Here is a 243793-nt window from a genome sequence, read left to right on the forward strand (position 1 = left end):
TAAATTAACTAATATTACCTAGGATACTGACTAAGGGCCAAAGTGTTGATGCTCTTTTACTCCATTAATTCCAAGATTTGGTTGCTCTTCCCTTGATTGTTCACATCTATTTTGGGTTGCCTTTGAACCTTAGTCCTAACAGCATGGTGACTTGCTATTGTCTTCTCAAAGGCCTCCTGTTTGAAAGACCCTCTTGGCATGGTCTAAAAAGTGCATTAGAGGAGGCCCCCTGCACTTCTGAAAGCTAATGATGGTATTAGTAATAATTATAATGAGTTAGTATTATATTAATAAGTCTATCAGATTCTTGGGTGGAATGGGCTGGGAAGAAAAGATCACTTGTTCTCATGGTACTCTGGATGCTCTATGATGGATGCTGCACTATGATGGATGTTGCTCTGTGATGGATGCTGCACTGTGATGGATGTTGCACTCTGGTGGATGCTGCACTGTGATGGATACTGCAGTGACCTCTCTGGACATTTTGAACTCATCAGCAGATAGAGCAATGAATATGTGGGACTTTGTGAAGGGTGATGGGTACTAAATGCTGAACTTAATTCATGAGAGGTTTTCTTTTTTCTTTTTCTTTCTTTTTTTTTACTTTCTTTTTTGTGAGGGTTTCTCTGTGTAGCCCTGGCTGTCCTGGAACTCACTCTGTAGGTCAGGGTGGCCTCAAACTCACAGAGACCTGCCTGCCTCTGTCTCCAAAGTGCTGAGATTAAAGGCATGTGCCACTATCTCCTGGCTCACAGGCATTCTTAATCATCAAAACAACCCTATCTGGTAATTGGCAAGAAGGAAAATACAAGGAAATTTAAAAAGCTTGGGTTTTTATGACCCAAAGGCCACTATGCTACTTTGAAAGTGCATTTTGGAAGGGTTGTTTGGAGGGCTTTCCTGGAGGTGGTCTTTTTACATTTGCGAAGTGAAAATATATTTTCCCCTTTCCCTTTCCTCCCTCCAACCCTTCCCATGTACTACCCCTACCACAGCTGTCTTTAAATTCATGGCTTTGTTTTCTTTAATTATTTATATATATATATATATATATATATATATATATATATATGTGTGTGTGTGTGTGTGTGTGTGTGTGTGTGTGTGTGTGTGTGTAATTTTTATATACAATTGTATATATAATAAGTATGTATAATTTATTATATATAATTGTTTCTATATATGTATATTCCTAAATATGTAAATACAACCTACTCAGTCCGTATAACATTGCTAGTATGTATAGATCTGAATCTTTAAAGAGGGAGCAAGACTTATCACAGAGGGACTCTGAATAGATGAGTACGTATCCGTTTCAAAACATTGGCTATTCAGCTCGAATTCGTATGATTGTTTGAAGCATTTACTATTGCACACAGATGCTCTGCAAGGCTTTTCCACTGAACAAAACAAGGTTTTCCTAACAATCCACTGAACTCCACAGAGTCACAAGCATTCAAATAAAATGTGAAGGGAACAAAACAACGCTCCCAGAATGACTGGAGCTGCCAAGTCAGCACCTTCCAAATTAAAAGACTCGGGCTCTGAGCCCAGAAGACCTCTCTTGAGGTGTGTTTAGGGGTGGAGGCACAGACCCCGGTCTTTCCCAGGGGTGTGGCCTCCTAGCAGCAATCTCTCTCACATCTTTTTAGGGAAGTCTGCTGCAGGACCACCCTCACTCAGTCTTTCTAGTCACAGCACTCTGCCAGTGGCTCTACCCATTACAGAAATTGGGGATTTTTTTTTTCCAGCCCTGTCTTTATTGCTTGTAATGCTCTGGCTCTTTTCCAAACCTCTTCTGAACTAGTGCTTCTCTGCATCTGCTGAAGAATACGAATGAGATTTTTTCCATTATTATCATTTCACATTCTTAAATCTAATGGACCTTCCCCGGATGTTTCTAATAATCTGTGTATACTTGTGATTGAAACATGATGAGTGTATAGAGTAAGCAGGAAAATTGTAGTGTCCTGCCTTGCAGATTTTTACAAGAACAATACATTTAATAAGCAGCACCCAAACTACGAACAGAACCCTTCCAGCATGCAGAGCCGTCTTCTCCCTCTTCTAGACACTGTTTCTCAGCACCAAGAGGAACCATGATAACAGGGTATCATTTTGCCTGATTTGAACATATCTATAATTGGAATCACAATGTGTTTTTGCCTGTCTGGCTTCTCTCTCCCAACATGCTTGTGAGGTTGATCTAGGTGATGTTCAGTTCTACAGTGTCGGCTTTCCCGGATGTACAGTGTAACCATAGTTGTAGCTGGACCTCAAATGTCTGTACACTCATCTGGTGACAGCATTGGGGTTATTCCCAAGCTGAGGCTGAAGCCCATAAGGTGGTTGCTTTAAATCCATAAAACTAATATGTTATTGATAAGAAAAAGAGTGATACTATTAATGGATATTCCATCATCACAAGCAGAAGTAACATAAGTAAAGTGTGTAAGACAGTAAGCACACTTCAAAATAATTATGTGACCTAATGCATATGTTAATTAGCTGGAGTTAGTCATTCCACCGTATGTATATAATTCACAATATTATGTTGTACTATGTGTCATGCATACACACAATATAAGCTGTCGATTTGTGTGTGTGTGTGTGAGAGAGAGAGAGGAGAGAGAGAGAGAGAGAGAGAGAGAGAGAGAGAGAGAGAGAGAGAGAGAGATACCATAATCTGCCACCTGCAGAAAGTTGGTAGTATTTATTATTCAGTCCAAACCCAAAGACCCAGGAACCAGAAGTGCCTGCATCCAAGTGGAGAAGACGGTTGTAGCTAGAGTTTTCCTGCCTGGCCCACAGTCAGGACAAATCTCTCTCACCTGCCAGACCCACAGCCGCTCAGACCCGACCAAGTAAACACAGAGACTTATATTGGTTACAAACTGTATAGCCGTGGCAGGCTTCTTACTAACTGTTCTTACAGCTTAAATTAATCCATTTCTATAAATCTATACCTTGCCACGTGGCTTGTGGCTTACTGGTACTTTACATCTTCCTTGTCCTGACGGCGGCTGGCAGTGTCTCCCTCACCCAGCTTCCTGTTCTCTCAATTCTCCTCTGTTAGTCCCGCCTATACTTTCTGCCTGGCCACTGGCCAATCAGTGATTTATTTATTGACCAATCAGCGACACACTTGACATACAGACCATCCCACAGCACTTCCCCTTTTCTTTTCCTAAAAAGGAAGGTTTTAACCTTTACACATCTCCAAAGTCAGCTTGGTATATCTGGGAATTTGGGCGTAGCTTCTCTTACTAATTCGTGCTGGAGGGGGGCGCTGTATCTTATGGGGACACAAAGAATATTTTAGGATTATGGAGTAGTCCATGAGGGTGTATCATCTGAGCCAGTTGCCTTGAAACGGTTCTGGATGTTTCCAGATCATCTGGGCCATGGTGTCATCGGAGACCTTTCAGGTGGTCTTGGCTGGTCAAACCTGATGTATCTTAATCTGGAACAAATCCATAGCCTCTGGCTTTCTGTGGAAACAAAAGCAGAGCCTCATTTCCAAAGCAATATATCCTTACATCCAAATTTTGAAGTCAAGGTACCTTTAAAATATACATTTTGGCATAACTCAACAGCTTTTACAATCAAATGTTTTTCTTCAGTCACAAATATCAAAGAGAACATAATCCAGATTCTCTGTGTGGTAGCCATCTTTACGTGGCTTATTTTTTTATATTAGCTTGAGCCTATTGCTTTAAACTGCAGCCTTCTAAGCCTGAAACGGCGCTGGCGCTATGGCTGCTGGCTCCGCCCACTTCAGCTTCCCAACATGGTGGTGGAACGTTTTCCGCCAGCTCTGGGAGCCATCAACTCTCAGAAATAGTGGGTCTATGCTTCTATCAAAGCAGCGTGTAGCCCAGAAACCTCTTTGTTTTGTTTTGTTTTGTTTTGTTTTGTTTTGTACTAGCAAAGGCTAAATCCACCACACAGCTTAATGTGCCACTTGCAGAGGCCTCATTCCCACCATAGGGCAGGTTGAGCATGCACGTCAGGAACCCGCCATAGTAGCTCAAACATGCAGGCCGCCGCTAGCTTAAGAGAGACAACTAGGAGCTGTTTTTAGCTCTGTTTTAGAATCTTTTTACTCAGGTTTTAGGCGGAAACTCTTGCCAACACGTTGGGCGCCATTTGTAGCTAGAGTTTTCCTGCCTGGCCCACCTCAGGGCAAATCTCTCTCACCTGCCAGACCCACAGCCGCTCAGACCCGACCAAGTAAACACAGAGACTTATATTGGTTACAAACTGTATGACCGTGGCAGGCTTCTTGCTAACTGTTCTTACAGCTTAAATTAATCCATTTCTATAAATCTATACCTTGCCACATGGCTTGTGGCTTACCGGTACTTTACATCTTCCTTGTCCTGACGGCGGCTGGCAGTGTCTCCCTCACCCAGCTTTCTGTTCTCTCAATTCTCCTCTCTGTTAGTCCCACCTATACTTCCTGCCTGGCCACTGGCCAATCAGTGATTTATTTATTTATTGACCAATCAGCAACACATTTGACAACAGACCATCCCACAGCAGACGGTAGGTCTCCTGACTTCAAAAGCCGGGTTCCCTCCCTAGTTTGTTCATTACTTACTCATCATTCATTGGTTCCCCTTTTTTTCTATGCAAGATTTAACTCCTTGGTGTACCACTCCAACTCCTGATCTCCAGAACTTTTAAAACTTTGATATTAAAATCTGTTTATGAGCCAGGAAAAGAGCTCAGCAGATAAAGGTATTGCTAATCAAACCTAGCAGCTGGGATTTGTCCCCTGTCCTATACATGTACATTGTGGCATACACAACCACACATGCACAACCATGCACACATACACACACACACACACACACACACACACACACACTAAAATAAGAGTAATGATAAATGAAATAAACTGTTTACAAACCTCCACTTTAATTTACTGAACTTTTCTTTTAATCTTGGTGTTCTGGAATCAAAGTTCCCAAAGGAAATTATCTATAATAAGTCAGAACTGTATCAGGTAACAGACTAAAACTGGGTGCTGGAGAGGGGGTTCAGGGATTAGGAATACTTGCTGTTCCTACAGAGGGCCTGGTGGCTCACACCTGTCCATACCTCCAGCTCCAAAGGATCCAGCACCCTTTTCTGACCATCACAGGCACTGGGCACGCACATGGTGCAATACATACATGCAGGCAAAACATTCACATGCATAAAAATAAATAAATCATAAATTTTTAAGTAACGTTTAAAAATAGACTAAAGGTAAAATGAATTTGAAACTTGGAAGGATGTGGTTTTCCTCCTGCTCATCAAATATAGATAAGTTACTTCTCCTAAGGAAAGCCACAGAAAGAAATGCACCCAAACTTCCCTGTTTGTCTGCATAAAATTCCAATCATGAGCAGAATAGATCACAAAACAAGTGTTCATATGGATGACCACATGCAAATTTAAAATGTTTGTGGCTCTTGCTACTAAAAGCATAGCCAACACAAAAATGGAAAACATGAAGCCAATGTAACTAATAAAGGGTACAGTTATAAAACATTCACACAAATCATTGAGAAAATCTTAAAGCATCTATGTAAGATGCCAGATTAGCAGCCAGCTCTGTGTAACTCAGGAAAAGGATGAGTAAAAATTAAAAACAATAGACTCTAGTCCTGTGTGAGAGAGAACTGAAGTAAACAAATAAACCTTGGTAATAGCCTTGCACAAAAACAAACAGGAACAACCAGTCTGTGGCCCAGCTGTGCCACACTGCTGCGGAGAAGATGGAGTCAGTGATGGCTGGAGGTGGGTACTGAAAGAACAGTGAACTGGAGAGATTGACTGGGCCATAGGTATGGACCTTAAGGCTGGATACACCGTGTGTGGAGGAATGACATTACAGACTGTGGTGACAGGGAGAGAAGAAAGACATACTGGAGCTTAGAAGTGAAATTCTCCTCAGGCACCTTACAGTGAAGAGCCTGGGAGGAGGCCCCAAACCAGCAGCCTACCTCTGCCACTGCCTTGGGGGAGCAACAACACAGGAATGTGAGGAACACAGAGCTGAGCTTGGCACAGTCCTGCTGAGAAGATTACCCGGGGACTGTTGGATGATCTCTTCATACACTCTGTGAAGATGTGTCTCTGTCCTCCCTCACCTGCCTAAGGCACCTTCTGATTGGTTTAATAAAGAGCTGAATGGTCAATAGCTAGGCAGGAGAAGATAGGTGGGACTTCTAGGCAGAGATAGGAACTCTGGGAAAAAATCTGAGACAGGAGATTTGCCAGCCAGATGTGGAGGGTTGGACGTAAGGAACTGAAGAGAGGTAATGAAGCATGTAGCAGAATGTAGATTAATATAAATGGGTTCATTTAAGTTTTAAGAACTAGTCAGGAACAAACCTAAACTAAGGCCAAGCTTTCATAATTAATAAAAAGACTCCATGTCATTATTCAGGAACTGGTGGTCCAAAGAAAGACCTGTTACAAGGGACAAAATGAAAGGCACTGGGCGGATCTTCCACACTCCTTCAGTACCATTGTCACAGAAAAACTAAGCCTCACATGGATAGAACACACACACACACACACACACACACACACACACACACACACACACCTCAAGCACCATGAGTGAGACTGTAACTGGCAGGTAAGGGTGTGTAATTTAGACTGGGTAATTCCTGAGGAAAGTAGAGTGCCACATAGAAATCCACCCCAGTAGAAAGCATATACCGATTGATCAGGTTTGGATTCTTGAAAATAGGAACTTTCCCCACCGCCTGCGCCATCAGCCAGTTGAGGAGGAAGGCAAAATTGTATTTACCACAAACAGAAAGAAAAGCTGAGTTTGCAAAGTCTTCTATTTCATCTGATTTGTTATTTTTAATTTATTTACACATCTGTACTTAAATTGCGTAGTTGTTTTGTTTTAACCTGTGTCTTGCCTGCAAAGTCTTCCACGTGTGTCCTTCCTTCCGCTTTATCTACTGTAATATTTTCCTTATTGTCTCTCACAACCCTGGCACACAGACTTTTCTTATTCATGCATTACTCCTTCATTTCCCATGTTCACATTCCCTCTTCTTTTACTCCTTAATTATTAATATCTGTAGTTCTAACCAAACCCTAAAAATCTACATTTTTCCCAACAGCCACCATGAGCCTCAGTCTCTGACCCAATCAGGGCCCAGGTGAAGCACCTGGGCATCCTCTAGTGCAAGCTACAGCCAGGATGGTGCACACTCAACGCACTGTCATAGACGTTTGCTTACCGCCTAAATAGTGCACAGGAACACCAAGCCAAGTGAAAGATCTCACCATGTGATATAAAACAAACAAAAGGAGTAGAAAAATGAGAAAGATAAAAACAAGAAGACACACTCATCCCAACAGATGCATAAAACACCACAAAGAAACACAAATCTGGAGAAACACACTGGTACAAGCTCATAACTTTTGAATGCCAGAAACCAAAGATAATGGTAAGTTTAAATGCCAGAAATTTATTTTAGAGTCTTGCATTTTCGAAGGATAAATGGCTCAAAGGGTAAAGGCATTTGGCACCAAACCTGACAACCTGAGTTTGATGTCTGGGTCCCACATGGTAGAAGGAGAGACCCAACTCCTGAAAGATGTCCTCTGCCCTCCACACATGTGCTGTGGCACTCACATAAACAAACAACGAACAAATGTAATACAAAACATTTAAAAGGATAAATGACAGCATGGAGGATTCAAACGGGTGAGTGAACGAAGAATATCGACTCAGGACTTAGGTGAGAATGTTAGCAATATGGATGGAATGGTCAGTGTGGAGGAGAGATTCTAAAAACATGGAAGAAAAATTCAGCAAGAAAAGATAGGTTCTGAAAAAGAACAGACATAAGTAATGGTAACGAAAGTGCCAACACAGTAGTAAACGTCATCAACAAACAAACCAGGCAGAAGGACCAATGTAAAGGACGAGGACAGAGTCAAACCATAATGCAGTAATATTAAAAAATGAATGAGCACGACTAAAACTTCCAAGACCTCTAGGACATAATGGAGAGACCAAACCTAAGAATCCAAGGTGTGTGTGTGTAGGAGGGGGGGGATAAAAGAGGAAATTAAATAAAGTCTAAAGGGATAGAAGATTTATTCATGAAAACTTGGTAGAAAATAGGCCAAACATAGAGAAATAATGGACAACCAAACACAAGAAGCATTCATTTATGCTCCAAACAGATGTCTCAAGAAGAACCAGTCTGTGATGTAGTCATCAAGGTGTCAAGACACAAAGCTAAGAAACAGTACTGAAAGTAACAGAAGAGGGAACACCAACTCTACAAAGCAAACATCAGGATAACATCAGACCCCTCACCAGCAACCCCCAAAGCCAGGACAGCGTGGAATGATGTATCCTAACCAGGAAAGGAGCTAACTGCCAGCTACAATTTCTCTGGCCCACTGAGTCATCTTCATGATAATCAAGCTAGCACCAGAGAAGACTCTTAAAGGAAAGTGTACACAGTGGAAGAGGAAAGCAATCTCACTCACAGGAGCACAGGAAAGAAAAGATTTTGTAAGAGGGATGGATGACACACCTCAGGGAACGCTGAAAGGGTAGAAAGATTGTTCCCAGAGGATCAGGAAGTTCGCTGTCAAACTGTGTCCCTTAGAAATGTCAGGAGCTACAATCGTGAAGTTGCCCCAGCATGGCTGCCTAGACATGGACAAGGATGACACCAACAGACACACTAACCTGGTCAGGGCAGAGGGGTGATCAAGGGAAGACCACGAGGCCCTAATCCTTCACGAAGAACTACAGGCAACTAAGGAATGCTAAAGCAGGAGAAATAGTCTTCCCCAGGGAGGACAGCATCAACTGGTTATCCAATACCAAATGGTCAGCCTTGAAAATGCATATACAAGTAAGATTATATGACTGAACATGTTATATTACACACACACACACACACACACACACACACACACACACACACACACACTAAATAAATAATTTTTTTAAAATGTGGAGAACAGCTGACTGCACACTCTACATTTGAATGAACAATCAGAAGAAATTTTAAAATTCTTAGAATCAGATGAAATTACCCCAATAAGATAAGGTATATTATGTGAGGATCCAGTGCAAGGAATGAGATACCTCCCTAGCAGTTATTGTTCAAGGAGGCCCCAGAGGCCCCCAAACAACACAGACTGCAGCCTTTGCTTTCCTGTTCACTGTAACTAGAGGGTAATACCCTATTGCTGAAGACGCAACACGCTTTGGTTGCAAGATAGAGAAATCAAACTGGAACTGGCCTGAAAGCCTTCCCTCTGCTGGTTAGCTTTCCCAGTGCCAGAAGATGCTATGTGGGCACTCCGGGAAAAAATTATCAGTGGCATTAGCTAGCGGTGTGCCCTTATGCTGGCAAAGTTTCATATCAACTTGACACAAGCCAGAGTTGATTGGGAAGAGCGAACTTCAGTTAAGAAAATAGTCCCACCAATTTGTCTTATGGGCAAGCTATCATGCATTTTCTTAATTGATGTGGGGAGGCCCAGCTCACTGTGGGTGGTACCACCCCTGGACTGGTATTCCTGGGAGCTATGAGAAAGCTGAGCAAATTCAGGGGAGCAAGGCAGTAAGCAGCACTCCATACCCTCTGCAACAGTTTCTGCCTTCAGGTTCCTGCCCTACATCTCTCTTCCTCAAGTTGCTTATGTTTTACCACAGCGATAGAAACCCTGACTGAAGCAACCCCAAATACTACAGAACTGAGCTTCTAGACTACTGTGCCTTTTCGCTTAGTAGGGCATGAAGTTTACAAAGGTAACTAAGCATTCTGGTTGGATTTGTGGTTTACTTCACAGGAGGGAATTCATGCCTAGTACAGAATTATACTGCAAGAACCACAGTGACAAAGCCAGAATGTTAGCGGGACAAAGACAAACATGTAGGCCAATGGAATAAATAGAGGACCAGAAATAAATGCATGTAGCTACTGCCACTTTAAAAGACAAACAAACGAAAGTGTGAAAAACATCATTAGAAAAAAGTCTCTTCAGTACACAATCCTGGGGATACTGGATGTCTGCATGTTGAAAATGAAGTTAGATTTGTTTATTTTACCCTTCAGAAATCAATTCAAATGCATCAGCGGCTTTGAAGTTGTTAGATGGAAGTGGAGCACACTTCAAGAGAGAAGGCACAGGCAAAAACAGTTTGAGAAGGACTCCATGGCAACAGCAAATAACCCAAGAAGTGACCCGTGATGTTACATTAAACTAAAAAGCAGAGCAAAAGGTAAAGGACAGCTTACAGAACAGAAGAAAATCTTTACCCGTTACATCAGACAGGTGTGGAAGGGACTAGAAAAGGAATTACCAAAAAGTCTTTTTGTCAAGAAATGGGCTGATGCACTGAGGAGACTCGGTTCTCAGAAGAAGAAACACAAACAGCCAATAAATATTTGACCAAGTGGTTAACATCTTCAGTCAAAAGAGAAATGAAAATTAAAATTACTTTGAGATTCTGTCTCATGCCAATGAAAATTTAACATCAAGGATTACAACCAATGCTGATGAGGATGTTATGGGGAAAGAGGACGTTATGTTACAGTCACCCCTTATTTACTGCTGGGGTGACTGTAAAGGGAACTTCTGGAAATCAGTGTGGTGGTTTGCTGTGGGATGTCCTTCTGTATGCTGTGAGTATGTGTAGCTCCCATTGGATAATAAATAAAGCTGTTTTGGCCTATGGCAAGAAAGCTTACAGCCAGGCAGGAAATCCAAGCAGAAATACAGAGAGAAGAAGGATGGAGTGGGAAGAGTCGATAGCCACCACTGAAGAAGCAACAAGATGCCAGCAGACCAGTGATGCCATGAACATGTGGCAACATATAGATTAATAGGAATGGGTTAATTTAAGATGAAAGAGTTAGCTAGCCAGAAGCTGAAGCCATAGGCCACACAGTTTGTAATTAATATAAGCTTTGGAGTGATTATTTTGCAAGCGTCTGTGGGACTGTGGGGCCGGGTGGGACCAAGAAACTTCTGGTTACAGTGGTTTCTTTTTAAAACTTCAAAAAGAAGTAGCATATGAGTTGTCTCTTGAGTACACCCAAAGGATTCCATTTTGCCCTAAAGCATCCTAAGATAACTATCCCTTTTTTCAGATATTATGTATCCTTTCAGCTCAACCTTTTAGGTCACAAAGTCTGTGTCACATTGTTCAATTCCTTGATTGACACAAACTCTGTGATGCAATGCTGGTCTCTGGAGTTGAAATAAGAGAAATGTGTTTTTAGTTCAGAATGTCCCAGTCATCAGATCAAATAGAAGATATTCTGATCCTGTGGTTCTGGAGTTACCTATCTGTCAACTTGTTGTCACAGACTGAGAGAAAGTTAATCAATTAATGTGTGACATTGTGAGCTTGAGCTGTTCCTGTCTGAGCAACGCCAGTCAGATGCAATGTTTTCATCCACAATCATTTTGTTGGGAGTACTTCTACAATGACTTTGTCCCTTGTAATGAAAAAGAAAAGAATTGGTTACTCCTTCTGGTCTGGAGCTATTGCTGTGCACACAGTAATAGTCGATTGTGGTTTTGTTTTGTTTCCTTTTGTTTTCAAGTAACCTCTTTGTGTGTGTGCACCTGTACATAAGCTCATATGTGTGTGTGCAGGTGTGTTAGTGGCTATGCATGTGGAGGCCACAGGACACGCTCCAGTGACGTTTGTGTCATTCTTCAGGCACTGTTCAACTCTTTCTTTCTTTCTTTCTTTCTTTCTTTCTTTCTTTCTTTCTTTCTTTCTTTCTTTCTTTCTTTCTTTCTTTCGGAGACAGAATCTCTCATTGGATTGAAACTCTCAAGAAGGCAAGGTTTACCTGCTAGGCAATGCCGGGGGTCCACCTCCCAGTGCTGAGGTTGCCAGTATGGACCACCATGTCCAGCTTCTTTATATGAGTTCTGGGGCTTATACATAGCTCCTTATGCTGGCACAGCAAGAACTTGACTGACCAAATTACTTTCCAAATTTCTCAATTGTTCCTGTATTGCCTTTGGGGGTGTAGGTTATTTTGAAATGAGCTTTGTAGGATATGTGTTTTGAAAAGGCCACTGGATTCTGGATCCACACAGTTTGACTAGTGAGTTTCAATTTCCCCTATTCACAAACAAGATTCCAGTTTCTGCTCTACATAGCTTATTGCCCGTGATGAGGATTAAACGTAACATTGCGTGTTAAGTTACTCTAGAAATGGAAATCACCAGTAACTAATAGTTACTTTGACATGAGAAGTAATATAAAAACAAAGTTAATATTATAACCAGAGTTGCAACATAGATACTGCATATGATAGTTTTAACTTTGGGTGATGCTGACATGTGACCTTGAACAAAGCTATTTATTCTCCTAGACTCAGTTTTGTAATTCAAAGTGCATACCAGTGCCTACTGCTTAGGGATTCTGTATTAGGGACTAGAAAGTACAGAGCAACATAAATGGCTGAAACTATTATTAACAACAGTCTGTGTACATGAAACCAAGGTCACACCAACTGGACACTGTGACCATGCTCAAGGCCAACATGGAAAATTATGGCCAACAGAAAACCACATTTCCTTGAAATGGGGCTAGTATTTACGAGCCACCTGAATTATCTAGTAACGTCCTTTCCTGTGTCCTTTCACAGAGTGACATTTTATAGGAACGACTTGATGGCCCTATCTTTATTTTAAGGAGAATGTTTCTTTTAAGTGTAGCTAAAGCTTATTCTGCACAGAGAAGCTGTTACGGAACATTGTATTTCTCTTCTTGATTTCATTTCTGTATTTGATAAATCTATCTAGATCGAGACATTCTACCTGGGCTAATGCCAAGGAAGCAAGTGCAAAGAAGAAATGGGCTCCGGAGAGAGGACAGGTACCAATCAAAGCCCTCCAACACCCAATGGCTGAGCTGTCTCATTGGAAGCAACCGTGAGTAGGTCAGCTGTTATCTAGCTGTGATGGGAGAATGATGCCCTCTTCCACGTAGAGCCCATTTCAGATCCACCTTGGGGTATACCAAATGTTCCTACATGCCCTGGAATGAACTCGTTATTGCTTGGCTACCAGGGTACCCAATCTAACCTGTAATCTAATCATATCCTTTTTAACCCTTTCTTTCTCACTAAAAGTCGTCCCAGAACAAAGTCAGGTGTATTTGTTCCAACTGTCACAACTCTCATTTCTATGGAGCAACAGCTTAGAATAGAAAAACCAGTATTGGCGTAGATATACTTTTAACTGCTTTTTAGAATACAGACATAGAATAAAGATTTCTTGAGAGATGAAGGGAAAATATTCCAACAAGCGCTCAACACTATTTCTTCATAATTACAACATTAAATTTGGAGCAGAATGAATTGAGAGATCATTTGCCTTATAATATGAATGTGACTATTAGTCAAAACTTGAAATTAGTATAACAAAGCAAATTGATCACTCTTTAAAATATAAATTCTGAGAGGCTGGAGAGATGGCTCAATAGTTAAGAGCACTTGTTACCCTTGTAGAGGACTTAGATTCGGTTCCCAGCATCCACATGGTGTTTCACAACTCTATGTAACTCCAGTTCTAAAGGATGCAATTTCCTCTTCTGTCCTCTGAGGGTATTGTGTGCACTTGGTACACAAACACATGGGTAAAACATCCCACATATAAAATTTAAAAAATAAATCTTTAAATATATATATTTATATAAGAATACTTTAATATTATTTCAGAATACTAAATACATTTAGATTTTGTAAAATTTCCGTGATACTTCTTTGTAATATTCTACTATGATATTATGCATCTATTCAAGTTTGGAATACTATACACAAATATATTTGATCATTTCCAATGTTCTTAAGTGATCACAAATATTCCAACTTATTGAACATTAAACTATACAACTCTTTCTACTATTTTATCAAAATCAAATAATTAAGATTATTTCTTCATACTGTTTATTCCTAACAGTTTCTTAAAGCCTTTTTATTGCAACAAGGAACATCCAGTTTAGTCTAGAAATCTTCATGTCAGAATGGAGATGAGACTCCTTTCTCCTTCTACCCCAAGGTCTGTATTCCGAACAAATTTAGAGTTATATCTAAAATGTGGAAAGTTGCAGGACCTCTCCTCTTTACACTGTTATTTTTGGAGATTGAGAAATTACTCACATATTGAAGCCCTGCTATCTATACACAGTTATAAAGAATATGTAGTATATAAGGAAACCTGCCCCCAAACTTCATGCTACTTCTGTATTCATTCACTTAAAGCATTCTGCAATGGGCATTTTGAAATAACCATACATTAAGAGAATTATGAACAGGGATCAGGTAACCATCAGAATGATGTCTGTGTCAAGTGCAAAATGACAGTTTCTTCAGAGGGAGCTGTGTATATTTTTATCTCATATTTTTATCCTATCAGTAGAAAAAACGAGATGAATTTTAGCTAAAATGGTTGAAATGTTTTCTGAATTCTCTTCCATTTCTGAGAGTAGGAGCTTATTGCTCTCTGAAACATTCATAAAACCTGTCGCCATCTTTATCTAATAAGAACTTTGTTTGATGGGATTTTGAGAGCAGCAGAAAGCTGGGACAGAGGAAGGATTTAGATGTTACATGAACTTGAGGATGAGGGTCTGGTTGTTCTTGAAGATAAAAGCTCTATGTGATTTTCCTGTGTTCCATTTCCATTATTACTGTCCACTCTGGGGACCTGGGATGAAAAGCCTATGTGAGAATTAGGAACGGGCTCCTTATTGAAGACCAAGACCCAGGCCTGTCAACCTGAAGACAAAAGGATGAGAAGTATATCACATTTCTCATCATGCCAATCTCCCAGGTCACTGGGGATGCTTTTAATTAAACCTCAGTAAGGTCTTATAGAGGTGTGGAGAACTTCGGGTTTCCCTGACATGGAAAAAGAGAATGTGTTTCTTTGCATGCTGTGTCAAACTGCCTCCCACAACAGTATGCACGGCCTTTGTACTTTGGCCGACCTCATAAACATCTCACTCCAGCTAGTAAAATACAGACCTTACTTACACTGGCTAGCAAAATTTGTCTGTGAACTATTGTGTGTGGACTTTTAGTCCAGTGTGAAAGTGGAACCATCTCCTTCCTGGAGGCAAGGGTTTGTTTCGTCTTCAGCTTGCTCTACTGGGCCATGCATTTCTGAGATTCCATACATTTTGTGGTCCATCTTTCTTAGGGAGAAGCTAGAAGAGTGTTCCCAGTTTTCCTTTAAGCAAAGGCTTAGGTTTGTGCCCTAGGTATGTCCAACCCCAGGATACCTTCTTGACAAGCTCTTATTCAGAAGACAGCATGGGAAAGCAGAGTCAGGTACTGATGAAGGTAAGAAATGATGTGGTGGAGGCAAAGGTCTAGGTCTCTATCAGTGGTGAAGTGACAGTGCTCAGTGTTGGTGATCCTAAGTGCCTGCTCTAAGCCTGTCACTGTGATCCTCTCAGAGATCTTGGACGTGACATCACCATCACTAGTTAACCATAGAGTCTGGAGGTCTGTACAGACAGACAGGAAGTGATAGAGCTGGGCAGAAAGAAAAAGTGATGTAGCTGGGCGGAGAGAGGAAGTGAGATGGCAGGGTACAGAAAGGATGTAGGCATGAGTATACAGGAAGTGGCTCTCTTTTTGACTGAGGATTTCCTAGTAGTAAGAACGTGGCTGGCTTCTTTCTGCTTCTTTGATCTCTCAGTTTTCAACCCAGTATCTGGCTCCAGGTTTTTTATTAATAAGACAGTTTATCAATTCGTCTTACAGGGCCCCTTAAGCATATCAAGCTGCACAACTGTCTCGCTTATGCAGAGGGCCTAGTCCAGTCCCATACAGGCTCCACAGCTGTTGGTCTAAATTTCATGAGTTCCCACTAGTTAGTTTGGTTGTCTCTGTAGGTTTCCCTACCATGATCTTGATGCCCCTTGCTCATAGAATCCCTCCTCTCTCTCTTTGACTGGATTCCTGGAGCTTGGCTGTAGATCTCTGCATCTGCTTCCATCAGTTACTGGATGAAGGCTCTATGATGACAGTTAGGTTATTCTACAATCTAATTACTGGGGTAAGTCATTCAGGCACCCTCTCCACTATTGCTAGTAGTCTAAGCTGGGGTCATCCTTGTGGATTCCTGAGAACTTCCCTAGCAATGGGTTTCTCCCTATCCCCATGATATCTCCCTCTATCATGGTATCTCTTTCATTGCTCTCCCACTCCATCCCTGTTCCAACTCGACCATCTCATTTCCTTGTGTTCTCATCCTCCATCCCCTACCCTCTATTGCCCCCTCATCCCCAGTTTACTCATGGAGATCTCATATATTTCCCCTTCCTAGGGCGATCCATGTGTCCCTCTTATGGTCATTCTTGTTAGCTAGCTTCTCTGGAGCTGTGGGTTGTAGTCTGGTTATCCTTTGCTTTACATCTGGTATCCACTTATGAGTGAGTACGTACTATGTTTTTCCTTCTGAGTCTTGGTTACCTCACTCAGGATAATATTTTCTAGTTCCATCCATTTGACTGCAAATTTCATGATGTCATTGTTTTTTTTTTTACACCTGAGTAATATTGCATTGTGTAGACATCACCTATTTTCACAGATTCCTTCTGACTGAATTGTCTTGCATTCTTGTTTACAACTAAGAATACACTGAGAGATGCTGGTGGAGTTTTCTTTTTATAAAACATTTTTTATTCAGCACTACAATTTTATAACTTTGTTAAGACACTTGCATTTGATTTTAATCACCTTATTCTTCTTATTTAACTTTGAACGTTTAAAATCTGTCTGAAATGGTATAAACAAATTTTAAGATTCTTTTACATTTATTTATGATTGTGTTCATATTCACTATGGTTGCATGTTGAGGTAAAGGGACAAATTATGAAAGTTTGTTCTCTACTTCCATCATGTGGGTCCCAGGCATCAGACTCAAGTCATCACATTGGTTGCAGTTGCCTGGGAAAGGGAAAGGTACCTTGTCTCAGAAGGTGGTTCTGAGACTTCTGGCCAGCCCTAAATAACTTTTCAGTACTTCTGTTTTACCCTTAAAGCAATTCAGAAAAGGGAGGCAGATATACCTCTCTCCTCTCTCCTCTTTGAGCTTTGTTGATCAAAACATATATAAATGAGATGAGGAAGAGGAGAAGGGAGGGGAGGAGAAGGGGGAGGAGGGAGAAGAGGAGCAGGAGGAACTAGAAACAATAAAAGATTGGAGTTGAGGAAGAGCCTGAGATGTGCTGACATAAACATATGATGAGGTGACAATCCTCACTCTACACTACTGTGTTGTCTACTGAACAGTAATAATAGCAAGCCTCACTGTGGTAGAGCATGGAAGGAAATGAACAGTACTGTGAACAGGGGCTGGAGGAGATTCTGAATCTCCAGGTGAAGCCCTTTTCACTGCTCAGTTCCTGGATGGCTTAGAAGCTGTGCTTTAACAGGGACCCCCCTCCCCAGTGTGAAGGAGCCCCTTCCAAAGGTGAGCATGGCAAACAAACTGAGCATGAAACAGCACCATGTGCAGAGAAAAGAATAAACAATCTGCACATCCGACGTGCTATGTAAACAGCGGGCTGTGCCCGGGGGTTGTGCTGTACCATAGTCATGGCACTGGGCATTTCTAATTTAGGTCTCAACAAAGGGCCCACTCTTCACCTTCCTTTGCCAGTCCCTCATAGAGAAGACATGTTTGTGGCTAGGCAGGAACTGGCTCAAGATATCCAGAAGGTTGGAACCAACCTATCCTCTTCTAATAATCACTGTCCTGAAAACATCAACATGTTTTAACTGTTGCCTTTTCTATTTGAAAGTGATTTTAAGATCAAATACAACTAAATTCAAAGCATGGTGTACTGGTGAATAATCAAAGGAACATCATAGAAAGCTATTTATCTTCTTTTTTCCCTCAAAAATATCAGATCTGAAAGAAAAATGTTAAAAGGGAAATGAATCTTGTAGCTTATTGCTGTCTTTGATACGTGGTTTTTTTTTTTGTTACTGCTGGTAGACTTATTTAATATTACACTTTCAACGTCACCGGGGAATGAAAAATCTCTGCCTTTTGGCTCTCCAGAATTGTGGCGTGCAACACAAAGACATGACTTTGAGCAGAGCCAAAACACTGATCTGAGTTTTTAGTGTGGGTAACGTCAGACAATAAGGAACAGTGATGGTTTTTAAAATGTCATAATACCCTTGTCTGACCGAGTTTTCCCAGAATACATTACTCAACTAACTATGAAGAATAAAACATCTTTTTAGATGTTCCACCTGAAATCCTCTGGGCTAGACTACTGACAAGGCAGGAGACGGCAGCAGGCCAGAAAACTTCAGCATTCCAAGACAAGAAGAGTTCTTGTCTCTGCCCTTCATGTGTGAAGACAGAATGTGTGCAGCTGGGCACACTAAGCGTCGTGACTACACCTATCAGGTAACTGTCTCTGCATTGTGAATCTAAAAGTATTCTCTGCATTTAAAATAAATATCTCATTTTGATTAATAGCACAGAAAAATAGGAAGTAATTTACAGCCTCAGATTCTTAACTCATTGTGTCTGATTACATGGAGTGACTGTAGTGGACGCGGTACTGCACATACAGTGTCATGCCCTAGAGTTTTTCTCCTAATACAATTTCATGATCTCCTTGTTGTTAGAAGCTCTTTGCTAGTAACATGTTAACAGATGTGTATTTTGTCACTCAGGCACACCATGTGTTCTGAGCCACTCTTCTATTCATAGATGTTTAACATGTTACCGTTTCATGCTGTTGTAACACAGCACTGTCTTGGACAGGTTTATGGTTGCGCTTCCTGTTCCGGAGGTTCCACCTCAGAACAGTGTGGTGATATTTTTTTACTCTAATAAAGCTTGCCTGAAGATCAGAGGACAGAGCTAGCCACAGAGTTAAACAAAGAGGTCAGACAGTGGTGGCACACACCTAGCACTCGGGAGGCAGAGATCAGTCTGGATCTCTGTGAGTTCAAGGGCACACTGGGCTGCATGAGATTGATCCAGTCTAGGAGAGAAACAGAGCCAGGCAGTGGTGGCACACACCTTTAACCCCAGTATTTGGAAAGTACACACATCATTAATTCCAGCACTAGGAAGGTTGAGGTAGGAAGTGAAATGGCTGGGCAGAGAAAGGCATATAAGGTGTGAGGAGTCAGGAACTAGAGACCTTTTTGGCTGAGGACTCAGAGGCATTCAGTCTGAGGATTCGTGGAGACAGGATCAGCTGAGTGAGGAGTTGACGAGGTGAGAAGTGGCTGTGGCTTGTTCTTTTGTCTCTCTGATCTTTCAGCATTTACCCCAATATCTGACTCTGGGTTTTATTATAAGATCATTTAGGATTCAAGCAACATCACGGGCTCTGAAAGGGGGCATTACTGCACTCAACAGTAGACTGCAAATTTCCTCCTCAGCCACCCTAAGTGATGCAGCCTATTTGAGTCACAATCAGGGGACAAACTGAAGTGTCCATAGCCAGTGCTCTGCCTGGTCTCATTTTATTCACTCCTTTCTGATTTCAAAAATGACCAAATTGTAGCTCACATGGAAGGATGCAATACCAAAGAGCCACACACAGCACTGAGGGTTAGTGGAGGACCTGGTCACTCTTGTTACTAAGTGACCCTTAAAATACAGAAGAAGGTGGGAAGAGGGTAAAGGGGACAGACAGCAGGATACAAGCGATCTGATAGGGGAAATGGAAAACGGGGGGCTCTTTAGGGAGGGGTAGGGATCAAATACAAAAGGAGAGGGGAGGTAGGTAAAATAACAATAAGGATATCTAAAAAAGAAAGCCACAAGAAATCATATGATTAACTATTTAGAAAAAAAAATCAACCAGCCAACAAACCCTATAATACATATAATGTCAAAATATATATGGTTTTAATGAATTTTTTTCACCTGGGCTAATGGTACTCCTTCCAAGAGTCAAAGACTACCTACCAAAAACCCCAATACCAGACACAAGAAGCCCTCTTTTGGGTTGTTGACCAGGGCTGTCTAAAAGACTCCCCAAACATACAGACTATTACTATTGCCCTTGGTTGTCCCCAGAGGTGGAAGGCAAGTCCCTATTGCTGAAGACACCATGTACTTCAGAAACAGGACCCAGAGATCCCTGAGCTAGAACTGACCTGAATGACCCCTTCCTGAGGAATAGTTTTCATGGTGCTAGAAAGTTCCATGCAAGCTTCCGAAGAAGGAAGCCAACCAACAATCCTACCCAGCTGTGTTGCCTATGAACCACAACAATGACCAGCATGGCACATTGACCCTAAAGGTGCTGCAGTGGCACACAGACCTTGACAGTAACCAACAGTCCTCTAATAGGACTTAAGACACACTGAACAAGAGAGAAACCATGCCTGGTACTGGAAACCTAGATAACTTTTCAGGGCTGGGGAAATCATGGTTATTAGAGAGGAATCTACAACTAAATTAGCATAATCTATAACAACAATGTATAGACCTTTATACCCACAGATAAGTGTAATCTTCGGCCTTCATCAAAAAAGCTTCTCATTGTAACAGGTGATGGAGACCATCACAGAAAACCACAACTAGTCAAAAAGCAGAGTTGTAGAGTCCAGTCCCAGTGGATACATCCACAAAACACTCCCATACTTAAGACTCAGGGAACATTGTGGAAGAAGAGGTGTGTGTCAGGAGGATTGTGAGAGCCACAGGAGCAGGGACTGTGCTTTGAGATTGTGTCTCCTAGTAATGTCTGCAAGGCTACATCCATAAAAACCTCACCAACATGACTACTCTACTCAAACATGAGCTAAACAAGGATGACGCCAATAGATACACCAAAGTGGACTGGGGAAAACCAATGAGCTATCAACCCTATACAAAGAACTATAGCTGAGGAAATTTGGGAGCAGGAGAGGTGGTCTTCTCCAGGAAAGAACACACCAATTGGTTGTCCAGTGCCAATCAGCCCTGAAAACATACTTACAAGTAATAGTATATGGACCAAGCAGGTTATATTTAGGAATAACTATGTATATGCACGTATGTATATACATGCAATAACAATGAGTAAAATGGGACATGAATTTGAAGGTGAGTGAGGAGGGGAATATTGGAGGAAAGATAGGAAGAAATGTAATTATAGTATCAAAAAATAAAATAAAAAATTGTGTAACAAAAACAGCGAAGAATTTCACTGTCAAAGAAAATGGTACCAGAGATAGTTGGCCTCAACTGTCAAGAAGCTGGGGTCTAGGATCACTTGAGAGACAAGCTGCTAGGCATGCCTGTGGGAGATTATAGATTGATTATAGATTGATAGGTTTAACTGAGGTAGGAGGAACTGCCCAGTATGGGTGGTGCCGTTCTCTGAGCTAGGATCCTGGGTTGTGTAAAAAGGATAAAGCAAGCTGAACACAAGCATTCATCACTCCCTGCTTCCTGACTGTGGAAGCAATGTGACCGGCTGCCTCCCGCTCCTGCTGCTGTGACTCCCCTGGCGTGACAGACTGTAACCGCAGACTGTGAGCCAAAATAAACCCTTTCTCCTTCAAGTTGCGCTTGTCAGCATATTTCATCAGAGCTACAGGCAAAGTAACTAAGACAGTGCCTTCTGTAATCAGCAGGCATGTACAGTCTGATGAAGTCCCAGAGTTAGATGTTCCTTTTGCTGTTGGGCACCGAATGTTTCAGAAACCAAGTACAACTCACTTCCAGCATCATGGAAGGCTTATATTTGACCTTATTTGGGCTTCTTTCCTTAAGAAATAATTGTCATTCTATTGATTTTTTTATTGGTTTAAGCCCCTAAAGAAAAAAATATATGATGTCAATTCATAAATAATTTCACTTAAAATATTTTAATAAGGAACAACATATTATGAACTTAAATTATATTTTGCTGCATATTGGTGAAATTAAATACTTGTTTATTACTCTTTATAGTTCCTCTGTTATAGATTAGAATTTCACATTATTTTGTTTATTCATTTACCAAATGGGGCCTTATTTTTCCCTTAGTGATTTGTGTAAAAGTGGGGCTATTTAAGTTATCAATTTTTCTCAGATTTGTTGCAAATGTTTTCAACTTTTTTTCTGGCTTTGCCCTTTTTTGCCATGTAATATAAACAAATTTTCCAAAGTATCTTTGGAAGCACCCATGCCGTGAATTACAATATTTATGTTCATTTTCCTTTGATATCGAACTTAGAAATTTCTCACTGATCAATAGGTTTGAAAAATAGTTACTTCATTTTTAATCTAGCATTTAATGATTTTATAATGAACATTTGAAACTTATTTTGGTAAAAACTAATGAAACAAGGAGATGGACTCACTTTTCTCCCTCAAAGAACTAACCTATTGGTTCTTCCTTATTTGATCAATTCATCTTTGTACCATCCTTTTGTTTTCATGTCTGTTTGGGCCAAATATTATACTACATTGGTATTGCAAACCATTTTAGGCTAGTACCAAACGGAGTTAATTATTGCATCTTTGTGTTTAGGGGAGAACATATTCATGCTTTTACCACCCCACCCCCAATGCCTGAACAACTCAGGCCTAATTCTTTTTGATCTGAGCACTCTTCTACTCGGTGCAATAGTATCTCCCCAAATTCCTTTGAGTTTGTGCCTTGTTAAACCATAACTTTGGAAAGATGATGTACTAGTTGCTGTAATAAACTACAAAGCAACTTAAAGAAGAAAGATTTCTTTGACTTAGTGTTTGAAGGGATACAGCCTTCATGGTAGGGAAGGCATCCTGGCAAGAGGGTGAGCTGCTGGTCACATTGTGTCCTTAGTCAGGAAGCAAGAGCAGACAGGAAGTGGGACCAGGCTAAAACACTTCAAATACCCAGTCCAACCACTGACCCACTTCCACCGGAGAAGTTCTATCTAGAGCCCACCCCTCAGCAAGGACCAAGTGTTCACACATATGAGCTTACAGGGGACATTTCACATTCAAATTACAGTAGATATCTTCAAATATTCACATTTCCATTTAAGAATATATGTTTCCATATATCCAACTTTTAAATCTTTTGGTAAAATTCTATGATTTTGTTTGTGTGGTTCTCACGGTTTTTTTGTTAAATTCATTCTACCCACTAGAAATTTTCTCCTGTTTTTATAAATGGGTTTCCCCCCATTATACCCCATAATGGATTATTGTCTATCTGTTGTTTAGGCCTGAATCTGGGGATATTTATCTGTAGTCAACCATTTCCTTCATTAACTTTCTCATGATGTTTATACATGTGCAGCCTTGATAATAATCATGATTTTTCTCACCTTTTTCTACTGTTATAATCTCAAATCTTTGGTCCACACTTTTATTCCATTATCTGTTTTGGTTTTTTTTTTAACAATGCTGTTCATTTATTTCAGTCTTATTTTAAGGGGGATACCCTCAATGTTAAATAAAGATAATATGGCATATTTATCTTCTTGAGAATTGTACTTTTCGAGATGTTTCCCTTCTTTTCTTTTTCTTTTTTTTCTTTGTGTGTGTGTGTGGGGGGGGCATGTGCATATGAGTGCAGGACTTGTGGATAGATGCTGAAGGCGGCATTGGGTCCTCTGGAGATGGAGTTACAGGCAATTGGGAACTGCTAAACATGAGTGCTAGGAACTGAACTCTGGTCCTCTAGAAGAACAAGAGATGCTCTTACCTGCTGAGCTGATTACAGCCCCTCAAGTTCCTTTTTTTAAATTCTCAAGTGTTGAGAGTTATGATATTTTCATACATTCATATTGTACAGTTTGATCAGATCCACCTCCCCGCATCCTCCCTTGAGCCTCATTCTTGCTGGTTCCCTTCATCTTTCCCAATCCTCCCACTTATCCTTTTATGTTATTATTATTTTTTTTAAATTTAGATTCTATACATGAGGGAAAATAGGAGAAATTTGTCTTATTTCACTTCATCTGATCTCCAGATCCACCCACTGTTGGGAGCCAGGCCAACCCAAAGCTTTCTCAGAGACTCTGAGGAAAGAAAGAAGAGAACCCAAGTTCTGGGTCTTTGCCCAAAGGTGGGCTTGGCAAGGTCTGGGCTGGGGCTGGGTTCTGGGCCTCAAAGGGGCTATGGTTTCAGTTCCTAGGAACATGACTTTCCCCCCCTGAAGAAGAGACTGGAATTATCAGTCCTGAGTTTCTGAGCACTCAGTCTGGGATGCACTTGAGACGTCCCGTGTTCCCTTTGTGCAATGTGACTTGACTAGCTTCCTGCTGACTTCACCCTATTGTATGATGGCTTCTGCTGACTCTTCCCTATGCCTCGCAAACTGTATATAAGATGCTGTACTTCTTAATAAACTTGTTTGTGCAAGATCTCTTGACCTCAGCTTTCCTGTTTTCTTTATTACTCCTCATCCCCTGGTTCTTTCTCAGGAACCTGTCACTAAAGAATGACCTGCTGGTCCAGGTCAAACCACTTTTCTGCAAAGTGCATAATTTTGTTCTAAATTTCTAAAGAACCATGTGTTGATGTGAAATATTAGATTAACCTTTCAACATATAATGAGATACAGCTAAAAGATTTTTTTAAGTGGCCATAATATTCTTGTTCATACATTTCCTAATATTCAAGTATACTTTCATCCCAGTTAAAACTGCAAGCTTATAGTGTGCCAAGTTCAATTTGCTTCTGTCTTATTCTGGGTTTTGGAATGTGTATTCACAACCAAAATTGCTCTGTAGTTTAGGAATCTGCTTTATCCTTCAAAATAATTAACATAGGAGAAATTACTTCCTTATAAAAGGAATTGTTTCCTGACAAAATAACGCTATGTCCTTAATTGCTCCCACCCCAAATCTTGCAGGAAGAATATAAGAGGTTTATCCAAAACGTGTATCAGGGGAGAAAATATAACCTGGGCAAAAATCAATGATCTATATAGCTGCAGATTAACTTTTATTGCTCCTAAGAATTGAAAAAAACAAAACAAAACAAAACAAAGAAACAAAAACAAAAAAAACCTTCCTTGATTTTTTGTTGTTGTTGTTGTTGGATTTTTCTGTGAAACAGCCCTGGCTGTCCTGGAACTCACTCTGTAGACCAGGTTGGTCTCAAACTCACAGAGATTTGCCTGCCTCTGCCGCCTGAGTGCTGGGATTAAAGGCATGTGCCACCACCGCCTGGCATACTCCACTGGTTCTTAAAAGATAGGCTCCCTGGCCTACTGACCGAAGCCTTAGCTCCCATCTGAACAGTGTTTCCCATAGTGTCCCTCTAATGCAGGCTGATGGCATAATACAAATGGGAAAGAGCAATTAGCAGTACTGGCCGAGTGCAGTTATAGGAAGGTACGAAGGGAGACAAATAGAACGGAATGTCATTCGGGTGTGACATTCGAAGTATCATCAGGTATATGCAGTGTGTGGCTTTTAGGACTTCTGTAGACAGGTCTTCGGTAGGTATTTTTAAGGCACAATTGGGTTTTTGATTAAAACGAAAAAGAACAGTAGAAGGTTAGAACTTGTGGTCCCTCTCTGCCAAGAATCAGGGGTACAGATTTTCTGTATCAACACCGTATGTTTTGAGAATCAACCAAGGAGACAAGAGCTGTCATCCTCTCACAGGCCATCTGTCTGGATGGATGTCTGAGCCATCTGTCTAAACTGCTCCCTTGGGACACATTCTCAGCTTAGTTGGGGTCAGAGGAGTGCAGGAGAATGTGCTAGAGAATGACCCTTGCCTTGGGGCATCTTTGTGCCAGTGTTTACCTTGTCACCAAGCCGCTGGTGTTCCTGGTTATCCCTCTGCTCCCTGTGGTTCTTCAGGTCTTCCTGTGATTTTGTTTTTCTCCAATCCCGCACTTTCTTTGGTCTGCGTCGGCCTCAGGTTCCTGATCTGTTGTTTGCATCCTTTCCCTGATGCCGGCCTCATCTCTGGGTTCTAGCTCTGACAGCTTTCTTAGACAGATACCTCAGTTGCACTGACCACTGGCTTGGCATTCCAGCTGCATCCTTGGAACTGTCTCGTCATGCTCTGAAGCCGGGAGTTCAGTTCTGCCCACATCTGGGAGCAGCCCAGATCTCCAGGGCCCTGGCTCACAACCAGGCTGCTGGTCTTACCTCATATTGAGATGAGAGACAAGGCATGACATCCAGTGTTACTGGTGAAATCTACCAGCCTAATCAGATCTCTGTTGCCCACAAACACATGATCGGAATGCAGTTCTGCCAACCTTCTGCCATTTTTTCTAGGGACTCTCAACAGCTGCTCCATTTATATGGAAGTGTTTTCAGATAAGCAGAATGAGCGTGTCCTCACAGCCTACCCCAGAGACAGCTATGGAACCAGTGGGTTTCTCGTCTACACTATATTCTATCAGGTATTTGTCTACTGTGCCTAAGACAAGGCGTTCTATGAGGCTGAAGAGAGAAACACAGCCATTTGTCAAACCATAACATAGACTCAGCATAGGGAACCTTCCTATGCTCACTTGCAATTGACAATAGCCTGATGTAAACTTGATTTGACTTTCTATCTTAAGCTACTTTCTTAAGATTTGCAGGGAACCATGGGAAGGATGTGGAGAAGAAACACATAAAAGTATCTACAGTTCTAGTCTGCCAATTTATATATAATCGAGCTCAATTGCATCATGGGAGATGTAATTTACATATAGAATGCATTGTTATTCAGCAAACAGTTAATAGGATACCAGAACCCTCTTCTCGAGCCTGAGAATAAAGTAGTGAATATGGGGATGGGTAGTGTTTTAAAATACTTCTTTTTCTGTCATCAGGGAACAGATTTAGTCTAAATGCAGAGGAGGAAAAAACAAATTAGACCAACTATTAATACCAATGTTTCCATCATTAACATGCATAGTCTGGCTGCTTCTTAAAATAAGAAGCCATTTGTGACCTAAAAGTTGGTCAGCACCAATACCTACGGATCACCCTAAAAATAGAAGTGAACCTCTCTCCCCTGGAGTATACTACATGCATTTTAATAGCTAGATCATATAGGGAAATCAGCGTGTCTATTATTAAAATAGAAAGGCTGAGTGTTAGAACACAAATTTGGAGCAGAAAGATTATGCAAGACAGATTCTGAACATGGAAACAATAATTCTCCTTTGAGCAGGAAAATAATTTAATAGAACTCAACGTGTTAGCAGACCTGTGGTGGAATGTTAAGTAGGGAAATGGAACTAGTGAAAACGTGAAAGACCCAATGAATTGATTCAGATTTGAGTTGTACAGGAAAACCATAATACTCTCTACCTCCCTCCCTCTCCCTCTCCCTCTCCCTCTCCCTCTCCCTCTCCCTCTCCCTCTCCCTCTCCCTCCCCCCCCTCTCTCTCTCTGTGTGTGTGTGTGTGTGTGTGTGTGGTGTGGTGTTCATAGCTGCAGTAAAAGTCACTGAAAAAAAAACCATGAAAGATTACTTTGTAACAAAAGAGACACCTGTTCTTTTTTAAATTGAAATCAAAGAAAAACTTAAGGATGCAGGAAATTTCTCAAGAATATTGTGCAATTTGCCTCCTAAAGAAGTTTCTCAGGAGTTCAAGCTATAATCAATCCCATACATGGGAAGACCCTTGGATAATCCTTACTTTAGGAAGCAAAGTTCAAAAAGGAACATGGAAGATTAATTGTTCTCCAAAGTATTCAGGAGCGCTAATGTGGAACGCATATTGTGTGTGTTGGCTGGAGTGTATGGGTTTAACATTGTTCATGATCTGATGTCCTTGCCCTCACAATGCTGTCATACTACAGGAAATGAGGCAGAATTATTTATAACTGAGCTGGTAAGTGATGAGCTCTGGATATGCAGTTGGATCTCAGAGCCATCAGAGTGTGGAGCTTGGAAGGACACCTCAGCCAAGAACGGTTGTCATTTGCAGGCAAATGAATGGAACTAGAAAATATCATCCTGAGTGAGGTAACCCAGCCTCAGAAGGACAAAAATGGTATGTACTCACTCATAAATTGATACTAGATGTAAAGCAATGGATAATAAGACTACAACCCACAGCTCCAGAGAAGCTAGCTAACAACGAGGACCGTAAGAGGGACACATGGATCACTCTGGGAAGGGGAAACAGAGGAGATCCCAGTTCATAAACTGGGGATGAGGTGGGGCAATAGAGGGTAGGGGATGGAGGATGAGAACATAAGGGGATGGGATGTTAAAGCTGTGGAAGGGATAGACTGGGAGAGTAATGAAAGAGATACCATGATAGAGGGAGATATCATGGGGATAGGGAGAAACCTGGTGCTAGGGAAATTCTCAGGAATCCACAAGGAGGACCCCAGCCTACACTACTAGCAATAGTGGAGAGGATGCCTGAACTGGCCTACCTTGGTAATCAGATTGGTGAATACCCTAACAGTCATCATAGAGCCTTCATCCAGTAACTGATGGAAGCAGATGTAGAGATCCACAACCAGGCCAAACTCCAGGAGTCCAGTTAAAGAGAAGGAAGAGGGATTATATGAGCAAGAATGTAGGGATCAAGATCATGATGAGGAAATCTACAGAGACAACTGAACCAGGATCATGGGAACTCATGAACTTTAGACCAATAGCTGTGGAACCTGCATGGGACTGGACCAGACTTATACATATGGGAGACAGTTGTGTACCTGGGTCTGTCTGAGGGGCCCCTGACAGTGGGATCAGGATCTATCCCTGGTGCATGAGCTGGCTTTCTGGATCCCATTATCTATGGCTGGACATTTTGCCCACCCTTGATGCAAGGGTGGTGGTGGCTTGGCCCTGCCTCAACTGAATGTACCAGGCTTTGCTGTCCCTCTATGGGAGGACTTACCCTTTTGGAGGAGGGGATGGGGGTGGGGGCGAGGATGAGAGTGGGGGAAATGGGAGGAGGGATGAGAGGGGGAATCTGTGGTTGGTATGTAAAATGAATAAAAAATTTTGAATAAAAAACTATATGAATAAATTTTTATTTAATTATTTTAAAAAAAGAATGGTTGTCAAACACACTGGAGAAAGCAGCACTTTGTGTTCCAGGTAGTGTACATCATATAAGTGTAGATAAGGAAGGCAGAGAAACTTAGTGTGTCTTTGGGTTGTGAAAAACGTCCAGAATGTCTAAGGCAGAAAATTCAGACTGGAAATGCTGGGGTGAAGAACTGGAGAGGCTGTCTAGAGCCAGATAACAGATGGCTTTGCTTGGCTGGTGGGTTAGTGTCAGTTGAGGATTTGGGTACACAGTTCCCTGGAGAACTACAGACAACAGGAGAGATGTGGGGAAAGAGAAGAAAATCACATGATGGATTTGTAACAGTGACTGCTGTAGGCAGTTGAGTCCTAGCCCACTGGCAACTCTCTGAGAACAGTCCTCAAAACTATTTCTCCACAGATGAGAACACCAAAGTCCTTATTCCCATTGTTTGCAGGTTAACGAGCTTTTGAGCATCCCCGGGTGGCTGAGGTCATAGATAGATCAACCTGTCGTGAGCTACTCGTTCGGTACTTTGTCTGTGGCAATGGCTGTCTGGCTTGAAGGAATCTGCTCTTTCCTCAGAGCTGGTTCCCGTTCAGTCACTGAGAAGTTTGGGGCAATCAATTCACCCACTCACACTGGTGCTTCTGGTTTTCTCCAACCAATTCTAAGTCGTTGCAATGCTTTGTGTGGAGGCTCTGGCTTTGTCTGCCCAATCAGACGTCAGGATCCGCTTCCTCCATCTTCCCCATCAGCTTAGGAGTTCCTGCATGCTGAACATGTTTCCAATGATAAATTTGACCTTATTCTAGACATGCAGATAAATGGGGACAAACTACATGAAGAACAACTGTGTCCCCACAAACACACACCCAGTGTACAGCCCTGAACAGCTTTGAGTGCTCCAAAATTCACCTTTCCTCTTCTCTGTAAGAGTTTTCCACATATCAAATTCTTCTCCTTTGTACTGAAGAAAATCTCTTGGGAGCTGTTTCTCTACCTCATTTCCACTCCAGCAAGAGTACTAAGTGACATGCTGCGTTCCCCTCTGAGCTACCCAATTGGCTAGAGGCCTCTTAGATTTCCCTGAATCTATCTAGGGAAGCTTTTCTTCTTGTCCATTTGAGCAGAAAGATTCTCCTAGAACTTGAATGTTCACTGAGCCAATTTTTCTCATTTCCAGCCTTCCATCTGGGCTTCTAAAATTTCCCTTATGCTTGCTAAGATCCTGAGGCCATGTTGGCTTTAAGCTGTTATTTCCAAATGCTTTCTATAATCCAGGAACTGTGCTAGATGCTTGGGATATGACAGATGGACATGTCTTTCTTGCTTTCTCAACAGAAATGAACTCTGCATACAGTCAGTAGACACTTGCAGTCTGTACTATGTACTAGGTACTTTTATTTGGGATATATGGGGAGTATAAGCATAAGAACGCTTTCAGTTAGGAGCAAACAACTCTAACTTAAGATAGATTCTTTGAAAATAAAACAATGCATGGCCCCACAGTGGAAGGAAGGCTGTTCTGGCCGCAAGACACCAGGCTATAACTGTATTCTTCGAAATTCACTTGGCTTTTGCTTCTTTTGTGTGTTTTATAATTAGACTGATTCTCTTCTGTGATTACTGAGCATTTGCGAAGGGTCTCCAGGCCATGTCCTATATGTAGATGCTCTGTGTCTAGAAATGTAGACACCTTAATGTCACCTATAAGGCACAACATCTAAAAGTAGAAAGGGGACTTTTTTTTCTCCATGTAAATTTTTAAAGCTGAAGAAACATTCCTTCCAAGCTCTCTAGAAGTTCTCCATTGATATGCCATTGGCCAGACTCATGTAACCAGCTCACACCTAAATCAGCCACCGGGAAAGAGAAAGGATTGCATGACTGAGTTGGACCAGGCAAGAAATAATGCCATGGGGCACAAGACACATATCTGCAATCCAGAACATGAAAGCCTTAGGACTGAAAGTTCTAGGTCATCTTGGACTATGTAGGAAACATCAAGCTAGCCTGGGCTACATAGGTAAGATCCAGTGTCAGAGAGAGAGAGAGAGAGAGAGAGAGAGAGAGAGACAGACAGACAGACAGACACACACACACACACACACACACACACAGAGAGAGAGAGAGAGAGAGAGAGAGAGAGAGACAGAGAGAGAGACAGAGAGAGACAGAGAGAGACAGAGACAGAGACAGAGAGAGACAGAGAGAAAGAGAGAAAGAGAGAGAGCCAGAGAGAAAGAGAAAGAGAGAGAGATACACATATAAGGAGTCCATTCCCTAAAGCACATAGCCAGAGTAGATCTTAGTTTGCTGTGGGAATCCCAGTCTGGGCCAGTATTTCTAGAATCATATACTAGGAAGAATATGGCAGTAGAGTCTGGTGTTACACTGGGGGGAGTCAAGAAAGAACAAGAGAAGCCATCTGCCAAGTACACAGCAGATTTGTGGTCTGGTGCTACGAGGGCACCATCACAGGACATTTTCCCCTGGTCTAGCGAGCAGCATATCTGTACCTGAATCTATGAAACTTTGAAAGAAAAGATCAGTTTAGCCAGGAAGTCTATGTAGAAGCTTATGTGTTGTATAACTATTTCTGCCTAATTGAAACACTCTCTTCTAGGGGAAGGTGAGAGGCTTGTAAGGCTCATGAAGTTACTGGAATTTAAGAGTCACAGGTAGCGCATATGGTTATAAGTTTCACAAGACTCCACCCTGAAATTACATAAACTGTAATGATTTCTGGAGCCAAAGGAGTTTTTGCTTATAGAGCTGCCCGCAAGGTGTGCAGGGAACTCTAGGGATGCAGCTTTCTTTAGTCATACACATGCTGAGGTGGGCTTTTCATGATACAGCTGCCTCGAATCATCCTTACTCCTCTAAGGGAACCCCAGAAACTCACTGGCTCACTAAACCAGACCAGTGAAACCATTTCTTTGTTGTATCATTGGTGTTCTGTCTGGGGTGGATAGATATCCACATCTCCCCTGTAAAGTCCCAGAACAATATGTTTTAGTTTTGCAGGGTTTTGGTGTTCTTTTATTTTGTTATAAACTTTAAAGAAGCTTGCTATTGAGCAAAAGTGATGAGTAGACTCATGTCTGGCAGAAAAGGATGGTTGCTGACCTACAGTCACAGAAGTTCCAAATCCTGTGGACATATTCATCACCCTTCCAAGTCAAGACGTTGTCTCTTTTGGGTACACACATTAAATTTTATTTATTAGTCTTCACTTATTTTTAATCAGTTATATAAAATAATGTACACATTCTTCCCCCCCTTTATTTCCACCATTGAACCACTAAATTCTAAAATGAACAGTTCTGCGTCTATTTGGAAGTCATGCTCAGTTGTGCCGTGTTTCTGAATGCTCATATATCCATGATGTTTCAAGCTCTTTGGTGAAATAGAAAGAAAAATGACTTTAGCATTCTGCATAAAGCTATTTTGTCAAATAAAGGAGGCCACATTTTTAAAGGAGGGAGAATCCGTCAACACAACCAGGAAAGTGGAGGGTGTGTTTATATGTGTGGAAACTCGGATGGGTGTTGGGAGGACAAACGGTAGAGGCTGACAGAGGTCACATGCCTCTTCAAATGCGATTGATCATTCCTAACAATTTCCTATTCCCTGTAAGTGCTTTTAACCATTTTTTTTTTCAGGTAATGGAAGATGTGTGACCAGTGTCCCCAATATCTTCTAGATTATAGATTCTTCTTTTCTGTAACTAGTGCTAGTAACTAGTAACTAGTCTGTTATCGTGTGTTCATTGTTATCTTTTATTAAAAACTTACTTGTGGGTAATTTTTGGTTTCTAGAACATAAGAGGATGCCTCCAGAAAGGATTTCTATCCATTACTACCAAAGAATGCAATGTACATGCCTACTAGCCATATATTAAACTGGTGTCATAGTTTTGCATTTATTTTAATCAGTTATGCAAAATAACAGAGTTTGGGGATACACATCTCTACATCGTGTATTCACCCAAGATTTCTTAAATAAGTGTGTTTTATCCCCACTCCGTGTCTACATTCTCTTGACTTACTCAACTTAAAGCAACATGTTCAGCAGTCCTCTGCAATGATGGTAGTGAGAGTTATCTCTGCTTTCCCTTGTATTCATAGCACAAGCCTTTGGGGAGTCCCATTGTTTGGAACTTGCATGTCTCTCAAAGGCCCACATGTTAAAGAATTGTTCTAGAGGGCAGCACTATTGGAAGGTGATGGCATCCATAAAAGATGGACCGAGTGAGAAGTCACCAGGTGGCGGAGCATGGACTGAAGGGCCCTAGACTCTGCCTTATTCACTCTGCTCCCTGGGTCCAGTGAGGTAAGCGCCTTTACTCCACCTCCCGCTTCCACTGTGGTGTGTTGACTTGCTACAGGCTTCCAAAGCCAGGACAGCTGGAACCTCCAAAGCTGTGAGGCAAATCAATGTTTTCTCTTCAGCCGCTGATGGTCCTGAGCATTTTGTTATAGTGACAGAAAGCTAAGTTGTTTATGGTGAGGGGTGGGCAGTGCTTCCTCTGTCAGATTCGATTGTTTGTTCAAGTCCTGGATTTTGCCTTCTATTCCTCTAACTCTCGAAAATGTAACCAACCATATTGCTTTCCCGGTTTTTGTTTATTTTTGACATAGAGTCTCACTATGTAGACCTAGTAGGGCTTGAACTTGCTATGTAGACCAGGCTGGCCTCTAAATCACAGACAGTCACCTGCCTCTGCCTCCCAAGTGCTGAGATTAAAGGTGTGCGCCACCATATCCAACACTCAAGTGTATCTTAAAAGAAGAGGAGGATAGGTATTTGAGAAATGATCATTAGAATATTATTATTTAACAAAACTCAAAGAAATAGTGTAATGACAGCAGTAATTATCAACAACCATTTTTTAAAAAAACATGCAATTAGATACATATAAATAGTACATGCCTCTATGTATTAGTTTTGTCAAAAAAAAGTAAGTGCTGTGAAATAATCCTCCTGTACACTATAAATATTTGTCATTCAAATTGGCTTAATAAAATGCTGATTGGCCAGTAGCCAGCAGGAAGTATAGGCGGGGCAACCAAACTAAGGATGATGGGAAGGAAAAGGGTGGAGTCAGGAGATGCTAGCCAGACACAGAGGGAGCAGGAGATGAGTGTGCCATGCCAATAAAGGTACTGCCACGTGGCAGAGCATAAATAAGGAATACGGGTTAACTTAAAATGTAAGAGCAAGTTAATAACAAGCCTGAACTATTGGCTGAGCATTTATAATTCATATAAGCCTCTGTGCATTTATTTGGGACTAGGTGGTGGGGTCAGGAAACACCTGATTACAAATAAGCTTTTAGATCTATGTTGTGGAGTATAGGAAATCCCAGAGCAGAACACTCAAGTGATGTAATAAGCACACGATCGGGCTACCAAAACAAAAACACAGAACAGATGCTTTCTCCAACACAAGTAAATCGCAAGTGAAAAAGTGAAATAAAAGAAAACTGAGATTTGGAGACTATCAATCAGTTGCAGTGTATGGGGTCTTGTTTGAGTCTTGGTTCAAACAGAGTTTTTGAAACATTATAATCTAATAAGAGGAGAGTGGGAAATTCCATTAGAATGATAAGGGAAGAGTAGATTGTTTCAGCCATTTATAGTTAGAAGGCACAGCCAAAGGGCTTCAGGGGCTGGATAGGGAGGAAGGGACAGAGGGTGGGGGTCAGAATGTAGATGCTAATTGCACTTGTGATTCTGGGGCTGTTTGTGGTAATGGATATGAATGGCCATTAAGGGTTTGATGACACAGGCATTGGTAAGCAACTTGGGAAAGAGTGCTGAGCAGGAAGAGGATTTGTCTGTAGCTAGATATATGAGGCAGAGAAAAAGAACTGGAGAGGTGTGGAACTTATGGTTCAAAAGTAAGAGGTTCTCTCTAGATCCCTGTCATGGGAGCTGGATGCTATTCTGAGCTTTCAAGAAGCATCATATAGGAGCCTTTGGGAAATTTTCCCCTATTTAAAAAAATATGAATAATCCTTGTTCTGTGGCCACTGTATGCTAGGCACTGTGGTTCTTGTGTGTACTTAAAACAAAACAAAACCACAGCACCTGTATTTTTCTTTTTCTTTCTTTCTTTCTTTTTTCTTTTTTTTTTCTTTTTTCTTTTTGAAGTGAAACAGTTTGCAGATGCAAAGACTGATCCTTCATGCTCCTTGGGAAGGCGTGCTTTTTAACATCACAAAAAGACACTATGTTGAAGAATGAGATTTCCCATTTGGCAGGAAGGTAGTGACTTCCAGAAGCACTGAGGTTTTGTGGATTCAGGGAAGATAAAGATATACATCTTTACCTGCATCCGCTCCTATGAGACAAATGTTTTTAGAAGAAAGAAAATACGGGTAATACTAACAAGTAGGAGTGTTGACTCCCAGTGGTGTGCCAGGCAGGACCAATCAGAGCTGCTTTTCTGGGGAAGGTTCATCATCACATAGAAAATCCTTCCCTGTGTTTCAAAGACACAACCTTTAAATGCCATTTATAGCTCAGCTCTGTGTAGGGTAGGGACTGCAGGAGCTGTTATCTTCGAGTGTAGCAAGACATGAAAATCTAGAGCTGAAAAAAGCCTATTCACCCTGACAGATCCATGGACCACACAGGGATTGATTTAAGTAAGAGAGAGCACAACAGGAAGCATGTTGACCATTTTTCTAAGGTTCGCTTCATAGTTTTCTATTCTTCTTTCACTTGGAGAAATAATGAATTACTCTGCAACAAGAGTTAGGGGCAAGTCCTCAAAGAGGTATCCATTAGGGCACCTAATGAATGAATGAACAGTGCATTTTGCAGTGACACATACAGGTTCCAGATAAGATTAACATTTTTAAATTTCACATTCCTTTCCACACTGATGCTGGAGCACTCCTGTAAGGGCATATATACCCTTACACAAACATTTTAGCTCAAACCGTTATTTAATGTATTAAGTAAGAATGCACAGGAAAGGATGTCCAAGTGAGTGAGTTAATGTTTATGCGATCCAATCATCTCCACGGTAAGCGGTGGCAAACAGCAAAGCATTTAACCAAAACAAGAGCCAGACACGTTTTTCAAAGACCACCCAAAAAAGTGTAAGCTCAACGGGGACTGAGCATCCCAAGTCTCAGAATGCCAGAGTTGCAGGAAGGGGCAGCCAGAGGCTGAGGACGGCCTACGTTGTTCCCTCTTCCTTGCATCCTGAATAGTGGCACACATGTAGCTCAGCAAACTGGAGTTACTTCACTGTCACTGGCGGGCCACGTGGTCGCCACCAGCTTTCCATGGCTCTCCGCAAAGCTTGACTGCTCTTCTTCTCCAGCACATTTACGTGCAATGTTTACATATGTATCTGCACGGCCACGCCTTTACCCACCCATTGAAACGCGCAGGCTGTTTACTCGCATGGAGCACATTGCGGGAGAGCGTGTGCATGTGAGTTCCACCCATTGCAGCCTCCACTGGCGCTTTGTCTCGCTCCGAGTCACCATTACAAGAGTAATGATTGCGCGGTGAGCACCAGCCTGTGGGGCCCTTCTAAACCACAGGAGTTCCATGTGAACGCAGAGACGACAGGGTTTACTAGATGAGGATGCCGTCCCCCCCCCCCCCCCGCTTCCCACTGCGTCCCATCCGGTGGTGTGGTAGGTTGGGTGACAGGAGGGCGACACCCTGCCCTGCCAAGTGCTTGGGTGTGGCCTCTCAGGGTGAATTTCAGTTGGTAGTCCAGCCCCAGAGCTTAGGTGAGGCTGAGGTTGAGGTTTCTCAGCCTCTACAGGAAAAGGCATTCCTGAGAACACAGCAATATTCTCACGGCTTTCTTTTTCTTTCTTTTTAAAATGTTAAGCAGTGCCCCTAGTCCCGCCTGCCGCCTGGCCCTCTCTGATTTGGGGACACACACCACACACACACACACACACACACACACACACACACACACACACACACACACACACCGCGCGTGAAGTTGCTTCCACTGTGCCCCAAGTTTTCTCTAGACTTGTGTGCCAGCATGGGGATTGAGATAAGGAAATGATCAGCTACTCCTGCCTACTGACTTACCCAAAGCCAAGTCAAAATTAACCAGTTCCAGGCCCAGAAGCCGACCAAAAGCCTCCATCCCTGGGCATTGGCCTCCAGCAATCAACAATTTCTTTGTGCCTTGCGGGACCCGGCCCAAAGGGCGGCTAGGTGCGCAAGGCACAGTCACACCGGGTGACTAACTCAGCACTGGCGCCTTTCTCTTTTCCTGGGCTACAAACTGAGCCCTGACTTCTCCAAAAGTACCTGCCCCTTGGAGCCAGCCCTACCAACGCCCCCCCTTCCCCGGACCCGCACCTCAGCGGCGCTTTTGCATCACCCCGGGAGCTAGCCCAGCCTTGCACAGCGCCCTCCTCCCCCGCGCGCAGTAACTCCCTCCCTGCTCATCGCTTGTACTCTCGCCACGCCGCCGCCCGCCACTGCAGCACCAAGGGGAGGAGGAGGCGGAGGAGGACCGCAGCGTGGCAGCCCGGAGCCACTTTCCCGCACCTCCTCTCGCCGCCGACTCACTCAAAGGAGTCACCACTGCGCGCGCTGCAGGAGAGAGTGGCAGACCGAGGCGGCCCCGGGCAGCAAGAGGAGGGGTGCCCGCGCGGCGACGGCTGCAGTGCAGACACCGCTCAGGGCAGGGGGTCCCCGACGGCTGGAACGGTGAGTAAGGAGCCCCCCGCAACACTGGCGAGAGATCTCTCTCCGCTAGAATCCCCTTCTGGACCCGGAGAGCGAGCGTTGCAGCCAGGGAACTTTTTGCAGCCTCGCAGAAGAGCAACTAGCGCAACTTTGCCCGCTCTGGCCCGGGGAAAGCGGCGGCAGGTGTGGAGGGCTGCCTACTGAGCCCCTGTGTTGGAATGGTAAGGGGGAAATCTCACGGAGGCAGTGGAATGACCCCGGTTTACTGGGCTGGGGCAAGTCAAAGGTGCGATGGTGCGCTATGTTCGGGATTCCGGGGCAGGTGGGTGGGCAGCCTCAGGCGTTCAGGGTTACTCCTGCAGGCGTCTCCAGGCTTCTTTACTTGGGGGCAGGGGGCGGGGGCTTCAGGATGGCCAGGGGAGACTCTTCAAAACAGGCAGCCAGGAGCACCCGCCATCACTATGCCATCCCTGCAACCTCTGGTTCAACTTTTCTGAGGGGATCCCTCTGCAGATGTGCGGGTGGTGGGAAAGCATGAACAGCCGCAGTCGGCTCTACGGGAGGCTAACAGAAACCCCGTGAATTTTCAAACTCTTCCGCAAAATTCTCACCAGACCTGCGAGTAGCTAGCATCTGTGCGCCCGCATCAAAAGGCTGAGAGCAGGGGAACGTGCGGGGCTCTCTAGCTCTTTGTAAGAATCCACACTTTTCTTACAAGGCACCTTCATTCAGCAAAACCCTATTGAGCTTTCCCTATGCGCCTGGAGCAGCGAAGCGCATCTGAGAGTGTGGGATTCTTAGGAGAGGGGCCTTCCCCAGCAAAAATGATGATGATGGTGGTGATGATGATGATGATGATGATGATGATGACGACAGCAACAACTACTACTACCACCGAGGTCTATAATTTAAGGCCAAGAGGAAATGGGACCACAGCCCACCATCTTCTCTTTTCCCCCTCCGAACCTGCTCTAGAATTGGGAATACTTTCTCCCCAATGGCTGGGATTCCTCTGACCAGCCCGGGAAGATTACAGAATACCGGGATGAACTTGGCTGGGGCAGCCAGCACCCCACCGCAGATGCAGGAACATCTCTGTGGGCGTGCGGGAACCTCAGGCGCCACGCGCGGGGGCGGAGAGGGAGGAGCTGAGTCACCAGCTCTGGAGGTACCGCCTGGACCACGAGAGCGGGGGTTGGGGGGCGGTCGCGTCACCCTCTACGTGTGGGCGTGATGGAAATGCTGCCCCGCGATGGGGCGGGCATGGCGGGAGGGAGGGCTAGGAGACCCAGCCTGTCTGGGAGCGCGCGCGCGCGCGCGTGTGTGCGTCAAAGGCTCCCGGGTGATGGATGCCCCGCGGCGCGCCCTGTGCAGACAGCAGCAGCAGACTGGAGGGACTGGGGTGGGCGGATAGACTGCGGCAGGGGCGGCAGGGAAAGCCAGGCAGGACAGAGGCTGCTGGCAGGCGACGGGCACCGCAGTGCGCAGCAGTGGCAGCTCTGGGAAGGCGTCGCAGAGACCAGGGCTCCCCTGGGTACCCAGAGATGAGGCATCTTTTAAGTCTCCAAGGGATGCCCTTATATTCCTCTCTCCCGCCGGACTCCCTTCCTTCCTGCTTAGCTGACTGACTACGGAAAAAAAAAAATTAAAACGTCTTTTCAGCTTAGTTCTTGTTCTTAGCTTTGGTGAGAGACGACAGCACTCTCAGAGCCTACTCATTTTGCCTTGGCAAGCTTCAAAAGGCCTAGTGCTCACCACAAGTTTTCAAGCGAAAGCTTTCGTGGTTGAGTTCATCAGGTTCTCCAATGCCAGTCCATCCCTTGGGGCTTTACGCAGAGGCCTGGTGTCTAAGTGGGATTTGAGAATGGCTTAGAAAACAACGTGGCGCTTTTTTTTTTTAAGCCATGAAAATGCGTGTTAAAAGCACTGCTGATTTTGTGCTCTCTAATAGAAAATTAAAAATCTAATCCATCTCTTTTTTTAAGACCACATTCTGGGAAACCACTAGCAAAGTCTTGACTGAATGAGCCCAAATCTGTAGTGTGTGCGACAAAAGAAATAAAGGGAATGTCAGACTAGCAAGGAAGAAAGGAGAGAGGGAGAAAAGTAGTTAGCAAGAAACCTAGACAAAGATCTGGCTTCCCTTGTCTCCAGAGAAGGTACTTGACTGCCTGGTACCTGGATGCCGCCATTCTTCCTCCACAGCAAAGAACGGTGAAAACCAGCTCATGGCAGACCTGGGTTCCTCACGGAGTTGTGTTCAGACAGCCTTGGAAGCACAAACTATATATGAACAGAAAATAGAAAATAAACCCCCTCCGGAAAAAAGAAAACAGTTTCCTTAAAAAAAAAAAAAAATCATGGAGACTTTCCCAGCATTGTTCGTTAATGAAATTTGGTGTTTGGTGTCAACACATGCAGACAACGGTCTTTTTCCTGACACTCGACTAAAAGCAAATGTCATTAGCCGCTGCCTGGAGAAGGCAGGAGCAGAAGGAAGGGTCGAAGGACATCTGGCTGCTTTGAGGGATGTAGTGGGAAATAAATTTACTTGTCATGGGTCCATGGCAGGGAAAGTCACTTCTCTGGCCTGACCAATAGATTAACCTAAGAGCTTTTAGGTAAAAATTGTGTTTATTCTGTCAAGTTCCTTAAATGTGAATCATGCCTCCTAGAGCAAGATGCAGGTCCCAGCCTCAGGGAGATTACCGGAAAGATGTCATAATGTGCCGCCTGCCACGTGGTCATCGGAAAACCCACATTCGATTAGGAATGTGAGCTCTTAGTCTGAAATAAATTTGTTGATGACATGTTTTATGAATAAAAGTATCTGATTTGTCAGTGTGTCACCTTGGCCAGCTCACTCTTGCTGTTCATCTTACCCCGCCTAAGGGTAGATTTCTCGGGATGGTGAAGGTGAAAATGCTCTTTAGAGTCTATGCAGTTGTGTTAGGGGAGAAGGCACAATGCACCAATGTGTTGTGCTGGTTCCTGATTGCTGGGGTTTCTATCTGACACCGATTCACAGAGCACATGTCTCTTCAAACGCATCCTTTAGTTCAAGTCTGTTTGCTAGCATACAAGAGGCAGGTCTCTACTGCCGTCACTCCCCAACTACATACAGTTTTCATACATCACTACATTGTTTTTGTATTTCCTTTGCTTTTTAAAAATCTCTTTACAATTAAGAATCCAATGTAAAATTTTGCAGCAGATTGAGGGTCTTTCTTGAGACAGCTAAGGATAACAGCAGGATGAGGCTACCGTTTTAACTCTTGATAGAATATCTTAATGGTATAAGAAGATGCCATTTGTTGCTTTTTTTAAAAATCACAAACACTCCCTCCACCGTGAGGGCCAGTTATTAATCATTGCATATCATGGCTGCTTGCCCTCTTGAGCAAGTAGAAGAATAGGAAGTAAATAAAAAGATTGAGAGAACTGGGTAGTTTGGTCTTTTCTAGTCCTAAAATCTTTCATACTAGGAAATAGAAAAATGTATGATGAGTTCTATTTTAAATTTAATCTTGTTTATAAGTAGACTATATAACATTTTTATTAGCTCATAGAATTTTCCATGGAGCTCTGTTTTTCTAGAGAAAATGGTCCATTCAACTCTGTGTTGTGCCCTTTAGAGTATGTGTAGCCTAATTTCTAATGAAGCAATTTTTAAAGCTTAAATTTTTTGCATCATTTTGTTATATTTCCTTTATTTATTCTGTTATTTTGACAATTAAGATGGGATAAATATTTTACTTTTTTAGCTTTTAGTTTTACAGATTTCTTATGAAGTACTACTTACACGATATCATGTGGGTTTTTAAAGGCTGTGGTGATACATACATACATATATATATATATGTGTGTACATATACATCATAATGTAGTATTATTACCATCTTAGAGTTAAAGTTTAGTGACGTTAAGTGTACTGATACTCTTGTGCTACCGTAAGCACCAGCATTCAGAGGTTCTCTTTCATCTCCCAAAACTCAAACCCTGCATACCTTGAATAATAACTCTCCATTCTCTCCCCTAGCTGCTAACACCCACCATGTCACCTTGTGTCTCTATGATTGTGACTACTCTAAGTATTTCAAATAAATGGAATTGTGTATTATTTGCCTTTTTGTGATTGCCTTATTTCTCTTGGCATAATTTCCAGAAGTTTCCTCCATGTTTTAATACGTCTTAGAATTTCCTCCCATTGTGTGCATAGATCACATTCTGTTGATCTATTCAGCTATGGACACTTGGGGTACTTCTATATTTTAACTATTGTGAATTCTGATTTCCCAACTTGGTATATAAATGTCCTTTTGAGACCCACGCTTCCCATTCTTTGGAGCATATATCCAGAAATATAACTGCTGTATCATGTGTTCATTACATTTTTATTTTTTGAGGAACTGGTTATACTGTCTTCCATGGTGATTATAACATTTACATTTCCCTCTGAAACAGTGGTTCTCAACCATAAAATTATTTCTCTTGCTACTTTATAACTGTAATTTTTCTACTGTTATGAATCGTAATGCAAATATCTGTGTTTTCTGATGCTCTTAGGCAACTCCTTTAAATGGGTCATTTGACACCCCCCCAAAGGAGTCACGAACCCCAGGTTGAGAACAGATGCTCTACAATGAACAAAGGTAGCATTTTTTCCCTCTATAACCAGTATTATTTATTTTCTTGTTTTATTTTTTGTGCATACTTATAGGTGTATGTATACGTATGCACATTCACATAGAGGCCAAAGGTCAGTGTTAGGTGTCTTTTCGATTATGCCTACCTACATCTTACTTTGGGGACAGGGTCACTCACTAACCCTGGAGCTCCCTGTCTCCATGGATCTTGCTGTCTCCACCTACCCAGTTCTGGAATTATATGTCCATGCCACTGCACCCAGACTTTTATGTGGGTTTAAGGCCCAGGATCAAGGAGCCACCACACCCTGAGCATACGGAGTCATATTTGTCACAGAAGTGCTCACGTGAAAGACAGGACAAGACAGCTCCTCCCACCTCTTTCTATAAGACACTAAATCCCACTCACTATGGCAGCACCCTCATGTGTTTGCCGCTTCCCTGAAGACCCACATTGTTAACACTATCGTTCTGGAAATCAAGTTCCAGATATGCATTGGGGGACAACACCACCTGGCCACAGCAGGTGTGTTTATACTAAAATAGTGTTTGTTGTTTACATGAAATTTGAATTTATCTTGGCATCCTGTATTTTTATTTGCTAAATCGAGGCGTTCTTATGTTTAAAGTTCATTAATTTCACTATTAAAAAAATGAAGTGAAAGGGCGGAGTTGGGGGTTTAGTTAGCAACAGTGCTTGATGTGCACTTGTGGGAACCTGAGTCTGGATCCTTGTAAAAGGCATGGTGTGGTGGTTTGCATTGGTAAACCCAGCACCAGGAAGCTGAGGCAGGGGGATCCCTAGAGTTCACTGAAGTCGTGAGTTTCAGGGTCAGTAAGAGACTGTGTCAAAAAGTAAGGTGCAAAGTGATTGAGGAAGATACATAATGTTGACCACTAACACCCTCTCTGTCTCTGTCTCTGTCTCTCTCTGTCTCTGTATCTCTTGGTCTCTCTCTCTGTCTCTGTATCTCTCGGTCTCTTTCTCTCTGTCTCCCTGTCTCTGTCTCTGTCTCTGTCTCTGTCTCTGTCTCTCTCTCTCTTTCACACACACACACACACACACACACACATACACACACACACATGCTTGGCATGCACACACTCCACACAAAATGCACACACAAAAAGAGAGAGAGAAAGAGAGAAAGGAAAGCATTAAATTTAATTATTTGAATACTAGTTTCTCTTAACTAAACTTTAGGAGGTTGAAGACAAGATTAGGGAGAGGCCATTGCTTTGTTTTGTAACCTGAGTTCAAGAAACACTGTAAAATGATTAAAATATGAAACAGGAGAGAAAAATAGTGTAATCATGACCAGTTTCTTAACTTTGCTGATCTTCCTTGTTTCCTGCTGTGAAAAATGATTTTTAGCTTTTAGAGTTGTGTGTGATGATATATGAAATGCTACTAGCGTGCTATTCATAGGCAGGCTCTGTAATTTTAAAGATATCTTTTCTACTTTGCATTCTGACTTTTTTTTTTAAAAAAGCTCCCTTTTCTTATGTAATATTTGTAAAAGGAAGAGCCTTCCTTTTTAATGAATGAATCTCCTTCTCTCTTCATTAAAATTGCACTTCCAGGCCGGGCGGTGGTGGCGCATGCCTTTAATCCCAGCACTCGGGAGGCAGAGCCAGGCAGATCTCTGTGAGTTCGAGGCCAGCCTGGGCTACCAAGTGAGTTCCAGGAGAGGCGCAAAGCTACACAGAGAAACCCTGTCTCAAAAAAAACAAACAAAAAAAAATTGCACTTCCAGAAACAACCAATATTTTCTGAGAGTCTAAAGGCTTTAGCTGTGTAGTTACAACCACTTATTCTCAGAGAGTCCATTCCTGGAATAGTCACACCCTAGGCCTGCGTCATGAACTATCCACATAGGCATACACAGCACCTCACATTAGAAGGGGTCCTGTCCTGTTGCCTCTTGAAATTCTGTGACCACGGGGCTCCATGCTTTCTTTGGTTCTGTGCCTTCCTAATTATTCTGTGCATATATCTATACAGGGCATGACCACAGACCAGAATGCATATGCATATTTAGTTTTTATTATGAGCCAGGCCTCTTATTGCTCAGAGACCTTGTGATTTTCCCCAGACTGAAGCAGCTCAGCAGACACCTAATTCCAGTGTTCATCCTCTGCACTGTGCCTGCCTTCACCTGGCTCTTAAGCACTCAGTGTGCCAGAGCTGGATGAGCACTGGGAGCTTGTGGAGTGCTGTCCCAAAGTCTCCTTAGGAGACGCCAGTGGATCTCCCTTCCTGTCATTGTTCCTGTGACTGGGGAGGAAGTGGGGGTTTGGGTGCCGCCGGGGATACCTTTACAGGGATGCAGTAGCATGTTTCTAAGATTCTGTCTTCTCTGATACTCAGGTTTGAACATCTACAAACAAGTGGTCTTGGAGGGTTGACCTCTTCCTAAGAAAAGCATCCAAGATATCTTGTACTTTGTTTTAAATTGGTCAGCAGGCTCATGTGGCATGAGAGCCTCTGCAGCAGGGAACAGTTCATAGATAGGGTGACCTATTTTGTGACTTCAAGCTCTGTCTAGCCTCCTTAAATGCATTCTTTTTTCCCCATCCACACTGAGAATTTAACTTCGGCCTCATGCATGCGAGGCAAGCACTCTGTCACTGAGCTGACTCCCAATCCCCAAGTTATTCTCTTTAATTATTCTAAGCATGCCATTATGCTTGTTTTTTTTTCTTTACCTCTGAATGTATGCCCTTAAGAGATGTTCTGGTGACTCTGGCATTCTTCTCTTGAGTTTTCAGCACATGACTACATGCTCTAGTTAGTGCACATTAAACACATTACTGGCTGCACTGAATACTGAGATAATTTAAGCATAAAGATGACTAACTTTCAAATAGTCAGTTTTAATGTGCAACTTGGGTTCCCTGTTGGCCGCAGCAGGGGGAGGAAAAGTGGAGACCTACAATAGTATCCAGAGTCATTTCTCGGCTTCTGTTCCGACTTCACTTGCAGAGTATCCGCCTCTGCAAAGACTCCTCACACTTCTTGGAATCCTCAGCCTTGGCTCCCTGCACTTGTTCCCTGCTCAGTTCCCTGTAGTCACAATGATGTATTACCTCCCAGCCTGCCTTCCCTGCCTAGAATGTCTTGGCCTCTGTGTGGTATTAATAGAACCTGCTGATGTTACCGTGAGCTCTTACTGTCCTTGGGGAGACTGGAGAAGGAGTGAGAGCTTGGGGGCTGGTGAGAGGACACTTGAAGGGACACAGTGTTCTGGACTTGCCATCAATTGTCTCCTCTGATGCAGCCCTGTTATCTTAGGATCGTAGAGAGTGTGACACAAGTTTCCTTTCCATTGGAAGAGCTGCTTTCTGGGAGACCTCTTCATCTCCCCCTTCTAGACATGCTCAGAGTTATCAGAGAACCAAGATGAATCATTAGCAGTCAATTATTTGTGGTAGTGAAAAATTATAAATGGCATAAATGTCCATCAGAGACTGATCAGGTCAATTGGGTCATCTAAATCATGAAGTGCTGTACAGCCATTGAAAGGAATGAAGAACAATACTTAACAGGAAGCACTTTGGATACATGTTAACATTAAAAATTTACCAAGTTTTGACCAGAAGATATGGTATGCTTTTATTTAAGAGAGACTAAGATACATTTACAAGTATGGAAGAATAAAGTCCAAACTGGCATCTTTGAGGAGTAAGTTGGAAAACAGCATGTGCTGGGGGGATTTATTTTTACCCTGCTTTGAGCTGACCTGAAAATCAGGGTTGTCCAAGAGACTCCCAAAGCATTATAGGCTATTGCCTTTATTTTCCACCTGAGAGGTAGGAGGATAAGTTTCTAAGACACCATGCAGGTCAGACACAGGACTTAGGGGACCTGAGCTGGACCCAAATGACCCCTCCCTGAAGACTCATGGTGCCAGAAGGCTCCATTCAAGCTTCCAAAGGAGGGAAGCCATTGATAGTCCAACCCAGTGATGAGCCTATGAACCACAACAATGACCCTAAGGGTGCAGTAGTGGCACTCATACCTTGGCAGTAACCAACAGCTCTCCAAATAGGCTTAAGACGTGCTCAACAAGAGGGAAATCGTGCCTAGTACTGGAAACCTAGCCGACCGCTCAGAACTAGTGAGGTCACGGGTCTTGGAGGAGAACCTGCGGCTGCCACTTTACTAAGCCATCGTCATCCCCAATAACTACATTCTAAGTATTTATCCTTAGACCCACGTAAAAGCGCAGTCCTCACCCCTCATCAAGGAAACGTCTCTACAACAGATCCAGACCATTACAGAGAACCACAACTTACCAAAATGTAGAGTCGTAGACTGCACCAGCTGCCGCCCAGAGCCTCAGCCTGCTTATCCTGTATGTCAGGATATGGAAGCCGGCTTATTGTGGGTTTATTTATGGTATGCAAGGTGAACAAGGAGCAGGTTTGGCCAGTCTCAGTAGGAGGTCTCTGTAGGGGGCAGTCTGGGGTGCAGTTTTAGTTGACAGTTTCTACAAACACTGTCAACACTCATACTCTGGCCAGAAGAAGGCTTTTCTGTGCCCCTGAGTCACCTGGGGGAGGGCTTTTTTTTTTCTGTTTTGTTTGGTTTTTGGCCCGCTCATGGGTCTGAGGAATTGGGGTTCCTCACACACTACACAGTCACTCAGACTTCCTCCACTCTCATAGTGGTGTCTCGCTGCTCTGTTAATTTACCGATTTCCTTTTGGCACAGAGACCGAGCAGATTTTCATACTCTTATTTGTTGTCTCTAGATCTTCTGGTTTGGTGTCTGTTCAGAGCTTCTGACAATTTATCAATTGAATTTTTTCCTCACTGTTGAGCTATCCGGGCTTTTGGTTATTTTTGGATTCCAGTCTTTTATCAGTTGTTACAGTTACTTTTTGTTCTCTCAACTGCCTGTTACAAAGCACAAAGCATTTTCTTTAGAATAACAAACAAGCTCTTGCTAAAACCTTGGGCTTTATAAAAGTTCCCAGATAAGTTGTGTGAAATGGTCACAAGCTGTTTTGAAGCGGACGAACCTACACTTGATGGTAAAGGCACAAACGCTGTTTGTGAGGGCTGTGATGTTTGTTTAATGCTCCATTTTCAAATAGCGGAGCTCGTCTGTCTAAGCTCTTCTAAGCCTCTAAGTTGGAGCCTATTCTAAAGAACCAGCCAACTGCTTTAATAAATGCAGTTAGAATACCAGAAAAACGGGAAAGGGGCCCTTAAAATTAAGATAAAACTACTTCCTCTCGAAAAATAAAATGAAATTGGCAACTGTCTTTATTCACAGAGCTTTTTATCTAAGCCACGCTGGGTGGGGGAAATGAATAAAAGCAAAGAGGTTTTTCAATATTTTTCAAGAGCCTTTAAACCTTTCTCTGCAATTCAAATCCTTCTAGCCTCTCCTTGCTCTTTGTCAATGCGCCAGAAGAAGGCATACATTTCTAATGTGCGCTTAATCACCAAAGATCTGCCAATGCCTGGGATTTTCTTCTGCAATGTTTTAAAGACTACCCATTCAATACAAAAATAAATAAATAAATAAAAAGGAAGAAGTCTCGAAAGACCAGGACAGATCACATGATCATCAGAGTAGCTGTTGTTCATGGTACCTAGCATAGCTCAGGCTCCAGCTGTGTCCAGGGCTTGGGATTTGTTGGTCTCAGCTACTGTGTTACATCAGTTGCAAATGCATCATCTGGGTTAGAAGCCCTTAAAGGTCCCACCAACAAAGCAGATCTGCAGTGCTGTGTGACCTCTGATATTCAGACATTTCCCAGCATCCTCTTCCAAGCTCCATTGCATTAGGGCGATAAATCCTGGTAATGAAATGTACTTTAGATGATGCTACTGGGTTATCTTCTGGAAGAAATCTTTGAAGTATAAAAGTTCCTCCTTCAAAGAGGAACTCCTATCCTGGGGATAGTAATAGCCACATGAGGTTAGCAGGTGTTTTATATGGTTCTGCTTTGATGCTGGAGACTGTTTCAGCTGGGGAATACTGGGTTTCCTTGAGGATCCTGTGGGCAGGCAGCCTTGTCAGATCCCATGCCCAGCCTCCCTTCTCCACTCAGCCTCTGTTCACCTCACATAACTAAGTCACAAACAAGAGCATTTTCAATCTTTTTTTTTCCTTTTTTTAGACTTAGTCATTTAATTGTATGTATATGAGTGTTTTGCCTGCATATACGTGTACCAAGTGTGTACCTGGTCCCTCTTGAGGTCAGAATAGGATGTCAGGTCCCATGGAACTGGAGTTACAGATGATTGCGACCTACCCTGTGAGCACTGGGAACCAAACCTGGGTCGTCTACAAGAAAGAACAACAAGTGCTCTTAACCACTGAGCCATCTCTCCAGCTCCAAGCATTTTCAATTTTAATGAAGTCCAACTTGTCACTTTGCTTTTGTGGATCATGCTTCTATTGTTGTGTCTAAAAAGTTATTGCCAAACTCAAGGCCAATTAGATTTCATCCTGTGCTGCTTTGAGAACTTTTGTAGCTTTGTGTTTTATGTTTATGTCTGTGATCCATTTTGGTCAATTTTTGTTAAAAAAAAAAAAAAGTCTATATCTAGGTTTCTTTCTTTTTTTGCAAGATGTTGTCTAATTGTCTAGTATCACTGACTAAAAAGACTATCTTGGGGACTCTCCTGTTCATTCTCTCAATCTAAGTATTCAGATCCTTTTCTGACACTCTACTGTCCTGATTATCGTAGGTTTTTATAGTAAGTCTTGAAGTCAAGTAGAAAGTACTCTCTGACTTTGCTCTTTTTACAAATTCTTTCTTTTATTTTTTGAGATTATAGTATAATTATATCAATTTTCCCTTCACTTTACACCCTCCAACCCTCTCATACACTACTCCCCTGTGTTCCCGTTCAAATGCATGGCCTCTGGGCTCAGGGATCATTGCTGAAGATGGAGCAGAAAGACTGTAAAAGCTGGGGGCTCGGGGAGTTTGCTGTGAGATTGTGTCTCCTAATAATATCAGCAGCTACATCTGTGAAGTCTCACCAACATGGCTGCCCAGACCTGAGCTGAACAAGAACAACAATAGACATGAGTTTGTTCTTTAATGCTGGGTGGTGACGTTCGGCTTCCTATACGACTTTAGAACCAGTTTGTTGACGTCTACAGAATAATTGGTGTTGTAGTGACTGGGTCACATTGACCATATGAAGTTAGAAAGAACTGATACCTGAGACTATTGAATCTTCTCATTTACGAAAACGACTAGTATTATTTTAAACTCTATTTTCTACTTTTTGTTATTGGTATAAAAAACATAGTGAAATCTCCTATTGGCCTTGTGTTCTGCAGCACTTATAAATTCATTTATTAGTTCTGATAGGTCCTCCCTCATAGATTCCTCAATGTTTGTGTACAGTAATAATTACTTGCAGTTAGAGTTAATTGGCTTCTTCTCTTTCAATCTGCATGATTTTCATTTCCTTTTCTCATCTTATTTTATAGTCTAGGGTCTTCAGTATAATGTTAACTAGAAATGAGAAGAGAAAATATTCTTTTGTTGCTTTTGATCTTAGGGGAGTACATTCACTATTCATATTGAATATGATATGAACCACTGGGATGTATGTGGCTTTAGTGTTATCAGAGTTGATAAGCCTCCTTTGTTTTCTAAATTGTGGAAAATTTTTTTATTATTAATTTTTAAAATTTATTTTACATACCCACCAGTTTCCCCTCCCTCCTCTCCTCCTGTTCACTCCCACCACCTCCTTTCTATACCCCCATCCACTCCTCAGAAAGGGTAAGGCTTCCCATGGGAGTCAACAATGCATGGTACATCAAGTTGAGGCAGGACTAAGCTCCTCTCCCCTGCATCAAGGTTGAGGGAGACATTAACTAGGGAACAGGTTCCAAAAAGCCAGCTCATGCACCAGGGACAGATCCTGGTCCCACTGCTAGGGGCCCTACAAACAAACCAAGCTACACAGAAAATTTTTAATGAATGTGTGCATAATTTATCACTTTCAGCCTCTTTTATTGGCATACCAATATCCTTAGAGATACAAACATTTCAGTTTTTAGTTTCTTCTCACTTAGCTTTAGTGTGTGGCATTTTAAAAAAAAAATCTGTCAGTGTTATCCAGATGTTTGCTGGACTTCCTGAGCAGTCATTTGCCATTACAGTTCTTTATTTGTTTGTTTTAAGACTTCCTGGTTCTTATATTTAATTGTCTCTCCTTTATTGCACTTATGTTCAGGTAGATTTTTATAGAGATTCTGGAAACTTTGTTAAGTCAAGAGAAATTATCCTGAGACCTTAAAAAATACAAAACTTACCTAGCAACTATTCTTGTTTCATTAGACTATGAGCCAGGTGCCCATCGTCACACACGAGTCTTTCAAAACTGGTCCTTGCTTCTCATTGTCAACTGAATAAAATCCCGACAAATAGTCAGAACATTGGTGACCAGGCAGGATGACAGGTATGTCTAATTGATTTTTAAACCTGCTGAGTTTATAGAAATTAATTGCATTGCAAACAAAAATGCTGACGAAAACAAATTACTCATAGGTTAGTTTATCTTCCCATATTATTAGACACTGTATGTCTTTATAGTCAGAAGATAAACACATTGTTATTTGCTGTTTGAAGGCAATTGTCTTATTTTTTCAAACTCGTGGGCTTTGTTCAGTCTTTGTTACATATTTGTTTCTCTTACATTAATTTTCCAGAATATGGGAAACTTAGCCTATTTGAGTTCTCAGGATGATTTTGGTTAGGGAAGTAGATTCATGACACAAACATTGGTAAAGTTTGCTGAAGGGCTTTTCTAACACCCGGAACTTCATAGACCTGGAATTAAGCACTGTGTGTTTATAGAGAACTGGGCAACTTCTGTTCCCTGGATTATACCTAGTGTTTCCTTTTCCCAATTACCAATCTCTCCCTTTCTAGCATGATGAATTTCAGCTTGACTTTTAATATTCTTCTTTGAACTGTGTCTGCCTTTCTTACTCTGGAAAAAGAAAGCAATCCCTTTGGATTGGACAGACACTGATGTCCATCATACCTCCTACACAACCATTCTGCAACTCGGTCATGGAAAGCATAAGTGATTTGCTTTCACCCATACTAATCTGTGGATTGGCAGGGGCTAGATGTTCTGTTCTAGAATAAGCTTGTCTGGATTTTCCCCCAAGGTGAAGGCTGGGGTCTTTCATCCTTCTCATAATAATAGACACCCAGACACCCAGGCAATGATTTGGTCCCTCCCATGTGCACATAGGTCATAACCATGTGAAAGTAGGCAGAATCACATAATGCTTTGTGATGTTAACTTTGTGTGAAAACTTAACAAGGTCTTGGGATGCTAAGATTATTTGGGGGTGTGTATTTAAGATATTTCTATATTCAGTCACCATTTGAATCCATAGATTTAAAAAAGCAGACTTGCTCCCTAATGAGAAGAGACATTATTTAACAAATTGGGTAAAATACTGAATAAGAAACATTTTTATGTGTGACATAGTGTGTTCACTATGGTGAAGCCACTGATCTTCTGCCTTTGTATTAGACTTGGATTAGAATTAGAACATTCTATATCATGGTGGTCTTGATTTCTCAGCCTCCATAGTTGTGTGAACCAGTTAATTACACTAAATCACCTTCATATTCATGTCCATATCTGCATATCTCCTATTAGTTCTGTTTCTCTGTCCAATACTTAGTTCTTGAGCATAGGATCAGAGCTGGCACCTGCCACTTAGCCAGAAGTCCTATAAGATCTATAATGCACATGACAATTCTGCATAAATTATTGTGCAGCTTTTCAGTTTTCTGTCACACATCTATTCATTCAAAAAATTAGTTTCTAGTGGTTTGAGCTTAGAACTGAGACATATTTCATATATGAATGTCTTCTTGATATATAGTGTTCTCTAGAAGTGAAATTACTTTTAAACAAAAAGAAAACTACATTAGCTTTGAAAGTCCACATCGACAATGGAGGCAGGCTTTATATGTGTTAACCTGGGATGTTAAATTGCTAAGAAGAAATCCATCTTTGTTTAGTTGGCATTTGTTGAATTTGTGATCTTCTACAGTTACATCCAGATGTCCCAGAACTCGATTTGTCTTAAAGGACTTTTACAGTGCAGTATTTACATATTTGAAAACAAAGTTTGGAGCCAGGCTTAGTGGCACGTCACTGCAACCTCAGTATTTTGGAGGCTGAGGCAGGGATCATCTATTTGAGGCCAGCCTGGGCTAATACATGGATGACAATACCCTGTCCCAGTGAGTCAAGGGAGGTGGGGAGGGTGGAGCAGAAGGAGGAAGGAGAAAGGAAAGGAGATTAGAAGATATAGTTCAGTGGTAAAGCACATTCTCAACCATATGCAAAGCTCTGGTCTCCATTCCCTCTTCATCCAAAAAGTTATTATTATTAAAATAGTATCTCACTATTTAAACTTACATGTGTAGGTAGATTATTTTATCTATGAATATTATTCAGTAAGGCAGCATAAAACGTATTCTATTCCTATGGAATTTTGGACAGTTTTTGACTCTTTGTGTTTTGGTGTCATGTAGTAAGATGATGCATACCGTTGGGAATGGGGAAGGAATGCCTTTTTCCTCAGGGAGCTTTTCCACATCAGCACTGAGTCTAAATGGAGCAGATTCCCCCATGAAGAGTGTCTCCTTAGCCTCTCTCCACAGTGCTCGTGACACTGTGGTGTGGGATCTGGGCCCGCCTGGGGAAAGTATTTGCAGAGAATGGGCAAGCCTTTGCCACGACTCTAGCTTGAGCCCCACCCTGAAATTGAAGGTGGAGGCATTAGCTTTCCAGCATGTCTCTGATTATTTCTAAGCACTTAAGGAAGAATGGCTAAGTTTGAAGGAGAGAAAAAAATGAAATGTTTAAGATAATAATCTTTTCTGGCCTCACACTTCTTATATATCCAAAGCCAGCCTTGAATTCCTGATCCTCCTGCCTCTCCCTCCCAAGTACTGGGATTACTGACACACACCATGACACTCAACTTTTACTTTTATGCTTATTTTAAATATAATCAAATTAGAGTCCCAGCCTATGGATGCCTCCATGTTTATCCTAGATCTACCAATAACTACTAGCTCCAAGAACTCGAGCACATTTTCCTCCAAACCTCAAATTTGTCATCTGTGAATTGGGGGTGGATGGGGAGGTAGAAACTTACAAACTTTCCTCTGGGGAAAGGCATTGATGACTGTACTCAAGGGCTCTCTGGTAGTACCAAACATTGCCAACAGGTTTTGCCCTTTACCCTTCCTTCTCTCTGCCTTGCTAAAAACCACTAGATTAATTTCCTAAAGCTAGCCCCAAGGTCCATTCCTTTAGTTGACCACCAACTCATTCCTGAGACAAAACACCAAAGTCCAACAATCAAAGTTCATTATTTGACTAACATGTCCAATCAGGACTTACCAACTCACCCTAGCACAGACTCCCCCTTTTTCTCCTTAAAAACCCACTCCTGTGCAAAAAAAAAAAATCCCTGCTTGCTTACTGCTCACTGTCTGCCTTTGTCCAATCCAGAGGCAGAGAGATAGCCCCTAAACCCCTGACCCCGCCCCTTAAAGCAAGAAATCCACAGAGTCTGCTTAATGGGTAAAAGGAATTTACTAGGGAAAAAAAAATCATGAAACAGAATAGGAGAATCTTTGCAGAGTTCTGGAAGGCTGAGGTACAGTCCCATGCTATTCTGCCACCTGAGTCAGTTAGCACCATCCAGGCTCATGAGAGAAGAGCCTGGCATACATGAGTCTCAGGTTTCCAGGGTAGCCCCAAGGTCACACCCCAGGGGTAGGTACTTCAAGATTATAGGTAGAACAATTTTGTCTAAATAAGAAAGTTCTAACCTAATACAAGACTATATACAATAGGAACAATTATTACGTATTGTTGTCCAGGAGGGGGAAAGATAGTAACATAAACAAAACAGAAATACAACCAACAAGAACGACATCAAGCAAGAAACACACACTAAATGTTCAGAAATGTCCAGACCATAGGTAAATGGCATGTTACAGAGATTACTCCAAAAGCTGTCCTATCCTAAAGATTTTAACTTTAGTATCTAAAAGGTTCTTAGCTAAGATATGAGAGGATTATAACTGTAACTATCTAGTCTTCAACCTCGTCAAAGAGCAGAGAAGGAAAATAATATTACGTGAGAAAACAGGAAGTGAGAGCAAACAATTTCTGAAATATTGTGAAAATAGACAGAGACAGCTGGCAGCCTGGACAGTCACCTAAAGTTTCTCAGCACTGTTGGGGCATCCATTTCTTGATACAGGCCTAGAAAAACTGACAGACCATTTTCAGAAGCAGGAATTTTGAAAGACCATCTTACCCTGTCTTGGCAAGGTTCAGTAGTCACTTTTTCTTGTGTCCTGCTTGTCCAGAAAGGACAGCATTGCATTTGTACTGTCAGCAGCCAAGGTAAGGGCAGCTCTTTGCCCCGCAGGCCATTTTGTGCCAAGAAGAAAACAAACTTCCATATGGAGTGCCTTAGAAGTCCAACATTCTCTTGGGAGTAGATTGGTACTGCCAGGAGCAATCATGTCTCACGTCAACATAAATCTAAGTTATCAAAACACTTAAATGCCATATTCTTTAGGTCTTTGAAGTGTTTGAAGATTATCTATCCATCTGACATATGTTTCTGTAAATCTGGAAAACCTAGCTAACATAACTGTAGATATGACAAGCATGGGTGACTATTAATCTATAAGTCTTATCTACCTAAATAACCTAAAGACTAAGGCTTCACATGTCAAGTCTATAAACAGATGTACAGTAGAAGGACAATGACCTCAAAATTATGACAATATATAAAATATCCTAAACAGAAGTAGAACATAGAGACAGTATGACAAATATAATTTTACATTTGTATCAATATACAAAATATTTCAAATAGGAGTAGGAAAACAATTACAGTTTTGAATTTGTATCAATATACAAATTATTGCCCCTTCCAGGTAATAAATCTCCTTTGTGCTGAGAATTTTGTGTCTGGATGTGTTCTATACCAATTCCGAGGGGCTGCCAACCCCTTACATGCACTTTACTTTGAAATGCATAAAAAATAAGATAGACTAATAAATGAATAAAGAGATGTATTATACATAATAAAATTTTTATTATACGTAAAAAAGATGGCTGCTGAGACACTTTGTGGAGTCTGGTGGCTTCTTCCTAACATGGTCTTTTAAATTCTCCTGTTCTTAGAGATAATTGTCAATCGTGTTTCCCATGGGATTCCCTGCCTGGGTTTTCTGGGAATGGTAGGGGTGGGGAGGAAGGATTCTGAATTGATTCCAGAAGAGACTCTTGTGCAGTGGTTCTCAACCTTCCTAACACTGCGACCCCTTAATATAGTTAGTTCCTCATGTTGTGGTGATCCTCAACCATAAAATTACTTTTCTTGCTACTTCATAACTGTAGTTTTGCTACTGTTATGAATAGTAATGTAAATACCTGATATGACCCCCGTGAAAGGGTCAGTAGACTCTTAAAGTGGCCGTAACGCGCAGGTTGAGAACCGTTGCTCTAAGGATGAAAGCTTAGTTAACTACTGTGATCCAGGACTTTGAGGATATGACTGTTTTTCTATCAACTGAAACTGATTTATGGATAATTCAGAAGGCTTTGAGAGAATAGTATGAGACTGAGCAGCTGATGCCTTCCCGTGGGCCTTTTTATCTACATGTGGAGGGTTGATAAGAACTGTCCAGTCTTTATCTATGAACGCAGACAGTGTTACTGCTGGGGCAGAGCCCTCCTATTTTATTGATAAATTCATTACAGCTAATTGTGTTCCTAAACATTCATTATTGTGAATCTGAAGACATAATGATGGTGCGGCCTTTGGGATATGGATGTGTGTGCAGAAGAAGCTTAGCTTGTATTCAGAGACCGTAACTGAAAAAAACTAAATCAAACAAACAAACAAAGCCATATAAAGGTTAATATCAACTTCCTAGCAGGCCCAGGGAGGAAAGCTTATGATTCATATAATTAAATGTGAAACTTGGCTATCTAAGCCAAGATTAAAGGAATGTTTTACAATGGGTAAGTAATTTATTTGATCCTAATTTTTGGTTGGGGAGACATTCTGTACCTTCCTGTTATTACCATATACATTATACATTATTATCTTATTATTACTTCATTGACTGGTTGATCATTGTGTCCGACATTTGGTGTAACATAAAATCTGTTTAATGAAACTCCCAAATAAGATGGAAAATCACAGTTCATATCATACCTCATCTGATGCATTAGAAAAAAATAGTTACTACATGATTTTGAAATTAGATATCATGAAGTTTATCAATCTAAGCATAAAATTATCTATGTCTAAAATTAAAGTTTGTTGGCATGCCTGAGTTACTGAGAATCTTGGAGATGTTTTTGAGTTATTTCCACTGTGTTTGTAGCTTACTGTAAAAGTGTCTGTGTGTGTGTGTGTGTGTGTGTGTGTGTGTGTGTGTGTGCGGTCTTTATTTTTTCTTGCCATTTGTTGATGAATTATAACATCCGTACTCAGAAAGCCATAACATAGCTAACTGCCTTTTCCAGGGTCTCCTGGTCACACTGCTTGTCTGCTTGGAAGGGTGGCTTCCTGCATTCACAGGAGAACTAACCACTGATTTTCAAATCTGGCTGACATATGACAACACAAAAGTCTCTTTATAACATTTTTCCCTGTCTCTTTGACTGACAGCATTGGGAATCGAGATGTCTGCCTCATGAAGTGTCAGTGTCTCAGGCCAACCATTATGCTGATGTTTGACCCAGAGGCCATTGGGGCTCATCATTCAGGCAGCTTAGCTTCCCCTCCAGCGATGTGAGAGGGATTTGTATCAGTTTCTAGCTGTTTGTGTTTGCCTTCTCTATCCCAAACAAAACTTCTCATAGTGCCCCCACAACATATGTGTACTCCTTAGGCAGACCGATTTCTTATGCCTCAGAAGCAATGAAATTGGGAGTTAGTGATCAATGTAGATTCCAGTGCTTATTTGAATTTTTAAATGTGCCCAAAGTCTCTAATGCACAGCCTTGCCAGAAAATTGTCCAGGATATTTCATTTGGGAAATGCCCGGTGAACATTTATAATGTCACTTAACTGTAAAATTAGCAAATGTTTACCATCTCTTTCAAATATTGGGATAGCCATCAAAAGAGGAGCTTTAGATAGCTCTTGGCATTTAATTTTTAATCCTGGTTCATGTAAAGCTTCCTTGAGTCCACTGGAGATCAAGATTAGCTATTTATTCACTTATTAGCTCATACGCCACAGCTCTGCTAAGTGAAATAAGTGTAGCTTCCCAGTATATAATGAACACTAGCATCAAACCTACAGTTAGTTCACTAGTTGTTGCCTTGGGAGGGCATTTGTTCTGGTGGGGTAATGAGAGGTCTGGAATTTAAGTGGAGATGGGAAGACAGTCACATGATTTAACAACTGTCTTGAAGTATTTGAAGAGTAAACACATAAAAAATCATGGCCATCTTTTTTTTCTCTTCTTAACAAAATAGGATGAAATAGGTTTGAGTAGATAATTGAAATATTCTTTTAAAAATGTAAGAGACATTTCAACAAATTTTAAGCTGGGTGCAATTGCGCATGCCTGTAATCTTAGCGCTTGGGAAGCAGAAGCAGGAGGATTAGGAAGTTGGTATCAGCCTAGTCACCATGGAAAATCTAGCCCTGCCTGAGGTACTCGTGTCTCAAAGAAGGAGGAAGGTAGGGAAGCCAGTCAACAGCCTCAGTCAACAAGGCAGCCATCTCCTTTATGCAAGGCTAGCCCACCGTTAGGAAAGTGAGATGGGTATAGTGCAGCCTGTGGTCACAAGAAGCATATGGGTCGTGGTGAGCTGCTCAAATCGGGCATTCATCCACAGTATAATTCAGAGTGAGTCAGTACAAGTCATCCACAATTCCTTGGTGATTTGAAGGCTGCCATCGAACACTTACATAAGGCAACATTTCTCAGCCTCAATTCTGCTGACATTGGGGACCAGGTAATTCTTTGCCAGGACTGTTCTATGCATTGTTGGATGGGTAAGAATGTCTGTAGCATGAATCTTAAAAGTTCTTATTAATAAAACAAACCCAGAGCCAAGTATTAGGGTGAACACTGGAAGATCAGAGAACCAGAACAAGCCACAGCTAACCTCACCCAGCCAATTTCTCAGTGGTCTTGTTTCCACAGACTGGAAGCTTCTGTGTCCTCATCCCAATGGCTCTCAGCTGAACTGCTGCTCGAAAGCCTGAAGCTTAACTAGCCACATGCTTAACGAGCCAAATGCTTCTAGTTTCTGGTCTCCACACCTTATATATCTTTCTGCTTTCTGCCACCACTCCCTGGAATTAAAGGCTCGCTTTCTGGGATTAAAGGCATGAGTCACCATGTTTGGCTGTATCCTTGAACACATGGATTTCTGCCTCTGGAATGCTAGGATTAAAGGCGTGTGCTACCACTGCCTATCCTCTATGTTTAATATTGTGGCTTTTCTGTTCTCTGACCCCAGATAAGTTTATTAGGATACACAATATTTTGGGGAACACAATACCACCACAAATGTCCCTAACTCCTACCCACTAGATGTATATCCCTCTTCTACTCGTTACAACAAAAATGTGAACAAACACTACCACCTTTGATTTTGTGAATTCCCCTTTTGCTTAGGCTAGTGTTGATGGGTACCTGATGTCTGCCAAGCTATATTCCCCTTATTAGCTTCCCTTCTTTGTTTACCAGGGACCATCACTGCACATACTTGGCATCACAGTCTGTAGCTGGGCAGGTTCTCTCCCCCTTCTGAGATTCCTCAGATCATACATCCTCGGGTGGCTGGTGCTCAGGCTCGTTAGTGTCTCCCAATGCTTTGGTCATGTATGAAGCAGCCATAGCACTGAGATCTGAAAGATGGAGGGCCCATCTTCATACTTTGAAGATCTAAGCATTAATTGGAGGAATTCACCTCACAATGTGTGAAAGACAGATATGTGGCTCAAGAGGTTGACCTACCCATATGTGGTCTTATCCCAAGGACCCTTGTTCACCAGGGCCACCGGGCTCACCTTTGGAGGAGGTTTTGCTTCCTTCTACCTGCTGGAGCACAATTCTCAGGCTCGAGACTATCAAACTCCCATGTTATTCTCAGTTGACATCAGCTCTCAGCATCCAGGTGCAAGGCTACCCCCAACTGCCCCAGCCAAGCATCCTGCAGCCTGCACTTTGCAACTTGGCCCTGTCACTCTCTACAAGTGCCAGGGTCTTCTCTCATCCTGGAACTTGTGCATGTGAAAATTAGGCTCCCTGAATTGTGGTTGTTCTCAGCCTCCTAAGGTAGCTCAGTTTTAAACAGTTTGAAAGGTCTCCTGTCAAGATGGCACCTGGCCACAGCCCAGGGTCACATGAACTGGTATATTCCTTTCTATTGCTGACCTGATCTTCAGAGAAATCACTATCTCAGGCAAACCTGAGACTGTATTCAAGGCCCGTGAGGGCTGTGGTCTTATCCCAAGGGCCCTTGTTCACCAGGGCCACCAGACTCACCTTTGGAGGAGGTTTTGCTTCCTTCTACCCACCAGAGCACAATTCCAGGAGCTATATCCATCTTGGCTTTTCTGTTGATATTTCTCTCATCTTTTTCTCAGCACTTTTTTTTGTATTGAAACAAAATTTTAATAATTTTTTTTAATTCCTCACCAGTACATATGAGCTTATCTTATTCTATTGTTTCAGAGATATGTTTTATTCTTTCTTTTATTTTTGAGTCATAATATAATTATATATAATATATATTAAAATATAGTGTATATCATATATGTATATACTAACTACAACCTGCTCAGCCTGTCTAATGTTACTTGTACATGTGTTTCCAGGGCTGACCAAAGAAAGTCATTCTAGCATGGCCTCCACGGAGTTCTGAAGCTTTTTCTCTGTCTTGAGTAGAGTCTATTTGTCCTTGGACACACTCTTCTCCTCCGCCCAATCACATGTCTGTAGATTCTACTCCACCATTTTACTTGGAGCCTCTGCTAAGATTAGTTATAAAACTCATTATAGTCAACTTAAACATGTTAAATCAAAATGCATTTATTTTTATTAGAAATCACATCCTTAGGTGATTAAAAAAGAGGTATAATAGATTGCCTATCCCCTGTGGACATGTGAAATAATACTTCTTTGTAATTTGCATATTGTAGAGAGATTTTTTTCGTAGAGCCATTAGGGCATTTGGAGAGTTTCTTTGTCAATACTGTAGGGCTTAAAAGAAAGGGAAGGGAAGGGATGTGACATGCTGGCTGTGCTGTTGGGCACTTGCTATTCCATTTTCTGAGAGCCTCAGCCCAGGCCTCCATCCCCTCTCACTTGAATTAATACAAGTTTCTAGGCTAACACATCTGGTTAGTGTCTTTAATCCATTTCCTCACCTGAGTTATCTTGTGAAATAAAAAATGCCACATCTCTTTTGCTAAAGATCATTAATGGCCCCCATCTTCATGAGGAACTACGCTGGACTTCCCAGGTTCTGCTGGTACCATGCCCTTCTTGGGTCTTTCTTGCATTGCTGAATAAGGTCCCTTATAGCAGCTTGTGCCATGCTCTTCTTGGGTCCTTCTTGCCTTCCTGAATAAGGTCCTGCTTGCCCTTATAGCAGTTCACTTAGCTAATCCCCATTATCTTTCCTGACCAAGTAAAAGGAAGTTTCCCTTTCTTCCCAGGTCTGACTCAAATGCCTTCCAATGCATAACTGAGGCACTGTGTCCTTAACCTATTTATGAATGTCAATTTTTTTTGCTGGGGTTCTTGAAGGTCCCCCTGTAGACACAGGAGACTACGCTCAGCCTGGCACAAGGGGTGCATATCACAGAAGTGAAGAGACGGAATCCGCTGCTGACATGAGACCACAGTGCTTCAACTAGCGGGTGTGTGTCTGCGTGTTTGAAATCAGGCTCTGTCTGTAAGCCAAAGGGCTCTCTGTGTTCTGTGCTGCTCTGTCAGCACTGTAGACAGTAATTTGGCTTAGACAGTTTGCTTGTAAGCTTACTGAGAGATGTTCAATAGATATTCTTTATTAACCAAACAGGAGACACGACCTTGACTTTATTTATGAGGTGCTCACTGGTGTGTGTCTGTGATCCTCATTGGCTTAGGGTTGTGAAGGCTTGAGTTATCCTCTGCTCATAGCCAGCAGAAGCCTTAACATTTGGAAGAGCTAGAATTCTTCCCATTAGTTTGGTTCATTAATATTCTATTAGACATTTACACGAATGCTTTTTGTTATAGCACCTGGTTTGCCTCGCTGCTCCATTACCCGTTCTGTTATAATGTCGAAATCTGCAAAACCATACAGGGATGTCTGAAAAGGTAATGGCGTGTGTAATGATGCATAATTAATACTGCTAAAATATTCAGCATGTTGTGTAATAGATTTCCAAAATGACAGTGCCTTTGATCCATTATTTAACGTTCTTCATTTAGTCCTTGTGCCTTTTTCTAGCCACTGACTTGAAAGATGGACAAAGGAAAAAGGAATCTTGTTTTATTATTCATCTGCATCTGAGTTTATTCCCAGATTCACAACTCTAGGACACGGCATTTTTCCTGAGCATACAGAAATTTAAAGAATAACTTTGAAACAATGTTTTGAGTAGTAGACTGGTGATATTCTCTTAAAATATCAGTGATTCTTAACTGTGTCTTAATTGGGTGAATAAATATTGTTGCAAAGAAATCTAAATTCTTTTTGTTCTGGTCTTGTTTAATCTCTGAATGCTGACACCATCATTACTTCAGGACAACATACATGGGTTTGCATTTCAGCCTATGGCATATAAAGACGGCCCGTGGCTGCTATTAATATGCTAACTACTTACACACGATTAGAGTAATAGGTTAGCTATAATAACGAATATATGTTGAATGCTCACTTAATCCTCGTGATTCTTTGTGAAATGTGCGACTACAATTTTAATGTATATTCTACTAAACACTTGGGAATAAAGAAATATCTATTTTGTGGAAGCTTTTCTAGGATTAGCAGAGGAGGACTGTTCCCTGCTCATTCATGAGACCAATATTATTCTGACTTAGCACAAAACAAACACATTACAAGAAAGCAGTGCTCCAGACCCAAATCCCTTTTTGCATAGACACACATTTCCTCAAACTTGTTTTGCCATTTGAGGCAGGATCTCACTATATGTCTTGAATTTGCTATGTAAACTAAGCCTGGCCTTGAACTCTCAATGTCTCTTGCCTCTGCCTTCTGGGAACTTGGATTACAGGCATGGAGCATCACATCTAGCCAGTATTAGCAAATTGTGTATTGAAATTTATGAGAAAGATTGGAGAGATAAACCAGTAAGTAAAGTCCCCACTACACAGCATAAGAACCTGAGTTTGGCAACCTAGAATACATGTAAAAGCAGAATATGATGGCATAAATTTATCTCAGTACTAGTGAGGCAAATGCAGGGGGATCACTGGAGTTAATTGGCTAACTAGTCTTGCCCATCAGTGGTCTTTAGTTTCAGAGTGAGATCCTGTCTCAAAAATTAGAGTAAAGAGGAATTGAGAAAGACATTCAACACTGACCTCTGGCCTCTGCATACACATGCATGAACATTTGTGTATGTACACTACACACATATATACACAAAATAATAACAACAAAATAAATTAAGAAAGATAGCCCATCATGTCCACATTTATTTGGTTGATTGGGCTGGAGAGATGACTCAGTGGTTAAGAACACTCACTGTTTTTGCAGAAAACCTGAGTTCCACTCCCAGCACCAACATGGTGGCTCATAACTGTCTGTAACTCCAGTTCCAAGAGACACAACGCCTTCTTCTGACTTCTGTAGACATCAGGCACACACATAGTATGCATATGTGCATGTGGACAAAACACTCAAGTAAATTAAAAAAAGAATCTTGCCAGGTGTTGAGATGCACTCCTTTAATCTCAGCACTTGGGAGGCAGAAGCAGATTGATCTCTGTGAGTTCAAGGCCAGCCTGGTCTACAGAGTGAGTTCCAGGACAGCTAGGGCTACATAGAGAGACCCTGACTGAAAAAGAAAAATCTTTAAAAATATTTTTAATTGCAATTACTTACTTAAATAAGTAAAGAACTTACTTGTATATGTGTGTGTTTGCCACAGCACACATGTGGAAGTCAGAGGACAACTTGTAGGAGTTTGTTCTCTTCTTTGCCACGTGGATCTCAGAGACCAAACTCAGGATGATGGGCTTTTTCCTGCTAGGCCGTTGTCAGTAATTTTAAAGAAAATGTTTTTCTTTTTTGAATTTCAAATTAAATCCTATGTTATAACACTGCAATGACTGTTTAGAAGTATCACCAAAATGCAATGATTATTTTATACACACACACACACCACCACCACCACCACCACTAATGGACCAGAAATCCTTTAACTGTTTGTTTTTAGATATTTCAAGTTTTTATCAAAGCATTGGCTTTCTATTTTGATATTTACCAGCAACTAACATTATTCAAAATAAGATAAATAATGCACATAGTTGATGCTTCCCTTGGTTGCAGTCAAGACTCATGGCAGAGCTCACTTAGACTGATCGGCTCTTCTGCATTGATTCATGAGTGTCGTTCTCCGTGTTGCTTCCTCTTTTAGGAGTTTTACAATTCTGCCTTACTGTTTATTTTGGATGCACATAACTAATTCTAAGAAGTAAGAGAAAGTCACAAATTTCAAATAATAACTAACAGTGAGGGACAATTTAGGCATTTTTCTTTTCAGTTTGACTTTCGGGATTTTAACTTCCCATTAGCTTAGGAATGTGTTGTTGCTTTCCCATGAAAAATGAAGATGCTTTTATAGATCACAACATAGCAATTTAGGTATTATCCTAAGCTAATTTACATAATTAAGATTCACAGGCATACCTAATAACAAATGCCGTTATTGCAGTCTTTCTGTTTTGACTCTGTGTTCTGTCATTTTTAATATTCAAAGCATCAGCTTGCTTTATAAATTTCAATTTAAAAGCAAACAGAAAACTCAGTGAGGTCTCACACATGTGTCTACATCTCTAAAATATGCATTGACTTTATTCCAGATTTATTGATTTTCTTTTTACTGTTTTCATTTCTTCTTCTTTTATCTCCAGAGAACCCAGTCTAAAGATTAACCACCCGTTTTTACTAATTCGTGGGTATCTTACTGGAATACAGCTATATTCATTTCCAAGGCTGCTTTAACTCACTTGCAGCTATCATATCATATCTGCAGAGGGGCAGTAGGATAAATACTATCTGCAGACAGCAGTGTGGGCATCATAGATGATTGCAAGTTCGTGATGACTATCTACTGTTCTGAGGTCTGTCAGTACGGCTAAGGAGCTGGCCAGAGTGCTGAAATGTGCAGCCAGCTTGACTTACGAACAAACAGGACAGCATTTCCTCAGGGTGTTTATTTGGTTGTGGAACTGAAGCTAAATCCAGGGGATAATTCTCAGTACCCATCTTTCTTCTCCAGGGAGCAACTGGGCTAATTATTAAGAAATTGTCTCTAGGCTCCAAATCTACCTTTGTGTATTCTGTTTGTCATGCTGGAAATGGTGGTCACAGCCTGGATTCCTGAGATAGCTCTATGTCATGCTTGGCCAAGAGGAGGCAGAGAGTCTGGATGAGGGAGAAGGGCTTCCCTTTATCATTTGCTTCCCATGGACTTCTGCTCTGTGGAGGTTCTTGGGAGTGGCGTGCCTTAGAAAATCTCTAATTGCAATGGTGGCATACTTTTGCTTCAGCACAGAATTTCAGTTTCCACTTTCCAAGATGGTTGAGAAACAACTTGTGCGCATTGAACAGTGTCCCCCCCATAAAATCCATGTCCTCTCAGGACCCCAGAATATGGCTTTGTTTGGAAATGGGGTCTATGCAGAGAAAATAGTGAGGATGTGGCTATACTGGAGGCAGGGTAGGCCCTAAATGCAGTGACTCATGTCCTTACAAGAAGACTACATAAAAGAGAGACAGAGATTGGAGAAAAAGATCATTATCCATGAAATGCCAAAGATCACAAGCAGCCACGAGTAATCAGGGAGGTATGGAAGAGATTTCTCCATCAGGGCCTCCAGGAGGGCATGGCCTGCTGACACCTTAACTTCTGATTCTAGCTATGCAAGGATACGGCTCTGTTATTTTAAGCCATGACATTTGTGGTAATTTGTACTTTGAAAATGAAAATGCAGCCTTGTATAGGCCCACCACAGTCTCAAGCAGATAGCTAGCATCCTCATGTTAGAGCAGGGATCTAAAATTCCTCTCAGTATCTCTTCTTGGTCCATCAGACCAGTCAAGAGCAACTGATTTTTGAAAGTCTGATTTTCAGATCTATGGGCCCTTCCTCTAAACTTAGTTAGGAACTAAAATCCCTCACCTTATTCACCCACTTCCCCATCCTGAAATCAGGAGGTGACACAATTATTTTTCTGGCAGCTGCCACCTTCATGATACCTTAGATCTCTCTTTTCATCTTCTCTTTAGTGGTTGACTTGACCATTATTTATGTTAAATTTTCTCCTTTCAGTCTCTTGTTTAGAACCTGACAATTGGATAGCTCTTTGTTAGGTCTTCATCTCAGTGCCCAATGATGTCACACTCTTTGTCTTACCCCTTCTCGTTTGACATTGGTGGCATATCCTCTTCCCCCTGGCCTCATAGTCTTCACAAGCAGGCTGCAATGCTCTTTTCTCCTCTAGTCTCCTTACTCCCACAGTGTTCTCTTTTCTTTTGGTGATTTCATTCCTTGTTTTGTCTTTAAAATCCAGTCATATGCATCAGCTCCCAAGTACTTACCTCTGGCCCAGACTCCTGTCCGCTGGTTTTCATCTTGGTACCCACTTCTCTCTTGGCTATCTGATAGATATAAAAGCCAAACTCCCGACCCTTCTCTATGCCTCACACCAGTTCCTGTTGCTTCTTTACCCTTCCTCAACTCTGTGGATGGAAAATACACACTCCACTTTCTCACTTTCTTCTCAGCCTACCTCAGGAAGTCCTTGTGCCTTTACCTTTAAAATATAACTGGAATCTGACCACTTCTCACCATGTCTACTGCTGCTTCCCCCCAACAATTGTCTAAAAAGCTTGACGTACCAAAGCCACTCATCTTTGGTATTTCTGTTCCTGTCCTTGTCCTTCAAAGATCCAGTGATGTAGTTGGAGCAGTGCCTAGAATGAAGTCACATTACATCTCTCCTCTGCTCAGGACTCTGTAAAAGTCAAGTCCTTACCTGAATCACTGCCTTTGTGAGTTCACCCTCTGCTATCCCTTTTGTTACTCCATGCCAGCCTCACTCCAGGAACCCTCCTGTTCCTCTGATGCACCACGTGTATTCCTCACTTAGGGATTCTGCTCTCTCCTTTCTGCTTCAGACATTCTTGCTCCATATATCATTTCAAGTGACTCTCGTCTCCCATAATTTTCACTCAACAAGCCCTAATTGAATTATCTGATTATAGCTACAGCCTGATCTCTCCCTCAGTCTCCTTGCTTTATTCTATTTTTTCATAGTATAGATATAAACTATATACTTTGTTTTCATGTACCTATTATCTTTCCTTCTACTGTTAGCATATAAGCTCCATGAAACAGGGATCTTCCTCATTGTACCTGAAGTGTACATGACACAAAGCAGAAATCTATGAGAACACACCCAACATGGGAAGAATGAAGATGTTCAGAGATTAACAAGAGCTCAAGAGATACTCTGTGCCTTTGAACTAACGCAGGCTCCCCCAAATGAAGTCATAAGGGGGTTAAATGCTAACAGAAGAAACTAAATAGTTTAATGGAAAAATAAACAACTCTAATACTTAACTTCTTTTTTAAAAAATTGGTGAGCATTTTAGAAATGAAATGACTAACAGGTTTGAAAGCTTCTTCACGAATAAAATGGGGCTGCAAAATGTGAGAATTAGGCTTTTGCTTAATTCTGGCATTGGACAATGGTACAATCTTGTTTCCCTTGTAAATCTAAGTGTTTAATATACAGTTACTTCTGTGAGTATAATGCTAACCTTTAGGCCACTAAATACAGTTTAGGAAACATCAGTGGGCTGACCCAGAGTCAGATTTTACAAAATCACAATCTAAATATAACAAGTAAATAGTAGTTCTCAAATGACATATTCATTCAGCAATGTGTTGAGTGGGGAAGAACTGATTCCATATGTGCTGTCTGGAAGCACATGTACTGTGCCTGGAATAACACAGAGAAGATTAACATGGTTCCCACACAGGGGTGACATCCAAATTAGAGAAGCATCCCATATTTTAAAATAATTATAATTAAATAAGAAAAAAAGAATTGAGGACTGATTGCATAAGATGTATGAAGAGTACTTAAGGAGCCCTTTAACTTTTCTTGCAGAATTAATTTTCATAGTGCTCCGTTAAGATTGGTCACATTTAAATTCTTTATTCTTTTTTGTATAAAGTGTCTCATTGTGAATTCTGGCTGGCCTAGAACTCACCACGTAGAACAGACTGGCCTCAAACTTGCAGCAATCCTTCTGTCTCTGCCTCCTGAATGTTGGCATTATACCCATGTGAACTACCCATAGCTAAAATATTTTGTTTTTTAAGTCAGTAAAACATTTACAGATCCTTTTAAACTTTACAGAAAATCAAAGTATGTAAAAGTCACACCTGAAGAAAAGGTCATCCACACTTAGTTTATGCAACAAAGTAGGAAAATGTTAGAGTTATTTGTTTTTCATATGTTTTTACAAGGGTTTGGCTCTACAGAGCGCAGGAAACCTTTCTGGGGTGGGCTCTGGCCCTCTTGATTGACAGAGTCAGCAAATGATCATAAGATGAGAAAGCAACATTAGGATATTTTAAAGCAGGGTTTTTGAAATTCTTGGTTTTTTGAAATAATGAGAAAGTCATATGATGAAAGTAATGCACTTTACAGTTACAGAAATGAAATGGGGATGGTGTCTTCCACATAAGAATAAAAGAACTGAGGCAGTGGTCAGAATATGGGAACAGAGAGATGGGGGATGGAGACAAGGCCAGATTAGACATGAGCGACATGTGCAAAAGTTGGTCTCAAGAAGTGTGTTTTAGTGTCTGTGTTTATGGAACGTTTCTGGGCACAGGGGCTTTTCACATTCTGTTCCTCTCCATATTTGTGCTAGATGGTTTTACGTCAACTTGACACAGGCTGGAGTCATCTGAGAAGGGGAACCTCCACTAAGGAAATGCCTCCATAAAATCGGGGTGTAAGCAAGTCTGTAAGGCATTTTCTTAATCAGTTACTGATGGGGGAAGGCCTAGCTCATGGTGGATGATGTCATCCCTGGGCTGGTGATCCTGGGTGCTAAAATAAAGCAGGCTGAGCAAGCTATGAAGAACAAGCTAGTAAGCAGCTCCCCTCTATGGCCTCTGCATCAGCTCCTGCCTCCAGGTTCCTGCCTGCTTGAGTTCCTGTCCTGACTTTGATGATGAACAATAGTATGGAAGTATAATCCAAATAAACCCTTTCCTCCCCAACTTACTTTTGGTCATGGTGTTACCTCATAGCAAGAGAAGCCCTGAGTAGGACAATATCCTCTTCTGCAGAGTGAAATATTCATATTCTGTAGAGACTAATTCGGTTTTCCTTGTTAGCATTTAACCCTTCATGGTAAGAAAGACTATATTTTCTAGCTGAAGCCTTACTATGCTTTGCTATTTGACCTAGGGGTCCTGTGGATATACTGTCTGAGTCCAAAATTTCTCCCATAAAGAAAACGGAGATAAATTGTTAGTTTGGTTAATTGTGGTTTTTATTTTAAGGAGATTTAGTTGTTTAGCATAAAGAGGGATTGGCTGACTTTGGGCTCTCTGCTGGTGTTTTCCACTAGCTCAGCATCATCCTGTTTGACCTGAGAATTAGCATGATTAGCTGAGGGTCCCTGCTAACTGGCAAGCAAGGGCTGTGAGTGAAGGCTGTCCTTCCCTTTATCCTTTTGATGGTCCTTGTGAATTTATGATTATGGTATCAACTAACGTTTTGTTCTCATGAGAATATTCAAAATGACAATGTGTGTTGGAGAATTAGTTGCCAAGGTGTAACTGTTTATAGTGTTATAACACATGACTGATACCTGAGCTTTCAGTGATTGGGCCAGTGTAAGAATGAAGTCAGGGAAAGTTCTGGGATTCTTTTCATTTGTGCTTGTAGTCGGTTCTCTCTTTTTCATAAAAAAAAAAGTGTGTGTGTGCGTGTGTGTGTGTGTGTGAGAGAGAGAGAGAGAGAGAGAGAGATCTGTGTTCATGTATACATAAATCATGCATGTTCAGCTGCCTGCAGATGCCAGAAGAGAGTGACAGGATAGCTGGAGCTGGAATTACAGGTGGTTGTGAGCACTTGATGTGGGTGCTGGGAACTAAATTCATGTCCTCTGGAAGAGCAGCAAGTGTCTCTGAGGCTGGAAGGACCTGTAAGTCTCATTTTGGAGATGTGTGGGGAAGTGAGTACAGACTAAACACCAGCAACATGTATTACAAATTTGATCCAATATGAGTTTATTTCACGTACAGAGTCAGTTCTCTTTGAGATTGCTTTGGGTTGAATTGGGTCTCCCTGACATGTGCATTGAGACCCAGATCCCAATGTCTATGCAACCTTGTTTGGAAATAAGATCTTTGTGGCCATTAAGGTGGAGAACCAGCATGACTGGTAGACTTATGGGAAGAGGGGAACTTGGGCACAGGCCCACAGGGAGCAAGTCCTGTGACAACTGAGGTGGAGAGTAGAACTACAGAGAGATGAGAAGCACTGGGGACCCGTGAACACCCTAACACACTGGGAAACGGCAAGGTGAGGAGTTCCAAGGGTTTTGGAGGGAACCAGGCCACACCAACACTGCGATTTCCAACCTCCAGAACTGTGAGATCATTGCTTTGTGGCTTGAACACACTTAGTACTCTACCCGTACAAAGTAGTTATGAGGGCGGAAGGTGATGGTGTGGGTGGAGTATTTTATAAATGCTATATGTCACCCAGATGACACCATATGCGCCTGGCCCCACACCTGCAATGGCTGACGGTTGAATTCTGGCCATAGTGCAGTAGCAGTACCATGCTGCATGAGGAAACATTTTAGGAAAAGAGGTCTGCTTGGTACTACCTACCTTTAGAGAGCATTTGGGGAGTGTGGGGCGGGGGCTGTCTTTGAAAGAATCAGAAGTAAAAGCATTTTCAGCAGATGAAGGCATTTCCATCCAGTAAGTGAATAGTCCACTCATTGTATCTTTGTTGTTTTGTTATGTTTTTTGTTTTGTTCTTCTAGCCAATAAGTAGGGCAGCCCTCAAAACCCCCATGTCTTGAACATTCTATTGAAGCCTAAGTCATCGATCATTTTTGTGACGTTAGATCGTCTCATGTCTAGTGACAACTATAATGCACTGTCCACTTTCAGCATGCAGTTTCTTCTACGTGTAGCCGAAGAGGACAATGGGCCTGTCCCTGCCTATGCCCCAGACCCCCGTGTGTATAGCCTACCAAGCAATGTGATGTGTATTCTGGTAAGGTGTGATGGGGAGGGTTCCTACTTGAGAGTAGCTTTTTAGGGCATGGGCTGTACCTTCTTCTCACTGGTCACCTGGACCACCCTCCCCTGCCACCATTCAGCAGGAACTGCTGACCCCAGACATCAGAGAATGTGTAACAGAGTGAATGTCACTGTGACCTGGACAGGGCAGGGCGGGGGCGGGCGAGAGCATCCATTTCTCTGACAGACTGAGTGATGAGTTCCTTCACTACTGTTGTATTAAAATCTAGACATGTCTTTCTCAGAGAGTCACACAATTTCGGTATGACTACAGCCAAGGAGGGCTTTTCAAGATGAGTGTGAAGTAGAAGCTCAGTGTGAACTGTGTGAGAGTCCGGTGGGAGATAAAGCAAGGTTCCCCTGCAGGGGGATGTGTTTTGTCCTTTCTCCTTCACACCATACATTTCCCTGTACGGCTGGGTGACTAGTTCCAGCTGCTGGAACTAGACACCAAAGATGGAAGCAAGTCCCTTCCTCCAGCAACACTGGCCATGAAGCTGCTTTTACCTTCCCACGGTGGGATCAAGAAAAATCCAAATCAATGTCTTCTCCTGGCATGTGTGCTGCTCTGTGGTGTGCAAATAACACTGATCACGAGAGGAAGCCTCAATCATTGTCCAGCAAGCTTTCTCTTCATTGGCAGGACCAGAATCATGTTCTATTCCTGATGTGTCTTGCTGCAGAGCTCCCCAGTGCTGATCCCAAGGATTCTTCTGGAGGATGCTTTGCTGGTGAAGAGCTCTGAGGTCTGAGTTTGGTGATGCTACATGACCCTTTCTTGGAGGCTCGTGATCCATATTAGCATTTCAACAGTTCTGAGAAGGCTAGCAAAGAGGATTTCGCTGTGCCTGAGCGTGTCCGTCAGTCATCTGTCTAACCAATTGTTTTATATTCTTTTAGATGTTAGGATTTAGATGAAAATGACACGGGGTATGTCTCAGTTGTCATGGGGTGTGTCTTGTGGAGTATCAGACAATGAACAGTTAATTCATATGTACTATGTTGTCAGATGGAGAAATGATCAAGGGTACTGCTCAGGGAGTGGTGATGTAGGGATGCTATGGTTCAGGGCGCTATGCAGTGCCATGTTTAGTTTATTTATTTTTGGAAAGTGAACTTAATATGTCGGTGAGGGCGAAAAAAAGAAAGACAGGATAGAAGCACAAAGACTGAGGCAGAAAGAGGTTCTGCATGTTAGAGGTCAGTATGGCTGGATAGAGAGAAGCCAATGGTGGATAGTAAAACTAGGAGCTTTCAGAGGGGAGCAATGTCTTTTGTCATGTGATTAAAATGGATTTCTGTGACTGCTGTGCTGGGAAGAGACACCAAGGGGACACAGGTAGAGCCAGAGCCAGAAAGGCAGAGAGGAGGCCCTCAGAGTGTCTAGGTGGCATGTGATGTCACTTGAAGCAGGCAGTCAGCATCAGATGGGTCGAAGGTAACAGAGGTGACATACTTGGCCACAACCCTTCCCCCTTCTTTAAGGAAAACTTTTGAATTATTTCTTGTGATGGATTTTGGGGAGCACTGTTGTATATGATCAGTTGTCTTTCTATTGGTCAGGAATGAGCTTTCCTACGGCGCCAATTTGTAGTGAGCTTGGAGCCCCCAAAGCTAACAGAACATTTTGCTTTTGGTGCATGTGGCCAAAGATGAATGACACCTGGCTCTAGAAATAGGACCATTTGGGTAGTCCCAGAGAGCACTGGAGGTCTTTTTTATTTTACCTGCATCTAACATGGGTATGTGCAAAAGGCTCAGCTTATGTTTGGGTTATGGGCTTTGTTGTTTATTTTCAACTACATTGAATTCTTATTATGTGCTTTCATTAGCCAGTGAACACCTCTACTTGTCTACCTTTGGGCTAATTAGCTCAACTTAGGACCTATCCTATTCCATTGTACCAACACACAGATCGTATGATGTTGTAAGACAACTGTCTTTGCATGTTCTCACGAGAATGAAAATCCCTAGATGGAGAGTACCTAGAAGCCTCTATTTGGCTTCTTTGTACTTACAGTTGGGTGTGGTCTACACCCACTGCACATCAGGTAACATAGTTGCATGCAGTGAGCTTTGAGATTGCCTTGGGCTCTAAGAATCCAAGATAAGCCAAAACATGGTCCCTGGCCTTGTAGAACTTTGACTCTGTCCATTTGGATGGAGGGCTTCTGACTTTTCTTGTGACTATTGCTTTGGGAGCAGATCTGTTCTTGTACTCAGTACCCAGGTAGACAGCCCTAAAACCAGAAGTCCCTCCTGTTCTCCAAAATATAACTTTCATAGCCAACCACTGAGCTTAAACATTTACAACTTAGACACTGCGTTGAATTGTACAATTAAGAAAAAAAATAGCTCAGAGGGTGAAGCACTCTGTCATTTATATGCTGTGAGTAAGTTAGTTTAGCAGCTCTTTTCTCCCAGGACAGTAATGACTTTGCTGGAAAAACAGAAAGGAAAGCACTCTTTTCAATGGTTCCTTTAACATCTTATGTTGTGCGTGCTAGTATGCTTGTGCATGTGTGTGTATGCACACACACGCAGTTCCTTGAAGTAAAGACCTGCCTCCAAGCTTGTTTCTCAGGACACAGAGCTACTATGCACCAGATGAACCCCGGCTGGAACACAGAGTACCCAGTACGGCAGTGCTCCACTGTTCTTACTTTTTCCACGCTCTGTGGGGAACTTGTGCATCAGTAAACTCCCTGGTCTCAAGGCTGCTCCTCCCCAGGGCCATGGAGTACCTGTGGGGTTGTTCAAGGAGGCTCTGACACCTCCTTTCCAGAGGGAAACAACGATGTGGACATTCCGTAGGGACAGTGCCCTGGGGACTTTGTCTCCGTGCTCAGGTGGTGCCGAAGTAAACACAGGTGGCTGCTTTCATCGACACCTCCAGGAACCTGGCAAAATGAAATATTTACCAAGTAAAACTTAGACAAAGTGGAAAGGGAGCACATGTCATTTCCAGGCAGTATGGGGCGGGGGGTGGCACCCACTAGCTCTAGGTGGCTGTTTCCACATCTTGTTGGCATTCCGGGGATCATAGACTTAGCCGAGGTCTGGGGAAAAGTCTTTGCTCTAGTCAGAGTAATAGGAAGGAAGCCAATTTAATACGCTGGCTGTGCTTTAAATTGGACCAACCAATATGCTCACCACATTGCCCTGCTTCCTGCAACGGGATGGACAGACAAACAGGCATGCTTATTAGAGTTTTCCTTCATAGGTTAAACCTTAGGGGACCTGGCCATGGTCGTCTCTGGGGAGAGTGAGTCTCATCTCCGTGGCCCCCAGCTGTGCTTTCGGGTGGGGCGGGGCACAGCCAACCTAGCCAGTCATCATTTTTCCATTCTAGAAAGGAAATTGCAGCATCACTCCTGTGAGGGATGAATTCTGGCTATAAGTTACATCCTTCCATCCTTTCATTTCAGGTAAACTAGCGGCATTTGCCGGGCAAATGTTTTAGGCTTTACAAACACACTGCCCTTGCCTGTTCTGAGCTGTAAGGCTGGTAAGACAGCAGCAGTGCTGGGACCCACATGTGTGTCTGATTCATAAACAAAATCACCGTTCATGTCTAAAACTTAAATCATTTCCATGTGTCTGAGCCACCTGCTTCCTCAAGGGACGCTGAGTTCTTGTGAGGATTTGGGAGCAACTGAGCGCCTGTTGCGTTGAGGTAATAGACGGGAGGTGTGGCTAGTTTTAGTTTTCCATTTGGGTTAAAGTGATTCCTGAAATGAGTATTTGGCTGGCTCTGTAGCAGCCTTTAGACACACAGGGTAGACATGCCCAATTTATAGATGGTGCTCATTTCTTTTTCTTCTGTTTCCGCTGATAGGCAAACAAGAGGGAATAAATGACTCCAATTTTGTCACGATACTTATGGAGCAGCTCTTAGGCACTGCCGGGGTTCTCTTCCATGGCTTTGACGTTTCATCTGACTGTCCTCCTTCCTCTAGTCTACCTCTAAGGACATTAGACACCCAGAAGTCACTGATGCATCATGAGATGGTTGTAGTCACAATAAACATGTCTACACCTGTCAAAGGGCAGAGCTAATGAGATCAAGGAACAAATATTCTGTCTCCAAAGATTGGGTGGATCAAGTCCTAAAGGAAATCCTGTATTTTTCTAGATCCTAGAACATCCTGCTAAGGCTTAAATGTCATGGCTTAAGAGCTTGACCCAAGAGTGCTGGTCAGGAAGTAGTGGAGTGTGGAAGGAATTGCGTCAATGTGGCACTACCCTCAGAGAATTGATGTCGGTCTCCTGAAGGGAGTTTGTGCTCACAAAAGCGGGTTCTCATATAAAGAGCAAGTCTGGCTCCTCCTTGGTCTCTGGCTTCCCGTCTCACCCTGGACTCTCTTCCTCCTGTGGCCATTTTTCTCCCTGCCTCTCTGCTATGCTGTGACACAGCTAAGGGGCCCTTGCCAGAGCTTGAGCAAATGGAGTCACATGATCTTGGGCTCTCAGCCTCTGCAACTCCAAGCTAAACAAATTTCTTCGTTTTATTAAGTAGACAGATTATGCTATTTTGTTAGAGCAATGGAAAATGAACTAATGCATTTCCCGACCCTATGCTCAACTCAGCTCAAATACAAGGTTCTTTCCATCACCTTCAGAGGCCCTAATGATCTGTCTCTAGTCACTTTTCTTGATTCTCTCCCCCTGACTCTGTTTAGCTACTCACCTTCTCTACCTTTCTCCACCAAGGGCCCTTGCTCTTGCGTGCTGTTCCCTGTGCCTGAGCCCCTGGGTAATAGCATGACTTACATCCTGGCCAGAGACAGCTCTTATCCAAGCTTCATCTTCCAATTAACACTCCCTGGACCACTTGTCCTAGAATACCTCCACCACTAGGTAACGCTGCATCATCCCTCTGGGCAGCCATTAGCTATGTGTGGTTGTTGTGATTCAAAGTGTTCCTTTTCTGTTTTGACAACACCAATATAAGACATCAGAATGAATTGCTCCATGGAACTGCTCTGAGTCCCTATCCCGCCTTGTTTTTTTTATTTCTAGGACTCACTGCTGCGTGAAAGTATGTTCCTTTGTTTCATTGTGACGGCAGAGGAGCAAATTCTAGACAACCAGGGACTTAGTGTCTTATTCAGTCTCTGATTTTGAGCTCCTAACATAATGACTGATATATCACAGGCTCTTAATACACGTTGAGTGATTGATCTTTTAATCCCTGGGGAAATAAGCAAGAGTCACGGCTACTAGTCTGCTGCTCTTCCCTACCCCATCGACATGCCTCCCAGGCCAGGCTTCCTGGAAGGAACTCAGCTCCTGGCTTTGCCCATTGAGTTTATCACATGATTCCCGAGTCCCAGTGGAAGAGGCACATTCACAGATGGCCATTTCAAACCAGGCAGTCGCTCAGTGCTAGGGAGCCATCTGTCAGAATGTCGTTGGTCCATTAACGGAAGTGAAGGAATGCCTCTCTGCTATTTAGGAGTAGGAATTCGGTTGTTTTTTGTTTTTGTTTTTTGTTTTTTCTTCCAGCTGAGTGTTCTTCATAATGGGGATTATTTGGATTCTCTTGGGGCATCTAGTCTGCCAAAGGTTTATAGGAGACTAGTGAAGACTTGGAGGCAAAATCTGGAAGTACTGAACTCTTTCCAGGATCAACTGAGGATGCCCTGGGTCCACTTACCACTTCCTCCCACAGAGCAGTGTCACAGAACATAGTGTCAGAGAAGGGCCCAGGAGGATCTAAGATGGGGAGCTCAGCAAAGACTCTGTTCTCAGACTTCCCTTCCTGAGTCACCATCTAGTGAGTCTGACCCAGTCTTTGCAGACCACCTCATCTGCTCCACAACAGAGTCTCTCACAGATGCCGATGAAAGGCAGGAGACGCTTCTAGACCCACTGATGCCCTGATGGGAACAAGAGCCTGTGGCCAGATTATACGTCATGGTTCTGAGAAACCAATAAGCAAATAAACAAATCAATATAAATATGTTTTAAATACACATGTGTATGTATATATGTACATACTTTGTTCATTAAATAATTGGCACAATAAGGAACTATATAAAATTGTCTGAGTAGCATTAAGGAAGGCTTGGATAACATTTGCATGAGATGTCTATCATTAGACTTTTTTAGTTCTGGAATTAATTTGTAAATTTAGTGCAATATTAATGGAAATTTCTTTGAAATAAATAGCCAAGCAACTCTAAAGTTTATTTTGAAGACATATTAAAATATTAAAAATGTACTTTTCAAGGATGAGCCATGAAGGGAACATGCATTCGTATAAAATATAATAAGGAGATAAAAATATCAAGCTAGTGAGGCTAAGAGTAGATGAGAATTTCTGAAGCAGAACACAAGTCTGAAGAGGCGTTGACACGTGTAAGAACCTTGTTTCTTGTCTGAGGGATGTTTTAATACTGTTTCTGAAATATTTGGTAGCTAGCCCTACCTCATACAATACGCAAATAAGTCACAGAACTAAACATTAAACACTTAAACTAAAGTTAATTCTACTAGAGATGCATACTTTAGAAGCTCCACGGGGCCTTAATAGATTTGCTAACAAGGAGAAAATATGAAAAAAGAACCTAGTCAAGTGGATGATATAAAAATGATTTAATAGCTATTCATGGCAAAAAAAAAAAAATCACGGCAGGTAAGACCGTCTTAGAAAACTATGTATGGCGCACAGAGGAGCATCTGTTTCTCTTAAAATCTAGTAAGCAAAAGACTGCTAATGTCTTGGGTCTGCCTTCTAATTGCACAAAGTGAGTGACTTGACATTTGTCTTCTCCCTGTTAGAGAGGCCAGAATCCCAGCACGGAGGTGTGAGCAGAGCCATAGTTTTTCCGACAGTGACCCCGCCCTTGTCCTCTCAGGGTGGGTGGGTCTAGGACCCCTTGGCTTCCGGCTGTTGCTATAGTCACTACGGCTCCCCTTCCGTGTCTTTCCTGCCCTTTCACAAGGACAGTTGTCCCTGGATCTACAGCATAACCACATAGTCCAGGGAGGCTTCGTCTCAATATTTTAACACAATTACCTATTTTTTTTCCAGCTAAGATACCATTTATAGATTCTGGTGGCTAAAACACGGACATGCCTTTCTGGAGGTGACCACTAAACCTACTGTCAGCCCAAAACGAGAATGGCACAGGATGGACATTTTCATGAGAGATGTTCAATTTTACCAGCAGTCAGCTGCAACTTAAAATGATAAAAACATGTTTTTCATTCATCTCAACAGCCAATTCCCGGTATAGGAGAGAACACAGGACAATAGAGCCCCTTTTTAATCTTCCTGGATGACATACAGTGGTTTTTAAATTGCCAAAATGAGGTTTTCCTTTTGACCTCAGGAATCCTCAGTACACATTGCTAAGATTAAAATAATAAAGACAGGGCTGGAGAGATGGCTCAGCCATTAAAGGCTAGGCTCACAACTAAAAATATAAAATAATAAAAACAGCCTAATGGCAGGAGACGGGTCAGGTGAATTATAGCCCAGTGCAAATTAAAGTGGTAGAATAATATTTAAAAGCAAGAGAAAATTTCAATATCAAATCAGGTTATGAAAGCATGCACCCCTGGACCAGGATGATGGACTGAGTGCATTGCCAGTCCCCTCCCACCCCTATACCCTAGTCAGTGCCTTGGGTAATATTTCAAAATACCATTTAAATAATAATCCCCAAAGGGCAAAGAAATCCTCAGGGGATAGAAATGAAAAAAAGAAAAAGACAAAGAAGAAGACAAAGATAGCATGGGACTGAGACCGTGTTGCAAGTTATGACTAGTGTGTGGTTAGCAGGCAATCTAGGAGCTGGAAATACACTATCCACCCCTACCTGGTAGAAAGGACAGCTTTAGGCATCTGTAGGCAGAGGTTGGAAAATGCCACCCAGACAAGATGGGAAGCCCAGGCCTTCCAGCATCTGTGCACAGTTGGGAATCCAGAGCTACTGAGAGCAAATGATGGGCAAACTAGTCAGTTTGTCACCCTTTCGGGGCTGTAGCAGAGCAATCGCAAAGTCCTGTAAGAAGAGCAGAAACCCACAGGAAGCTTCACAGAGCTACATCCTCGCCTGAAAGGAATCTTAAGAGCACTTCTGGATTATTTTTTAGATCTACTTTCACTTTCAAAACTTATTAATGATAAAGAAGATTTCATTTGTGTGATTGTATCTATTGATCAAATATTAGGAAATAAACCTGAAAATGTTTTTCTTGAACACAAGAATCCACAAGGACTCATCCCATCAGCCATCAGGGACAGCAATGTCACTACTTATCCACGAGGAAGCATCCCATCAGCCATCAGGGCAGCGATGTACTGCTGATCAGGCAACTCCTGCAGATGGCCACTATCCATCCATGAACTTTTGAGAATGAAGTCAAACAACAGCTTTCTACTGTTATAGAACCTCACAGTGTCCTTGAGTAATCTTAGGGATTTCCTGGAGAGCCAGCCCCAGGTGACATTCTGAGAACTACTACTGTAGAAGGTATGCTGACAGCCAAAACTTACTACACATTAGGATCAAGTCTTGTGTGGCTTGAGATAGTCACTGACCCAACAAGTAGGAAAATTCACAGAGGAAGAGTTATAGATGCTAAGGAGATCTGGTCAGTGTTTCAAATACTCAAATACATGTGTTCAGTGTGATCTGACCAGCTCCATGCTCATGCCTCCGCACAGTCTAAATGTTGGAAGTAGAATTGCTGATTGTTAAGAATGACTATCTCTGGGTTATAGAAATACACATCTATCTGTCTGTCTGTCTATCTATCTATCTTCTATCATCTATCATCTGTTTGTCTGTCTGTCTGTCTGTGGTTCTGAATTTCCAAATTATTTCCCCAGGACATCTGCTATGAGGTAATCTCTTTTTTTTTTTTTTCAAAAAAGGACACAAAGTGGAGGTAGATTTTGGAAGAGTTGGGGGAGGGGAGAGAATGGAGAGTGAATATGACCAAAATGCAAAGTATGAGATTCTCAAGGATTTAATAAAATATATTTAAAATCCTTTTCTCTGGTATTTTTATTGTGATAAAATAAATGTAACATAAAATTTTTCATTTAATCATCTTTAACTGTACACTCACAATATTCCCCAACGTTCATCATTGTCCTTCTTCATAACCCTTCATTTTGTAAAAATTGAACCCTTTTATGCTTTTAATAACAGTTCCCCACTCCTCCATTCTCCATGCCCCAGCAAACTGAGTTTTTTCATAATAAGTCCCTCTGCGCAATCCCTGCATACCAGGCATTTGCAAAAAGTCTAGATGATTCCCAGGCTACAGGGTGGTGCTGTCGTGTACCAAAGATTCATTTCCACCACAGGCTCACAGTTTCACTAAAAGGTGGTTGCTATGATGCTTCAAAGGGTAAGCTGTGGGGTAGGCCTACCCAAGTTGGTATTTTTTTCTCCCGTGAGACAAAGGCTTGCTGTATAACCCAGTCTGGCCTGACATTCACTGTGGAGAGAATAGATTGGCTGCTGTTATGGGTACCAGTATGCAGTGAGTGCATGGTGTTTTTAAATCTATGGAAAAGCACATGTGAAAAAGATACACTGTAGAGCATCTGAAAAACATACAAGTTTTAAGGAGGAAGAGCAGCATCCCAAGAGCTGTTTATGGTCCTGATGATGAGAGAAAGAGTGAAGGTAGGGGGCTTTGTGGACAAACAGAAACTTGTATGTGTGTGAGAGTGTGTGTGTATGTGTGTGAGTCTGTGTATGTGTGTGTGCATTGCATGAATGTGTGTGTGTGTGAATGAGTTAGTATGTGTGGTAGTGGGGGGAACTTGTGTGAAGCAGCTTTAAAATACTATGTGGCTTTACTAGATATATGCTATTTTGTTAACCACCAAAAGAGAACACACACACACACACACACACACACACACACACACACACACACCCTCACCATACACACACCACACTTCTTGTCAGAATAACTCTCATCGATATGTAGAGGTCACCCTTTCTATATTTGTGCAAAATGTACAGGTCATTGGATATATCAGATGTCATTGTTATAAAGTTATTTGTTTTAAATGTCACCTTTAAAAATATAGTATCGATCAGCTGTGGGTGCTATGGCTCAGCATGATGATTGGGGAGTTTACACAAGAATGTGAAGACTGGGGGCTCTTACTCAGTGTCAGAGTGTTTGCCCAGCACATTCAGGGACCCAAGTTTGATCTCCAAGAGAAGAAGGACAATGACATGCTTACTGCACTACCCACACACTCCTGAGGCTTTTTCATCGTGCTTTTTGGCTTTTTTGTGTGTCTTGTTTCCACATCCAGTACCCTCCTCTTTTTCAGAGGACTGTCTCTGAGGTACTGGATCTGCTTTCCCCTCTATGCAGAGCTGCAAGCCCCTGTGTTTCAAGGTCACCCTAGGTGCCCTTAGTTGACACTTGACGGGTGTGGAGGTGTGAACAGGTAGAACCTTGTGCTTGAGTGAAGAATAGCCCTGAGGCATTACTGCTGTGGGATGGTCTTTCTGTATGCTGTGAATACGTGTTGCTACCATTGGTTAATAAAGAAGCTGCTTTGGCCTATGGCAAGACAGGTTATAGCCAGGCAGGAAATCCAAGCAAAGGTACAGGGAGAAGAAAGGCGGAATCAGGAGAGATGCTGTGAGTTGCTGGGGGTGGGGGATGCAAGATGTAACAGAACACAGGTAAAGTCATGAGACACATGGCAATACATAGATTAATAGAAATGAGTTAATTTAAGATGTAATAGCTAGCTAACAATAAGCCTGAGCCATAGACCAAACAGTTTGTAATTAATATTAAGTCTCTGAGTGATTATTTTATAAGCTGTTGTGGGGCCAGGTGGAACACATTACTTCCGTCTGAAGTCCTTCTGAAAGACTGTGCTGAGGTCTTCGCTTACATTTTAGGTCTTCTACTCAGCAGGGCCCTTTCTGACTTTTTCCACCCACCCCCCCCCCCACTCTTTCCTAAAAGGTATGCGCCTGGCTCCCAGCGTGCACTTCTGCTTCTGGGAATCCTGATTTCATAGATGTCAACTCTGTCCAAACACAGTGTGAAACGAAAGTCACTTAACCCTCACAACAGCACGGGAGAACTACCACCTTTATCTCACGGCAAAGGAGTCCTATTTGAGTAAGAAAGAATATCATCATGTGTCTTTTGGAGATTGTGAAAGTTTTGAGGCTTTGCCTAATTTCCTGCCCTCTTGATCACTACACCTTGTTTAACACCATAATTTTATCTCTAGAAAGACAACCACCATGTTGTGATCATTCCCGTGAACAAACAAGACCGCACTTGGGAATCACAATCCATTTAAAGCTATCATTGATAAAAAGATATCATTAACAACTCCAACTCCTTTTATTTCAGAGCCCACAATATAATTTAGAGAAGAGGTGGTGAGGCCGTTTTAGTACAGAGAGGAAAAGAATAGAAATCAGGCTGGAGCACTCACTCACACCCCAATGGGAGCACTGAATGAGGCGGATGAGGTGGATGAGGTGAGGGCACAAGCCTTAGGATCAGATCCATCTGCTCTGACAAGCCCTGTGACCCTGGAATTGTTAACCCCTTTCTCCTTTACTGTTCTCAGCTGAAAGATGGAGAACGCAACGTTTATTTAATAGGATTGAAAGAATTTGGAAAAATATAAGGGTGTACGTAAAATGCTTTATACATACCTGGTATAGTGTGCACTGAACCAAACTGAATTTGTTTTGGTTTTCTTTTTTCTTTTTCATTTCATTTGTATATTTGTAGTGAGTGTGTGTGTGTGTGTGTGTGTGTGTGTGTGTGTGTGTGTGTTCACAAGCATGTGTGTACCCATGCAAATAGGAGTTTGGGGCTAATGTTGGAAATCTTCCTTGATGAGTCTTCCACATTCATCTTTGAAGCAGGGTCTCTTAATCAAACCCAGAGCTGACCAATATGGCTCATCTGTCTAGCCAACATTATCTAGGGATTCTCTGTCCTCTACCATTGGAGAATAGAGTTACAGGAATTCTGCCACCCAGCATTTCCGTGGATTAAAGGGGTCTCACACCTGTCCTTTACTCATGCAGAAAGTACATTAACTGCTGAACCATCTCCCTAGCCCATTGGTTGCCAATGAATTTTGATTTTTATCAGGGCCTCGTGCACAGGATGTGTTGTACTGTCATTTGTTTAGAAACAAAGGAGTACTCCCTGCAAAACATGAATGATGTCTTAAGATGTGTGAGCCCTGGCCATACCTGGTTAGGAAACTTCATTCTGAGAACTACTGCTTTCAATCCAAGCGTGGCTTTTGTATTAGTTAGCATTGCATCACTACGACAAGTATCTAAGAGAATTTTAAAGGAAGGATTTCTTTTAGCTGCGTTCCTGATGTAATCTGTGGTCAACTGACTCTGTTGTTTGTGAGTCTGTGATCAGGCAGAGAGAGCATCATGGCAGAAGTCTGTGGTAGAGCAGAACTGCTCACCTCATGGGGGCCGGAAGCAGATAGCAAGTGGGAAAGAGAGGAACCTGGTACAAGAGTGCCCCTAAGGAAGGAGTGACCTACTTCCTCCCGATAGGACCTGCCTGGGAAAGAAACATCACTTCCAACGTGCCATCGAATTCTGCATCCACCAGTGTCTACACTCGAGGACAGTAGAGATAAAGCTTGGAGGGCTTTATACACAAAGCAGGTGGAGGTGTGAAGGCACATCACACCAGGCTTTCCTCTTCCTGTCCAAGTGCAGTGAGCTCTGAGAGGGAAGACCTCCACAAACAAAATATGTGTTCTAATTCCGTGGTTGTCACATAAACTCACTTGATTACCTGCCAATTTCCCACAGATGCAGCTGCTGTGGAAAGGGAGGTATTGTGCCCATTTGGAGTGCCTTGGGAGTCTTTGGTCAACAGCATACATGGGGGTGGGGACAGTGAAGTTTGATGGGTGGAATGGCGGCCTGAGCATTGAACAATGAGCTGTTCAGTGCAAGGAAAGAGAGACCAGGGGTTCTTCTAGTTCTCATCCTGCCGTGACGTCACTGTGTGTAGACATATGTCCGGTGAGTCTGTACCTGTCTGTGTGTCTTGCGAGTCAAGATACATCTTTACATCTTTTTTAAAAATATTTTTTAATTCTTGAAGAATTTCCTACCATGTGTTTTGATCATAGTCATTCCCCTTCTTTCCATTCTTCCCAGATCTACCCCTACCTCCATACCCACCCAACTTGGTGCCCCCTTTAAAAAAAAAAAGAAAAAAAGAAAAACTTATCCGGTCTGAGTGGAGTTGTGCTGCCCAAATACTCAGGTGTAGGGGCTGTCGTAGAGCAGGGCGGTCCCACCGGAGGTCATCGTCTTAAAGAAAACTGACTCTGCTTCTCCCTGCAGCTATTATTCACCAAGAGCTCCTCAGCTGGGAGTAGGACTTCCTGGCCACCTCTCCTCTCCCACCCCCGTCTCATGCTGAGACTTTTTCTAGCTTGAGCTAGCCCAGGTATTATGCATGTCGTCACAACTACTGTGGTTTCATGTGTATAGCTGTCCTGTTGTCGCCGGGAAACAGTTTCCTTATCGTCCTCCAGCACCTCTGGTTCTTAAATCTTTCTACTCTCTCTTCTTTGATGATCTTTGAGTCTTGGGGGAGCCTTTTGAGACAGGATGTTTGTGTTTTAAAAGCTGTAAGGTAGTCAGCTTTGTTCTCAGTAGAATACCTCAGTAACGTTACCCCGACAACAAGAGTCTTTAAAACAAAAACTACAGTAACAACTTGGCTAGCCACTCCAGGGGTGGGATGCACTTGAACAAAGAAGTTTCACAGTGTGCTCACGTGTGTGTGCAATCGAAGCAGGAAAAGTGCATTCTGTGTCTTTCTATGACCATGCGGGGTAGTGAAAAGGGCCCAGAGCTGCGTGGTGGAAACCCTAGGGAAAGGACTAATGTGTCTCTCTCCTGCTTCTTCTTGTGCAGCTCTATTCTCAACCACAGGTGGAGGATGCTCTTCCAGCTGAGCTGCTGAACACTCCGTCCGTGGACACTTCCCTACTGCACCTTGGCCATCAGCTGAGACAACATGGAAGACTCCTACAAGGATAGGACTTCACTGATGAAGGGTGCCAAGGACATTGCCAAAGAGGTGAAGAAGCAAACCGTGAAGAAGGTGAACCAGGCCGTGGACCGGGCCCAGGACGAATACACCCAGCGGTCCTACAGCCGGTTCCAGGATGAGGATGATGATGATGACTACTACCCACCTGGAGAGACCTACAGTGGAGAGGCCAACGACGATGAAGGCTCGAGTGAGGCCACAGAGGGTCATGATGAAGAGGATGAGATCTATGAAGGGGAGTACCAGGGCATCCCCAGCATGAACCAAGGGAAGGACAGCATAGTGTCTGTGGGACAGCCCAAAGGAGATGAGTACAAGGACCGCAGAGACCTGGAGTCAGAGAGGAGGGCTGATGAGGAGGAGCTGGCCCAGCAGTATGAGCTGATAATCCAGGAGTGTGGCCATGGCCGTTTCCAGTGGGCCCTTTTCTTCGTCCTGGGCATGGCGCTCATGGCGGATGGTGTGGAGGTGTTTGTGGTCGGCTTCGTGTTGCCCAGCGCAGAGACTGACCTCTGCATACCGAACTCAGGATCTGGATGGCTAGGTGAGTGCTTTAATGTCGGTGAGACAGTTCTGAAAACACTTGCTTTATTATGGAGCACAGAATAAACAACTCTCATCTAGAGCATTGCATTTTCCCAGCAATTTTTAATGAAAAATCTTATGAATGCAAAAAAAATTAGAGAAATTGGGCAGTGAGCCCCTGTATAGAATCTTACCTGGGTTCTGTAGTTTTTTTGTAATTCTGTAAATTTTGTGGTAATTTCTTCATGTTTTCTACATTCATCAATACAATTTGTCTCTGTGTATATTAAAGTAAGTTAGAGAAATGTATTTCAACCTACTCTAAGAAAGTCATGTGCCATTTAATGAGAAGTGCATCACTAATTGATATGCAAATGTTATAAAATCTACACATACACATAGCTCTGACATCACTAGCAATACAATCTTGTAGGTTACTATTATGAGTTCAACCTTTCATTAACCAACACACTAATATATTTCACATGGGTACTTGGCAGTATAGACTTGCATTGATGTCTTTTTTTTTTTTTTTTTTTTTTTTTTTTTTTTGAGACAGGGTTTCTCTGTGTAGTTTTGGTGCCTGTCCTGGAACTCGCTCTGTAGACCAGGTTGGCCTCGAACTCACAGAGATCCGCCTAGCTCTGCCTCCTGAATGCTGGGATTAAAGGTGTGCACCACTGTCACCTGGCAGGCAGTGTCTCCTTTTTTGACTTCTAAGGTAGAGCTGGGGATGTAGCTCAGCAGTAGAGCACTTGCCAAGCATGTGCAGAGCCCTGGTTTTGATCCCCTGTATCTTTATAGAAAACTCACTTAATGCTCTTCTAAATAGAGGTTAAATAAACTCATGAATGTTGATTCCAGATATTACATCTAATACTGTCACTTATTTTTAGAACACTGATGCTTTTTCCCCTATGATCTATGAGAACGTTTGCTCTTTTTTTTCCAATTAGCTTTATACATAGAATTTTCTGTAGGAGATTTTAAATTTGTTTTCAGGGTTTGTACCTTCATACCTAAGCTGGACAAACTTCATTCTCTAATATGATTTTAAAATCGACTTCAAATTTTATTAATAATTCAGTTCTATGTGTTGAGATATGACTTGTGTAAGGTGTCTAGACAACAAATTCAATGTTTATATTCAGTTCACCATGCACCAAGGTTCTTATTCTTATGGAGGGGTAGTTAATATTCTTGAGGTAAGCTGGGGAAACAACACACATAGTTTAACTTGTGTGTTTGATACACTGCTTGATACTTGACACTCTTTGTCAGAAGGATTTTCAAACTCCTCTTAGAAGTTCTGCCTCAGGGCTGGAGAGATGGTTCAGCAGTTAAGAGCACTGGTTGCTCTTCCAGAGGTCCTGAGTTCAATTCCCAGCAACCACATGGTGGCTCACAACTATCTCTAGTGGGATCTGGCCCTCTTCTGGCATAAAGCCATACATGCAGATTGAGCATTCATATATACATAAAATAAATAAATATTTTTAAAGAAAAGAAAGAAAAAAAGAAATGCCACCTCAAAGAACATGTTTGTGTGGCTGAAAATCTTTACATAATTCAGTCTATAAAAGAAATCAGAATACTACTGTCTATGTTTCCAGGAGACTTCTATAAACTAAGCTTGAGAAACCGAGAACATACAATTTTTTTGTTTTGAAAAATAGTTTATTAAATAATGTCATAATCATTGATGCAAAGAAATTGTGCGTGGCTAGATGTCACTTCTCAGCTTTCTCTCTGGCACCACAAGAGAAAATCATGAAGGAGAGAAGGACTGACATTGTTTGATTCCTTTAAAACGTTTTATTTTCTAAATTAGCTCCTCTCTCTCTCTCTCTCTCTCTCTCTCTCTCTCTCTCTCTCTCTCTCTCTCTCTCTCTCTCTCTGTCTCTCTCTCTCTCTGAGTATTTATTTCCTTCTGGGTAAATGAAAAAAAAAAAACTGGATCCATGAAAGCAGACTGTGAAGGGTCACAGGTGGGAGCTGGGAACAACTTGCATATTTTTGCTGATAGACTCACGTGTACGTTCAACCATCAAAATGCGGACCTCACCATACTTCAAGGGAGAAAGCTCAGCTAGTCATCAAATTGACTTTTTTTTTTTAGCAGATCTCTCATATCTGACACTGTGTTTTGCTTTGCTCATTTTCTTTTCCTTTGGTAGGCAAGTTTATCAGTACAAGCCTGCTTGTCCAGGAATTTTCAAGGTTTTGCCAAAGGGATGGATGTATCAGTAGAATGTTTCAAGTCAGATCCTAAGGATTGTAGCCACATGGGGATGTATCATCATAGAATATTTTAAGTCAGAGCCTAAGGATTGTATCCACATGGGGATGTATCATCAGTAGAATGTTTCAAGTCAGATCCTAAGAACTGTATCCACATGGGTACTTCCTCATTGCAGGCTTAAATTTGGAAGGAAGCCCTCTTCAAGCAATGACATTAGCTTTTATATTGGAGACATTAAAGGAAAGGCCAGGCCAGACTTGCACTTTTTCCTTTATCTTCATGGTGCAGAATGGAAGCCCAGCATTGCATAGGGTTTCCTTATCAGTCTATCACAGAAGCCTGCACCCAATGGTGAGATACATCTTCGGGTGGCATGGACAAGTATAGATAACACTACAGAAGAAGAGGCACCTGGATTGTTTCATCTGTCTATGAATGCTGCCTGCTGTAGTGAATCGAAACTATGTCCTCAGGAGGACTCGGTTTCACTCAAGGGTGTGAGTCCCTAACAGAAGCGTTTTTATGGTTTCATGACTCTGCCTTCTAGACTTGCATTTCAATTATTTTGCCATTGTAATTTCACTCATAATTGCATTCTAACAGAGTCTCTTTAGACAAGCATTTAAATTGTTTTGCCATTTTCATTTCATCGGATAATGGCTTTGTAATATAATTACCACACTAAGTCATAGCAATGGGATCAAAATCAGAAAAGAAAGATGCATGACCCATGCTTGGTGGCATTTTGTGGATATGGATTTGCAAAATAAATTTTCCTTTGCCGCTAAGCATCATGTCAATTTTCTCAAGGAAAACCAGGAACAAAATATGACCCAGTTTATGTTTTAATTATTTGTGGGGTTGATCCTCTTTTTGTGTTTGCCCAAAGATTGGCTCAGGGTAACTAGGGTGTACTATGTGTACATTTGTCTGTGTGCACAGATAACACTGTTAATTAGACTGGAAGAAGTGAGTGTAAATATTTAATTATCTAATGAGCCATTTCTTGAAGGAGTAAATGTTGTCCTTTAAGGTAATTCGCCCCCTGTTGCTAAAGTCAATTTATTAAGCATTTATGGTATGCCAAGCATAGTGACACCATTGGGAATACAGGAGAAGAAAGGAAAGACAGAAACAAGGGAGAGAGGGAGAAGGCTTGCCTACCCTCAGAAACTAGAGTCTGTAAAGGAGAGATGAACATGTCTGCAGATTCCCAGGACAAGGAAGCAAGTGTCAGTGGCCAAAAGAGAAACAAGGCCAACTCCTTAAGGGGCAGGATCCTGAGTAAAGTAGTAAAGAAAAGATGGGCGCCAGTCCAGAGGTGGTCTGCAAGGATTATTAGCTCATTGATTCACTTGGAAGAGAGCAGTTTGTCAAACTAGGAAATGCAGAGTGCAGCTTTTAGCAGGAAGGAAATTCTCATTTTACGGTTTCACTTTGGGGTCTTTAGGGAGGACTAAAATGTCCTTGGGTTATTTCTCTGTTGTGAATGAAGTACCGAGAGCTAGGAGACATTGTGTTTAAGGTGACAGTGCCAGTGGCCTTCACCGGGCGACAGTGGTTCTCTAAAAACAATGCTTAGTCTTGCAGCAAAGACAGAAACCAGCCTTGGAGTCTGGAAATTAGTTTGTTGGCTGCAGCAAATGGCTTTGGACAATCACGGAGAACAAGGTTACAGATTTCTTAAGTTGACATTTAGGAACCCGACTACAGATCTTAGATTTTCTGCCCTTGGTTACAGGGCAGGGACCTCTCAGACGTCAGTCATCCTTCTTTTCCTCTGCTGAGGCTCAGCACAAATGCTGCTGAAGGTGTCCTGTGGGACCGTGACTGGCTGAGTTCCCATCCTAAGGCTAGTGAGTAAGCACATTGCGTTCTAAGGCTGCAATGAGATGGGACCATTTCAGGTGCGGCCTTGCCCCAGCTCCAGCCCATGAGGACAGAACAGCACCCTGCTGACTGCTCTCCCTTTTTCCTTCCCCACTCCATCAGTGGGGCTGGCCTCGAACTCAGACTTACTTCTTCTTACACCCTCCTAGTGGATCAGAGAACTTCGCATTGTTAGTTCAACTGCTCTCTTGTTTGGAGTTCCAAAAATAAGTATTTAGCAATCAAAACACCATTATGGTCAGCAGTGATTAATACAAAATTGTTGGGAAACTGAAATCAATACACTTGATAATAATATTGGATTATTTAATAATTAAGCATCCTGTGTGTGCTCTTTGTCCTTTCCAAGGCAAACTGTAACTATAATTTCTAATTCTCACATGTATTCATCATTTTGAAGACATGAGTTTGAAAAAGTATAATTGGGAAAGAACCATGAAACTGGGTAAAAAAAAAAAAAAAAAGTAAATGGAGTTAAAGAAAATGGAAACACCCTCTTCCCAAAGACCAGCCAACATCAGAAAAGAGGGAGAGGAAAGAATTTAAGAAATAGAAGATGGGGAAGAGTGCCGTAGGATGCCACCATTCAGATGTGGCATGGCCACTGCAATCATGGACATAGAGCGGCTATGGATACCTGCACAAGGTCAGGCCTTTCATGCTTCCCTCGCAGATAGAGGAGGTGCCCATGAGGCCACCCCTCCTCTTGAGACACTGTTGGCTGTTAATGGTTGCTAGAGGAGGGAGGAACAAGAAGGAAGCTGTAGCATGAATCTTAAAAGGACTTATTAATTAAAACAAATCTGGAGCCAGATATTGGGGTGAATGCTGGAAGATCAGAGAAGCAGAACAAGCCACAGCTTCCTCACCTCACCAATTCCTCAGGTGATCCTACTTCCTCAGACTGGATGCCTCTCAGCTGAACTGTGCTGCTCAAAAGCCTAAAAGCTTAACCAGCCTTATATACCTTTCTGCTTTCTGCCCTCACCTCCTGGGATTAAAGGCTCACTTCTTGGGATTAAAGGTGTGAGTCACCATGCCTGGCTGTTTCCAGTACGGCTTTAAACTCACAGAGATCTGGATGGATCTATGTCTCCGAGGTGATGGGATTAAAGGCGTGTGTGCCACCATTTTCTGGTCTCTATATCTAGTGGCTGTTCTGTTCTTTGACCCCAAATAAGTTTATTAGGGTGCACAATATTTTGGGGAACACAATACCACCACAGGAAGCTAACTGGGAAGAAAAAAGGAGGGTTCACAGGGAAAGAGAGATAAAAGGAGACAGTGGGGGGCTAATAGAACCATTGTATATTGTGCATACATATGAGACTGTCAAAAATAAAGAAAAATTTAAGATTAAATGCATATTATGTGTATATGGGTGGGGGTGTGCATGTGAGTGCAGTATCCAAAGAGTCCATAAGAGGGGTCAGACTCCCTGGAGCTGGAGTTAACAGGTGGTTGTGAGACACGCTATGCGGGTGCTAGGAACCAAACTTGGGTCCTTTAGAAGAGCACACAGTGCTCTCAACCACTGACCCATCTCTCCAGACTAAAAAAAAAAAAAAGTAATTTTTAAAAACTGGGAGCAGCAAGGATTTAATTCAACAGGCATTAATTGAGTACCAGCTGTGAGCAAGGTGCGTGTCAAGTATTTGAGGAGCATTTTCTGGTCTTTGCCATTTGGGAAGTTTTCCCATGGTGTAACTTAGAATGAGATGGATTTTAGTGCTGTGCCATCCTCTCTGACAGTGAGCACGGTGCTGTGGTCTCCCAGGGCACAGAATCCCTTGGTTTGAGGACTTGGGAAAACTCATCCAGGGTATAACATTTAAGCAGATATTTGGAGGATAATGAAGAGCTCACTGGACAGTTACGGAGAGTGGAACTCTGGGAAAAATAGTGCAGCTGTCAAAGGGTGTGGACTTGGTGAGGCGTTCTCTGGGAGCCGGGTTTGACTGCGATATGGTGGCAGTTTGGGAACTGACCGAGGTCAAGCTGTAGGCATATTGTGAAAGACTTTGATGTCAAGAAAGTGGGATTGATATTATCCTGAAGCAAGAACAACACTATTAGATCAGTGTTTTGGGAAGCCACTCTGGCAGCAGCGTAGAAGTGAATTAGATGGGAGACATAAAAAGTCAGATGGACACGGGAAAATCCGCTTTATTGATGTATAATGATTCAATTCCATTCCTCGGTATCTATATCTTTATGTCAGAAGTAAGAATACTAGATTTGACTAGGAGTATTAAACGAGAAAAATCTATACATAATTGTTAACAAAGTACCAGATATATCATCCCAAATGCTGATAAATGTTGACCATGACAGTCATTTCTGCAAATGTGAAGGTCACTTGGGAAGTTAATGCAACAGCTTGTGCAAAACACATGACAGTATGAGAAGCTGAGGTAATTAATTGTGTGAAAGACAGGTTGGACTTGGAAGAGAAATGCAAATATTTGAAGTGTGAGGTGGGAGATGGCGGGTAGAGGTGATGGAGACTGAAGACAGAGGAGGCTGAACAACCCAGGAGGCTGGGAAGTCACTGTGAGGGTGTTGCTCTGTGACACAGGAGAGAGGCCAGGACCAGAAGGGTAGAGGGGGTTCTGAAAAGGCAGGCAGCACCAGACAGAGAGCAAAGCTAAACGGGAGGGTGAATACGACCAGTGAGGAGTGGACCACTTAACAAGAACTGGGGAGATGTATGCTCTGAAACAGACAACAGCCAGAGGTAGAGGACACTTCTGTACTTCCCTGTGGTTCTTTTAAAATCATCCTCTTTCGTTCAAACCAGCAGACATTTCTAACATTTGATCTATACAATCAACCATGGTGATCTATTGTTTGTAAGAGTTAGGAACATGGAAGGTTCTGTTGACTTCTGTGTTTCTGTGGCCTGTGCTGAATACCAGCTTAGAATGTATAGAGAGCACACGTTCTCAATCCCACTGTCCCTTACAGTTCTCTAAAATTTTCACTTAAAAACCTCTTGGTTGTGTTAACCTTTGGAAGAATGAAAGACTCTCCATTCTTAACGAAGTGATACCACCTTGGTATCTCAAACAGTAATCTATAAATTGATCTTTTGTTTGTGAACTCCCACACTGTCATCACACATTACATTTCAACATTTTCTCCATTTTCTAAATCTTATTTTGTATATTTATAGGCATTATAGCAAAAGTTGCAAATGAGAAAGTTGGTTGCCTTGTAGAGATAACCTGTAAAAATCAGCCCTTGGCGCAAAGCCATCTTAAGGAGGCAGAGTGGTAACTGTTGAAAAGAGGAGGAATGCAAGGCCTTGGAACAAGACTAGGTTCGTGTATGCTGCTCCCTACAGAAGCCTCCTCGCCCTGATCGGCATTTATTTATATGAGGATCTCAACAAATATTCATTGGGTGCATGAGTGGCCAGCTCTGAGAGCTCTGTCACTTTGAGACCTCTTTGGAGGCTTAGTGTATCTAAAGTAGGACTCTATCTTCTTTAACAGGAACTCATTAGTAGAGGCAACATTCCACAGACATAGTCACAAATGTAAATGATAGCTGTTCTCTTCCAAAGTCTGCTTCAGCAGAGGTAGCCTGATGTAAGGATTCACCATAGCTGATTTCAGGGCAATCTGTATCTCTGCTGAGGGAAACATGCAGAAGGCATTCTTACCCAAGTCTCTGAGCCCTGTGGCTAGCATCTCTCATGCTAAGTCTGTGCTCCAAACCAAACTGAGGATATCCAGAGCCCTAGAATTTGCCCATCAGAAATGTGTTTGTCATCATACCATCACCGATGCTAGTTTTCTTAGCCATTTCGTTTTCCATTTTAACTGACTATTTAGCGTTGTGGATTTCTTTTCCATCTGTCTTGGTGAGGTTGGATATTGGGACCTGCTTCCTCAGCATGTTGATATGTGTAGTTTCTGAGCATTGTTGAATTGGATGAAGACTTCATTCAGAAATTAGGTCACATCCTGGGTCACAGTACAGGGTCCCCTGCATTTCTTGGATAAATATCCTACCTGAACTACATATTAATTTTTCTTTAAAACACCTATAATACTAACTAGAGTTGATTGATATACTGGCAAAAAATAGAAATTGACCAAGAACACCAGACCAACAAAGAATCTGTATTTATACGTATGAATAGAATTTTACCTGACTTCTTATTTTTATCTTTAGTTGCTTTTAAAAGTGTCTAATTCCTAACTAATTCTAGACTAAGTAAATAATTTTGCAAATTTAGTGTTTATTTAACATAGAAATGAGGCAGGGATTTTCATTTTGCTCGACACTCTACTATCAACTATATGAAATCCAATATGCATTCCTGTATTTTCCACTGATGACTAGAATATTCATTCAATAGAAACATGTTGAACATCTAGTATTCAGCAAGAATGATCAGACTCAGAAGACACAGTAGGAAATAAAACAGGAAGTATGCCCAGGAGACCTTATGCATATCCTTCAACCACTCCAGTTTCTATAGCTTTCACTTGGATGGTGAAATTTCTCTTTCTCCCCTACTCCCTCTGCTTGCCACATGCAGGAAGGATAGTTTCCCTGGAGGCAGCTAAAGAGCTCGGGCCTGAACCCCCTACCTTAACTTCTCAGCATCCCTCCATGTGTTCCCTTATTCTATTAGTATTAATAAATATCACACGGGGGTTTTAACTGCTTTAGTGGAGATTGCCGTGTCTGATATTCTGAAAACAACCAGCTCTGAGTTTCTGAGGTTTCCTCCCATTTTTTCATTCCCCTAACTATTTTTTGCTGCTAGATTGTGAGCAGAGCACAGGAACTGTGCACTGTGCTTTGAGCCTTTGTTAGGACATGTAACTGTTAGTACACTGTTGCTGTGTAGACTAGTGTGTGTAAGCCAAAAATAAAGAATGATGCGGGGTTTTTTCCTCTTTTAAATTTACTCCAATTTTTTTATTATTTGGCATCTTGGGTGTGCTCTGGAATTTAAGATTGTTGATTTGTACCCTAACACTGTTCACTGTATTTGGGGATCCAGAGCTGTATCCCCTAGGGGATGGTCTCTTTGTCCTGTGTGTCTGCTTCCATGTCTTTGATGGAGCGTGGACCTGTGCTGTGAATGTGCCCTCTGGCTGTTTGGCCTCCTGGCTGTCACCTCAGTCTTAATTGAATTTTAAAATTATTAGCTCATGAAGTACAGCCTGTACACCTATACTAGCAAAATCTTATTTGGATTCATTATTGCCAAACAGGAAAATAAGATTAAACAATCTATCACCATTACAGTCCTGGGTCTTATGTCCTCCAGTCCTTTGCATTCTTCTAAGGAGAAATTTTAAATGTTCCTGACAAGAGAAGAGCTGGAACAAAGTAGCTTACAAAGCACTCATCCATCCAGAAGGTCTAAGTAGCCATCAAAGGATCCATCCGTCTGTCCAGAAGGCCTGACTCATTGTCATAGCACAGGAAGTAGACAGAAGCTTCATGCCACGTTCTTGAGACATCTAGTGATGTACAGTTGATGCAATGGTTCTAGAAAAAGAGAGTAGTGATGGTCCAGCATCACTAGAGATGTCCTCCATCCCACAGTAGGTCCACTGGGATGTTCTCCATCCCACAGTAGGTCAAGTGAAATGTCCTCCATCCCATAGTAGGTCCACTGGGATGTCCTCCATCCCACAGTAGGTCAAGTGAGATGTCCTCTATCCCACAGTAGGTCAAGTGAGATGCCCTCCATCCCACAGTAGGTCCACTGGGATGTCCTCCATCCCACAGTAGGTCAAGTGAGATGTCCTCCATCCCACAGTAGGTCCACTGGGATGTCTTCTGTTCCACTGTGCAACACTTGCAATATCTGCCATCTCATGGTAGGCCCACCTTCAGGTAGGTATGTTGGGCATAGTCTCTGCACTTGGGAGACTGAAACAAGAGAGTCTGAGTTGAAAGGCAGGCTGGTCTACATAGACTCTGTATCAAAAACAAAAACCAAACCAACCAAACCAACCAAAAAACCCATAAACAAACAGGAGAACAGGGTAGGAATATAGCTTCCTGCAAGAGCCCACGTTTAGCATTCCTGAGCAGCTGGGTTTGTGTCCCAGCACCATTCCACAAAAATTAATAAAATAAGACATTTTAGTTTCCTTAAATATTAACGCACCACAAACAGAAAATGCACACAAATTTACGTGTGCGCGCGCGAGCGCGCACACACACACACACACACACACACACACGGGGGGGGGGGTTGCTTTCTTGCCTAGAGTCATCCCTTTCCTGCCTTCGAGGGGATGCTGGAATTGATGAGCAGCCCTGCACTGACGAGGATGGAGGGAGAGCCGCTTTCTCTGCCTGTTGCCAGAAGCTTCCTGGAATTCAGGGTCAGGATGGGCTCAGCTCTTAGTGACGGCTCCTCTTGCAGTGTTCCTATGCAGTTTCAGGATAATTCAGGGGCCCCGGTTTTGTCCTTCTGACCTCTCATGAGTATGCTGGACTGGTGGCTTCTAGTTCATCTCTCTGGGCAGCATTTGAGTATTGGGAAGGACTTGGGTGGGATGAAATACGCTTCTGAAGAGCCAGAGGGGACCAACATACGACCTCAAACATTCTGGGGTTAATTATTAGTTGACTTGGAATCAGATAAGTAATCATAAAGTGTCATGTGCAGATGGAAGTTTTTGCTAAATGAGGGTTATTTTGTTTTGTTTTTTTAATAAACGAAGCTCACTTTTGTCAGTGCTGATGCTCTTTGTGCTAGAACTAAGTTTTTTTCTGAAAATCAGTGATGATTTATGAATTTCTAAATGTCTCAAAAAGCAAAAAAACAAATGAACAACCATAAACAAGCAGAAAACTTTTAGGGCGCAGCAGAGCTTGGTGGGAGAGGTAGGAATTACCTCCCAGCGATGATTAACATGGCCAGTTTTCGTGTCCAGAAATATCAACACAATACCAAATCAACCCACAAATAAAGACCACGCCCTGACTCATCGGCACAGCCTCTGTGATATGCTTTCCCTCCGTGTCCCTTTCTCTGCTGTCACTGCTACTGTTTGTCCCTAATCCGTCCCTTGATGCCCGGCGCTGGTGTCAGAAGCTCAGTGACTGGGATTGTGGCTAAGTGCAGGCAGCCCGTGAGCACTGGCTCAGCTCTCCAACCAGGGCCCATGACATACGTCTGAGAGGCACAAAAATCAAGTCTAGACATGTAGCCAAGTGGACTAAGCACACTGGCAATTTGGCTTTTGGTCCATTACTGTAAATCCTTTTCTCTGATCTCAAATAAGACTGGTGGCTGTGTGCCAGCTAAAAGCCTCGAGTCACCAGCAGCTTAAATTTCTTGTCTACGGTCAGAACAAATGATTTAAGAGTTTGGAGTTGATACGAAGTAGATGTATGGCTTCGACATTTTAACTTCCCTGTTCACTGGGATATGGTTCCCGGCTACGGCTGTTCATTGTCCTCTGGGCTCCCCTCCTGAAGAGCCCTTGTGAGGGAGACTCTTGCCCCTACAGCCTATTTGCCATTCCTGTTCTGATATTCCCAGGAGGCAGAGGGAAAATGCATCATATTTTGTTACATCCTGTCCGTGATTAGTCAGTACACAGGCTAGTGTGAGTTCTCAGGACTAGTCAGTACACAGGCTAGTGTGAGTTCTCAGGACTAGTCAGTACACAGGCTAGTGTGAGTTCTCAGGACTAGTCAGTACACAGGCTAGTGTGAGCTCTCAGGACTAGTCAGTACACAGGCTAGTGTGAGCTCTCAGGACTAGTCAGTACACAGGCTAGTGTGAGCTCTCAGGACTAGTCAGTACACAGGCTAGTGTGAGCTCTCAGGACTAGTCAGTACACAGGCTAGTGTGAGCTCTCAGGACTAGCCTTAAGCTGCATAAACCAGCCCACTATCTTCCACTCTGTCTGCACTCACTACCCCTCTCCAGATACTCCAGGATAGGGGGTCGTCAGAGTTCAAACACCCAGTTAAATTGGAAGGACAGAAATAATGGAATGATTTTTTTTCTCATAAGAATGCCATGTGTAATATTTGGGACATTGTTATCCTAAAAATAATGTATCACTTATTGACCATTTGAAATTCTGATTTAACTGAGAGGCTCTACTACTAACTGTGTTGGCCACAGGAGAGTAGGGTTTGTTTTAGCCTCACTGATGTCCTTGTCTCACTTTCAGGAGGTCATGGTCATTGCTTGAGCTTCGGGATTGGTTCTAGGCTAGAGCTGGGAAGCTGCGTGCGTGTCTTGCTGCATCTCATTGTGTTATCCTTATTCAAAGGTGAATCTCAAGACTCCATCTCCTGGACTAGTGTTTATAAAGCATACAAGCATGCACAAGGCCTGGTGGATATTGTGGAGGTGCAGGATTGGGCACTGCAGCTCTAGAGTCAGCTTGTGAGCTGAGGGTGCAGGCTGTGACTCCCTTTGAGTGGGACTTTGACATTCACATTAAACTCTGTTAGTCCTATCATGTGTACGTTTCCCAGACAACATCCTCAGTAGCTGTGGTAAGGATATAAATGCTGTTTTGATGCTAACAGTTGCCAGGGTAAGGGCTTGGGAAGCGAGCAGTGCTGGGTGGAAAAGCTTTCCTTATTTACCAGCATACCGTAACACCATGGACAAAGGGGACCACAAACCAACTCAGGAAAAGTGTTGTGGTTTATTTTTCCAACAGCCAGTATCAACAGCTTTTCTGCACTAGTGAGTAGTGGCTATACATTCTATGCCTTTTCCTTCACGGTGGAGGAATCTCACATCTCTAACCATATTTACGGCCACAGATCCCGGTGTGGGCTCCTTGTGTGCAGGGCGCAGTGGGACCTTGCTTTGTGGAAATCACTTCTCGGTGCCAGTGATACGATCATAACATGATTCCTTCAGATGTTGCCCTCCCTATCCAGCCACATGAAATTAAATGAATTTTCTGTGAGTAACTTCGTTTTCTTGGAAGAACATAGTTAGGCCAGAAATATGGAAGGTACAATCGTGTCAGATGAGCTGTTTGAAGGCGGAGTGAATCAAGCTTCTACAAGAACAAAGCAGTGCTGCTGTGGGTGTCAACCTCACCTACACACTCGTGCCCACTGGGAGGTAGATCACACAGGTGAGAGGCCACCTCACCCGGTGCCCTCTGTCCATCTTATTATGGTCATTTTCTACTTAACAGTTGCGATATGAGAGGAGGTGGCCATGAAGTCCCACCCCCTGGCTGGGGAGCTATTGGTGATTGATAGCTTCTGGGAGACAGAGTATCCTTTTGCTTTAAGAGTGTTGCCACTCTTGGTCTACCACCCCAGTTGAAGGCCTCACATGCATGAATACACGGAAAGGGTATACGGTGCTGATGGCTGGCACTGGATACCACGGCGGCACTGGTTTGGTCAGCAGTGGAAGAGTCATGAGCAGAAGAGTCACGAGGCATGGTTACCAGAGTTAGAATGGGCTTTATTAGAGAGAAGAGGGGATAGGACAGAGAGAGAGATGCAGAGAAGAGACAGAGAGAGACCGAGAGCAGAGAGAGAGCACGGAGAGAGAGCACATGGTGGTGGTGGGGTGCACGTCCAGCTTTTAGGCTGGGACACAGTCGCCCGCTGATGACATCATAAGGAGCCAAACAAGACCCCCAGCTACGCATATACAGAATCCTTACATACATGGTCAACACAGTCTGAACTAAATGGGTAAAATAAAAAGGAGATGAGTTGGGAGGACAGGAAAGGGGCTTGTGGGTCTGGGAAGAGTTGGAGGAGGGATGGATGTGGTCAAACCTCAACTCATTGTACAAAATTCCTTAAAGAACTAATACTAAAATCTTAAAAAAGGCTGTAGTATGGGTAGAAATTCGATGAACCATGTCTGTATGGAATCTACCTTTTGACACAGTATTTCTCACACAGAAAGGACATCAGCAGGGGGCCAGTCCATGTATTCGCTACATCCTTAGGAAACCTGTGCAAGACACTACAGTCTATCACGTGACATACAAAGATCAACCAGATACAGACTCTGCACACAGGGTACTTGTTTTCCAAACAGCGCAGGAACCAGGACAGAGATCTATTCCATCTGAGGCCAGGTATGGGTTAAAGAAGGGCCTCAGGAAAGCGTAGTGTTTGAACTTGGCTTGGCATTGTGGGTAGACTTTGGAAGACAGAAACGGGGTGAGAGACAGCAGACTAAGCAAGGGTACAAGCACATGGTGATCCTGGGTCCCAGTTCCGCTTACCTGAGGTGATGCATGCACAAAGGAGAGGCATTGGAAAGGCCCGCTGTACCTGGAGAGCCTGAAATGAATTTGTTCTGATGCTAGTGGGGAGTGGTTGGTGTGTTGGCAGGGGACCAGTGTGCTGAGAATTCTTGATTGAGAGACTGCTACTTGTGAAATGGCTTGAGGAGGAGTGAACTCGGGACAGGGAATCGGCCAAAGCACCTCTGAAATGGCCCTGACAAGAGGTGACAGGGCCTGACAGTGGAACCAGAAAAAAGACGTGTTCGTCCATAGGCCTCGTCAACCTGTGCTCCAAGGCCAAGTGGAGACCTCAAGCCCACGTGATGTGACCTCAGTAAAGATGGGTGTATTAGGACTAGCAGGAGAAGGGGGGACTCATGTGCATGAAGATATGTTCTGTTACCCTTGCTGGAAAGGCAGCAACTAAGAATATTTCCTATAGGTAACCCTTAATATATAGTAGAGCCTGACTGACAAGTGTTGACCAGTAAATTTCCATTGAATTTGAGATGACAACCGAGTTGTTCAAGAGAAACCATCCAGAAAGGCGCTGGGGCTGCTGGGGAAACTAACCCCAAAGATGGACATTGGGGAGACCTCAGGACAGAGGTAAAACTGAACCCCAAAGACAGGCATTGGGGAGACCTCAGGACAGAGGTAAAACTGAACCCACAGGAATGGACGGCATGTTGATAGCAAGAGAGCAGAGGATGCTGCGGGCTAGGGCTGGATCTTCAGTTCGGGCTTTCAGGGAAAGAGAAAAGTCAACAGGTAATTAATTGGATTGAAGGTAGGAAAAGTCTCAGCTGCCTGGAGATAAAGAGAGGAAGAGTAAAGGAAGAAGGATGTGGTTACAACTGCTGTGGACTTCTGGAGCAGAACTGAGAGCAGGGCCCTGGCGATGGTGACTGAGAATGCTATTCCAGAACACAGATGTCAGATTAAATGCTAAATTCCATTAGAGTGCATACCTTTTTGTTTTGAAGTTATGATATAATTACATCATTTCTCCCTTCCCTTTCCAACCTCCAAGCCCTTTCATATATCTCTCCTTGCTCTCTTTCAAATTCATGCCCTCTTTTTTTCATTAATTGTTACAAATTTTGTTACAAAAAACTTTGGTATGTATTTCTTTTGGTTATCACTTCTAATACTGTAATTACACCATGGACTGGAATAGCTAAAAAAATAAATCAGTCATCTTCCTCAAAGGAAAATTCTTGTGTTTGTATTCATAATCTAGTACTTCTGTGTCATTATGTGTCAATAATCATATCTAGAATATAAAAAGGAGACAAAGTGGCAGAACACAAGCGGCCTTGGTCATGTGCTACTCTCTTGCTTTAGTGGTTTTTCCAGGCTGGAAAAACCATGTCTATTATAGGTAACACAGTATTTCATAAAACTGACTGCTTTGTTGAACCGTCACCATTTATGGAATCAAGTAGCAATTCTACAGTGGGACAGGATTGCCCAAGACAGGCATGTGGAGGAAGAAGTGTGATATGATTTCGTTTATAGAAAATCTTCAGGATTCCACTATGAAACTATTAAAACCAATGGACAAGTTTAGCAGCATCTTGGTTTCCTGATGTTGCTGTAACAAAGTCTTACCCATTGGGCAATAAAAAGCAATGAAAATTGTTTTCTCCTAATTGTGTGTGTGTGTGTGTGTGTGTGTGTGTGTGTGTGTGTGTGTGTGTGTAAATCCAACATTAAGGGATTGGCCTCTACTAGCATCTAACGTCTACTGACATTTCTCGGTTTCTTGGTATGTCCAGTCTCTGCCTCTACCCTCATGTGACCATCCTCACAGTTCGTGTCCCTCTTCCTGTGACAGCAGTAAGATTCTAATAGGACCTGAGCTCATTACATCTATGATGAGACCTTCAGTATATCTTTGGAGAGATATAACCCAATCAATACAGAATCAAAATTAATTACTAAAACTAATTGCATGACCATTACTTTAACCACCTAAAATGAATTAAAATTAAGAAAAATTAAGAAATGATTTTTATTCATAATAGCATCAAAAAGAACAAAATTCTTAGGAAAAAAGACAAATTAAAAACTGGGCGCTGAAGATGGTTACTGAAATTGAAGTCATAGATGAATAGAAAAAGCATTTTATGTTCACGACTGGAAGATAATGTTGTGACAATGACAGTAGTCCACAATTTCATCTACAGATTATAATTCAGTTTAATCATTCTGACAACTCCAGCAGGATTGCTTATAGAAAGTAATGTGCTAACTCTAAAATTCATGCAGAATTCCTATTCTTTGGAATTTTAAAATTGATATTTTGTCCTTGTTCAAGATTTCAACAAACTAATCTAACATTATCAGTCTTAAAACTATAAAAAACCCAAGTAAAATGATCAGTGACATTTTAAGATTTACTTTTATTTGTGTGTATGTGTGCCCCATGTGCGCAGGTACCCACTGAGGCCAAAAGAGGGCTTTGGCTCCCCCGAGCTGGACTTACAAGTGATTGTGAGCCCCCCAGTGTGGGTGCTGGGAGCTGGAGTCCTCTAGACGTGCATCAAGTGCTCTTAACTGCTGAGCCATTGCTTCTGCGCAGTTTAGTAACATTTTAATGACGGTAGAAAATCCAGAGCAGAAACAAAGTATTGGGCTCTTATCACAAGTTCTCCAACTTGAAATTCAACCTGTTTCTCAGTTCAATTGGATACAACCTACGTTTCTTGTCTTCAGAGTTAGTGTGTTCTCTGAGCCAGTATGTTAATATGATTATTGTAATACCAAAGATACAAAAAAAATGTTATTGCCATGGTGATGGGAGAGGACACTTTCGGAGAATGATGTTGTTAGAGTTGAGGTAATGTTCATGCTTTAACCCTGGTATAAATTTTTCCTTCAAGTGCTTAGTAACTGCTTCCACTGCTGTGTTCTTAAATTATTATTCTAATTGTTATGTGGTGATGTCACAAGTAATTGACTTTGGTGGCTGAAAGTTGTCATTTAGCATCCTTACTAACTACTACATGGAGTGTAGAATAGACAGGCACTCACTTCTCTGAGTGTTTGGGCAGGAACCAGGGCCTCCACAAGGAGTGCAAGGCTGCTTGTTCACATCTGCCACATCTGCGCAGATGAGGAAGCCGAGCAAAGGAGTGCTGGTGCTCATCTGGTGTCCCTTTCCCCCCTTTTATTCAGTCTTGGCCATCATCCTATGGGCTAGTGCTTGCCATGTTTAGGGTGTGTCTTCCCTCTCCTACCTACCTACCTCAGGAAACGCAAGCCCGGAAGTGTGTCTCACGGATGCTTCTTGGTCCAGCTGACAAGGAAGATCCCTGTCACACTGTGCATCTCCCGTATGTGCTCTCCTTTCATCAAAGATGGGGAGAATCTGTGCCTATTTCAGTCACCAAGTCAAAGTGAAAACCGTTTTCTTCCTTAAAGCCCTTAAGCATTCAAGTCACAGGAGAATGACTTTTTAAAGTGTCTCATTTCCTTTAAGTAATAGTACCTAGAGGTATTAAGGGTCATTTGACTCTGATCCCTTGATTTTTTTTTTATATAAACTCATTAAGGAATTGCCTTGTTCCTTTTCAAATGACCTCAAGATCATGCTCCATCCAAGAGTAATGCATGGGGGAGGGGGGCTACTGTTCAAGTGGGAAGAAGTTACATGAATGATGCGTCAAAGGGAAGCCAGCCAGATTTGAGTGATGTGACATTTTAGGGTGTCATATCTATTTTATGTTCTTCATGTTTTATGTTCCATAGTTTGTGTCCTTCCAAATATTGATATAGCACAGTTTCTTTTTTTAATACCGTGTCTTTTCTTTTTTGACTTCATATTCATTTCATATGGCATTCTCATTACAAAGGCCATGCAAATGAGTTATCATTTTGACACATTGTCATTTGTTGACCTTTGTGCTAAGAAAAGGACCTTAGAATTTACTATTGAGGTCACATATGGCCTAAGACTCAAAAGTATTTAGACTATTAGCACAGAGAGCCCCTGTTTCCCTGTCCAGCCACCCCAGTGTTAACACAGCACCTCATAAAATCATGGTGCGTTGTCAAAACCAGGAAATGGACATTGTTGAATTATTATTAATTCAAATATAGACCTAAATTGGATTTTGCCAAGTTTGTTTTTATACCCACTGTTGCTGGAGAAGCTAGCAGCATGGAATAGTTTACATAGACTCCAATAACTCAGATAATCAGGGTCCAGACTCTTCTAGCACGCAGAGAAACGTGTTTGTGTTGAAATCCCGTTCTAGCTTTAACTCTTAGTGATCATTGAACTGTTTTCACTCTGAGATGTTATAAACTGTAATCTAACGATGTATGAATTTTTTAAGATTGACTCCCCACCCCTCAGTAGAATGCCCTTGAGACCCATAAGTTATGTGTATTAACTGTTTGTTCTCATTCCTCAGTAGTTGTATGGGTAATATCCACTGAATTAGGTGAAAGGATATACACTCTGGTTGTTTGGCGGAAGAGTCAAGAGCCATGGTTACCAGAGTTAGAATGGGCTTTATTAGAGAGAAGAGGGAATAGGACAGGAGAAGCCAGGTCTGACAGAGAGAAGACAGAAAGAGAAGCGCCGAGAGAGAGGTGGGGAGAGAGGGGGAGAGAGGGAGAAAGAGAGAGAGAGAGAGAGAGAGAGAGAGAGAGAGAGAGAGAGAGAGAGAGAGAGAGATGGGGGAACATGGCGCCACCTTATAAAGGCCAGGTCACACCTGTGCACACAGGCCCACGTGCAGAGATCACGTGACTATGTGACCATGGGGCATGGGTCACGCAGGACTATGACCTGGAAATGACTAGGCAGAGATTATTAAGTGTCCCGCCAGGCATGCATGACCATGGGGCGTGGTTGGAATTCCTATCATTGGACCTTTTTGTTCATTACTGGGTTAATACTAAAGTAAAACAGATCAATTTAGGAACTGAGTAGATTTGGGGACTCAGACTCAGGGTAAATGTGATCATGTAGAGAAGCGACAGGCAGAGGAATACAGAGTGTGTGCCCAGATCTCGGGGACCCCCAAAAGACCACCAAAAGACCACCTGGAGACCAAATCCCATATGTAAAAGCAAAGAGCCTTTATTTTCAAGCTCTGAGCTTGGTCTCTCTATTTCACAGCAATGAAAGCAGAGAGCCCTGAGCCCAGGTGGGTTAGAGTTTTTATCATAGCAGAGATTAGGGTGAGGAGATTTCTAGGGATCAGGACCCTGATTGGCTGACATTTGTCTAGGGGTGTCTGTAAAACAGAAATAGGTGTGTGCTAGACTCAGGGACATCTGGCCATCTTATCTAACCTTATCTAACGGTTGGAATGTTTGGGATGTCAGGTACTTCCCCTTAGATCTAGGCCCTCCCTGGGTTGAGTCAGCTCATGGCTTTTCCTGAATCTGGGCATTGCCTGCAAGTAAGCCTGTCACAGAAGCTGTATCTGGGCCTCTAATCCTGTCATGGCAACTGTGTGGTCAAGCTGTTTTGGGCCCCCACACAGAGAAAGATTATGGGGTGGTGTAGAATAAACACCTTTCCACCTGTGGGGAGGGGGGAGGGGCAAAACAGCTGGACCACACAGTGGCAGCTGTAGAAAGGTGAAGAAGTAATTGACCTTCCTACCCTAAGTGTGGCGTTGAACCTCATCCCCCATGTGAGCAGCTAAGCATTTCTGTTTTGCTCATATGTGATTATAAAGTGACTGAAGGAACAAGACTCACAACAAATGACAATAAAAGCCGTCTTTTGTGGAGGTTCCAGAAGTTGCCTTTCTCGTTGTTGTGAGCAAATAACCTGAAAAGAAGCTGCTTGCAGAAGGAAGGGTTTTTCTTGGCTCACAGTTGGAGGGGACAGTTCATTATGGCAGGGAAGGCATGGTGGCATGTGGCTTTGTGGCAGCAGGAGTCTATGACAACTGCTTGCTCACATCTCCGTAGGCCAGGAAACAGATGGAGCAGGAAGTAAGGCTAGACTCAGGTCTCCCTCCCTTAGGCACTCCTACCTCCTCCGACTAAGCCCCACCTCCTGAAGGTTCCACAGCTTTCCAAAACAGTGCCACCATCTACAAACCAAGTGTTCAAGTTGATGAACCTATACAGAACCATAGCAAGCTGTCCCTGGCCTCCATGAGTTTAGAGTCATCTCGTAATGAAAAATAGATTCCGTCTAATTTCAAAAGCACCTGCCTTACAGCTTCAACACAGTTGAAAACCTAAGTCCAAAGTCTGCTTGGAGACTGCCAGTAACTCTTAAGCTGTGAGCTCTTGTAAAATCAAAAAACAGATCATGTACCCTTGATGGAGAGTGGTGCAGAGTAAGCATTCCCATCCCAAAAGGAGTGGGAAGAGGGCACCGGGCTCTGTGACAAACACTGGAGGTCCCTTGGCATGTGTAGAGCAGAATTGGAGCTCTAAAAGGATAGCGAACCAGGCCAATTTTCTCTGGGTGACATTTATGTCATGGCTGTGTCCTGCTTGCAGCCAAGCCCAGTATCATGGTAGAGTGGCCTTCTTGTGCATCACCCAGGAGGTTTCACATCGGAGCCGGCTACTGAGAAGAAGAACACTGATGATCAACAGAAGTGATCCTGACATCACAGTCCTGTTAGCATGTGAACCCTATCTTCAGACACCGGGAAATTCACTTTCGTGAACTGAGTTCTTGGCTCCATAATATGCTTATTACAGAACTCTGTGGCTGTAGCAAGTTTTTCTCTTGCCACAGTGAAACACCATAGCTGAAGGCAGACTGGGAAGGAAAGGGTTTATTTGACTTACACTCCCATATCACTGTTCATCAATGAAGGAAGTCAGGACAGGAGCTCAAGCAGAGCTGGAACCTGGAGGCAAGAGCTGATGCAGAGGCCATGGAGGGGTACTGCTTACTGGCTTGCTCAGCCTGCTTTCTGATAGAACCCAGGATCACCAGCCCAGGAATAGTACCACCCACAGTAGGCTGGGCCCTCCCACATCATTCACTGAGAAAATGCCCTATTGGCTTGCCTACAGCCTGATCTTATGGAGGCATTTTCTCCCTCTTTTATGTCAAGTTGGACATAAACCTATCAGCACAGCAAGTTTTAGCTTTAATTTCTTCATCTACAAAATGAGTATTTTGCCTGTCTCTTCCATCTCTGTATTTTCCTTGGCTCCCAGTCTTGATGGCCTTGGGTGTGACTGATCTGTATGTAGGTGGGGTGAGCCACCTAGCTGCCATGATTCTCTGAGTTATGTGGGTGTATTCAAAGATTTTGTGAGAGTTGAAGGTGGGCAGCACTGGCTTACCCTAACAAATGGGGAGACCTAGGCTGATAATAGCAACAAATGTTTGTCTAAGTTTTACTGTGTGCTAGATAAAGGTCAACACATATTATAGCTCATTGTTATAGCTCATTTTTCTTCTGAATAACCCTGCATTAGTTACTTTCAATTCCTGTGATAGGACACCATGACCACCGTAACTCAAAGAAGGAAGAACTTATTTGAGGCTTATGGTTGCAAAGGGTTAGAGTCCGTGATCGCAAAGCAGAGGTGGTGGGCAGCAGGTGACTGGAGCAGCAGCTGAGAGCTCATATCCCAGCTAACAAGCAGGAAACGGTGCAATGGGCATGGTGTACGCTTTCTACACCTCAAAGCCTACCCCCAGTTCACACCTTCTCCAATAAGGCCATACCTCTAGTCCTTCCCACACAGTTCTACCAACTGGGGACCAAGTAAGTATTCAAATGCCTGAGACTTATGGGAGACCACATTCAAATGACCACAAACCCTAAGAAAAAGATGCTATTATAATCCTCGTTTTAAAAATAATGAGACCAGAGAAGACACTTTGCCTGAAGTCTCATGGCTACTAAGTCCAAAGCTGGATAAAGAGCTGAGCCACGTGGGTGACAGTGAAGAACTTTCAGACCCAGGGACCAACAGCCACTTGTTTTGTTTGCTTGTTTTTATGGTTCTGAGGATTGAATCCAGGGCCTTGCATGTACTAGCAAGTATTCTACCACTTAAACATACCCTGCCTTTCTCCTGTCCATTGCCTCCGTCAGACTTTGTTCTAAACTACTCTGCTGTTCTCAAACTTTCTATGTAGTCCAAGATGGCCTTTAAATTGCAGTGCCCTGCCTCAGCCTCCAGAGTAGCTGGGATAAGAAGCCTGTGCACCTAAGCTTTCTTTTTATCATGCTAACCTGGAGGAAACACATGATCCTACAGAGAAAGCAAGGACTCAGTATGTGGGGCATAGAAATGGCTTCTGCCTGAGCCTGAGCTCATGGTGTGGTCACATTCAGGGCACCCAAACTCTCACAGGCTGGACATATTAGGTAGTCTCTCACTGCTTTCTCCTTGCAAAGAATACCCTTCATCTATAAAGCTTGGTTAGGATATGGCAGCAGTTCCTGAGTCTCCTAAATATGCAAGTGTCCTAATACTGCTGGGCTTTTTGACTCTTCTAGATAGAAGCAGAATTCAAGAGCTATTGGCTCCCATCCCTGGCTGGGAAGTCATCATTGTCTTCTGTCTGATGGCTCCTCCTTCCAGTGACCCTTCTGCCCCTCTCTGGTCTTCAGGACACTAACTGTTGTGATGTAGTTTGATACTCTTGAGCTTGAATTGACTCAGCCCCTGCCAGCACAATTCCAGTAACTGCCCAACCCCTCCCTACCCTATCACCCTCCTCCCGGCTTGGGTGTAAGTCAGACAAGGATGTGCAGAGCTTCTCTACCATACTGGCCACAAACAAAAGCAGGCTGAAGAAAGAATATTTCCATGAAATTCTAGAAACATTCATACTGGATTCACTTAAGCGTAATTAAATGGGTAATTGAATGGGAGCGGTTGTGATGAAGAGCAGTGGTCATCTTGGACCGGATGCTCGGGAGTCTCATCCGGAGGGTTGTTGAAGGAGGCAGTGGATTCAACCCCCGTGCTTTCCTCTGGCTTCCTCACCCCACTTGTTCTACTTTCACGATGACGGGAGACCAAGGGATCTTCCTTCCTTTGTCAGCCTTTCCCTCTCATTCCTAAACTACATTCCGATGTGATGTACTAGACAGTTCAGGGACCAAGGTTCTCCTTCAAGCTCCTCATACGCTGTAAAACAAACTCCCTGCTCTATGAATGTGCAGGCCACAGGGAGGTCAGTAGTTCTAAAACAATGGTCCAGCAAAGCTCCGGTAACAGGCTTGTCCTTGATGAGACATCCTCCCGCCCCACCCCGCCCTGCCCCACCCTGTCCTGCCCTGCCCTGCCCTGCTCTATAAGCCTGCCTTATGAGCATCATTGATTGATTCTTCTTTTGGGCAAAGCACTGATCTTGATGTGTTCACTTGGTGCTAATGTGCATATTGTAAGAACCTGCAGACCCCCCCCCCCCTTCCCCTGCTCATCACTCTTTTCTAATGAACTCCTTATAAAGTGTTGCTGACCTAACTTGGTTCCTGTGTCAGGCATTTCCACTAAGAATGGAAGAAAACATAACAAAATAAAGGAGGCCTAAGTGTAATGGAAGAAAGCTCTGAATGTGTACTGTAATTGAATTAGTCTAAGAGCATTAGATGGTTAGCAGTTAGGGAACACTGGCTAGTGAGCCACTTAGAAGCATCCCAATTCCCAGAATCACCACGGTGAAATGGCTGTCTTCCAGTTTTCTGATGGGGCAAGATTGGCTCAGATCTGTGTGACTCGTGCACTGAGTTAGCATCTGAACATGATGTCATATGCACAAGAACCCTTTAATTGTAGGAGGGTATGGTGGTGAAACCCAGGAACCAAGGGTGTTAGTAAGGTTTATAAAGGCATATTTTATCTTAGGCTTGTCAGTTAGGATTTTGTTTCTGAAGCTGAGAGAACATCTGGATCAGAGAAGATAGAATAAAACTGATATATTCCCCCTTAGTACCATAGGATTCCACCCGCTGCACCACGCCATTGTCAGATTAGCAAAGGCTTGGGTAAATCCCGTGTCAACCAAACATGGGTGACAATAAGCTTCTTAACTGGCTCCAGGTACCAATTAAGGAAGCTACCAGACAAGGCTGGTGCTGCTTGGAAACTAGTCCTAGCAACAACAGCATGTAGAATTGGAAGGGTTTGAGAAAGATAAATCAGCATGCTAGGTAGTGAGATAATTTGGCTTCCTATGAAAGCCATGCTGATGATCAAAACACATTATATGCACACATGAAATTCTCAAACAATAAAATGAAAAAAGAAATTCTGGTGGAATAGTAGTATTGATTATTGGAGAAACAGCAGGGTTAGTTTGAAGAGAGTAATTTTCCAAAAGAGGGCCATGGATGTAGTCTTTGGAGCTAGGTGACACCTATAAAAAAATAAACTGAATAAAAAGGGTATTGGGAAAAAATATCAATAACACAGTCAAACAAACCTTTGTCTATAGAAATGTTGCTGTCACACTTAGCTATCACCTTGACCCCATTATGAAACCTCTTGCTTCTGGCATTGATGCTGGGAGAACAGGGGTAAAAATGGAAGAACATGATGGTTCTGTGATGCATGTGCTCTCCTCAAATCTGAAATGTGTGATGCTGATGCAGTGAATGCAAGAGGAGTGCCCTGAGTCCTCCTTGCTGTGGCCCCCGACACAGAGGTTGCTCCAAACTACGGAATTAGGGAACTTTGCATGAAGGGCCAGATAATTCAATAGATATTCTAAGTTTAAAGCCACCTATAGTTCCTGACACATATTTTTATTTAGTATAGTCCTTTCTTAGAATGTAAAATGCTCCAGGGCATAACGGTTAGTGATACATGCCCTTATTTCCAGAACTTGAGAGACAGAAGTGGGCAGATCTCTGTGAGTTTAAGGCCAGCCTGGTCTACATTGGAGAGTTCTAGACTAACCAGGGCTACATAGTGAGACCCCATCTAAAAACAAAACCCCCTGAGATTTGCCCTCTGACTTTGTATCACTATATGAATAATGTCCAGCAAGGTTCCAGTAATGGACCACAAATTATTGCACTTCTCAGAGCTCATCAGAGAAGTCCAGAGAATTAGCATCAGTGTTCAGCTACACATGGGACATTTATAGCATATCCCCACAAAGGCTGAGGGAAGGATTGTAAAAGCTAGACATCAGGGAGGGCATGAGCAAAATAGTGTCTTCTAGACAAGACAGAACCACTGTGTTCATGAGCTTGTGACACCTGTAGCTGCCTGCATAAGACCTGCAAGATCAAGCCAGTCAGCACCTTAGTATGATTTAGGAAGGTTTTATGAGCCCTCACCTCTAACTGAGAAGCTATGGACAGTTGATGGCTTTGGGGAAGGTGGGAGTCTGTTTTCTTTAAGGGTTTGATCCTTGATAGGTTGGCCATGTTCCAGTAGTTATCTACACACTCAGGAGCATTATGGCCAGACAAATTAGACTTGATAGGTTATTTTTTTTAAAAGGATATGAATATGGGAGTTAAGGAGGTGGGGTGTCAATCTGGCAGAAGTTAAGGAGAGGAGTTGGAATGAATATTATCAAAATACATTGTATGAAATTCTCAAATAATAATGGTATATAATAATAATAATATTATAATAATATAATAGTATTATAATAATATTAATGTTAAAATGTAAAGCATTGCTTTTTTTTTTAGCTCATGAGCTATACCTACCTACACATAGTTTGAAGACCCCTCTACAGACCGGGTCACTCCTCTTTACTAGCTAGAATAGTTCTTCAAATTTTGACATGGTCTTCTGTCTTAATGAGCTAGAGTCCTCTTGCGCAGCTGATGTAACCCAAAGGGTGGAGGTAGACATAAGTTGCCTGCTTTACTTCTTCTTGGTCAGCCCACAAAATGCTGGTATCCTGATTACTGCTATTGCAATGTGCATGGCAGACTTTTGTCTCTGTGTCAAGAGTTGTATGCCACCATCCACAAAACAGGCAGGCTAACTTAACTGTCAAGAAAGCTGTCTCAGACTCTTTGCAGTTCTTAGTGTGGGGAAAGAAGGCCAGGAGCTGTGGTGGGAGATGGTAGGAGAAAAAAATTCCTTGGCAGGTGACTGATCCAAGAAGATAATTCCCAACCACATGATACTGGTCTCATTTTTAAGTCTCCAGGTTTTGATTTTGCCCCTGTAGGTGCAAAGGGGCAGGGGAGGAGGCTTTGGTGCCTTCTGAAGGCTAGAATTTACCAACCACAGTTGAAAAGAATCTGAAGCATAAGATAAAAGTTTCACATTGTCCAATGGCCTAGACTAAGTCTGATTCAACTCAAAAGGAACTTAGAGCCAGATGTGATTGCTCACACATCTAATCCCAGAACTGGGAGGCAGAGGCAGGAGGATAGGGAATTGGAGGCTGTCTCGGCCTGCCTAGCCAAACTCTATGTTGAAATTTTAATAAGTAAGTAGGGAGTGTATCCTTTAAAGTCAGACTATAATATAGTTTTAATTAAGGTAAATTTGATACTGCATGCAATAGTGAATGTTTAGACACTAGTGACCATTACCATTGTTTAATGGCTCCAACACAGTAGGATGACAGCAAGCTCAAAAGTATCCCACATCACAGACAACTTGTTTTCTGATGGGATGCTGTCAACACCAGTCTGAGGGTGTAGAACTGTAGAAAAATTATTTAAGATGTCTTTCAGATGGCTAAAGAAAGAAAATGTAAGAGACAGAAAAATGTTGAACTTCACTGTTTCCAGCAGCTGAAACTAAGTTCTGAAATGAGGCAGCCCTGGCAGCTGAAGCTGCCAGCCCCATGGCACTCTGTGAGGCATTGCCCGCTGTGGGCACACCAGGTTGTGGGCGGGGCTTTCCAGGAGAGCGTCTACTGGTAACATCTGCACGGCAGTCTCAGGCTACTCAGACTCACAGACGGGTATAAACCTCCGAGAGCATGTGTCCGACTCAGGAAGGTGGAGGTTGCATGACCTTTTATGACCTTGCTCAGGAAACTCCAGGGCACCACGCTTCATTGGCTCCAGGACTTGCCAGACGGGATCAAAGAGAAGAGAAGCATCATAGACTGTACCGCTAGACAGAGATGTCACAAAATTCCGCACTGTGTAGTCACTGACATGCATGCAGAAGGCATTTTTAGTCTGTTCCATGCTACAGCAAATAATTTTTTCTTTAATCCCTTTTTTTCAAGTGCGATGTTTCCAAAATATTCCTACCATTGGAAATTTTTTTTTTTTTTTTTTTTTTTTTGGTTTTTCGAGACAGGGTTTCTCTGTGTAGCTTTGCGCCTTTTCCTGGATCTCGCTCTGTAGACCAGGCTGGCCTCGAACTCACAAAGATCCACCTGCCTCTGCCTCCCGAGTGCTGGGATTAAAGGCGTGCGCCACCACCGCCCGGCATTGGAAATTTTGTATTAGTGGTTCCAAGTCTTTGGGGTTTTATAGTCTATTTTGTAAATGAGGACTTGACATATGGAAGACATCTAGCTGGCTAAAGAAAGAATTGAAAACTAACAATGGTTACTCCAGCACACACTGCTCTTTCTGTCTCTGTCAATGCATCACATAAGACAGAAGCCAGGTTTACATAAAGCAAGAGGGAGAACAGGCCCTTGGAATGAAAGACTGTCTTTCAAACAGAGCAACTTCCTTTCAGGATGAACCACATCAGTGTTCTTGTCTTCCTCATTTCCCTGTGGGCTGCTTGGAACTTTCTCACAATGTCTGCTGTATAGATATACACTTGCGAATCACACCTCCAGGCAAAAAAAAAAGGCTTAAGTATGTAATGTATAACAGTTTCTTTGGACACCCACGGTTTTATAGTCAGAATTTGATTTTTCACATTATCCCTGCTAATTGCATAGTTGCATGTATGAAGGCTTTTATTTTGAGCCAAACCTTCAGTGATGCTGTTGCCCTTGCTTGCCTCCCAGAGGTGGGAGCTAAGTTCCTATTGATGAAGACACTATGTGCCTCAGACACAGGCCCTGGAGGATCCAAGCTGCATCTGATATGAAAGCCTCCTTCCGGAAGACTAGCTTTCATGGTACCAGAAAGCATCATGCAAGCTTCCAAAGGAGAGAAATAATCAATAGTCCTACCCAGCTATGGCATGGATGAACCAAAAAATGTGTGTGCCACCATAACCCTAAGGGTGTAATAGTGGTACACTTACCTTGGTGTCAACCAACAGCTCTGATGGTTTGAGATGGAGGAGTTCTTGTTGATGTTTCAGCACTGACAAAATAAATCTCAGATGTCAAGAAATGCTGTCCTGATGAAAGAGATACTGTGACAGAGGGAGACATTATGGGGATAGGGAGAAACCGGGTGCTAGGGAAGTTCCCAGGAATCCACAAGGATGACCCCAGCGTAGACTACTAGCAGTAGTGGAGAGGGTGCCTGAACTGGCTCACCCCAGTAATCAGATTGATGAATACCCTAACTGTCATTATAGAGCCTTTCTCTAGTAACTGATGGAAGCAGATACAGAGATCCACAGCCAAACACCAGGCCGAGCTCTGGAAGTCCAGTCAAAGAGAGAAAGGGGGATTCTATGAGCAAGGGACATCAAGATCATGATGGGGAAACCTACAGAGACAACCAAACCAAACTAGTGGGAACTCAAGAAATTTAGACCAACAGCTGTGGAGCCTCTACAGGACTGGACTAGGCACTCTGCATAAGCAAGACAGTTGTGTAGCTTGATCTGCTTAAGAGGCCCCCTGGCAGTAGGATCAGGATCCATCCCTGGTGCATAAGCTGGCTTTTTGGAGCTCACTACCTATGGTGGGACACCTTGCACAGCCTTGAGGCAGGGGGAAGGGCTTGGACCTGCCTCTACTGAATGTACCAGGCTCTGCTGACTCCCCATGGGAGGCCTTGTCAGAGGAGGGATGGGGGCGTGTGGGGGGAGGCTGGAGGGGTGGGAGAAGGGAAGAGGGGGATCTGTGATTGGTATGTAAAATGAAAAAAATCTTAATTAAAAAAAAGAAAGAAGTGCGGCCCTGAATTCACCTCATCTTCACCTGCCAGAAGTGGGCTAGGTACTGGGCATCTACGCATTCACTGCCTGGGACTAACAACTTTAGCTATCTTCCTGTTTGGGAGAAGTTAGGGGAGGGTTGTTGGTAAATATGGCCCAAACACATTGTGTACAGAACTAATTTTTTCAGAGCATCACTGTAGCAAGTATCTTAACAGGTCTTATTAAACCTGGAGCCAGGTATTGTGGTGAATGCTGGAAGATCAGAGAAGCAGAACAAGCCACAGCCACCTCACCTTGCCAGTCCCTCAGCTGATCCTGTTTCCTCAGACTGGAAGCTTCTGAGTCCTCATCCAAATGGATCTCAGCTGAACTATGCTGCTCAAAGCCTAAAAGCTTAACCAGCCTAGTTCCTGGTTTTCACACCTTATATACCTTTCTGCTTTCTGCAATTACTTCCTGGGATTAAAGTCGTGAGTCACCATGCCTGGCTGTTTCCAGTGTGGTCTTGAACTCACAGAGATCCATACGGATTTCTGCCTCTGGAATGCTAGGATTAAAGGCGTGTGTGCCACCATTTCCTGGCTTCTATCTTCTGTCCTCTGACCCCAGATAAGTTTATTAGGGTGCACAATATTTTGGGGAACACAATATCACCACACATCACAGTGGTGATATATTTTTCCTAACACATAAAAACTACTGTGAACTCTTCTGGTTACTTTGATGCCTGCCACATAAACTTCAAAACAATGGCAAAATGAACAAAATGCTTTGTAGATCATTTCTCAGGAATGGGTCTTGGATGATGTGTGTGATTAATTTCCAAACAATTTTGTTGATCTAGCAGTGTGCCAACCTTTGAGTTCACTCTGGGACCTACTTCCCTGGCTAAGCATAGCCATGTTCCCAGGACCTGAAATGCTCAGATGTAAGGGATGAGAGCCCTGGCCCCTACAGGCCTTCTGTTGCTGTAGAATACCAAGAGATTTGGTACACATATTGACAAAAACTTGTTTTCTTGTTGTGATCCTCTAAAATACTGGTTCCTTTGAAAATGTAAGTCTTTGCTCACTGTGGAGACATGACAGAGACCTCTGTTGGAGAAATCCTTTCATTGCCTCCATTATTCTTAGGCCTGAGGAGATTATTCCTTTCTCATAAACTTGTTTATCGTGTGTTCTAGAAACAAGGCATATAAGGGCATCGTTCTCTCAAAGCATCCTGCTCTTCCCATGAAGCGGCGTGGCCTGTGTTTGCTGTAAGGGGGCTCCATTAGACTTGGGCTGTGGTTTCTGGTGCTCACATGCTTCTTCACATCTGGGGTGCTTTGGCCCCACTGCATCTGCTCCGCTTCCCCTCCCTCCAGCTGTGAGCTGAGGCGTTTCCTGTTTCCCTCTCCTTCCTGCTCATTCACCTTCATCATTGCTCTCTCTGAGTGTTACTGTCATTAACAAGGGCTTGGGATTTCCTTTCCAGACCTCACCAGTGACGTCTGGGACAAACTCCTCAGTCTTCCTGAGTCCTCCTTCTCTGAGCACCCATCATGAGGCCTTGCCTCTTCTCCACTCTCCTCCACCTGCATCCTCTTCTCTTCTTGCCAGCCTTTTTAAATTCATAGTTTCCCCTCTTGCCCTCCAAATATGGCCATCTTTTCCTTGAGGTTCAGTTCTCTTTCATTCATTCTTGCAGAGAAATCACTTGTTTTACAGTTTACAAACTTCCCTATTGTGCTGTGTCTCTCCAACAAATTTCACCCCCCTGCCCCCCAACTCCTGATTTGGCATTAGGATGGCCACGGCCTCTCAGGAGCTCCACCCTACCTCTCAGTCACTATATAGCTGCTACAGGCAAGTATTTGCTAGACAAGAGTGGTCTGCACACTACAGCCTGGAGGTCAAACTCAGCCCACAGCTATATCTATATAAAGCTTTATTGGAACACAGTAATGTCCATTTGTTTATGTGTTATCGGTCGCTGTTTTCATAATGCAACAGCCAAGCTAAACAATTTCCATCGAGTCTGTGTGGTTCACAAGGGGTAAAATATTGACCCCCAACTCTTTATAGAACGTTTGTGACTCTCACACAAAGGCTTTGATTTCATCAGTTTCCCACTCAGGAAACCATAAAAGATTCCCAGTGTCTTTGTTAGTAATTGTAGTTGTTTGGATAGGAATGGGCCCCCACAGACTCATGTGTTTGAATGCCTGGCCCATAGGGAGTGGCATTATTAGGAGGTGTGGCCTTGTTGGAGAAAGTATGTCACTGTGAAGGTAGACTTTGAGATCTTATATGCTCAAGTTAGGCCCAGTGTAGTACACAGTTCACTTCCTGTTGCCTGCAGATCCAGATGGAGAACTCTCAGCTTCTTTTCCACCATGTCTCCCTACATGCCGCCATGCTTCCTGCCATGATGATAATGAACTAGACTTCTGAAACCTAAGCTAGCCCCGAATAAATATTTTTCTTTGTAAGATTTACCATGGTCATGGTGTCTCTTCACAGCAATAAAACCCTAAGACAATAATTAACTTTATTGTTTGCTATTTAAAGATTTTTCTTAGAGCATATTAGGTTTATCCATGCTGTGGCAACATTTTTAAGTCTAAATATTATATTGTATGTGAATTTTTCACACATACACTCATGTGCACCTTGAACAACATGGAGTTCTTGTTTACTCTGTTCTGTGTACCTCCAAGCTCTGCACACTGTCTTCCTCCCTTAATTCAGAACTTCCCTGGGAGGGAGCTTTTTAGTGGGAGACCTCTGATTCGTGACTCCAAACCCAGCACCAGCACCACCTTCCATGTGGAGTGTCAGAAGTCCCTAAAACTAATTAAGCTGATTTTCCTTTATTCCCCCTTAAGCAGAATGTCCTCACTTTAATTACAATGTGCGTTTGATTTTGTAGTAATTACTTTTAACATGTTTTCAATCTCCCAAGGAAAGGGAGGTTCAAAGACACATCTTCACATTAGAATTGCATGGAAAAGTTTTTAAAGATATCCTTTGTCCAGGCCAAGTGTAGGCACAGAATCCCTGGGTGAAGCTCTTCAGATCCTTTGCTTGCTTCTGAGACAAGGTCTGCTCTGCCATGCAGGCTTTCTTTGAAGTCAGGACCCTGCTGCTTTAGTCTCCAGGGACTGGAAGTACAAGTGTGTGACACTATGTTTGACCTCCTCAGAAGGTATCGTGCAACAGTTTCCTCAGAGACCGAAACCTTTCCTCCTACAGGGAAGCTCCTTAAGCAGGAAGGTAAACAACTCAAAAGAGCTTCAGGAAGTCCCTGAAACCAACCAGATTCACTAGGACCCTCCCTGCCAGAGTAAACAATAAAAGCTGAGAATACCTCTCAGAGGAGCAAAGCTAAGATGCAAAGAAGATTCTGAGACCAGATCAGCTGCCTAGAAGAGGCTTAGACCAGTCACTTAGGAAGATACCCTCCAGCCTGTTGAGCAGCCTGCAGGCTGTGGGTATGCTCCAGATTTCCCAATTTTCTCGAGCTGTCACCCAAGCTGGTGTGGGCCTTGGTGACAAAGCTGTTTTGAGTCATTTCTGCTCCTGTAAGTAACCCCTCACCATACTCCTGTAAGTGACCCCAATAAAACTCACTGGTTCACCAAGTTGGACTTTGGTGGTATTTGTACTTTGGTATGTCATGGGATCCCTGTCTAGGATGAGTAGACATGTGTGTTCCATCTCCCCAGGAAGAGTTTTGTCCCACGGCAGACGGTTCTAAGGTACAGCTCGATACAAAGCTGTCTTGAACTTCCCAGTGAACTGCTGAGGAGGAAAAGCCTTGTCCTGACCACGTTCAGCAACCTCTCTTCCCTCTCTGTCCCTCATACTTAGCAGAAATTCAAACCAACCATGATAATCAGCTATCACTGGCCCCCTTTGTTGGATCAAGGATTGGGAATAGCGAATTCAGTGACCACTTTCCTCCCTCAGCTCACAGCATGGAGTAGGGGAAGCTTGAAGAGCAGGGATCCTATTGGTGTGAGACCAATGCGTGGTGTCCATCATGTACCATGAACCAGCTTGCATTAATCTTCTTTCTTAATACCTGTTGTTGCTATTGTTATTATAATTATTACTATTATCATTATGGCTTCAAATACCAATTGCCTGTTTCGAGGGTGGGACTGATGCCATGCCTGTCTTTTATTGCCTCTCCTATCCAACAGGCATGCTGTATCCTAGCCATTTGACCAGAGACGTTAGGAAATAGACTGGGCTTCCTTATTAGGACTCCCGTCTGGTCTCCCTGCTCACTGGATTTGGCAAAATGTCTCTGACCTTCATGTGCTGTTAGTGCCCAGGGTGAACCTGGGTAAACTGGCACTGTTGCCCATATAAGCAGCCAGCTTCTGCCTCTGCCTGGATGACACACTTAAATGTCAGGCTTTCCAAATACGAGTCAGAAATATGCAGTGGATGGCATCTGATATTTACAGTTCTTTCCAGCTAAGGTGAGCTGACTTTTGTTGTAAATACTTGCCAGTGCAGATTCGAAAGGGTTTTTTTCCCCCTCTGCCTCATTCATATGTCTTTGCCTTATTTTCCTTGGTTTTATTTCATTTTATGAAAGTCCGTAGATGTATTTGAGCACATAATGGCCCCTCCCAGTGGCTTCTGAATAGTAATTGGAAAACTAGGGATAGAGGGATGGCTCAGCGGTAGGGAACTTAGGTAACATGTATGAGGCCCCTGAGTTCAATCCCCAGCACTACAATAAGTACATGAAAATAAGTGAATAAATGAATAATAAAAGAAAGAAAGAAAGAAAGAAAGAAAGAAAGAAAGAAAGAAAGAAAGAAAGAAAGAAAGAAAGGAAGGGAGAGGTTAGAGTTAGGCAAAGTTTATTCATTAATGGATGAATTCTTTAAAGTTTCTGTCTGCAAAAATAACACGTGTGTGCTGGCATGGGGTGTGTGCACTTATGTGTGTTCATGTACACCTGCACATGCATCTCTGTATGTGCATATCTGGGATTTGAAAATTTAGACTACTTCTCCGGAGCTGTTTCAAGCGGCTCCTTTCCAGTCCTTGAGCTGAGGAAGGCTGAATACTGTCATTCCATGACCCTCTCCTCTTCCCGGAAGCTCCTACCATTCCCCGACTTTGTCTTTCCCTGTTCTGTCTGCCTCTCACCAACAGAAATATTAGAAACTGCTGCTTACTGAGAAACTGTGTGTCACCCAGTTAAGAAACTGATTTATCCTGTTTAGTCCCTCAGAAACCCTGTGAGATAGGGAACTATTATTAGCCCCATTATACTGAGGAGAAAACTGGAGCACAAAGAAATTAAGTAACTTACCCAGGCCCAGGAATGGGAGAGACAGATCTAGGCTACCTGTTTCAAGGCCTGAGCATTTAACTCATTATTGCCCAGTTCAATATTCAGAGTGGTAAATGATGGGGAGGGACAATATTGCGTTCAATTCAAAAATACAGTTTTTTAAGTTTTAAGTTTCCCTTCTTCCTCCTTCTCAATGCCCATTGCCTTGGTAATGTTATCACTTCTAGGTATCTTTTTTTGAGACAAGACCTTGCTACTTAGCTAGGTTGGCCTTGAACATGTGATCCTGTTGTCCCCACCTACCCAGTGTTGAAATTATAGATGACAAGTATATACCACCATGCTTGGTTCTTGTCAGCATTGTCGAGGAGTCTAATGAAATAAGTGCTGAACTTGACTGACATGTTTGTGTTAATTCTACTTCAAGCACAGAATTCGAACAGCAAAGTGGGAAGAAATTAAAAGTTGTAGATAAGGAGGAAACCTGTACCCCTTTAAGCATCGAGTTGGGGTAGAGACTGTGGCAGCTGGGGAGGGACCACTAAGATCAGACCTTTATGGACTACGGTGGTGTCTGGCCAAGGGAAGGCTGTTTTAATTCAGACAACATGTTGGAGGTCTGGGGACTCTGTCCACAGGGCAGAAGATGTGGATGTTTCCATGGTAGTGGATAGAAGTGGAAGATGTGGAAGAAACCAGCAAGGGGAAGCTCCCTCTCAAAACCAAAGCAGAAGGCTAAGCCATCTTTGCAGGGTCAACCAACAGTACCCCCAGCCCAGCCCAAGCATTTGGCAGGAAGACTTTGAGAGGACTAGCCTAGCCTAAGACCTTACAACCAGTTATTAAAAAACAGTTTCAAACTAGGCTCAAGGGCTTTGACTTCATTTTGAGGCTTCTTCCAGTATGGGCTGAAAAATCCATAGCAGAATCTCTGCTAAAGGCAACGGGGGGGGGGGGGGGGGCAATCAGCTGTGGCGTTGACCTTAACCAGCTTCTGATAGCCTTCAATAAATAGGCAAAACTATTAGTAAGTGATCGGTGGCTGTTCCAGTGACTTGTGTACGCCTGGTTTCTTTTAGCACAAAGCATTGCCTTCTCTAAGCAAATCATGGCTGATCTTTGGTAATGGAAAAGCTGGCACACAGCACGATATGCACAGGTCCTTAAATGAAGCATTTAGCATGTCGGCTTACATTCATTTGAGCATCTCGAGTGCAGAGCAGTCTTTCCTCTAGAAGAGCTCTTCACACTGGAGCTCACCATTGTCTTTCTTGTGTCCTCCCAGCCGTCAGTCTCTTTGATTTTTCAGGTTCACAATTCTTTAATGTACAGTGTGAGCTTAAGGCATGGCCCCTGATCTGAGCACGGACTCTTCCACTAGGTCTTGGTCTCTTCCAGTGATGTGGCTCACATTTGTTCAGTAGCACTGATTCTTCTCTATCTTCTTTCCAAGGTCCTACGTTCATTTTCATAGTAATAGTTTCCTTTCCTTTCACACCCATTTCACTATTTATGTGACTGACGTGTAAGCAAATGTATAATTAACAACAAGCAGAACCGGAACAAACATGTCGGGTGGATGTGCAACCAGGCTTGGGTAATCACGAACTGTCATCAGTGGAAGCAGAAGAAAGCAGGGTGAGTCACAATTAAAGGTGTCCAGTGATGGTCTCAATGTGCCTGTTGGGGGTCGGGGTGAGGCTGTTTAATTTGGTGAGTTAGATAAGTACAACCATGTAAGAAGTATGAAATGGAAGGTCACTTATTTATTACTGTTTAAAGACAGACACAGGTTCTATTCAAGACCATCACCATAGAGGTCACTGCAGTGGGGAAGCTCGACTTAATAAACTACTAAAAGGAAAAATAAGAATTTACAGCCAAAGAGAAAAGTTCCAAGGACCCAGGAGATGGGTGGAAAATTACTAAGAGAGCACATCACAGGGCAATAGGAATTCTCACCATATTAGTCCAGCTGGACTCTTGCTGAAGGCGAACTAGGATACTTAGACATCTACTGAGGGATGGTAGAGGGTGAGGAACCTGATTAGGTATCAAAGGATGTCACTTGTGGGTATGTGGAGGGAATCACTGTGTGGTGTGGGTCACTGTGGGGGGGGGTGGTCCTGGCTTATCAGAAGCCTTGCTAAAATTGAACAATGCAGAGGAACACAGGCAGCCAAAAGTCAGGACCTGGGATGAGAAGAGTCCCCCTGGATAGGTTTAGTCAAGGAGAGAATCTCCGTTGGTGAGCGTCTACTGTAGACACACCCTGGGTTTGTGGGAGAAAACTTTAGCTTTGGGGAAATAAGTGTATCTGCTACTTATAAAAGGAATAATATCTAGAAATACTGAGCACAATCAGGGCAATAATGGTATTTTCTTTATTTTATGAATACAACAGACTACATTATAGTAATCTTTCCAAACAGTCCCAGAAATGTCATTTTTATTCAAAATAATTCATTGCACTTTGTCTTGGAAGTTTTAACATAAGAAACGACCCTCTCCCCATGTAACAGGTGAATAGGATCATTATTGCCTCATGGAGGTGTTTTTTCCCCCTGTAAATTTAGCATGTCCCCATAGAAGACTTTTCCTTGAAAATCAGTTTCTAAATTCATGGTGCAATGAATTCTAAAGTCATTCATTAGTCACAGATAACCAAAATGTTTAAAACCTTTTTTAAAAACCAATTGGCAGTTACTATGAGGGAAAAAAAATGTAGCCAGTTTCCTAAATTGGTTTATTTTGTTTAAATGTGGTTTAAAATGATGTTAGGAGAAAAGATGTGACCCCCCTTCAGGGAATGTCAGGAGGAATCAAAAGTGGCTTAGCAGAGACAGAAATGGAAATGTGATATTTATCAGGGGAAACAGGGTATGTTAAATCAAATTGAACCAGCCTCCACGTTAGAAAATGCCTCGATGAGAAAGTCATACTCAAGGCCTTAGGGTTCTTCTCTGAAGACTAAGACACTGGTCTGGCTAAAAAAAGGCCTTTACCAGAGCTGTGCAAAGGGTATCATGAGCTTGTGTCCCAGGTTCAACGTCCTGATAGCGTCACTGGGTTAGATAAATTGATGAGAGAACCCAGGAGTCATAGTCCAGGGTGTTTTTATGTTGCTCTCCAAGAACTGGACTGGAGGCTCACCTGGTCCCAGGGAAGGAGCCCTTCCTTTTGCGGGAAAGAAGGGGTTTTAAGACAGGGTTTCTTTGTGCAGTCCTGCCTGTGCTGATTCTTGCTCTGTAGACCAGGCTGGCCTCAAACTCCAAAAGTGCTGGGATTAAAGTGTTGTGGCCTCATTGTGAGCCATCCCCACCCCCCAGCAAGACTGCCGCAGAGCCTATATCCGATGCAAAACACACAGGGGTTTATTGATAACAAGCAAGCCCAGGCTTGGTCAGCATCCAAACACACTGGCTAGTCAGGTGAAGGAGGACGGCCCTGAGCTCTCAGGGTGAAGAGTTTTTAAAGGGAAAAACCGCAAGCAGGGTGGTACAAGCCTTTGCATCGTATGATTGGGTAAGGGTATGTAACCTTTGAATTTACTGGTTGGGTGTTAGAGTTATCATTTGGGGGCAGGCCTGGACAAGTCCCAGACTTTGTCCTTGAGCTGCCATGGGGGCTGGCTGGTCTCGCACCTTCGCATTGACCCATGCACGTAGCTCTAAGTTGGTGAGGGGTCCCAGACAGTAAACAACTGGTTGAATCTTGAACAGTCAGAGCATGTGCAGAAAGGGAGCTACTGCAAGGACTATGTCTTTTGTTCATGGCCCTTCCAGAAAGTGCTTGCTCAAGTCTCAGGAAACTGAAATTAAGGCCTGATCTCTGAGAGAAGACTGAGCAGCCTGTTATGGCATCTACCTGGTCCTTGGTCCTTTCAAAAGGAGTGGGAAACCATGCCCACATAGAAGCCCTTTCTAAGCCCCCTGCTTGCCCTTTTGTGATCCCCAGCTCCTCCAGGTAGCTCTGACTGCTCTGTGTCTTCAGAGTTAGCATATCCTGTAACCTATGGCCCCTGCACAAACACATATGAGACCCTAAGTAAAACATGTATTTCTGAGGATGTTTAGGTGGAAAGCATGCCAACCTAAGAGGACTTTCAGACTCACATGAGCATACAGATCATCTAGGGATCAGGCCCAAGTGAACAAGTCTGCCCCAGAAAGTCCAAGAGCCTGGGTTCCTATCAAGTCCTTGGCCCAAAGGTCATAGTTGAAAGAGCAAAGGTCTAAAAGGTGCAATTTCAAAATCTGCCTTTTCGTCTAGTCTTCCCACTTGTAAGCTGAGGGGCTCTGGCTGAAGGTCCGGCTAACCCTGACCAGCAGAGAATCGAGAAGAAGGGAGAGCAGAGAAGGCAGAGGGCACATCCAGACTGAACAGCTACTCCAGGCTCTCAAGGACTCCCTGCACAACACTGTGAACACAAAATGGCAAGTGGAACACAAGCAGGAAGCTCCGTGTGTATCCTTCCAGTCTGAGCGGTCACAGTTTTACTCACACCGAGCCTTTGTGAACACTCCTGTGTTTGGCTTTAATTCGCTTACATGATCGACAAATGAAGATTCTCATTTCTACGTTCTTCTCTCAAATCAGCTGTTTGGTAGGTTTAATCTTTTCCATAGCTTGCCCAAGGGAATAGTCTAATTACCAATATCAAACAAACAAAGAGCATGAAAGATACTACCTTCACAGATTAAGCATTTTTAACCAGAGTGAAAGCGGAAGGAATACGCAGCTTGAGGTTGCACTCTTACTCGATAAGCCTGCCACTTGGGGAGGACTTCAATACCATCCTGAGTTTTTCCCCTCCCGTGTTCCATTCTTAATGGAGTCTCTCCAGAGTTTGCATGAGGATTAACAGCCTCTCCACCATTGACTCGTCTACTGAAGGACACACCTCCTGCATTGGGCTCAGGCCAAATGACTCCTTTATCATGCTCCTTAAAATATCTTGATAGAGTATAATGAGCACAGACAGGACCCAGCAGCTCCCAAGATGGCTACCTGCTTCAGCATTGTTCTGGTCTGGCCATTTATCCCCAGGCCGTGGAAGGTCCAGCCCAGATGTTGCCCTCTGACTTACTTTTTGATAAGCCGTTCAGTCCAGATTACAAACTATGTTCTCTCAAGAGGCTGAATATCCGTATGTCTTCATGGCCAGGGGGTTGGAGAAAGTGGGGAGTTGTGGGTGATTAGAGTCTAGGAGATAAGGAGGACCTAGATTAACTACTTGCCTCTGGTACTCACATTCACTTTCCTTAAATGGGACATGGTTGAGGTCAACCAGAAACTCAATAGCTAGTGAGCCTACTTTGTACCGTCTGGTTCTTGATTTGAGCATTATAAGTATTTCCAAAGTGAGCTTGGCAGAAATAACAGTGGTGGTGTTTTACATGGTAACAGGAGTATCCTGGGAATCAGAATAGTTCTTTCACAGCACTAGGCATTGTCCTATAGCACCGGGTTTTAACCCTTAAGTGCCCAGATCAAAGGGGAAGTCTGAAGGGTCCCAATGGAGGGTCCAGAGCCACAACCTGGTGTTTTCAACAGATTGTGAATTCTGAGAATAGCTCCAGGGTTTAACCTGAGAAACATGAACTCACGACCCTGATGTACCGTTTTCCTATCTGTTAGATCATGCTACATAATCTACCAGTTCCATCATCTATGACACAGGTTAATAATACCCACTTTTCAAGATGGTAGTGAAGCTTAATGAACCAAAGTATGGCTTGTTCTTCAAAATCCCAAAAGATGCAGAGTCGACATGAATAACAGCAGGGGCTGCTACTGTCATTGAAAGAGTAACTGGAGTCTAGGTGCAGTGGCACCTGCTTGTAAACCTAGGGCTTTGGAGGCTAAGGCATGAGTTCAAGACCTGCCTGGGCTACATGGGGAGACCTTTGCAAAAGAAAGGAGAATGGAGGAAGAGAAGGAGGATGGGAGGAAGGGAGCGAATGAAAACCCTAGTAAATGGCTATGGATTGAATGCAGACAGCTCATCTCTGCTGTGGCCTTACTTCCTGTAGCAGAATGAAGGAGGGAGCCACAGCGAGGTCGTACTAGTATTGCTGTCATGGCGGCTTTCTCTTGGTGTAGAAGGAGACTGAAGGACCTATGGGGGTGAGGGACTTTGTTTCTGGACCCATAACTATAATAAGCAAGACCTCCAAGTGTTTGGGTCCCAGGAACTACAGGCCCCTCACTCCTAACCATTAGATACCTGCTAGACGTTCTTAAAGACACAGACACCACCACAAAGTAGCTTAGCCTCCATGTCCTGAGAGGTGCAGATGGCAAGCACGTGCCTCTTACGCTGTCAATGAGGGCTCGGCTACATATGCATTTCCTCGGACGAGACTGAGTGCTTTGTGCAGACGCATTCCTTAAACCATCTTCTGGGCACGCTTTGGATCTCACGATAGGAGCAATCCCTACTGAGAAGAAGGAAATGTGCAGCCAGTCCTGTGGTAAAGAGAAAATGATGTCTGCCACACACAAAGACTCAGTCCACTTCTTTGCAGTATCGCAGTCTAATTGGAAGATGGTTTTGGTAAGGAAAGAGTCTGGTTTACAGTTGTTCAGACACTTTCCATTCACCATGGCTGTGTGAGCCGTCTTTATGTGATGTTTAGAAGGCCTTGCCAAGTGTTTTCCTCCTGAGCCTCGTATCGACTCATTAATTATGTGATCACTAATAATTAGGAGGATGTGACTGTTTAAACAGGCTATTTCTTAAACTAATCCCCGTCAACAAATTAGCCCATTTTTGCATTCTTAGGTCAATGTCAGGCTATCTGGAATATACATTTAAAAATAGTGCTTGGACAAGTGATTCATGCCTGTAAATCCTAGCACCCAGGAAGCTAAAGCAGGAAGGTTATAGCAAACCTGGTCTATATAGTGAGTTTTAGGCCAACCAGGAATGTACAGTAGCATCTAGGGGAGAGAGAGGGAGAGAGGCAGAAAGAGAGAGGGGGAGGGAGAGGGAGGGAGGGAGGGAGAGAGAAGCAGAAAGAGAGAGGAGGGGGAAGAGAGAGAGGAAAGGGAAAAGAAATGGGTGAAAACCTGAAGTGACAGCCTGTTTAGTGCCCCTTCTAGACATAGGAACTTCACTTGTGTCTCTCCTCCTGGACAGGTCACTGTTTCAGAAAGGCTTCTGGACTAACATTTACCACACCTACGTTCCTCACCAAGGTTTGCACAATGTTTGTCGGAGGTTTGTTTTTCTTAGAGGAGAGTGAATTAGAAAATTCAAGTGAGGGTCTGGAGAGATGGCTCAGTAGTTAAGAGCATGGGCTGTACTTCCAGAGGGACTGGGTTCAATTCCCAGCATCCACATGGCAGCTCACAACTGTCTATAACTCCTGTTCAGAGCATCCAGCACTTCATACAGACATACATGCAGGCAAAACACCAATGTGCATAAAATAAAAATAAATAAATAAATTTGTTTAAAAAGGCTGGAGAGATGGGTCAGTGGTTAAGAGCACTGGCTGCTTTTCCAGTGGACCCGGGTTCAGTTCCCATCACCCACATGGCTGCTCACAACTGTCTATAACTCCAGTTTCAGGGGATCCAACACCCTCACACAGACACACATGCAGGCAAAACACCAATGCACAGAAAATGTAAAAATAAATAAACCATAAGAAAAAATTCAGGTGTCCACTCCAGTGACAGCAAGGGGAACATCTAACTCCTAGTTGTCCATCTGTTTTCCTTAGGGACCAAAGCCAACGTTAACATTTCTTGACATACTAAAACTCTCAGCTCTAAGAGCCTTCTCTGATGAGAAGAGCAAAACCTCTAGAAACCGTTCATATTTCATCCTCGTAACTGCTAAGTCCTCTTTTCTCAACTCCACAGCAAGGAGCAGAGCCTTCAAGTGGGACTGGACTGGAAGGGTTAAGGTCTGGCCTTAGCACAGATTGTTGGTGCAAGCACAGTGTTAAAACAGTTTGGAGGTCCACTTTGACCTTGGGGGGTGGGGGCCTTGACTTGATTTCCCACCGTGTCCTCGTCATGGTGACACACAAGACTTTCGGACCAAAAGTGGAAACCTGGAATCAGCCCCTAGAATTGCTCTGTGAGATTTCTCGTGCCTTCCCACCGCATACCCAAACCTCACAAGGCTGGGGTGCAGTGTGACCAGTTTGTCTTCTACGTGTGATGGCAAAGGAAATAACTTCCCATCGGTGCTCCTGAGGGGTCAGGCTGCTCAAAGACTTGGCAGAGCTGACTTCCAACCTGTCAGCCAATCGCTGCATCTCCCTGACGGTGCACTTTTAGAGGTCTTCCCCCACCACCACCCCCACCCCCACCACCCCACCCCACCTCCGTGCAAAGTGCTGGAGTGTGATTTGTGCCTCGTCGGCTGTTCCGTGTGCTGTTGGTTCCCAACCTCTGACGTGCTCTTTTGTCTTCTGTGTGTTGCAGGCAGCATAGTGTACCTCGGGATGATGGTGGGGGCCTTCTTCTGGGGAGGACTGGCAGACAAGGTGGGCAGGAAGCAGTCGCTCCTGATTTGCATGTCTGTCAACGGATTCTTTGCCTTCCTGTCTTCGTTTGTGCAAGGCTACGGCTTCTTTCTCCTCTGTCGTTTGCTTTCTGGATTCGGGTAAGGTTTTTCTCCTTCCTATTTTATAGTAACGTGTTTACTCGCAATTGTACAGTTTCACACTAAAAGATCTCAGCACCAAGAGAGAAACGGGTAACACATTTCTTCTATTTTTTGTGTCAGCCCAAGAAGCCACGAGGTTGATTCTTAGAAGTGTGATTATAGACACTTAAATCCAAGAAGGCACTAAGCACCCATGCTCCTGTGGCGGGTGGTGGTGTGAATTACCTCTAGGGGACTGGTTTTGCTTAATTCTGCTTGCACAGAAACACATATTCAGAAACACATTTCTTTTGAAGATTTAAGTAAGAAAGAGCTGTACCTACTACAATGGTTCACATTATTTAGGGACTGCTCTTAAATCCAGGATTAGGCTGTCTCAAGCATTGTGGCTTTATTGGTCTAGGTTGCCTCTATGTGTTTAACTAGGGGGGAAGCCTGCTTTGGGAAACATAATAAGTTTTGTCTGTAAGTTCCTGATTTGGGCAGAGTTAACTAGAATCATACTACTAACCACGTGCAGAGGTGTCAATGATGTAGCCATTTTCTTGAAAGAGACCAAAGCATGCACTTACTCTGGATCCATAAGTGTAAAAAACACAGTGGCCTGATTATGAGACTATGAGAAACTTGTAGAAATATAAGGAAAATTTTGTAGAAATATAAATTTTGGCCTCCAGATTGACGACTTAGCAATAGTCTTTTCGAGATGTTATTAGAAACAGTAGTTCCTTTTTTATGAAATAGGGGGACAGGATAGTTTATGAGTTTGAGAACTCATACCAACAGCAGCCATTGATCACAGCCTACAGAGCAGGACACAATTCTGTGTTACAAAGACAGAGAACCTCAGCATGTATTTCTCTTACACACATACTCTCAACTAAAACCAATATTTTTCAGAATATTGTCAGTACATGCTGAGCAGACTCCGAAGGGCTGGAGTCTGCAGATATAGGACGACTGCCCAACATGTTAACTGCCTGAGGGAAGACAGCCATAGGCACTGTAAAGGACAGGAGAGCAAGGTGTGGTCACAATGGCCCGAACCTGTAGACGTCTAAGTCATGTGGTTCCCAGAAGTGAAATGGAGAACTGTTAAATTCTCTTTTATTCTGTATAAGCAGAGATGTTCCATAATGAATGAACAAAACTCTAACTCAAATAATTGAAAACAGGCATGGCTCCTCAGTCAACTTCCAAGTAGGCACTACTTTACAGACCCAGAACTCCTTGCATAAGGGAGAAGCCAAGTCTCTGTGAGGAAGGACACTACTACATCAGTGAAAGTTAATTGTGAATATTTCTCACAATCTTCCCCAAAGGGGATGACTATGCCTCAAGAAAAACAAAATAAATAAAACAGACTTCTCAGAGCTTACTGGACGCTGACTGGATTCCAGTAGACCAAAGTGACATTGCAGTCTACCAGTCAGCAGAGAGGCTTTGAGAAGGGAGGTCATCAGTGACATTTTAGCTCAAGTCTGGCTCACAGTGGGTCAAGAAGTCGCCAGCTCCATCTTGTGCTTGCTTGATTCTAAGGTTCCAGAATATTCTGCTGGAAAAGCTATTCCTGGCAGTGGCAGAGTCTCATTGGGCAGCGCATCTGCCCACCAGGTCCATTCATTGCAAACATCACAACATAAAGAGAAATCCTAGGGTCACTGAGCCCACACCCTGCATGTTGCAGATTTATAACTGGGAATGGCTATACTCCATTCTGCTAACTTGCAAACATCATAATTAAGTTACCCGTACATTCTAAATCCAAGGCTTGGATGTCTTCCAGTTGTCTTTGCTGTGAATGTCAAAGGGACTGGAGGGAGGTTTGATTTTAGGCTGAGATTCGCTGCTGTCTCTAAATAGCCAAATATGCTCCTGGCATGTTCTCATCTCCCTCTCCGGTCCCCCTGGGATAGGATCACACTATGAGGATCAGAATGAATAGCCTCCAGCACCTGATCCTCCTGCCTCAGCATCTCAAGTGCTGGCATAACAGGTGTGTGCTACCATGTTCAGATTTCTGCTTTGTGTCTTCTTTTCACCAAGCCAAGTCTTTGGTGTTCACTCTTAGAAAATAAATGTGTCCAGCAGACATAATCCTTGTGACTTCAAATGTTTATTCTGTACAAAGAGAGATTTTCCTGCTGAGCACATCAGTGTTTGTTTGGGTGAGGAATAGAATCTCACTAATTGCCCATCTGTCATTTATTTCCTCAAATGAATCTCACACCAAGGCAACACACGTCCCTCTTATCCTGTGTTACAGACAATTAGAAAGCTGGGAAATGGAGTTGGCACCATTAATTCATTTTCATTTGCCCCAGAATTAAATTATTTGTTTCCAGTCACTGTTAATTAAGGGAATGATAATGTGTAGGATGCCAGGCAATGTCAGAATCGGGAGCTGCTCACTGAGGACCTGGCACTGTGGAGCATGATGGTCGGGGGGAGGGAGGGGAGGAGAAGAGCAGCAATCGTGAAAGCCAGAGTTCTTTGTTTCTGTGCACTGGAAATGAAAGAAGAATCGTGTCCCCCAGTGTGAGCGGAGCCCAGCCACGCGCACCTCAGAGCTGTGCGGTGCTCATTAACTGACTGGATGACAGGAACACTGTGGTGCAATTTCTTGCCACTAACCAGGATTCTCCCAGGAGCTTTATTTACACAACTGCTTTAAAGAAGTAGACATTCAAAAATATTTTTCCCTTAATTAGAAAATCAAAGCCCAGATAGGCTATTTTTTTTCCAAATGGTCTATAGCCCCTGGGTTTTCTGATTTTTAGTTGGATTCAGAACTATACAGTTTTCCATTCGAAAGTGTTTTCTCCTAAGAAATAATTTACTGACCACATTGAAAGAGTGAAAACTAATTTTAAAAATTTTTTAAAGATTTTTAAAATATGTCTTATTAAATACCTGAATAGTGCTTGCTTTGTGAGAAGTGATGGGTTCCACAATGCAAATTGACTCACCTAAACCTCATTGGTCCCCATTAGGAAATACTATCATGCATTTATGGTTGTCTATATATGTAGGTGAGGAGGGTAAGGCACATCAAAGTGTGGTAACTACCTGAGGGCACACCGTGACTGATCTAGCCAGGTTTCAAACCAAGGGTGTCCAGCTCCAAAGCTTGTGGTCATAACTGAGCTTGCTGTGTCTAAGACTCAACCAGAAATGACTCTGACTGTGTGTGCCACCAAACCCCAAACATGATGGGTACTTCTAAATGTTTTAACAGACCAGTTCCAGGAAGATCTCTGACCTCAGAAAACTGAATGGAAAGACATTTCCTGGCATGTGCTTGGATCTTTAATTAAAAAATAATATCAAACCAGACTATACACAGAGGATTAATGTTTTCTTAGAAGATTTGTTGTTCAATATGGCAACCAACTGGCCGCAGGTAGCTACCAAATGCCTTACATGTGGCTTACCCAGCTGCAATGCATTTATTATAAGTGCAAAGAGCTAATACTCCCAAATATGAAGACTTGGGGCATGTAAAAAAATACTATCTCATGGATAATTTTACAGTTAATATATGTTAAGTAATAATACTTGATAAATGAACATATTAAGATTAACCTTGTTTTTTCCCCTTGTTTTAGTATCTCTTCTAGAAAGTACATAATTATGCACGTGGTTCTGCTCACTCTATTATTTCTTTTGAAAGGCACTATCTTAGACAGTGCCTTTTACAAGGCTGTCTGATGCAAAGGTTGACCTTTTTAGCAAACCTTATCTCCCCGTCTACCCTGTGGTAAAGGTAATGTTGTTCCCAGTGGGAAAGAAATGAAGCAAAATAGCTTCCACACTCAGAACATCCCATGATCACACATTAGCCTTATGCACCCTTTAGAATTCATCCTTAGAGCCTCTGGAGGGTGGAAACATGATTTTGTCTACAGCTCTAGCAAGTGGTCGTCTGCTTCGTGCAGAGCTTGAAGGGGCAAAGGGGGAGATGGAGGCATGGTAGGTGGGTGGGTAAGTAGAGATCTAGAGGGATCATGAGCAGAAGATGTGACTGATTGTATCTGTGTGCTTTTATAATTTCTCACAGACAATTGTAATAATCACCTCTGTCTTATTCATGGAGCCAGTTAGGTGTTGGGGGAATGCATTCTTCCAACTCTCTCAAGAGCTCTAAGACCTTCTGTATACAAGACAGTTTCAGCATCCTGATCTGTGGCTGTGCCTTTTCACCCTGAGGCTTCTGCAAGTGTATATGTATCCACAGATTTAAAGGCTTAGGGGAACCAATCTGACTGTAAACAAGTTAGAAGAGTCGCACTAAAAATTTTTTGCTATCATCTTTTGTTAGCAATGCACAGATCTGCCCAAATTATGTTTAAAAATCAATATTTTCAAATGACCAAGTTTCTTATAAAATACTGTCTTTATAGTTTACATAGTATTGAGAAAATAACTTCCTGTGTCAAAAACATTCCTTTTTATATTATGGTTTTGGTGATTGGAGAACTAAAGCTCTCCACTGGCTGAGGAGATCCTTTACCAGTAAGTGTGCCTGTCCCAATTATTTCTATCTTGATTTATTATAACAAACATGTGCCTTCTAATCAGTATAGTACCCTTGTCTTCTGTGTCAACCCAGCCTGCTCGGAGAGTTTCCAGTTTGTGCTCTTTCATCTAGGCTAGAACAGCCTTAAACATGGATGTGCAGGTGTCTCTCAGGTGAGATATGGGATCCTTTGGGTATATGCCCAAGAGCAGCATAGTTGCTTCATGTGGACGTGCAAAATCCTACAGCCATTATGGAAATCAGTGTGGAGGTTCCTCAAGAAAATAAAAGTTTAAAATAGATGCTGACATCTTTTGAGCTGTTACTTGGAGATTTTTTATTTCTGGGTGCAATTTAAAGCCTAACCAGTTGCTTCTGGATTGCTATGTAATTTGCCTGGCACACAACGTCTTCCCTCCTTTTTGTTGATTCTGAGCAAGGATTAAAAGGTTATTTCCCAAGTGCGTTATTTGTGGCTCTGATGCCTGGCACAGGCTAGACCATCCACTGTTCTTTGTATGTGCCCACAATGCTTGTCTTAATAAAAGCTGCCAGGTCCGCCCACTCCTGGTAGGTTTTGAGCCCTTCTTATCGTCTGTGTAGAACATGTGGCTTTACAGTGATACCTCAACCTCCTTAATTATGTTCTCACATAATTTCCCACTTCCTAACAAAAATGGAAGGTAGAGAGATTATTTGAAGGATTATTTAAAAATAACGTTGTAAATAAGCAATAACTAAAGTCATTAAAGTATTCTTTATATGTTTTGTGTTTTATACACATGTATACATATGTTTGTGGGTATGCTCACTCATTGGGTGCCTATGTGGAGGCCAGAGATTGAAGTCTGAAGAAAAATTTTCCTCTGTTGTTTCTCTGCCTCTTTTTTTTAAAGCGGGATCTCTCACTGAACCTGGAGCCTACAGTTTCAGCTAAATTGTCTGTCCAACTCTCTGCCCACAATCCACCTGTCTCTGTCCATCAGTGTTGGAATTATAGGCTTGTGTTGCCAAACCTGGCTTATTACTGGGTGCTGAGGATGCGAACTCAGGTCTTCCTGGGTTCACTTTCCCCACTGAACCATTGCCTGAGCCCCTAGAGTGAAATTATTCTTTGTCACTTGTTTGCTGAAGAATTGAAAGAGGAAGTAGAATCCTGTGGTGGTTTGAATGAGAACGGCTCCCATGAGCCTCATATATTTGAATGTTTGGTCCCTTGGTGGTAGAACTATTTGGGAAGGATTAGGAGATGTGCTCTTGTTGGAGGTGGTGTGCCACTGGGGGCTTGCTGTTTTGGAGATTTGGGTCAATAACTGATTGATTCTGTTACTTTTGGGCCTGTGGCAAGGCAGTACACCAACAAGCAGGTAGCCCGTGAGAGTGAACCACTTGCCTCATGGAAGCTAGGAAGTAAAAAAGATAGATCTTGGAGGAACACCTACAGCCCCCACTTTACTAAACCAGCATAATCCCTAACTACATTCTAAATATTTGTCCCTATGTCCACAGATAAGGGTAGTCCTCACCCCTTATCAAGGAAACTTCTCTCTGCCACAGACAGAGACCATTACAGAAAACCACAACCAGCCAAAATGCAGCGTTGTGGAGCCCAGTCCCAACAGATGCACCTAAGGTTCAGGGAACATTGTAGAAAAAGAAGCAGAAAGATTGTAAGAGCCGGAAGATCAGGGAGTTTGCTGTGAGATTATTTCTTCTACAAATGTCAGAAGCTACACCCATAACATCTCACCAACGGGACTGCCTAAACATGAGCTGAATAAGGACAACTACAATAGATATCCCAAAGTGTGGGGGGGGGGGAATATGAGGCCTCCATCCTACTCAGTGATCTACGGGCAACTAAGGAAAGCTGAGAGTGAGAGTCTTTACCAGGGGAGAACACACCAATTGGCCACCCAATACCAAATAGTCAGCCCTGAAAAAAATACATATAAGTAACAGTGTACAGACTGGGCTGGTTATAATTAGGAATATACATATGTATAGCCATATACATATATGCATGTAAGAACAATTTGTGAAAAAAGAGGCCACAAATTTAAAAGAGGGCAAGGAGAAATTTATGAGAGAGTTTGGAGGGAGGAAAGGGAAGGAGAAAATGATGTAGTTATATTGTAATATCAAAAACAGAAGAAATATTTTAAAAAGACTGGAAGATGTTGGTTCAAATACTCCCTTCCAGAACACATCCTTCAATGACATGACACCTTCAGCTAGATCCCACCTCAAAAGTTCTATCCCCTGTCAAAACTGGGTAGGCTGGAGACAAAGCCTGGAGTGCATGGGCCTTTGGACAAAACTCATCAAGCCGTAGCAGCCAGCATAACTCAGTATGAACATACCACCCCCAATTGGGACTGGAGCACTGAAGGATCAGGATGGTCAAGCTTGTGCAGAGAGTAATCTTCAACATCTTCTATCACCTGCTACACTGTCCTGATTCAACTTATGTAACTTCTTCCTGTTTCCCCAAAGAGGGGGAATCTTGCCTGCAAGGCTCATGTGTTCTTTGTCTTACACAATGTCCCACTCGTGACTTCATCTTAGGTTACTGAGAAAAACAAGTAAATATGTTCTATGATATTTAACCAAATTGAATCATACACATACTGAGGTCTGTGTACTGGAGGAAAGTCCCAACTTACTCTAGGAATATGTTTCCATCTATAACTTCTTATTTGTATAGTTTTATAAATATTGTTGTAAATAACCTTCAGTTAACGTTACCTACTAAAATTAATATTGTTAAATTATTTGAAAATTTATTTTCCTAACCCTAAGCTGCCAATTATTGATATTCAGTTAATTTGTGCATATTTATATACATTGGTTGCTGGATAATTTTCACCCTGTATAATGTGGATTTCAATGGTTATTTCTTCTGTGCCTCTTGTTACCAAGGATAATTAAGATTTGGCATTTTTGGAAGCTCATAGGAGAGATTTAATGTCTGATATTGAGGAAGTTCCTTATAAACCACTCTGCTCTGATTGCTTTATTTATGTAAACATCCATCACAGATTAGCTTCAAAGAAAGGAGCTTGAGCAGCTTTTCATAGCTAGCTATCATGATATAATGAACAATAAGGTTTCTGTGGTAAGGGAATTTAGGGATGTCTCACCCATCAAATAGTATAAGATAATTACTTAATCCTTGAGTTATGGATTTTTAAAATATGAAACCAATTATATTTTTCACATTAAATCTCCCTTCATTGTAATTGCCTCTCATCATTAGCACTGTTAATACTTTGGGCTGCATAATTCGTTCTTCCTGGGGACCTGTCCTATTCATTGAAAGATGTCTAGCATCCTGAGTCATAACAATTCACATTGCCTCTGAATAGCTCTAGACATCTGTAGACATCCACAGCCATGGGTCAAAGGAGAAAAAAAAACAAAAGCTAAAACCACTTTTAAGAGCTACTGATAGATACATGGACTGTGAGCACTCCCACCAAAATATTTATCTCTGTTGTGTTCTCAGAAACTTTATCCTAATGTGGTAAATACCATCATCAAAAACAAATAGTTAATGTGTCGTCCCCTCGTAGTTTACTTTTCTAGTGAGCGTATGGATTTCATTACGTTCTCACACACAGGCATCATTGTGCTTTGCTCATGTCTGCTTTTCTACCGCTCTCATCTGCCCCACCCCCACCCCGCCCCCGCGGTCCTCTTTCCTCCCCAAAGTGTCTTCCTTTTGCTTGGTGTTAAACGTACCACTTTGTTCATTTATTTCTGTATTTGAGAGAAAACATACCATATTTGTCTTTCTGAGTCTTATTTATTTGGCCAATGGGATGATCTTGTCATGCACAAATTCCATAACCTCATTCTTCTTCATGGCTGAATACAGCTCCGTGTGAATATGCGCCACACTTTATCCACTCACAAATAGAACAGCTCTCCAAGAAAAGAGGATCACCCAGCCCAATATATTAATAGTTGATAGACGGTTGTTCCACATCTTGGCTGCTGTGAACAGTGTCACTTTAGACACAGAAGTGCGGGTGTGGCTTGGTATGCCAACTTAGATTCCTTTGTTGTAACACCAAGAAATACTGTAGTTGGATTGTATATTTTCAGATTTTTGAGGAACCCAAGAATACTGATTCCTATAATGACTGACTAACTTGCATTATCACCAACAATGCCTAAGGATTCCACTTCTGCCTTCTTGTGGTCCATATTTATTGTTGTTTGTTGTTGTTTTTCTTTATGGTAAATGCTGATTAGACCCTCACTGAAAATGTTGTAGTAAAACAGCAACAGCAAACCTTTTTTTTTTTTTTTAATTTGCAAACATTGAAGGCTGGGCGGGCTGTGGGCAGCTTTATCTTGCCATCACCAGTTTTTGTATACATTAAATTATATTTACAAGATGTAAGTGCACCTGCCTTGCCTCTTGCCAATAAATTTTTATTGATGGCAATTATTGCAGCTACAACATTTTTAAGAAAGACATCCAGGTGTTTTAGAAGCTCCAGAATGTCCATCAGGATTTCCCAGCGTCTTCTTATCAGTCCCAAGTGAACTCTTTCTGTGATAAGGACCACCAGGGCATTTGAGGAAAGGCTGGTCATAGTGACTGAGGCACATGGTACCTCAGAAACACTGGGAGGTATGCTGGCTCACTGCTTACAACTCAGCATCCTCAGCTTCTTCAGTGGTCAGATTGACTTGGAAAGGGGTGTGTGCCCTTGTTTTTCAGGATGTTTAAGTCCTCAGAACAGCACAGGCCAGGAGAGCTGGTGCACCTACTTCAACATGGAAAAGTCTGAAAATCTTAGGAGTAAATATGTGGTGTAAGCCCACCGGTCCAGGTGAGGGGACACAAAGGCACACACCAGGCAGTTTCCCCCTTTACTTCTGAATGGAGTATGAAATACCAGAGACAGGGAACATGGTCGCACAAAGGGATGGTTTTCCTCTGAATAGAGTAGGCTACAGAAGATGGCAATATTTTCCCTAAAATAGACGACCAGCCCACAATAAGAGAGTGAGTGTTGGATTGTTTTATACATCTTGGAGAATAGAGAATTTTGCAAAGGATTTACTGGCATCCCACACTAACTCCTCAGGTTCATTTACCCTTAATTAGAGTTCTTTGCACCCTGGTGTACAAACAGATTGAGAATCATCCATGCAAAAAGGACCATCTTAGAAAAAGGCAATGCATCAAAACGAGCTTGATTACTGAATACATCATTTTTCTCTTTTTAACTCTGACTTATTGAAAACTAACAGGCAGTCTTAAAATTTTAGCCATGTTGGAGTACATTTATCTCAGTTTCAGGGTGCCTGGCATATCTTGGCATGTAATTTTGCTTTCACGAAGTATGAGTTATAGCTGTTCCATTCAGAGTGTCCAGAATCCTGAGAAACTATTAATTAGGATGTGAAGAGTCAGTCAAAACTAGAGCTTCTTTTATGCCCTGAAAACTGGTGCCAGGGCTAGAGACATGGCCCAGTGGGTAAAGGCTTTTACCATATGTGCATGAGGATCTGGGTTTGTGAAAGCTGAATGTGTATTGTAATGAAGCCATTTAAAATCTGTTCAGACGGTGATGAATTTTAAAAGTGACCTAGCATGAGCTTCTCAAAAAGCCAAGCAGAATGATGAGTCCACTGAGGTATGGAACCAGCCAGTTCTCACTGCCTACCACATGCGTGTTTCTTGTCTGGGGATGTGGTTGGTGGACTGGGACCTGCTTGCTGCCCATGTGTGTGCTGATGTTAACCACCATGTGTTTTATTAGAATACTTTTTGTTTCTTTTTTCGAGACAGGGTTTCTCTGTGTAGCTTTGCGCCTTTCCTGGAACTCGCTTTGGAGACCAGGCTGGCCTCGAACTCACAAAGATCCACCTGCCTCTGCCTCCTGAGTGCTGGGATTAAAGGTGTGCGCTACCACCGCTAACTTACTGCTAACTCTTACCAAGACATTCACTGTGGGTCTGGGGAATACTGTTCAGTGGTGTAGTGCTTGCAAAGCATGCGCAAGGCCCTGGGATTGATCTGTAGCACTAGAAAAGCAAGCAAGGAAGGAAGGGAAAGAGGGGGTAGAGGGAAAGAAGGAAATAAAAGAAAGACAGATACTATGGCCCTTTACAATACACACGAATACATGTATATAATACATATAACTATATATGTTAATGTACACCACAAATGTTTATAGAAATAAAAGTTTCACAAAATGGACTTATGTTTGTTTTTCCTTATTCCTTGAATTACAATCAAATACATTTCTATCAAATTTTCTAAGATGTTATGGAGATTACTAAGTTACTAAATTTCACGGCTCATAGACTGAATACACTGACCTGAGCCGTCTGCCCGTGTCCACAGTGGATGACTACAGCATCATTGTAAGTAGGGACAGATACTTAAAATGGTGCCATATTTTGACCTCCCAGTTAACGCAGAGGGTTATATGTCCTATGGTTCATTTGGTCAGGCCAATTTGCTACAGAATGACCTTTCCTGAAATTGCATTTGCTGAGGGCATGACTAATAGTCCTTTATTGTATTAAAGGCTCAACAAAACTCAGTTGTTAAATGGATGGACATGTTTTACTCTTTGACATTACATTATTTAAAATGTCAATAGCAATTTACCTTATGGTACCATAAATGAATGGATACATTCTTTTAGGCTCTATCTGTAGGTGCTGGCTCTACACCCTGGTTTTATTGTTTGACATCTTTATATGTGTGTGTGTACACATACAAATATGTGTGTATACATATATACATATATATACATGTGTGTGTGTATGTAGTGATATGTAAGTAAAGCCTTTATGTCTTACTTTAAGTAGAATATATAGAAAGACCCTTGTGTCTGGCTTTGAGAAAAATGTTTCAGCAAAGCCTTTGCTATGTTTGGGTTGATCAGTAAAGACTGAGACATTGTTTTGAGCTGTTTGAACCTTGAAGAAAGGTCATGTCTCTGGAGAATCTGCACTTGGTGCTGGGTGGGAGCTTGCAGCTGCACCGACCTTGGTTCTAAGACACTCCTGGCAAACCTGGCTAAACACTCCTGACTAGCCATCATCAAAAGGGACTGAGATTTGTGTGGGTTGTCTACTCTCATGGGCAGCAAGAGCAAGAGAACTTCGGTAGTTGGAACCTTTCCCAACCTCTTTTAACCTTTTATGGATTTGAATAAAGTAACTGGAGTGAACTAGCTGGGTGTCAGTCTTTCCCAAGAAAGCTGAACCCTCTGCTCCTTTGGAAAATAAAGACTTAACATCTTGATGCTCTTCTCTCTCTACTGCAGCACCTACAACTCAACATCAAACCATATGTATGTATATATACATATATATGTACACACACATATATATGTGTGTATGTATGTATGTATATATGTATGTATGTATGTATGTATGTATGTATGTATGTATGTATGTATGTATTTGGTTTGTCAAGGCAGGGTTTCTCTGTGTAGCTTTGCAACCTGTCCTGGAACTCACTCTGTAGCCCAGGCTGGCCTCGAACTCACAGAGATCCGCCTGCCTCTGCCTCCCGAGTGTTGGGATTAAAGTCGTGCGCCACCATCACCCAGCCTAAAACAATATATTTAAGATAATAATTTGAAGCAAATAAAAGTAATATTTTCTGAGGCAGTTTTTCCAAAATTTAAGCTCAAGATCTTTTTGAAATTACGATGAAATCTATGATTCACCTACCTACCAGACTAGACAAAATTTTAATTGTGCGACCTTTTACTTCAGAGTCTTTCACCTGAATAGTTTGGCCACTAGTCTTACCATATCTTCAAGTCAACCAGCTCTTCTTATCAGGACCCTTTCCCGGGGGTGGGGGGTGGGGGGTGGGGGGTGGGGTGGGGGATGGGGGTGGAGAAATGCCTTAGTGGTGAAGAATGCTTGCTACTCTTCCAGAGGATCTGAGTTCAGTTGGACGCACCTACGTGGGTGGTTCACAACCACCTGATATATGTAACTCCAGTCCCAGGAGATCTGACACTTTTCTGGTCTCCAAGGGTACCCACACATATGTACAAACACACAAACACACACAAATAAGTAAATATAGTAAAATCTTCCTTTTTAAGTCAGAGGAATGAACAAAAGATCATGTTTGGTACATATATGGTACAAACCCTTATGTTTATACTGATTCAGCTGTCCTATCTCCTGGACAACGGTGAGAACCAATCTGTCAGCAGCATGTCTGCCGACACATCACCCCATGGGGTTACAAGACCCCCTGCTGTGGGGTAGCAACAAGGGACTAAAGATGGAGGACAGCCCCCTAGAGATATTTACAGCTGTGCCCAAAATTCCCAACAGTCGTATGGATGAGACACATCAGTGTTTCTCTTTGTTTAATGAGTCAAGGTACTTATTTAAAAAACACCAGAATGTTGTAATGTTTAATGAATATGATGTAGATGATCCAACACTGAGCATAAACCCGCTCTGAACTGCAAGTGAAGCTGTAAACCTCATGAGTAGGGTGCCACTGCCACCTGCTGCCCACATAGCTTAATTGCAGTTTCAAGTTTGGGTGAGGTAGTCATGGATTGGCCATGAACGCATATTATAAAATGATAGAAAATGCACATTGTTTGCTATGTCAGCAGTGGGAGAGAATATATATTGTTAGAGTCTGCTTTGGATTGGCCCTTCCTACCTCACGGCAGCTGTCCCAGCCTCATGTGTTCTCTGCACTTCTTGGCAGGATTGGAGGCGCCATCCCTACCGTGTTCTCCTACTTTGCTGAAGTCCTAGCCCGGGAGAAACGGGGTGAGCACCTCAGTTGGCTCTGCATGTTCTGGATGATTGGTGGAATCTACGCTTCGGCCATGGCCTGGGCCATCATCCCGCACTACGGTAAGGCGCTGGCCATGTCTTAACTTCCCTCTCCGTCTGCTTCCTCTGTGTCCCGAGCTCTGGCTTGGGGACAGTACTGTCTGAGTCAGGTGTCTGCCATTCATACTGCTCAGGAGGTGTTTCTTTCCATGGAAAGGTCTACACAAAGTAAGACTGTGTCAAATGGTCCTTTGGGCGTATGGATAAAACAGGCAAGAGTCCTGTACTACTCTTCTTGCACAGCGCTTCTGGTCACCTCGGCCACCATTTTCCCCATAGCTGCAGCTGCTTCAGTCTAACACATCTCTGACATTGACCTAGGTTCAGAGTCAGGTCCCATAGGTTGAGGACTCAATCCTGCATGACTGACACATTTCCGATGCTTCAGATGCCAGCTGCATGTCCAGGCCTCCTCTGACTGGCCAGCTAGAAATTTGACCTCTCCCCCCCGCCTCCTCCTCATGATCAGCTGGCTTCTGTGATGGTTCACAGATCTCAGGGACATGCCTACCTTGAATTTCCCAGTTTATTATCAAGGATGTTACAGAGGACACAGGTGAGCTGCCAGATGAAGACGTGGAGAGGCTGAAGGGCCTCCATGCCCTCTCCAAGTTCACCTTTCTCCTTGCACTTCATGAGTTCAGCAGCATGAAGCTTCCAAATCTCATAATTCATGGGCACGGTCAGTTACTAACCCAGTCTTTAGCCAAAGGACACATAATTGTGGTATGTCTTTCTGGTGACCCGCTCCACCCAGGAACCCATCAAAACTAGCCTCATCTGAACAAAGACACATCCCTATCACCTAGACAGTTCCAGAGGATGAGGAGCTCTGTGCCGTGAGCCGAGAATGAAGTCCCACCCGCTAGTTCTCCTTCCTCTTCCTTGTACATTGAATTGGCTTCTGTTGATGCCTGTACTTCACTGTTTGTAGATGAAGCAACTTGAAACTTGCGTTTTCTGAGACTGACTGAGTTGCTCAGAATGCGGCTCTTTACTGCTCAGCGAAGCAGGAAGGGCGGTTGCTGAGGAGAAACTGATAAGAGGGTCTGGGGAGCGTGGACAAGCAGTGCCACCACTCCCGTGTTGCCCACCATGGTCTCTGAGACAGCAATGTTGCTCCGTCCCGGTGGAGCTGTCTGAAGACAGACAGGGGCTGACACAGAACCGGCACCTGTGTGTGTCTGAAATGTACGGCAGCCTCAAGAGAGATGGGAAGTCACATCTCTGTCAACGCTGCTGGTGGTTGGTGTGCTCACTCCGGACAATGCCCTGTGGAGGGTCTGTGTCCCTCCTGGGTACTGTGGGAGTCTGATTCCAACCCTATACCAGGCTTGATAGCCTGTAGCAAATAAAGGAAAGCAATGGCTTGACATGAGCGAAATGTTGAAGTGACTCTAGTATTGTGATTCCTGGTAGCAAATACGGGTGGGACTTCAACCTTAAAAAGGTAAGGTATCCTCTGGGTGGGCAAAATTATAGCCCCATTCATCATTTTTGCACGGCTTTCAGGGAGATAGCTCTTTCTCTGTCTTTCTGTCTCTAGCTCTCTATCTCTGTCCCTCACTCGCTCTCCTCTTTCTCTCTTTCCTTCCCTCCCTCCCCTCTGCCCCCACTTAGCCCTCTCTAAACCATCTTTATCCTTTGTCCCATCCTCTCGTGGCATCTCCACTTCTTGGCTGTAGCCAAACCTCTCTGGAGCTCCTTGACTCCTGGGACTGAGTACAGGTCCCGTCCTGACCTCCCCTCCCACCGTGTCACCCAGAGTCCCATCTGCTGGCCTCACAGTATATATATAGTAGCTTCTGCACACTGCTCATGTGATCACTTTTATTTTGCTTTCCCTGCTAGGGATTCAGCTCTTGTGACACCCTCCCCAACACACACATGCACACACACCTGGGCGTGGCCTGAGAACTCTTTTTGTTTGCCAGCCACGAGTGGCTAATACGCAGGAATTGTCATTTGTAAGCGCTTTCATTTTAATATCAAAAAGAGTGAACTGATTCATCTATGATTAACCCATCTATCAAAACCAAGCCATCTCTAACTAATCCGTCTCTAACTGGAGTGGTAGGTGGTCACAAACCACAAAGCTACATGTGAAAAGTGAGAATTTGACAAAATGAAATGTCTGGGGCTGACTTTAGTTTTGATATGGGTGGAACCTTCAGAAATAATGACCTGGATAGTGAACCAGTCCCAGAATATTAAAATCTTAGGGTCATATTTTCATGGTCTTTCCGTAAGTGTAGAACCAACAACAAATTCTCTTAATCAGTCCTGTGTGTGGATTAGAACCAGTGGGGAGATTTTTGTGGAACACCCTTGTGCTCTTGAATTTGAAGAGTCTTGTTTACCTTTTAAAATTCAAAAGCTCCTATGTTGACATATCTCTACAAGTGAGGTGGCTGTCCTATGGGTAGGTTTTTTCAGGTGTATTCACTCACAGAATCCCTCAGCCAGATGTTTAAGAATTGTGTACATCATTCTGTGGAAATTACACTTTCTTGTTAATGTTTTCTACTTCCCACAATCAAATCAGATCCTCTAGGCTAAGGACTCAGTACTGTTGTTATTCTTATTCTTTCTAGCATAAAGTAAGTATGGCTGACAAATACAAATTATATGCAGTTAATGTTCACAACCTAACTTTGTACACATGCAAGATGGCCCAGCCAGTAAAAAGCTCTTGTCATGACCTGAGTTAGACCCCTGGAACCCACATGGTGGAAGAAGAGAACTGACTCCACAAAGCTGTTCTCTGAACTCAGCATGGACACCAAGGTGCACACACATGTACACACACACACACACACACACACACACACGCACGCACACCATAAAATAAATTAATAAATGCACAAGTATTTTTAAAGAAAATAGAACATTAAATATTTAGGGAGAAGCTTTGTATTTTACTGGAAATTCTGTTTGGTATGAATGATCAGAAGCCCATAGAAATAGGAACAGGTCATTTGCCCCTCCTCCGCTACTCCATGCTCTCTCACCGATGAGGTATTTGAGGACCGCTATCCTTTGCAGGGCTGTGTATGGAGGCATTTGAGAGCGCAGTGCAGTGACTTGATGTTAGGTGTTGATTTTCTCAAATGAACAACAAGGTTTGGTCTGGAGGGGAAGTGTGGATAATCGACATCCACATTGCAAATGCATTTCAGGTGATGAGTGCACACATTTGGGTGGCTCATGCGCACAAGGCTCTCTTGACAGCCCTGAATCCAGGTGCTTCTTTCGTGCCCACAGGCACCCATCAATAGGGAGCCTCGGTCTGATGTCACTGAGATGCAGTGGCTCCACACAAGCCTCCGAGGCAAAGCAGATCTTAAGTTTGGCCCAAGGATTCTGAAAGGATTCTTGAGCAGTTAGATACACCACCAGGGGGTTTTGATGGCTTCATGGCCTGGTGAGTTAAGACATGCACTGCTAATGCTAGGGGCTGATGCTAGATAATGAGATCGGCCTAGTTTTTGTACCAGCATCAGATGATGGCACTTACCCTCACATCATCAGTATTTGGTAAAGTTGAAGCTTTACTCACGGGCAGGTCACTGCTAATACCTGAAGGTTTCCAGCATAAAATCACTCACCTATAATCCTAACACTAAGCAGGGCTGAGACAGAAGGATTGCCATAAGTTCAAAGCCCTCTGGGCTATATAGTACATTTCAGCACAGGTTGGGCTACACAATGAAGCCCTGCCTAGATCTCCATCTCCTCCCCCTTCCCCTGACCCTGCCCCACCAGCTAACCGGGTCTTAAGAAGCATCAGGCTTTGCTGTCATGTTCCAGACATCCCCCTTAGTCACTGCCTGCACTCAGGAGCTGCTGGGCTGTCCTCTTCACTCCCAGTGGCTGAAGCATTTCCAGTAGAATGAAGGGTGGGGAGGAGACAGTAAAGCCAGGGAGAATGTCCTGGCCTCAAACACTAGGTCCCCATAACAGCTGCGACTAGGCGTGGGGTATGTGACTATCCTAGGCACCCATTCTCAAACCCAGATTTCTGATCCCAGTGGAAACTCGGCTACCAGCACACAAAGGAACAGGCCAGGTTTTCCTGTTTCAGAAGTTGTTATTACCATAATTGCATATATCCATGGTCTATAATATTTATGTTGATATTATTCATAATGATTATATCACTGCTCTCTTTCTATCATAAGAATTCTGGGACTCAAACTTCAGGGTCCACAGCAAGCACCTTTTCCCACTAAACCATCCCACCAGCCCCAGGTTGAGTCTTTGTTAGCACCTGTGAACTACACAGAGACAAACAGAACCTTACAGGTGGTTCTCTGTTATGCTGATATCATTTCCTTGGATGTAAACCCAGAAGATTCTGGACCCTGTGTGCACCTAGTTTTACATTCTCGAGGCACATTTTTTTTTAATATTTTTGAGATTTATTTATTTATTCATTTATTGTTGCATATGTGTACATGCGCACACATACAGTGCAGCACACATGTAGAGGATAGATGATAACTGACAGGAGTCCTTTGTCTATGTCCACCGTGTGGGTCATGGAGATGGAAATCAGGTCAACACGCTTGGTGGAAGGCATCTTTACCAACCGAGCCAACACCAAAGCTCTTGAGGCATCTCTACACTGTTGTCTGCCGGTCAGTGTACCGTGCCCGAGTCTAACAACAGTGTTCAAGAGCTTCCTTTTTCTCTCCATCCTCAGTGGCATTTATGGTCTGTTCTAGGACAGCTGTTCTGACGGAGGCGATGGTCTCCCTCTGAGTGTGGGTGGAAACAAGCAGTGTTCTCAGAAGCAGACACGGCTCAGATGGAAAAGTCCTCCCCACCCTCCCCTTCCACCCCCTCGGCACACTCTCCGGTAATGAGAACACATCAGCATTTAATGGAAGCGCAATTACCTTCAGCAGAAAATGGGAACGGGGGCTGACTCATCACCCTGGTCCTCCCTTCTGAAGCTTTCAGTGAGGCCTGGACACGGGGATGGCTGCTTCATGGCAGCGCTGCCCGCGTCATTACACTCCCCGTCACTGGGCTTGGATGTGCATCGGATGAGGTGTTGTCCTCTGCCGTGTACATCCCGCTGAGGAACAGGGATGCTCAGTCAACTAAGAGAGGGGATTTTCAGCATGAGGAGCCTTGGCCCTAAAAGCTCACTCACACTGTGCTCAGCACCCAATAGCCCCACAGGCTGTCTGACTCACCCTTCACTTCGAGCCTCACAGAACCAAACAGCACATCTGTACAGCCCAAGTCCATCCTGCACACACCCCTCTCCCCCTTTCAGCCACAGACAGATGGTGGCCTGGAAAATATATATCTTCCCAATGTTGTCCAAATTACACTGCGCTTGGATGAGACCAAGGAGGAAGGGAGGGAAGACCACACGGTTTAGGGGAAGAATAAGGAGGCATCCCTTTGATTGCAGAAAACAGGAATTGCGACAAGTAAGATCAGTCTCTATACTACTGCCCCATTGAGCTCTGGGACCCCTGGCCACTGCCAGTCAGCATTCCAGTGAGGAGTGATTCAGCCTGGTAACCATGGCAACCCCCAGCAGCTATCCAGTCCTCAAAAGTGGCAACCACTTCCAGATTTGTTGATGGAAGTCTGTCATCCTGGCTATTAGGATGCTGAGGTAGGAGGGTTGCAAGTTCAAGACTTCCCTGGGCTACAGAGTGACTTCAAGGCCAGCCTGGGCAACTTAAATGAGACCTTGTCTCAAAAATATTCAGGTAAAAAGGGACTCTGGATGTAGCTCAGAGATAGAGCTCCTACCCTCTATGAGCAAAGCCCTGGGGCCCATCCTCAGCACCACAGGAAAATAAGCAAAGAGGCAGCGACGTTGACTGTGGGATTCTCTTCCTACCTTAGATACCCAGAATGTCTATGCTTAGTGTGAGCACAGAAACTACAGGGGAAGGTCAAGAATGAGCCAACCACGTGATACTGCCCAGAGGATGGGGGGAGGGGTGTGGCAGGGGGGGGGCAATAGTTAAGACAAAGTAGAATCCCAGTGACCTGGGACCCAAGGAAGCTTCATCCTATGCTCATCAGTTAAGTTCATTTTCAGTAGACACAGGAAATACGAGGGTGTAAATAATGGTGATTTTCTGCTTTGATGTCCACATGCAGAACTGTGTGCTCCTGTGCTACCATCACTGGTTGGTGGCTTTGTGACCAGGGTGTCATCATTCCCTCAGACAGTTAATTGAAGTCTACACAGACCTCTTTCCAGAATAATGCTGTTGCATGCAAAAGTAGAAATATACATGAAACAATTATTTTCAAGTACAGTTAGTAAATTGTATCAATATCTGGCAATAGGTGACGGTGATGATCACTACCATAAAGTTAAAATGGAGATGAGGACATAAGCTAGAAATCATCTGGCATTTCCTTTAGAACCCTAAGAAGCCACTGGACCCTGGGTCCAAATTCCTACGTTTTATTTATTCACATTAGTTAAAACTAGAATTGACTAGACAGATGTAAAGAAAAACCAACTAACAGGAGGCATAAACAAACTTGTTTCCTATTCCATAAGATTGTCTGGAGGAAATCTGGAGTCAGTCTCATAGCTCAATAGTCATCAACAAAGACTCCGGTTTCCTCTAAGTGGCCAACCATTCCTGGCATAGTTTTGCTAATCAGTGAATATTATGGATAACACAAAATAGAAAATACATAGAAGGATATGATATGCCTGTGCTCCTATCAAAAATGACCACACCTAGCTGTAAGAGAGTCTTGGAAATATAGTCTCCAAGCAGCAAGGATAGTACAATGAATGTGAGGAGACAGTGAACCATCTCTGCTGTCCTGTTTCATTCTTCAGTGAAATCTTGGATGTTCCTGCATTTTATAATCTATTACTAAAGTATGGTCCTTCTGGATTGACCAGTGTGGAGTTACAACTAACCAGAAGAGAACCGGAATATATGGGAAGGCTATTGGGTACCTAGTAGGTGGTCAATAAGGCTGGAGAACCAGGCTAAGAAAACAGCAACAGCCAAGAGAATTTTCTCTTAAATAGTCATCATGGTCTATCAGAAAACTCAAATTTTCTAACTGAGGCCAAAAAAGAAGGCAGTTTAAGAAAAAGTCACAGATTTGGCAACCTCAGCACCCAGTGTCATAAGCAGCCTTTTATTGGCTTAATTTTTCTTCATAAGTCACAGGGAGTTATTTTCTTTGCAAGATACAAGCCTCCTAAACACCACTTGCTTTAGTACATCATTATTACCAGAGGATTTTGTTATAGATAAATTACCCTGCATCTTCCTTCAGATAAGATGCTTCATACATCCTAACGAATGTCAGGAAGGAACCAGGTACTATTTGAAGAGTGGGTACCATCTGAGTAAACAAGGACTTTGTGTGTTGGTTTTAGATTAGATCCTAGGCTCTCAAGATCCCCGGCCAGTGGTCCCTCTGCAACATTTCAGAGTGTATCAGACTTACCTGGTCCTCAGATCATAGGTGACTAGACGGCTAAGTCTTCTTCAAAGTAAATGTGAACCTGAACCCAACCAGTAGACTAGATCCTCCAGAATCCTGGAGAACTTGATCTACAGTAGGAGAAAATAGGCACTTGCTTCTATTGTGAATATTCAGAGTTGTCCATGTTGGGTTTTGCCTGAAGAACAAGTATGTCATTTTGTAGCATAGAAACTTGTTTTGAAAAATGAACAGCCATATCAAGTGCTGGGGTCACATGGGGGAGATCTTCACGTTGATAAGATATTCTAGTGTCTTGGTTTCTGAAGTGGTTATATAAATCTACACTTGATATAATGATATAGGCCCATGTATACTCAGCCCTTTACATGTGTAGGTTCCAGTTCTGTGTAATCAACCAACCCTGAACCAAAAATATTCAGGAAGGAGTGAATCTGTAGGGATTGTTTACAGATTTTTTTTTCCTTGATGTTACTCCTAAGCAATACAGCATAATAAATAGTTACATGGCATCTGTGATATAGTGCATGTTTAAAATAATCTATAGAGATTAAAGTACTCAGGGGGATGTGTGTGGGTCAGGTGCAAAACTATGCCATCTTTATACTAGGAGTTTGAGCATCCGTAGATTTTGGTGTCCACAGGATCCTGGAAAACATCCTGCACAGATACAAAGGGATGGTTGAACACACATTGGACTGCTGGATTCCTGTCTGAGGTATCTTACACAAGTCATGGAAGTTTAGCCACTGTGGGAATTTGGATGAAGGTTATGCATGATTTCTCTGTGCTACTTTCATAACTTTATGTGAATCTGCAATTGTTTTAAATAAAAGAAAAAAATGGAGCCGGGCGGTGGTGGCGCACGCCTTTAATCCCAGCACTCGGGAGGCAGAGGCAGGCGGATCTCTGTGAGTTCGAGGCCAGCCTGGTCTCCAAAGCGAGTTCCAGGAAAGGCGCAAAGCTACACAGAGAAACCCTGTCTTGAAAAACCAAAAAAAAAAAAAAAAAAAAAAAAAAAAAGAAAAAAATGGGTACTATCCTTTTTACATTTATTATTAAATATTTCTAGATTATACCAAATTTTAAATATATTATCTTATTCTAATGATCTTAGGAAGAAAGGTAATCATGTCTTTTTGTTTAATAGACAACCTATGTTTCCCAAAGTGACACAGACAATGGACGATTAGAAACAATATTTTGATCCTCATTTCTTCAAAATGATACCCCAGATGGAACACAGTTAAGAGGCTTTCCCAAATGATACAGAGAGTGTGTGGAATCATTGTACCTGCAGTATATATATATATATATGGCTGATGGTGTCTGTCCCCTTGTTCAAGACCCGTGCTAAGCCTTCTAAGGTCGTAAGCTTCATTTTGTTTAAGAAAATCTATATGCCTGCAGGATCCTTTACTTTAAAAAATATTGTACTGAAGAGTTCATAAGAAACACAGAGGCTTTTGTATCACACACTTCACAGCCTACAGTGTAGGAAATCCTCACCTGACCTTGTGTTTCCTTCAAAAGCATCATGAGGACTTTCTGGTCCCCTTCACGCACAGCATGAGAAAGGAGAATTGCTTTCTCCTTCCTTTAGGACTCTGACTCCACTCTCACGTTATTCTCCTTATTATGCAAAGAAATCCAGCTTTAACCAGCTTCTGACTGTGGGTTACGTGTCCATTCTTTATTAGTCTGCTCAGCCTCACGTTTTTTTTTTTCCAATGGGGTGGGGGCTACTGACTGGGAGGCTTATTACAACAAATTTTCTCTCAAGTTATGAAAGCTAGAAGTCCAAGGAAGGGTGCCAGGAAGGCTGGTTCTAATGAAGGCTATCTTCCTGGCTGGCAGACAGACACCTTCCTGCTGCACCCTCACATGGCAAGAGTAGGCAAGATCTAGCCCTTCTTCCTCTTCTTATAAAACTACAATCCTGCTGGGTTAGGGCCCAACCCTTATGACCTCAGTAAGCCTTAAGGGCCTTATCTTCAGATATAGTCATATTACAACACAGCATTCAAGGAATGAATTTTGAAAAACACAGTTCGATCTATAACATCATTGACTATATCTTAGAAGAAGAGAGAGAGAGAGAGAGAGAGAGAGAGAGAGAGAGAGAGAGAGAGAGAGAGGAAGAAGAAGAGAAGAGAAAAGAAATGAAATGAAAGGAAAGGAAAAGAAGAACAGAGTTCAGTAAAAGCCCCCCAGCCATTAGAGAGTAGCTCTACCCTTTGCAGTGGACAATAGTCATTTTTTTTCTAATTTTTTTATTGTTCGATACAAACTGCTAAGCCTAACTTGATAATTCTCTCTCTAAGGTCTTGCCATAATTGTATGGTCTGCAAGAACTCTCTGCCCCCTTCCTGTGCATATTTCCATATTTTGAAGTAGACAAAAGATACGTGAGGTTGGAACAGTGTTCTCTGAGAAGAACTGCTCTAAGAATACCCTTGCCAGGTTGAGTTCATCGTTAGCCTAATTAGATCCCTCACCCAAGGCTTACAATTAGCTTCATTATCAAGTCCTGGTAACTAACTGCTTTGTTTCCAAGTGAACTTCCACGTGGAGGAACATAAAGAGCCAACCCATCCCAAAATGCCCTTTTTTGTGTGTCGTGATCATGCCTCAGACTCTCATGCATGTTAGAAAGCAAGAAATGGAGTTTTACAGAAGAGCAGAGAATTCTTCCTTTGTATCTTAGAGTTCAAGTTGCTGAACTTGGATATCATTTTTCTTCCATCTATATGGTGAGGTCCTCAAAAATTCTAATTATCTTTTAACTATTCCAGATTGTTAAGGTAAAAAGATGTAGAGTTACCCATTTCTGGCAGTTGGGGGCATTATAATATTCTTTCATTTATATAACTTAAGCCAAACCTAAATCTTTCACATAACCTACCAGCAGGAAGCATTGGTGTTAAGTGAGTTACTCTCTTACTGTCAGAATTGGTGATTACGTTGTGTGAATCTGATTTGGTGATTACATTGTGTGAAGCTGTCTCTCAAAACCAAGGTACCTTAGTTATGTCCTGAGTTGCTTTTAGAAAGTGTCAAGACAATCCCAAGATATCTTGGCAAATGTGCTATTTGACACACATGCAATCTCGAGGATCCTTGTGTGGCTGATTGCCTGAGACACACAGCCGCACAGACTAGAGCTTTATTAGAAGAGCTCTTTACAGGGACAGCATTGGAGCTCAAAAGCGTGGCGGGGGATCTAATCATTTGGAAGGTACTTCTTCCTTAGGAGTTTTCTGGTCTTTTCCGAAACACCTCCAGTTCCCTTGAGGACAGACTGAAGTGCATTTCTCATTTACCCTTCATTCTTCTGCTCAGCCTTCAAGGGCCTTTCCAGATGTGCAACTCATCTTGCTGTTGAACGTGTAAGAAACACAGGAGTTGGTTGAGATTCTGACAGTACACTTGCCCCCCCCCCCCAAAAAAAAGTGGCAGTAAGCCTGAGCTGTAGAGAGTTGGCAGAAGTCAGGCTCAAATCTGGCTCAAATCAAAGGAGAGAGAAGTTACAAGAGGAAAATATGGTCAAAGCAGAGTAGAATGGCTGTGTCTGATCTTAAACAATGCTCTTGTGCAACCTTGTGGCAGTAAAAGGGATGGAATAATTAAACCACGGGTGTATTCATTCCATACTTAGGCTTCGCTGTGACTAATAGGATAGATAACCACATAACTAGCATGAGTTTGGAAATTGGTTGAGGGCCACGGAATGTATACACACATACACACATATACACATACATACATATATACATACATACATACGTATATGATCTATTCCTTTTTTAGTTATTTATTATCCAATGGGGGCTGAACTGATGGATCAGCATTGAGAGTACACACAGTTCTTGCTGAGGAATAAGTTCGATCCTCATATGGAAGTGGCTCACAGCTGCCTGTAACTCTATTTCTAGGGCATCTGGTGCCTTCTTCTGGCCTCCGTGAACACTTGCACTCATGTGCACACACAGCCACATTTGTACACAAAAATCTAAAAAAAATAAATCTTCAAATTATCCAATGAAGAAGTGGGTTCTAGAACTGTCTCCCTTGCCAATAATGGGGCGCGGTCTTGACTTAAGTTATTTGATAAAGGTGTAACACTGTGCTTTGGGTCTGAAAAACACTTACTAAGCATCCCCTTTGTGCCTGGCCAGAGGTTAGCAGAGCTTCTAGGCTAAGATAGGAGTACAGAGAAACATCTCATCTGGGGGAGCAGCAGTGAGTCGAGACCTGGATGCTCATCATCCCCGATGTACCCGATAGCTACAAAGCACTCTTACACCAAGTACTTGGATGAATCAGGAAGTAAGCCTTGCTGGAGCCACCTGGGACTGCTCTGTTCTTTGCCATAGAAATGATGTTACTAAGTGGAGGCAGGTTCGCATCACCTGTAGGTCACATAAGAATTGGAGAACAGGGAAGGAAGAGGGGCTGAAGTATGAGGGGTCGGAGGCATCCTGGCTCCACTCTGCTCAACAGTTTAAGACAGAGATGGCCAACTCAGAGATGTTCAAAAGTGTAACAGGTGATGACACCGTACAGGATAATGACCCTGGTGGCGTGTGCAGGTTTTCAAAAGGTGCAGTGGTAGAGCCAGCTCCTCCCAGGACTGTGTTCCCTCTGCCTCTGCTCTGTATGGTCTGTGCTCAAGGCTGCCCCTGACTAGGACAGCTTCTGTCTCCACAAGTGTGGAGAAAACGAAGAAGGACTGTGGAAGGAGCATGAGCATGCCCCACTTCTAACTCCAAGGTGGTGTCAATGGAAGCAAATAGAAGGAACTATTTACCCAAAGCCTTGCTGGAATTTCCTTCCACCCTTTCCTGTGCCCAATGCACACATCCCTCTGCCTCGGAGTTTTCTTTGTAACCTCAAAAAAAAGATAAATATGTGTCTTTATGTATCTCTAGTCCTCTAAGCAACTGCTGAGCTTTGACGCCAGAAGTCCAGTGTCATTGTGACCTTCATGGCATAGAATACAGAGTCTGATCTAGTCCGGCCTCAGTATTGTGTTGAATTGAGTCATGAAGCCCTACCGTCAAAGCCTTTTGTACCTATAGTCAAAGGCAGTTGCTCCGGGTTAGTTCATTTAATTAAGTGAGCTGGTGCTGCTGGTGAGTTGAGTTTTGCCCTGTGACTCACGGTGTTTAGGAGTGGGTTCCCACCCCGGGAGTTGTTGTGGCAAATGAGGCTTGTTGAAGTAAAAGAACTCCATTCCAGCAGAGCGTGGGTCTTGCAGAAGCAATTCCCTGGCTTAGCGGAATCAAAAGGAGACCTGCTGTTACCCATCATGCACCTGGGGGTCTCGTCATGGCTAAGCAGCTACTGCAGTTTTGTCGTTGAACATGGTCTCCAGCTTCAGGCGGGTTTCTCTTGCTCCGGCTTCATCTTCTAGTTGCGCCTCACGTTTGACTTTTAAAGCACCATATCTATGGCCTTTGCTCCATGTAGTGTGTAGGGCATTCTGGGGTACTCTGTTGTATCAGAGGGCATGTTCCTTCTCCTGCCAGGTCACATGCACTTGGGCATTTTTAGAAGAAAAGTCTCTGGACATGGCTGTAGTTTGAATGGCACTGAGATGTCCTGAATAAGGCTGTGGTGACCTGATAGGTGTTTGTGGATCACAGCAAAGGAACTTCACAGCAGGGAGGTACTGTGAAACCTAAGGGTACCTGTCACCCACGGTGGGAACGACAAAATTGAAGGAAAGCATAAAGTTGTTTTTAGGGATCTTATATATTTTAAGATTTACTTATTATGTATACAGACTTAATGTTTACAGTGTTCTGCCTACATGTGTCCCTGCAGGCCAGAAGAGGGCACCAGACCTCACTACAGATGGTTGTGAGCCACCATGTGGTTGCTGGGAATTGAACTCAGGACCTCTGGAAGAACAGCCAGTGCTCTTAACCTCTGAGCCATCTCTCCAGCTCCCACCACCACCCCCAACACACACACACAAGATTTTTCTTTTTCAAAACAACAACAAAAAGTGAGAGGAAGCATAAAGGGATTTGAGAGAAGAGGGGTTGAATTAAGATTTTTTTTTTCCCCAAAGTATGTGGAGGACTATTCTGTCTCATTCAAGAGAAAAATCTGATGATACTTATAAAAATATATCAAGCTGAGCAAGTACACTCCACTCCTCAAATATGCCCAGATAAATGCATATATAGACCCATAGAGGCCATGCATAAGGATATATTCATAGCAATATTGTTTGTGGGGAAAAAAGATCGTGGCCAATCCAGCTGCCCATCACTAGGGTAATGGAAATGTAAAAGGTTTGAAAGCCCTGTGTCAGTTAAGAGCAAGTGTGGCAGAAGGGTCTACAAGCAGAAAAGCAGAGTGGAGAGAAAGGAATAAGAAAAAAAAAGCAAGGACTAGACCATGTTGTTATTATGTTAAGAAAAGGCACACAGCCTGTTGCTGGAGAATTTCTCTCCAGCTCCCGCCACCAAGTCCCGCCAGTCTCAGAGCCCATTTATAAAATAAACATATAGACTCTTACATTATTTAAACTGCTTGGCCATTAGCTCAGGCCTGTTATTGTCTAGCTCTTACTCTTATATTTAGCCCATTTCTATTAATCTTTACTTTGCCACATGGCTCATGGCTTACTGGTACCTTACATGTTCCTTGTCCTGATGGCGGCTGGCAGTGTCTCTCTCTCAGCCTTCCACTTCCCAGAATTCTTTTCCTTGTCCTGCCTATACTTCCTGCCTAGCCAATGGCCAATCAGTGATTTATTTACTGACCAATCAGCAACACACTTGACATACAGACCATTTTTTTTTGAGCAATATGTCTGGGTTTAGAGGGGGAGTGAGCCAATTCCATCTTTAAAGCCAGCTTGGTATATTTGGGAATTTGGGCGTAGCTTTTCTTATTACTTCCTGCTGGAGGGGGGCGCTGTATCTTATGGGGACATGAAGAAAATTTTAGGATCATGGAGTAGTCCATGAGGCTGTATCGTCTGAGCCAGTTGCCTTGAAACCATTCTGGATGTTGAATCATCTGGGCCATGGTGTCATTGGAGACCTTTCAGGGGGTCTTGGCTGGTCAAACCTGATGTATCTTAATCTGGAACAAATCCATAGTCTCTGGCTTTCTGTGGAAACAAGAGCAGAGACTTTTTTCCAAAGCAACATATCCTTATATCCAAATTTTGAAGTCAAGGTACCTTTAAAATATACATTTTGGCATAACTCAACAGCTTTTACAATCAAATGTTTTTCTGCAGTTACGAATATCAAAGAGAACATAATCCAGATTCTCTGTGTGGTAGTCATCTTTATGTGGCTTATTTTTTTATATTAGCTTGAGCCTATTCCTTTTAAACTGCAGCCTTCTAAGCCTGAAATGGCGCAGTGGCTGCTGGCTCCGCCCATTTCAGCTTCCCAACATGGCGGCGGTCCGCTTTCCGCCAGCTCTGGGAGCCATAATTCTCAGAAATAGTGGGTCTACATTTTTACCAAAGTAGCGTGTAGCCCAGAAACCTCTTTTTTTGTTTTGTATTAGCAAAGGCTAAATTCACCATACAGCTTAATGTGCTACTTGCAGAGGCCTCATTCCCACCATACTGCAGGTCGAGAGCGCACGCTAGGAACCCGCCAGTAGCTCAAACCGGCAGCTGCCGTTTATTTGAGAGAGACAATTAGGAAGCTGTTTTTAGGTCCGTTTTAGAATCTTTTTTCTAAGTTTTTAGGTGGAAATTCTTGCCCCACGTTGGGCGCCATTTGTTGCTGGAGAATTTCTCTCCAGCTCCCGCCACCAAGTCCCGCCAGTCTCAGAGCCCACTTATAAAATAAACATATAGACTCTTACATTATTTAAACTGCTTGGCCATTAGCTCAGGCCTGTTATTGTCTAGCTCTTACTCTTATATTTAGCCCATTTCTATTAATCTTTACTTTGCCACATGGCTCATGGCTTACTGGTACCTTACATGTTCCTTGTCCTGATGGCGGCTGGCAGTGTCTCTCTCTCAGCCTTCCACTTCCCAGAATTCTTTTCCTTGTCCCGCCTATACTTCCTGCCTAGCCAATGGCCAATCAGTGATTTATTTACTGACCAATCAGCAACACACTTGACATACAGACCATCCCACAGCAACAGCCTGCTTTACAAGGAGTTATTCAAATTCTGATCTATGAATAAAAACACACTGGCTGTAGGGAGGGTGGCGGGAAGGGAAGGGGTGGATATTAATACAAAAGATAAATGATGAGCCTTATTTACACAGTGCTCTGCAAAAGAATGTGTTAGAAGATACAGCTTCCTGTACCTAAGGTTTAAAAAAAAGGAAAGCAGTGTGAAGGGTACCGTTAGGGCTTGTGGTAAGTGTTCATTTGGATTACCCAAGCAAAAGATGTATAAAAGACAGAAATACTAAGAATCCACAGCCTGTCCTCACTTACATTCCTGCAACCTTGGGGTCTTATTCAAATAAGACTGGCACTTGTTTATTGGAAAATATCTACCGTCCCCTCAGCATAGCATCCCCTCAGCATAGCATTCTGAGGCCCGATATTAAATCCTTTATAAAAGTCAGAGAATGGGTTAGGCGACCTCTGAATTTCCTCAACAGGTACAGGAACCTGTAGTCAACTAGCAGGTGTGAACACAGGGGAGTCATTTCCAAGGTCACCAAAAGCCTGTATCAGATCAGCTGTGCAATGGGCCCCTGAAGTTTATCCCTCCCATCTAAGTGAAACTTTGTACCACTTGACAAGTGTGTAGGATGAGTGGTTTGTTAATGAGCTTGATTTTCCACAATGTGAACATCCTGTGTATCAAAATACCATGTTACATACAGGCACAGTAGCTCAGTGGGAGAACCCATGTATCAGGAACTGGGTTTCAGCTGCAGCATGAAAAGGACATAGGCATACCCTCCACCACCACCACCCCACACAGAGAGACAGACAGAGAGAGATCATAAGATCATCGTGCCGCCTAAGTGTAATACATAACATTGTCAGTTTTCAAAAGAGGGCAGTATTAATGTAGCAGTAGTACTGCAGCCATGGTTGAGGTTGTTTCCTCTGACCTTGGGAAATTTGTTTTTTTAAATCTCTTATTTCACAACAGAGAAGCTGCGTTAATTCGTGGCAAGAACCAAGCTCTGCTAGAGAGGTGGCGGCATATGTAATTCTTTTAAATAATGCTTATTTCTTTAGCATACCACGCATTGTTATATTCGAGGGTGCATAGGGGCATGTTGGTTGGATTTTTATGACGGTGATGTATTATTTAATAGGTATTTAAATGTAATGGAACCTATAATTTAGAAGTATCCCTGGTATGTTTCTAAAACCACCCAGCCACAGCAATTTAATATTTGCCCTTCCTACTCCAACGAAATTAAGCGTATGTATCAAACACGCATACTGAGTAATGCAGCCATTATTACACCAGTCTCTGCGTGTGTCTAAGGAAAATCATGACTCAGATGCTAAAGAACACCTCCACATAACCTGCCCTTCATCAAAGGCAGCACAGCACATTCAAGTTTTGCCTGCAATGGTTTTACACAAAAGATCTGGAAAATGCTCAGAGGAAAGGCGTTGGTTGGAGCCTTTAGCTTTCGGAGAGACAGATGTTTTAAGCCTTTGCTGCTGTGACTTCCAAATGGAGGACTTCACAGAGGGGAGGCTCCTTCCCATTTGCGGTCCGGCCCTGCGGTAGAGCAGAGATTGGAACAGCAGATCCCAGCCAGACTCGGGCTTTGTTCTGTTCAACGCCGTCTGCATCACCTCCGTGGTCCTGAGAAACAAGCTTCCTTGCCTCCTAAGAGCATCATAAATCACAGGTTCCCTTTGAGGGGAAAGCTATGGATTTGCTCATTTGTGTTCTCCTTTTCTCTCTGGTGCATACTTTAGTGGGAAATTGCAGCTTCCTTTATGCAGTATATTATGGCCAATCAGAAGGGTGGCCTGTGCTTACCTGACGTACAGTGAGAGGTGGCACGGGTGAGGGATTTCACACCGCTCATCCTCTGGTGAGTGTAATCAACAGATAAAATCTTGAGCACCCGGCTGCACGCGCTGGCCAGACTTCATCAGAATTATTTACTGCCTTTCCTGAGGCAAGGACAACTAATCAGTTTAGATGGAAAAACCAACACAGTCGAAGGCAGGGTATTTGTGTTCCACTGTGTACTTAAAAGCCAGTGACCATTCAGATTTTGCTATACTTTCTGCTTTGGCCTTTGAGGTCAACATTAAGCTATCAGGCACATACCTAAAAAATGTTGTTTTAAACCTTTCCTGTACTAATTAATCCTCTAACCGTCCTTATTATCTAGTTCGCCATTTTTTCAGGTCCCATTGTCACAATACTTAGCTCCAGTCTCCTTCTAATATGAATGGGATTAGAAATAGGCTTACTCACAATTACCTCTCTACTTATTGGTAAATCAAACCCATAATACACAAGCAGCAACAAAATGCTTTGTAACACAAGCAGTGGTCTCAATGATTTTTCTTCTATCATATTAAATTATGCACTAGGTAACTAGTAAACTTAGGTGTAATTTGACTTAATGCTATTCCACAAAGGATCTAAAGACAGACAAGACAGAGGAGACTTATACACAGAGAAATGGACAGAACAAGAAAGTAGAGATAAAACATTTAATGATAACTTAAAAGACACAAAGCCAAGGGATAAATGAGTATCCTTAGGGAATGTGGAGACACCATGACATGTCCCGGCAGCAAGATGAACAAGGTTGCATAGGGTGTCTTTGCTCTTATCATAGAGATTTTTCTAAGGCATAGTATAGCTCAACTGGCAAAGCCTTCTGTACAACAGTGATAAGAGAAAACATCCTAGAGCTGAGACATTTGTGATATGATGGTGAGTATATTTATGGGGAGATGTTGAGCTCATAAAGAAAACTAACAAAATTAAATCAATACAAACAATGAAATGCAAGCAATACTGTAATATGGATAGTATTTACAGTGTTCTTGACACTCAGGAAGAATTCTGTCCTTGAAGTGCACGGTGTGGTTTATGTTCAAAACCTCAGACTGCCAGTTTTACTAGACATTTGCTTAGTGCAAATAATTATTAAGGTAAAAATATACAAGCAGAATAAAGTAATAATGAGTCTGATGATGTATTTTCAGATCCAGAGGAAAACACCATCTCTTTACAAATCTACATTTGTTTCTTTTTCGTTTCAATTCAGTCACATTTCACTGTGTCTTCTACATCTGAGGACAATTCCTTTTGCACTTCAGATAATGATTAAAGTGGGGAAGAGACAGTGGAGCTGCCTCCATTCCCCATCAATCCTGTCAGAAACTGAAGAGTGTGTATCATAGAAGACAGAATGTTCCTAACCTAGAAACAAGAGCTTGTTGCTGCATTTCAGCAGAGACTGCATTTTCTTAGAGGGACAAAGCCCTTGCCTCTACCAGCTAGGTCCAGCTCTCCAGGATAAAATGAGATGAACCATGTCAACAGCGGTCTCATGAACCTCCATCCTCCTGCCTCGGCCTCACAAGTTATAATTACATGTCTATACCACCACACCCTGCTCCAGGATTCTTAATATGGCTTCTCAGTTATTGAACAGAGCTGAGTTGTGGCCCAAGGGAAAATGAAAACTATTTTACATCTTCAGGTACATTTTATCTTTTTTTAGTTAACTTTTAAAAATCGAAGTGAATACATTCATAGTCCTAAAAATCCAATACCTCGTTGAGATCATAAGGAGAAGGAGCGGGTCTCTGTCCTTTCTTCCCCATCCTCAAGAAGGTGACAACTTTCATCTCAGTCTTGTTTCCTCTGTGTTTGCCTCATTGTTTAAATAAATTATACAGGGCCAGCAAGATGGCGCAGCGGGAAAAGGCACAAACTTGGCAACCTGACCTCAATCCCCATGTAAACGAAGGTGGGAGGAGAGAACTGACTGCAAGCTTGTCCTTTGATCTTCATACATGTGCTGTAGCACACCTGCACGCGCGTGCGCGCACACACAAACACAAGCACACACACACACACACACACACACACACTCAACTAATAATAATACAGTAGATCAGTAGTTTCTGTAAACACACCATCTTATTCTAGGCACTAAAACTAGAAGTTGAGAATTCGTGCTCCGATACCATAGCACTCCAAGATTCTCTTTGTTCCTCCCTCTCAGTAGCTACATCGTTAGGGAGAGGAGTGGGAAATATAATCAGAATTTGCATTATTCTCACTGAGGTTGAGCTAAGTAGTATTTTTATATGTTTATTTTTGATGTTCCTGAAGTTAGTAACTGTGTTTTCAGTCGCCCATGTTCCTCGGTGCATGCCACGGATTCTTTCCGTCATCCCAGCCCGTCAGTGTCATTGACAACACAATGAAGTCTCTTAGGTGTCCTGTCTTCCCACCACATTTTCCAAGGCCGTTTCTCCTGGAGTTCTTGGTCCTCTTTAATGGTTCTGCTGCATATCTGTCACCCTGAGTTGACTCCTTCTTCATGGGCTAGCCAGAGCTCTGATTTCTCCCTCCTTTAGCTGGTAGGCAATCCCTGACAATTTCTTTTGAAAGGATACACTGCCTGTGCCTTTAGCAGACCGTGTGCTAGGTATGGAATTATAAGCCAAAGTCATCTTGCTTCAGAATAGTTGGAGATAATCCTCCACTATCATCTAGATAACTTACCCTGTTTCATTTCCTCCAGAGTACCTCCTTACTGGCTCGTGCCAAAGCTCCTAATGGGTCTCCAGGGTCCACTTTCATTCCCTATGGTCCTTCTCATCAAGGAAACCAGAGTGGTCCTTCAAAAATGTAGGTCTATCCTGCTGTTTCAGGCTCTCCATCTCCAATGTTTCCTAATTACATTTAACAGTGAACATCAAGTCATGATATTGGGCTCCTTAGCCCTACTTGATCTGGTCCATGTCTGACCTCTCATTTGTTACTCTCACACACATGTGGTGATGCAGCCTTGCTGTCCTTATTCTGCAGGGGGCATGCCAAGCACATTCCCCTCTGGAATGTTCTTCTCTCAGACATCCCCAGGGACTGCCTTCTGTGCTCCATGAAGAAAGCATTCCTAACCACCTGATCTAAAGCAGCAAACCTACACCCAGCCCATCCCCTGTTCCCTTACATGGATTTATAATATGCATTCAAGGTATATCCAATTAGAATAAAACCCCATGAAGTCAGGATCTTAGTTTCATTTCGTTATATGACCCTTGAATATAAAATGGGTCCTGGAGTGATGGACTCCTGAAAACTATTTGTGGAATTAACATCAAACAAAAACTTTGTCCACACACAGTCTCAATCATTTGAGGCACATCAAACAAAATGTCAAACAGAACTTACATAAGTCCCAGTTCCTGCTGTCAAAGAGCCAGAGTCCAGACCAGCGTCATGCAATGGGAATGTGTGTGAGCCACAAATATGGTTTACAATTTTCTAACTACCATGGTAAAAATAAAAAGACCATGAGCCAGAAAAACGACTCAGCTGGTAAGGGCACTTGCTGAGCCCGATGACCTGAGTTTGACCCCAGAAACTCATATCATGGAAGGAACAAATCAGCTTCTGCAAGTTGTTCTCTGACTTCTACACACACATGTGCACACACGCACACATGTGCACACACACATGTGCACACATGCACACATGTGCACACACACTAAAATATTTTTAAAAGTAAAAAGGATATACAATTAATATTGATAATATTTTATAAATATTTTAAAACCCACTAGTTATCTAAAATATAACCACTTTAACATACATTTAATATACAAAATTAGACATTTACATATTTTTATGCCACGAAGTCTTCAAGTCTGGCAAGTTTACTGGACTTGTCTTAGTTTAGAATCGAACTTTCATTTGCATTTAGATTTCACAGTTCCCAGTTCAAAATGGAGATTCAAACTTCCACTGTATCCCTGGCATGCCAGGATAGCCCTCCACTGCTCTCTGGATTGATTATTTGTTTTGGGGACCCCAGGCCTTGGACTTACACACTCGTTTTGGTGGAAGACAATCTCTGGCAAGTGTTCCAACCATTCTCAATAATTTTGGAACAACTAAATCATGTCATCTTCTAAATATAGGTTTATTAAAATTAACCAAAATTTCTCATTCAGTTCTTTAGTCATAGTGGCCATATTTCAGGGGCTTGGTAGCCATGGACAGCTAGTGGACGACATATTGGACAGCATCGGTCTATTGGACAGACGAGGTACTTAAACACTTGATAGTGAACACTCATGAAAAGATGACACAAGGAGGAGAGCCAAGTTCTGAATGTTGCTTCGGCCCTGGGCCTCTTCATCTCATTCTTGAGGGCTCAGCTCGCGTGTCGGCTTTTCCTGTAGATTTCTCACTGGGCTAGCTCCCCTCGACTGTAAGCTGGTAGGACACTGTCCAGCTCCCATCTCCAGCTTCTTATGTCATGCTCGAATTATTCTCTCTCTGTCTCTATTTGCATTTCTCATTTACAGTGTTTATAAACACTGTAAGGCTAGGAAACTGCCATTGGTGAGTCCCCAGTGCTGACCTCCATAAGTATTTGTGAATGAAATGAATGAATGAAATGAATGAAATAAACAGCCAACTTCAGATGAAGAAGGACTGACCTTGTTAGAATGGAGAAGCGAGATGTGAGAAGAAACCAGGACACAATGACAGAGCAAAAGACCCAAGCTCCATTGTGATAGTTATCATGTCAGATGCCCCTGAAGGTCCCTGGGGGTAAAAGCTAAGAAAAACCTATCATGTTTAACCAGGGGCTGCTCTGATTGCAATCATCAGAAACAGTCAGGCATACCTCAGAAGCTCACCAGTGTTCTCACAGGCACATAAGTTCTTTAAAAGGCTGGTTTCCAGGTTTTAGGCACTGTAAATGTGAGTAGATTGAGTTTGAAGGCCTGGCTTGATTTGAATGTCTGGTCAGCTATGATCCCTCTGTTACTGTGGTCCCCTAAAGGACAGGGGCTATGTCTGCATACTAATTGAAATGGTGAGGGAGTTGGAGCTGGCTTGGGGCTGTGTGTGATTTATGGGCATTTGTTCTAAAGATACTTAAAGGATGGAGTTATTGGAGCCAGGAGGAGGGGAAGATGTGATTAATCACATAGGACAGTTTACTAAATGGCTCACTAAAATACTGCAGTAGAGGCTAAAACCAGGACTCTTGTTTCAGCCATGTAGGCAGGCAAGGGTGTGTGCATGTGTGTGAATGGGGGTAGAACAAGAGATGACATGTACACAGAGGGCATAAAAGGATGCTTTTCCAGCATGTGGAGATGATTGTGACTGTGGGGTTCTCGGGGGATATATTTATCTTTTAAATTTTCTTACATTCTACCTAAAGCTATCTGCCATGTGGCATGGCCAAGGTCCTAACTCTGTTTTCATCATGAGGCTTCCTGGGTATTTGTGAAATGGCCAGGGAGAAAAAAAATACAATTTTACAAATTCATATTTTACAACTCTATGTGAGTTTTAGTTTTCCATTTTTCTGAATATTCCTTCACTCTCTTCATGTTATACAACTATAGATGTAGAATTCCCTTTGTAAAAATTGCTGACACTAAACAACCTGGATACATGTTAGAATTTCCTAGTATCTCTCTAAGTAGAAAAATAACTATCAGTAATGTGTAAGTAGTTTTCTTGAATAATTTGTATTAGCCATGTGCTCCTTCTGCCCATGGAACTGTTATCGTTTTTCAGTAACTCCCTCTGCCTAGCACCCAACCCTATTTCTCTAACTCCAGAATGTCCAAATGACTGGTTAGCAATGTCTTTAACTATAGGCTTCCATAGGAATGGTCTTTCAGACTCACTGTTATCCTGGAATCATGTGAGGATGAATGCCGGGATTCTCAACAGCAGTGTGCTGGAAATCAGGACAAGAAAAGCACAAGAGAGAGCCTGGCGGTGGTGGCGCACGCCTTTAATCCCAGCACTCGGGAGGCAGAGCCAGGCGGATCTCTGTGAGTTCGAGGCCAGCCTGGGCTACCAAGTGAGTTCCAGGAAAGGCGCAAAGCTACACAGAGAAACCTTGTCTCGAAAAACCAAAAAAAAAAAAAAAAAAAAAAAAAAAAAAAAAAAAGCACAAGAGAGTCAGCTTGTGCTCAGTAAAGCAAAGGTATCACAGTGTGGTGGTGATTCCCCTGCTTGAGGACACTAAGACTCATCCCTTGTGACTCTTCCCTCCATGACACACAGATGCTTGGGCTAGGGGTGTGTCTCAGTGGTAGAGCATTTGTCTGGCATGTGCAAGGCCCTACTTCCAGTCCCCAGCATTACCAAAGGAAAAAAAAAAAAGATAAGAACCTACTTGTATTTCACCCACACAATGACAATTTCTACTTGTGCCAACTTTATGGTTAAAAAAGAAAGAAAGAAATCAAGCTTCGGTTAGTAAAACACTCTCTAAATAGCCATGGGTAAATGAAATGGATAGAGTTACAAAGAGACTGAAGTTGGTATCCTTAGTTTTCTTTTGAAACCACCTACTGGGGAAACAATTACTAATGATTTATTTACCTAACTGTGCACTGGTGACCACTGCAGAATGGAAATACAGAAATGAAGATTTTAAAAAAATCAGAAATACCAGGCAGTAGTGGCTCACGCCTTTCATTCCAGCACTCGGGAGGCAGAGGCAGGTGAATCTCTGAGTTGGGGGCCAGCCCAGGCTACAGAGAGAGTTCCAGGACAGCCAGGGCTACACGGAGAAACCTTATTTCGAAAAACCAAAATTAATTAATTAATTTTAAAACTTAGAACCTTTTTGCCCCAGGATGTCCCAGTTTCCCTATCTGTAAGAACCAGGCCAGTGGAGTTAAAGCACCTTGCAGGATCTGGCTGCACCGGCAGCCAGAGTAGTGAGGTGACAAGACCCAATCCTAGGGAGAAAAGGAAGTAACAGCCACACAGTGACTGTCTCGTGATATGGTGTGTGTGACGGATGTGATCCTAAAATGTCACAGCTAAATATTTTAACTAAATTGTATTTTCTATGGACTATAATTATTGGTGTGATTCTGGAGACTCCTTAATCTGAAAGCATTGCTTGCTTACTGCTCACTTTCCCAGGCGGACTTTGGGGACCAGGAAAGAGAACTAGAGAAGCAGCACACTCCTCCCCGTGAGGGGTTCTTTCTTGTCTGTGCTCACTGTATGCTGTGAGTTACCCTGCTGGTGATGCCTTCTCCTTCCTACAGCTCTAATTCCAGAGCACAGAGACTGAGGAGAGACACTGAGAGGAGGAACGGTAATATCCAGAAAGCGGGTCAATTCTAGGTCTGCTAGAAGTCAATCCGTACTGTCGAATTTCAAATTTAAGCCAATGTTTTAAAAACTGTAAACCAAAAGTAGCTTTATATTAAAACTCAAGACCTGGGCTGGAGAGGTGGCTCAGCGGTTAAGGGCACTGGCTGCTCTTCCAGAGGTCCTGAGTTCAATTCCCAGCACCCACATGAGGGCTCACAACCGTCTATAATAGGAGATGATGCCCTCTTCTCTATACAGGTATACATGCAAAGCACTCATCCATAAAATATAAATAAATTAAAACAAAAAACCCTCAAGACCATTAGACCACCCCAAACCTTAGCTTCTAACCACCCCCACAATGCCATTACCATTAGCTTCTAAGATTAAATATGCAAATAAGAGACCACATGAATGCTGATGTCCTATAAATGAACAAATCAGGTGTGAAATTCAAGATGGGTCTCAGTGACCCTCCCCCTTGCCTGTTGCAGTATTTTTATTTTTTTTTTCACATGTGTATGTATGTGTGGTGTTATGTGTGTTCAGATGTCTCTGGGCACCTGTATTGTAGGTGCACTTGTATGCACCTGTGGATACAAGTTCAAGGTTAACATTGGGAGTCTTCCTTGATCACTCTCTACCTTAGTCACTGAGGCAGGATCTCTGTTGAACATGGGGCTCGTCAATACTGGCTAGTCTAGCTGACCACCTTGCTCCAAGGACTCCCTATCTCAGACTTCTGAGTGTTAGAATTGAAAGCAGGCTGCCACACTCACCGAGCATTTATGTGGGTGCTGGAGAGGAGATGTGAACTCTGGTCCTTACTCGTGGTGAGTGCCTTGTCCACTGAGCCAGCTCCCAACTGTTTGATGACAGTTACTATTAGATGCCTGAAAAGAAGGAAGACTATATGGAAGGAAAAAGTAATTTTCCAAAATCTGCAGTGGGGATGGATACTGGAGTCAGTTTGTCTGCCTGTTAATGGAGATGGATACTGGAGTCAGTTTGTCTGCCTGTCAATGGAGATGGATACTGGAGTCAGTTTGCCTGTCCATTTGCCTTCAGATGCTACAGAACTGAGGACAATACAAGTCTCTCATCTATTTGTTACCTTCAGTTTACAAACAGATGCCAAATAGCTCGAAAACGATGAATAGACTCAGGCTTGGATTGGTTGGAGGACTCTGCTATAGTCAATGTGTGTTTTCCCATCTGAGTATGAAATTCCTTTTTTGTGGTCTTTTGTTTTTGTTGTTTCTATAAATGGGGTCTCATGTGACTAGGCTAAGTAGCCAAGAATGGCCTTGAACTCCTGATTCTTCCTGCTACCACATACCACCAAGAGATGGGATTACAGGCGTGTACCACCACACCCAGCTATGTCAGGGTTAGAGAGATGGCTCAGCTGGAAAATGGTTTGCCTCACAAGCCTGATGACCTCGGAAACCCTAAAACACATATGAAAGTCTGACCCAGTGGTGCACATCTGTAACCCTGGCAAGAATGAGACAGGAAGCAGAGACAGGGGGATTCTTAGAAGCTGTGGAAGGGGAGACTAGGATTGCCTACATGTCCAAAATGTTCCAGACCATTGAGAGACCCTGACTCAAACAAAAAGGTGTCAGGCACCTGAGACCTGACACTAGAGTTGCCCTATGACCTTTACATACATGCTGTGTTCACGCACCCCCATCTACATGTACACTCCTCACACACAAACATGCACACAAATAAATAGTTAAGTCATTATTAAACATAATAAGTTATGTAACAAAGGCGCAAGAAGGAGCTTAGGTCTCTCTGAAATACGCACATGAGAGTACACGTCATAGTTCTCCAAGATGGCTTCCGTCAGACGTTCTGATTCAAGGCTGATGGCATGCAGTTGACACCTGTTCCGTATTTGTGATAGTGTTAGGTCAGCTGCTCCCACAGATTTTGTTGTACATTGTTGAGTCCAGTGTTGTTTCTGAAGTATTCACACACATGAGAAATGCCTCACACCAGATGCAAAATATTTGTCATTTCACATCCTCCCCACCACTGTGAGAAATTAGTTCAAAGAAAGAGGGAAGGGGACACGGGAAATAAACAACTTGGGGAAAAAAAGGGTGAGGCCACATTAGCCGTTAAATACTCAAGACTGAGTTTGAAAAATGTTGTGACATTGTGATCCAGAGCCAGTTTGAGAGGCATCTAAGACCTGAGGCCGGGATAATCACGCTGATCCCAGCAGCTGCTTTTAATGGGTTAGTAAGATGACTAATTTTATAACTAATGTTCACAGCGAGAATGAGCTGGATGTGGATTCCTCTTGCTATGAAGACGTTCATGTGTTAGCTTTCTCTGCCATGGGGTAAGGAGGTACCAGCCTTCCGCTGCCTTGCTGTGTTGTGATCCAAATACTGGTGGCAAGTGAGAGGCTGTGCCCAGGGCTGTGTCTTTATGCAGCCTCTATACAGCAGTGAGCTGGGTTCAGTCAAAGCCTCTGCAGAGCCATGGGGTACATAAATCTTCAGAGTCTCAGCCGACTCAGTCAGCCATTCAGCAGCTCAATTTTGTGCCACTCTCCTGGTAATGAGATTTTTCTGTGGTGGTGGTTTAATGTTAACACTCGGTGGCTTACGGTGGCATTTGCTGCACAATTGGGAGGTTTGATTCTAAACACTGGATTTGGGGGATGTTCTTCCAGGTCTCTTTCAAAGTCACTTCCTCCAAAATAGAGAAGTCGGGCATGAAAATCAAATAGGGCTGCCTCTTTCATAGAGAAAAAGCAACACGTGGCCAGCCTTTTCCCTCCCTCGTCCAGGTTGTTTTATTGTTCTTTTGTTTCACATCCTTTCTTTCTTGAAATATGGTCAGGAAGGGCCCAAACCTAATAAAAACCTACCATGTATTATGTATGTGATTTTCATTTCTTACCTGTGCTTATACCAAAAGTGCAATGACTGAAAGCATGCTTCTTTCCTTTGAGGAGACTGTGACGTATTGTTGCGGCTGTCATCATTTCATGTTTACTAACTTCCACATGCTGTGGAAACAGCAACCAAACCCCCTGAGAATGCAGTGTTTCTGAACCACCTCCTCCCTCTCACTTTCTAGATGACTTGAACAGGTGGTCCTGGAAGAAAAAGGCCCTGAATAAGAACTTGGAAAAACAACTACAGACATGGTTCCTGTGTGAGACATGAACTAGCGTTCACCCCACCCCTCTGTATTTAATCAATATCATTAGAGTTGACTTCTGGGCCAGTGTAAGGAGCCTGGAATAAAGGAGGGAGAGATGTGATTGGCTATGCTGGCATAGCATAAAACAGAAAACAGGATGATCAAGGGTAGAACCTGGACTTTTGTAGCCAAGCACAAAGCCAAGCTGAAGGCACACCTTCAGCTCCTTCGGCATCTCAGTGGGTAGGTTTTCCTCCTTCTTATTGTTTCCTTTTTGTAAAAGAGGAGACACAGAGGACTTCTTGCTCTTGCCCACAGAAGGGCAGCCGTTAGCTTGTAAGTTACCCTGTGGCAGCTCCTTCATAGGCCTTGTGCCTTCGTCCCTGAAGCCTTCCCCATCTGAACCACTTCAGTTCCTGCTAGCAGATGTATCACTTGAGAACTGAGAGGGACATCTGGCACCACGCTGAGACCTATTCACCCGCAATTCCTTGCCCTAACTCCCCCCACTCCTCTCCCACATCCCTGCCCCTCCCCGACTTCATGTCCTCTTCATTTTTAAAAAAGATGTATTTGTTTTATTTTATGTGTATTAGTGTTCTGCCTGCGTGTATGTTGTGTTCACTGTATGCTTGTCTGGTTTCCTCGGAAGTCAGAGGAGGGTGTCAGGTCCCCTGGAACTGGAGGTTCAGATGGTTGGGAGCCATCATGTGGGTGCTGGGAATTGAACCTAGGTTCTCTGTAACACCAACAAGTGCTCTTAACCATAAGCCATCTCTCTAGTCCCCTTTTTTAAAAATAACCCATTCAGTCCAGTATATTTTTTTAGTTCTTTGTATATCCTATACACTGATCCTCTGTTGGGTTTATAACCGGCAAAGATTTTTTTTTTTCCAGAATTTAATTTCTTATTGAACTGGTCTGAGTAGCGCCAGAGATGTTCCCAGCCAATGTTTTTTTCTGCTGGTATTAGAGCCTGACACACAGCTAGTCAGTATTTTACCATTGGACATTCAGATCTCTTGATCTTATTAGCAAGCATTTTTCTGTCCCAGTGACAGGCATCACTTATGGACCTGACTCTTGACCTTTAAGTCTGTAATATTTATTTATGTTACTTTCTGTGCATAAGTGTTTTGCCTGTGTGGATGTCTATGAACTATGTGTATACAGTGCCCCAGGAAGCAAAAAGGCAGAAGTAGGCGGATCCCCTGAACCTGGAGTTTCGGAGGTTCTGAGACACCACACGGGAGCTGGGAAACAAACAGCTTCTCTGGAAGAGCAGCCTGTGTTCTTAACCACTGAGTCATCTCTCCAGCCCCCAAAGCATTTTGTTTTAAAGATGGGATGTCACTAAGTAGCCCAGACTGGCCCCAAACTCATAATTCCCCTGTCTCACTATCCCAAGTGCTGGGATTACAGACATGAACCACCACGTGCAGCTTCTAAGCATTTTTACTCCTGTTTCCTTATTGAGGCCTCCAGACAACAAGGTCATTATTACCACTTCCACGTTACAAATAAGAAAGCAGCTTCAGAAGAATGAGCATCTTGCTTAAGGGCATGAGGTACCAGAATTTAGGACTATTAAACAGGTTAACTCCAGATGTTTTAAGTTCTTAAAATAGTGTTCAGACTCACTGGCCAAGAAATATACAATAACCGAAAGCCAAGTTTAGCTCAGTGCATGGGAAGCTGAGGCAGGAGGATTGTGACTTTGAGGACAACTCGGACTACATATAGAATTCTTGGCCAGCATAAGCTATACAATAAGATCCCCATCTCAAAAAAAAAAGGTTTTTAATAGTGGCACTCAAGGGAGGGGGACTGTGTGTTGAAGTTTGAGCTACAAAGTCAGATTGTCTCAAGCAAACAAACAAACAAACAAACAAAAATAAGAACCAGAGGGAAAGAAAAGTGTATGTTACAAAGCTCTGCTGCTGTATGCATTTTCCTTAAGTGGCTCTACCTGAAGCACAGATGCACATAATTGCCTGATACCCTCTGGGCTCTGAATGGGGTCGGGGAGTATGTGTAAGGTTGGAACAAGTAGCAGTAAATAAATTCTTTTCACCACGCAGTTTCTAAATTTTGCTTTTAAGAAAGAAAGCCATGATGAAGTCATCATGTCATTAAAGACCTTCACAACAGAACAAATGAAGTAGCTGTAAGTCGAGACCCTTCCACTGTGCTTACTTATTTCAGTAAGAGTTCAAGATAACTCATTCTAACAGTAATTAGTATTTACCCCTGGATACATAGACCAATTGCAAAAAAAAAAAAAAACCCATCTCATGGTATAAAAAGATATACTTCCATATAACTTAATTTCAAAAATTATCACAAATTATATAATGTATTTTATATATTGATTAATTGGGAAATGGTAATTATAATAATATATAAATTGATATAACTTATCATTAGAAAGCCTGTGGTCACAAGACACAGCTCTACATCTCGAATTTAGATAAATGTGTCAGTTGCAGAGAAATACAGAAGGTTGTGTGATAAAGTCGTTAAAACATGATTTTTTTTTTTTTGCCTCCCAGCACTTGGGAGGCAGAGGCAGGCAGATCTCTGTGAGTTCGAGGTCAGCCTGGTCTACATCGTGATTTCCAGGACAGCCAGAGCTGCATAGTGAAACTCTGTCTAAAAAAAATAAAAAATAATAAATATGAAATTCCAGGTACATTAAAGTTTCTTTCAGCCAGGGATTAGCAAAACTGAAATGCTTTCCCTGAGATGTGATGCTGGCTTACCCTCTCATGTTTAGGCAGTTTTCCCAGATAGGGAATCCTGAAGTATTCTCTGGACTGTGGTTAGAATCTTTCCAGTCACTTGCAAGCAAGACTGATAGTGTTGAGACCATCTTTTCATGTCATTTATTTCTCATGGTTTGGAATCCTCCTCCTCTACCCTAGCAGGTGGATGGGTGTCCCCTTTTCATCAACCCTAGTACCAGAAACATTTTATAGTCCTCCTATCACATATCAAATTGAGTTCCAGATATATAGATAAATAGATAGATAGATAGATAGATAGATAGATAATGTATAAATATACATATATTTAAATTTTGATCTGAAACCAGATAAGGGAGAGGAACACAGACCTATTATGGTTGTTTTATGACATGGTGCTTGAAAAACTTTGTATCTGCATCCATTGCTCCTTGACCTTTAGATTCTTAGAAGCAAGGTGGACCCCAGGCCTCAGAGCTGAAAGGCAGGATGCGGGGTCCCCAGGAGAAGGAATGTAAGAAGGCAGTAATTGACTTAGCACACAGACTGGGGAAATGATGGAGAACCAAAGGTCGGGGGGACCACAGCAGCTTTCTCTACCTTCGACTGTTCACACTTAGGTCCACAAAGCCTGACCTACTTTGAAGGACTCCCTCAGGCTTACACGGAAAAGCTATCAGGAGGAGCCTTTTAAGGAACCTAGACTGGTTGGGGGGGGGGGGGGGGGGGAGACACGTGTCTTGTGAGCCCAGGGTGCCCTCCAGTGTCGGTTAACGCTCATCACCATCCACTGTTCCTTAGCCCTACAGGGACGCAGATACCTTGTAGCCTTGTGGTTCTTGTCTTAGACTTAACTTTGTGAGGAGCTTTCCCTGTTTGTTACTTCTGAATATTCTGGCCATTGAGGGCTCCTGGATATTTTTAAAACACATCTGGATTTGCTTCTGTGTAGACTTGAGCTCTTAGGGAGGGGAAAACAGCGTCCAGAAAATTCACTTCCCAGCATGAATCCTTTGATTTGGTTAGTTGTTTTTTCTTTCTTTTTCTTTTTCTATTTTCCTTTGCCCCCATTTGGGACATGGTCTCACTACCTAACTCAAGCTGCTCAGGAATTCACTGTGACACCCAAGCTGACCTCAGCCACCATGCCTAGCTTGCTCAGCATGAGTCCTACCCATTCCCAAAGCTTCCCAGATCTGCACCAGCTCCCACCCAGTGTCAAAGTGCTTAGTTTTTCAGACCTTCCTAGAAACAGCAAACATTGCTACCTCACCGTGGGACTTAACTGCTCTCGAAAATAACATTTGACCTTCTACCTACTTCCAGCCACAGAACGGCACCCAAAACCTTTCATTTTCTTTTTTTTTTTTTTTTGGTTTTTCAAGACAGGGTTTCTCTGTGTAGCTTTGTGCCTTTCCTGGATCTCGCTCTATAGACCAAGCTGGCCTCGAACTCACAGAGATCCGCCTGCCTCTGCCTCCCGAGTGCTGGGATTAAAGGCATGCGCCACCACTGCCCAGCCTTTCTTTCTTTCTTTTCTTTTCCAGTCTTATTCCATCTATGTCTCTATCAAAGCATGAATGCCTCCTATTTGTTTAATTAGGCGAGTTGTCAAGTAGGCATTTGAAATACTCAGAAACCTGCGCAAGTTCTTATGTGCCCTAAACTTCAAGAGCCATAAGATTAAGCAAAGAAATTCCTTGCTGTTCTTGTTTATTGGTTAATCTTGTCAAATAATACATGATCTTGTTAATTAATCTTCACCCTCACAGCTGCTGCTGGAGTGAAATATTCTCTGTGGCTCATGGGCTCATCTGTGGTGTGTGTGAGTGTACAATGTGTGATATATTGTGCATTGGTACCTGGTGTGTGCATGCATTGTATGTCAAATATATTGTTTTCAGTGTACATGTGGTATGTGTGGCATGTGCATGTATTTGTGTGTTGAGTACGGATAATACACATGTGGTGTGTGTTAGGTGTCAAGTATGGAGTATGTGAAGTATGCGTTTAACATGAGTGTGGTATGAATGTTGGTATGCAATGGGCCCTGTTTTTATAATGTGTGTACATAGCATATGCAGAATGTATGTTGTATACTATGTGTAATGTATGTGGCTATATATTGTGTATGTATTATATATGTATTTGTGTTGTTGTGTATAGTGTGCCCTGTATGGCAACCCTTGCAGATAAAGTTTATAGCATGGGGGGGAAGGAATCAAAGGAACATGTAACAACCAACCCCTGACATACAAACATGTTCTTATAGGAATGAGATGCAGCGTCTCCTAAGAGTCTTTCCCCTTCACCTCTGAAAGCAAAGCCTCCTCAAGCCTTTATCTCTGCTAACTTGACATGGAGTACCCCACCTGTGCAGTGGGTAGGCCTGGGATTGTTTACAGTGAGTTTTCGCAGCCTGTAATTTTTGATGTCTTGGGCTGGACATTTCGGCTGCAGGGATGATGGTAGATATATCATACACTGACTCTTTTCGTAACATCCCTGGCCCTACCCACTAGATGCCAAAAGTCACCCTTCTTCCCCAAGGCAGTGGCTATCAGATAATGTCTCCAGACATCGCCAGATGTCTCTTGGGGTATAGTCAGCAGATTGAGCAAATGTAGGATGCTTGGTTAAACTTGAATTTCAGATAAGTAACTTTCTTTAGTATAAGCATATCCCAAATATTACATGACAAATACTCATGCCTTCTTTCTCCACTTTAAAAAAAAAAAAATAGGGGCTGGAGAGTTGTCTTTGAAGCTGGAAGCACATACTGTCCTTGCTCTTCAGTGGGACTGAGTTTGGTTTCAAGCACCCATGTCGGGAAGCTCCAGAGGATCTGATGCCTCTGTGGATACTTGCACTCAGGTGCACAGACATACAGAAAAGGGAAAGGGAGGGAGCTTTAATATATTTTGTTTGTTTGTTTGTTTGTTTGTTTGTTTGTTTGAAGACAGGCTTTCTCTGTGTGACAGTCCTGGACCTCACTCTGTAGATCAGGCTGGCCTTGAACTCACAGAGATCCCCCTGCCTCTGCCTCCCGAGTGCTGGGATTAAAGGTGTGTGCCACCACCACCCAGCATATATAGTTTTTTTTTTTAATTAAACAGTGTCCTGAATTCTATCTGCCCACCCTATAAGGATTACTGGAATATGAAACAAAATGACGTAAGGGTATTTAGCACATGCTGGGTGTACTATTAATACTCTAAGAGCCTAAGGCTGCTCCACCCATGTCTTTGTTCAGGTTTCTGGTCTTTTCCCAACACCATGATCCGCCTGGTGGCCTGTCCTGAAACGAAAGGGGCATACATGTACTGGGAACTAGCATTCCAGCCAACACTAGCTTCAGTCACCCCTGCCAGAGCATCAGTCTGCGCCGCTGGGGTGCTTTGTCACTGTAGGCTCCCTGGGTTATTAGATCATTCCTCATAAACAGCAGCCAGAGATGCCGAATGAAGAATGGCTGCATTAATCCCAGACTAAGTCACTCTGGGTTTGATTTTTTTCTGGCGCCATAGCCCTAGAAAACCATTCCTCAGCATGCACCAGGACCAATCCTTTCCACAGTCGGTCGTAGCCAGGAACGTATTTGAGGACCAAGATTAATGGCTCACAAAGTCAACCTTTCCAGAGAGCAGAGGTGAAATTCTACTCTGGGTAGATGCCGACACGCTGAGACAAAAGGAAGAGGGTGGAAAGTGTAGGAAGAGCACTTGAACGTCTATTGCGAGGTCATAAATCGAAGATGGGCAAAATAAATCTGTCTCTGCCAGCCGTTTAATTGATTTAGGCTACTAAGGTTTTACTTCAGACAATCTGAAAAAAGCATGTATTATAGATGTGTTGGGAGGCACGCCCCTGAGCGTTCAGTTATTGGCTTGCTGACTTGTGAATTCTTCTAAAAGGAAGACTAATATGTGTTTGAGGAAGTATTAACTATGTCCATGAGAAAATAAATTCATTAATCCCTAGGGAAAACCATTTTCCACATAGATTGCTCACAGAGATCGGACAAGCTTTGATACGGTGCAGGTGAGGACGTGAGATGGATGGGGGAGCAGCCTCCAGTCAGCAGCAGCTAAAAAACCTTCCCTTCTCTGTCCAGTCCTATTAGTAAGTTTTCATTGGCCACATTCAATTTATCCAACTTCTAAAATGTTGCAAGTTTGTAGAAAGGTTTGTTGTTGGGTTTTGTTTTTTGTTTTTTTTTTTTTTACTCTTTTGGGGGTCCCATCACCCAGCTCCCAAATAAATCACACACAGAGACTTATTCTTAGTTATGATTGCCCTGCCTTAACTTGGCTTATTTCTTGCCAGCTTCTCTTAACTTAAATTATCCTGTCTACCTTTTGCCTCTGGGCTTTTCCCGTTCTCTTACTTCTGTAAATCTTACTCTTACTCCATGGCTTGCTGTGTAGCTGGGTGGCTGGGTGGCTGGGTGGCTGGGTGGCTGGCCCCTGGAGTCCTCCTCCTCCTCCTCTGGCTGCCTTTTTCTTTTTCACTCATCCATCTCTTTTCCTCTCCCTCCTCCCAGATTTCTTTCTCTATTTATTCTCTCTGCCTGCCAGCCCTGCCTATCCTTTCTCTGACCTCGTGATTGGCTATTCAGCTCTTTATTAGACCATCAGGTGTTTTAGACAGGCACAGTAACACAGCTTCACAGAGTTAAACAAATGCAACATAAACAAAAGTAACACACCTCAAAATAATAACAAAGTTACAACAAATGCAAGTTCTACAGTTGCATTTGGGGGCCTGCCTCGCTGGGTTGTGCTTTCATGTGTAAATGGGTATAGTGAGACGTTTTTTGTGGTGTGTTGTAGCACTCCACAGAAAGGTTCTCATATTTTTTAAATCACTATTAGTTTAAAAAGTTACACTATCCATGTTGTGTCTTCAAAAGCAACTCAAGTAAGCATAGTTTTCTAGCTTGCTTCCCTCTCCCCACCTCTATGGGCTGCTCTGCCAACCATGAGGCATGAGGAAGTATGCCAGTAGAGGCACGAAATGGGTCTTGATTTCATCACAGGTATGTTGTTCCATTTCCAGTGATTGGCTGTGTGTGCTGTTGAACCAGACATCCCACAGAAAACAAATAGAATTTAACACAGCAAATGGGGGACATCCAGTAAGGATGCAGAAGATAAACAGCGTGATCAACAGACTTGACCTTAGGTATCCACAGACTCTGAACCCAGCAGCTGCAGAGCACACATTCTTTTTGATCACTCACAGAACAATTTTTAAGTAGGACTACATGCTATGCTATAAAGCAGGTTCCAAATATTTAAAAACCTATCGAGCATGTTTTCTTACCATATTGAAATTAAACTAGAAATAAAAAAAAAAATTAAAAAAATTTGTGTGTTTGAAAATGAGGACACATAATAGACATGTTGCCAAATAAATTACTTTTGGGGCTGGGGAGATAGCTCAGTTGGTGTAGGGCTTACCTTATTAGCATAAGAAGCTGAGTTTGACCAGTGAGAACTCACATGTAAGATGCCCAGCTGTGTTAGCATATGCTTGTATCCCAGCACTGTAGCAGTAGAGACAGGCAGACCCCTGAGACTCAATGGCCAGCCCATCTTACTATCCTGCTTAGCAAGTTCCAAGTCAACCAGTGAGAGACACCCCCTCTGGGTGTGTCTCTCTGTCACTCTCTCCATACATATAATACATTATATATTATATGTATATATTACACATACACATACAGCGGATGGCTTCTAAGGAACCACACCTGAGGTTGACCTCTATTCTACAAACCACACACACACACACACACACACACACACACACACACACACACACACGTATGCATGCATGTGTGCGCGTGCACATGTAAATCACTTGGAGTGTTCTAGACAGACTCTGATTTTAAAAGAGCCCAATAAAGAATTCTTCATTATTTAAAGAAGCATTTGTTGAGTTACTAATACCACACTAAAGAAAAATAAGGCATGGGGCTTCCCCACAGGAACAGACAACAGATCGATTCTTGGTGACTTTCAGTGTGCCTTTCTTCTATGTCAGGTATCTGCTAAGGGCTGTGGGAATAAGCAGACCACCCAAGTAACTGAGTAGGAGAAGGAGACTCCTCACAGCACATCAGGAAGAATTTACAGGGGCAATGTCTACTTGGCTAACAGAAGACTGAAGTTTGGGAGTATCCCAGGTCAGCCGGAGGGAGGATTAGCCTAGATATCACTTGAGAGGTACATGACGGCTCTCCCAGCCACTAGATCACAGAACAGAACGTGTGTTGGCAGGCTGGATGTGACAGTACACATCTTCTCTGGCCAAGATTGACAGCAGCGGTAGTACAAACATAAATCCTTAGAAGCAGTTTGACAGTAAGTATGTCTCTTCAGCGAAACAACAGTAATAGGTACCCCTACCCCCATCTCTGGGCTCTGTAATCTCCTGGACCCCGGGCTTTTGACCGCTTTACAACACCTGACAAGCACACCTCCAAGACAATTAGAAAGTAACTGGCTACCCCCATAACATCCATGCCGCCATTGTACCAGTGAGCACACTTGCCTGGCAGGTGAGTGTTGAGACACTCCGAGTTCAACACTGGGTAAACACATTGGTGACTCGTCCTCCCTAGTAGCCTGCATAGCACTTCATAGACCCAACACGACAAAAGCTATCCAGCAGAGAGGAAGCTCTTAGGTCACTTACAGCTTTGACTTCTCTTTTAAATTTTTTTCATTTTATTTAAAATTTTTTAATGTGTTGTAGACGAATTGCTGAAAGGTCTTATTAAATAAAAACCCGGTGTGGTGGTATTGTGTTCCCCAAAATATTGTGTATCCTAATAAACTTATCTGGGGTCAGAGAACAGGACAGCCACAATATTAAACATAGAGGTTAGACAGTGGTAGTACACGCCTTCAATCCTAGCATTCCAGAGACAGAAATCCCTCTGGATCTCTGTGAGTTCAAGGCCGCATTGGAAACAGCCAGGCATGGTGACTCATGCCTTTAATCCCAGAAAGCAGCTTTTAATCCCAGGGAGTGGTGGTAGAAAGCAGAAAGGTTTATAAGACGTTGAGGACCAGAAACTTAGAAGCATTTGCCAGGTTAAGCATTTGGCTGGTTAAGCGCTCAGGATTTCAAGCAGCAGTTCAGCTGAGAGCCATTTGGATATGAGGACACAGAGGCTTCCCGTCTGAGGAAACAGGACCAGCTGAGGAATTGCAAGGTGAGATAGCTGTGGCTTGTTCTGTCTCTGATCTACCAGCATTGACCCCAATAACCGGCCTCAGGTTTGATTTTATTAATAAGAACTTTTAAGATTCATGCTACACCCGGAGCCAGATAATAGAGGTGAAAACCTGAGAGAGCAGAGGAATAGGAAAAGCCACAAGCTAACCTCACCTCACCAACTCCGCAGCTTCCCAAGAGAGCTACTTCTGTATACCCACGCCTATATGCCTTTCTGTTCTGCTATCTCATTTGCTCTCTGTCTAGCTACATCACTTCCTCTTCCTGCCCAGCTCTGTCACTTCCTGTCTGTCTGAACAGACCTCCAGACTTCCATGATTAACTAGTGTTGGAATTTAAGGCATGTGCCACCACACTTGGCTCTGTTCCCAGTGTGGCCTTGAACTCACCGAGATCCAGACAGATCCCTGACTCCCGAATGATAGGATTAAAGGTGTGTGCTACCATTGCCTGACTTCTGTGTTTACTATAGTGGCTGGCTTTTTCCGATAATCCTCAGGTAAATTTTATTGGGGGGACACAGATAAAATATCACCACAGTGTGTATGTATATTTTGTCTTGCATGTATATTACCTGTGCACCACATAATTGCAGTGCCTGAGGAGGCCAGAAGAGGGCATCAGAGTGCCCAGGACTGGAGTTACAGATGATTGTTAGCCTCAATTTGGGGGCTGAGAATTGAACCCTCGTCCTGTGTAACAGTGCCTAGTGCTCCTGTTAAGTCATTTTTCCAGCCCTCCTCCCCCACAGGTTGATCTCTTTATGTCCTAAAACCAAAGTCTGCTGTGCTGGGGATTTCTGAGGCCTACCTGACCAGTAGCTCCTTGGAAATTGTCCCATGCCCCATCTGAGATTTTATTTAATTTGGGTCAGGTGTGGTGCCACATGCCTTTCAGCCCAGTATGAATGAGGCTGAAGCGTGTGGATCTTTGTGAGTTCAAGGCCAGACAGAGATACGTAATGAGAGCCTGTCTCAGAAAACCAATAATAACTCATGTCTTCTGGGCATCCATCCACGCAGGGTACCTATGCTCAAACTCCTTTTTTTCAATTTATTTATTGTATTTTTAAAATACCTTACAGGGTGCATTTCCATACACATTTTTCACACATCCTTAGCTTTGGTTAAATCACCCCCACTTCTCTCCTGTGTCCCCTACCCTCAACTCCCCAAGAATAAAAGGTCAGTGAAAACAGTTCTCTTTCATACACAGACACAGGGTGTCTCTGGTGCTTTCTCCTGAGTACCTTAGGCCCACACTGTATTCTCGGTGTTCACGTTGAACACAATCAGAATCCATGCCATTTCCTGAGAAAATGCCCATGTTTAATATGGCGCGGCTGTTTAATATGGCGTGGCTGTACTTTCTTTCCTCTCCTCCCAGCGCCTGAGTCCCTCAAATGTCAAAGGCTTGCGGCTGCGGTTTGTTTTTCCTTTTTAAGGGAGAAGTGACGTAGGTTATGTAAAGTTTACAAATTAAAGAAATAATGTCAGAAGAGAAAGTGCCCATGAGCAACCTCCTGCTTTGAGTAACTACCCAGAACAGCCTAGTACATTTCCAGCCCACAGCTTTTCTAGATCAGATGCTAGGTTTTATGTGCATATAAAAATGAAATCATTGCTATTCACACTGTTGGGGGGAAGTTTCTCACTTTCCACCTGGACATTTTCCATGTATCACAGAAAGATCTGCCTTGTTCTTGTCCAATACTCACATGATTTTTATCAGATGGCTACATCATAGCTTATCTCCCTGTTTGCCCTCAAGCATCATTACTTACTTAGCTATCCATCTTTATTTATTTTTGCTACAAATGAGAGATGGATATCTTTGCAGGACAGTCCAGCTGCAAGTGATCGAACCTTAGCATCCCGGATGGTACTGGCTGCCTGACAACCCGAGTTGCTAGCCAGACACTCATATTTCATGCTGATTATATAGTTTTTTCTATTTTAAGCCAGTGACATGTTAAGGGTATGAATTTTTATTTCTGTAGCAATAATATCAGAAACCCACTTGACACACACACACACACACACACACACACACACACACACACACACTTTCCTCACTGGGGAAAATGAACTTGGAGCCGCTTTAATAGAGAATTTTAGCTGGCCTGTGCCTTGAGAGAATACCAAAATGAAACTATGCAGATGATTTACTTCTTAGCTATTCAGACTCGACATCCTGTACAATACTGAAGGTTTTCTTTAGTACATTGGATCTGAGTCTTGAACCTGAAATCTCCCTTCTTGACAAAGACAGTTTTGTTGATAATTTCCCATAACTGGTGACCAGAAAGCAGGTCAGTGAAGTGGGTACCAAGATACCAGGGCTCCCAGGATAAAGCCTAGAAGAGGATGTAGGAGCCAGGGTCCCGTGTGTGTGTCACATACTTTGCCTGTATTCCTGGAACAACAAGCACCTGAGTAGGCAGTCACAGGGTCCCGTAGCAGCAGCTGGATGAAGCTGGCAAGGGCCTGGATTATTATGCAAGCTGCACCCCACTTTGATTAGTGCCACACTGATTAAAGCCAGGCTATAACAGCCTTCTGTGACGCCTTAATTGAGGTCCTCCCTTGCATAGAATTAACATTATCTGTAGATAAATCCCACAGTGTGACATTTTAATGAGTATTTTAGCAAAATCCAAAGGACAATTAGAAACATCAACTTTGTACTAATCATTTTTTAAGGCACACACAAAAATAAAGGGCATGGTGCCAGCGGTAAGGATTCATTTGGAAGAGTTAATTTTACTGAGCGCAGACATGTTTGAACACACAACTCCAGTGCCCTCTTCTCCCTCCTTCAAGGTCATTGTGTAGGGTCTGCATAGAGCCAGAATTCAGATTGAAGCTTCCTTGAAAAGGCTCTCAGGAGAGCTGAGGACTCAAGGCTGAGTGGTGATGTTGCTCAGGGACCCAGTCCATCCTTCTCTTTTTGTCTTTGATGCACAGAACGGTGCTCCAGTTTGCAAGGCATCCACATGGTCGTTTCTCAAGTCCCCTGTGGTGCCTGTCCTTTCTCTCAGGCCCCAGGGTATTTCTGTGAATCTCTGACTCTAGTAGGCATGTCGTGGGAGGACAGTTGTCCATTTCCCTTGCCGGGACTCCTCCCACTGTTCCAGGACACGCCCCCTCTCCAAGTCAGTCAGTTATAAGATCATAGGCAAAGGGCAATCAGTCTTGGGTGACCTTGCCTACTTCATAAGCACAGGCTTTAACTGTCTCTACCTTTGACATTAGAAGCTCCCAAATTTGCTTTGTGCTGAGTTCAAAATGAGGAAAGGAATTTGGGCCAGAGCTCTTGAGAAAAGGTTCCTCATGAGAACAGACGGCTCTCCATCCAGTCTGCACTCTAGACTTTCTTCCTAACCTGGGCCAGCGTGAATCATATGTCGTCATCGTCGTGTTTCCTAACAAATCTGCCTCTTCCTCTGGACTCACCTCCCCTGGAGCAAGAACTCAGGCTCATAATCTCTGTGCCACATGTGGTGACTGGCTCCCCATGCCATGTGTGGTGACTGGCTCCCCATGCCACATGTGGTGACTGGCTCCCCATGCCATGTGTGGTGACTGGCATACATAGGCACCGTGTATAAGTATGTAAAGGGGAGGAAGAGATGACTAGATTTTAGGAAAAATCAATTAAAATCATGACAACACTTCATTAGGTATCTATCAGGAAAAATGAATGCATTTTTAACAGGCAAACCATGGTGGGAAGGCTATGCATCAGCCAGAGCTGCAGCACTCTATGCATGGCAATGCAGACATGCAGCCGCTGTGGAGAGCAAGCCAGTGTCTGCCTGTAAAATTAACCGGATATCTGGGGGTAATGAGGTGACTCAGCCGATAAAGATGCTTGCCACTGAGCCCAAGGACCTGAGCTCAATTCCCAGAGCCCACAAAGAAAAGGGAGAGTCCAAGTGAGTGCTCACAGGCACACACATAATAAATAAACAGACACCACACAATAAATAAACAGACACATACGTAATCTAGTAAAAAGGCCCCCAGGCAGTGGGTCTGGGACCTGTCCTTAGTGCATGAGCTGGTTTTTTGGAACCTAGGGCCTATGCTGGGACACTTAGCTCAGCCTAGGTGAAGGGAGGAGGGGACTGGACCTGCCTCAACTGAATCTACCAGGCTGAGCTGAATCCCCAGGGGAATCCTTGCCTTGGAGGAGGTAGGAATGGGGGGTGGATTGGGGGGGGGGGGGCATGGGAATCGGTGGCTGACATGTAAAATTAAATTAATTATAAAATTAAAAAAGAAAAAAAGCTACAAATAAATCCAAACAGAAATTTAACATATGATTCAGGTGTCTAACCTTATATACTCAAAAAGAAAACTTTAATGCACACAAAAAATATTTATAGCAGCTTTATTAATAAATACCCTAATTTTGGAATAATCCAACAGTCTATAACCCACTAATATATAAATATGTGACAGTTTGTATGAATCTCCAGTGAATCATGCTAAGTATAAGAACCACATTCGCAAAGTTGCATACCAGCCAAGCGTGGTGATGTGTGCCTGTAATCACAGCATGTGGGAGGCTGAGGCTGAGGTATGAATTCAAGGCCAGCCTGGGCTGCACAGCAAGACCCTGCCTCAAAAAACAGACAGCTACCCTGTAGTCTGCCTCCATCAGCACAGCATTCTGAAGAGATAAAACCATCAGGACAGAAGAGAGAGAGATCAGTGGTCACCAGGATCCTAGATGGAGGACGAGCTGACTCCCAAAGGACAGGCCGCACGAGGGAGTGTTTGGGGGTGAAAGAACATACTTGTCAAGTTCATAGACATATATAAGTACCTTTTGCTCTATCGACATTGACAAAATAAGTCAAAGTTGTCTTGCTGTTTAATGTGAATTTGGAGGAAAAAAAGAGAAAGGGGGGAGGAATCATGGGAAAAAGGAACGAGAGAGACCGAGAAGGAAATAGAGAGAAAGCCTAAGTACCTGTGGTCTTGGTACCTGCAATGATTTTGCATGTGTTCATGTACACACACACACACACACACACACACACACACACACACACACACACAAAGAGAGCACCCCTGGCACTAGAGGAACTGGGGAGACATTGGTGAGTCAGAAAAGCAAGTTCCTATTTTCTTGGTAGGAAAAGGGCTAGATAATAAACCTGGACATGGATGCAGAGATGTGGCTGGTAACAGCCAGTGCCCATCCAGACAATAAAGCGGCCTTTACAGTAGAGAGTAAGTTTAGTGTTTTGGCTCCTCTGAGGAGCTGATCCGGACCTGAGCTCTAGAAGGGATGGAGGAGGCAGTCCATGCAGAACATCCAGGTGGAGCCTTCCAGAGAGGGGAAAACATCAAATGCACGTAGGAGTCTCCAATGAGAACGAGATTACTAAGGAGACAAAAAATAAAAAAAAAACTCACCTCACACATAGAAGCATCTTTCAAGTACGTGGTAGGATTCTGGAGACAAGTCCATGGGGCTGGTCTAAGTGAGAAAGTGAAACAGCTGAAGAAGGTGGGCGTGGCTAGGAGTAGAGATCAGTTCACCCAGGACATGGAGCCATGGTGACATGGGCATTGCATGCCACACGTACATCAAGCTGTGGGAGACTTCTACAAAATACAGCAAAGTTGTCTGACTTGTAGTTTGACATATAACTCATAACGGGTGTGGCAGCTGAATAATTGGTCCCGACCGGGTGGTGCTGTTTTGGGAGACTACGGGACCTTTAAGAGGTGGGGCCTCACTGAGGTTGTGTCTTGCTGGGGCCAGGCCTCATGGGTTATAGTCTGGACTGGTTCCCACCGAGGTTCCCTATCTACTTCCAGACTGCAGCAACAATGGAACCAGTGGTCGTGTGGGGCCGAAGCCCAAGATCTTCCCCCTGCCACACCTTCCCTACTTGAATGGACTACACTCGCTCCGACCACAAGCCCAAATAACCCCTTCTTTCCTGAGACTGATCTATCAGGTGCTTTCTCACAGCTATGAGACAAATAACTAAGACAATGACTTATGGGAGTTTCATAGAGCAGACCTACAGTTTTCCAACTTAACGTAGTAGGCCAGGTCCCCCTTGCCACTATGACAAACATATTGGCCATGGACAACATCAATTTATTTTCTTACATTTCTGGCAGTCAGACCTTTGAATATGTTAATGAGGCCTCTGCAGCCTCCTTCTGGCAGTTCTAGAAGACAATTGTAGTCCTTGTGATCCCCACCTTCTACTGGTCTCCAATAAGCCTCGGCTAGTGGCCCCTTCCTACATGGTCAAAGCCAGCAATGCAGCACCTTCAACTCTCTCTCCCCTCTGGTCTCTGCTTCCCCCATATCTTATCCTCTCTTGTCTCACTCTGCGTACTGGTTAATCGTTTTTTTCAACTTGACACGTTAGAGTTATCCAAGAAGGAAAAGCCTCAACTAAGAAAACGCCTTCCTCAGATTGGAGTGCAAGGGAGACCATAGGGCAATTCCTTTAGTGATTGATTGTGGGGGGCACAGCTCACTATGGGCAGTGGCACTCCTGGGCAGGTAGTCCTGGCTTGTATAAGAAGGCAGGCTAAGCAAGCCATGGAGAGCAAGCCAGTAAGCAGTGTTCCTCCATGGCCTCTGCTTCAGTTCCTGCCTCCAGGTTCCTGCCCTGACTTTCCTTCCCAATGGACTGTAAGCTCTAAGATGAAATAATCCCTTTCTTTCCCAAGTTGCTGTTGGTCATGATGTTTATCACGGTATAGAAAGCAAAGGTGAACACTCTGTCTCCCTGTCTGTCTGTGTGCTTACATTTACATTTGGCCCCACTCTGTAATACTGGACAACCTCTTTCTCTCAGAATCCTTGACTTAATAACACTCTTGATGCCCTTTGCTTGTAACATCTGCATTCTTGGGATCCAGGGGTTGATGTGAGAACCTCTGATGGGGTGGGGTCGATTTTTTGCCTATCACAGAAGTGCTCTGCTCCACCCATTGTAGTGACATGGTTAAATCACTTTGGCCTATTTCCCATTGAAAGAGGCACCTTGTGAACTCTCGTTTGGAGCTGTGACACCAGAGCCCTCCACCTCTTCTCTTTGTTCTTCCTCCCTCTAATCTGTGGAAAGTGTTATGCCTGAAATTTAACTCGGTCACTGAAGAGGTTTTTCCCAGTGTTGAGAATAATAAGGTTTAGAGTTCTTTAAAGAGAGTTTTTATATGAAGCTCTGAGATCACATGAAATGTGCACATTATGGTCCCTTTGTTCTACCATAGAGTTTCTTCTGCATTTTGGATATGTGAGACTTTTGAATCTAGGCTATAGGAGACATGGAAAGTAATCATGATTCCTGAAAGCTAATCACATAATTAACCTAGCAACCCACATATTCTCCCCGTATTACATTTTTGGAACAAAACTAATGCAAGATTAATATTGCATGCCACTGGTGTCGACACCACTTGTCAACAGCACAGTGGACGAGTTGTCGTGGGCATAAGTCTGGGTGCTGGTGTGCAACTGCATCTTGAATCCTAGCAGTAAGGATTGTGTGACTTCAGCTTGTAGCTTTCCGGATTATGTCACTTCTGGTGTCTCCCAGGAGTCCCACAAAGGACAACCATGCAACTCTCTTGGGAGGGAGACATAGACTACCTCACCTTTGTTCAAAGAAGCCTTATATGCTCAAGCTTTGATGAAGATTAATGTTCCACTCCACACAGTTCGTCTGTCTCTCTGTAAATCAGTTAGATGTGATGCGCCTCATTCCTTCTTACTTGGAACCCTGTTTGAGTTCTGCTTTCGGTATATATTCATGCAAATACCAGTTCCTGAAGAGGTTTCTATTTATCCTATCTATCCCGTTGTGACTATTCTTGTTACATTGTAATAAAACTCCCATTTTTAAAAATGTCTGCTTAGAAGTGGCATTCACCTTGCTATTCCCTGTGATGTCTATGAGCAGAGATCCAAGTCCTTGTTTCTGTTAAGGGCACCATACAGCCAGCCTTCCCCCGAAATGGCCTTTAAAGGTGTTGTAATGAAAGGACTGTTTACAGAGCTGTAGGGACTGTAAAGAGAAACTAGTAGGACATGCCAGAGTGCCTTGGTGTCCCCAAACCTCAAAGGCCAACAGTGGGAGGCCTGGCTGTGAAGAGCTGGGGAGACCAAAGCAGGCCACTCCTCTGTCTGGCCAGGGAAGGGAGAAGGACGGCAAGGAAACTATGTCTTATGTGAACCTAGTTGGGAATTAAGTGTGGTAACAGATGCATATAATCACATTGGTCAGGAGGCAGAGGCAGAAAGATTATGAGTTCAAAGCCAGCCTGGGGTACATAGAGAAGCCTATGTGAAGTCCACCCCCCAAACCTGGTTGGAAACTGGATAATGAAGTCCAGAGAAGGCCATTTCCTGACAGATGGGAAAGAGTGGAACAGGGTCTGGGAGAGTAAAGAGAAGATACCCAGCGTGGTGGCCTGTTGAAAAGCACATTCTTCCACATTGACTTTTAGAGTTTGGTTTTAGGGAATCCCACATGTACCCCCAGCTTAGATCCTGATCCTTTTGATTTCGGCAACTTTGTCCTCATCCCTGCCTGTGGGGGAGGGGGGGTCTTAAATGGAGCCAGCTGCTGTAACTGATTCACAGATCAGCTCAAGCCTCTGTAAGGCTTGACTAACGAACCCCTGAGGGGCCCCACACGGTGACTGGCCCAGCTGCAGTGTACAGGAGCTCTCCCTGACTCTTCTGTCCTTTTCCAGGGTGGAGCTTCAGCATGGGCTCAGCCTACCAGTTCCACAGCTGGCGCGTCTTCGTCATCGTCTGTGCGCTCCCGTGTGTCTCCTCTGTGGTTGCCCTGACCTTCATGCCGGAAAGTCCTCGGTTCCTGCTGGAGGTAATGACTATTGTTACAGAAGTGCAAGTGGTCCATGCACGTACTGGAAAGGCTTCTTTGCTGTTTCCAGGAAACATGTCTGCCTCTTAAGAGCTCCCTTCTCCAATCCTACCAAGAGATTTTTGTAGGGTTTGATTTCACGGAGACATGCTTTAAGCAGAGAGTGTGTATAAAGCCGTCTTACAGCCAAAACCACACATTTCCCTAAGCAAATAGCTTTCACTCGAGGGGACTATTGCTCATTGTTTAATAAATGAAGCATTATTGTGCATCGGTAATATTACTAGTTGAAGGCACATTCTTTGAAGTGCTGCTTTATAGCGGTATATATACCTGTGCGTCCATGGAGAAGAGCTAAACACCTTTGCATGACTACCTTCCATGTGCTCTGAAAACTCACCGTGGTCGGTTACTGAAAGGCAAGGGGTAGTCCTGTCTGGCTGCTAGCTCTGACTGCCTGTGTGTTTCTTAGGTGGGAAAACATGATGAAGCCTGGATGATTCTGAAGCTAATTCACGACACCAACATGAGAGCTAGGGGCCAGCCAGAGAAGGTCTTCACGGTGAGTCCGCTCCTCAGAGACTCCTCGAGTTTTCTGGAAGGGGCCAGACCCTTAAGACCTCGCCAGTTGTGGAGTCTCTGTCACAACTACTTAGCTCTGTCTTTGCTTGCAAAAGCAAGCAGCCATAGAGAGTGTCTAAGCCATGGGCCTTGGCTGTGTTCCAATAAAGCTTTATTTACACAAATAGGCAGAGGGACCAACCTACCCACACCTATCTAGAACCCCAAGCCACTGTGGTTGGTTAAGTAATAATACTAACCTGAGAGACAGCGTGTAAGCATAAAGATTACAAGTTAGGCTCAGATTTATTCTGACCCTCTGGCTCATTACCAGAGGCATTGGTTGTAGGGATCGCCAATAGATTCTCTTTGTCTTGCTATCACCGACAACTGGCCTCTCTGCTAGGTCATCATCTCTGCTCTGTCAGGTCGCTGTTCCTGCCTCATCTGAAACTCGCTTGTACATGCTGCTTAGCCAGGAAGTTCAGACTACCCTGGGGTCTTCTAGGTAAAGCAGATGTATCTGAGTTTAAAAATCCAGCTCTACCACTCACTTGCTTCATAGCCTGAGCAATAAGACCAAGGTTCTGCATTTCAGGTTCTTCTCTACGAAGTAATTATAATAGCACTGTACTGACAGAGTCCTGCGAGGGCCTCAGGAGACACTGTGGATAAGGCATGTAGCATCCTGTCTGGCACATTCCAAGTTCCCCATAAGAAACAGCCAGTAATACAATACTTGTATACATAATATATACAAGAAAGCTGTACAAATGTGTATGAGTATGTGTACATGTGTGTAGAAGACAAAGACAACATTGTAAAGGTGCTCTCTGGTCCCACACTAGGAGCCCAGGACTCACACAGGTTTCTCATCTCAGGAGTAATTTTACAAATGCTCATGTGTACACACACACTAAAATGTGTACATATATAAATATACACACCAATATTTATACATATATAAATACACACAATATATACATACATAAATACACATACTAATATATATACATGTAAAAACACTAAATGTATACATATATAAATACACACAATATATACATACATAAATACACACATATATATGTATAAATATGCACATATAATATATACATATATAAATACACCATATATACTTATATAAGTACACACACCAATATACATATACTATATATACATATATAAATGCACACACCTATATATATATACATCTATACATACACACAACAATATACATATATAAATATACACACACTAAGTGTATACATATATAAGTACACATACCAATATAAAAATAATAGTTCAGAAACAGCCTAAGCATAAGACTATCCCCCAGGTTTCCTAACAAGCAAGACAAATTCAGTGGATCACATGTTTTCAGGAAAAGTCAACTTCAGTTCTAGTTTGTGAAGGATTTATATAGACCTGACTATAAGGGACTTAGCAATATTGCATGTTATCCTCAATAGCATTTTTATGTAACAGCAGATACCTTTTCTAAGATTCATTTTTCTGTTACTTGTGTAAATTTGTCTGCATGTATGTGTGTGCACCATGTATGTGCAGTGTCTGCAGAGGCCAGAAGAAGGCATACATAAGTTTCACCAGAACCAGAATTACAGATGGGTGTGAGCCACCATGTGGGTGTTGGGAACTGAACCTTGAGCCTGTACAACAGCAGTAGGTGCTTCTAGCTCTGAGCATCTCTCCAGCCCCTCCTTATTATTGTGTGTATGTATGATGTGTGAGTGTGTTCTCATGTGTGAGGGGGTGCATGTTCACATGTGTGGAGACCAGGGACACCTCAAATGTCCGCTTCAGGAATTTCATCCTCATCCTTTGACACGGTCATTCATTGGAGAACACCAGTTAAGCCAGATTTCCTGCCCTAAATCCCCGAATCTGATCCCCACCTCCCCGGCAATGAGATTACACGTGTGTATCAACATGTCCAGCACATTTATGTGAGTTCTGGGGTTTGAACTCAGGTCCTCATGCTTGAAAGGAGCGCTCTCTACTAACTGAGCTATCTCCCTTCCACCCCAAAGCAGGATTGTTCTTAAAATAAAGAACCACAAGGGGTTAGAGAGATGGTGTCATGGCTAAGAGCACTTACTGCTTTTCTAGAGGAATCTTGCTCGTTAGGAAACTCAGGGGATAGTTTTATGCTTAGGCTGTATTTGAATTATTATTTCTATATTGGTGTGTGTACTTACATATGTATACATTTAGTGTGTGTATTTATATATGTATATACTGTGTGTATTTATATATGTACATACATTGGTGTGTGCATTTATATATGTATATATTGTGCATATATTTATATATGTATATATTGGTGTGTGTGCTTATATGTGTATGTATGTGTTGTGTGTATTTATATATATAGTGTGTATTTATATATGTATATATAGTGTGTGTATTTTTATATGTATATATATTGATGTGTGTATTTATGTATGTATATACATATATATTGTGTGTGTATTTATATATGTATACATTTTAGTGTGTGTGTACACACGAGCATTTGTAAAATCACTCCTGAGATGAGATACCTGTGTGTGTCAGGAGAAAAGCAGCATGACGGGTGAGTCCTGGGCTCCTAGGGTAGGACCAGAGAGCACCTTTACAATGTTGTCTTTGTCTTCTTACTGCTCCTACACACATGTACACACACTCATACACATGTACACACATTTGTACAGCTTTCTTGTATATATTATATATACAAGTATTGTATTACTGGCTGTTTCTTATGGGGAACTTGGAATGTGCCAGACAGGATGCTACATACTTTATCCACAGTGTCTCCTGAGACCCTTGAAGGACTCTGTCAGTACAGTACTATTATAATTACTTTGTAGATAAGAACCTGAAGAGCAGAACCTTGGTCTTATTGGTCATGATGAAAAGGGAGGCATTTTTGTCTCCTGTCATCCCGTCCCCACTTGCTCCCTCTCCGTATTTCTCTATGGCATTCCCCATCACTAAGTCATGTTCAGTTCCTTTGTATGTCCTTTGGATCTGTAGATCTCCGCCAGGGTTCTCATGTGTATGCAGAGTTCTTACCAAATACCGCTTCTGTTCAGAGTTGTGTTTTGCTCATTTAAAATAAATAGCCTAAATTCAGCAACTTCAGGGAAGAGAACTCAGCACTTTGGACTCCATTGCTCTCCACAGGTAAATAAAATCAAAACTCCCAAACAAATAGACGAGCTGATTGAGATTGAGAGCGACACGGGAACGTGGTACAGGAGGTGTTTTGTTCGGATCCGCACAGAACTGTATGGAGTAAGTATGAGTTTCACGACAGTCTACATGTCAATTTCTGACATTTCAGGGTAGTCACAAGAGAAACTGACTGTGCCTGTCCCACAAGGAGGACTTGTCCCCTCTGTCTAGCACACCTGTCTCTTGCACTAGGACCAGGCAACTGGACCCCTTTCAGCTCAGTGACTAGCCAGTATACTCCATCTTGAGGAAGGAAAGTGTCAGGCCAGGAATTGGGACAAGGAAAGTTTGCCTTAGTATCTATTGACCTCCAGGAAGCTGAAAACTGAGCGTTGCGAGGTAGGCTGGTTAAGACCTGTAATTCCAGGTACCCAAGAGGCTGAGGCAGGAGGATTGAAAGTTCAAGGCCAGCCTGGAAAGCTTAATGAGAACCTGTCTCAAAATAAAAAATTAAAAAAAAAAAAAAAGTAAAAAGGAGGCTTGGGGATGTAGCTCAATGGTAGAGCCCTTGTCTAGCATTCGTGAGACCCCGGGGTCCAGTCACTAGTACTGCAAGAAAAAAGGGAAGGAAGGAAGGACATCCCAGCCTTCGCATCTGGATTGATGTTAAGACTTTATATTGTAGCTGAAATGAATTCAGCTCTGTAAAAACTTGGCTCTTTTATAATTTGAGGGAAGGAATGGGGAGTGGGGTTCGCTATGTGACTGTAAAGGACGACTAACCATCCTGTATTTCACAGATTTGGTTGACGTTTATGAGATGCTTCAACTACCCAGTCAGAGAAAACACCATAAAGCTTACGATTGTTTGGTTCACCCTGTCCTTTGGGTGAGTGACATTTAAATTCTCAGTGGACAAAATCAGCATCGTGACTCCCAGTTGTTTCTTTGTCTTTTTTTTCCTTTCTGCATTCTGTTTTCTCTCTCTCTCTCTTTCTCTCTCTCTCATATTCATATGGCCCAATTCTGCTAACTTGCCCAAAAAGGATTTTTTTTTTTTTTTTTTGCAGTTTACATTTGCTGACAGTCACAGTTTTTATAGCTAATAAACTAACCCTTCTATTGATCCTGCTGGGAAACCGGTCTGACAAATCGAGTGGCATTTGGGAAGTCACATGGTGCCCTGGGTGACTCACCTGTGGGCTGCCCTCTGTCCCTCCTCAGCTCGGCCCCAGGGCCCCAGCCACACTGGCCGCTCTGTTTCTCCCTGAACTTGACAGTCTGTTTCTGCCTCCAGCTCGGCCTTTTCTACACCAGCCGCACCGCGAGCACTGTCCCCGGCAGGCAGCTGCCCTCAGTCCCTCAACCCTTCACCTCTTCCTGCATCTCCTCCTCAGTGACTGCATCCCTGAGTTAGTGCCTTCATCCTCTCTTATCCCCTCTCTCCTTCCCTCTTTTTTCCCTCCCTCCATTTCCTCCTTCCTTCTTTCCTTCCTTTTTAAAACCACCATTTCCCCATCCACACTCCCTGTTCCCTTCCCAGCTTCATTATTCCTTGTGGCACTTACTATTTTCTACTATACAAAATGTTTTTTAAGATTTATTTTACTTATTCATGTGTGTGCGCATGCGTTACAGACACCAGAAAAGAGCACTGGATTCCTTGGAGCTGGAGTTACAGGTGTTGGCAGAATGCCAGCTTGGTGCATGGGTGCTGGGGTGCAGCAAGGAGTAGTAACTGCTGAGTCATCTCTTCAGCTCCCCCAAAGTCTTCTTTTAAGTTCTGTATAGACTAAAAGAGGGCTGGAGAGATCACATGGTCATTAAAGACTAAAGCTCACAACCAAAATTTCAAGATTAAAAGTTAGGCCTCCTACTAGTTATTATGTGGCACAATGTTATCATTAAGCAGCACTGTTTACCGTGCAAGAAAAGCCACGGTATGAGAAAACCCACTAGAAGAGTTTATTAGGGGAAGGGGAAGAGGTTAGGCCTATGGGAAATGATTGTGCAGGAAGAGAGAGAAGGGATAAGATGGAACCTGCTTTTTATAGGTTCCCACCGCACATGCGCATATGGGTTTATGTAGCTATGACAGGCATGCACATAGATTATGCAATCATGCAGCGCACGGATTACGTAGGACCTAAGACTCTGGAATGACTAAGCCTCTTGCTTGGCTACTGGACAGCGCATGTGTGGTCATGTAGCTGGAGGAGAGGCCAGGAATTCTATCACCTCCCGTTCTGGAAGCACCACGAAGGAATGGGTTTTATGCTACTTTTATCTCTTGTTTTATATACACACACACACACACACACACACACACACACACACACACACACACACTAAGGCTCAGTAAATAGTTGTTGCCATATGAATAAAACTGCCATATACATGTTCTAAGAACGGGTGAGGGTAAAATCCTGGTTTTATTTACTGATACTCGATATCTCTGCTTCAGAATGTGTATGTGAAACCCTGTCACCTCATCTCTATAGAAAAAGCAATGAGATAATAACCCTGCATTTGTCAGGCACAAAGGATCTGGATGCCCCGTAGAGCCCAGTATTAACCATACAGGTTCCATCTCTCAGCATCTATAAACTACAGCAAGCAGAGAGGTCCCTTTCCTACTGTTGGCTAAGTGTGATGAAGGCAAAGGGGAATGAATGCTTTGGGCTGGGATCCTGGCAGCTCATTCTGCTAGGCAGCTTGGTCAGCCAGGTGATTTCATTCCCCTTTTCCAGGTTTGGAGGCTTAGAGTTGGAGGTACAACTCAGTGGTATAACACTTGCCAGGCAGGTGCGAGGTCGTGACTTCCATCCCTAGTTATGGGGGTGGGGGTGGGGGAGAGAGGTATGTTAAGTAAACTCTCCCAACTTCTAAAACATATAATTTCAGAAGAAAGAGATGGAAATGAATAGCATTCGGTTCCTGCCATTAGCTTCGGTACGAAAAGGGCAAAGATAAAGAAAAACAAAGTCCTCAATGTAGCCAGCACCCAGTGGATTATCTGGGTAACTTACTCATTGCTGACTAGAGTTTACATTTTATCACTTCCTTCCTGGAATCAGCACTGCCCACTACTGAAAGGACATTCAGCAAATGTTTGCCGAGTAAATAAAACGTCAGCTAAAACTCCACATCACTGATGGTGGACTTCCCAAGATAATGTGTTTTCCTTGTCATCTTCAAGCTTTTGCCTCGTGACTCTGACTAGAGAGTGACCCCCTGGTGTTATAGCCCTGAGTCATTGCTTGCTCACTGGCCACCCTCACACTCCCACTGCCCTGGTGCATAGTCTGTGAGGAGCGTGGGGGTGGAAATCTACGGGACTCTGAGAAGTAACTGTTTGAGGAGTCCCGGTGACGATGAGGAAGAGGAGGATTACAGTGACTCACTTGGTCTTTTGGGTACCCATGGTGTGGTAGGCACTTTGCATCCCATTCTATCTGAGCAGCAGCCTGTGGAAGGTGGTTAGTCCTCTACCCTGTATAGTCATCCTAAGTGTGGTAAGCCAAGACTGAGCCAAGAGGCCCAAGTTCACGCTGCAGGCAAATGACAAGACCAGGACTTGAATTCAGTCTACTTGCAAGCCACTTTCTCCCCTGAGTGTCACTGGAGTAAACTAGAAGAAAACTGGAGCATATAACAGAATTATCAATTCCCTGGTGTACTCCACCCCAGATTCATAATGTCCTGGATCAGGCCAGGTTCGTGGACATGGATCCAGGGGTCACAATCTGGAAATGACTACATTAGAGTGACACTCTCTGTTGCAAATACAATTTGATCCACTTATTCCTTTTAATATTTTCTGGTAGTGACACCCACAGAAGAGAAAGAATGGGTAAATTTAATTTTAATACTGTTTTGTTCAACTCATTATGTCCAAAGTAGTATCTATGATCAATATAACATTATTAATAAATGATTTTACATTCGTCTTTTTTTATCGTAACTCTTGAAAACTCGGTGCTACCAACACATCACCAATTGGACTGGCCACCTTTTATGGGCTTAGTAGCTGCATGTGATCAGTGGCTCCTGGACTGAGCAACCTGGCAGCATGCCACAGCTTTTAGAGTCACACATTAGAGATCATGAGACAGGGAGTGGGAGTAACCTGGATATTCAGACTATTCAACTAGTAGAGTGCTTGCCTGGTATGCATGAAGCCCTTGGTTTGACCCCCCAGCACCTGTCAAGCATGTGTGGTGGCATGTACCTGTAATCCCACCAGCGATGAAGTGGAGGCAGGAAGATTGAAAGTTCAAGGCCTTCCTCAGCTACATTGTGAAACATTAATCTAATTAATCTTTATCAATAAAAAATCAGCAGTCAGATATCGGGACAAGAACCTGAAAGATCAGAGAAGCAGGGAGCAGCCACCAGCCACTTCCTACCTCTACCGTTCCTCTGTCCTTGATCCTCTCTCCGCCCTGCCTCACTACTCCCTGTCTTCTCTCTGACTACAGTCCTCCAAACCTCTATGGTTAATTTTGGTCAGCTAGTGGCTAGCTCCGCCCTCTGACTCCAAGCAAGCGCCATTTGTCAGAACACAATCAAAATATCACACAAGAACATGGAACATCTGAGGCCATCTGGGCTACATGAGTCCTGGTCTCAGAATGAAAGACAGGTGTGAGGGAGAGAAGGCTGGGGGAGGGAAAAAAGAGGGGAGAAGGAGAAGAATGGAGCAGAGGAGGAAAGAGGGGAGAAAAGAAACTCCAAATGTCCCTTTCTGCTGCCTTGATCCCTTTTGGGAAACAAGGCTCCTGCTCCAGACTAACGGTGCCGCAGTCATATAGGAAACAAGAATGATGCTCCATTAGTAAAAGAGGCTACCTGTGAGCTCTTCCTTCCTGGATCCCAGGACCCTGTTCTACCAGGCTAGGAGACAGGGTTTCGAGGTAGAGCCCAGGTTGCTATGAATGACATCAGGGCCAGCATGCCATGTGTTTCGATCTATTTATGTTGCCATGACAACATCCCACAGCCTAAAGTTCTCACCTCTTAATACTATGACGTGGAATTTAGGATTCGGTTTTGAAGGGGACACACTCAGACCGTAGCACTATGTGTGGTGACAGGTTTAGATTCCTATCTCTTCCCAAAGGGCTTCAGGAATTACAGACCTTGAGGCTCCAGCTGTCTCTCCCCCTGGGTTTTGCAAGGGGGGAGGGCAGTGTACCAATTACTGTGTGATGATTTGTTCAGATGTTTCAAGGGGCCAGTAGTACCTGGGAGTGCTCCTAAGAATTACTGCCACTCTGAACATGTCAGGAGGCCTTGTGTACGTGTTACAAACACATGTTTCTTTGCCTTTGCAGGTACTATGGATTGTCTGTCTGGTTCCCTGATGTCATTAAACATCTGCAGTCTGACGAGTATGCCCTGCTAACCAGAAATGTGCAAAAAGATAAATACGCAAACTTCAGCATTAACTTTACCATGGAAAACCAGATCCACACGGGAATGGAGTACGACAATGGCAGGTCGGGAAACTTTGATGTAACTTGTTAGCTGGTCACAAACACCGGCTTCATGGTGGTGTACAATTAATAATAACCAAAGCCTGCGGGGTTTTCAATTGAATTATTAGTTATTTGGGGATAGATTTTAATCATTTAAAATCCACTTCAAAGATATGCACATGTCAGTTACTTCAATCTAGTGCAGAAACTGGCAGAGAACCAATCATATGCCTCTTGGAATTTGAACGAAAATCAACAACAGAATCACTTCTGAGACTCACTTTGCCTCATGCTCATGAGCAGCAGAGCTAACAGCCCAGGGTCAGAAGCGAGCTTGGAGGCCCTTGAAGACCCATGAACAAGTTAGGGAAGAGAGGAGGGACTCGCGTGAGGAAACAGGAAGGGCCAGAGAGTGTGTGACTCGGGAGAAACCGGGATGTGAGTGGGAGTCTCCCAGCTCTGAAAGCAGCTGCATTTCAGGTCTCCACTGCGCAGATCAAGAGCTGGACTTCAATGTGTCAGGAAGCCTATCAGTCAGAGAGCAGAAATGGTCTCCCCAAGTGAAGGGATGTGAATACAGTAGAGGGTTAGCAAGGATAAGCATAGGACCAGGCTGCCTCTTAATGTTAGGTGAGCCAGGAGCTCAGGGAGGTGGGTCTGCCTCATCTTTTCAGAGAGAAAGATGGATAGACAAGGGAACCGTGTTCATTTACATATCATCTGAGCAGAAATCGCGGATATGAACTCACAGTAGCTCGTTATTCCTAGGAAATTGTCTTAATTTTTAAAATGATGAAATTTTTTAAAATTCTAAGATAATCGTCGCTGGGCGGTGGTGGTGCACACCTTTAATCCCAGCACTCGGGAGGCAGAGGCAGGTGGATCTCTGTGAGTTTGAGGCCAGCCTGGTCTACAAAGTGAGTTCCAGGAAAGGCACAAAGCTACACAGAGAAACCCTGTCTCGAAAAACCAAAAAAAAAAAAAAAAAAAAAAAAGAATCCAAGATAATCAAAATTGCCGAAGGCAAAAATCTGTTCATTAAGATGAAAAAGACTTGTGGAATGCTTGTAGCCTGGATAATGGATACTTACCACTCAGTGGAAAATGAATGAATGGAGGCCGTCATGGTAGGAGAAATAAACCACCATCCGGAGAGACCTAAACATAACCCATGCGGCCTGCATCTGACTCACTCACCCACCTGAACCACTGATGACCTGCACATGCATTTCAAGGGAACTTGAGCATCAAATTCTGTGATTGTGGGATGAATATTTGTTTCAAAAAGTACTGTTCTTCCATTAGAAATTTTTAAGATACAGTGGGTGTGGTGGTACATACCTATAATACTATATAACTATATATAATAACACAGGGGATGGAGAGCCAGGAGGTGGCAAGTTCGAGTCCAGCACCGTACATAGTATGTATCACATAGTAAGAACGTGTTCAAAATAACAACAAAAAGAACATTTTTAAATATTGTTTGTGTCTGAGACAGTCATAATTTTAGTAATATTTATAAACATTCTAAACTGGATGTCTAGTTTACTAACTAATGTTCAGTATATTAATAATATAGTAATTAATAGTTTTAACAATTCTGCCATAAAATCCTTGCGCTGGATGTGATGGCACACATCTGTAATCACAGCACTTGGGAGGCAGAGGCAGAAAGACTGAGGTTGAGACCAGCCTGGGCTCTCTTGCCAAAATCTGTCTAAAAAGACCAAACACCAGGCTGAGGAAATGGCTCAGTGTGCAAAGTACTTCCCATGAAAGCCTGATGAAGCCACAGAAAAGCTAGACCTGATAACATGCACATTTATAATCCCAACACTCCTTTGGAGAGATGGGGGTGGAAACAGAAAAATCACTGGACACTCACTGGCCAGCTAGCCTGGGCTATGTGCAGTGAACAACAAGGAGATCTTATTCTAACAAGGACTTTTATTAGATCACCACTAGAGAGTCTTCTCTATCCTCCATACATGTGCCATGGCACCAACATGCCTACACTCGTTCATGCACACAAAAGTGCATGTGCACACATAGGGGGAATTTTTTAGAACCCCAAAGAAAAACCTTGCAAACATATATTTTGCATTTGAAATATTTATTTTAGATGACAGAAGAAAGGTTTTGTCTTTCAAAAGAAATTTGTAAGAATACTGCTGACCCACTTTTGAATGGTGGCTTCCCTGTGTGGGATTCCCCAGGGGAGACCCTTTTTACCCTCACCAGGTTGACTGCACAGATAGCATATGGAGTCCTTCCTTGTCTGTGTGCACAATGTTCGGGGAGAGGCCAGAGGCTTCTTTCCCAAGGCCCTAGACAGCATGAGGTGGTGGGGAGAGGCTTACCATTTCCTTCTTCAACCATTTGAATTTTACATCAGGAACACCCTGGGTGTATCACACAGTAAGATTGCCTCCCCTTCCCAAATTCAGGCTCGTTTTAAAATTTCCAATCTTCACAACCTTTCCAGCCTCCTTCAGCACATTCACCTGCTCTTCCTGTGGGCTCTTGGAGTGGAGAAGTGGACGGTGGTTGGTCTGTGAGGCAACAGTACATTTGCAATTGATAGATGCAATTGGGCATTAGGATGTGAATAATCTTTGGGAGTACTCAGCAGAGAGGGAATGCCTTCAATCAACTCACATGCCTGTACCGATTAGTCTCTTTCTCTACTAGGTTGGGGTAACAAGCATTCTCTCTTTGGCTTGCTAAGGATACACGGAGTCTCTAATAAGGAAACAAGACTCACTGGTGCACACTTATCCACGGCTTCAGCAAGTCCATATCAATGACTCATAGGCTCTTCTTTTAAGACATTAGGTTTCTTAAGCCCATTATCATCTCCACTACCAAGAATTCCCTGTTGCAGTACCTTAAAAGTGTATCTGACCCCATCTCATCATTCTGCATGTTTCCAAAGGTCAACGGGGCTCTTGTGTTTTGATTTGGCTCAAGGAATATCTTTGGACTGTGAGAGGGCAAAGACCCCAGGAAATCAGTGTGCATTTTCTCACCCTTGTCAGGCACCCCTCCCATGATGAAGCAGAACTCCCATGCTCTGTCATCAAAGGTTCTAAACTTAGGAAACAGACTTTATGAAAAACTCAAAGGACTCAGTGGTACAGCACTTGCCTGGCATGTGAAAGTCCCTGGGCTCAATCTCCATCACTGTAAAATATAAATGTAGGTAAAAATATAAAGTTCAGATACTAACACATCCGCACGTGAGATTTGCAAGTTCTCAATGGAGACTTTTCCAAAAAAGGAATCTGGGGAGAGGCTGGAGGACAGTGATGAAAACGGAAAAATCCAGGGCCACGGCTCTAGCTCTCAAGACCTTTTGCCATCATTGTGAAAAACCGACCAGACTTGAGTGCCATTGCTTCTCCTGACAGGAAATAATACTGAACAATGGTATAGCCAAAAACAGTATACCCAAAACCAAAAGGGAAAAAGCAAGGTACCTAAAAAAAAAAAAAAAAAAGTGCCCTTTATAACTTAAGGATGGGGGCTGGAGAGATGGCTCAGAGGTTAAGAGCACTGACTGCTCTTCCAGAAGTCCTGAGTTCAATTCCCAGCAACCACATGGTGGCTCACAACTGTCTATAATGAGATCCGGTGCCCTCTTCTGTGTACATAATAAATAAATAAATCTTAAAAAAAAAGGATGGTTATAGCAGTGTGCCATAACTTAAGGATGACTATAGCAAGGTGCCATAGCTCTTATCCATTTGACTTAGCTTTGAACTCAAGGAGATAACAGTCAATTCGTTTGTATGTGTATGTGTTGTACAGATTCCTCGGAGTCAAGTTCAAGTCTGTAACTTTCAAAGATTCAGTGTTTAAGTCCTGCACCTTTGACGACGTGACCTCAGTCAACACCTACTTCAAGAACTGCACATTTATTGATACCCTGTTTGAGAACACAGGTAAAGTATGGCTCACACTACCTACAGTGGCAGCAGGGAGCCTTCGAAGGGCCTCTGTCTTGGCAGAAATGTCATAATCATGTGACAGGGGCCAGAGGCTCGTAGGGCAAGTGGAGATTAAAGTGTGAATGGACTATTTCCCCATATCAGGTTGAATCAAAAGCAAGCTGGCATTGTTTTGCTTTCTTGGATTTAATATGGAGGCTTACCCAAGTTCAAAATGGGCAAAATTAATAAATAGCCTTTGGAGAAATACTTCTTAAAGCAAATAATTGCCCTGAGGGATTATTTGTTTTGATAATGTTAATTTCACAATTTGGTTCTTGTTTAAGTAATCCCGTCTTAACTCTCCACTTCACGGAGGGAGCAGTATGTGGCTGTGCTCAGTAACCTAGAATGCTTTAGCCCTGAGTGTGCAATGGAGTTTCAGAAACCTCCCAGAGAAATAAAGGAAGCCGACAATCCAGTCTGGGTCACCAGACATTCACAGTCTCAGACAGTTTTCACAGAACCTGAGGCTTAGAAAAGTTACGTGACTTGGTCACAATAAATGACCTAGTAACCCTACTAACAACTAACCTTGGAGCCCTGTGTGACTGTACTGTCCACGTTTTCCCATTCCCACATATTTGTCTAGAATCACATCCCGACCCCTCAGGAAGATGAGTGTCTGCCCTGTTAGCCATCCAGCCTTTCTGACAGTCAGGGGCCAGTTCTGCCCCCACTCCAATAAGAAAGAGGCCAAGTGTTGTCTTCTTACCCATTTGACCCCAGAAGAAGAGCTGTTCTGAAGGAGCGGAGGGAAAACTTCTGGAAGATGATAGGTTGGACCTGAACTCCGCTAGCAGAACCTAGCACCATGTAAAGTTCTTGGTGAGATAAGTTCAACAATAACAACAACAAGATGCATAGCATAGATGCCGATGACCTTCATGGGAGACTGGCCTTCATTCTCCTATGACTTCATCTACAAAGACCTTGAATTATAAATGCAGCTTCACGGACTCAAAAGGAGTCCTGTTCCTTCTGTGTGCCTCAGAAGCCCTAAAAATGACAATGACGAGGTCAACCTAGGTATAATTTAAAACGAATTGTTTTTATAATTGTATTATATATATAAAAAAATTGTATTATATAGAACCTGTTGCAATAATATAATTAGCAAAGGCCAGTCATCATAGGGAATCAAGATAACTGGAAACGTTAGTTAACTTAGTACCTTGTCCAACACAGGAAGCCCTCCATGCTGCTACTTTGCAATGTGAGGTTCCAGACTAGCTCTCATGCTCCAGTGAGGAAACACAAAAAGTCAAGTCAGCCCCAGCCATGGGATCCCCAAAGAACTGGCAGTCCTGTGATTCTCTTTTGAAGTCTCAGTGGGATTTCTATTACTGTCCATATCCGTCACTTGCACCTGACAAGAGCTTGATGGATTTTATTCATTCTTGTTTCCACAGATTTTGAGCCATATAAGTTCATCGACAGTGAATTTCAAAACTGCACATTTCTTCACAACAAGACAGGATGCCAGATTACTTTTGACGATGACTATAGTGCCTACTGGATTTATTTTGTCAACTTTCTTGGGACATTGGCGGTGTTACCAGGAAATATTGTGTCTGCTCTCCTGATGGACAGAATCGGGCGCTTAACAATGCTAGGTGTGTGCTTACCTTCATCGAAAGAAAAACAGCTGTCCCTGTGATCTAGAGAGAACCTGTTTCCTACCTTGTTCCCTGTCCCTTAGAAATGCACACTGATAAGAAATCCCATAGAAAATCTCTTAAAATTAAAAAGAAAGAAAGAAAAAAAAATCCCTTAGGTCTTGCATTAGGACTGAACTGTAGTGAAAATTGTGTCTAATTACATTTCATATGAGCAATCCCCATGAGTTACAGACTGAAAAACTTATTATGTGTAGCTAATGTATATTTTTCCACTTAAGTAGATGAGTAAGGGATGATGTGCGTTTGCACATGACACATTCAAAAGGCATTTAGACCGCCTTCCAAACAGGTGGGTACACTTGAACTTAAGTTCCATAGAGCCCAGTCTGCAGCTTCCCCATGGAACTGTCTTCTTGGGAGAGCTTAAGACCCAAGGTCCCTCACTCTACCGAGATGACAGGAAACAATCTTTCATCCTCTATTGGCAGGTGGCTCCATGGTGCTCTCAGGGATCAGCTGTTTCTTCCTGTGGTTTGGCACCAGTGAATCCATGATGATAGGCATGCTGTGTCTGTACAATGGACTGACCATCTCAGCGTGGAATTCCCTTGATGTGGTCACGGTGGAACTGTACCCCACAGACCGGAGGTAGGCTGACATGGAACCACTGAAAGGTCATTACAGGGATAAGCAAACCATCATTCCCAAGGCAGTGAAAATCCACAAAATACCTAGCTTATGAATTTGTAGGTATTGCTTGTATCTTTTAGAAGGATTCCGAGCAGGAGTTAATAGGACAGTGAAGAAATGTAATTACGTCCATGATTTAACATGTTGGCTAACAATAACAGGGAGCTGCAATATCACAGTGAACATTAGGATTTAACAGCCTGTCTTGGCCTCCATTTTGGGTACTTATCAGTCCTGTGATGGTTATTACCTTACATTTGCAGGTACCTGTACTAACAGCTATAAAGAGGTAGAAAGTGTCTCTTGATCTTTCTAGTCTGTTGGAAGAAAGCCTAATATATTGATAATTATAAAAAGGAGGCTGGAGAGATGTCTTAATGGGTAAAGCACTTGCCATGCCAAGTATGAAGACCTAGACTCCACATAAATCTGAGCACAGTAGCACCCATCTGAAGTCCCAGTGCTTGTAGTGGGAGGTAGGAACAGGAGAATCCCCAGAAACTCAAAGATCAGCCAGCCTGGGGCATGCTACATTGGACAACCGAAATACTTTCTCCAAGTAGAAAGAGGAAACACCACCTGAGGTTGTCTTCTGACCTCCGCAGTATACTGTGGCTTACACATATTTGTGTACACACACACACACACACACACACACACACACACACACACACTTTTGAAAGATTTATTTATTTTAATCCCAGCACTTGGAAGGCAGAGGCAGGAGGTTCTCTGTAAGTTCGAGGCCAGCCTGGTTTACAAAGTGAGTTCCAGGACAGCCAAGGCTGTTAACACAGAGAAACCCTGTCTCAAAAAAAAAAAAAAAAAAAGTTACTACTGAAATATTTACTCACACACACAATCCCCAAGAGACATGGATACTTTGGGCATCATATCAGAAAGGGCTGGGTAGAACTTCAGCAGTTGAATAATTACATTAAGAGCATAGAAGCCCTTGAAGCAAGAAATCCACGGAGTCTGCTTAAAGGACAAAGGGATTTATTCAGAAAGGAAAACTCACAAGGCAGAACGGAGAAATTGTCGCAGGGTCCTGGAAAAGGTGGAGGCACCGTCAATGCTGTTCTGTGCCTGAGACTGTCCCAGCATCCAAGTCCTATGAGGGAGCTAAGAGAGAGTGCACCCGGGCATCTCAGGCCTTAAGGGTAGCTGAAGGCCACGCCCCAGGGACATGTACTTCAAGGTCATAGGCAGGTAGAGCAGTTACCTGCTGCATCTCTAGGGCTGCACTTCGGGGTCATAGAGCAGATATCCACTACAAGTCCTGTTTTGCCATCTGGCATGAGCAGAAACGTATGCCCTATGCCATCTTTTCTTTCATGCAAAATTCCCGTGTTTTATTGCCATGGAAGTCCTCTGCACTGGAATATTATGTAGCCTTTGAGAAGAAAGGGAGCCCTCCTCCAAAAGGGCTACACTGAGGCATTTGAGCTCTTGATTTTTTACTGATTCTGTCATTGCTCTGACTTCATTTTCTCAATTTATTGACCATCCCTAGGTATATCCTGTACCAGGTAGACTCATATTTACTCCTCAGGAACATCTTTATGTCTTTTCCTGACTTAAAAGACCTGTATTGGTACCCGTATGCCTAACTTCCTATAGAACATTCAAAACACACAAGATACCTGCTTATCAAACACTCTCAGTCACATCACATTCTTAGTAAACTCTCTATCATGTTCTTAGGCTTTTAGAGGAACCATATAATCTGCATACAGCATCCCCTTGACCCAGCCAACCTATGTTCACTCTCTATGTGTAGTGAATACACTGAGTTTTCCGTCGTCAGCATCTCATTTTGAGAACTGGACCCTCAAGACTGGGCATTGACTGCTACATTCTAAAGCATGCCCTCTGTGTTAAAGTCAGGCTGTGAGAACCTCTTTCCCATTTGTTTTACATTGTGAGTTTGGTGGAATTTTAGATTAAATCAGTTGGTCACATAACTTATAGGAGGATGAGTGATGAGTGTTCTCTTGGGGAGGGGCCCTGGCTTTGAAAAGGAAAAAAAGAAAAACTCAAGAATTGGATAGGCCTTACCTCTGGGTAACATCAGGATGCCCCGATTCTGTGCCTAGAAAGGTGAAACATCAAGTAAAGAGAAGGTAAACTCACTGTGTGTGTCCACTTGGGTCCTCCAGGAAGGGATTGCAAGAACTGGGTAAGCCCTACATGATGTTTCCTCTCAGCAGAGGACAGGCACATGTCAGTTACATGGACATACAGTTACAGCGTGGTCTGGTTGGGTCACTGGGAGGAAGGGACAATGGTGGTTGCTGTGTCAGGGAAGGTTTCTTTGAAGAGGAGTGTCTGAACTTGGACTTGAAGAATAGTAGGTTACAGGCACACAAGGAAGTGGGAAGAGCAGGGCAGTCTGAGAAATGCCACCTGAAAAGCCCTGGAAGCAAGAGAACCAGCAAAGTTCAGAAGAAACTCAGTCATAGGGGCCAACTCATTGATTGTTGGGTGCTGAGAGAGAGAGAGAGAGAGAGAGAGAGAGAGTCAGACATGGGTTGAGAGTTCACGCTAATGTCCAGAGAGGAGGCAGAAATCTTACTTGCATTGTGCCCCAAGGAAGAAGATGTAATCTAGAGAAAATGTAGATGGGAAAAAGGAGCAGTAAGAATCGCACATGTTTATGGATACTCAGGGTTGGTTATATATTGGAATGAGGCAAAGGGGTTGTTATTTCTGTTTGCACAGTTGACTGGATGGTTGTGCCACACTGAGGCAGGGACACTCTGGAGGAGCAGAACATTCCAGCTGGAGTCAGGGAGATAATGAGTTCCATTTAGAGGAGGTTGAATTTTCATGTCTTCATGGAGCTGTCCAATGGGCATTTGAATATTTATGTCGGAAACAAAAAGATGCCTCAGCTGGGGATAGATCCCACTGACTAATTGATCCACCAGATACTTAGAGAATGCATTTCATGTGCCAGAGTGGTTTCAGTCACTGAGATGCAGTTGTGGTCAGACAGCAAGCCTGGGCTTAATGGAGCCTACACTCTGGTTTGGAAAAGACAATCAATAAACTGCTAGATAAGTAAAGTAGACATAGCATATCATCAGTTGGTGCTGAGTGATATAGAGAAAGACAAAACTACCCAGGGGCATTGAGACCACTGGCATGAAGGAGGGGTGTGGTTTTGATAGCGGGGTCCAGGGAGATGTAGATCCTATAAGGTGACATTTGAGTAGGTACTTTGGAAGAGAGCTTTCACAGCATGGGTGACATTAAGTCACAAGGCCCTAAGAACGTGAGGGGAGGGATCAGTCAGTGGAGGGGCTGAACTGGGCATATCCACATCTCGATGTCCCTATCCTCACCTTTCTTTTTAATCCCTCTTCTTGTCAAAACTGTAAGCTTCTCTCAAATCCTAAGTGTAGCCATGTGGCCTTGTGTGCTCTGGCACATTGTGCTTCTCTTGGCCAGCATGTCTTCCATCTCGCCGGTGGCTTTCTGCTGCCACCAAGTGGCCATGGCAGAGTTCTTCTGTTCGTACTGCCTATGTTCTTCAGCCCTTCCCTCCCTGGAGCTCCAGCCAGGGACCACACCTGGGAGGTGATGTAATCGGAGCTCACACAGCATTGCTCAGGCCTCCAGTCCCAGAGCAGGCCCTTCTTCGGAGTCTATATCTATATCCTGCAGTGAGTTCCTGCCTTTCCCTGGCCCCTGACCTCCTCCTTCCTGGGCTCTCATGGGCAGACAGTTCAGCTAGGACCCCAGAAGAGGTTCGAAGATAAAACCCTGGCAGCTCACACCTGCTACCCTCTACTAGTCTTGATGGTCACTGCTGTCAGCCAGGTCTGTGGGATTTTTCTCATTCTCGGTGAGCTGACATCAAACCACTGACCAGAGTTAACCCCTTCACTACCTCCTCTCAGGACTTCCAGTTCAGATAGATATTTTCATTTCTTTCCACAGCCGACCTGAAATCCTGATGCTTACTGACAATGGGTGTCTGTAGGGAGACCACTCAGCAAGCCTGTGCCTCGATGGGCCCTTCTATTGCCCACATTCCCATTGTTACCGCCATCAGCTGCTGTTCTAGAGTAGCTTTTTTTTAGATTTTGATATGGACTCTTTGAATTACCTAACCAACCCATGTATTCCTGGTTGACTTTGCTCTATGTACCATATCATCACATTATATCTGCTTGCATTTTTCCATACATTTGCACTTAGCCATTGAACAAACAGTTGGATTCTTATTGTCTCTGGCAGTTAAAAGTGGAGAGTGAGAGCTGAGCATGGTGGCCTGTATCTATAATCCCAGCACTGGGGAAACTGAGGCAGGAGGATTGGGATTGCAGATTTTAGGCCAGCCTGAGCTACATAGAAAATTCCAGGCCAGCATGAGCTATATAACACAACCCTGTCTCTGAAAAAAGAAGGGGAACATGAGGGAATGAGGAGTTACCACAGTCCCACTACTACAGTGTAGTGCGAGCAGATCCTGCTGTTTGTGAAAACAGGATGGATGAGAAACAGATGCGGGAAAACACTCATCCAGCTCATTCTGGAGCTCTGGGGAAGTCACCTCTCTCTACTCTGGGTACTGAACAAGTCCTTGCATGAAAGGGCCACAGGCATCATGATATAGTAACAACACAACCACCAGCTTGTTAGCTCATCAGGCATCTGAGTCCTTATTAAAATATAGGATGCAGAGCATGTGTGCTATGGACATGGAGTCCCACCAAGAGTACCATACCGCTAGTTTGAGTCTGCTGGTCTCAGGGGATGCCTGATTGCCCACTGTGCTAAGGACAGGGCATTCTTTCCAATCAACTGCATGCCCTAAACTCTACTCATATCACCAGTGAAAACCCATCCTCCCCCTACGCCAGCTTCTAAAATGATACATCTACTGATGATACATATATCAGAGCTTAGAAGTCAAAGTGGGGGGGTAAGGAGCACAAGTTCATGGCCAGTCTAGGTTACATAGACTCTGTCTCAGAAAAAAACTCATACAAAAAGAGGAGGAAATGAGCTCTGTAAAATTTACCTGGGAATGGACTATTGCTTTCCTCTAAGTCTAAGGCCAAGCTTCCTCACCTCTGAAGTAAGCCACTCAGACCAGCTGTGTGGGCTTCTCCACTGACCCATAGTGTCCCCCTTCCACTTCTGCCACCGTAGTCCTTGATCTCTGGATCTGAGGTTGCCAACGTCCTCCCTCAGGCAGCATTGCCTGCTGGAGACCTGTTCCTGCTCCCTCTGCTGCACTAGTCATGTAGTCTTCATTGGGGTTTCTATTGCTGTGAAGAGACACCATGACAACGGCAACTCTTATAAAGGGAAACATTTAATTGGGAGGCTCGCTTACAGTTCACAGGTTTAGCCATTATCCTCATGGTGGGAAGCAAGGCAGCATGCCAGCAGCCATGGTGCTGGAGAGGTGGCTGAGAGGTCTAATCTTACACAGGCAACAGGAAGTGGTCTGAGTCACTAGGCAGTATCTTGAGCATATATGAGACCTCAAAGCTCGCCTCCACAGTGACACCCTTCTTCCAACAAGACCACACCCACTCCAACAAGGCCTCTCCGCCTAATAGTGCCACTCCCTTTGGGGGCATTTTCTTCTAAACCACCACATATATGGTGGAAAGAAAGCCTGTTCAAAATCCAGGTACAAGTCCTCTTAGAAATCAGCTGGACAACTGGGATAAGTCCTTTTGCCTTCCTGGGCCTTGTTTTTCTCATCTGTGAATTGGACGGCAAATGAGATGCTGTGCTGAGTATTTCAGATGTTAACTTTACCCAATGCTCTACAAGAGTAGTTATTCCTACCTCATTTGCAGAGGAGGAAACAAGACCTAGACATGAAAATAACTTGTCTAGGGTAACTTAGTCTCAGCCCCAAATGTAGGTCCCTGCCTTTTCAGGAGGCTTGAGGCACAGGTCCTGGGGGCTGTGTTTAGGAAGCTTTCCTGGAGCCAGCCAGGGATGGTGGCACATGCCTGTAATCCTGCTTGGAAGGCTGAGATTGGAGGGCCACAGGTTGGAGAACTGCCTGGGCTATAGAAGGAGTTCAGGGCCAGTCTGGACAATTTAGTGATCAAACAACATCAGCAGTAACAACAACAAACCTTCAAATAAAAAACAACAACAAACCAGAAATTCAAGGGTTGTTGGGCTACACAGCGGCATGAATGGTTCTTGACCTCAGATGAACTCACATTTGCTGCCCAGCATTCTTGGTCATTCTTTTCTTCCTCAACCTGGCCCAGGCCCACACTTTCTAACCAGGTTTATCAGATTCAGTGATAAGACACAAAGGCTCTCATTATTACCTAGGTTTCATGGTAATATTTTATTTCAGCAGGTGCAAGCAACAGGAAGCCCCTTGAGTGTAGAGGGAGGGACTTTGAGGAGGAGATGGACAGCCAACCTTGAGCCTAGGGAGTCTGCTCAGACCACAGCTTATGGGGAACATTTTTTCCCACCTGAGGGAATGAGGAAAGCAGGTTGGTGGGGGTTCAGGCTGACATGTAGCCTCATTGAGGAAGATATTGCCCTTTTCAGTAAGACAAATATTCTCCATTAAATATCAGAAATCAGTGGAGGGACAAGTATGTAGTTCATTACTAGAGCCCATAACTCACACGTACCAGAGTTCAGTCCCCACCACTCACACAAAAACAAAGAACAAGCAACTGAACCCAGCCTTCTGACTTGAGAATACAGACTGATTATTTTCTCTGAAAGAAACAAGATGGTATTTTGGCATCAACAAACAAACAGCATCCAATTAATACCCACGGAAATGTCCAAAATTGCCCATCTAAATGCTTGAAAAATCTACTTCTAACACACTTGGAAGCATTCTGGAAATTGCTCATTCACCAAGTATCACAGGCATCCTCATGCCTTTGAGAAGGGTTCATGGGGAACAGCTGCAAGGACTGTGCAGCCCCCTCCAGATGGAGCTGGACTCTACATCAGGAAATGCCCAGGGTGGCAGCAGGCAAGTGTGTGAGAGCAGTGTTGTGGGCAGAAGCCTCAATGAAGGAACCCTGAGGCGCTAGGAGAGAGGAGACGCTCAGTTAGGGAGAAGTCGGGCAGCGTGTAGTAAAATTAACTAGATACGTTATGTGGGAAACAGATCCAACAGGGACAGGAGCCAGTGTGGTGGCTCATGGCTTGGAATCCTCGAACTCTGAAGCTGTGGCAGGGTTGTTGCAGGGTAGCCTGGGCTACAGAGAGAGACCCTGTCTCCAAACAGACTGAGTGGGGAGGTTGGAAAGATCGGATGGGGGGGGGGGTTGATTGGAATACAATGTAGCACAGGCTACCCAGGCCAAGAGGAGCCCTTTCCTCTTAGTTCTCTTCCATCTCTCTCCTCACCTGTCTCATAGACACAAGCTCCCAGTCTCCACTAAGCAGCATCCTCAACACTTCCCGGCTGCTCTGTGCCGCCTGACACTTCCTAGCGAACACAAAGCCTGCTGTGTATTTGAGAGGGCCAGTTGCAGGATCATTGAGGTTACCCCCCCCCCCCCTCATTTGGAAGCCTCACCAGCCAAAGGTGCAGTGAGAGAAATGATGGTTCAACGCTACATGAAGCATGCAAACACACGCACCATGAGACAAAAACCTCATACAAGTGATTTTCAAAAAGAAAAAGAAAGCAAACTTGTATACAAGCTCTGCTTGTTATCGTTTGTGTGACTGGAAACAGGGCAGAAAGGGAGTCGGAGAGGAAAACGATTTGTTGGCGGAGGAGAAATGCATGTTTTCTTTTGCAGTTACCTTTATTGTTTAACAGTAGAGCCAAGTCAATTTCAAAATGCAAACACCCCTGGGAAAGTAACAATGTTCTCAGTCCTGGGCATAGAGTCTTGTGGTCATAGAGTTTCTGAAAAAATACCAGTGCCTAAACCTCAAGAGAGCAGTAAAATCAGAACCCCTGTGGGTGTGTCCCCTTGCCACTGTTGTGGAGCATTGCTGTTTGTGTTCTGTTTTATGTTTTTGCTTTGAGACAGGATATCACTTATGTAGCCCAGGCTACCCTAATCTTGCAGTTCTCCTGCCTCTGCTTCCCACGTGCTGGACTTATAGGCATATGCCACCATATCCAGGTGGCATTGCTGTTTGAAAAGCTCCCAAGCGTGCCCAGGTTGAATGGCATCAGGCAGTGGAGTGTTTGTACCTGCCCACATACCTTGGATCAGTCAGCTGGACATCCTAACCCTAGGTTGGTGACCGCTGTGTACAAAGGCAGGAAACATGAGCTTAGGGCTGGAGAGAGATAGCCTATTTGGCATTAAAGGAGTCTTTGGGGTAAGGTGGACTGAGTAAGTACTGTGAGATAAGATAAATAAGTTGTGTGTGTGTGGTGTGGGTGTGTGTGTGTGTGTGTGTGAGAGAGAGAGAGAGAGAGAGAGAGAGAGAGAGAGAGAGAGAGAGAGAGAACCTTGTCTATATATCCTTCACTAGAAGATCTCCAACTGTCCCGGTGAGGCTGGTCTTGTTCCCATGCATCCCTCCTGGGACATCTCCCCCATTTGTGCCCACCCCAAGTCAGACATCCCTCACCATCTGCCCGGGCCCTCATGCTCACAGCATTCCTCATCCTTTGCACCTGGTTGGTAGGTTGTCACCATCTGTCCTCACCTGTTTCTGCGACAAGAGAACTTTCAGTTCTGTAGTGAGTGCCACATAGGGCAGTGCTTGGCATGTAAGAGATGCTCGATTGCTTGAAGCCGGGCATGATGCTGCACATCTGTAATCTCAGCACTCAACAGTGGGAGCAGGAAGATGCAGAGTTCAAGGCTAGCCTGGTACATAAACAAATAAAATTTAAAAAGCACTTAGAGTGACTATTAAATTAATATAAATAAATGCATAGGAGAATATGTACATAGGTGTGCGTGTGCACTTAAGATAAATTTGCTTAACAAACACTCAAAGGTGTTTAGGCCAGTTAGCATTATAGTTTGTGAAATCAAACAGGTTCCGTGTCAAAAGAGCTCTTGCATTGACCTGGGAAACTAGCCTTTGTTCACAGTATTGTTTCTGAGACAAATGAAATCCGTGTGTGTTTTAAATAACCTGTTTCCAGATGAATGTTTACATTGAAATGCAGGCTTCATTTAAGCACAGCCTGTACTTTTCCAGATGCCCCATGCTGAGTCTTGAGTATTCTTTTTATAACTTCTATGGATCACTTGACTAGGCCGACGGGAAAAAAATCTCCTTCCAGAAGCTCAGCCTAGAAGGCTTCCCTTTTCCCTTTTGGCAGGTGACATCTATGAACAGAGTCTGGACTCCACTTTCCCAGGCCTTTGCAAAGTGCATCAGCTACTTTTTCCCCAATAATTTCATGAGCAGGTGGGGCAGGTATTCAGCACGTTAAAGCAAGGGCTAATCATGGTGCCTGACACATGCTAGGCATGGCCCCAAGTCCTGCAGTTCTTCACTTTCTCCCTTTCATCCAAAACATAAGCAGCCCTCCGCACTAAAGTATGGAGAAAGGAGCTGACTCTTAGCACAGTGCCAGTCAGCCCCGCTACACCGTATAGTGCGGGTCCGTTGAAGAAAGAAGGCACTCCCAAGATGAAATTTTAAGGCCTATGTGGCAGCAGGAAGGTCCAACCTCTTCTGATGGCCTGACCGCCAAACAGCCATACCAAAGCGTATTTATTGAAAGTTATACAAAGTATTTCCTCATACCGAGGTCTCTAATCTTAATTCACATGTCTTAATGAAGAAGAGCATCACATGCCTCCATGGCTCTAGTCCTTTATTATGTATCGCATGCATACACAAAAATACAGGAGCCTCAGGTGTGCCTGAGGTGTCTTGTGACCAAAATCATGGGATGCCTGCAAAGCCCCTTCAGCAAAACAGTTCTACAGATCACAGGAAACAATCACTGTCTTCCACAAGGATTCTTCAAGGTCAAAGCACTTCTAAAAAAAAAAAAAAAAAACAGTTGTTTGTTCTAATGTCTACTCCATACAGTGATTTTGCTAAATTCTTACAACAGCAGTCTCCCTCCATCCACAATGGAGGCAACGGTTATCTTTTTCCAACCTCCATTAAAACATAGAATGGGGCTGGGGAGATGGCTCATCAGTAAGGGCACCAACTGCTCTTCCAGGGGACCTGGGCTTGATTCCTAGTGCCCAACACCTGGCTTACAATGGTCTGTAACTCTAGTTCCAAAGGACAAGACGCCCTCTTCTGGCTTCCTTGGACACTGTATCCAAGTGTCCATACATATAAACATCCATACATATAAAATCATACAATAAAAATTTAACTAAATGAATCATCAAACAATGCAAATCAACTAGAACCCACTAAATTGTGGAATCCTCCAAAGAACCAGCCACGTTTCACCTTGGGGGAAGAGCACCTGGATAGAATGGGGAATGTGGTTAGTGTAGGGAAGGGATTTATGTGTTAAAGATGTGTGTAAGCAATAATAGAGAACGAAGTCTGGCAGAAGTGCAGGGGAGGCAGGGCTTAGAGAGAGATTTCTCTCTCCCCTTTTGATGATTGCTGGGAAAGAGGAGGCAGGAAAATATCTTGGTCTGAAAAAGAATAAGAAAAGGGGCCCAGCCTTCTGCCGAGAAGTCAGGTGGAGCTCCACGTCCCTTGCCCTCAAGGGACTTTGTGAGCATGAAATGATAGGCAGAAGCCAGGGCCTCACTTTAAGGAAAAGCAGAGACAAAATGAATGAAAGCTCAACTGTAGAGAAAGCAGATCGCCCCTGGGAAGACTTGCTTTTAGTTTTTCTAACACAGCTGGGCCTCGGCTGCTTCGAGCATCACGCTCTCCAGCTGTAGATATTTGAAGGAATAATTTACGTACTCAGAGAAGGGCAGGCATGAGTTCTTGAATGCTGACACTGAATTTTCATCTGAAGCACTGTCTCAGCTCGGGAAAAGAAGATGGAGATGGTCAGGAAATAAGGATTTGATCGTCTTCCTCAGAATCCTTGGGTACCAGATGCTCCCAATGCCAAAGTCATCCATGCCACCCAGACATTTCCAGAAGTCATCCAGTCCCCAGCTCCAGTTCCAGCAATGTGAGGAAAGAGACCGCCCTCCACATTTTATACCCTGTTCTGGGTCATAGCAGAGGGTCATGGCTTGGCAACATATGCTTACTCTAGCCTAGATGTAAATCCTGCATGAGTCATTCTGAAGCTTGTCCTAGACTTCATCATGTGAGGAGAATGTTTTCCTTTTCCTTATCAGCGACACACACACTCTAGCTGTTTTCCCCAGCAGGATGTACTTTATCTTACCACCAGACGATGAAAGAGACAGTTCATGACAGTTTGTCAGGCAAAGGACCCAGGAGTCCCAGGGCTTGGGAGGGGACAGGATGGACAAGTGGCGCTCAGCAGATTTTTTAGGGCAATAGAGCTATTATTCTGAGTGCTGCCATATTGTGTGGCAAATGTCATTATCTGCTTGTCGATCCCTACAGGAGGACCAACACCCAGAGTGAGTCTAGTGTTGATGGTGAGCCTTCACTAATGATGGTGTTAGTTAATGTTAGTCCACCAAGGCGCCTGGATAGAATGGGGACCCAGCTTCTGAAGGGACCCGGTTTGTATAGGATAAGGACTGACGTATTAAAGTCATTGAGAACAAGGTCTGGCTGGAGAGACGTGCAGAGGGCAGAGTTAGCAGAGAGGCAGCACACACCATATCGCTCTTTCCTTTTAGAGAAACCCTTGCTCTCTCCACACCAGCGCTTTAGGTCAGGGGGGAAATTTTGGGCTTGTTTTTGTTCCTTGCTGCTCAGTTTTAGATGTGTGCAAGCCAGCAAACTCATTGGTAGAGTGCGTTAGCAGCCAGCCCGGGCTCCTGAGCTCAGGGGTGAAGGGGTGAGGGACACAGGTTCCTTTTCAGTGGAGTAGCAAGCGGCTGACTGCTTAGGAACCACATTTTTCGGGTTCTGAAAACACACAGTGCGGAAAATATCGCTACTGTATGAGCTGTGATGAGCAGTTGTCCAAGGGAAGCCCACACCTACAGACTGAGAAATCAGTCAGACACAAAATGTGTCCTCACGGCTTCATTCCGCAGCACGTAAGGTTCAGGGCCCTTTGTGAGTTAAAAGAAAAGGTGTCCTAAAATTGCTGTACATTTAGTCTGCCTTTAATCCCCACCAACACTCAGCGAGAAGCCAAAACACAGCGAACTGGTAGACTGTCAGAGGGAAACGCACATGCTCTCATCATGTCAGTGGGAGACGTAAAATCATGAGCAAAATTCAAGTTTCCTGCCCAGGACACAGAAAAACACCCAATACATGAATACTAAATAAATGAAGTTGTTTTTTTTTCCCCCAAAGAACATACATGCCGGGGCTGAAGGTAGAGCTCAGTGATTGATAGGACAAAATTTAGTGGGTCTGAGGCACTGGGTTCGATTCCCAGAGGGAGAAAAAAGGGAAAGAAGTGAGACAAGGTGGGGGAGGGGAGGAACAGGATGAGAAGACAGGGGAAGAGGGAAAACCTCACATGCCTGAGTATCTTAGATGCTAACATAAAACGGACAAGATCTTTAGGCCCACAATCTGATTCTCTGCAGCATTTCCTTAGATCTGTCTCCGCAGAGAATTCTGATGTGGATATGATAGTGTGTGTGTGTGTGTGTGTGTGTGTGTGTGTGTGTGTGTGTGATGTAGAATATGTGCACGTGTTTTAGTTCGAGAGGAGGACACTGGGTGTTGTTTTCTCTTATTACTCCCCTTCCCCTACTTTCTGTCTTTCCTTTTTTTTTTTTTAACTTTTGGACACAGTCTATCATTGAACCAGAAGCTCACCAGCTCACTATTTGGGCAAGTCTGTCTGGCCAGAGAGTTCCCAGCATCTGCCTTCCTCTCTCTGCCCCCCACCTCCTCCCCAACACTGGAGTTACAGACATGCGAAGCCATGCTATTGTTACATGAACTCTGGGGCTTTGAATTCAGGCCATCTTGCTAACACAGTAGGCACGTACTGAGCCATCACCCAGACGGTGGTGGTACCACATTAGCTTACCGTGGACCACCTTGCTATTCCTAATGCTGGATACTACTAATGTGAAAGCCAGGTGCCTGTAGGCTTCAGATTGTAAAGCACTTTGGACTTCAGACTTCTGGATAAAAAAGTATTCAACTAGGAATGTCTACACACATATTCCAGACTCTAACCTGAAACAATTAAGGTCCCAAACATTCCAGATTAGGATGCTCAAGTTATATTTGTTTTCTTCCTGCTATCAAAAACATTAGGGATGAAAGTCTGGCAGATCACCTTCTTGGTACCTCAAAGAGGAGGACACGCCTCCATTATCCCTGAAAATTAATTGACTTTGTTTAAAAATCAAGCACATTATACTGACCTGGCAGCAAATACCTATAATCCCAGTTCTCAAGATGCTGAGACAGGAGAATTACAAGTTCAATGCTAACTGGTTCCCACAAGGTCTCTGATCTCAACATATATTTCATGGTAAGCCTGCCCACCTTAACACACATGAACATACACAGCAGATGAATAAATGAAAAATGAGTATAAAAAGTAAAATCTAGGCTATTCATTTAGATAACTAATAAGAAGAAATTGGAAATAAAGGTAAGTCTAAAGAAGCCCATTGCCATATCATTGTATTTCATTCTGGAACAAAATTTGAATTTCCTTCTAAATACAGGTATCACTGAAACTATGGACACTTAATAAAACAAAATAACAAGTCACTTTTGTAAAGAGATGAGACCTTGCTAGATCGCACAGTCCCACTCCCTGGGGCCTTTGCCCAGGACAAAGAAGGTGGCCCAAACTGGCCAGAGGCGAGCTGGCTTCTCTATCCTGAGAGGATTTATATAGAGTGGTGTTGACTTTTACTTAGTAGAACCTCCCTTCCAACACCCAATGGGCCAAGACAGACCTTTTTAATTCCATTCCGGAGTAAGAGTCAGTAGAACAGTGAGAAAGTCCACAGGAGACGGGACACACTACCCACGGCTGGCTTCTCTGCCTCCACGTTTGCTAACAAGCATCTAATTATCTGCTCCGCTGTACAATCTCCTTAAAGACCACTGGAGATGGCTGCGTGGGACACGCGGGTCTAACGCTGGACTGTCGCGTGTCGTTTTCTGAACCTTGCCCATGTTTCTTTCTCTTGCAGAGCCACAGGCTTCGGCTTCTTGAACGCGCTCTGTAAAGCTGCGGCGGTCCTGGGGAACCTGATATTTGGCTCCCTGGTCAGCATTACCAAAGCAATCCCCATCCTGCTAGCTTCCACCGTGCTCGTGTGTGGAGGACTCGTGGGGCTGCGCCTGCCCGACACACGAACCCAGGTTCTGATGTGACGGAACAAAAGCCGCCATCTCTTCCCACCGTGGGTCGGTCCTGCTGCCTGACTCAAGGCTGCAGAGATTTTGTGTATAGAAAAGCGGCCGGGTATCAGAACAGACTTTCGCTGTGACTTAAAGTGTAGCTGCGTATCGTCTTGCCCCTCCAATGTGACTTTGCACTGTTTTGTTTTTTCCCAGGCGTTGTTATCTCTATCTAACCGTGATCCTCCTGCCTCCCGGTACCCCGTGGAAGTGTTCCTAAAATGTCCCAGTCAGCCAGGCTTTCCTGGCGATTCTGTTCGCTAAAAAGTCTGTGCTGGTGTAAGAAATAGACCCTGCCCTGAGGCATCATTAACAGGAAGTTTAAGTTGGCATAATTGAGTTGGTGCTGAGGAAAGGGATTTCTTTCTTTCTTTCTTTCTTTTTTCATACAGAGTGAGATTTCCTGTTTACTTAGAAAAAAAGAACACCCAGCCACTCTATTACAACAGGGTGTTTCCAGAGAATTGTGTGGCACCAAGCATGCCTGGGGCGGGGCTTTTTCAGGCAGGACCGGTTAAGGTGACTCTGCTAGCAAGAAAAATTTAAAGTCTGTCCCCAGTCGTCAGCAAAAACCTGCCTGAGCTGCAGAAGCCAGATTTTAGAGCCTGATCCATGTGAGGGCTGCAGCCATCACAGTGTCTGTCTGGGGGGGGGGGGGGGGGGGGACAGAGTTTGAAGACCAGACAGAGATCCTCTGCCTCTCTTTGCATTTCCTAAGCAAGCTGTCCCGGAATTGGCCAGATAGCAGATTCAGGGAAAGAAAGCCACTTCTTAAAAAGTTCGAATCTGCCTCTTCAATTCCGCTACTCCTTTCCAATGTCTCTGGTCCAGCGATTGGCCGTGGAAATTAGAAATTGGTAAGGCATTCACAACCAAAGCCATTTGGAAATTCAAAAGGGCACCTCTCTCAATACTGTTTCTTGAGGGTCAAAGCCATTCACCCTCCTTTGTTCCTCTGTCCACTGTCACTTTTTAGCCCCCATCTCCACAGCAGGTCCTGTCCCTCCAGCTTCCCGGGGCTATGGGCACCCAGCTTTGTCTCTGGATTGCCTCTGAGCCCGCCTCCTCTCCCAAGCAACCCTCTGGCAGGCTGGGCAGCATCTCCTGGTTGATGTCTGTCTGTTTTACCTCTGAAATCTTCATGAGCGTAGAAGGAGAGGTCAGCAGGACATTCCCACGGGCCAGCTGTCAGCTAAATGACCTTCTGGTCTCTCTCTGACTGCCCCTCCCCCAAGCCCATCCTTTTACACGTCTTTGAAATCTGAAGCCACCTTGTAGATTTGCAGCCCGCGATAAAAGCCAGCATAAGCTCCATATTTGAACAACATTCTCTTTTTTAACTCCCTCTCTCTTGGTGAAGGGTAATCCTTGTTGCTTATTTTCTGCTATTCCTGCATGACCACAGCCCTGGGGCTTCCACTAAAAGGAAACTTTTGTTTCCACTAATCAGTATGTTCAGAGATGGCCCTCCTCCCTGGAGCTACCCGCACCCCACCCCCACCTCCCCTCCCCTACCACATCCCCTGATCCCTCCTGGAGCTCAAATTCTGTGAAAAGCTCTTTGATTAACATAAGCCATTAATCCACTGTCCCCAGCAAGTAATTCAGGCTTGGTGGTGGGGACAGCCTAGAGTTAAGATGGGAAGCCTCAGAGAGTAGTAGTTCCCTGGAGATAATATAGATACTCAGAGCCAGAACATCAAGGATATCAGGGCAAAATCTGTAGAGGTGGCCAGAAAAAGGAAAATCTTCAAGACCAGGCATGATTGATTTGAAAGACACCAACAAAGCAGGGACCAGAACAGAACTCATTTCTGCTTCCTTTTGCATCCCTGGGAAACAAACCCATAGTTTAAAAACATAAGAAAGTATCTTTTGCATTATTCATTTCTCCACGTAGGTTCATTTCCCCCTCCTATTTACCCGTGATTTGTCTTTTTTTTTTTTTAAAGGCATGTTTGGGGCCCAGAGCAGATCTTTGGGTTGAAGGTGACATGTACAGAAAATGCTGCAAAAGTAAGATATGACTCTATCTTGGCCCAGGAAGGAAAAGCCGACATATGCAAGGGCATTGCTTTCTCTACTCTTGCGTAGTAGTGAACTCACGGGATAATATTTAGTCTCAAATTGCCTGTGTTCTCTGTCTTACGGTCTAACTCCATCAAGTCCATTCCAAACTGCAAGACACAGTTTTTATCTGGATGCTGGGTTGGGTCAGCATGGGATAACCCAGCAGAACCCTGTTTTGTAAGGCCCTCTGCCGTCTGTCCTCTTCAGAACTATTCTGGTCATCTACCCCAAGCTTCCCAGGTGACCCAAGAGGGATCTCTTCTAATCTTCTGGACAATCAGTGGTCACAAACCTTCTTGGTCACCACCTTTCCCACCTCCCATGTTTTTTTCCTCAGCCTCTTCATTATGCATCACATTCGTTGTCCATGATAGTGTCTTCACTGCTTCCCAAGTATGTGGTGTGGCTTGTTGGGGTTTAATTAGAGATTAAGAGTTAACCGTAAGATTCAACAGAAGTTTTATGAGTGTTATAGGCCTTGGTACCAGGGCAGACATCTGCTGTCCCATTTCATCATACCCAGCAAAAGGAAATTGAAAGCTGATTGAAAAAGGAAAGGGAACAGCCCCGTTTGTACCTGAATTTGGAATTCCGTTTCTGACTAAGATTTCCCCCATTGCTCTTCGGAATCAGTCCAGGACACTCCCAAGTTTTACTATCACTGAACCCTCTCAATAGGAAAGAAAACAAAACAAACGATAGCAAACCAACTGCTCTGCACTGTGACTTCTGTCAGATGCCCCGCTCTACCTGTTGGGTCTTAAGGCTCCATTCATTCCTGTTTCCTGATCTGTCTCACAACTGAGTACTGACCCAAGACACAATATCCGTGGGGTCTCAGAGGCACAGGCTCCACAACCAGGCAGAAATCTTTCCGGGGCGAATGCGTTTGATCTTAGCCAAAAGGCTGAGAATTAAGTCACTGGACATATTGGTCCTCAGTTTCCCTGTCTGTAGAGAAAAAGGATGACACTATTTTATTCTCTAAGATACTATGGGACTAAAATGAGAGTAGCCTCATCTTATCTGACTTCTGTTGATGGGAAGCCCCCCTTCATGTCATTAGACAATAACCAAGTCTATAAGGAGGTGGCTTGGGAAGACCTCATACCATAGGCTAGAACAGCTTCCATGTTGTCTATGCTGCCCACGCCTAGGGATTAAGTGTATCTCGTGTCAGTGCCTCTGGAACGGCCATTGTTATCCACCCAGGGAATGGACGACCCTGGAAGACACACTGCAGTTAGAAGCCAGTCTGATGGAGGTAGACCCACAAAGGCTGGATCCTCTCCATCTACTTCACTGTTTTCTTGAAATTATCTTAAATGGATCTAGGCCATCAGGAACAATGTTTCTCGATGACTTGACATAAGCTGGTAGATGGATCCTCATGTACAGATTCCACCAATCAGAGCTCAAGTTTGCACCAAAAACTTATTTGCTTTCAGAGTATCTCTGGACATCAAGGGAGAGCCAGCAAAAGAGATGTGGCCCTGGAGGGTGAGTCCAGTGTTCTGTTGATAACGTTCCAGCGATGAGATTACTGCACCTGGGAGACATTCTAAACTCTAGGATCAATTCCAGAGCATTCTGTGGGAATACTTTCTGATGTCTTCTGCCAACCAAAATAGAATATGATATTCTCCAGTTTGTTTCTACCTTATATCAAAAAGGCTTTTTACTTATTTCTTCATCAAGAGGCCTTATTTGTTCATATACAAAAGGCTCCGAAGCCAGGAATGCCTGGATTTGACCTCCACCTGGAATTGTAGACAACCGACGTATTGTTTGGGACCTACTGGCTGTATATCAGGTTTCTTTTAAATCCCATATTGTGCCAAACTTAGACTAGTTACCAACCATCCTCACCACCACCCCCCAAAAAAAAGTCATGCTGAGACAACAAAAACACATCTGCACAGTAGAGTGCTCAGAAGTGACCTATGTGTTTCTTCAAGTTTTTCTTCTGCTGAGCAAAGTGTCTATTTTAGGTAACATGTCCCTTGAATCTGACAAAAGGAACTTGTCAGGCGCTTAGACGCATTGCGTGTCCTTTCCCTGTTTCAGGAAACTGGCAATTCTCCATGTACTGTTCTGTCGCTTTCACTATTGACGGTTCCCCTGTCAACAATCTCTCAGCAGCCACATGCAAGCCATCGGGGCTTCCTTCCACCTTTCTCAGCTCCCAGATGCAGCTGAGTCATCCCAGCATTCCGAGCCCCAGGGTACACAGCCTGCTGGTCTGTTTAGGTCATTGATGAAAGCTGGTGGAGCTGGGTTGAGGAGAGAGTTGGGTAGAGTAGGTATATCTCCTTTCATGAGTTTGTTGGGTAAGTATTGGCTGACCATCATGCTAGGTGTTCAGGCACAAGGCTGTGTGTGGATACGGAACTCTTTGTGGCATCTCTTTGAGAACAGGGAGAACCAGGGGAATGAACAAGACACTCTCGTCTCATCTCATCTCACGGTGTGTGTAAGGCCTCTCTGTCAATGTCACATGTCTCCAAGTTCTAAACAAGTTATAACCTACAACAGGTAGTACCAGAACTATGCAGTGACCGGGGTGACCTGTGACAGAAGAAAAAGCTTCTTAGTTGGACAGTCTTTGTGGGAGGGAGTCCTAAACAGTCCTTGAAAAGTAAGACACATTCAATCACGTGTTTTTTCACATGGTCTCAACAGGAAATTGCACCAAGATTTGTACAAAGAGGAGTCAGCAGCAAAGACAGGCCTTGCCTTTCTGGAGATGTCTATTTCTCCAGAGCTGTTCTTTACAGGGAGCTAGGAAGTAAGTGTGTTCCGCTCTGGGCAAGCTAGAGCTCTCTCTCCAGGGCCTCAGCGAGCCCTGGCAACTGACTGCTGATCTCTGGCCTCTCCTCCACCCCTCCCAGGAGGTGTTTCCTTTCTGATGTTAGAGATTTGTGACTCAGTCATGCTGTCTTGCAGACATCCAAAAGCGACTTTCCCCTTCTGTAGCCTCAGCAGACAAGTCACCCAGAAAACGGGTTCTGACAACAGGAGGCTTGCAATGGAGATTACAGGTTACGGTTTGAAGTAGAGTGTGGGGTTGTTGCCAAGTGTTCTGAAGCTGCAGAGGAGCTTTGGGGCTCCAGAGCCTCCAATGAGGCAGGGCAAAGAGAGCGTGGAGCCACTGGCCCTCTGAGAGCCCTTGGGTGCCTTTTCTTCTCCCCAACTCTGTCCCTGTCCTCTGGCGGCTCATATTCACTCTCTTCCTTTCATGAATCGCCCTCCTTCCTTCTTGTCACCTCTTGACTCCAGCAGGGTCCAAAGGTGAGGGTAAGCACTAGGACTCAGGAGTGTATGTGTTCTTGACCAAGGAATGTACATGTCCTTACCTGTATGGAACACAGAGGATGGAGACCCTGGGGGAATAGGAGTGAAGTGACATGGTGCCCCATGGGTCCCTGTAAGGGTTTGCATGTCTGATGTCCTTCTCCTAACCCCGCTCCCTGATAAGACTAGCATAGAACCAGAGGGGCCCATCTCTGAGCAGAAGACACCCTTTGGCTTCCCAAAGGAGCATTCCTCTCCAAGAGCATGGCATTCTGTGAGAAACAGATGGATGGCACATAGCTTTTTCTTGTCTGCATAAATCCCTACTCAGTACTGAAGGTCAGATGCTTAAGCTACAAAGGTTGCCCATCCTCTGCCTGCCCTACCATATTTGTGTGGCCCCTAGAGCCAAGAGCATCGAGAACCAAAAAGAGGCAACAGCTTTCAGCCTTTGGTTCAAACTCAGATAAGTTTTCATGTCAAGCTGAAAACCTTCCATGTCAGCAAGGATAGGGGGCCCTAAGCAGCTTCCAGGTGCTGTGAGAAGGACTGGCCAGCCAGAACATAAGGGGTAGTGTCGTCGAAGTCTCACCATGGCTGGGAACAGGCTCAACCCAGTTCTTCAGACCCAGTTGTTAAAGCTTCAGGAATTTTAAGAAAGCCAGTCAAGAAATATAGCCATCATTAAAAGTTAAATACAATTGAATCAGTTATATTTTAAAGCAATATCTATTCAAAACTCATCACTTTCTACTTATTTTGCTACGTTTTTCTATTAGCCATGCCCTTGAGGAAATAGATGCCTAGTATATCTCTATTATGGAAGTACTATGTAATGGTGTCCTATTGGACGTATATTCCCAATGACAGGGTCAATGACATTATACTGAGCTCACCCACAGTGATAATAATATTTATAGCAAGAAAAGCAGCCCATGCTATAGGTCAGACTCCTCCTGCCCCTATATAACCCCAGGCATTGGTAAACATTTACCAACATCTCACTACCTAAAGCCCTGAAGAATATTTAGCTTCCTATAAGTCAGCAGTCACATGCTTTGCTAGCAGGCCAAGGGCCCTGGGTTCACAAGGAAAGAGGTTGGGCCTCCCCACATACAGACCCAGGCCGGGTGGAATTGAATGTCCCCTCAGGGCTTGTGAGTCAGCATTCCATTACCCGCAAGTACAGGGGAAGGAAAGATTTAGCAAGGACTCATGTCAGTACCCCAAGGCTTCCTTCCACACTCACATTGGCTCAGAATAGGGCCAGCCATGCAGAGAACCCACCGGCCTCTGGGTGTTGTACCTTCAGGGAAAATTGCAGAAAGTTAGCTGTTTCATACACATTCCCAAGCGTGGTTGTATGTCCCCTGCCTGACCCAGGCAAACACCGGACAGACCATGAGCTCTTTATCAGTGTCTGAAAAGGAAAGCCCGAGAAGAGGTTCTTCACGGTGCACTTCCGCCTTGGTTGCCTGCTCAGCCTGCAGCTCCGCCCTGCTTTTGGCCATGGGATCCCCGCAGCGGTCCTGTCCTTGCTTTGGGTGTATGGGTGTTTTGGCTTCGTATTCTTTCTCGTCTCTGTTTTCAGTGCTGTGTCTGCTGTCCCACTGTTTGGTCCAGCCCCTCCCCTGCACTGTACTGTATATATGTGCTGCATGTGTGAGACCTCAATAACTCCCATTTCAGGTCTCTGGAGTTCCCTTCTCGAGTTCAGCTGATCCTGCTGTGAACTCATCTTTCCGGTATGGCTCCTCTGTGTCTCATTTCCGATTGCCAAAATGTTGGGCCAAGTGTGTTTTCACAAAGGTCCCAAGACAGCCATGTGTGTGTATCCTTGTGAAAGGGCATGCTCTGTGTGGGATGGCTCGTGTACAGCGTAAATCTATCACATGTGGAAGTGTGTATACATTTATATGCCAGATAGCTACCATTCATGTAACAGCTACAAAGATATTTAATGTACATCAGATTAATAAAAGAGCATTTTTTGCTCCATTATATTCAAATAAAGATTACTGTGTGACTGCCCTTCCCTTCCAAACAAATGGCCCTCGAGTTTGCTGGGTGTGCTGGGGCAAACTTGTAATCCCAGTGTTCAAGAGGCTGAAGGAAGAAGGTTGGAAGTTTGAGGCCAGCCTGGGCCACATAGGGAGACCCTGTCCTGTGGAGGGGGATGGAGAAAAACAAATGAACAAACATGAAGCCCATGTTTACGTTCTTAATTCTAGAGAAAGCCAGTTCCTGAGGTGCAGGCCAGTTTTAGTTGCTTTTGTAGGCTGGTTCCATGGGTACTGGTGTGTTGTTGATTTTACAGGGATCCTTCCCAACGGTTACCTAGGGCCACTGGGGAGAAAACGCTGGGGGAGGGGGTGAAGCAGATGCTTGTGTTATTTGGTCCTAAAGCAAGAACAATTAACAGATTTCTGTCCACACATCGCCGCTAATTAATTGATATTGACTGTTTAGAACATTCATTTGAGAACAATGAGGGGGGAGAGATGCTATATTTGATGATGTTCAAATTATAAGTGGAAACAGAGGCTACAAAGCCTCCTATTTGCTGTTCCCCAAAGAAGACTTTTGACAGAAGACCTAAGTATCCCTTTGTTCTTCTTTAATATAGGGTCTTGCTGAGTTTGACAGGCTATACTCCAGGGACCCTCTTACCTCTGTTTCCAGGGTAGCCATGACTACCAGCTCATATTATGGCATCCTACCAAGAATTTGGTTTTCTAACTGTGTATGTGTCTGTGTGAATATACACCATTTGTGTGCAAGTACCTGAAAAGAACTACAGAAAGCGTTGGATCCCCTGCAGCTGGAATTGCAGGCCAGCATAAACTGCCTGTGTGGGTGCTGGGAACAGACCTTGGGTCCTCAGGAAGAGCACAGCACTCTTAACCATCTTCCAAGCACCAAGAACTTTTACAAACAGCGAAGTTATCACAACGTGAGTTGACAACATTAATGATGACCCAGGTTCTTTCTCTCTTTCAGATCAGCTCTCCTTAGTGTACTGGTTTTCATCCCCACAGGAGTTCAAACTAGTGGCAGGAACTCTAAATAGCACATCTTGACATAAAAATCTAAGGGCCAGAAGTAACTGTTCCCTCTTCCTGAACCTTTTTTACATAGAGGAGAAAATTCTGAGTCCTCCAGCAGACTTCCCTGTCTCATTGGCTGGATTTGTATCATCTAAACACTCCTAAACCAATCATAGGAAATGGGATCCTGAGTACCATACTGCTTAGAGCAGACAAGATTCATGTCTCCACAGGGCCAGAGAGGAGCTGGCCTCCCTTGAAGCTAGTGGCTTCTGACTGTCTGAACATGTGGGAGTCTGTTGGAGTCCAGGTTCTTGGGGGGAGGAGAGAGAAATGAGGAAGTATTAGATAGAAAGATAGAAGGAGACGATAAGAAAGACAGAGACACAGGATAGCTGCGGGAGGGTCCTGGGTCAAAACCCCGTCATCTCAAGATTTATTCCAAAGGGCTTTTTATACAGTGCCAAGGGGAGAGGCAAAAGACCTCCCCCTTTCAAGATCAAAGCACAACGTACAGCCAAGTGGACCCTTCAAAACACCTGGTAACCACACCCATGGCCAAATCATCCTATTCTGCAGCCCTACTGGGTAAAGCAAGCTCAGATTCTCTGACCTTGAGTAAGGCCTTACTAGGGAGCCTCTGTGGGCCTCCACATAAACACCTTTGGGATTTCATGAGCAAGGAGTGAGGAAAGTAGAGAGGGGACTGTGAGTGCTGGAGCAGGCTGTCTAATAATAGTAGCCACATGCACCATTTATATTTAAATTTAACTACAGTCTAGAATTCAGTTGCTCAGGCACCCTTAGCTGTATTTGGGACACTCAACTGTCACCTGTGACTGGTGATTGTCATTTTCTACAGCACAAATATAGAGCATCCCACCATGAAGATTCTATTGGCACCTTTCTTTCTATAGGCTTCCTTCTCTTGGTACCTATCTTCACTTCTTATAAGTGTTCTCCCCCAAGGTTCTCTCTTGTTGCCACAGCAACCCTATCCTCAGCCCATCCACCGCTCCATGGAGGTCTTAACCTTTCAGATCTGGACACTTTAAAAAAACAAAAGCAAAATCAAGGTCTTCTTATGTAGCCCAAGCTGACTTTGACTCATGTTTCTCTGACCTCTCACCTTCTTGAGTCCTGGGACTTCAGACCTGTGCCACCACAGCTGGCCTTAGTCCACCTTTTTAAAAAGCTATCCCCAAGGTCTTAGGTTTGATTAAGAATAAAACCTGCAGCCAGGTGGTGGTGGCACTTGCCTTTAATCCCAAGCACTCAGGAGGCAGAGGCAGACAGATCTCTGAGTTCAAGGCCAGCCTGCTCTACAGAGCTAGTTCCAGGACAGTCAAAGCTATACAGAGAAACCTTGTCCCAAAATAAATAAATAAATAAATAAATAAATAAATAAATAAATAAATAAATAAATAAATATAAAAACCACTATTCACTCATTTTCCTTTCTTTTTTGTTTCATGATGACATTTTGATGAGAGCGAGCATAAGACGCTGTATGTCTCAGGGACAATGGGAGATTAGGAGGCTAGGATGCAGATGAATTGAGCAGGGAACAGTATGAGTTCTTTTGTCTTCTTTCTTTGCAACTTTTTCTAAGTATACATGATGTGAATATGTGTGTGTACGCTTATTTACTGGGTGCGAGCTTGAGTGAATGCAGGTGCATGTGCGTGAATAAATGTGTGGGCACATGCATGCACACACATGGAAACTGAAGTTGACGCCAGGTGTCTTCCTCAGTTGCCCGTTATTTATTGAGGCAGCGACTCTTGTTGAACCTAGAGCTCACCAATTCTGTCGAATCTATCTGTCCAGCTTGTCCCCAGGTCCCCTGTTTAGACTTCATACTGAAATAACAGGCAACTGCCATCTCCTCCTGACTGACCTTTTAAGTCTGCACAGTATTGTGGTTTGAAAGAAAACAGTCCCCACAGGAAGTGGCACTGTTAGGAGGTGTGGCTTTGTTGGAGTGGGTGTGGCCTTGTCGGAAGAAGTGTGTCACCATGAGCGTGGGCTTTGAGGTCTCTTTTGCTCAAGATAGTGCCAGTGTTTCAGACCATTTCCTGTTGCCTACAAGATGTAAGACTCTCAGCTCTTTCTCCAGCACCACGTCTGCCTGCATGCCACCATGTCCTACCATGATGATAATGGACTGAACCTCTGCTTTCCTTTATAAGAGTTGCCGTGGTCATGGTGCCTCTTCACAGCAATAGAAATCCTAACTAAGGCATACAGTGAGTGCTTTATCCACTGATCTCTCAATTCGTCATCCCTTTGTGAGTGAGACAAGGTCTCAGGTAGCCGAAATGAGCCTTGTGTTTCTGATCATCTTGCTTCTCCCTCCCAAGTGTTGGGATTACAAGTATGCACCGTCATGGCCTGGCTTCTTTATTTTTCAACCATTTCAGGTGAGTGAAGCCACAGCCTCGTGTGTACTAGGCAGGTGCTGTACCACTGAGGTAGATCCTTAGTCCTCCCTTGTTGAGAGTTCTAAGGACAGTATTTATAAACCTGGCTTGGTCCAGTGTCAGAACCATTCTCACTGTGTGAAGCTAAGCAATCTGGGGGTTACACCAAGGCAACGTAGTCCTAGGAGTGTGCCTTTTCTTGATGATTGGTGTCCAACAAATGGAGTCACCCTGGTTACTAGTATTCATACATTAGCTGGTTATGTCTGCCATAAGAAACGACCACAGACTAAGAAGCTTAACCAAAATTTATTCTCTTGCAGTTCTGGAGAGTTGAAGTAGGAGATCAAGGTATGAGGTCATCAGTTTCTTCTAGGGCCTTCTCTTTTTAGTCGTCCGTGGCCAGCTTGTTCAGATGGTTTCACATAGTATTCCCTCAGTGTATTTCTGGGTCCTAATATCTTATAGGGACACTGGTCTGTATCGGGCAAGGACCCCCCCAAATGAACTCATTGTAGTTTTACTTGAAGATCCTATCTCCAAACATAATTACATTCTGAGGTCCTGAGGGTTTAGGGGATGAACCTATGGATTCAGAAAGAACATACTTTCAGCCCATCTCCCTATCCCAAGTGCTACTGATTTCACGGTCCTTGTGGATGGTCACATTGTTTTCATATGTGTATAGAATGTAATTCACTATGCCTCTGGTCACACAAAGGATAGCATGGGCTCTGTGCATATATATATATATATATATATATATATATATATATATATATATATATATATATACTTGTAATGAGCTATTCATATACAGAGGGAGGTCAAGAAAGAGCAATCCAGGACCAACCCTTGGACCCTGCACTCCTAAGCCCAGAGGCAGACAACACAAGGGCAGACCCCAGTCGGTGAAGTCTGTGTCAAGCTGTTCTTACAGCCATGGCTGTTTGTCTCCTTCTGCCTCTCTCCTCTTTAGAATTCCACAGGAAACCATGCTTTCGTAATAGAACTCTTTTCTTTGCGCTGGACATCAGGGATGTGTTCTACAGCCTCTGAGCAAAACAGCCCTGTAGACCTCCTGCATCACCCTGGTCCTGAAAAGCTTCCTCCAAGACAGTGGCCTGGTTGCGCTCTGGTGGCTACAAGAAGAGCTAGGGAAAGGAGGAGTCCCGGAGCATGGGTAAGACCATGTTACCAGCCCCGAGTACAATTCCTTTGTTAGGTGGGCGCCACACAGGCAGCTTCTCCTTCTGTAATTTGCCGTCCAGACACCAGGTGGAGAAGTGAACCCCACAAAGGAGACAAGCTCCACAAGAAAGCCAGGCTCCTGCCACACAGGGACTCCTGGGGCCAGAAAGGAGGAAGTAAAGGAAGCAGTGTAGTCTAGGGTCCAAGTCCAAGGCTCCAAGCATCCCTGCAACCCCCTGCCTCCAGTGTCTGTCTGCACCCACGCTGCTCCAGAGCCAAGGCGAAGGCAGAAGAGGCAACTGTGTCTACACAGTCATCACTCAGGTACACTCAGTTGCATCCTCTCCCCTCAGGTAGCGCTTTGTTCAGAAGTGCCCTTTGGACGGAGGTTTCCAGGAAAAACCCATCAGCAAATTCAGGCTCGGGTAGGGCTGTAGGGAAAGCTAGAGCGCTGACAGGGGAAGCTCGGAGATCAAAGCTACCCGACTCCTCCTTTAGTTCTCCAAAACTGCGGCCATGCACAGCCCGACGGCAGGCTGTCCGCTGTCCCCTCTCGGGAGCCTGGCGGTGCTGTCCACCCCTCTTGAAACCTGCCGCATTTTCCCACTTCTGAAAGCTTAGGCTTTTGTGAACCTCCATGCTCTGCCCACACCGATGGCTCTGAACCTCAGAGGTGGAGGCAGGGAGTCTCCATTTGGGCTGGTTTAGGTTGGTTGGTTGTGGGTGGGGTTTGGCGGTGGGAGGTAGAGAGTGGGGGGGAGTGGGAGGACGGGGCAGGGAGGGGGAGTGGGGAGTTGGGGGGGGGGGAGCTCCCAGAGGAAAGAAAACTACAAAGACAAAATTAATTACAAAAGTAGCTGTGTAGAGTGCGAAAAGACATTCCCATAATTTACAAATTCTAAAAAGCTGATAAATATAATAAGCCATAACAAAATCCAGAAAAATAATAGTAGTTTTATTAACTTCCTGACATGCCCCTATAATTACTTTCCATAGTTTTTGGCTGTATATTGCATGACTTCATGTAGCAATAACTTTGTTATCCGTGTTGGATAGACAAAATAGAAAGATGAAAGTTCAATTTTGCTTTCTACTAGTCTTGTTTTGTTCTTTGACACCACATCTTGCCATGTAGCTCAGGCTGACTTTGAACTTGCAATCTTTCTGTCTCAGCCTCCTGTGTGGCACTGTGCCTGGACAGGTTCTGTGAGAGTCAAAGTGACATTTTAAGTTTTAATGACCATTTCTAAAAGATCCTTGAAACAAAAATGCCTCTGATCTGCAACCCCCTTGCCCAAAGACAGATAGTTCCTGAAATGCTGGAAGCTGTTGTTCACGGGAGATGACAAGACACATGTGTTCACTCCCCTAAACAAGTTTTTTGACCCATCTGCACCAGATGTGCTTGATCACATGTGGGCGGGAGATTCACAGGCAGGAAATGCGTCAGGATGCATGCTTGCCCTTGATTGGACCTGATGGGAATACTTGAAGCTGCTGCAAATTGTGAGTCCATTCCCTGGGAACCCGGGTGTGGACCAGGCCAGAGCCCATCCACCTGGTCAGTATTTAATTAAAGCTTGCTTCAAACTTGGCTTTAAATTGTGGTAGTGGTCTTAACAATTTCTGCTAATCTTGAACGCTGTCCTGTTTCTCCCCAACTTCTCACATTCTTTCCAGGGTCAACACACAGGCCATATTCATGGTTGTCATCCGGGCTCTAACACTGTCCCTTTGAGTCAGGACACAGGTAAATGAGCAAGGACAGCCTTGTACTCCTGGAAACCACTCCTTCAGTGGGGAAAACCTTTCCAACCACCAAAGCCACTTTGAGCAACACCAACATATGCCCCTGAACCCAAACTGAATATATCCCCAACTCATTCCTGAGGGCTTATCCTCAAACCGTCCAGGCCCTACCTAACAATGGGACAGGTTTGAAGGCACAAAGGCAGAGTCAGACCAAGCAGCAGTTTTAACCGATTAAGGAAACAATTTATTATTACTTGTGATTTTCCCAGTTGCGCAAAAGAGTCAAAAGCCTATGACCATGTGAACAGCTAGGCCCCTCGAAGCCCCTCAAAGGGGGCCTTTGAAAATGGGGGAGCGAAAGGCTTCAGCTTCATTTGCTTCCGGGTAAACATTCCTTTGAATCTGAAAGGCAGGCAGGCAGGCAGATGTGGGTCTGAATCCTGACCTTGCTACTTAGCAGCTATGTGGGGAGGAAGTGAAAATTAGCTCTTTTGAACATTCATTTCTGCAACTCTGTGTTAGAAATGATGACAGTTTGTATTTTCTTTGGAGCCTGTGAGGATTGAGAAAATGTACAGAAAAAGCCTAGCAAAGTGCCTGGTACACACTCACCCAGCAAAGGGCAGCCTATAATTGTCAGCACGGGTTCAAATCTGCTTTAAGACGCAAGTTATTGTCTATACCCCCAGCCCACCCCCGCTTTGGCTACAGGGAGCCAAGTCTCCTTAGAGCACTCAAATATGGTGGTAAGGTAGCAATGGAATCCTGGTATTGCCCAATGCTCCCAAAATTGTGGCAAGCCAGGTGTGGTGGCGCATGTCCGTTGTCTCAGCACTTGGGAGTCTGAGACAGGCGGATAGGCATGCATGAGGGGCATGGCTCTGACAGTTGAGTAGAGGAAGAAAGGGATGTCTAACATATATGGGGGCCTTACCAACTGCAGCCATCCTGGAGTTCAGCACAAGACATGGTGGGCCTGCCCCTCCTCCTGTCAATCAAGGCTTTGCCGTTCATTCTACGGGTTCAAAGGTGATTGAGATACAGCATTTGACCAATGCTCCAGGTCTTCGCCAGTCACCGCGGCATGAGTCTCACCTGAAGAAAATGTTCCAAGGAAAGGAACAAAGATCACTTGCTCACAATAGGCAAAGTGAACAAGGTCGTAGTGGAAGAAATGAATAATTTACAGAGAGGAACAGAATCCAAGGTAGTGTCACCCGATCTCGTCGTATGGGAAGGTAACGTGGAGAGCCACTGGTGATATCCTTGGAGCCCATGTGATCAGAACCTACAGAGCACTTAGAAGATGGTAAAAGAAGGACAGTGTCACCAAGAGATAGGATCTCGGTGTCTAGATTAAAACTGATTCAATCCAGTTCAAATCAAAGTTCAATTCAGTTTCCCGACAACAGGAAGGTTTTGTGTCTGTCACCTCAGTACTTGAAAACGGCTAAAGCAGAAGCAGTGACAAATTTGAGGCTAGCCTGAGCTAAATTGAGAGACCCATCTAAAGAAACAAATCGTACCTCCCCACCCTAACCCAACCCCCTCCAAATAAGAATATGTATTTCCTTGTTTGAAAAGTTTGACTAATAAAATTCAAGTGCACAACACACACTCTTTTTATTGTACGTAGTTAAAAGTGTACAACACGCGTGGGTGCATATGTGTTATTGTGTAACACATGTGGGGGTGTACCTGCATGTGTATGTATGGGTGGGTGGAAGCTAGATGTCAATGTTGCACACTGGGGTCTCCCGTCATCTCTTCTCCACCTTATTATTTGAAACAGGGTCTCTCACTAAACCGGAAGCCTGTCGGCTTCTCCTGTCTCGGCACCCTCACCCAGAACTGAGATTACTGCACCCAGCTTTTTAGGTGGATGTTGGGGATCCAAACACAGAGCCCCATGCTTGCATATCAAGCTCTTTACCTACCAAATCATCTACTCAAGCTCCATAAAACATGACTCTTTATGTGGACAGAACACATTCTCTTAATCATGTCTTCTAATGCTTAGAAATTCCTAATTTTAGGACAAGAGTATAGCTCAGAGGTGCACCTGCCCAGTACGTGCAAGGTCCTGGGTTCAATCCCCAGAAACATACACACATACACATCAACGTTCTGAATATCAGTATACTCTAAGTTACCAACCTTACCATTTAGGTTAGTGCTGCAAAGATCATAAGTCTTTGTCTACTTCAAGGTCATGAAAACACCCTCTTCACCTAGCAATTTTGCTGTTTTTTTTTAATGTCAAATTTCCATCTGTATTCTGCTAGAATTCATTTTGTGCATCTTTGGTATTCATCAGCAAGTCAAAAGACCGCATTCCTGCAGTAAAAGGGTGATCCTCGGAGTTACAGAGACCTTGGCAATTCGAATTAACAACCAAGGATTTTTATCCAGAAAAGATAAAGAACTCCTACGAGTCAATAAAAGTAATCCAAGTTGAGCATATTGAACCAAAATTCTAAATGCACCAGTTTCAGATTGAATTAGGAATTGAGATCGAAATGTAACCCACAAGCTCATGTTTTGAACGTTTAGTCTCCAGCTGGTGCCTGCTATTTGGGGAGGAGGTGGGAGCTTTGGGAGAAGGGGTCTAGTTGGAGGAAGCGAGTCACTGAGAGGCATGCTTTGGAAGGTTGCAAGTGGTCCCCAGTCCTGTCCTCTTTTTCTGTTTCCTGTTGGCTGTGAGGTAAAGACCCTTCTCTATCATAGGCTCCATCGTGTTCTTCCTTACCCCAAGCTCAGAATCAAGGACTATGGACTGAAATTTCTGAAAGTATGGGGTAGAATAAGTCCTTTATCAATAAGCTGTTTGGAGCCCAGCTACACTACACGGAGATAACCAGTACAATTCCAAAATTTCACTTTGGGGGTGTTGACATGATGTCACAAGTGGAAAATTTCACATTGTATAACTGCGTTTAGTGCACAAAATTATTTAAAATACTCTGTAAGTATAGAAGTGAGGCACTATAGAGCACAACTGTAATTCCAGCCAATGCATTCAAGAGGCTGAAGCAGGAGGATCACAAGTTCAAGGTCAGCCTGAGCTACCAGGGAGAATTTTGTCAGCTCGGCTATATAATGAAACTTCATCTTGAATAAAGATGAAATGAGAGTGGAGGTGTAGCTCAGTGAGACAGCCTTGTTTAGATACACGAAGCCCTTGGTTCAGTCCACAGCACCAAAAAGAGAAAAGAAGAAACAAAAAAAGATTGTGTATAAAATCATCTTCAGGCCAGGCAGTGGTGGCGCATGCCTTTAATCCCAGCATTCGGGAGGCAGAAGCAGGCAGTCCTTAGTTCGAGGTTAGCTTAATCTACAGAGCAAGTTCCAGGACACAGAGAAATCCTGTCTTGAAAAACAAAACAAAAGAAAAACCATCTTTGGGTTGTGTGTATAAGAGATATGTGTACAGCCAAGCACTAGGCCAAGCTCTGGGAGTCCAGTTGATGAGAGGGAGGAGGATTTGTATGAGCAAGAGGAGTCAAGATCATGACAGGGAAACCCACAGAGACAGCTGATGTGAGCTAGGTGGGAGCTCATGAATTCTGGACTGACAGCTAGGGAGCCTGCATGGGACTGACCTAGATCCTCTGCAGGTGGGCGACAGTTGTGTAGCTTGGTCCCTTTGTGGGGCTTCTAGCAATAGGATCAAGATCTGTCCCTGGTGCATGAGCTGGCTTTTCGGAACCTATTCCCTATGGTGGGATGCCTCGCCCAGCCTTGATGCAGGAGAAGGAACTTGGTCCTGCCTCAACGTGATCTGACATGCTATGTTGACTCCCATGGGAAACCTGTCCCTTTCTGAATAGAGGAGGAGTGGAATGGATGGGGGGGGGGGGTAGACTAGAGGTAGAGGGGGACAGGAAGACAGGAGGAAGGGGAAACTGTGGTTGGTATGTAAAATAAAAGAAAAAATTAATTTAAAAAAGGAATACCCTAAAGAGAGAGGGGGGGATGTAATTGAAATGAATTTTATAGCTACACTTAGACATTACATAATCTCATTACATACATGCAGACATTCCAAAACTCAAAGGAAAATCCAGAACACTTCTGGCTCGAAGCATTTCAGATAAGGGTTATGGCACCTCTATAACCAAATAGAAAAGGAACTTAGGTGAATAAAAACTCTACATAAAGTCCAAAGAAAATGGCCTTTTTTTTTTTTTTTTTTTAAAGACAGGCCTCTAGCCTCTGCCTCCCAAGCGGTAGGCTTAGGATATTCATCCTCATGCCAAGCTTGGACTCAAAGCTCCGTATTTCTGAGCATGTTGGCTATATCTAATAGAATGATGGAGTATGCTGTTTCTGCTCACAAATGCCAGTTGTGCAGCTCAGAATCTGAGCTCTGGGGCAGCTGTCAATCTGAGCAGTGATATCACTCGGTTCACAATTCATTCTACTTACACAAAGGGGGCCGGAGCCAGACATGTATGGGTAGGTACTTAACAACCCAGTGTCTGGATTCCTTGGTGTAACTCCTGCCAGGTTTGACTTCAAACCAGCAGTGAGTGTGAAGCCTCTCCACACGGAGATGAGAAGCACCAAACCAGCAGTGTGAAGCCTCTCCACACGGAGATGAGAAGCATGCTTACAGAGTATTTCTATGAGGGGCAGATAGATACAACAGAGAGATACAACTGCAAGAGTATCCGTAACAGTAAATGTAGTGAAAATAACCCGGAAGTGATTACGTTCTCAGGGTTCACCCCCTCCACTTTTGAACATTTAATTCACGTAGTTGTAACTCCCCGTAATTCAACTTTTGACAACTGGTGGGGATGAAACAGCATTGCAAAAAAATCTCGAAATTGTAGCAGTTTGCTCTAGAGCCAGTACTCCAGCAGCCCAGGGGCGGTAACCCCAGGGGTTCATTTGCAGCCTTCAGTTCCCTGCTACGCTACCATCAGAGGGGAAGAGAGAAGATTAGGAAGTCCAGCATCCATGGTGTGACAGTCACCACAGTCACCGTGGCCCCCAGCTCAGTCGTGGTTATTGTTTCGCTTCCCCCTCACATTCATCTCAGAGGAAAGAGATTAATCCACATTCCACTGTGTCTGCACTCGTCACCACTGCATCATTGTGAGGCACCTTGGACCATGCCTTACACACACAGCAGACACAGATGTAGTGGGTAGCTGTTCCAGCTTTGACCTGCAAGTACTACCCCCAGTGAGGCTTCCGGTAACTGTCACGCCTACCTATGACCTGCCCCTAAGCCGGGGCCGAGATGGGAGCCTTTAAGACCCGAGATCCAGATGTGCCGGCTCTCTTGGTTCCTGTGATCCTGGATGCTGGATGGTAGACCAAGCAGAGTTCTCCAGAGAACACCACTGGACTGCACCTCACCTCTCCTGGATCCTGTAACCAATCCCTTTTACTTGTTGTAAGATACCCCAAAATAAACCTCCCTTTTAACTACGTGGAGTTGCCTTAATAAAACCCCCAATACACAGGACTAGTATCTGTTGCTTGAATAGATGAATGAAACTTGGCTCCTCAGTACACATTCAAGGCCATCTAGGGTCTGACCCCTGCCACCTCCTTCTGCCTCCTTTCCCTCCACACCCAAGTCCACAGACACCAACTAAACACAGCATGCATCCAGGCGACAATCCTGCTGTCCCTTGTACCTACAAGGCCCTTCCACCATGCTTCCTTCTCAGGTCAGGTTTCCTTAGAAACAGACTAAGAGTGAGATTTTAACACAGGCAGTTTGTTGATAAGTACTCTTGGGAATAGCTGCCTAAGAAGAGAGAAGGGCATGGCAGAGGGAAATCTCTAGTGTGTTGCAACGGGAAGCTCTGTGGGGGTGAGAGAGTTTTGGAATTGTCCCAAGGGAGGCAAGAGGTGGAGCCTTCCTTTGCACCCCCGTTTGTACTTCATGTTTGGATGAGAGTCTGAAAGTGGGGGATGACTTTGGAGGAAGCAGCTGCCATCCTAGAGGGACTCAACTATGAGACCTTAGATTTAACACTCCAGACTACTAGGGATCGAGTGCCTCTGGCTGCAGACTGATCTGGACTGCCTACCTTGACGTCCCCTCTGTCTGCTCTGTGGCTGACTTACCATGGCATCCAAAACAGGGGTCACTGGATTAAAAATGCATGAGGACCATCTCCTCTACCTGCCACCAACCTCACCTTTGTCTCCCTGACACACTTAATCCAGCACCTAGCTGCACCAGAAGAGGAGGAACATGAAGAGTTTGACTCTATGTACCACTAAAATTTCAGAGCTAGACATGGCTGCTCACACATCATTCCAGCACTTGAGAGGCTGGGGCAGAAGGGCTACCTAAAATTGAAGGCTATCCTGAGCACACAGAGTAAATACTAGGCCAGCCTGGACTAGAGAGTGAGAACCCTGTCTAAACAAAGAAACACACAAAGACTTCCAACGAGAACATACAGAAATAGGTACACGTTTTTAGCCTTCACTTTGGTAGATTACTCTACCCCTTAATGCTGGGGATTGAATCTGGGGCAGCTAGGCAAGCACTCTTATGTTATCGCCAAGCAACATCCCCCGTCCTTAGTTTTTGAGACATGATCTAATGTAGCCAAAACTGGCCTCTAGAGTCCTCCTGCTCTAGATTCCTAAGTGTTGGGATTACAGACATGCGCTACCACTCACATACCAACCACAATAACCTCATGTGTTCAGTTGGAGACTTACTTTAATAGGTACGAGCAAGAGAGTTTCCACACACCCCCGACAGAAACCAACTTCTCATTGACAGCCTTGTGAGAGCCTTGACTTCTGCTACTGTTCAGACACTGGGCTCTAGTATCGTGAAGCTCCTCCTCTTGTGGGCTGTCTGTTTAAAATGGTGCAAGGGCTGAACAACCACAAATCTACATGTTCTGAGGTACCATTTCCCCTATTGCATTCTCCATGTGTGTGATTTTCTGGGGCCCTGCTGGAGAAAAAATAAATACGTTCAACAAGAAAATGTCTTGCCTGTTGCATTGTTACTGAAATGATGAGCTTCCAATCAGCAGCCAGTGTTATGGAGACAGGCGAGCTGGCCTCAAGTCTGCAACAAGGCAAGAGATTCTTAGGGACAAAGAAGTAGGCTGACGTGACATACAGGGGAAGGTGACCAGAGGTAAAGTAAAGGACAGGTGGTCTACACATGTGTGCTGTGCAGCTCTCCACAGCGAACGGCATTACGTGCTCTGAGCATGTAGTTTGGGCCCTCTAATATCAAAAGGTCACCCATCAGACACTCATCAGGGAACGTGAAGGAGCTGTTGTTTCCATTTGGCCTAAGCTCCTTACTAGTTCCTGAAAAAATGACTTAAGCAACGTTTACCACGGTGACCCACAAGGCAGAGGTATTATCTGCGGCAACACTGACAGGGGAACACGGCTCAGCTGTGAGACCTCCACACCTGCAACCAGAGCAAGCGAAGGGACAGGATGGGCGGGACTCCATGGTAGGGCACTTGCTCAGCATGAGCAAGGCCTTGGGTTCGATTCCCAGTGCTGTAAAAACAGGTTCAAATTATAAAGCAGTGAAAACAAGTGAAGTCAGGGAAGTTTCACCACAGCCTTACAAACTGCAGGCCTTCGGTCCCCAGAGAAAACAGAGAAGCAGCGGAAAGGTGGGGACATGAGAATTCCCAAGGATGAGAGACAAAATAATCTCCCTTTCGTCCTTTGGGCCATGTATAATGTGAAATCCCTGTTGAGCTTCTTCGTGTGTGTGTGTGTGTGTGTGTGTGTGTGTGTGTGTGTGTGCGTGTGTGTGCAAACATGCATGCGTGTATCTGTGTGTACACATTTGTGTGTGTATGTGCATGCATGCATGTGTATGTGTGTGTGTGTGTCACTGGGAATTGCTGAGTCCCCAAGCATGCTGGGAAAGTGCTTTACCACTGAGCTCCATCCCCAGCCCTCCTGCTGAGACTCTAATTTGTGTGGCAGCCAGGTTTTGTCTTCTCATTTTCCAGTGTGAAATCTGTGTTCAGGGCAGCTGGGTAACGACATCCAGCTGAGCCGTAGCAGGGCTAGACACAGGCTGCGGGTGGAGGATGGCGATGCTCCAAGGTTGTTTATTCATTTACTGAAAATGTAAATATCAAGCCCTGCATGATAGCAAATGCTGAGGCAGGAGGATTGACAGTTAGTTCCAGGCCAACCTGGCCTGCCTAGCAAGCACCTGTCTCAAAAAACAAAACAAACAGGAAAAGTCAGATGTAGAGACCAATAGGAAATAAAACAGATTTGGACCCTCTCCTCAAGAAGTCTACATGATAATGGGGAAAAACAGATGATAAAAACCAAGTTAAAAATAAGATAATATAAGATGCTACCCAAAGCACAAAACGGGGAGAGCTTGGTCGGTGACCACAGACATGAAAGGCTTGGAAGTGTCTCGATGTTCTGCACAGCGGTTCGCTTTGAGTTGTCCCTCTTCCCACAAAGAGATGACTATGAAATTGGATGCTGGACTGCATCCAAATGGTGTGACAACCATCCCAAAGAAACACTTCACATCTTCAGTTGTGCCGCAGCAGACACCCCAAAGGACACAATTACAACACATTGATTTAAAGATCTTTGCTGGCTTTACTTTTATTATTTTTTAAAGATTGTGTTGCCCAGGCTAGTTTCAAACTCAAAGGGTCAAGTGATCCTGCTTTGGTCTCCTGAGTAGCTGGGGCTACAGCTGTACAGCACATCTGTCTATTTGACTTTACATTTTACTTGGTGCTAGAATTGGGCAATATTTCATTCTCTTAAACAGAAGAAGGATCCCATTAGCCCAAGTAAAAAGAGGTTGGGTTTTTTTGGTGGCTGGAGTTTCTGTGTGCTTGCTTTTTCGGCTCTTTGAGATGGTGCCTCACCATGCAGCTCAGGCTAGTTAGCCTGGAACTGACTATACAGCACACACCTATGCTACCAACTCTTAAGTCTTCCTTCCAGGAGTCAGGGTTATGGGTGCACATGGTCACACCTAGCTAAGAGTTTAGTTTTATAGGTGAAAAAGCTTGAAGAAAACAGGAACAAACTCTCGAAAGAATAAGTCTGCTGTGTGTGGTGCATGCCTGTTTTCTGTAGAGACTAAAGCAGAAGGAACTCCACTCTGGTTGCTATAGAACGTGACCTGTTTAGAGACAGTTGGCCCTTATACTTCTCACCCCTTACCTCTGAAAAAGGCAGATAAACTGCTGAGTTTCTTCCCGTTTGGTTGGTTAGGTACTTGGTTTTTTGTTTTGTTTTGTTTTGTTTTTCCGAGACAGGGTTGCTTTCTGTCTGTAGCCCCGGCTGTCCTGGAACTCACTCTGTAGACCAGGCTGGCTTTAAAATCAGCGATCTGCCTGCCTCTGGGTCCTGAGTGCTGAGATTAAAGGCGTGCTCCACCACTGCCAGCATTGTTTCTGCTTGTTGAAAAGGCAGAACTTCTGTGTGGTAAAAATAAGGAACTTCTGTCTGGGTACTTCCATTTGTACTTGTAGCTTAGCCTAGAGGGGGCCCATTGCTCTGCCTCCTCCCAAAAATGGCAACCTGTAAGCTTCTGTTAGATGATGTCTAGTGGCCTCCACTGAAGCGTGTGGATCTGTACTACAGCTCCAATTCCAAAATCACAAGAAGCAACACCTTGCTGAGCCATAACCCCAGCCACTGTGCAAGGCACACTCTGTCCCTCAAGAGTGTCTCTGCACATTTCTCACCACTGCGGAGTGAGCTCAGTGCCTAGGGAACAGCAGGTCCCTTTAAACAGCATTTTCAAAAAACTGCAATGTGCAGATGCTAAAACCTCAGCTTAAAGAAAAAAAAAAATCTGCCCAGGTGTGGTTGTTATGATATTGCATGTGTGGGACCCTGGCTGGCCAGGTAAATGAGGTAAATAAAACATGCTGGGCAGATGTAGTAGTGGGTGGCGGCAAGTCATTCACAACCCGGGCGCTGCCTCTGGCTGGAATGAGTTTATTATAATAGAGAGATGAAGAGAAAGATAAGGAAAGAGGGAAAGACAGAAAGAAGAGAGAGGAAGGGGGGGTTGAGGAGAGGGGTCAAGGGGTGCACACCTTGTGGGAATGGAGAGAGTGTATGGAAGAGAGAGGGAAGGGAGGGATTTTTTCTTTTTTTTCTTTTCTTTTTCTTTTTTCCCCCCCTGAGACAGGGTTTCTCTGTGTAGCTTTGCACATTTCCTGGAACTCACTCTGTAGACTAGGCTGGCCTCGAACTCACAGAGATCCACCTGCCTCTGCCTCCCGAGTGCTGGGATGAAAGGTGTGTACCACCACCGCCCGGCTGGGATTTTTTCTTAAAATGAGGCTTTTACGTCAAGACACAGGGTGGCACCAAGGCGTAGGATTTCAAGGGGCGGGTCAGAATATTAATGTCTGCAATCACAGAAGGCTGAGGCAGAAGAATTGTGAGTTGGAGGCAAACTTAGCCTATCTTACAAGACTCTGCCTCAGAAAAACCGAGACTACAACAAATACTGAACTGGGCGGTGGTGGCACACACCTTTAATCCCAGCACTAGGGAGGCAGAAGCAGGAGGATCTCTGAGTTCAAGGCCAGCCTGGTCTACAGAGCGAGTTCTGGGACAGCCAGGGCTACAGAGAAACCTTGTTTCAAAAACAAAACAAAATAAATACTAACTGGTTGAGCTCACCAGAGGAAGACGGGATCTAATATGAATTTACAGTCTACCCAAACAGAGAGCTAAGTGTATATTTAATGCTCTCCTAATTCTCTTTTGGCCATTTTAATATACATCAATATCTTTTTCACAATTTTAATCAGTATCAGTATGCAGGCTTGCTTCTTTTATTTCCCACTCCACACAGTAAATTTCTACTTATCATATACCATTGTCTACATGTGTCCTTACAGCCTTATAGACTCTGAGCATGCTAATATTCATTATGTATTTTGATTAGTCCTTTCCGTTGTGGGGAATTAAAATGACTGTAAAATGTTCACATATACTATATAAAGCCCTGTAAAGAGCTCTGGTAAAGCTTTTTGCTTACATCTTCCCTCCTTCAGCCTTGTAGAAACATTGTATGAAGTAAAGTACCAAGTCAGTGGTGCAAACAGTTTAAAACTTTTACTAAATACGTTAGACTAAGGCAGCTGTGATGAGGCATGCGTGTGATCCCAGAATGTGGGAGGCTGACGCAGGAGAATTAAAGCAAGTTTGATGCCAGCCTGTGAAGCACAAC

At 43.5% G+C, this 243793-nt stretch overlaps 1 protein-coding gene and 1 non-coding gene across 6 annotated transcripts; both read left to right on the forward strand.

Annotated features, from left to right (window-relative positions):
* The first annotated feature begins 67539 nt into the window (after positions 1-67539).
* On the forward strand, positions 67540-67644 carry LOC131922078 (U6 spliceosomal RNA). The gene has a single exon (XR_009382194.1). It is a non-coding gene; the product is annotated as a U6 spliceosomal RNA (small nuclear RNA).
* A 17228-nt stretch (positions 67645-84872) lies between these two features.
* Sv2c (synaptic vesicle glycoprotein 2C) lies at positions 84873-219218 on the forward strand. 5 transcript variants are annotated; one of them, XM_059276322.1, is made up of 12 exons: positions 84873-85537; positions 128557-128737; positions 141994-142145; positions 188776-188909; positions 189382-189471; positions 192657-192767; positions 193448-193536; positions 197984-198148; positions 201941-202074; positions 203532-203735; positions 204230-204389; positions 218597-219218. In XM_059276322.1, exons 1-12 carry the CDS (start codon positions 84958-84960, stop codon positions 218778-218780), a joined length of 2184 nt encoding a protein of 727 aa, XP_059132305.1. In that variant the 5' UTR covers positions 84873-84957; the 3' UTR covers positions 218781-219218. The 5 variants fall into 5 exon arrangements, with proteins under 5 accessions (XP_059132305.1, XP_059132306.1, XP_059132307.1 ...); XM_059276323.1 differs by lacking the exon at positions 203532-203735; XM_059276324.1 differs by lacking the exons at positions 128557-128737; positions 141994-142145.
* The last annotated feature ends 24575 nt before the right edge of the window (positions 219219-243793 follow it).

This window comes from Peromyscus eremicus, chromosome 11 (genome assembly GCF_949786415.1).
Source record: "Peromyscus eremicus chromosome 11, PerEre_H2_v1, whole genome shotgun sequence".
Classification (NCBI taxonomy): Eukaryota; Metazoa; Chordata; class Mammalia; order Rodentia; family Cricetidae; genus Peromyscus; species Peromyscus eremicus.

What these genes read in the sequence shown, in the direction of transcription:
- Sv2c (XM_059276322.1), top strand. Translation starts at nt 84,958, where the DNA reads ATGGAAGACTCCTACAAGGATAGGACTTCACTGATGAAGGGTGCCAAG. An exon ending in TCCGCACAGAACTGTATGGA is followed by an intron (nt 192,768 to 193,447) that starts GTAAGTATGAGT and finishes TGTATTTCACAG; the next exon opens with ATTTGGTTGACGTTTATGAG. An exon ending in ATGGAGTACGACAATGGCAG is followed by an intron (nt 198,149 to 201,940) that starts GTCGGGAAACTT and finishes TGTGTTGTACAG; the next exon opens with ATTCCTCGGAGTCAAGTTCA.